A 242,844-nucleotide genomic window follows, 5' to 3' on the forward strand; every position below is an offset into this window, starting at 1 on the left:
AGACAGAATTTCTGTTTTCTTTCTCTTTTGACACACTTCAAATCTCATTTAAAAGAGCCCACTCCCCATGTTCCAAACAAAAATCACTTACTAATTATTATAGTGATCTCTTATTCAAGTGACTTTTAAAGATGGGTCCAAAGGAAAGACCTTTAGCATCAAAAAGTACTACAGAATTTCAGTGTTCTCAAGGACACGACTGAGGTTCTGTCCACAATGTTTCTATGACTAGGAGAGAGAGGAAAGGAGGGAGGGAGGAAAGGAGGGAGGAAGGAAGGGAAGGAAGGAAAGAAACAAAGAGGAAGGGAAAGAGGGAAGGAAGGAAGTACAGAAGGAAAGAAGAAAAAGGGAGAGGGAGGAAAGGAAGTAAAAACAGAGGGATGGAGGGAAGGAGGAAGAAGGAGGGAGGGAGAAGGAAACTTTTCTAATTAGATATTACAAAGCAGATTAGCACCAACTTAAATTATCTTGTCCAATAAAACTCATGTTTTATTTTATGGAACAAAAATATTTTGATTATATTTGCAAAAGACAATAATGAGTACATAAATATCCTATAACTGTAAAAACTAATTAGCAGTTTCTTGTTAATTGGGCATTTAAAGTATTTAAAATTGCTGAGTTTAGTTGTGGTAATTAAATAATATTACATAGTTTTTAATTTCAGATTTGAGGTAAGCATCTATTGTTACATTAGATTTTTTGGTTTTGGATTGTTTTTTATTTTTGTTTTTACTGAACCCCCTAGAACAATGCTTCTCTAGTGATCTCTGGGGAAGTGCCAGTTTGTTTTCTAACTTCAATCCATTGACGACCCTACATTGTAAGATGAAATAAAAATAAATTACTAGAAAAATGAAAAACAGAAAATACAAGTTCTAATCAAAATAAATGTAATATGACAAATCCCTGAAAAGCTGTCTAAGCTTTCTCTCAATTTCTGCACTTGCTGTGGAGTGACCAACAATTCGGGTCCCAACCCATCTGAAAGCCACATGTTGAGCCGTGTAGCCTAGAGTTGAGAGTCGTGGAGTGTGTGTGGGGTGCCCAGGGTGTTCCCTGGCTCAGGAGAAGCGCAGACGGGCCTACCTCTGCTCTGCCACAGGCTGAGCATCAGCTTGAGGTACTCACAGTTGTCGATATCAGATTGGACTCCCTTCCTCCCAATGCTGACAGTTTTGCAAAGCTGGCCTTTCAGCAATTGCTGTGATAAGAAGCAAGTACTGTACAAAAGTCAGGGTTGCACAGGAAAGGAATGTGGCAGTGCCAGGTTTGATCCCAGGTCCCAAGAGGCCGGTCAGTGCCCAGGAGACACACACCTATTAAGTGACTGTGGTCATTTGAAAGTAAAATCAAAGTATGGCTTAGTCTTTCAGTTTCATGTATGCTTATTGTTTGGACCTAACTACTTAATAAACAGACTGTTCAGTATCTTTTTTTGCCTGGAGCACTATGAAAAAAATTATTGCATTGCTAACATCACCCCAAAAGATTAGAAATGAGTCTTCTTTGTCTTTGAATCCTGAGGGCCTGGCTTATATTTAAGTGCTCATTGTGAAGTCAACCAGTGAATTAATGAAGGAGGGGTCAAGCCATCCATCGATTCCCCCTCCTCCATCTTTTAAATTTAGAGACATTGAAGTAACGTGGCACTTCCTTGCAATCCACCGGTTGACATTTCTGTTGAAATCGTGAAGATGTCATAAACGGTTCTCAGATAATATTCCTTCATCTTCTACCTAATGTTTGTTTCTGAGTCTTAAACTTCCAGATGAGACCATCTTCTCTTCTGGGACTCCTCCCAACAACGTTTTCAAGTACCATTTTGCGCAGAAAGGCAACCGGGGTCTGGGTGGAGGGCTGGAGTGAAAAGCATGATACCCTGTTGCTGGACTCCTACTTCTGTGGAGAAGGAGCAGGGCAGGCACCCACTGGGTACAGAAGTTGTGCACTCAGAGCAAGGTGAGAACCATGAATGTTTTAAAATAACGGAATTAAAACAGAAATGTTTAAATCTCATTTGGATTTCTTCTTTCTCTAAATCATTCATTACTCCTGGATGTTTTAACTAATGTTTTCCTCATGTGACATTTGGACCCACTAGACTTTTAAAGTCACAAATTGTCCCTAATAACAGCACAAATTATGTAGGCTGTTAACTATCACGGCATTTTTTAGCACTTTATCTTTTGCATGCTACAGTGCAATCATTTTCATTAACCATTCCTCATATCCAAGCAAGGTGGCAGCTTAGCATAATAATAAAGCAATTTCCTGCTCCGTGATGTTGACATGGAAGGCCGAGGAAGTGACACTCTGTGGCTGAAGTCACAGCGCAGGGGAGTGCTCAGTCAGAGAAGAACTCGACCCCATGGGTGCCAGTGACCACCCAGTGCACGCAGCTCTCCCACCGAAGTCTCCTGCTGGCCACCGGGCGTGGGCTGGGCTTGCAGGACTGGGGTCTGCCACCTTTCCTTATTCTGCGGAAGAAGCACAACTAGATGGGGCTGAAGATTTATTTCTCTTCCAGCCACCAAGATGCATTTCTGCTGGCCTTCTTAAAGACTATTAATCGCTTCTCTGGAAATTAACGTAAGACCACTCAAGAGCGAAATTGAGTAAGAGAAGTTTTTTATTTTCAAAAAAGAAGGAAAAGAACAAATGGAATAAGTTGGTAATTCAAAAGAGAAGAAGAAATCGATTAAAAATCAGTCATTATGGCCATGTCCACAGAGACATCCACTGAGCCTGGTGCCGTTCCCTGCTGTCCACGGAGGCATCCGCTGAGCCTGGTGCCATTCCCCACAGTCACGTAGACGATGCAGGTGACTCCTCCACAAGCCCAGGAGTGGGGCACATCCTGACAGCAGCACCGCTGCCAGATAGGGGCCAAGCTGGGATTCACAACTCAATCCCCCACAACGGGAGCAGTGCTCACTGGACAGCCAGGCCTGGCCTCCAGTCCCCCAAGGTCCTTAGACATAGCCCTCAAAATGCCGTCTTCCACCAGCTTTACTAAGTCACTGCAACCTGTGGCATCACAGAGTTACTGCAGACAGAGGCAGGAGCCGTGCGGTGATTGCCAAGGCCACTGGTCAGAACCATTCCTGCCTCTTTCCCTCCATGCTTCAGGAAGCACAAGACGCTCACTGTGGCTGCAGAGTGGACATCTAAGCACTAAGGAGGCGCTGGACCTGGGGTCTGCCACATGTTCTCCCTTTTAGTGGCGTGTAAAAGAGGTGGCATCCTTGATAGGCTCAACCCCTGACCCCCGCCCTCGTCAGGAGGAATCTTTTCACTAAAATCTCTTTGCAAACCATTTGAGGGAGTCCAGACTTCTGCCAGGCCGCTGACTGATCCATGAGTATGATAGTGACTTACATCAGCCACGACGACGACGACGACTGATCCATGAGTATGATGGTGACTTAACATCAGCCACGGCGATGACGCCAACAGATCCATGAGTATGATGGTGACTTACATCAGCCACGACGGTGACGCCGACAGATCCGTGAGTATGATGGTGACTTACATCAGCCACGACGACCACCGTGACCCAGAGCCTTTGGGAAAGGGTCACCACAGAGCAGACAGGCCCCAAACCCTGGGCAGGGCTGGAGACTGCTGCACACACCCATGCAGTCACTGGGCACGGGCATTTCCCAGGAAGACTGTTCTGCCTGGAGAAGCAGAAGGTGGGGACAGAGCCTGCATCGCCCATTTGGGGAACAAAGACCTATGTTTGCACCGGCTCCAGGCAGCCTCCCTGTGTCCACAGCCCTCGCGTGCCCTGGACCTGTGAGCTCTGGATCACACAGCCGGGCCTCGTGCTGGACACGGGATGAGGATTATGAGCACTTAGTTCACAGTTTGGAAGGGAAGCAAGACTCAATTTTTACGTTTCTTCCTCCTCCAACTGCCACCTCTTATTTCTTCAGTTTCATGGAACAGGAATTCTACAAGGCAGTGGAAAGAGGAAGGGAAAGGAGGTGAAACTCATCAGCTAAGTCTGCACTGTATTCATAGTAGGTCCAAACGGAAATTAGTTGGGAATCGTGCTCAGAATGAACATTTGGGGATTCCCTTTATCCATAGTCCCGTGTTTCTGATGACCACAGGTGGCATGTTGGCTGTGCCTGCTGGAGAACAGGGCTATGGACCTGGGCTCATGGACACAGACAGCCCCGGCCTGCGTCCAACTGGACCTGAGGACACAACCCCCTGGCCAGCCTATGGCCCCCACCCCCACCCCCCGCTGGGCTCTGGCAGGCGGCTCTCACTTCTCTGTTCCTCAACGCCTCCTCTCAAGTCCCCTCAGTGCACCCCCGGGCCACGTTCAGCTTCCTCCCACACCCTCGCCCCACTCTGGAATCCCCAATGTCCTCTTGTCTGGGCCCACCCACTTTTCCAGGGCCAGCTCAGACCCAGCATTGCCTGGCAACCCTCATCCCATTCCAGTCAGCCCCCTGGAGGTGCTCTCATCTCTTCTTTGCGGCTTCCTTCATGGGAGTGATTATGATTTCCCTTTGATGATTTTAAGTTTATGCAGAACAAGGCTTAGAGCTCCTATTTCTCTTTATCCCCTGTGGGGCCAACTCAGCATTGGGCCCACAATCAATCACATTGAAAGACATCAAAACATCTAAACATCAACGTGTGGCCAACTGTAAAGATAATACCTTATTTTTATTTTCTTTGGTTTTATATTTTTGTACTTGTTCAAGACGATTTAAAAAAAAAAACATGTCTTTGAATTTCCTTTTTTTTACATTTTGCAATTCATTGCGTGAGAGTTAACATCAAGGCTGATGAGTGGTATTTTCCAATGCGTTTTTATAAGAATGCTCACAGGTGCTTAGAGGGCATTATTCAATTGCAGGTATTTAAATTATACAGCACTACTTATAATCTTATGTAATTCACATGCGTTTCTCAAGCTCCATGAGCCCATTCTCAGGTCTTAGTGGTTCTGTGGACTCCAGGCGTGGCCACTGCTGTCGTGGGTGGCTCACGTGGCCACGTTGGATGTTGTTGAGCATGACGATGTCACTGTAAAGCTGACGGCAGGAGGCCACAGGACCAGACGCGCCTGGAGTGTGTGTGTCCAGGCCCATGCGGGCTCCCTCTTTGCTCCTGTCATTGGGACCCCACACATTTTATGCCCCAGCCCTCCTTTGACCGCAGACCCCAAGGTCTTTGCGTATGGAGCATCGTCTAATACTGAACAACCCCGTGAGGGGAAAACTATCACCACTCCACAGACGGGAAAATGAGAGCTTCCATCGAGCATCAGCCAGGTTCTCCAGAGAAGCAGAGAAGCAGGCCAGTAGGAGATTCGTTGTTTCGTTTGTTCAAAGAGATTGGCTCCCGCGATTGTGTTGGGCTGGCAGTTTCCACGCAGCAGGAGGCTGGAAACTCAGGCAAGAGCTGGTGCTCCCATCATGGGGCAGAATTCCTTCCTCGCTGGGGACCCCACTTTGCTCTTAAAGCCTTCAGCTGACAGACAAGGCCCATCCACACCAGAGAGGGTCCCCTGCTCACCTAAAGTGAGATGACTGCAGTGTCGGCCATGTCTACATGGCATTTGTGTAGCTGCAGCCAGCGTCTGGTGAGATCACTGGGCCCTGCAGCCAGGCCACGCTGCCCACCGGGAAAGCTCTACCCGAGCACGCCCAGCACCAGGGGCACAGGGCCAGGTGGACAGGCCTGTCTCACCCCTGTCTCTCCCGTCCACTCGTGGCTTGGCCACTGGACCCACGCAGCAGTGCCAACGTGTCCCTGGATGGCAACATGCCTCAGCCATCGGGTAGGGCTGCTGTCACCTGCAGCCCAAGTGTTCCTCCCGCTCCCGTGTGGCTCTACGCACGTCCTCCCTGTCAGGGCTGCTGCCACCCCCAGCACCACAGCCCCGCTCTGCCCACCCCCCCAACCCTCGCCTGGGTCAGAAGGAACTAACTTCCTAATTTGCATTCTAAATACAAAGGAGAACAAAAGAGGGAAATACCAACAGCACCCGGAGAGGTGGTTTGGGAGCTACAGGTGAGTTCAATTTGCAAGTGATGCCAAGGAGCGTCGCGCCTCAGCGTCGACCTCCTCCCCACGCCAAGGCCTGCAGCGAGCGAGCCATGCAGAGGGGGCCGATCCCACCTGGGCCACAGTCCCTGCTGGCCCAGGCTCAGGAGCCGGCTCAGAGCCAGAAGGGAAAAACCCACAACCCTCAGGGACAGAAAGCCAGGACACCAGGAGAAGAGAGAGGATCCCCCTGGACGCTGCAAAGACCTCTAGTGGCCCCTGAGGTCCCATGACCGTAGCCAGGCCAATCAGAGCTGCCCAGGAAGGCCCTGCCTGGCCCTGTCCCTCCCACCTGGCTGCATCGGCCTCTCCAGAACTCACTGAGGAAGATTGGAGGAAGGAGGCCCCCAGGGACAGTCAGGACTGCCAGATCAGCACGTGGCCCCACAAGCCACCAGAACGGAGCCTGGACACAGAGCCAGCAGGCTGGGCAGCCACCCAGTCCCCAGGGCACTGAGCTGGGCCTGCATCTGGACACCTGGAGGGTGTGAGCTGGGCCTTAATAAGGGAGGCTGCCCCCTCTGCCTTCATAGAAGGCTGGTTGTTCCAGGTTTCTTAATTACTTGGCTACAAATCTCCCCTCTAGAGAAAAAGGCTAGAATGGGCACTAAGGCTTCAGTGCAACCACAAATATTGATTTTTCGAGGGCCAATGCAAATACCAGGCAAGAGCAAGCCCTTCACCGGGGCGGTCACTGGCCTGCCCTCTCTGGCCAGGGACAGGGGCTCCGCCAGGAGCAGCATGATGTGCCATGCGGAGCACTCTCGAGCACGCCCATCATGCTTCTGTCTTTCCACAAACCCGGGGGTTGCCAGCTTGTTGTAGGAGAGGAGGAGTGCTTTTTCATTTCTTTCTCCCTTCCCCTCCTTTTTTTTTTCTTTTTGTGAAAAATGGAATTTTAAAACAGCCAGCAACTAAGGCAAACTCCCAGGATAACAGTCTTAACAATTTACATAATGCAAGCGTTGAAGAGGAGGACGTAAAGCAGGCCTTTTAAGTCGCGTGACACAGTTTAAAACAGTGAACCCTGGCTGGCATTAAACCGCAGTCCTCTGAAGCACAATTAGAAAGCACTTAAGGCTGCTCAGCCAATCGGGGGCCTTGATTGGCTGGGCATCCCTAACCCTGTAATCTTCCATCCCGGGGGCCAGCGCGCCGCCGACAACTGCCGGTTGGACTGTTCCACTGGGCTGACTGTCAGGGGCAGCTAATGCTCGTTTTAGGAAATATTACTTTTTGTTGCTTTGGTCCATGTTCCCAAAATGTCAATCCTCCATAATGGGACCCTTTGTTCCTGCCTAATCGCGCTGATTACCGCAGGGGCTGCTGGTGGAGAAGGATGCTGGCGGAACCAGGGGTCTGAACACCAGGCCTAGCCGCAGCAGCTCCCAGACTCATGGCAGTTTTGTGGGGACACGTCTGCCAGCCCCTGTGTGGATCATACTTTTGCGGTGTTTGTTTCTTTATTGCACAATGGGGATGGTGGCACACATCTGTCAGGCCAGCCAGGGTAAATGAATAATGACTTATATTTGGAAATCTGTGAACAACGCACACTCAAGCCAAACGTCCGTTGATGTATTCATTTAGCCATTCAGTTGGCACTTACTGAGCACCTATTTAGTGACAGCTCCACGTCAACACTTGGCTTTCGGGTATGGCTTCAGCACCTCCAGAGCTCATTGTTCTGTGTGGGAGACACAAGTGTACACCACACGCACACGTACACCACACATGTGTACACCACTCACGTGTACCGTGTAACATCACACTATGCTGCAATGCGGGCTATACTGAAGTGATGTGAAAACGTGCTGGGGAGTCCGGGCATGGCTCCCCCACAAGAGGCCCCGTGAATGTCACCGGCCTCGCCGGTTCTGCATCCTACCTTGTGTGACCTCAGGGCGCTGCACTCACCCCGCTGAAACTCAGTTACTTGACCTGTGAGCTGGTGGTACAGGAATGCCTGCCTTAGAGAGTTGTGGGGATTAACTGAGCTCATGCATGCAAAGTGCCTGGCCCACAGCAGTGCCTGACCCAGCCGCGAAGGCTGTCCTTACGTCATCCTCGTGCCCTCTATTGGCGATGTCGTATCAGCAACACCCAGGGGACGCATGCATCGCCCACCTCCATCCGAGGGTCTGCTGCTCCCAAACATGAGCCAGCACAAAATAGTGATGTCAGAGGCACTGGTCGTGCCCTTAGCGTGTCTGCACCAGAGCGCGTGCTCACACGAGGATGGCCACTGATCGGTGAATGTGTGTCTGCTCGTAGGAGGGTTTGCTTGAATGATACTTGTGAGTGAAGGGAGCAACAGATGAAAGGTCGTGTCCTGTCATGGTCCTGCAGGAAGGCAGAACCACTTCAAGTCCTTAACGCAGAGAGCATCTCAGGTAGTTGCAGGAGGCTGGGGAGTCGGCAGGCAGCTCGGTCAGGACTGGATTTGGGGCAGTGGGACCAGCGTGGGATCTGGACAGCAGAGGAGATGCAGCCCCGCTCAAAACGCTGCCCAGCGTGCAGAGGAACCTGGCTTCTCGTTCCTCCCTCCCCAGGCTCCCTCCAGGCAGAAGGCAGAAGGTCAGGCACCTGGAAACCAGCCCCTAAGGGTCAGCTCCTCTGCACGCCCAAGCAACACAGAGCAGAGCAAGGCATGGACCCAGGGGCATGGGGCTCTGGACAGGCACGGCTCACAGAACTTTTTAAGCTGGAAATTTACCCTGGAGATGACTTATTTCAACTTCCTCTCATTAAACCTGAGGACATTGAGCCTGAGATTCTTACGTGAGGTCCCTGTAGTCAGAGACTTTTTAATAGTTATGAACACTCGTACGCCTGCATGCAGCCCACACCCACACACACAGGCACACACATAGCTGGACACTCATACTCACAGGCACGTGCTTGTCAGCTCAGTGCATACACAAGAGCACACCTACACACGTACACATATACACACACAGATGCAGGGCCTGCACATACGTGCACGCACACATGCATGTGCACTTGTGTGCTCGGCCCTCAGTTGCATTCTGCTCCTAACAGAAGGGGCACCCGAGGCTTCCCCAGTCCCTCAGGAGTCCCACTTTCTGCTTTCTTTTCCCAGCCGAGCCACTTCCCACCAGCGCTGGGCAGGCTTAGCCTGGTGCTTGACCTGCTTCCCCCATCTACATGATGCGGATGATCAGTGCTCACACGGGAGGTCCCCAGCCATGTGCCTGGCACACACTGGGCCACAAAAATAGAACATATCATTACTCCCGACCCTCACCCTGACTCCTTCACCAGCCCACACACAGCCCACCAAGGCCACGCTGGGGGACAGGGCTGCAGCCTCCATTTCCTGGCCCCCTCGGCCAGCCGCCTAGTGCAACCCTCTCCACCTGGCAGCATTTGGGGGCCCGTGATGTTATCTCCTGTGCCCATGCGATGGCTCCAGAGCTTCAGCCCACATAGCTCTCGGTTTTGGTGACACGTGCCAGCCTGCACGGGGAGTGAAACGTACGTCCCATCTTACGCATTTAGGTAATCATACGCCGATGCCTGGCGAAAAGCACTTTCTTCAAAAGTTAGACTACAGACAGACTGGGCTGTGTGGACTGTGCCTTTTCCCTGTGGAACAGGGATCTCGCCTCCCACTTACGTAGGAAAGGCGCTGCATGGCCCCGTCTGCACCAGCTCCAGGATCCTCCATGGCACACCCTGGGGTGTGGGATTCTGATTTCAGTGCTAAGCTGTGAGTACTAAATGCGCTGTCCCCTGACAGCTTCATAATGTGAATGCTGCTGCCCTGTGCATCTTACTAGAGGCCCACACTGCCTGCCTGAGGTCGGAAGCATCTTCTCCATGCGCCCTGACACATGGTCTCAGGTGCCAAGTTTCTGCATGCTAATGTCTATATATTGCAAAAATACAGTATAAACCCAAATTATAGACCTCTGCACACAAAACCACAGCAAGCACAGCTTTGTGTCAGGTCTAATAGGCACCCAGTGAACACTTTCCAGAAAGCTTCCATTCTTCATTACTGCTCCCAAGGAGCTACCACAACGTTGGAGAAAAAAAGCAATCAGTGCGTCAGGATCTGCAAACCTGCATACACTGAGAGCATTTGGAATTTCACACTCTAGCATCGTCGGTGCACTCAGCAAGCTGGAGGCGGGGCGTGGGCGAGCGGTGGAGCACGTGCGGGTGCAAGCCTTACCGTGGCCCCTGCCACCATGGAACATCAAGTGAGCGTCTGCTTTCTCTCTGCAAGCCAACGCAGAGAAGTGAGTTAGCTACTCTCACCCACAGAGTGGACAGAGACTAGACCGGGCATTAAGGAGCCCAGGATTTCGGGTCTGACTTTGCTGTTAACTCAAGTGGAGCCTGGCAAGCTGGGCATCAGCCCGGGCTCTCATTCCAGGGACAGGCACTGCTACGGACCCAGGTCCGCCCGGGCTCTCATTCCAGGGACAGGCACTGCGACGGACCCAGGTCCGCCCGGGCTCTCATTCCAGTGACAGGCACTGCAACGGACCCAGGTCCACCCGGGCTCTCATTCCAGTGACAGGCACTGCAACGGACCCACGCTCTCCACACTTTGCAGAGCAGACCCAGTCAGTGAGTTGCAAGCAGAATTTAAGGAAAAACTCATTTTAAAAATATTGAAAATAATTTTAAAATGCAATAGAAAGGATTAGGATAAAGTTGAAACTGTTGATGTGCATCACATGTGAAGTTTTGATTTAGAAAACTTTCGTTTGGGCTGTGGGTGCGTGGTCCTGGATGCTGCTGAAAAATGCTTTTCTTATTGTGAGTTACAGTTTAAAAGGTGAAAATACTATAAGACAAGGTGTGAAGTGCCCGTTCATGTTTCTCACAGAAAACGGCATTTAGAAAGTCGATTACCCCATTGGTTCACAGTCGCTTTACCATATACAGTCAGATCTGCAGGCCAGCCGTGTTCGGTACTGACCGCCAGAACTTTTGTCGACAACACGTCCCTGGTCCCCACTGGCCCCCTCATTGCCCAATTCGAGGCCGGCCTCCCGTCGTGAGTCCTGCAGCCCCCTGTTGCTGACCCCGGGTTGTGACTGCCCGGCACGGTGCTCCCACCCAGACATTGAGAACAGCGAGATCGGTGCCTGATGGCCTCGTTCCTGGCAGGCAGGGCCCCTCTCAGGGCCCCTGTGCTCCTGGCATGAAGATCCTGATATGTTTCTTGCTCCTCAGACACTGGAGGTCCCTAGCCCCTCTTAGAGTCATCTGTAAGCATGTACGGCAGCCAAGGCAGGACTTCTTGTGGTGGGCATGCTCCAGCCGTTGCCCCCTTGGCAGAAGCACAGCTGTGGGGCAGAACCCTGATGTCCCTTTCCTGCGGAGACTGACAGGCGTCTGCAGCCTGGTATGTGCTCCACTTCTTTCCCAAGTGCAAGTTGCCCCCGTAAACCATGTTGTAGCTGCGCCTCAGGTGTTCCTGGTGGGTGAACGGAATCCTCGCGCCTGTGGTTGCAGCATCGGCAGAGCCAACCCCCGTCCCTGGTCTCAGTAAGGCAGAGTCTAAAGGAAAAGAAATGGCTAGCTGGTGGGATTGTCCTTTCTTACAGCTCTGGAACCAACAGCGTCTCAAGATCTTTCTTCAGGTCCACTGCCCTTTCCTGAACAGGACAGGACAGGTCCTTCAGGCACACACAGCCCATGTCGGGGTTTTGAATGTGATTGGGTCCCTTGGAGTTCTTCTCTAACTGGACAGTCTCTTTCTAAACATGCCAAGGTAAAGAAAGTATTGGGAAGACTCAAGCTAAACTCACTTGGTAGATACCAAAACCGACCACAGGCCACGTGAGACGCCCTGGACTCAGATCATATATAACTGGCCCCATGAGGGAGAGTGAAGGCGTCCTGAGAACTGGCCTGGCTGAAGCTGGCAGGACGGCCGGGCGCACAGTCTGACTCTGCAACCCTGGCACCGTGGAGCCCTGGTCGGGTCAGGCTGCACGCCTGCACACCGACGCCGTGAAAACGCAGACCCAGCACACGCTCAGCTCCAGCCAGGCGACCTCCCACTGCAGCCAAGCACAGCAAAGGATGCCAGAGAGTGACGCTTATCCTGGTAATTTTTGTTTATTTGCTTTTTTGTTTTTGAAAATAGGTGACGGGAGAGAAAAACACACACAATGAATGAAATTTTGTGAGAAGTCCCAGAGGGCATTTCCACAGCACCCCGGTCCTGTGGGTAAGAAGCTGCTGCAGTTCTGAGCGTCCTAAAGGCCCCTCCAGCCTGAGGGATGCACGCACACCCATCCCATCTCCACCCCACAGAGGGAGATCGGCCCAGGGCAGGGCACCGGCTCAGGCACTGGGGCGTGGAGAATTCATCGGGCCAGTTCCTCCTGGGGTCTCCCGTGGCTGTGCTCAGAGTGTAGGCTCTGATGATAAAGACTGAAAAAGAGAAAAACGGCTAAAACTTGGCAGAGAGTTGTAAGGGGGAAGGATAAAGTACTGGCTTGACTACTTAAGATCAGGTGCCCTGAGAACACCACGTTCAAGCTGAGAGCATTCCAGCCAGGGCCAGCCCCGGAGGGGAGGCGCTGAATGCTAAAGGAACCCGCGGCCGGTGGTGTGGCTGCAGCTTGCAGGCTGAAGGGCGGGTGGGAGCGCCACAGCAGCTCGCACCAAGAGTGGGGTCTCAGCCCAAGAGAGACAGGAAGCACGGAATGGTTTTAAGCTGGGGAGTCAGATGATAAGATTCACATATTTAAGAGACGGTTCTGGCCGGGTGCAGTGGCTCACGCCTGTAATCCCAACACTTTGAGAGGCCAAGGCAGGCGAATTGCCTGAAGTCAGGAGTTCAAGACCAGCCTGGCCAACATGATGAAACCCCGTCTCTACTAAAAATAAAAAAAAATAAAAATAAAAATTAGCCGGGTGTGGTGGTGGCCGCATGTAATCCCAGCTACTCGGGAGGCTGAGGCAGGAGAATCGCTTGAACCTGGGAGGCGGAGATTACAGTGAGCTGAGATCGTGCCACCGTACTCCAGCCTGGGCAACAAGAACAAAACTCCATCTCAAAAAAAAAAAAAAAAAACAGAGACAGTTCTGATGTGGCAGACAAGTGGCACTTGCACAAGGGTGGAGGCAGGTCAGCCCTAGGCCAACTCTGAGTGAGTGTCAAAGGCTCGGGCTGTGGGACTGGTGGGGAGATGGGGAGCGTTGGGCTTGCTTGGGGTGCAGCTTGAATCTAGAGTTGACTGAATGTGTTGGTGGGTGAAACGTGGTGGAGAAAGAAAGAAAGAACGCTGCCATAGGTGACTTCTAGATTTGGGACGTGAACAGTTAGAATGACGATGGAGCCATTTGCAGAGGCGAGGACGGCTGGGGCAGAGGATTGTTTCAGGGACAGATGGACAGATGGGAAGTAAAGGGTCCTGTTTTGGACAAATTAAGTGAGATGCCTACCAGCCGTCAAGCACAGAGAACACAGGTGACAGCTCTGTGAGCCCAGAGTTCTGGAAGAGGCCCAGCTCCGAGAGCTGTGGTGGTGACCGCAGGGCGTGTGGCCTTGAACCAATGGTCTGTGATATTTAGGAATGGGCACCTCTCGTCCAGCATGGTGTAGACTGTGGTCAGAGGTGTAGACCACAGCCTCCTCTTATTCTGGCTCCAGGCTCAGGACCAACCCACGTATGTGCTTCCACATGTTAGTAGATCAAAGAACGGAGTGCCACGCACAGGCACAGGTATTCCATCATGAAGGAAAATGGCAGCTGTCCCCACTGCTCAGAGGCGGGGGAGGATGGATCAGCTCCGTCTGATCACCCTTGAGTCTCCGTCACCCAACCCTGGAAAAGTCACCCCAGCACAAGCCCCGTGCCCATAGAGGACTCAGGTGCCCACAGGTGAGGCCAAAACGCCGAGGGGCCCTGGAATTAGCGGGCTGGACTACCACAAATGACCTGTTCCCATCCACGGGACCCACATACTCACCCATCCCCACCCACCGCCCAGGGCCAGTCCACAGCCCACCTGCTCCAGGAAGGAAGGGCCCCCTGGAACACCGGCTTTCATCTCCAGGTTCCCTGCGAGGGAAATTGGGAGCTTCCTGGAGCAGAACATCTGTGATGCGCGATCCCAGCGCTTCCTCTGCTTCCTGGAAACACGGTGTTTCCGGAGCTCAAGTGACATTCCAGCTCCTCCAGCCTACAACCCTCTGCTCAAAAGCAAAGGAGAAAGGTGCCTCTGCCGTAAGATTGAAATTGTTTTGGGAAACTCTCTCCAGTCCGTGCCTGGAAACAAACCAATGGATGGTCATCTCAACAGCACAGGGCGCCCTCTGCGGAAAAATTATAGGGTTCAGGCTGTTTAGCCAGTAGCAAAATTGTGTTGAAAATCAAAAATTGCTTTATAATGTACTTAATAGAGTTTTCTGAGAGAATGCATGGGCCTCTGTACTTTGAGATCTTCTGAAAGATCTGGTGGAAGCTTTGTCCCATAAATGAGCCATTTTCTTTCTCATAAATGTGTCAATACAGGGGGAGATGCTTTTGCTTAGTCCAAAGAACAAATACAGTAGTTTCCCTGATCATCTCATGCTAAATATATTATTTTACCCTAATCATAAGGAATAAAACAGAAGGAGTTAGCTGACTGATTAAGGGAATTCAAATTACTTTTGAAATCTGGGAGTGTTCAGGAGAAAGAGTTGGGGCTCGTACAAGTGAGAGATTAGAGAAATTCTGAAAGAATTATCTCTCTCTTTCTATAAATAAAAATTAAGTTTATTTTCAAAAAATTCAACACAGAGGTTGGTGTTATTTGGTGTGGGGTGATTTAATCAAAGGGTGCATGTTCAGGGTGCTGGTAACTGGAGACTTTTGCAATCCCCGCCTTGCCAGCCCATGTTGGGGGGACCCTCAGGAATTAGGGTGCCCCACAGCCATGTGCCCGCAATCTGAGCTACCTGTCAGGAAGCAAGAGGTACTTAATAGAGGAGGATATGCCCCGCACCCACACCAGGCCCTGGGGACAGCCGCCCTAATTGCTACAGATGACCCGCAAGTTCCTAAAGGGCTGATTTTGTAGACTCACGTAAGCTCTGGGTAGACCCGGCTGATTTTCCCAAGCCTCTCAGCCAATCGGCTGCCTCATCAAGTGTACAATGTAGATTTGGATGAATTTTCTGACATTTTCCCTGCGAGTTACATGAACAATACAGGCATTCCCATTCATGATGTATGTAAATGGCCCATCCTCATCTCCCAAATGTCACTGTGGTGGCCAAATCAAAAAATCAAAACTGGTTCTTTCTCACCAGGTCCCACCACGTGTGTGTTGCCTGGTGGATTTTTGGGGAGAGGACTCAGGAAGGAGAGACCTAGACAGACACATTGACACAGCTCCCGGGCCTGGGGTGGGTGAGAAACCAAACCCCACCACACCCAGCACCCAAAGCCCAAATCCACCCACACTTTGAGGCAGGTGTGGGGAGAAGGCCTGCCTGCAGCCCCTCTTGCCCCCAGCCTCACCACGGGGACCCCAAGCTGGGCTCTGGAAAGAAATTTGGTTTTCAGACAAAGTGGCTCCCAGAGAGTCGGGTGGGATGACAATGATAAGAGCCACGTCCTGAGATTTCCTGGTTAAGCTGCTAATTTCCCAGGATAAAGGAAAAAAAAAAAAGCATAAAACTGAAATAAAAAGAAGAAAATTTTATAAATTTAATAATTATCTACAAAAGAAAGATATTTGGTCTGGTATTTAATTCTCAACTGCAACACTAAATGAAACATAGTAATAAAGCCAACTTTACAGAGTTTTAAGGTTAAATTATTATGAATTATATGAATATTTAATTATTGTTCAACTGTAAGGGCAAATAAAAGGAGTATTTGGAAGTGCAAGGACTCAGAAAAAATAAACTTTTCTGAAAGAATTACTCAAGAAGACACTCCATACAACTGAAAAATGAGTTAGAATAAAGAACTTAACATAAAATATAGAAAAAGTGATATTAAATAAACAGTAAAACTTATAATCAAGTCTAAATAGCTTAATGATACAGTTGTAAAGCTTAATGCAGTGGTTAAGCCCATTGTTTTGAAAACTGTTCTTTTATTGTTTTTTCTTTTGAGACCGAGTCTCGCTCTATTGCCCAGGCTGGAGTGCAGTGGCACAATCTCAGCTCACTGCAACCTCCGCCTCTTGGATTCAAGTGATTCTCCTGCCTCAGCCTCCTGAGTAGCTGGGATTATAGGTGTGTACCATCACGCCCAGCTAATTTTTGTATTTTTAGTAGAGAGGGGCTTTAACCATATTGGCCAAGCTGGTCTTGAACTCCTGATCTCAGGTGATCTGGCTGCCTTGGTCTCCCAAAGTGCTGGGATTACAGGCATAAGCCACTGTACCCGGCCCTGAAAACTGTTATTTAATATAATTTGTGTGATTTTTTTTAGTTGGTTCAGGCTAAATTCAGTCCCTGCTACTCCGTCTTAACCAGAAGTAGAGTTCAACTATGTCTTCTTATAGATTAAATTCTCTAAATGTTGCTGGTAGGCAGAAATGCAATTAAAAAAAATACTGGTACATATTACTCAATATTTAAGCATGTCTTATGTATCCTAAATGTTTTAAAGTATTTGTGGGTGTACTCTTTATATAATCTAGTCATCTAAATAATGACAGCTTTGTATGTTTTCTTTTTAATACTCATACCTTTCACATTTACTTGTCTTTTGTGCTAATTTAATGTTGAACAGATGTAGTGGTAGTTAGTATTCTTCACTTGGATATGTCTTACTATTGACAGTGAAATTTGTTGTGATTTTTTTTGGTAACTTTGGTTTTTATGGTTTTCTGCTGTTGTTACTTAGAGATTTGTCGACTTTAAAAATTTCCTTCCATTCTTATTTTAAGATTTTTATCAAGGATACATACTGAATTTTATCAAACACATTTCTTTCTTTTGAGCAGATCATACAGCTCTTCTCCACTGATCTGTAAAGATGGCAAATGACATGAAGAGATTTTCTACTGTTGCACCAGCTTCAAATCAGCCCACCTGGGACGGGCTCTCCAACATATTTGATGGACTGCTAGGTTCCGTTGGCTGAGCCATGCACTCACATACGTGAGTGAAGCCAGCCTGTGCTTTTCATAAGGAGTTATACACTCTCACAGGTACCAAAGTGTTTGTTGAATCTACGAACATTTTGAAGTAAAATCACAACCAAATTTGTGGTTTCCCTTTTCCTCAACACATGATGATCCTGCCATCTTTTGCTTTCTAGCCACAGTAAGAACATTTTTCACTTAGAAATGGGACAGATGAAGAAGGAATGAAGAGAGCACGGTTATGATGGAGGCGAGTGGTAAGGAAGAAGGTGAGGCAGGTGCTCCTGGAGGGAAGAGAAGGTGCTCCACAGAGCTCATCCCTCTGCAGGGCGAGAGGCAGGTGAAAAGGATGGGCACCCAGGACACGCAGGTGGAATAAGCAGGAGAAGGCAGAATTTGGTTTGTCCTCCTCTGGGCATGAAACCTCATTTGCAATGAGTCAAGTGAGGTTCAAATCCCTTTCTAGAGTTTTCCACAAAAAACCCAAACTCCATGTGATAAAAATCATGCATATTTTCCATTCCGGTTGACTCAAGCATAATAATACACCGACAACTATAAATGCCACTCTGTGAGGCTCAGATTTCAGCCGCCAGCCTCATCCTCACCTTCTCACTGGGTGTCTGGGGAATCGCCTCTTTTCTGGTCTGTCCAGATTCCTTATCTCACCCCGTGCAGATCCTCTTGATCCTCCTGTGCTCCACACTAATCTTGTCTTAAGCTGGTCTGTGCAGGGATATTGCTTCCCTGTGTCAGGGACCTTGTTGCTATCTGCATAAAATTCTTGGCCTCTCCATCTGCAATTACTCAAAGTTCACATTAAGTACCACGTCTCTATCAATTACTAAAGAGGCTTTGCTCGCCTCTAATAAATTCTGCAGCACAGAACGTGCTTCTACTGCATTTGTGTGGTTCCGTAGCTTTCTCTTTCTTTTTGAGTCCTCTCTAATTTCTGGTCAAAGGTCTACATGTGATGATAATAATAATCACAATAATCACGATAACACTAAAAAGAAGTTAGCATTCATCCAATCTCATTATGTGCTGGACACTGCACTGGAACCTTATATACATCGTCTCTAATTTTCACAACCTAATGAGACCTAATTTTACAGATAAGAAAACTAAGCTCCCGGCACTGGCTGGCGGCAGGAGGGACGTAGGCGAAAGGCTTACCCCCAGGGCTCTCCCACACAATCCTACCCGTCCTCTGTGCCTGCAGCAGTGCAGGGACCTCGGTTCTGGGCCATTTCACACCCGCTATCTCTCTGAGGTGGAGGAAAGGAGGTGGGAGAGAATTGCTGCAGGAAGAGGCGGCCACCACCCGCCACAGGGACTCGTGACACTGCAGAGGAGCAAAGGCTCCAGAGCGCAGCTCCCAGCACTGAGCCCTCACTGCTGGTGCACAGGGTGGTCTGGGCTCCCCTAGGAGCCACGGGAAGCACGAGCTCGTGGAGTCTGCATCATCCGAGGGCCGGAGCAGCTCTTACTTCATCTCCTTCGTATCTGCACGTCTAAGCCCACTTGAAAATAGTGTCGGCAGGTGGGATGGTGGAGCAGATGCGGGTTCTTGGAAGCAGATCCAAGACAGATGTGTGTGCAGGTGGTGTAGTGGGGAGTGCTGTCAGGAGTAACACCTGGAAGGATTCAGGGAAGCAGCATTGAAAGAGAGGAAGGTAAGCCAGGGTGCAAAGGCAAGAGGCTTCGGCAACCCCATGTGGAATCCCATGCCAGGACGGCCCTGTAGGCACATCCTGAATTGAGGGTTGAGAGCCGAGCCTGTGTGTCCTCCGAGCCGCTCCTGGGAAGGGCCACTTAGGTGAAGCAGCACCTGTCAACCAAAGGCACCTCCGGGGGAGGTCTTGGCTGGGAGCTCTCAGCAAGCAGCACCCCAGATTCTTCCCCCATGGGGCCAAAGGTTGCAACCACTGGCTCAGAGGGCAGAACTGTGATTCGCCGTACGCCCCAGGTACTTGTAAGTTTGGTGTTTATAGCTTCAAATCTTTAAAAATATAGTTTTAATAGCAAGTGATGAAAAATGCACGTTACATTTAAAACAGCAAAATATAAAATAAAGATTTTTTTCTGGCAAGGAAGTCCAGGGAGTCATCAATGCAGATCCCTCCACTGCAGAGCACTCTGGCTCCCCACCCAGCCCCCAGGTGCAGAGAGTCATCCATTCAGGCCTCCACTGCAGAGCACCCTGGCTCCCCACCCAGCCCCCAGGTGCAGAGAGTCATCCATTCAGGCCTCCACTGCAGAGCATCCTGGCTCCCCACCCAGCCCCCTACAAAGCAGGCCAGCACCTGCCAATTAGTGGTGTGCCTGCCCCTCATGAGCCAGGGACCACGGTGGCAATCACACCCAGCTGAGATCAAGGATTAGCAAATCAGCATGGCCCCAGACTGCAGACACTACTGAAGCACTGCAGGCACAAGCTCAGTAGCTGTGCTGTTTTCCTAGGTAAGTAGAGAGTGCAGACTCTCACTGCTGTTCACCCTTGCTCATCCATCAATATGGGCGATTAAGATGAGCGCTGATTCACCATGCCACCCCTATCAAACACCAGCAAATCAACACTCACATATCACCTCTCTTAGGATCTTCATGACTGCCTCCTCTTCTCTTAGAATACACTGTATTTCCTTACTGTTCTCCCAGAAGACTGGATTTTTTTAAAGTCAATCCAAACCCTGCCCTAAATGGGCACCTGCTTGGAAACAGCCCTGAGGAGGCACTGACTTGACCCCATCATCATCCCTGGAGCTGATTCTGCAGCTGCTGCCCTGGTTCCCAGTGCTCTGCATTGGAAACGCATTGTCGATGCTTTAACCAGCACTCACAGAGTGCAGGCAAGAGGCTTCCTTCCTTGCCTGGCACCTGTCCTGTCTGCTCTCAGTCTTACCTGAAGAAAAGTCACTTCCTTCACCCCGATTGACTGGCATAGCAGAAGCTGAGACCTTTACTGCAAGAACAGCATCCTCGGCTCCCAGTGGACCTTCCATGACCTGAGGGCCACCCGGGAAACAAGTGACCCCATGAGGACAAGATCACAGGCCTGAGGGCCACCTGAGAAACAAGTGACCCTATGAGGACAGAGCACAGAGGTCAGCACAGATGAAAACAGCCTGTATTTACCTGTCTTGAAATGCCCAGAAAGCCAAGCTGAAGAGCCGTGGAGAGTCCAAGCTGCCCTGGCCCCTGCAGCCGGGACTGGGGATTCCTGTCTTGCGCTGGTGCAATCATGCATTCGTAGCTTGGGGAGGCTGAGCTTCAAGCCTTCTCTGATTCTGCTTCACCTGGGCGGGAGAACGTGGGTTCACTTTTTTCTAAGTTTGCCCCGTATTTGATTTCTAATGGACTCAAAGGGAAATGTGTAGCCTTTGGGTAGCTCTCCTTGTCTCCTGGGCCATCAACTTAATCAATATCTATCTATTGGACACTCTGTGTGCAAGACACTAAAACCGGGTGAGAAGAAACAGATGAGGAAAAATGAGCCACTAACACTTGGTCAAAACTCTGGTTCTTCAGAGCCCTAGACTTCCACATCTCCCTGTGAGATGCAAGGATTGGGTAGGGCTGAAGGACACAGCTGCAAACAGAAGTGAATGAGTGATCAAAAGGTGGTCTGGGAGGACCCAGGGAGCTGTGAGCACCTTAGCTGCCCAGCTCCCTTTGTGACAACCCCTGAAATGAAGACAGAATCATCCCAGCACTTATTACCAATGCTGTCCTGGGGCCCCAGGGAGGGCTCAGAACTTTGATACAGTCCTTTCTTCATGTTGTTTGTATCAATAACCACATCACAATAGTAAATAAATGACCTGGACAGAAAGGTAGAACAAGAGGATTAGAGTTTTCAAGTGGAACTGGTATCATTATCCAACGTTTAGAACAAATTAATTCAAAATTCAGTAGCTTAGACAAGAAACACCTATTACCTCACCTGGCTTCTGTGGGCCAAGAGTCCAGAGAGGCCTAGATGGGTAGTTCCAGCTTGGTGTCCTTCAGTCACAATGTCAGCAGGCTGCATCATCTGAAAGCTTGACTGTGGCAGGAGGACCAGACCCCCATGACCCCTTCCACCTCCAGTGCTTGCCATGTTGACCTCTCCGTGGGCTCCCTGGGCATCTTCGTGACAAGGTGAAAGTCTCGGTGCCTTTTAGGGCCTGGATTTGGAAGTAACACACCATCACTTCTGCTGTGTCTTATCAGTGCTGAAGAGAACTGTCAGGGAAGATTGCTGGGGCCATCCTGAAAGCCATCACAGTCTGGCCTCAGGCCCCAGTGATTCGCGTTCTTCCTACTCACGGAATACATGTGTCCCCTTCCACAGCCCAGTAAGCCTCATCCCTTCGCAGCTCAGCCCAAAGCCCAGAATTTCAGCACCTAGGTTAGGTCCGGCTGTGGGAGATGGGCCTGGTTTTGCTCTTTAATAAAGAGACAAGTTATCTGCTCAGCTTTAAACTCCCCAGCCACATCCAATATACAGTGGTGAGGTAAGCATAGGATGGCTCCTTAAGACATTCCTATTCTACAACCGATTTTGAGTTAATTTTTGTATGAGGTATGTAGGTCAGGGTTCTTGTCTCTTTTTTTCATGTTTGTTCAATTGTTTGAGCCTACAGTTTGACATAACTATTCTTTTCTGTACTGAATTGCCTTTATGACTTTGTTTAAAAAAAAAAAGCTGATCCTACTGTGTGAATCAATTGATCTATGTGTCTGATCTTTCACAGAACCATACTGTCTTGATTATTGTAGTATTATAATAAATATTAAAACCAGGTTGTGTAAGCCTTCAACTTTATTCTTTTTCAAAATTGTTTTGGATACTCTCATTCCTCTACCTTTCATGTAAGTCTTAGAACCAACTTGTCAATATCTACAACATCTATCTCTATCTATCCATCTCTATCTCTCTATCCTTTATGTGTGTTCTCTCTATTAGTCGTCTGTCTCAACTTGGGCAGAACTGTTATTTTAGTAATATTGAAGCTTCCAATTCAGGAATACAATATATCTTTCCATTCTTTTAAGTTATCATTGGTTTCATTCATTAGCATTTTGTACTTTTAAGCACACATGTCCTCCACATTTTTTGCTGTACGTACATCTAAATATTTCTCTCTTTTTTGGTGCAATTGAAATAGTACTTTTAAAAAATCTCAATTCCAATTGTTCATTCAGAAATACAATTGATTTTTTCATATTAAATATGTATCCTGTGAACTTGCCAAACTCACTTATTAGTTATAGGAGCCACTAAGGTGCCTTTGGAGATATTCTGCATAGAAAATAATGTAAGTCGCAAGTGTTTCTTTCCAACCTATATGCCTTTTGTTTTTTGGGTTTTTTGTTTGTTTGTGGGATTTGTGTATGGTTTTTTGTTTGTTTGTTTGTTTTTTGCCTGATTGCACTGAGACTTTCTGCACCATGTGGACTGGGAGCAGTGAAACCTGACATTCTTGTCTTGCTTCCCACCTTAGGAAGAAAGCTCTATCTTCCACCACCAAGTGTGGGGTCCAATGCAGTTTCCTGTAGCTGCCCTTTATTGAGATAAGAGACTTTTCTAAGGTTTTTGAGCATCTTTATTATAAATGGACATTGAGACTTGTCACATGCTTTTTCTACATTAATTTTTAATGTTGAGATAGACTTGCATTTCTGGGATAAACCCCACTAAGTCATGGTGTATTATCATTTTTACATATTGCTAGAGTTGATTTGCTAATGCTTTGTTGAGAACTTTTGCAACTATGTTCATGAGGGATATTTGTAAGAATCTCTTTTTTTAGAATATCTTTGTGTAGTTTTTGTATAAAGGTAATATTTATTGAGCAGTGTTTTCTCTTCTTCTATTTTCTGGAAGAGATTTTGCAGAATTGGTATTATTTCTTTCTTAAATGCTGGTGGAATTCACCAGTAAAACAATCAAGGCCTGAAGTTTGCTAATTAGGAAGGTTGTAATTAAAAATTCAACTTCTTTAGTAGATATAGGACTATTCATGTTGCCTGTTTTTCTTGAATGGGCGTTAGTAATTTATGATTATCAAGAAATTAGTCCATTTTATCTGAACTGTCAACCCTACAGGCAGATAGTCATTTGTGGTGTTCCTTTATTACCCTTTTCATGTCTGTAGGGTCTACAGTGATGCCCACTCTTTTATTTCTAACATTGGAAAATTGTGTCTTCTTTCTTTTTCTCATGGTTATTCTCACTAGAGTTTTATCAGTTTTATTATCTTGTTAGAGAAACAGCCTTTGGATTCATTGATTTTCTCTTCTGCTTTTCTGTTTTTAATTTGACTGCTTTAGTCTCTTACCTTTATTATTATATTCCTTTTACTTACTTTGGGTTTAATTTACTCTTCCTTAACTAGTTTCTATAGGGGAAAATGTGATTATTGATTTAGGAGTTTTGTTATATTCTAATAAAACATTCCATGTTCTAGATTTCTAACACAACATTTTATGTCACAAATTTCCTTCTAAGCTCTGTTTTAGCTGCATCCTACAAAGTTTAATATGATGAATTTTTATTTTCATTCAGTTCACAATATTTTCACTAATTTCACTTGAGAATTACTAGTGATCCATAAGTTATTTCAGAAGTGTGCTGTTTAATTTTCAAGTATTTGTGTATCATTCCAATAATATTCCATTATTGACTTCTATTTTATTTGTTATGTACCAAGAACATGCTTTGAATGATTTCTTTTTTAAGTTTAGGCTTTACTTTATGCTCCAGAACATGGCCTATCTTTCAGAATGTTCCATGTGCACTTGAAAAACCAATGTGTATTTTGCTCTTTTGGGGTGGAAAGTTCTATATATGACAATTAGATCAAGTTTTTTGTGTTGTTTGCATCTTCTATATCCTTCATTTTATGAAGCCAGCATCATCCTGATACCAAAACCAGGAAGAGACACAACAAAAAAAGAAAACTTCAAGCCAATATCCCTGATGAACATAGATATGAAAATAATTCTCAATAAAATACTGGCAACCCAAATCCACCAGCACATCAAAAAACTTGTCCATCATGATCAAATTGGCTTCATCCCTGGGATGCAAGGCAGGTTCAACATACACAAACCAATAAACGTAATCAGTCACATAAACAGAACCAAAGATAAAAACCACATGATTATCTCAATAGATGCAGAAAAGGACTTTGATAAAATTCAACATCCCTTCATGTTAAAAACCTCAATAAACTAGGTATTGATGGAACATATCTCAAAATAATAAGAGCTATTTATAACAAATCCACAGCCAATATCATAATGAATGGGCAAAAGCTGGAAACATTCCCTTTGAAAACCAGTACAAGACAAGGATGCCCTCTTTCTCCACTCCTATTCAAAATAGTATTGGAAGTTCTGGCCAGGGCAATCAGGCAAGAGAAAGAAATAAAGCATATTCAAATAGGAAGAGAGGAAGTCAAATTGTCTCTGTCTGCAAACAACATGATTTTATATTTAGTAAAACCCCATCATCTTAGCCCAAAAACTCCTTAAACCGATAAGCAACTTCAGCAAAGTATCAGGATACAAAATCAATGTGCAAAAATCACAAGCATTCCTTTACACCAACAATAGACAAGCAGAGAGCCAAATCATGAATGAATGCCCATTCACAATCACTACAAAGAGAATAAAATACCTAGGAATACAGCTAACAAGGGACGTGAAAGACCCCTTCAAGAAGAACTACAAACCACTGCTCAAGGAAATAAGAGAGGACACAAACAAATGGAAAAATATTACATCCTCATGAATAGAAAGAATCAATATCATGAAAATGACCATACTGCCCAAAGTAATTTATAGATTCAATGCTATTCCCATCAAACTACCATTGACATTCTTCACAGAATTAGAAAAAAAAAAAACTATTTTAAATTCCATAGGAATCAAAGAAGACCCCGTATAGCCAAGACAATCTTAAGCAAAAAGAACAAAGCTGGAGGCATCACGCTACCTGATTTCAAACTATACAAGGCTACAGTAACCAAAACGGCATGGTACTGCTACCAAAACAGATATGTAGACCAATGGAGCAGAACAGAGACCTCAGAAAATACACCACACATCTACAACCATCTGATCTTCGACAAACCTGACAAAAACAAGCAATGGGGAAAGGATCTCCTATTCAGCAAATGGTGCTGGGAAAACTGGCTAGCCATATGCAGACTACTGAAACTGGATCCCTTCCTTACACTTTATACAAATATTAACTCAAGATGGATTAAAGACTTAAATGTAAAACCCAAAACCATGAAAACCCTAGAAGAAAACCTAGGTAATACCATTCAGGACATAGCATGGGCAAAGACTTCATAACAAAAAAGCCAAAAGCAATGGCAACAAAAGCCAAAATTGACAAATGGAATCTGATTAAAATAAAGAGCTTCTGCACAGCAAAAGAAACTATTATCAGAGTGAACAGGCAACCTACAGAATGGGAGAAAATGTTTGCAATCTACCCATCTGAAAAAGGCCTAATATCTAGAATTTACAAGCAACTCCTTGCTGATTTTCACTTGAATCATCCTATCAATTACAGAGACAGATATAATGACATTTTCAAATATAATTGTGAATTTGTCTATTTCTGTATTCAGTTGTATTTCTTTCACTTTATATATTTCGGAGCCCTCCTAGTTATTGACCCTGTTACCTTTATGCAATACCCCTCTTTATTTCTGGTAATTTTCCATGTTCTAAAGTCTACATTGTCTGATATTAATACAAGCAATCAAATTTCTTTTCAATAGTGTTTGCATTGTACATCTACTTTTATTCTTCTACTTTTAACCTATGTCAGCATATTTAAAGTTGTTTTCTTATAAACAACATACAGCTGAGTCTTTGTTTTTAGCCCAATCTGACATACTCCATTATTTAATAGGCGAGTTAAGACCATTTATATTTCATGTAATCATTGATTTGTTTGTATTTAGGTCTACTATATTAAGATTTGTTTTTTATTCGTTCCCTCAGTTTTGATATCTCTGTTCCTATTTTCTTGCTTTCTTCTTAATTATTTGGATTGCTTTAGTATTGTATTTTTCTGTTATCTTTTTTGTTATGGCTTCTTGTTTGTCTTTTGTTTGTTTGTTTTTCTTTGTTTTTTTAGTAATCGCTCTTGTGATTACTTACTCTTGTGATTATAGACAAATATCCCTCATAAACATAGTTGCAAAAGAAGTCCTCAACAAAGCATTAGCAAATCAACTCTAGCAATATGTAAAAATGATAATACACCATGACTTAACATTTACCTAAAATTTTAGTCTAATTATATTTAATATTTTACCACTTTATTCAAAATATGGAAGGTTTACAAACATGTAGCTCTGCTTGTTCTCCCCTTTTATTTTATAGCTTCATAAATATTATCTATCATTATTGAATACCACCTAGTAAATGTTATAATTTTTGCTTTCAGAGTGATGTTTAAGAGGGAAACAAGAATAGCTTGATATATTTACTCATATGTTTGCCTTCTCTCACTCTTCTTACTTTTTGAAGTTCCAGGATTCCTTTTGATATCATTTCTCTTCAGCGTCAATAATTTCATTTAGTATTTTCTCAAGAGCAGTTCTGCTTATGAGTTCTTTTTGTTTTCATTTATCTGAGAATGTCCTTATTTTGCTACCATTCTTCTGCATATTTTCACTGGTATAGAATTTTTGGTTGGCCATCATCTTTCAGCATTTTAAGGATATTGTTCCACTGTCTTCCAGGTTCCATGGTTTCTGATAAGAAATTTAAGTTGTTCAAATTATTATTTCCTGCATGTAATGCAGTGCTTTTCTTTGCCTGCTTTCATGATGTTTATTTATCTTTTATTTTTAGTACTTCGACTATAATGTGCTTTGGTGTGATTTCCTTTGAGTTTATTCTGTATGGGGCTCTCTGATCTTCTTCAATCTGTACATCTGTCTTTCAGTTCAGCATGTCTGGCCATACTTTCTTCAAATTCCACACCAATCTCTTTCTTCTGTCTCTTTAGGACTCTACTGTCGTAAATGTTAAGCTTTTGATATTTCCTCACAGGTCTATTTATTTTCTATTCAATCCTTTTTTCTCTGTTTTTTTAGATTGAATAATTTCTATGATTTAATCTTCAAGTTCACAGACTGTAAGTTCCATGACCTCCATTGTGCTATTGAGCCCCTCCAGTGATTTTTTTTTAATTTCAGAGATTGTATTTTTCAGTTCTAACATTTCCATTTGGTTGTATTTTATAGTTCTATTTCTCTGATGAGGCTTTTCTGTCATATCAAGAATGTTTGCCTTTACCTCAGGATACATGATTAAAGTAGGTTCTTTCAGTTCTTTCCCTGATAATCTCAACATCTTCCTCATTCTGGTTTGAAAACTATCAACACTACATTTCCTTCAGAATTGAGAGGTCCTATGGGGAGATAACTTACTACAAATCCAAATTTATAATTGACATAGAGATATGTAAGTATTCAATTTACCAATTTCACTTTTGGTAATTTGTGTCTTTGAAAAATGTGATTCATTTCATCTAGATTACAAAATTTATTGGCATAGAGTTACTCATAATATTCGCTTTTTGCCTTTTAACTGTCTGATCTATAGAGATGTTTTTTCTTTTGTTCCTGTTATTGGTAATTTGAGTTTCTTCTGTTTTCACCCCCTCCATTGACTAGTCTAACTGAAGGTTCATAAATTCTTAAAGAACCAGTTTTTGTTTCACTGATATTTATTTATTTTAGTTTTGATTTTAATAATTTCTACCCCTCTTTTTATTATTTTTTTTCTTCTTACTTTTGGTTTAATTTTCTTTTACTAATATCTTAAGTTGGTAACTCAGATTACTGGATGTAGACTATTTTTCTAAAATGTGAATTTAAATCTACAAATTTCCCTCGTTACTATGTTAGCTGCATCCCATAACTATTGAAATGTATTTTTATTATTTAGCTAAAAATATTTTCTGATTTTCTTTTTAATTTTACTCATGGATTATTTACAAATGTGTTGTTTAATTTCCAAATATCTGGGGGCGTCCCAGTTATATTTATGGTGAAGCTCTTTAACTTAACTTTATTGTAGTCGAGAGCATACTCTATGTGACATCAATCTTCTTAAATCTGATGAGACTTGTTTTAGGCTACAGAATCTGGCACCTGCTGGAGTAGCACACACAGGTGAAAAGAATTTGTATTCTGCTGCCATAAGGTATAGTGCTCTACAAATATCAGTAAACTCAAGGTCAATAGTGGGGTTTTTTTGGTTGTTTTGTTTTGTTTTGAGATAGAGTTTCGCTCTTGTTGCCCAGGCTGGAGTGCAATGGCATGATCTCGGCTCACTGCAACCTCCGCCTCCCAGGTTCAAATGATTCTCCCGCCTCAGGCACCCAAGTAGCTGGGATTACAGGCATGCACCACCACACCCGGTTAGTTTTTGTATTTTTAGTAGGGACAGGGTTTCGCCATGTTGGCCAGGCTGGTCTCAAACTCCTTACCTCAGGTGATCCACCTGCCTTGGCCTCCCAAAGTGCTGGGATTACAGGCATGAGCCACCACACCTGGCCAATAGTGTTTTTTAGTTATTCTTTTTTTCTGATCTTTTGTCTAGTTCTTCTATAAATTGCTGATATGGGGTTTAAAGTATCCAACTCTGATTGTGGAATTTTCTATTTCTCCTATATTTCTATCCATTTTTCTTCATGTATTTAGAAGCTCCATTATTAGATACTACACATTTATAATTATTGTGTTTTCTGACTAAATGAGCCTTTTGTTATAAAGTGCTCTTTATCTCTGGTAATGTTTTTGTCTTAATATCTATTTTCTGATAGAAAGATACCCACTTGAGGCTGTTATGCTTTATGCTTGTGTGGTATATCTTTTCTTGAATCTATTCACATCAACCCATCTGTGACTTTATATTTAAAGTCAGATTTCCTGTAAAAAGCATGGAGTTGGGTGTTGCATTTGTATTCACTGGAGAATCTCTTCTCTTCATTGCAATGTTTAACATGATGTGAGTTAAACACTGATGTAACATTTGGTGTAATATGGTTATGTTTGACTCTACCGTTTGAGAACAGTAGTTGCCTCTTATTGGAAGTGTTCATTTCTGTAGTTTCAGTTCCCTGCAGTCGACCATGATCTGAAAATAGGTGCATACAGTACAATAAGATATTTTGAGAGAGAGAAATCACACACACATCACTTTTATTATTGTATATTGTTATATTAGTTACTGTTGCTAATTTCTTACTGTTCCCAACTTATAAATTAAGCTTCATTATAGGTGTGTGTGTATACAGAAAAAATATCATATATCTAGGGCTTGGTACTATCCACTGGGGGTCTTGGAACGTCTTCGCCACAGGTAAGGGGAACCACTGCATTTGTTTCCTATTCATTCTTTCTGGGTTTTGTTGTTGTTATTCCTTTCTTACGTGCTTTCTTTGGGTTGTTTAAACTCTTCTCATGGGAACTTCAGCGAGGCTTTAAGTCATCTGGATAGCCCAGAAAATAAAATAATCTTGGATTGCTAACTCCATTTGGTGCCTGGAAAAAGGAAGAGAAAATTATCTCTGGAGGAAGATAACATTATATAAGGCCTCAAAGTATTTCTGCAAATACATATATGGCATACACACACACAGATATATATATATATATATATATATGAAAAATATATGCTAATCAACATCAGATAACAGCAGTGAAAATAATATTCATGACACGAGCAGAATGGGCACCTCATCCCCCACCTTCCTTCTCGCTTAACTGGATTTCAAAGTCAGAGCCTCCTCAGGACCCCAGATTAGTGTCACCTAAACCACCTCAGGTACATCAGCTGCAAGAAGACTTGGAGGACAGAGTTTAGGTTTCACGTCCCTGAGCTTCTGAACGGTTCCTGAAAAGGAGTTGGTGTGGACACAGCACAGCCTCCTGTTGCCCCCAGCACATCCCTCGTCTCCTAGCAGATGAGGCCTCCAGATAACCCCACTCCGCTCCCTGTAATGATGGAATGGTCCAGGGTGTATACTTTAAAACACACCTGGACCAGATCAACACTTCCTCATAGCAGGAAAATAAGGACGCGAATGCAATCCTGTGACCAGAAAGAGTGCACTCTATCTGGGAAAGACGCTAAGTTTAAAAAAGCTCCAGTTTACACAAAAGATCTGATTGTTATGATAAGCATATGATGAAAAGTGGCTCACCCTAATGGAAAGTGGCTCAGTTTGAATTAACTCGTACAGCCAGGTCCCATGTCCCGATGGAGAGTTCGCTGCAGATGGAAGCTAGAAGTCAACATTTTCCATGCACGGAAGTCTCTTGGGCACCAAAGGTCTAGAACCCCTCCCCGCTGCTTCTAGTGCCCACAGGGCTCCCTACCATCATTGTGAAATCAGGAAGTTGATTGTGAGTGTGCCTGCAGGTCCTTTCTTGTCCGGTGCAGGGATACTTTTTCTCGTGATGACAGAGAGCAAGCGCCTGCAGCTGCGTGTCCACCACACGCCTGGCCTGTCTCAGAGGCGTGGGCTGCAGGCACTTCACAGGCATTGCTTGTGTCATGGCAGCAACTTCAGATCAGGCTTTTGAACAGGAGTCTGTCATTCTGGTGGGCCATGGAGTGAGTCAGTAGCTGTTACTCATTAAACAAAAGGAATCTTCTGTGAGCTGACGGCTTCTTCAGAGTCGGATGGAGGGGCTGCTGTGGAGATCAGGCGCATCCTGACAGGCTGGTTCTGGTAGGCACGAAAGGTTCAGAAGAAAGAATTTCAAAAGATAAAAATGCCCCCAGCAGAAACAATGAATAGCAAGCACACGCGTGCCACCCCACACGCGGAAGTCACACAAAGCTGATCGGGTTTCGTGTGCTCCTCGTGTTCCACGGAGCACCTCATCTGGAGTGGGCAGGTGGCTCCCTCGGGTCTCTCTCCTTCTGATGATAAACCCCCCAGAGCGGGGGTACAGCTCTTTACCGCTTCCTTTGCAAGTCTACGTGGCATTTACGAGTCAACCCAGTCATAAAGCAAGTAAGTCTCCAACCTCCGGTGTCTAGTCACAGTTAACCGTTTCAGCCTCTCTAGGCTGTGGCCATAGCCATGGGCTCACTGATGGTGGTTAATATTAACAACCCGTATTTCCATAGAGGTTTGCGGTAGGTAAAGTTTCATCCTCATCTCCATGGTAGGTTATTATTGTCAATACAGGGAAACAGGCCCTGAGAGATTCAGTCAACTGCCCAAGTCAGTGGTCTGAATGAGTGGTAACTGGTTTCTGTCTCTCTCAGTTCAGAGCTCTCAGCGGTGCCCCACCGGGTCCCCTCTGTCCTGAGCAGAGGCCACACATCCCACGTCTGTGGCCGTGTCATTCTTGGGGTGGAAATTTTGGAACTTGTAACACTACATGGTCACTTGGCTATATTTACTGAAATTGATTGTTGTTAAGTCTACTTCAGTCCAGATCATAACTCAGATATATCAGAGGTATCATTCAGATATTATCCAAATTATAATAATTATACCAAATTATAATTTTAATAAAGTGGTAAAATCTTTACTAATAAAACATAAAGTCCAGTGCAGGAGACATTGCTGTGTCATGGTCCCTAAATATCAGAAATTTGGATTTTTTTTTAAAGTCCTATTTTTATACAAAAATTACCCAGACGTGGTGGCAGGCAACTGTAATCCCAGCTACACCCTGGAGGCGGAGGTTACAGTGAGCTGAGATCACACCATTGCACTCCAGCCTGGGCAACAAGAGCAAAACCTCGAAAAAAAAATCCTATTTTTACTTAAGAGTGCATGTGTTTTATATGTGTGTATGTATTCATCTTGTTCTCGATGAGAAAACATATTGGAACTTATATCAGTTCATGTTTTCCCTGCTGAAATATAGTTGAAGTTAGTTTATTCTCTACTGAAAAGGAAAATAATGCTTAACATAAAAGCATAGATCAATTTAAGTATCAGTGCATCACAACCAAGACCACACTGAAAGAAAATATCTGAATACACATATTTTTTATTATTAAGGTATTTTATGTTTATTTAATACATTTTCAAATGATTAAAGTATACGAAGTAGAAAACTCATATGCTTTAATGACTTAGTCAAGTTCCCCACATACATCCTTCGCTGGCTGCCTGGGGTCAAACCCTTCCTCTACAAATTGTGATCTTTGTGACCTCTGGCAAGTTACGGAACTTCTGTGCCCCTCCTGTACAATGGGGAGAAAAATGGAATCTGGCTGTTGCCAGGAGATGAGGATGGAAGCATCTCTTTTGCCCCATACACAGATTATCTCCTCATCCCACCTCGAATTCCGCCTGCAGAGCTGAGACGATGGCCATGAATGCTGCCACAATCCCACCTCACGTGTGCACCTCGTAGTCACTACTTTTCCTCCAGACATTTTCTCAAGCCAGAAGAATGAGCACAGCCCACATCTGAAGCAGCCTGAGAGGCTGGGCCTGCAGGGGAGATACCGGCCCTATGGAAGGCAGTTGGTGGGCAAAAGTCCGGTTTCTACGCTTTGAGGGGACACCTGTGGGGCACCCTGAGGCCCAGCCCTGCTGGGTGAGTATGGCCTGGCTGTGTGTCTTCACAGCTCCTATCACGACTTCAAATTATCTTCCACATTTGTCTCCAGGTGACTAATTACTGAGGTGAGGCCTGCAGTAGTCAGAAGAATTTCCTCCTAATTTTGTTATGAATGTGTGTGCGTATTATATAGCAAATATCTTTGTTTTCTTCCCTCTCTTATCCTGTTATGTAACATAAGATGTATTTAGGTTATAAGATTGTATTCAAGAATTGTGAATTTTACATCATAGAATCTAAGTTGAAAATATCAGAAGAAGAGTAAACCTCACTCAAGGCCTTTATTTCCTTTTCTGGGGAAGAGATTGTGTGTTTTCAGTTGTATGTGGGATTAGCTGTATCACGTTAGGTGGAATGGTGACCTTGGTATCTTCTTTATTTGAGGATAAAGTGTGGTTTTAAGGAAACCCATCAGTGCCAAGGTGACAACGGGTGACGTGATGGTGAATTTTACGTGTCAACTTGATGAGGACACAGGGTGTCCAGATATTTGGTCAGACATTCTGGGTGTGTCTGGGGGGTGTTTCTGGTTGAGATTAATATTTTAATTGTCAGACTGAGTAAAGCAGACTGCCCTCCCTAATGGGGGTGGGCCTCATCCACCCACGAGAAACCTGGAATAGAATGAAAGGGCCGTCCCTCCTCTGAGAAACGGGGGACTCTGCTGGCTGATGGCCCCCACCTGGAATGCTGGCTCTTCCTGCCCAGCTGCCTTCAAGCTGGGACATTAGCTTTCTGCTGCCTTCAGACTCTAACTGGAACATCTCTTCCTGGGTCTCCAGCCTGCTGGCCTTTGGACTGGAGCTACACCATCAGCTCTCGGAGGTCTCCACTCGCCAACTCACCCTGCAGATCACGGAACTTGTCAGCCTCCATAACTGCAGGAGCCAATGCCTTATAATAAAATCTCTTTCTCTTGTCTTTTCTCTTTCTCTCTCTCTAGATAGATAGATGTATGAAACAAGGAAGCAGAAAAGAAAGAATGATAGAAGATAGACGATAAATAGATAGATAGATGGAAAAAGGAGGAAGAAAAAAAAGGGAGGAAAGAAAGAAAACAAAGAACTGGTATCCCATTGTTTCTGTTTCTCTGGAGAAACCCAGTGAACACAGATTGTGATCCCTCATTAGAATCTAAGTACCAGGAGAACAGAAACCTTGTCTTTCGTGATCATAATCCTATAAACAACAAAAAAAATTAACACCTGGGTCATTAGCTCAGAGGAATCCAAGATGGAAATGGCCAGAGGATGGAACAGGTTGTTTTCCCAGATGAAGCCTCCAGGTAAGCATGGACCACTCCTTCAGGATGCAGCCAGGTAAGCGTGGACAATTCCTTCAGGATAGAGGCTGGTAAGTATGAACCATTCCTCCACGGTGTAGCCAGGTAAGCAGGAAGCATTCCTTCAGGATGCAGCCAGGTAAGTATGAAACATTCCTTCAGGATGCAGCTAGGTAAACATGGATCATTTCTTCAGGATGGAGCCGGATAAATGTGAATCATTTCTTCAGGATGCAGCCAGGGAAGTGTGGACAATTCCTTCAGTGTAAAGCCAGGGAAGCGAGGGCCATTATTACTTCAGGATGGAGCCAGGTATGCATAGACCATTCCCTCAGGATGGAGCCAAGTAAGCATGGACAATTCCTTCAGGATGCAGCCAGGTAAGCACAGACCTTTCCTTTAGGGTGCAGCCAGGAAACTGTGGACCATTTCTTCAGGATGGAGCCAGGTAAGCGTGAAACATTTCTTCAGGATGCAGCCAAGTAAGCACAGACCTTTGCGTTAGGGTGCAGCCAGGTAACTGTGGACCATTTCTTCAGGATGCAGCCAGGTAAGCATGAACCTTTCTTCTGAATGGATCATTTCTTCTGGATGGAGCCAGCTAAGCATGGACCATTCCCTTAGGATAAAGCCAGGTAAGTTTGGACCATTTTCTCAGAATGCAGCCAGGTAACCAAGGACCACTCGTTCAGGATACAGCCAGGTAAGTGTGGATCATTCCTTCAGGATGCAGCCAGGTAAGCATGGATCAATCCTTCAGGATGCGGCCAGGTAAGCGTGGAACATTCCTTCAGATGGAGCAAGGTAAGCATGGACCATTTTTTCAAGATAAAGCCAGGTAAGCATGGATCATTCCTTCCAAATGGAGCCAGGTAAGTATGGGCCATTCATTCAGGGTGAAGTGAGATAAGTATGGGCCATTCATTCAACATGGAGCCAGGTAAGCATGGACCATTACTTTAGGGTACATACAGGTAAATATGAGCCAGTATTTCAGGATGGAGCCAGGTAAGTGTGAATGTTTCATTAAGGAGGGAGCCAGGTAAGCATGGGACATTCCTTCAGAATAGAGCCAGGTAAGCATGGACCATTCCTTCTGGATGCAGCCAGGTAAACATAAAACAATTTTTCAGGATGGAGCCAGGTAACCCTGGACCATTTCCTCAGGATGCAGACAGGTAAGCATGAACCATTCCTTGAGGATGCAGATATAAAAGTGTGGACCATACCTTCAGAATGGAGCAAGGTAAGTGTAGACCATTTGATCAGGATGCAGCCAGGTAAGCAGGGACCATTCTTCAGCATGCAGGTAGGTAAGTATGAACCATTTCTTTAGGATGCTGCCAGGGTAGCATGGATCATTCCGTCAGGATGCAGCCATGTAGGCATGGATCATTCCCTCAAAATGGAGCCAGGTAAGCACTGACCATTCCTTCAAGATTCAGTGAGTTAAGTGTGGGTCATTCCCTCAGGATGCAGCCAGGTAATCAGGGACCATTCCTTCAGAATACAGCCAGGTAAGCAAGGAGTGTTTCCTCAGGATGGGCCCAGGTAAGCATGGACCATTCCTTCAGGATGGAGCCAGTTAAGTGTGGACCATTCCTTCAGACTACAGCCAGGTAAGCATGGACTGTTTCTTCAGGATGGGCCCAGGTAAGCATGGACCATTCCATCAGGATGGAGTCAGGTAAGTGTGGACCATTACTTCAGGATGGAGCCAGGTAAGTGTGGACCATTCCTTCAGAATACAGCCAAGTAAGCATGGACTGTTTCTTCAGGATGGGCCCAGGTAAACATGGACCATTCCTTCAGGATGGAGTCAGATAAGTGTGGACCATTCCTTCAGGATGGAGCAAGGTAAGCATGGACTGTTTCTTCAGGATGGGCCCAGGTAAGCATAGACCATTCCTTCAGGATAGAGCCAGGTAAGTGTGGACCATTCCTTCAGAATACAGCCAGGTAAGCATGGACTGTTTCTTCAGGATGGGCCCAGGTAAGCATGGACCATTCCTTCAGAGTGGAGTCAGGTCAGTGTGGACCATTCCTTCAGGATGGAGCCAGGTAAGTGTGGAACATTTCTTCAGAATACGGCCAGGTAAGCATGGACTGTTTCTTCAGGATGGGCCCAGGTAAGCATGGACCATTCCTTCAGGATGGAGTCAGGTAAGTATGGACCATTCCTTCAGAATGCAGCAAGGTAAGCATGGACTGTTTCTTCAGGATGGGACCAGGTAAGCATGGACCATTCCTTCAGGATGCAGTCAGGTAAGTGTGGACCACTCCATCAGGATGCAGCAAGGTAAGCATGGACTGCTTCTTCAGGATGGGCCCAGGTAAGCATGGACTATTCCTTGAGGATGGAGCCAGGTAATCAGTGACCATTGCTTCAGAATACAGCCAGGTAAGCATGGACTGTTCCTTCAGGATGGGCCCAGGTAAGCATGGACCATTCCTTCAGGATGGAGCCAGGTAAGTGTGGACCATTCCTTCAGAATACAGTCAGGTAAGCATGGACTGTTTCTTCAGGATGGGCCCAGGTAAACATGGACCATTTCTTCAGGATGGAGACAGGAAAGTGAGGATCATGCCTTCAAAATACAGGCAGGTAAGCATGTACTGTTTCTTCAGGATGGGCCCAGGTAAGCATGGACCATTCCTTCAGGATGGAGCCAGGTAAGTGTGGACCATTCCTTCAGAATACAGCGAGGTAAGCATGGACTGTTTCTTCAGGATGGGACCAGGTAAGCATGGACCATTCCTTCAGGATGCAGTCACGTAAGTGTGGACCATTCCTTCAGGATGGAATCAGGTAAGCAAGGACCATTCCTTCAGAATACAGCCAGGTAAGCATGAACTGTTTCTTCAGGATGGGCCCAGGTAAGAATGGACCATTCCTTCAGGATGGAGCCAGGTAAGTGTGGACCATTCCTTCAGAATACAGCCAGGTATGCATGGACTCTTTCTTCAGGATGGGCCCAGGTAACCATGGACCATTCCTTCAGGATAGAGCCAGGTAAGTGTGGAACATTCCTTCAGAATACGGCCAGGTAAGCATGGACTGTATCTTCAGGATGGGCCCAGGTAAGAATGGACCATTCCTTCAGGATGGAGCCAGGTAAGTGTGGACCATTCCTTCAGAATACAGCCAGGTATGCATGGACTCTTTCTTCAGGATTGGCCCAGGTAACCATGGACCATTCCTTCAGGATAGAGCCAGGTAAGTGTGGAACATTCCTTCAGAACACGGCCAGGTAAGCATGGACTGTATCTTCAGGATGGGCCCAGGTAAGCATGGACCATTCCTTCAGAGTGGAGTCAGGTAAGTGTGGACCATTCCTTCAGGATGGAGCAAGGTAAGCATGGACAGTTTCTTCAGGATGGGCCCAGGTAAGCATGGACCATCCCTTCAGGATGGAGCCAGGTAAGCGTGCACCATTCCTTCAGAATACAGCCAGGTAACCATGGACTGTTTCTTCACGATGGGCCCAGGTAAGCATGGACCATTCCTTCAGGATGCAGCCAGGTAAGTGTGGACCATTTCTTCAGAATACAGGCAGGTAAGCATGGAGTGTTTCTTCAGGATGGGCCCAGGTAAGCATGGACCATTCCTTCAGGATGGAGTCACGTAATTGTGGACCATTCCTTCAGAATACAGCCAGGTAAGCATGGACTGTTTCTTCAGGATGGGCCCAGGTAAGCATGGACCATTCCTTCAGGATGGAGTCACATAAGTGTGGGCCATTCCTTCAGGATGGAATCAGGTAAGCAGGGACCAATCCTTCAGGATGGAGCAAGGTAAGCATGGACTGTTTCTTCAGGATGGGCCCAGGTAAGCATGGACCATTCCTTCAGGATGGAGCCAGGTAAGTGTGGACCATTCCTTCAGAATACAGCCAGGTAAGCATGGACTGTTTCTTCAGGATGGGCCCAGGTAAGCATGGACCAGTCCTGCAGGATGGAGCCAGGTAAGTGTGGACCATTTCTTCAGAATACAGCCAGGTAAGCATGGACTGTTGCCTCAAGATGGGCCCAGGTAAGCATGGACCATTCCTTCAGGATGGAGTCACGTAAGTGTGGACCATTCCTTCAAGATGGAATCAGGTAAGCAGGGACCATTCCTTCAGAATACAGCCAGGTAAGCATGGACTGTTTCTTCAGGATGAGCCCAGGTCAGCATGGACCATTCCTTCAGGGTGGATTCAGGGAAGTGTGGACCCTTCCTTCAGGATGGAGCCAGGTAAGTGTGGACCATTTCTTCATAATACAGCCACGTAAGCATGGACTGTTTCTTCAGGATGGGCCCAGGTAAGCATGGACCATTCCTTCAGGATGGAGTCAGGTAAGTATGGACCATTCCTTCAGAATGCAACAAGGTAAGCATGGACTGTTTCTTCAGGACGGGCCCAGTTAAGCATGGACCATTCCTTCAGGATGGAGTCAGGTAAGTGTGGACCACTCCATCAGGATGCAGCAAGGTAAGCATTGACTGCTTCTTCAGGATGGGCCCAGGTAAGCATGGACTATTCCTTGAGGATGGAGCCAGGTAATCACTGACCATTCCTTCAGAATACAGCCAGTTAAGCATGGACTGTTTCTTCAGGATGGGCCCAGGTAAGCATGGACCATTCCTTCAGGATGGAGCCAGGTAAGTGTTGACCATTCCTTCAGAATACAGCCAGGTAAGCATGGACTGTTTCTTCAGGATGGGCCCAGGTAAGCATGGACCAGTCCTGCAGGATGGAGCCAGGTAAGTGTGGACCAATTCTTCAGAATACAGCCAGGTAAGCATGGACTGTTTCCTCAAGATGGGCCCAGGTAAGCATGGACCAATCCTTCAAGATGGAGTCACGTAAGTGTGGACCATTCCTTCAGGATGGAATCAGGTAAGCAGGGACCATTCCTTCACAATGCAGCCAGGTAAGCATGCACTGTTTCTTCAGGATGGGCCCAGTTAAGCATGGACCATTCCTTCAGGATGGAGTCAGGTAAGTGTGGACCATTCCTTCAGGATGGGCTCAGGTAAGCATGGACCATTCCTTCAGGATGAAGTCAGGTAAGTGTGGACCATTCCTTCAGAATACAGCCAGGTAAGCATGGACTGTTTCTTCATGATGGGCCCAGGTAACCATGGACCATTCCTTCAGGATAGAGCCAGGTAAGTGTGGACCATTCCTTCAGAATACAGCCAGGTAAGAATGGACTGTTTCTTCAGGATGGGCCCAGGTAAGCATGGACCATTCCTTCAGAGTGGAGTCAGGTAAGTGTGGACCATTCCTTCAGGATGGAGCAAGGTAAGCATGGACTGTTTCTTCAAGATGGGCCCAGGTAAGCACGGACCATTCCTTCAGGATGGAGCCAGGTAAGTGTGGACCATTTCTTCAGAATACAGCCAGGTAAGCATGGACTGTTCTTCAGGATGGGCCCAGGTAAACATGGACCATTCCTTCAGAGTGGAGTCAGGTAAGTGTGGACCATTCCTTCAGGATGGAGCAAGGTAAGCATGGACTGTTTCTTCAGGATGGGCCCAGGTAAGCATGGACCATTCCTTCAGGATGGAGCCAGGTAAGTGTGGACCATTCCTTCAGAATACAGCCAGGTAAGCATGGACTGTTTCTTCAGGATGGGCCCAGGTAAGCATGGACCATTCCTTCAGGATGGAGCCAGGTAAGTGTGGACCATTTCTTCAGAATACAGCCAGGTAAGCATGGACTGTTTCTTCAGGATGGGCCCAGGTAAGCATGGACCATTCCTTCAGGATGGAGTCACGTAAGTGTGGACCATTCCTTCAGGATGGAATCAGGTAAGCAGGGACCATTCCTTCAGAATACAGCCAGGTAAGCATGCACTGTTTCTTCAGGATGGGCCCAGTTAATCATGGACCATTCCTTCAGGATGGAGTCAGGTAAGTGGGGACCATTCCTTCAGGATGGATAACGGTAACCATGGACTGTTTCTTCAGGATGGGCCCAGGTAAGCATGGACCATTCCTTCAGGATGGAGCCAGGTAAGTGTGGACCATTCCTTCGGAATACTGCCAGTTAAGCATGGAGTGTTTCTTCAGGATGGGCCCAGGTAAGCATGGACCATTCCTTCAGGAGGGAGCCAGGTAAGTGTGGACCATTCCTTCGGAATACAGCCAGGTAAGCTTGGAGTGTTTCTTCAGGATGGGCCCAGGTAAGCATGGAACATTCCTTCAGGATGGAGTCAGGTAATTGTGGACCATTCCCTCAGAATACAGCCAGGTAAGCATGGACTGTTTCTTCAGGATGGGCCCAGGTAAGCATGGACCATTCCTTCAGGATGGAGTCACGTAAGTGTGGACCTTTCCTTCAGGATGGAATCAGGTAAGCAGGGACCATTCCTTCAGAATACAGCCAGGTAAGCATGCACTGTTTCTTCAGGATGGGCCCAGTTAATCATGGACCATTCCTTCAGGATGGAGTCAGGTAAGTGGGGACCATTCCTTCAGGATGGATCAAGGTAAGCATGGACTGTTTCTTCAGGATGGGCCCAGGTAAGCATGGACCATTCCTTCAGGAGGGAGCCAGGTAAGTGTGGACCATTCCTTCAGAATACAGCCAGGTAAGCATGGAGTGTTTCTTCAGGATGGGCCCAGGTAAGCATGGAACATTCCTTCAGGATGGAGTCAGGTAATTGTGGACCATTCCTTCAGAATACAGCCAGGTAAGCATGGACTGTTTCTTCAGGATGGGCCCAGGTAAGCATGGACCATTCCTTCAGGATGGAGTCACATAAGTGTGGACCATTCCTTCACGATGGAATCAGGTAGGCAGGGACCATTCCTTCAGAATACAGCCAGGTAAGCATGTACTGTTTCTTCAGGATGGGCCCAGGTAAACATGGACCATACCTTCAGGATGGAGACAGGAAAGTGTGGATCATTCCTTCAGAATACAGCCAGGTAAGCATGGACTGTTTCTTCAGGATGGGCCCAGGTAAGCATGGACCATTCCTTCAGGATGGAGCCAGTAAGTGTGGACCATTCCTTCAGAATACAGCCAGGTAAGCATGGACTGTTTCTTCAGGATGGGCCCATGTTAGCATGGACCATTCCTTCAGGATGGATTCAGGTAAGTATGGACCATTCCTTCAGAATGGAGCAAGGTAAGCATGGACTCTTTCTTCAGGATGGGCCCAGGTAAGCATGGACCATTCCTTCAGGATGGAGCCAGGTAAGTGTGGACCATTCCTTCAGAATACAGCCAGGTAACCATGGACTGTTTCTTCAGGATGGGCCCAGGTAAGCATGGACCATTCCTTCAGAATGGAGCCAGGTAAGTGTGGACCATTCCTTCAGAATACAGCCAGGTAAGCATGGACTGTTTCTTCAAGATGGGCCCAGGTAAGCACGGACCATTCCTTCAGGATGGAGCCAGGTAAGTGTGGACCATTTCTTCAGAATACAGCCAGGTAAGCATGGACTGTTTCTTCAGGATGGGCCCAGGTAAGCATGGACCATTCCTTCAGGATGGAGTCACGTAAGTGTGGACCATTCCTTCACGATGCAATCAGGTAGGCAGGGACCATTCCTTCAGAATACAGCCAGGTAAGCATGGACTGTTTCTTCAGGATGGGCCCAGGTAAGCAAGGACCATTACTTCAGGATGGAGCCAGGTAAATGTGGACCATTCCTTCAGGATGGAGCCAGGTAAGTGTGGACCATTTCTTCAGAATACAGCCAGGTAAGCATGGACTGTTTCTTCAGGATGGGCCCAGGTAAGCATGGACCATTCCTTCAGAGTGGAGTCAGGTAAGTGTGGACCATTCCTTCAGGATGGAGCAAGGTAAGCATGGACTGTTTCTTCAGGATGGGCCCAGGTAAGCATGGACCATTCCTTCAGGATGGAGCCAGGTAAGTGTGGACCATTCCTTCAAAATACAGCCAGGTAAGCATGGACTGTTTCTTCATGATGGGCCCAGGTAAGCATGGACCATTCCTTCAGGATGGAGCCAGGTAAGTGTGGACCATTTCTTCAGAATACAGCCAGGTAATCATGGACTGTTTCTTCAGGATGGGCCCAGGTAAGCATGGACCATTCCTTCAGGATGGAGTCACGTAAGTGTGGACCTTTCCTTCAGGATGGAATCAGGTAAGCAGGGACCATTCCTTCAGAATACAGCCAGGTAAGCATGCACAGTTTCTTCAGGATGGGCCCAGTTAATCATGGACCATTCCTTCAGGATGTAGTCAGGTAAGTGGGGACCATTCCTTCAGGATGGATAAAGGTAACCATGGACTGTTTCTTCAGGATGGGCCCAGGTAAGCATGGACCATTCCTTCAGGATGGAGCCAGGTAAGTGTGGACCATTCCTTCAGAATACAGCCAGGTAAGCATGGAGTGTTTCTTCAGGATGGGCCCAGGTAAGCATGGAACATTCCTTCAGGATGGAGTCAGGTAATTGTGGACCATTCCTTCAGAATACAGCCAGGTAAGCATGGACTGTTTCTTCAGGATGGGCCCAGGTAAGCATGGACCATTCCTTCAGGATGGAGTCACATAAGTGTGGACCATTCCTTCACGATGGAATCAGGTAGGCAGGGACCATTCCTTCAGCATACAGCCAGGTAAGCATGGACTGTTTCTTCAGGATGGGCCCAGGTAAGCAAGGACAATTCCTTCAGGATGGAGCCAGGTAAATGTGGACCATTCCTTCAGGATGGAGCAAGGTAAGCATGGACTGTTTCTTTAGGATGGGCCCATGTAAGCATGGACCATTCCTTCAGGATGGATTCAGGTAAGTATGGACCATTCCTTCAGAATGGAGCAAGGTAAGCATGGACTCTTTCTTCAGGATGGGCCCAGGTAAGCATGGACCATTCCTTCAGGATGGAGCCAGGTAAGTGTGGACCATTCCTTCAGAATACAGCCAGGTAACCATGGACTGTTTCTTCGGGATGGGCCCAGGTAAGCATGGACCATTCCTTCAGAATGGAGCCAGGTAAGTGTGGACCATTCCTTCAGAATACAGCCAGGTAAGCATGGACTGTTTCTTCAAGATGGGCCCAGGTAAGCACGAACCATTCCTTCAGGATGGAGCCAGGTAAGTGTGGACCATTTCTTCAGAATACAGCCAGGTAAGCATGGACTGTTTCTTCAGGATGGGCCCAGGTAAGCATGGACCATTCCTTCAGGATGGAGCCAGGTAAGTGTGGACCATTCCTTCAGAATACAGCCAGGTAAGCATGGACTGTTTCTTCAGGATGGGACCAGGTAAGCATGGATCATTCCTTCAGGATGGAGTCACGTAAGTGTGGACCATTCCTTCAGGATGGAATCAGGTAAGCAAGGACCATTCCTTCAGAATACAGCCAGGTAAGCATGAACTGTTTCTTCAGGATGGGCCCAGGTAAGAATGGACCATTCCTTCAGGATGGAGCCAGGTAAGTGTGGACCATTCCTTCAGAATACAGCCAGGTATGCATGGACTCTTTCTTCAGGATGGGCCCAGGTAACCATGGACCATTCCTTCAGGATAGAGCCAGGTAAGTGTGGAACATTCCTTCAGAATACGGCCAGGTAAGCATGGACTGTATCTTCAGGATGGGCCCAGGTAAGAATGGACCATTCCCTCAGGATGGAGCCAGGTAAGTGTGGACCATTCCTTCAGAATACAGCCAGGTATGCATGGACTCTTTCTTCAGGATGGGCCCAGGTAACCATGGACCATTCCTTCAGGATAGAGGCAGGTAAGTGTGGAACATTCCTTCAGAATACAGCCAGGTAACCATGGACTGTATCTTCAGGATGGGCCCAGGTAAGCATGGACCATTCCTTCAGAGTGGAGTCAGGTAAATGTGGACCATTCCTTCAGGATGGAGCAAGGTAAGCATGGACTGTTTCTTCAGGATGGGCCCAGGTAAGCATGGACCATCCCTTCAGGATGGAGCCAGGTAAGCGTGCACCATTCCTTCAGAATACAGCCAGGTAACCATGGACTGTTTCTTCACGATGGGCCCAGGTAAGCATGGACCATTCCTTCAGGATGCAGCCAGGTAAGTGTGGACCATTTCTTCAGAATACAGGCAGGTAAGCATGGAGTGTTTCTTCAGGATGGGCCCAGGTAAGCATGGACCATTCCTTCAGGATGGAGTCACGTAATTGTGGACCATTCCTTCAGAATACAGCCAGGTAAGCATGGACTGTTTCTTCAGGATGGGCCCAGGTAAGCATGGACCATTCCTTCAGGATGAGTCACATAAGTGTGGGCCATTCCTTCAGGATGGAATCAGGTAAGCAGGGACCAATCCCTCAGGATGGAGCAAGGTAAGCATGGACTGTTTCTTCAGGATGGGCCCAGGTAAGCATGGACCATTCCTTCAGGATGGAGCCAGGTAAGTGTGGACCATTTCTTCAGAATACAGCCAGGTAAGCATGGACTGTTTCCTCAAGATGGGCCCAGGTAAGCATGGACCATTCCTTCAGGATGGAGTCACGTAAGTATGGACCATTCCTTCAAGATGGCATCAGGTAAGCAGGGACCATTCCTTCAGAATACAGCCAGGTAAGCATGGACTGATTCTTCAGGATGAGCCCAGGTCAGCATGGACCATTCCTTCAGGGTGGATTCAGGGAAGTGTGGACCCTTCCTTCAGGATGGAGCCAGGTAAGTGTGGACCATTTCTTCATAATACAGCCAGGTAAGCATGGACTGTTTCTTCAGGATGGGCCCAAGTAAGCATGGACCATTCCTTCAGGATGGAGTCAGGTAAGTATGGACCATTCCTTCAGAATGCAACAAGGTAAGCATGGACTGTTTCTTCAGGATGGGCCCAGTTAAGCATGGACCATTCCTTCAGGATGGAGTCAGGTAAGTGTGGACCACTGCATCAGGATGCAGCAAGGTAAGCATTGACTGCTTCTTCAGGATGGGCCCAGGTAAGCATGGACCATTCCTTCAGAATGGAGCCAGGTAAGTGTGGACCATTCCTTCAGAATACAGCCAGGTAAGCATGGACTGTTTCTTCAGGATGGGCCCAGGTAAACATGGACCATACCTTCAGGATGGAGACAGGAAAGTGTGGATCATTCCTTCAGAATACAGCCAGGTAAGCATGGACTGTTTCTTCAGGATGGGCCCATGTTACCATGGACCATTCCTTCAGGATGGATTCAGGTAAGTATGGACCATTCCTTCAGAATGGAGCAAGGTAAGCATGGACTCTTTCTTCAGGATGGGCCCAGGTAAGCATGGACCATTCCTTCAGGATGGAGCCAGGTAAGTGTGGACCATTCCTTCAGAATACAGCCAGGTAACCATGGACTGTTTCTTCAGGATGGGCCCAGGTAAGCATGGACCATTCCTTCAGAATGGAGCCAGGTAAGTGTGGACCATTTCTTCAGAATACAGCCAGGTAAGCATGGACTGTTTCTTCAAGATGGGCCCAGGTAAGCACGGACCATTTCTTCAGGATGGAGCCAGGTAAGTGTGGACCATTTCTTCAGAATACAGCCAGGTAAGCATGGACTGTTTCTTCAGGATGGGCCCAGGTAAGCATGGACCATTCCTTCAGAGTGGAGTCAGGTAAGTGTGGACCATTCCTTCAGGATGGAGCAAGGTAAGCATGGACTGTTTCTTCAGGATGGGCCCAGGTAAGCATGGACCATTCCTTCAGGATGGAGCCAGGTAAGTGTGGACCATTCCTTCAGAATACAGCCAGGTAAGCATGGACTGTTTCTTCAGGATGGGCCCAGGTAAGCATGGACCAGTACTGCAGGATGGAGCCAGGTAAGTGTGGACCATTTCTTCAGAATACAGCCAGGTAAGCATGGACTGTTTCTTCAGGATGGGCCCAGGTAAGCATGGACCATTCCTTCAGGATGGAGTCACGTAAGTGTGGACCATTCCTTCAGGATGGAATCAGGTAAGCAGGGACCATTCCTTCAGAATACAGCCAGGTAAGCATGCACTGTTTCTTCAGGATGGGCCCAGTTAATCATGGACCATTCTTTCAGGATGGAGTCACGTAAGTGGGGACCATTCCTTCAGGATGGATCAAGGTAAGCATGGACTGTTTCTTCAGGATGGGCCCAGGTAAACATGGACCATTCCTTCAGGATGGAGCCAGGTAAGTGTGGACCATTCCTTCAGAATACAGCCAGGTAAGCATGGACTGTTTCTTCAGGATGGGCCCAGGTAAGCATGGACCATTCCTTCAGGATAGAGCCAGGTAAGTGTGGACCATTCCTTCAGAATACAGTCAGGTAAGCATGGAGTGTTTCTTCAGGATGGGCCCAGGTAAGCATGGACCATTCCTTCAGAGTGGAGTCAGGTAAGTGTGGACCATTCCTTCAGGATGGAGCAAGGTAAGCATGGACTGTTTCTTCAGGATGGGCCCAGGTAAGCATGGACCATTCCTTCAGGATGGAGCCAGGTAAGTGTGGACCATTCCTTCGGAATACTGCCAGGTAAGCATGGAGTGTTTCTTCAGGATGGGCCCAGGTAAGCATGGACCATTCCTTCAGGAGGGAGCCAGGTAAGTGTGGACCATTCCTTCGGAATACAGCCAGGTAAGCTTGGAGTGTTTCTTCAGGATGGGCCCAGGTAAGCATGGAACATTCCTTCAGGATGGAGTCAGGTAATTGTGGACCATTCCCTCAGACTACAGCCAGGTAAGCATGGACTGTTTCTTCAGGATGGGCCCAGGTAAGCATGGACCATTCCTTCAGGATGGAGTCACATAAGTGTGGACCATTCCTTCACGATGGAATCAGGTAGGCAGGGACCATTCCTTCAGAATACAGCCAGGTAAGCATGGACTGTTTCTTCAGGATGGGCCCAGGTAAGCAAGGACCATTCCTTCAGGATGGAGCCAGGTAAATGTGGACCACTCCATCAGGATGCAGCAAGGTAAGCATGGACTGCTTCTTCAGGATGGGCCCAGGTAAGCATGGACTATTCCGTGAGGATGGAGCCAGGTAATCAGTGACCATTCCTTCAGAATACAACCAGGTAAGCATGGACTGTTTCTTCAGGATGGGCCCAGGTAAACATGGACCATTTCTTCAGGATGGAGACAGGAAAGTGATGATCATGCCTTCAGAATACAGGCAGGTAAGCATGTACTGTTTCTTCAGGATGGGCCCAGGTAAGCATGGACCATTCCTTCAGGATGGAGCCAGGTAAGTGTGGACCATTCCTTCAGAATACAGCCAGGTAAGCATGGACTGTTTCTTCAGGATGGGACCAGGTAAGCATGGACCATTCCTTCAGGATGGAGTCACGTAAGTGTGGACCATTCCTTCAGGATGGAATCAGGTAAGCAAGGACCATTCCTTCAGAATACAGCCAGGTAAGCATGAACTGTTTCTTCAGTATGGGCCCAGGTAAGAATGGACCATTCCTTCAGGATGGAGCCAGGTAAGTGTGGACCATTCCTTCAGAATACAGCCAGGTATGCATGCACTCTTTCTTCAGGATGGGCCCAGGTAACCATGGACCATTCCTTCAGGATAGAGCCAGGTAAGTGTGGAACATTCCTTCAGAATACGGCCAGGTAAGCATGCACTGTATCTTCAGGATGTGCCCAGGTAAGAATGGACCATTCCCTCAGGATGGAGCCAGGTAAGTGTGGACCATTCCTTCAGAATACAGCCAGGTATGCATGGACTCTTTCTTCAGGATGGGCCCAGGTAACCATGGACCATTCCTTCAGGATAGAGCCAGGTAAGTGTGGAACATTCCTTCAGAACACGGCCAGGTAAGCATGGACTGTATCTTCAGGATGGGCCCAGGTAAGCATGGACCATTCCTTCAGAGTGGAGTCAGGTAAGTGTGGACCATTCCTTCAGGATGGAGCAAGGAAAGCATGGACTGTTTCTTCAGGATGGGCCCAGATAAGCATGGACCATCCCTTCAGGTTGGAGCCAGGTAAGCGTGCACCATTCCTTCAGAATACAGCCAGGTAACCATGGACTGTTTCTTCACGATGGGCCCAGGTAAGCATGGACCATTCCTTCAGGATGCAGCCAGGTAAGTGTGGACCATTTCTTCAGAATACAGGCAGGTAAGCATGGAGTGTTTCTTCAGGATGGGCCCAGGTAAGCATGGACCATTCCTTCAGGATGGAGTCACGTAAGTGTGGACCATTCCTTCAAGATGGAATCAGGTAAGCAGGGACCATTCCTTCAGAATACAGCCAGGTAAGCATGGACTGTTTCTTCAGGATGAGCCCAGGTCAGCATGGACCATTCCTTCAGGGTTGATTCAGGGAAGTGTGGACCCTTCCTTCAGGATGGAGCCAGGTAAGTGTGGACCATTTCTTCATAATACAGCCAGGTAAGCATGGACTGTTTCTTCAGGATGGGCCCAGGTAAACATGGACCATTCCTTCAGGATGGAGTCAGGTAAGTATGGACCATTCCTTCAGAATGCAACAAGGTAAGCATGGACTGTTTCTTCAGGATGGGCCCAGTTAAGCATGGACCATTCCTTCAGGATGGAGTCAGGTAAGTGTGGACCACTCCATCAGGATGCAGCAAGGTAAGCATTGACTGCTTCTTCAGGATGGGCCCAGGTAAGCATGGACTATTCCTTGAGGATGGAGCCAGGTAATCACTGACCATTCCTTCAGAATACAGCCAGTTAAGCATGGACTGTTTCTTCAGGATGGGCCCAGGTAAGCATGGACCATTCCTTCAGGATGGAGTCAGGTAAGTGTTGACCATTCCTTCAGAATACAGCCAGGTAAGCATGGACTGTTTCTTCAGGATGGGCCCAGGTAAGTATGAACCAGTCCTTCAGGATGGAGCCAGGTAAGGGTGGACCATTCCTTCAGAATACAGCCAGGTAAGCATGGACAGTTTCCTCAAGATGGGCCCAGGTAAGCATGGACCAATCCTTCAAGATGGAGTCAGGTAAGTGTGGACCATTCCTTCAGGATGGAATCAGGTAAGCAGGGACCATTCCTTCAGAATACAGCCAGGTAAGCATGCACTGTTTCTTCAGGATGGGCCCAGTTAAGCATGGACCATTCCTTCAGGATGGAGTCAGGTAAGTGTGGACCATTCCTTCAGGATGGGCCCAGGTAAGCATGGACCATTCCTTCAGGATGAAGTCAGGTAAGTGTGGACCATTCCTTCAGAATACAGCCAGGTAAGCATGGACTGTTTCTTCATGATGGGCCCAGGTAACCATGGACCATTCCTTCAGGATAGAGCCAGGTAAGTGTGGACCATTCCTTCAGAATACAGCCAGGTAAGAATGGACTGTTTCTTCAGGATGGGCCCAGGTAAGCATGGACCATTCCTTCAGAGTGGAGTCAGGTAAGTGTGGACCATTCCTTCAGGATGGAGCAAGGTAAGCATGGACTGTTTCTTCAGGATGGGCCCAGGTAAGCATGGACCATTCCTTCAGCATGGAGCCAGGTAAGTGTGGACCATTCCATCAGAATACAGCCAGGTAAGCATGGAGTGTTTCTTCAGGATGGGCCCAGGTAAGCATGGACCATTCCTTCAGGATGGAGCCAGGTAAGTGTGGACCATTTCTTCAGAATACAGCCAGGTAAGCATGGACTATTTCTTCAGGATGGGCCCAGGTAAGCATGGACCATTCCTTCCGGGTGGAGTCAGGTAAGTGTGGACCATTCCTTCAGGATGGAGCAAGGTAAGCATGGACTGTTTCTTCAGGATGGGCCCAGGGAAGCATGGACCATTCCTTCAGGATGCAGTCAGGTATTTGTGGACCATTCCTTCAGAATGGAGCCAGGTAAGCATGGAGTGTTTCTTCAGGATGGGCCCAGGTAAGCATGGACCATTCCTTCAGGTTGGAGCCAGGGAAGTGTGGACCATTCCTTCAGAATACAGCCAGGTAAGCATGTACTGTTTCTTCAGGATGGGCCCAGGTAAACATGGACCATACCTTCAGGATGGAGACAGGAAAGTGTGGATCATTCCTTCAGAATACAGCCAGGTAAGCATGGACTGTTTCTTCAGGATGGGCCCAGGTAAGCATGGACCATTCCTTCAGGATGGAGCCAGTAAGTGTGGACCATTCCTTCAGAATACAGCCAGGTAAGCATGGACTGTTTCTTCAGGATGGGCCCATGTTAGCATGGACCATTCCTTCAGGATGGATTCAGGTAAGTATGGACCATTCCTTCAGAATGGAGCAAGGTAAGCATGGACTCTTTCTTCAGGATGGGCCCAGGTAAGCATGGACCATTCCTTCAGGATGGAGCCAGGTAAGTGTGGACCATTCCTTCAGAATACAGCCAGGTAACCATGGACTGTTTCTTCAGGATGGGCCCAGGTAAGCATGGACCATTCCTTCAGAATGGAGCCAGGTAAGTGTGGACCATTCCTTCAGAATACAGCCAGGTAAGCATGGACTGTTTCTTCAAGATGGGCCCAGGTAAGCACGGACCATACCTTCAGGATGGAGCCAGGTAAGTGTGGACCATTTCTTCAGAATACAGCCAGGTAAGCATGGACTGTTTCTTCAGGATGGGCCCAGGTAAGCATGGACCATTCCTTCAGAGTGGAGTCAGGTAAGTGTGGACCATTCCTTCAGGATGGAGCAAGGTAAGCATGGACTGTTTCTTCAGGATGGGCCCAGGTAAGCATGGACCATTCCTTCAGGATGGAGTCACGTAAGTGTGGACCATTCCTTCAGGATGGAATCAGGTAAGCAGGGACCATTCCTTCAGAATACAGCCAGGTAAGCATGCACTGTTTCTTCAGGATGGGCCCAGTTAATCATGGACCATTCCTTCAGGATGGAGTCAGGTAAGTGGGGACCATTCCTTCAGGATGGATCAAGGTAAGCATGGACTGTTTCTTCAGGATGGGCCCAGGTAAGCATGGAACATTCCTTCAGGATGGAGTCAGGTAATTGTGGACCATTCCTTCAGAATACAGCCAGGTAAGCATGGACTGTTTCTTCAGGATGGGCCCCGGTAAGCATGGACCATTCCTTCAGGATGGAGTCACATAAGTGTGGACCATTCCTTCACGATGGAATCAGGTAGGCAGGGACCATTCCTTCAGAATACAGCCAGGTAAGCACGGACTGTTTCTTCAGGATGGGCCCAGGTAAGCAAGGACCATTCCTTCAGGATGGAGCCAGGTAAATGTGGACCATTCCTTCAGGATGGAGCAAGGTAAGCATGGACTGTTTCTTCAGGATGGGCCCATGTAAGCATGGACCATTCCTTCAGGATGGATTCAGGTAAGTATGGACCATTCCTTCAGAATGGAGCAAGGTAAGCATGGACTCTTTCTTCAGGATGGGCCCAGGTAAGCACGGACCATTCCTTCAGGATGGAGCCAGGTAAGTGTGGACCATTTCTTCAGAATACAGCCAGGTAAGCATGGACTGTTTGTTCAGGATGGGCCCAGGTAAGCATGGACCATTCCTTCAGAGTGGAGTCAGGTAAGTGTGGACCATTCCTTCAGGATGGAGCAAGGTAAGCATGGACTGTTTCTTCAGGATGGGCCCAGGTAAGCATGGACCATTCCTTCAGGATGGAGCCAGGTAAGTGTGGACCATTCCTTCAGAATACAGCCAGGTAAGCATGGACTGTTACTTCATGATGGGCCCAGGTAAGCATGGACCATTCCTTCAGGATGGAGCCAGGTAAGTGTGGACCATTTCTTCAGAATACAGCCAGGTAATCATGGACTGTTTCTTCAGGATGGGCCCAGGTAAGCATGGACCATTCCTTCAGGATGGAGTCACGTAAGTGTGGACCATTCCTTCAGGATGGAATCAGGTAAGCAGGGACCATTCCTTCAGAATACAGCCAGGTAAGCATGCACTGTTTCTTCAGGATGGGCCCAGTTAATCATGGACCATTCCTTCAGGATGGAGTCAGGTAAGTGGGGACCATTCCTTCAGGATGGATCAAGGTAAGCATGGACTGTTTCTTCAGGATGGGCCCAGGTAAGCATGGACCATTCCTTCAGGAGGGAGCCAGGTAAGTGTGGACCATTCCTTCAGAATACAGCCAGGTAAGCATGGAGTGTTTCTTCAGGATGGGCCCAGGTAAGCATGGAACATTCCTTCAGGATGGAGTCAGGTAATTGTGGACCATTCCTTCAGAATACAGCCAGGTAAGCATGGACTGTTTCTTCAGGATGAGCCCAGGTAAGCATGGACCATTCCTTCAGGATGGAGTCACATAAGTGTGGACCATTCCTTCACGATGGAATCAGGTAGGCAGGGACCATTCCTTCAGAATACAGCCAGGTAAGCATGGACTGTTTCTTCAGGATGGGCCCAGGTAAGCAAGGACCATTCCTTCAGGATGGAGCCAGGTAAATGTGGACAATTCCTTCAGGATGGAGCAAGGTAAGCATGGACTGTTTCTTTAGGATGGGCCCATGTAAGCATGGACCATTCCTTCAGGATGGATTCAGGTAAGTATGGACCATTCCTTCAGAATGGAGCAAGGTAAGCATGGACTCTTTCTTCAGGATGGGCCCAGGTAAGCATGGACCATTCCTTCAGGATGGAGCCAGGTAAGTGTGGACCATTCCTTCAGAATACAGCCAGGTAACCATGGACTGTTTCTTCAGGATGGGCCCAGGTAAGCATGGACCATTCCTTCAGAATGGAGCCAGGTAAGTGTGGACCATTCCTTCAGAATACAGCCAGGTAAGCATGGACTGTTTCTTCAAGATGGGCCCAGGTAAGCACGGACCATTCCTTCAGGATGGAGCCAGGTAAGTGTGGAACATTTCTTCAGAATACAGCCAGGTAAGCATGGACTGTTTCTTCAGGATGGGCCCAGGTAAGCATGGACCATTCCTTCAGAGTGGAGTCAGGTAAGTGTGGACCATTCCTTCAGGATGGAGCAAGGTAAGCATGGACTGTTTCTTCAGGATGGGCCCAGGTAAGCATGGACCATTCCTTCAGGATGGAGCCAGGTAAGTGTGGACCATTCCTTCAGAATACAGCCAGGTAAGCATGGACTGTTTCTTCAGGATGGGCCCAGGTAAGCATGGACCATTCCTTCAGGATGGAGCCAGGTAAGTGTGGACCATTTCTTCAGAATACAGCCAGGTAAGCATGGACTGTTTCTTCAGGATGGGCCCAGGTAAGCATGGACCATTCCTTCAGGATGGAGTCACGTAAGTGTGGACCATTCCTTCAGGATGGAATCAGGTAAGCAGGGACCATTCCTTCAGAATACAGCCAGGTAAGCATGCACAGTTTCTTCAGGATGGGCCCAGTTAATCATGGACCATTCCTTCAGGATGTAGTCAGGTAAGTGGGGACCATTCCTTCAGGATGGATCAAAGGTAACCATGGACTGTTTCTTCAGGATGGGCCCAGGTAAGCATGGACCATTCCTTCAGGAGGGAGCCAGGTAAGTGTGGACCATTCCTTCAGAATACAGCCAGGTAAGCATGGAGTGTTTCTTCAGGATGGGCCCAGGTAAGCATGGAACATTCCTTCAGGATGGAGTCAGGTAATTGTGGACCATTCCTTCAGAATACAGCCAGGTAAGCATGGACTGTTTCTTCAGGATGGGCCCAGGTAAGCATGGACCATTCCTTCAGGATGGAGTCACATAAGTGTGGACCATTCCTTCACGATGGAATCAGGTAGGCAGGGACCATTCCTTCAGAATACAGCCAGGTAAGCATGGACTGTTTCTTCAGGATGGGCCCAGGTAAGCAAGGACCATTCCTTCAGGATGGAGCCAGGTAAATGTAGACCATTCCTTCAGGATGGAGCAAGGTAAGCATGGACTGTTTCTTTAGGATGGGCCCATGTAAGCATGGACCATTCCTTCAGGATGGATTCAGGTAAGTATGGACCATTCCTTCAGAATGGAGCAAGGTAAGCATGGACTCTTTCTTCAGGATGGGCCCAGGTAAGCATGGACCATTCCTTCAGAATGGAGCCAGGTAAGTGTGGATCATTCCTTCAGAATACAGCCAGGTAAGCATGGACTGTTTCTTCAAGATGGGCCCAGGTAAGCACGGACCATTCCTTCAGGATGGAGCCAGGTAAGTGTGGACCATTTCTTCAGAATACAGCCAGGTAAGCATGGACTGTTTCTTCAGGATGGGCCCAGGTAAGCATGGACCATTCCTTCAGGGTGGAGTCAGGTAAGTGTGGACCATTCCTTCAGGATGGAGCAAGGTAAGCATGGACTGTTTCTTCAGGATGGGCCCAGGTAAGCATGGACCATTCCTTCAGGATGGAGCCAGGTAAGTGTGGACCATTCCTTCAGAATACAGCCAGGTAAGCATGGACTGTTTCTTCAGGATGGGCCCAGGTAAGCATGGACCATTCCTTCAGGATGGAGCCAGGTAAGTGTGGACCATTTCTTCAGAATACAGCCAGGTAAGCATGGACTGTTTCTTCAGGATGGGCCCAGGTAAGCATGGACCATTCCTTCAGGATGGAGTCACGTAAGTGTGGACCATTCCTTCAGGATGGAATCAGGTAAGCAGGGACCATTCCTTCAGAATACAGCCAGGTAAGCATGCACTGTTTCTTCAGGATGGGCCCAGTTAATCATGGACCATTCCTTCAGGATGGAGTCAGGTAAGTGGGGACCATTCCTTCAGGATGGATCAAGGTAAGCATGGACTGTTTCTTCAGGATGGGCCCAGGTAAGCATGGACCATTCCTTCAGGATGGAGCCAGGTAAGTGTGGACCATTCCTTCAGAATACAGCCAGGTAAGCATGGACTGTTTCTTCAGGATGGGCCCAGGTAAGCATGGACCATTCCTTCAGGATGGAGCCAGGTAAGTGTGGACCATTCCTTCAGAATACAGCCAGGTTAGCATGGACTGTTTCTTCAGGATGGGCCGAGGTAAGCATGGACCATTCCTTCAGGATAGAGCCAGGTAAGTGTGGACCATTCCTTCAGAATACAGTCAGGTAAGCATGGAGTGTTTCTTCAGGATGGGCCCAGGTAAGCATGGACCATTCCTTCAGAGTGGAGTCAGGTAAGTGTGGACCATTCCTTCAGGATGGAGCAAGGAAAGCATGGACTGTTTCTTCAGGATGGGCCCAGGTAAGCATGGACCATTCCTTCAGGATGGAGCCAGGTAAGTGTGGACCATTCCTTCGGAATACTGCCAGGTAAGCATGGAGTGTTTCTTCAGGATGGGCCCAGGTAAGCATGGACCATTCCTTCAGGAGGGAGCCAGGTAAGTGTGGACCATTCCTTCGGAATACAGCCAGGTAAGCATGGAGTGTTTCTTCAGGATGGGCGCAGGTAAGCATGGAACATTCCTTCACGATGGAGTCAGGTAATTGTGGACCATTCCTTCAGAATACAGCCAGGTAAGCATGGACTGTTTCTTCAGGATGGGCCCAGGTAAGCATGGACCATTCCTTCAGGATGGAGTCACATAAGTGTGGACCATTCCTTCACGATGAAATCAGGTAGGCAGGGACCATTCCTTCAGAATACAGCCAGGTAAGCATGGACTGTTTCTTCAGGATGGGCCCAGGTAAGCAAGGACCATTCCTTCAGGATGGAGCCAGGTAAATGTGGACCATTCCTTCAGGATGGAGCAAGGTAAGCATGGACTGTTTCTTCAGGATGGGCCCAGGTAAGCATGGACTATTCCTTGAGGATGGAGCCAGGTAATCACTGACCATTCCTTCAGAATACAGCCAGTTAAGCATGGACTGTTTCTTCAGGATGGGCCCAGGTAAGCATGGACCATTCCTTCAGGATGGAGCCAGGTAAGTGTTGACCATTCCTTCAGAATACAGCCAGGTAAGCATGGACTGTTTCTTCAGGATGGGCCCAGGTAAGCATGAACCAGTCCTTCAGGATGGAGCCAGGTAAGGGTGGACCATTCCTTCAGAATACAGCCAGGTAAGCATGGACAGTTTCCTCAAGATGGGCCCAGGTAAGCATGGACCAATCCTTCAAGATGGAGTCACGTAAGTGTGGACCATTCCTTCAGGATGGAATCAGGTAAGCAGGGACCATTCCTTCAGAATACAGCCAGGTAAGCATGCACTGTTTCTTCAGGATGGGCCCAGTTAAGCATGGACCATTCCTTCAGGATGGAGTCAGGTAAGTGTGGACCATTCCTTCAGGATGGGCCCAGGTAAGCATGGACCATTCCTTCAGGATGAAGTCAGGTAAGTGTGGACCATTCCTTCAGAATACAGCCAGGTAAGCATGGACTGTTTCTTCATGATGGGCCCAGGTAACCATGGACCATTCCTTCAGGATAGAGCCAGGTAAGTGTGGACCATTCCTTCAGAATACAGCCAGGTAAGAATGGACTGTTTCTTCAGGATGGGCCCAGGTAAGCATGGACCATTCCTTCAGAGTGGAGTCAGGTAAGTGTGGACCATTCCTTCAGGATGGAGCAAGGTAAGCATGGACTGTTTCTTCAGGATGGGCCCAGGTAAGCATGGACCATTCCTTCAGCATGGAGCCAGGTAAGTGTGGACCATTCCATCAGAATACAGCCAGGTAAGCATGGAGTGTTTCTTCAGGATGGGCCCAGGTAAGCATGGACCATTCCTTCAGGATGGAGCCAGGTAAGTGTGGACCATTTCTTCAGAATACAGCCAGGTAAGCATGGACTATTTCTTCAGGATGGGCCCAGGTAAGCATGGACCATTCCTTCAGGGTGGAGTCAGGTAAGTGTGGACCATTCCTTCAGGATGGAGCAAGGTAAGCATGGACTGTTTCTTCAGGATGGGCCCAGGTAAGCATGGACCATTCCTGCAGGATGGAGCCAGGTAAGTGTGGACCATTTCTTCAGAATACAGCCAGGTAAACATGGAGTGTTTCTTCAGGATGGGCCCAGGTAAGCATGGACCATTCCTTCAGGATGCAGTCAGGTATTTGTGGACCATTCCTTCAGAATGGAGCAAGGTAAGCATGGACTGTTTCTTCAGGATGGGCCCAGGTAAGCATGGACCATTCCTTCAGGTTGGAGCCAGGGAAATGTGGACCATTCCTTCAGAATACAGCCAGGTAAGCATGGACTGTTTCTTCAGGATGGGCCCAGGTAAACATGGACCATACCTTCAGGATGGAGACAGGAAAGTGTGGATCATTCCTTCAGAATACAGCCAGGTAAGCATGGACTGTTTCTTCAGGATGGGCCCAGGTAAGCATGGACCATTCCTTCAGGATGGAGCAAGTAAGTGTGGACCATTCCTTCAGAATACAACCAGGTAAGCATGGACTGTTTCTTCAGGATGGGCCCATGTTAGCATGGACCATTCCTTCAGGATGGATTCAGGTAAGTATGGACCATTCCTTCAGAATGGAGCAAGGTAAGCATGGACTCTTTCTTCAGGATGGGCCCAGGTAAGCATGGACCATTCCTTCAGGATGGAGCCAGGTAAGTGTGGACCATTCCTTCAGAATACAGCCAGGTAACCATGGACTTTTTCTTCAGGATGGGCCCAGGTAAGCATGGACCATTCCTTCAGAATGGAGCCAGGTGAGTGTGGACCATTCCTTCAGAATACAGCCAGGTAAGCATGGACTGTTTCTTCAAGATGGGCCCAGGTAAGCACGGACCATTCCTTCAGGATGGAGCCAGGTAAGTGTGGACCATTTCTTCAGAATACAGCCAGGTAAGCATGGACTGTTTCTTCAGGATGGGCCCAGGTAAGCATGGACCATTCCTTCAGGATGGAGTCACGTAAGTGTGGACCATTCCTTCAGGATGGAATCAGGTAAGCAGGGACCATTCCTTCAGAATACAGCCAGGTAAGCATGCACTGTTTCTTCAGGATGGGCCCAGTTAATCATGGACCATTCCTTCAGGATGGAGTCAGGTAAGTGGGGACCATTCCTTCAGGATGGATCAAGGTAAGCATGGACTGTTTCTTCAGGATGGGCCCAGGTAAGCATGGACCATTCCTTCAGGATGGAGCCAGGTAAGTGTGGACCATTCCTTCAGAATACAGCCAGGTAAGCATGGACTGTTTCTTCAGGATGGGCCCAGGTAAGCATGGACCATTCCTTCAGGATAGAGCCAGGTAAGTGTGGACCATTCCTTCAGAATACAGTCAGGTAAGCATGGAGTGTTTCTTCAGGATGGGCCCAGGTAAGCATGGACCATTCCTTCAGAGTGGAGTCAGGTAAGTGTGGACCATTCCTTCAGGATGGAGCAAGGTAAGCATGGACTGTTTCTTCAGGATGGGCCCAGGTAAGCATGGACCATTCCTTCAGGATGGAGCCAGGTAAGTGTGGACCATTCCTTCGGAATACTGCCAGGTAAGCATGGAGTGTTTCTTCAGGATGGGCCCAGGTAAGCATGGACCATTCCTTCAGGAGGGAGCCAGGTAAGTGTGGACCATTCCTTCAGAATACAGTCGGGTAAGCATGGAGTGTTTCTTCAGGACGGGCCCAGGTAAGCATGGAACATTCCTTCAGGATGGAGTCAGGTAATTGTGGACCATTCCTTCAGAATACAGCGAGGTAAGCATGGACTGTTTCTTCAGGATGGGCCCAGGTAAGCATGGACCATTCCTTCAGGATGGAGTCACATAAGTGTGGACCATTCCTTCACGATGGAATCAGGTAGGCAGGGACCATTCCTTCAGAATACAGCCAGGTAAGCATGGACTGTTTCTTCAGGATGGGCCCAGGTAAGCAAGGACCATTCCTTCAGGATGGAGCCAGGTAAATGTGGACCATTCCTTCAGGATGGAGCAAGGTAAGCATGGACTGTTTCTTCAGGATGGGCCCATGTAAGCATGGACCATTCCTTCAGGATGGATTCAGGTAAGTATGGACCATTCCTTCAGAATGGAGCAAGGTAAGCATGGACTCTTTCTTCAGGATGGGCCCAGGTAAGCATGGACCATTCCTTCAGGATGGAGCCAGGTAAGTGTGGACCATTCCTTCAGAATACAGCCAGGTAACCATGGATTGTTTCTTCAGGATGGGCCCAGGTAAGCATGGACCATTCCTTCAGAATGGAGCCAGGTAAGTGTGGACCATTCCTTCAGAATACAGCCAGGTAAGCATGGACTGTTTCTTCAGGATGGGCCCAGGTAAGCATGGACCATTCCTTCAGGATGGAGTCACGTAAGTGTGGACCATTCCTTCAGGATGGAATCAGGTAAGCAGGGACCATTCCTTCAGAATGCAGCCAGGTAAGCATGCACTGTTTCTTCAGGATGGGCCCAGTTAATCATGGACCATTCCTTCAGGATGGAGTCACGTAAGTGGGGACCATTCCTTCAGGATGGATCAAGGTAAGCATGGACTGTTTCTTCAGGATGGGCCCAGGTAAACATGGACCATTCCTTCAGGATGGAGCCAGGTAAGTGTGGACCATTCCTTCAGAATACAGCCAGGTAAGCATGGACTGTTTCTTCAGGATGGGCCCAGGTAAGCAGGGACCATTCCTTCAGGATAGAGCCAGGTAAGTGTGGACCATTCCTTCAGAATACAGTCAGGTAAGCATGGAGTGTTTCTTCAGGATGGGCCCAGGTAAGCATGGACCATTCCTTCAGAGTGGAGTCAGGTAAGTGTGGACCATTCCTTCAGGATGGAGCAAGGTAAGCATGGACTGTTTCTTCAGGATGGGCCCAGGTAAGCATGGACCATTCCTTCAGGATGGAGCCAGGTAAGTGTGGACCATTCCTTCGGAATACTGCCAGGTAAGCATGGAGTGTTTCTTCAGGATGGGCCCAGGTAAGCATGGACCATTCCTTCAGAAGGGAGCCAGGTAAGTGTGGACCATTCCTTCGGAATACAGCCAGGTAAGCATGGAGTGTTTCTTCAGGATGGGCCCAGGTAAGCATGGAACATTCCTTCAGGATGGAGTCAGGTAATTGTGGACCATTCCCTCAGAATACAGCCAGGTAAGCATGGACTGTTTCTTCAGGATGGGCCCAGGTAAGCATGGACCATTCCTTCAGGATGGAGTCACATAAGTGTGGACCATTCCTTCACGATGGAATCAGGTAGGCAGGGACCATTCCTTCAGAATACAGCCAGGTAAGCATGGACTGTTTCTTCAGGATGGGCCCAGGTAAGCAAGGACCATTCCTTCAGGATGGAGCCAGGTAAATGTGGACCATTCCTTCAGGATGGAGCAAGGTAAGCATGGACTGTTTCTTCAGGATGGGCCCATGTAAGCATGTACCATTCCTTCAGGATGGATTCAGGTAAGTATGGACCATTCCTTCAGAATGGAGCAAGGTAAGCATGGACTCATTCTTCAGGATGGGCCCAGGTAAGCATGGACCATTCCTTCAGGATGGAGCCAGGTAAGTGTGGACCATTCCTTCAGAATACAGCCAGGTAACCATGGAGTGTTTCTTCAGGATGGGCCCAGGTAAGCATGGACCATTCCTTCAGAATGGAGCCAGGTAAGTGTGGACCATTCCTTCAGAATACAGCCAGGTAAGCATGGACTGTTTCTTCAAGATGGGCCCAGGTAAGCACGGACCATTCCTTCAGGATGGAGCCAGGTAAGTGTGGACCATTTCTTCAGAATACAGCCAGGTAAGCATGGACTGTTTCTTCAGGATGGGCCCAGGTAAACATGGACCATTCCTTCAGAGTGGAGTCAGGTAAGTGTGGACCATTCCTTCAGGATGGAGCAAGGTAAGCATGGACTGTTTCTTCAGGATGGGCCCAGGTAAGCATGGACCATTCCTTCAGGATGGAGCCAGGTAAGTGTGGACCATTCCTTCAGAATACAGCCAGGTAAGCATGGACTGTTTCTTCAGGATGGGCCCAGGTAAGCATGGACCATTCCTTCAGGATGGAGCCAGGTAAGTGTGGACCATTTCTTCAGAATACAGCCAGGTAAGCATGGACTGTTTCTTCAGGATGGGCCCAGGTAAGCATGGACCATTCCTTCAGGATGGAGTCACGTAAGTGTGGACCATTCCTTCAGGATGGAATCAGGTAAGCAGGGACCATTCCTTCAGAATGCAGCCAGGTAAGCATGCACTGTTTCTTCAGGATGGGCCCAGTTAATCATGGACCATTCCTTCAGGATGGAGTCACGTAAGTGGGGACCATTCCTTCAGGATGGATCAAGGTAAGCATGGACTGTTTCTTCAGGATGGGCCCAGGTAAACATGGACCATTCCTTCAGGATGGAGCCAGGTAAGTGTGGACCATTCCTTCAGAATACAGCCAGGTAAGCATGGACTGTTTCTTCAGGATGGGCCCAGGTAAGCAGGGACCATTCCTTCAGGATAGAGCCAGGTAAGTGTGGACCATTCCTTCAGGATGGAGCCAGTAAGTGTGGACCATTCCTTCAGAATACAGCCAGGTAAGCATGGACTGTTTCTTCAGGATGGGCCCAGGTAAGCATGGACCATTCCTTCAGAATGGAGCCAGGTAAGTGTGGACCATTCCTTCAGAATACAGCCAGGTAAGCATGGACTGTTTCTTCAAGATGGGCCCAGGTAAGCACGGACCATTCCTTCAGGATGGAGCCAGGTAAGTGTGGACCATTTCTTCAGAATACAGCCAGGTAAGCATGGACTGTTTCTTCAGGATGGGCCCAGGTAAGCATGGACCATTCCTTCAGGGTGGAGTCAGGTAAGTGTGGACCATTCCTTCAGGATGGAGCAAGGTAAGCATGGACTGTTTCTTCAGGATGGGCCCAGGTAAGCATGGACCATTCCTTCAGGATGGAGCCAGGTAAGTGTGGACCATTCCTTCAGAATACAGCCAGGTAAGCATGGACTGTTTCTTCAGGATGGGCCCAGGTAAGCATGGACCATTCCTTCAGGATGGAGCCAGGTAAGTGTGGACCATTCCTTCAGGATGGAATCAGGTAAGCAGGGACCATTCCTTCAGAATACAGCCAGGTAAGCATGCACTGTTTCTTCAGGATGGGCCCAGTTAAGCATGGACCATTCCTTCAGGATGGAGTCAGGTAAGTGTGGACCATTCCTTCAGGATGGGCCCAGGTAAGCATGGACCATTCCTTCAGGATGAAGTCAGGTAAGTGTGGACCATTCCTTCAGAATACAGCCAGGTAAGCATGGACTGTTTCTTCATGATGGGCCCAGGTAACCATGGACCATTCCTTCAGGATAGAGCCAGGTAAGTGTGGACCATTCCTTCAGAATACAGCCAGGTAAGAATGGACTGTTTCTTCAGGATGGGCCCAGGTAAGCATGGACCATTCCTTCAGAGTGGAGTCAGGTAAGTGTGGACCATTCCTTCAGGATGGAGCAAGGTAAGCATGGACTGTTTCTTCAGGATGGGCCCAGGTAAGCATGGACCATTCCTTCAGCATGGAGCCAGGTAAGTGTGGACCATTCCATCAGAATACAGCCAGGTAAGCATGGAGTGTTTCTTCAGGATGGGCCCAGGTAAGCATGGACCATTCCTTCAGGATGGAGCCAGGTAAGTGTGGACCATTCCTTCAGAATACAGCCAGGTAAGCATGGACAGTTTCCTCAAGATGGGCCCAGGTAAGCATGGACCAATCCTTCAAGATGGAGTCAGGTAAGTGTGGACCATTCCTTCAGGATGGAATCAGGTAAGCAGGGACCATTCCTTCAGAATACAGCCAGGTAAGCATGCACTGTTTCTTCAGGATGGGCCCAGTTAAGCATGGACCATTCCTTCAGGATGGAGTCAGGTAAGTGTGGACCATTCCTTCAGGATGGGCCCAGGTAAGCATGGACCATTCCTTCAGGATGAAGTCAGGTAAGTGTGGACCATTCCTTCAGAATACAGCCAGGTAAGCATGGACTGTTTCTTCATGATGGGCCCAGGTAACCATGGACCATTCCTTCAGGATAGAGCCAGGTAAGTGTGGACCATTCCTTCAGAATACAGCCAGGTAAGAATGGACTGTTTCTTCAGGATGGGCCCAGGTAAGCATGGACCATTCCTTCAGAGTGGAGTCAGGTAAGTGTGGACCATTCCTTCAGGATGGAGCAAGGTAAGCATGGACTGTTTCTTCAGGATGGGCCCAGGTAAGCATGGACCATTCCTTCAGCATGGAGCCAGGTAAGTGTGGACCATTCCATCAGAATACAGCCAGGTAAGCATGGAGTGTTTCTTCAGGATGGGCCCAGGTAAGCATGGACCATTCCTTCAGGATGGAGCCAGGTAAGTGTGGACCATTTCTTCAGAATACAGCCAGGTAAGCATGGACTATTTCTTCAGGATGGGCCCAGGTAAGCATGGACCATTCCTTCCGGGTGGAGTCAGGTAAGTGTGGACCATTCCTTCAGGATGGAGCAAGGTAAGCATGGACTGTTTCTTCAGGATGGGCCCAGGGAAGCATGGACCATTCCTTCAGGATGGAGCCAGGTAAGTGTGGACCATTTCTTCAGAATACAGCCAGGTAAACATGGAGTGTTTCTTCAGGATGGGCCCAGGTAAGCATGGACCATTCCTTCAGGATGCAGTCAGGTATTTGTGGACCATTCCTTCAGAATGGAGCAAGGTAAGCATGGAGTGTTTCTTCAGGATGGGCCCAGGTAAGCATGGACCATTCCTTCAGGTTGGAGCCAGGGAAGTGTGGACCATTCCTTCAGAATACAGCCAGGTAAGCATGTACTGTTTCTTCAGGATGGGCCCAGGTAAACATGGACCATACCTTCAGGATGGAGACAGGAAAGTGTGGATCATTCCTTCAGAATACAGCCAGGTAAGCATGGACTGTTTCTTCAGGATGGGCCCAGGTAAGCATGGACCATTCCTTCAGGATGGAGCCAGTAAGTGTGGACCATTCCTTCAGAATACAGCCAGGTAAGCATGGACTGTTTCTTCAGGATGGGCCCATGTTAGCATGGACCATTCCTTCAGGATGGATTCAGGTAAGTATGGACCATTCCTTCAGAATGGAGCAAGGTAAGCATGGACTCTTTCTTCAGGATGGGCCCAGGTAAGCATGGACCATTCCTTCAGGATGGAGCCAGGTAAGTGTGGACCATTCCTTCAGAATACAGCCAGGTAACCATGGACTGTTTCTTCAGGATGGGCCCAGGTAAGCATGGACCATTCCTTCAGAATGGAGCCAGGTAAGTGTGGACCATTCCTTCAGAATACAGCCAGGTAAGCATGGACTGTTTCTTCAAGATGGGCCCAGGTAAGCACGGACCATTCCTTCAGGATGGAGCCAGGTAAGTGTGGACCATTTCTTCAGAATACAGCCAGGTAAGCATGGACTGTTTCTTCAGGATGGGCCCAGGTAAGCATGGACCATTCCTTCAGGATGGAGTCACGTAAGTGTGGACCATTCCTTCACGATGCAATCAGGTAGGCAGGGACCATTCCTTCAGAATACAGCCAGGTAAGCATGGACTGTTTCTTCAGGATGGGCCCAGGTAAGCAAGGACCATTACTTCAGGATGGAGCCAGGTAAATGTGGACCATTCCTTCAGGATGGAGCAAGGTAAGCATGGACTGTTTCTTCAGGATGGGCCCATGTAAGCATGGACCATTCCTTCAGGATGGATTCAGGTAAGTATGGACCATTCCTTCAGAATGGAGCAAGGTAAGCATGGACTCTTTCTTCAGGATGGGCCCAGGTAAGCACGGACCATTCCTTCAGGATGGAGCCAGGTAAGTGTGGACCATTTCTTCAGAATACAGCCAGGTAAGCATGGACTGTTTCTTCAGGATGGGCCCAGGTAAGCATGGACCATTCCTTCAGAGTGGAGTCAGGTAAGTGTGGACCATTCCTTCAGGATGGAGCAAGGTAAGCATGGACTGTTTCTTCAGGATGGGCCCAGGTAAGCATGGACCATTCCTTCAGGATGGAGCCAGGTAAGTGTGGACCATTCCTTCAAAATACAGCCAGGTAAGCATGGACTGTTTCTTCATGATGGGCCCAGGTAAGCATGGACCATTCCTTCAGGATGGAGCCAGGTAAGTGTGGACCATTTCTTCAGAATACAGCCAGGTAATCATGGACTGTTTCTTCAGGATGGGCCCAGGTAAGCATGGACCATTCCTTCAGGATGGAGTCACGTAAGTGTGGACCTTTCCTTCAGGATGGAATCAGGTAAGCAGGGACCATTCCTTCAGAATACAGCCAGGTAAGCATGCACTGTTTCTTCAGGATGGGCCCAGTTAATCATGGACCATTCCTTCAGGATGGAGTCAGGTAAGTGGGGACCATTCCTTCAGGATGGATCAAGGTAAGCATGGACTGTTTCTTCAGGATGGGCCCAGGTAAGCATGGACCATTCCTTCAGGAGGGAGCCAGGTAAGTGTGGACCATTCCTTCAGAATACAGCCAGGTAAGCATGGAGTGTTTCTTCAGGATGGGCCCAGGTAAGCATGGAACATTCCTTCAGGATGGAGTCAGGTAATTGTGGACCATTCCTTCAGAATACAGCCAGGTAAGCATGGACTGTTTCTTCAGGATGGGCCCAGGTAAGCATGGACCATTCCTTCAGGATGGAGTCACATAAGTGTGGACCATTCCTTCACGATGGAATCAGGTAGGCAGGGACCATTCCTTCAGAATACAGCCAGGTAAGCATGGACTGTTTCTTCAAGATGGGCCCAGGTAAGCACGGACCATTCCTTCAGGATGGAGCCAGGTAAGTGTGGAACATTTCTTCAGAATACAGCCAGGTAAGCATGGACTGTTTCTTCAGGATGGGCCCAGGTAAGCATGGACCATTCCTTCAGAGTGGAGTCAGGTAAGTGTGGACCATTCCTTCAGGATGGAGCAAGGTAAGCATGGACTGTTTCTTCAGGATGGGCCCAGGTAAGCATGGACCATTCCTTCAGGATGGAGCCAGGTAAGTGTGGACCATTCCTTCAGAATACAGCCAGGTAAGCATGGACTGTTTCTTCAGGATGGGCCCAGGTAAGCATGGACCATTCCTTCAGGATGGAGCCAGGTAAGTGTGGACCATTTCTTCAGAATACAGCCAGGTAAGCATGGACTGTTTCTTCAGGATGGGCCCAGGTAAGCATGGACCATTCCTTCAGGATGGAGTCACGTAAGTGTGGACCATTCCTTCAGGATGGAATCAGGTAAGCAGGGACCATTCCTTCAGAATACAGCCAGGTAAGCATGCACTGTTTCTTCAGGATGGGCCCAGTTAATCATGGACCATTCCTTCAGGATGGAGTCAGGTAAGTGGGGACCATTCCTTCAGGATGGATCAAGGTAAGCATGGACTGTTTCTTCAGGATGGGCCCAGGTAAGCATGGACCATTCCTTCAGGATGGAGTCACATAAGTGTGGACCATTCCTTCACGATGAAATCAGGTAGGCAGGGACCATTCCTTCAGAATACAGCCAGGTAAGCATGGACTGTTTCTTCAGGATGGGCCCAGGTAAGCAAGGACCATTCCTTCAGGTTGGAGCCAGGTAAATGTGGACCATTCCTTCAGGATGGAGCAAGGTAAGCATGGACTGTTTCTTCAGGATGGGCCCAGGTAAGCATGGACCATTCCTTTAGGATGGAGTCCGGTAAGTGTGGACCATTCCTTCAGGATGGAGCAAGGTAAGCATGGACTGTTTCTTCAGGATGGGCCCAGGTAAGCATGGACCATTCCTTCAGGATGGAGCCAGGTAAGTTTGGACCATTCCTTCAGAATACAGCCAGGTAAGCATGGACTGTTTCTTCAGGATTGGCCCAGGTAAGCATGGACCATTCCTTCAGGATAGAGCCAGGTAAGTGTGGACCATTCCTTCAGAGTACAGCCAGGTAAGCATGGACTGTTTTTTCAGGATGGGCCCAGGTAAGCATGCACCATTCCTTCAGAGTGGAGTCAGGTAAGTGTTGACCATTCCTTCAGGATGGAGCACGTAAGCATGGACTGTTTCTTCAGGATGGGCCCAGGTAAGCATGGACCATTCCTTCAGGATAGAGCCAGGTAAGTGTGGACCATTCCTTCAGAATACAGCCAGGTAACCATGGACTGTTTCTTCAGGATGGGCCCAGGTAAGCATGGACCATTCCTTCAGAGTGGAGTCAGGTAAGTGTGGACCATTCCTTCAGGATGGAGCAAGGTAAGCATGGACTGTTTCTTCAGGATGGGCCCAGGTAAGCATGGACCATTCCCTCAGGATGGAGCCAGGTAAGTGTGGACCATTCCTTCAGAATACTGTCAGGTAAGCATGGAGTGTTTCTTCAGGATGGGCCCAGGTAAGCATGGACCATTCCTTCAGGATGGAGCCAGGTAAGTGTGGACCATTCCTTCAGAATACAGCCAGGTAAGCATGGAGTGTTTCTTCAAGATGGGCCCAGGTAATCATGGACCATTCCTTCAGGATGGAGTCACATAAGTGTGGACCATTCCTTCAGGATGGAATCAGGTAGGCAGGGACCATTCCTTCAGAATACAGCCAGGTAAGCATGGACTGTTTCTTCAGGATGGGCCCAGGTAAGCATGGACCATTCCTTCAGGATGGAGCCAGATAAGTGTGGACCATTTCTTCAGAATACAGCCAGGTAATCATGGACTGTTTCTTCAGGATGGGCCCAGGTAACCATGGACCATTCCTTCAGGATGGAGTCACGTAAGTGTGGACCATTCCTTCAGGATGGAATCAGGTAAGCAGGGACCATTCCTTCAGAATACAGCCAGGTAAGCATGGACTGTTTCTTCAGGATGGGCCCAGTTAAGCATGGACCATTCCTTCGGGATGGAGTCAGGTATGTGGGGACCATTCCTTCAGGATGGATCAAGGTAAGCATGGACTGTTTCTTCAGGATGGGCCCAGGTAAGCATGGACCATTCCTTCAGGATGGAGCCAGGTAAGTGTGGACCATTCCTTCAGAATACAGCCAGGTAAGCATGGACTGTTTCTTCAGGATGGGCCCAGGTAAGCATGGACCATTCCTTCAGAGTGGAGTCAGGTAAGTGTGGACCATTCCTTCAGGATTGTGCAAGGTAAGCATGGACTGTTTCTTCAGGATGGGCCCATGTAAGCATGGACCATTCCTTCAGGATGGAGCCAGGTAAGTGTGGACCATTCCTTCAGAATACTGCCAGGTAAGCTTGGAGTGTTTCTTCAGGATGGGCCCAGGTAAGCATGGACCATTCCTTCAGGATGGAGCCAGGTAAGTGTGGACCATTCCTTCAGAATACAGCCAGGTAAGCATGGAGTGTTTCTTCAGGATGGGCCCAGGTAAGCATGGACCATTCCTTCAGGATGGAGCCAGGTAATTGTGGACCATTTCTTCAGAATACAGCCAGGTAAGCATGGACTGTTTCTTCAGGTTGGGCCCAGGTAAGCATGGACCATTCCTTCAGGATGGAGTCAGGTAATTGTGGACCATTCCTTCAGAATGGAGCAAGGTAAGCATGGAGTGTTTCTTCAGGATGGGCCCAGGTAAGCATGGACCATTCCTTCAGGATGGAGCCAGGTAAGTGTGGACCATTTCTTCAGAATACAGCCAGGTAAGCATGGACTGTTTCTTCAGGATGGGCCCAGGTCAGCATGGACCATTCCTTCAGGGTGGAGTCAGGTAAGTGTGGACCATTCCTTCAGGATGGAGCAAGGTAACCATGGACTGTTTCTTAAGGATGGGCCCAGGTAAGCATGGACCATTCCTCCAGGTTGGAGCCAGGTAAGTGTGGGCCATTTCTTCAGAATACCGCCAGGTAAGCATGGATTGTTTCTTCAGGATGGGCCCAGGTAAGCATGGACCATTCCTTCAGGATGGAGTCAGGTAATTGTGGACCATTCCTTCAGAATGGAGCAAGGTAATCATGGACTGTTTCTTCAGGATTGGCCCCGGTAAGCATGGACCATTCCTTCAGGTTGGAGCCAGGTAAGTGTGGACCATTCCTTCAGAACACAGCCAGGTAAGCATGGACTGTTTCTTCAGGATGGGCCCAGGTAAGCATGGACCATTCCTTCAGGATGGAGTCAGGTAATTGTGGACCATTCCTTCAGAATGGAGCAAGGTAAGCATGGACTGTTTCTTCAGGATGGGCCCAGGTAAGCATGGACCATTCCTTCAGGTTGGAGCCAGGTAAGTGTGTACCATTCCTTCAGAATACAGCCAGGTAAGCATGGACTGTTTCTTCAGGATGGGCCCAGGTAAGCATGGACCATTCCTTCAGGATGGAGTCACGTAAGTGTGGACCATTCCTTCAGGATGGAATCAGGTAAGCAGGGACCATTCCTTCAGAATACAGCCACGTAAGCATGGACTGTTTCTTCAGGATGGGCCCAGGTAAGCATGGACCATTCCTTCAGGATGGAGTCAAGTAAGTGTGGACCATTCCTTCAGGATGGAGCAAGGTAAGCATGGACTGTTTCTTCTGGATGGGCCCAGGTAAGCATGGACCATTCCTTCAGGATGGAGCCAGGTAAGTGTGGACCATTCCTTCAGAATACAGCCTGGTAAGCATGGACTGTTTCTTCAGGTTGGGCCCAGCTAAGCATGCACCATTCCTTCAGGATAGAGCCAGGTAAGTGTGGACCATTCCTTCAGAATACAGCCAGGTAAGCATGGACTCTTTCTTCAGGATGGGCCCAGGTAAGCATGGACCATTCCTTCAGAGTAGAGTCAGGTAAGTGTGGACCATTCCTTCAGGATGGAGCAAGGTAAGCATGGACTGTTTCTTCAGGATGGGCCCAGGTAAGTATGGACCATTCCTTCAGGATGGAGCCAGGTAAGTGTGGACCATTTCTTCAGAATACAGCCAGGTAAGCATGGACTGTTTCTTCAGGATGGGCCCAGGTCAGCATGGACCATTCCTTCAGGGTGGAGTCAGGTAAATGTGGACCATTCCTTCAGGATGGAGCAAGGTAAGCATGGACTGTTTCTTCAGGATGGGCCCAGGTAAGCATGGACCATTCCTTCACGATGGAGCCAGCTAAGTGTGGACCATTTCTTCAGAATACCGCCAAGTTAGCATGGATTGTTTCTTCAGGATGGGCCCAGGTAAGCATGGACCATTCCTTCAGGATGGAGTCAGGTAATTGTGGACCATTCCTTCAGAATGCAGCAAGGTAATCATGGACTGTTTCTTCAGGATGGGCCCAGGTAAGCATGGACCATTCCTTCAGGTTGGAGCCAGGTAAGTGTGGACCATTCCTTCAGAATACAGCCTGGTAAGCTTGGACTGTTTCTTCAGGATGGGCCCAGGTAAGCATGGACCATTCCTTCAGGATGGAGTCACATAAGTGTGGACCATTCCTTCAGGATGGAATGAGGTAAGCAGGGACCATTCCTTCAGAATACAGCCAGGTAAGCATGGACTGTTTCTTCAGGATGGGCCCAGGTAAGCATGGACCATTCCTTCAGGATGGAGTCAGGTAAGTGTGGACCATTCCTGCAGGATGGAGCAAGGTAATCATGGACTGTTTCTTCAGGATGGGCCCAGGTAAGCATGGACCATTCCTTCAGGATGGAGCCAGGTAAGTGTGGACCATTCCTTCAGAATACAGCCAGGTAAGCATGGACTGTTTCTTCAGGATGGGCCCAGGTAAGCATGGACCATTCCTTCAGGATGGAGCCAGGTAAGTGTGGACCATTCCTTCAGAGTACAGCCAGGTAAGCATGGACTGTTTCTTCAGGATGGGCCCAGGTAAGCATGGACCATTCCTTCACGATGGAGTCAGGTAATTGTGGACCATTCCTCAGGATGAGCGCAGGTAAGCATGCACGATTCCCTCAGGATGGAGACAGATAAGTATGGACCATTCATTCAGGCTGCAGCCAGGTCAGAATGAACCATTATTTCAGTATAAAGCCGTGTCAGAATGAACCATTATTTCAGGATAAAGCCAGGTAAGTATGGACCATTTCTTCATGAGGCAGCCAGGTAAGCACAGACTTTTCCTTCAGGATACAGCCAGGTAAATGTGAACAATTCCTTTAGTTTGGAGCTAGATAAGCATTAACAATATTTTTCAGAATGCTGCCAGGTAAGCATGAACCATTCCTTCAGGATGAAGCCAGGTAAGTGTGGACCATTTTTTGAGGATACAGCCAAGTAAGTATGATACATATCTGCAGGATACAGCCAGGTGAGCATAGACCATTCCCTCAGGATGAATCCAGGTAAGCATAGACCATTCCTTCAGGATGTAGCTAGGTAAGCATGAACCATTCTTTCCGGATGGTGCTGTGTGATTGTGGACCATTCCTTCAAAATGGAGTCAGGTAAGCATGGACCATTTTTTCAGGATGCAGCAAGATAAGCGTGGCCGTTCCTTCAGGATGCAGCTATGTAAGCAGGGACGATTTTTTCAGGATGCAGCCATGTGAGCAGGGAAAATTTCTTCAGGATGGACTCAGGTAAGCATGGACCATTCTATCAGGATGCAGCCAGGTAAGCATGGACCATTTCTTCAGGGTGCAGGAAGGTAAGCATGGACAATTCCTTCAGTATGGAGCCAGGTAAGCGTGGACCATTCTTTCAGGATGCAGCCAGGAAAGCATGGACCATTTTCAAGGATACAGCCAGGTAAGTATGATACATGCCTTCAGGATACAGCCAAGTAATCATGAATCATTCCTTCAGGATGCAGCCATGTAGGCAGAGACCATTCCTTCAGGTTGGAGCCAGGTAAGCATGAACCGTTCCTTCAGGATGAAGGCAGGTAAGCATGGAGAATTACTTCAAGATGGAGCCTGGTAAGTATGGACCATTCCTTCAGGATGGAACCAGGTCAGCATAGACCATTTCTTCAGGATGCAGACAGGTCAATATGAACCATTCTTTCAGGATGCAGCCAAGTAAGCATGGACCATTTCTTGAGAATGGAGCCTGGAAAGCATGGACCGTTCCTTCAGATTGCAGCCAGGTAAACAAGAACTATTCCTTCACGATGAATCCAGGTAAGCATGGACCATTCCTTCATGATGGAACCACGTAAGGATGGACCATTTCTTCAGAATGCAGCCAGGTAAGCCTGAACCATTTCTTCACCATGGAGAGAAGTAAGCATGGACCATTCCTTCAGGATGGAGTCAGGTAAGCATGAACCATTCTTTCAGGGTAAATGCAGGTAAGTATGGATCTGTCTTTCATCATGTGGCCTCGTAAGCATGGACCATTCCTTCAGGATGGAACCAGGTAAGCATGAGCCATTGCTTTTGGATGCAGCCAGGTAAGTACAAAACATTCCTTCAGGATGCAGCCAGGTAAGCATGAACTTTTCATTCATGGTGTAGGCAGGAACGCATGGACCATTTTTTAAGGATGGACTCAGGTAAACATGGACCATTCCTTCCAAATGGAGCGTGGTAAGCATGGATCATTCATTCAGGATGCAGCCAGGTCAACACGAAACATTTTTTCTGGATGGAGCCAGGTAAGCATGGACCATTCCATCAGGATGCAGCCAGATAAGTATGGACAATTCCTTCAGGATGGAGCCAGGTAAGCATGAAAAATTCCTCCATGATGCAGCCAGGTAAGCGTGGACCATTTCTTCAGGATGCAGCCAGGTAAGCATGGACCATTCCGTCAGTATGTAGCCACATAAGCATGGACCACTCCTTCAAGATGGAGCCAGGTAAGAGTGGACCATTCCTTCAGGATGCAGTCAGGTAAGCAGGGACCATTTTTTTCAGGATGCAGGCAGGAAAGTATGAACCATTCCTTTAGGATGCAGCCAGGTAAGTGTGCACAATTCCTTCAGGATGGAGCCAGGTTAGCATGAACCATGTTTTCCAGACTGTAGCCAGGTAAGCATGGACCATTATTTCAGGATGCAGCCAGGTAAGTATGAACCATGTTTTTCAGACTCTAGCCAGATAAGTATGGACCATTCTTTCAGGATGCAGCCAGGTAAGCATGGACCATGCTTTCAGATGGAATCAGATAAGCATGTAACATTCCTTTAGAATGCAGCCAGGTAAGTGCGGACTATTCCCTCAGGATGGAGCCAGGTAAGCCTGGACCATTCTGTCAGGATGTAGCCTGGTAAGCATGAATCATTTCTTAAGGATGGAGTCAGACAAGCACACCCCATTCCTTCAGAGTGCAGCTAGGTAAGTGTGGACCATTCCCTCAAGATGGAGCCAGGTAAGTGTGGACCATTCCTTCAGAATGCAGCCAGGTATGCAGAGACCATTTTTTTCAGGATGCAGGCAAGAAAGTATGAACCATTCCTTCAGGATGCAGCCAGGTAAGTGTGCACAGTTTCTTCAGGATGGAGCCAGGTTAGCATGAACCATATTTTTCAAATGTGGCCAGGTAAGCATGAACATTTCTTTCAGGATGCAGCCAAGTAAGTATGAACCATTTCTTCAGTATGGAGCCAGGTAAGCATAGACTATTCTTTCAGGATGCAGCCAGGAAAGCAATGACCAGTTTTTAAAGATACAGCCAGGTAATTATGATACATACCTTCAGGATGCAGCCAGGTAAGCATGAACCATTTTTTCAGGATGTATCCAGGTGTGCATAGACCACTCCTTCAGGATGTGGCCAGGTAGGCGTGGACCATTTTTTCAGGACCAAGCCAGGTAAGCAGGAATCATTCTTTAAGGATGCAGCAAGGTAAGTATGGACCATTCCTTCAGAATGCAGACAGGTAGGAGTAGATCATTTATTGAGGATGCAGCCAGGTAATCAGGAACCATTTCTTCAGGATCCAACCAGGTAAGCATGACCCATTCCTTCAAGATGGAGCCAGGTAACTGTCAACAATCCCTTCAGGTTGCAACTGGGTAAGCATGGACCATTCCTTCAGGATGGAGCCTGCCAAGTGTGGACCATTCCTTCAGGATGCAGCCAGGTAAGCATCAGCCATTCCTTCATAATGCGGCCAGGTAAGCATGGACCATTCCTTCAGGATGGAGCCTGCCAAGTGTGGACCATTCCTTCAGGATGCAGCCAGGTAAGCATCAGCCATTCCTTCATAATGCAGCCAGGTAAGCATCAGCCATTCCTTCATAATGCAGTCAGGTAAGCATGGACCATTCCTTCAGGATGGAGCCTGCCAAGTGTGGACCGTTCCTTCAGGATACCGCCAGGTAAGCATCAGCCATTCCTTCATAATGCGGCCAGGTAAGCATGGACCATTCCTTCAGGATGCCGCCAGGTAAGCCTGAACCATTCCTTCAGAATGCATCCAGGTAAGCATGGACCAGTTTTTAAGTATACAGTCAGTTAAGTATGACACATACCCTCAGGATACAGCCAGGTAAGCATGAACCATTCCTTCAGGATGCCACCAGGTAAGCATGAACCATTCCATCAGGATGGAGCCAGATAAGTATGAACCATTCCATCAGGATGCAGCAAGGTAAACATGGACTAATCTGTCAGGATGCAGTCGGGTAAGCATGAACCATTTCTTAATAGTGGAGTCAGGTAAGCACATACCATTCCTTTAGAATGCAGCCAGTTAAGCATGGATCATTCCTTTAGGATGTAGCCAGGTAAGCATGGACCATTCTTTTAGCACGGAACCAGGTAAGAATGGACCATTCTTTAGCATGGAACCAGGTAAGCATGGACCATTCCTTCAGGATGAAGCTAGGTAATAATGGACCATTCATTCAGGATGCATCCTGGTAAGTATGAATTATTCCTTCAGGATGCAACCAGGTAAGTATGGCCATTCCTTCAGGAAGGAGCCAGGTAAGCAGGAACAATTCTTTCAGGATGGAACAAGGTAAGCATGCACTATTCCTTCAGAAAGCAGTGAGGTTAGCATGGATCATTCCTTCAGGATGCAAACAGGTACGTGTGGGCATTCCTTCAGGATGTAGCCAGGTAAGCAGGGACCATTTTTTTCAGGATGCAGGCAGGAAAGTATGAACCTTTCCTCGGGATGCAGCCAGGTAAGTCTGGACACTTCCTTCAGGATGGAGCCAGGTAAGCATGAACCATTTTTTCAGAATGTGGCCAGGTAAGCATGAACTTTTCCTTTAGGGTGGAGCCTGGTAAGCATGGACCACTCCCTCAGGATTCATCCAGGTAAGCCTGGACCATTCCTTCAGGATGGTGTGAGGTAAGCATGGACAGTTCCTTCAGGATGCAGGCAGGTAAGCGTGGACCATTCCTCCTGGATACAGCTAGGCAAATATGAACCATTCCTTCAAGATGGAGGCTGGTAGGCATGGACCACTGCTTCAGGATGCAGGCAGGTAAGTGTGGACCATTCCTTCAGTATGGAGCCAGGTAAGTGTGGACCATTTCTTCAGGATGGTGCCAGGTAACCAGGGACCATTCTTTCAGGATACAGCCAGGAAAGGATGGACCATTTTTTAAGGATACAGCCACATAAATACGATACATACTTTCAGGATAAAGCCAGGTAAGCATGAACCATTCCTTCAGAATGCAGCCATGTAGGCAGAGACCAACCCTTCAGGTTGGAGCCAGGTAAGCATGAACCATTCCTCCATGATGAAGCCAGTTAAGCATAGGCAATTCCTTTAGGATGGAGCCAGGTAAGCATGGGCCATTCTTTCAGAATGCAGTCAGGTAAGCATGAACCATTCCTTCAGGATCCTGCCAGGTAAGCGTGGACCATTATTTCAGGATGCAGTCAGGTAAGCATGAACCATTCCTTCAGGATCCTGCCATGTAAGCGTGGACCATTATTTCAGGATGCAGTCAGGTAAGCATGAACCATTACTTCAGAATGGAGCCAGGTAGGCATGGACCATTCCTTCATGATGCAGCCAGGTAAGCATGAACCATTACTTCACCGTGGAGTGAGGTAAACATGAACCAATCCTTCAGGATGAATCCTGATAAGTATGGACCTTTCTTTTAGGGTGTAGCCTCATAAGAGTGGACCACTCCTTCAGGATGGACCCAGGTAAGTGTCAACCATTCCTTCCTAATGCAGCATGGTAAGCATGGATCACTCATTCAGGATGCAGCCAGGTAAGTACAAAACATTCCTTCTGGATGGAGCCAGGTAAGCATGGACCATTCTGTCAGGATGCAGCCACGTAAGCATGAACCATTTCTTCAGGATGGAGTCAGAAAAGCATGTACCATTTTTTCAGAATGCAGCCAGGTAACTGTGGACGATTCCCTCAGGATGGAGCCAAGTAAGCATGGACCATTCTCTCAGCATGGAGCCAGGTAAGCATGGACCATTCCTTAAGAATGGAGCCAGGTAAGCATGAACCATTTCATCAGGATGCAGCCAGGTAAGCATGAACCATTCTGTCAGGATACAGCCAGGTAAGGGTGGACCATTCTGTCAGGATACAGCCAGGTAAGCATGGACCATTCTTTCAGATGGTGTCAGGTAAGCATGAACCATTCTGTCAGGATGCAGCCAGGTAAACATGGGCCGTTCCATCAGGATGCAGCCCTGTAAGTGTGAACCATTTCTTAAGAATGGAGCCAGGTAAGCAGGGACCATTTTTTCAGGATGCAGTCAGAAACTATGAACCATCCCCTCAGGATGGAGCCAGGTAAGCATGGACCATTCCTTCAGGATGCAGCCAGGTAAGTAAGAACCATTCTTTCAGTACAGAAGCAAGCAAGCATGGACCATTCCTTCAGGATGCAGCCAGGTAAACATAGACCATTCCTTCAGGATAGTGCCAGGTAGGTGTGGATCTTCCTTCAGGACGGAGCCAGGTAAGCATGGACCATTCCTTCAGGATGCAGCCAGGTCAGCATGGACCATTCCTTCAGGATAGTGCCAGGTAGGTGTGGATCTTCCTTCAGGACAGAGCCAGGTAAGCATGGACCATTCCTTCAGGATGCAGCCAGGTAAGCATGGACCATTCCTTCAGGATAGTGCCAGGTAGGTGTGGATCTTCCTTCAGGACGGAGCCAGGTAAGCATGGACCATTCCTTCAGGATGCAGCCAGGTAAACATAGACCATTCCTTCAGGATAGTGCCAGGTAGGTGTGGATCTTTCCTTCAGGACGGAGCCAGGTAAGCATGGACCATTCCTTCAGGATGCAGCCAGGTAAGCATGGACCATTCCTTCAGGATAGTGCCAGGTAGGTGTGGATCTTCCTTCAGGACGGAGCCAGGTAAGCATGGACCATTCCTTCAGGATGCAGCCAGGTAAGCATGGACCATTCCTTCAGGATAGTGCCAGATAGGTGTGGATCTTTCCTTCAGGACGGAGCCAGGTAAGCATGGACCATTCCTTCAGGATGCAGCCAGGTAAGCATGGACCATTCCTTCAGGATAGTGCCAGGTAGGTGTGGACATTTCCTTCAGGATGGAGCCAGGTAAGTGCGGACCATTCCATCAGGATGCAACTTGGTAAGCATGAGCCATTTCTTAAGGATGGAGTCAGATAAGCATGTAGCATTCCTTCTGAATGCAGCCAGCTAAGTGTGGGCCATTCCTTCAGGATGCAGCCAGGTAAGCATGGACCATTCCTTCTGGATGGAGGTAGGTACGTATGCACCTTTTTTTCAGGATGGAGTCCGGTAAGCATGGACCATTCCTTCAGGATGGAGCCAGGTAAGCATGGACTACTTCCTCAGGATGGAGTCGGATAAGCATGGCCCTCTCCTGGATGCAGCCAGGTAAGGGTGGACCGTTCCTTCAAGATGGAGCCATCAAACATGCAGATCACCCCACAGCACCCTTGCTCCAGTTGACTGGGTTTGGTAACATGGTGGCAAAATCAAAAACTTGTAAACTAGTAGAAAAACGTTTTTTAGCTCATGAGTCCTCTTCAGGCCAAGCTCAGAAGCTGGTGCCATTGGTCAGCCTCCCTTCGTGGTTGGAGTTCTTCTCCCACATCAGCTTCTGCCAGGGCGTGTGCCTGTGCAGCCCGAGTCCAGTGTTCCTGTGAGCTGAACTTGGCAGGGAAGGCTGCTCTGAGGCGGACACCACAGCAACATCGGTGCCTGGGGAACTTCAGATCCAAGGGCACCTGAAGACCTAGTATCCACACGGCTCCCTTCTCCTGTAACCCACCACGATGTGGGCGGCCTCGAAGAAGGCCCACGAGCAACATACCGAGTGCTCCAGGGAAGCGAGAGCACACACCGGGTAAGGGCTCGAGGCAGAGGTGAGCGAGCCAGGGCTGGAAAACTAAAGGTGACGTGAGCACAAGATAATGACAGTGCAGTTCCTAGAACAGCATGGAAGACACTGCCTCAAGACAAATATTTTTTGAATTCCTAATGGAAAAATGGCATTTCTTTTATTTATTTTTATGTATTTTTGAGTGTTAACAAATAGTTCTAGTGATAATTAGCATCTTTGTATATTTATTGAAAACCAGCACTAAATCTGTATATTTACAGAAAAATGCCTTAGACATAGAAATAGCACAATTCCATGTTTGTGAATTGACAGCTTCCTCTAAACATAGAGTAGAGATTCAGCAATTATCACTACAGCTGTTTGTTAACATTTGACAATAGATAAATAATGACTAGAAATCAATCTTTTCATTAAAATTCAAGAAACAAAAAGTATCTAAAGGAATTTCATTATTCCTTTGAAAAGTCCAGGCTAGTCTTGAGGAGGCTCCTCTACATACGTTGTGGTGTTTCCATGTTCATGGGCCCAAAGTGGTCTTTTTTCCTACAAATGTGTAGCAAAATAAAAGTGAAGATCTGAGATCATATCAGAGAGGGTAGAGGTGATGTGGGCCCTCCAGCCTCAACTCACCCACCCGCCTGCTTTCATTCAATCGAAGGCTCAGGCAACACACACACATGCACACACACGCATGCACATGTACACACATGCACACACACGCACATGTACACAAATGCAATGCACATACACACACACAAATGCACACACGCACACAATTCCCATACACACGGACACACACACCGTATACACTCATGCATATGCACACATATTTGCACACATGCATACACACACATTCACACACACATGTGCATGCAGTCACATGCAAAATACATGCACATGCTTGCACACTGTCACACACACATGCACACTCACACACACAATCAGTACTTGTGTCAAAATCCTCACATGGCTGTTCTTTCTACCCATTGGACCAGCAAATGTGTTCTTGTCCCAAGTAACCTGAGCCCCTCCAAAAAAAACAAAAAAAAAGAAACACCACTGATTTATGTTTTAGATCTTAATTCATCAAAAACACTGAGCTAGGCCAGGCATGGTAGTGAGCTTCTGTAGTCCCAGCTACTCAGGAAGCTGAGCCACAATAATCACTTGAACCCAGGAGGCAGAGGTTGCAGTGAGCCAAGATCGCGCCACTGCACTCCAGTCTGGGTGACAGAGCAAGACACTGAAGGAAAGGAGAGGAAAGGACAGGAAAGGGGAAAGAAATGGAAAGGGAAGGATAGGAGAGGGGAGGAGAGGGGAAGAGAGGAGAGGTGAGGGGAGGGGAGTTAGATATGATCTGTGCCTGAGAATTAATTTGGTTTTCTTACAAACCAAAAGGCAGGATTCACAATCAAGACAAGGTGATGATGGACAGGCATGCACACATGAGCACGTGGAGCACACAGTGTGTTTGGCTGCAGGAGAAGAATCCAGTTTTCAGCAGGTGAATGCAGAGAAGCCCTGCTGCTCAGGACAAAGAATGTTTCCAGAATGAACCATGTTTGCAGCTCTCCATTGCCCAGGATGAGCGGCGTCCCCAGGTGCCTGGCCCTTTTATCACCCAGGCTGATGGTACATCCAGAGGCAGCCATGGCTCAGCCCCCAAGCAAGGCCAGCAATGGCCGGGAAGAAGCTTATTCAATGGGATTCTCTGCAGAGTTGTTCTGACTTTCAGCTTGCAGGGATGTGGGCATAGAAAACAAGAGGCTGACTTCTCAATCAATCGTCACTTAAGGATGCAGAGCCAGTGGAAGCCCTTTCTTTCATGACTTTTAGCATTTTTTCTTCATTTTCAGAAAATCCACACCATCTCCATATATGCATGCACGCATGAGTGTCCGTCCGCCCCCTAACTGTGGGGTTAAGAATCATGTGACTGCTCATGCTGGAAAAACAAGACAATCACCATCATAAAAGCCCACATCATTTACAGATCTTGGAACTTGAACTTTCTTTAAAAGATAAATATAGTAGTTTACATTTTGGAGCTGGAGACATTGTCTTCCTTTCTCTTTTCCCCTTCCACCCTTCTCAAGTATACTTGCCTTTATTTTGAATGAGAAACAGGCAACGGGGGGGTGCCACCTCACACAAAGAAAAAGGCAATTATTTAGAAACTGCGCAGTCAAAAAGTCAGAAGTGTCTAAAAGCACAGTGAGTCCCCCTGTTCATGGCATGGATGCCCTGTCCACTGATGGCACAGCCACACTGCTGGTGCCTGGGTAGCACCTGCCTCCTTGAGCGATGGTCACTGAAGCAAACCCCACTGTCTGTAGATGCCGTTAGCATCCCCCTCATGAGGTCTGCTCTGTGAGAAGGTCGGTCAGTGAGTGGCAGCACTGGGCAGTGATGAGGAGGACCCTGAGTGGGTGTGGGGCGTCGCCTGGATATTAGCTGTGGGTCAGGTAGACACAGAGAAGATGCTGGTGGGCTAGGCACATGTATCCACCCAGAAGATGAATCTGGTTTTGATCGAAAGTCTTCATAGAGAGAAGAACACTTGGATTTGTTTTGGGGAAGGCTTCCCTGTTAGGATGTAGACGGGGACAGATGTACTGTGACTGCTAGTCCAGGAGACAGATGCTGAGTGAGTGAGGTTTGGATGTCTCGCGTGCCCTGGGCTGGAGGCTGAGATTTCCACGTTAGGTAGGACATGTGTCAGCCGCAGGGACTCACCGGCAGTAGGAGTTTATAGAGAGGGATTTCTGTTGAAGTCATTCACTTCCTCATTTACCTCCATCCCCATATTTGCAATCTTGACTGGGTCCCTGATGACTGCATCCTAGAGTCCCAATTTCCTGAGTTAGAGTACTTCATTTGTAAGCAAAAGTAACCCAGTTCAAGCTGGCATAGGAAAGAAGCAGAAGGCATTCAACGCGGCTGCAGGCATGGATGGCTCCAAGCGTGTAGCAGTGGCAATGCCTTCAGTGGTCCTTGGCTCTGCGTTGGCTGGGCTGGCTTCCTCAGGCGGGAGCATCGCACACTGTGAAGGTGACCATGGCATGCCCTGTGCTGGGGGTGGGCAGCAGGAAGCATCCACCACAGGCACTGAACCTGTAGGGCGCCCAAACCAACAGCCAGCCCCATGGTGGCACTCCACGCGTGGGGGGCCAGGAAGCCTTTAAAATCTCGTTCCAAAACTGACTTAATGACCCAGAAAGCGCAAGTCGGTAAATAGCAATGAAAAAGCAGGCACAACTATTGACAATTGCAAAGACATGGAATCAGCCTATGTGCCCATCAATGGTAGGCTGGATAAAGAAAATGTGGTACATATACACCATGGCCTACTACGCAGCCATAGCAAGGAATGAGATCATGTCCTTTTCAGGAACATGGATGGAGCTGGAAGCCATTATCCTCAGCAAACTAATGCAGGAAGAGAAAACCAAACACCGCATGTTCTCACTTATAAGTGGGAGCCGAATGATGAGAACACATGGACACACTATGGGGAACAACACACTGAGGCCTGTCGGAGGGTGGGGCATGGAGGGACAGAGACCATCAGGAAGAATAGCTGAGGGATGCTGGCTTCATACCTAGGTGACGGGATGGTCTGTGCAGCAAACCTCCATGGCACGTGTTTACCTTTGCAACAAACCTGCACACCCTGCACGTGTACCCTGGAACTTAAAAGCTGAAGGAAAAAAGAAAAGTAAAAGCAGGCACAAATCTTTCTCTCTCTATGCCACACACATGCACACACACACACACACACACAGATTTATAAAAGCAAGTACAAATTGGACATGCGTGGACTCTGCACTGCAGCCATGAGGTGGGATTCTCTCTGCAGAAGAACAGAGAATTCTCTCTGGGTGTGGTCTGGCCTCAGAGCCGGTGTGTGCCATCATCCCTCCCTCCGCTTCCTGCCCCTGCAGATTCCTGCAGGCACTGGGGAGTGACTTCTCTGAGAAGTCTTGAGATCATGAAACCTGTGGTCTTGCCCAACACAGTTCCCAAACTCACTCGTGCCCAAGGCTTTATTTTGAAAGATGCCTATTTGATCTCCCAGAGCTCCAGCTCTGTGGAAAACCCCTTGGGAAGGCTGATCTAACCCAATCTCCCCACTCTACAGATGAGGACATTGAGGCCCCGAAGCATGGAGAGGCCTCTCCACGGATGCAGAGTGAGTGACTGAAGCTCTGGCTGGGTGTGTGTTCATCGCTTGACCCATCTTCCTGAGACCCACGGCTGCTGTCGTGGGTTGAATCATGTCCCCCAAAAAGATGTGTTCGAGTCTTAACCCATGGCACCTGGGGCTTTATATGGAAACGGGGTCCTTGCAGATATAACTGGTTAAGATGAGGTCACACTGAGTAGGGGGGGCCCTAATTCAATGGCCGATGTCTTTATTAAATGGGAAAACATGGACACAGACATGCGCAGAGGGAAGACAGCCATGCAGCAGCAGGGCCAGAGACAGGAGTGATGGGTTTACGAGCCAGGAGCGGCAAGGAGCTGGAAGAGGCGGCGAAAGGCTCCTCCCTGCGGGGCTCAGAGGGGCAGGGTCTCAGGCTTCCAGCCTCCTGCAGAGCTGGAGGTAAGAAACTCGTGCTGTCATATGCCACCTGGCGTGTGGCACTTTGTTACGACAGCCACAGGTGGGGGGCGAGGACCATCTGCTGAGGAAGCTTCATTTATACCGGGAGGGATGCGTGGAAACTGAACAGCCCCGCATCATCCCCCGCCGCCCCCACCCCTTTCTAGCCCCAGTCAGTCTAGGGAATAACAAAAACCTGTGATTCTAAAGCATCTTCCAAACCAGTAACGGGCCTCAGAGAGAGAGATGGGGACAGTCAGGAAACTTAGTCATATTAGTCATAATTCTAAAGAAAATTATCTTCCTGTTTGTTTTCAAAAATACCAGTTTTCTTCAAATATGAATATAAGCCTGATCAATTGGTTCATTATATTGAAATGTTCAGTTACGTACAATAATTATAATTAAGCACTGAAATCCAACTCAAACCAATCTATTTAAATGAACCCGAACCTACGAGAAAACATCAAACTCATGTTAAAAAAAAATGTAGGGTTAGAATATTCCGCAATCCTTTGAAGATATTATTTATAATCGTGCTTGGTAAATCAGAGAAACCCCTTAGAGCCCAAAGACAATGTCTAGCATAAAGCACTGTAGAAATAAAACCCTTTATATATTTTTTATAAAGCCTAAAATCAATCCTGACCCAGGCAGCAGTTTCTACATATTTAGATTTGGTTTGTTGCACCTTTAATGGAATGCTATCAATTTTCTGCCTTTTAGATGCTTGGGCAATTGAAGCATTTTAACACTGCTCTAGAATAAGTGCTTTCTGTGAGTTCATCCTCCAGTTCAAACAGAACTGCATTTCCTGGTAAAATTTTACCTCGTAATTATTACACTTTTTTTTATCATCTTCATGCCACAAGATGTGAAGTCCAAAATATTTATGTTCCCGATTGTCAGTCTTTCCTTCTTAGAGATGTCGAAGTGAAAACAAAATAGACAACTCATTTTGTTGAATCAATACAGGCGCATTATCACAGCAAGATTATAATTCAGGTGCACAAAACCTGCATTTTCAGAGTACAGCAAGGAAGTCGGGAGGTGCTAAGAGGCACAGCAGGTAACTAATATCAGTAAAGTGGCCCAGATCTGTGTTCAAACAACAGAATAGGGGGTCTAACTTCAACCCACAAAAATGACAAAAATCAGAGTGAAGCGCAGAGTCCGTCCCTGAACCCGCCCTGCCACGCGGCAGCCAGGGAGGGTGACCTGCTGTCGTCTGGGGTGGTGACGCTGCTTGGTGACCTCGCCACACGAAAGGACCATGATTCCTGCAGGGCGGAAGCAACCGATGAGCAGTAACAACTCTTCACGGGGACACAGACAGGTAACCGGGGCACAGGTGTCCTGAACACCGCGAGGCAGCCCCCTCCTCCGAGCTCCCTCTCTCTCTCCTCTCTCCTGCCGTGGCTCCCCCACTTCCTTCCTCCGTCGCAGCCACGGCCTCTGCATCTTGATGATCTCTTTTCCAGAAACAACGTTATAACGAAATAGAAGAAACCTCAGTCATCCACGGGGAAAGCAGTGCTTTCCAGCATTTAAGCGCATTTCTGAATGCACTGAGATACACGGCATTTGAATGTAAACTTTATGTCTATTTTGGCTTCCAGAGATCACTCTCTCTAGAGCTTAAACTACACAGAGTCTCCTACAATGAGTGAAGAACAGACCCCAAAACACAAAGCATTTTCCTGGCTGCCCACCCACCAGGCCTTCAGCATGCATAGCTCACTCTCAGGCCGAGAAACAGCACACGCGTGCAGACCCCAGCCTCGTTCCCTGCACCGCCCACCGGCACCTCCCCACGAGCCGGACCGAAGAGGGACCCGGTAGCCCATCGCAGCCTCTGACAGTGCTCAGGAGCAGACCACAGCCAAAAGTCCCAGTCACCCATGGAATTTGGAGGAGGTTAGAAATGTTTCTGTTGTATGATTTCAGGACATCAAGACGCTATTTTTAGGCGTGTGAGTCATCACAGTGTTCCCTGACAAGAGCCAGCCCCAGCACGTGCACGACACCCACAGCGATGGGCTCGTGGAAAACAAGCTCAGCCCGGCTCACGGTGCCCGGAGATCCACCTGGCACCCATCAGTGACCACAGTTCAGGGCGTCGGGTCTTGGCCTGAGCAAGGTGAGGGACAAAGTAGCCCCAGGCAGCAGGCAGGGAGAAGACATGTCCTCTGCCCTGGGAGCAGCAGCTTTGCCCTGTGAGGGCTACGTGGGGCCAGTGCCTCCTGCTCAGCCCAGGACACCCACGGCCGGGCACACAGAGGGCAGGTGCTCAATCCCCATCTCCTGGAGGCCTGGAGTCAGCGGGGCCTGGGGAGGCAGGGCAGATAGATAAGGCAGCCGCCCGGAGGGAACGGCCTCCCTAGAGCATCACACTCACCCCACCAGCACACACGAGCACACACGAGTGCAAAGGAGAGCACACACAAGCACAGAAGGGCACACGGGAGTATACGAGGGCACAGAAATGCATACAGAGCATGTGCAAGCACATGCGAGAGCACCCCCGTCATATTCCATAGCAGCCGGACACCCTGATACCCTCCTTGATGAAGCTTCGTGCCCATAGCCTGGGCCCTGGCTCTGAGGTGGCTTTGAGGACTGACTGGAAGCTCGCGTGCAGCACTGAGCTTCGCCTGGCACCACAGGTCCCTGAATAGCATCGCTACGTTCAGCATCCTTTCCTTAGAACACTGATGAAAAGAAATCTGGATTTGGGCAGAGCACTGACTGTGCTCAGGGGCGTGTCCCCCACATCTGCATGGTTCTCACCAGTTCACTGTACAGACAGCAGCCGCAGCCATAGACAGCACCAGGCCCTCCCACTGCTGTGTGATCCCCCAGGAGCCAGCCGCACAGCCAGCCCCTGCCCTCTGCCCCGCCCTGTGTCCCTGAGAGTGTCACTCACCTTTTCTCATCCTGTGGCTTGGGGAGGTTAGAAAATCTGATAGAAGGTTAGAAAACCTTCACGCACAGGTGCGATGGCTCACATCTGTAATCCCAGAGGCCGAGGCAGGTGGATCGCTTGAGGTCAGGAGTTCGAGACCAGCCTGGCCAACATGGCAAAACCCTGTCTCTATTAAAAATACAAAATTAGCCGGGCATGGTGATGGGCATCTGTAATCCCAGCTACTGGTGAGGCTGAGGCAGGAGAATCAGTTGAACTCAGGAGGCAGAGGTTGCAGTGAGCCAAGATCAGAGTGAGACTCTGTCTCAAAGAAAAGAAAAAAAAAATGAAAGTTTAGAAAAGCACACTTCCACAGCACGTGGCTTTAGTAGGGCTCTTCTACTGAAGGAGCACCCAGTGGCCAGGGCTGGAAATTTTAAACTAAGAACAATAATAGTAATAATAATAAATTCTATTCCATAGAATAGAATAAATATCCATGAGCTTAAGCTGATAAAAATAGGTAATCAAATAAGTACATAGGGTGGGGAGAGACAGCCCTTTCTCACAGGAGACTCCCAGTTACTCAGTGTGGAAGGAAAGAAGAAACGGGAAAAGCAGGAGCACCACCATTTGGCAAGCAGCACGGGAAGAAGCGTAGAAGGCAGTGTTCTCAAGGGAGCTGAGATCGGCAGGCAAAAGTATGAGAAACTGGCTATTTCCGTAGTCCCCAGATACCTTTTCATAAGACACCAAATCATGGCAAAGGGGAAAATCCCAAGCTGACAGGGGAGATGCCCGGCAGATGCCACCTACCTGTGTGGTCAAAGTTGCACCACCAGGAGTGAGGCTGGGGGACGTCACGTGCCTGCCGGGAGGCCCCAGAAGGACATTTGGCATTCTGGCCAAAAATGCATAATTTTAATTTATTCATGAAGAAACATCAGACGAACCCAAACAGAGGGGCATCCTATAAAATCAGCTCTCCAGAGCTGCCATGGTCATTGAAGAGGAATCTACAGGGAGGAAGAACTCCCCCAGCTGGGCAGCGACAAATGACACAGCAGCTAGAAGCAACCTGGGCCCTGAAATGGGTCTGGGACCAGAAAAGAGGCAATCACAGGGAAATTGGTAGCATTCACACAAGGCCTGTAGACCGGCTGGTAATAGTGTCATCTGCTATGTGACTGTAAGTTTAACACAATGAATTACGTAACCGCAGCCTTCAGGGAAGCTGGGTGGAGGGTAGGGCAGACACTTTATACTAGTTTTGCTATTTTTGCAACTCTTTTGTAAGCATGAGATTATTTCCAAGGTGTATTAGTCTGTTTTCACACTGCTATGAAGAAATACCCAAGACTGGGTACTTTATAAAGGAAAGAGGTTTAATTGACTCACAGTTCCTCATGGGTGGGGAGGCCTCAGGAAACTTACAATGACAGTGGAAGGCAAAGGGTAAGAAAGCACCTTCTTCACAAGGTGGCAGGAGAGAGAAGCGCAAAGGAGGAACTTCCAGACACTTATAAAACCATCAGCTCTCATGAGAACTCACTATGATGAGAACAGCATGGGGGAACTGCCTGTGCGATCCAATCACCTCCCTCCCTGGACACATAGGGATTACAGGTCAAGATGAGATTTGGGTGGGGACACAGAGCCAAACCATATCGCAAGGGAAAAGCTAAGAGACAAAGGAAGGCCACTGACTAATGGGCGTTCTTCACCATCCTTGCTCTGGATTTGTCTCACCAAGGGCGTTGCCCAAGCCAAACCCCCAAGTTGAGAAGCAGGACTTTCTGTGGTTTCATCTGCAGATGGAGTCCTTTCTCAGCCCCTGGCCTCACCTCCATTCGCCGGGGACCTCACAGGGACCTGGCCGGGCCATCCTGCTGGGACTTACTCTGCTTCAGGGCCCCATTAACTAAGGGCATCAGCGACTTGCCCTACACCAGCCCCTGGGTCCTTCTGTCCACCCTGCTCCACACAGGAGCATGACCTTCCTGGAAAACTATGATAGTGACCACCCTGCACATCTGATTTGCCTGCCTCCTCCAAGTGGATCCCATCCTCTGCCTGCAGCCTCCACCAAAAAGCCTGGCAGGAGTTCCCGAGTCCTGAGTTCTGAGCCAGGTGTTTTGATGTTTTTGCAGACTGGTTTTAAAGATTATGGGGTGAAAGCAAAACAAGAAGGAAGGAATGTTCTCTATGGACTTGCCTGTAGTCACTCAACAAAGCTGATGAACCCCAGGAGCTGCCCTCAGCTGCCCTGGGTGCAGAGGGTCCTGCTCCCACTCTCAGGCACAGAGTCTCAGGCCAAAGGGCTGAAGGCAGAGCTCGCTTTGTTCTGCCGGGGCTCAGAGTCTCCTGGGCACACTCCCCCAGCTCCATGCTCCCACTCAGGAGACCATCAGGGGATGACGGGCCAGGGGCAGGGCACGTACACTGCCACCTGGGGCATGGTGGCCGGTGCTCCCCAGAGGTATGAGGGGCACCAGAAAACGACTACAGGTGAATCAGGTGTGGGGAGAAGGTATTATTGTAAACATGTATACAATAATTTTTTTAGTTTTGTTGTTGTTGTTTGGAGATGGAGTCTCACTGTGTTGCCCAGGCTGGAGTGCAGTGGCACAATCTCAGCTCACTGCAGCCTCTGCCTCCTGGGTTCAAGTGATTCTCCTGCCTCAGCCTCCCATGTAGCTGGGATTATAGGCGCGCACCACCACGCCCGGCTAATTTTTGTATGTTTAGTAGAGATGGGGTTTTGCCATGTTGGCCAGGCTGGTCTCGAACTCCTGGCCACAGGTGATCCGCCCACCTCAGCCTCCCAAAGTGCTGAGATTATAGACATGAGCCACTGCACCGGGCCAAAACATGCTTTTTAAATCACAAAGGAAAGCCGTCAGGGATGCATGTTACATGCCCCATGTTTGCATACTTACCGGAGCAGCCCCTGACAGCGCATCCTGCGGCCCTCTTCAGTCTCACCCATGGCCGAGGACCTCACCCTCTGCCTGCCGCCCCCGGGACGTAGCCTCCCACCACCCGCTCACCCTCAGTCACACTCGGCTCCATGTGAGTGACGCCTCTTGGCTGGAAGCTTCCTGGGGTCACTGTCCACATGCCACGAGGCCCCATCCCCCCACCCCACCCTCCACATGCCACGAGGCCCCATCCCCCCACCCCACCCCACGGGGCCACCCTCTTCGAAGCTCCTTCAAACACACGCCCGCGCCCCCATCTGCTCTTTCTGGAAACGCACAGAACCCTCTGCGGGAACTCAGAATGGAGCACTCGGTTCTCCCGTCATGAACGAATTGTTCCTATTGGCGCTCAGAGCGAGTGTCTGTGTTGTGGGCAAAGAGCATTAGAAATGTGTCATGGAAAGAAGAGACTTCTAATTAAAGCCTCTAACAACAGGGCCAAGAAACCGAAGGTCACGGGCGAGGCGCTCACAGCCCCGCCTTCTGCATCTCTAGACGGAGTCTGCCGAGCCAGGCGCAGCCCTGGGACCTCAGGGACCGAGGTCGAGGCTCCGTCGCGGCCTCTGCTCCCACTCTGAACTCGCCGCCTGTGGGTGCCTCCTCTTCTCCCCATGCCCCTCCTCCGACCCCGGGCCCGTGTTCCTGGCGGCTTGCGCCCCACCTGCCGCGTGTGTGAGCTCGTCCCTGTCGCCACGCTCGAGGTGGCGGTGTGGCTGCGTCGGTTCTCGCCGCCTTTGAGCCGGCCCGGGCTGCGCGCAGCCTCCCGCGTGCCTGGAGAGGCGAGTGCTGCGGGCACCACCCCTGCGCCCCGAGACCCCGGGAAACTCCTGCCGCGCCCTCTTCTTGCACTTACTCGGAGCCTGTGAGGTGTGTTCGCGGGCTTTCTGGTGTCTGTGAAAGGAACCGGGGGGACATCGATCCGTTTCAAACACACGCCTGTGTCCGTGAGGAGTCCGAGAGGCAGAGCTGGAGCGTCGCCCGGAAGCTGCCCTCTGTGGCCATGAGCGGGTGTCCAGCCCCTTCCAAGGCTGCACCGGGGAGACGCTGGTTTTCTGCTCGCTGTGACCGAACAAAGCCCCTAAGAGTCAGTGCGCGGAACAGAAGAGCCGGACCCCGACGGGCCGAGTCCCAACGTGAGGCACCCGGCAGAGAAAACACGTTCACGGCCCCAGCCTTCCGCAGCCACAGAAGAACACGCACGGGGCCACGCGGCGTTCACAAGGGATTCATGGCTGTGTTTGAAGTTTTTTTTTTTTTTTTCTTTTTTTTTCCAGTGAGACAAGTTTTACTGAAAACTTTTCCTATCTGGCTCATCAGATCTCAGGCCGTCTCTGGTGGTTTTAGCTCCTTTAATTTAATTAACTTTAAAAGAGCTGGAGAGTATTAGTAAAATATACTCCCTGGTCACAACTCCACGAATGTTAACAACCTGTCCAATTACAGGGAAGGGGGTCCCGACCCCTCGCACCTGCTAATTAAAATTGCTAATCACCAGCAATTATCTGGCCGAGCTTTAGAAACCATTTGACCCTTCGCCCACCAAGGGAGCGATGTTTGCGGCCCCTCCCCGGAGCCGAGCCAAGCTGTCCCCAGCGCCTGCCTATTAAGTGCCACTAATAGGAAATCAACAAAAGCGCCGTGACATCTGTGTAGACGTCCCAGGCCCCAGGTCTGAGTGCACAGGTGCTGGCCATGAGGCTGCCAAAGAAAGTGCCAAGAGCAGGAAATTCACCAACAATGAGGCGGACTGTGCTCGCGGCGGAATCGGCAGCCCCATCACCCGCAGCCGCGCCTTGGCCTCCGGATAATTAGGTCCCCAAACCAGGCAGCCCTTTGTCCTGAGCGGCTGGCTGGCCAAAAGCATTGGACAGGGATTTTAAAAATCTCTTCTTTTTAATGACTCTTCTCCCTGCTCAAGCATAAATGAAAGATGTTATTTTTTTAAAAAGTCCTCTGAGAGGATCTCAAATGTGTAGCCCTTATGTTGTAGGGAGAGTGGGGTTTCCTACTCTTACTGCTGGCGTGCAGAAGTGTCCTTTCATTGCTGGCTTGAAGCGGGCTCACAGAAGAGACGGTGATTGTGATCTGCTACTAGGAAAAAGTTCTGGGATAGTTCGGGCTCCCAAAAGGCAGCTTCCTGGGAAGCTCGTAGGTTTTAGCACCCCAATCCATAGGTTTCTGCAGTGCCTGCTTCTTCCCCGCAATATGATCTTTTAAAAACACCCCTCGGCCCATTCAGCAGATTCACAGACACATCACACTTTCTTTCTTGCCGTTTGAGGATGAGATGGTCTAAGTTTAGAAATTCATCCTAGGAGTGGTTTCAACAGCTCTGGATATAAAAACAGCGCAAGAAGGAAATGTAAATGTAGCTGAGTGGGACGCGTGTGATTTCAGACCCAATTACCGGCAGACTGCAAAGGAGACAGATGCAGATGGCTCCAGATGCGGGGAAGTGCGCTCCGGTCGAGGGCCGTGATTGGGGATGATCATCGCCTACAGCGGCCTTTGGTCCTTTATGAAAAAATAAAGTGAATAAAATAGTTTTACCCCATGGGTTTCAATTCCCTGCTCACCCTCTCTTGGCCTCCCCCTCCATCTCCCTGCAGCCTGGGTGAGACCTTCAGTCCGCAGGCGGGCATTGAGGCCTCGGCACAGTCTGGCCTTATTTCTACAAGGGGAGAAGGAGCCTGACACGGTCAGAGTTTTGCCAAAGCCACGGCCATTGCCAAAGTCCACTCTCCACGTGTGTCTTGGCTGGAGTGGCTGGTTTCTGGAATTCAACATGTAAAGGCACCAATGATCCCTCTGGAAACCCAGAAAAAGGCAAGTTGGAGGCTACTGCCGCGTTCCACCTGGCGTCTGTCCCCACGCCACAGCTGGGCACCTCCACCCTCCCCCCACACAGAGAGGGGACTGCCGGACACAGGCTCCAGAGAACAGGGCTGCCAAGACCTACGGAGGCCTCCCCATCCCTGTACTGGGGAACTGAGATGAAAGCCACCCCCGCATTTGTCCAGAATGAGTGGAGACTGGACTTCAGAGCTGGACCCACCTGTGGGGCTGAGCAGGGGTCGGTAGGCATTTGTTGAAGGTGTTCCTGCCCCTCCCAGCCCCTGCCTGGCTTCCGCACTAGCCCCGGCACCTGGGATCCTGCATTTTCTTCCTAATCCTTTATCCAAGGCCGAGCTTGATAGTTCTGCCTATTCTCCTTCCCCACGTTTTCCTCCCCTCTACCTAACAGGTTTCTGGGCTTCTGACCCATACCCCTGACCTCACCACAACCTTTGTTTTCAGTGTGGTAAATACATAAACCAGGACCATAATTGTTGATGATCATTCTCAAGTACTATGTACTGTACACAGCTGTCTGTGCTAGACTCTTACATGCCGGCCACGCAGCAGGTTTGTTCACACCAGCATTACTGCACCCACGTGAGTGATGCACTGTGTGACCCCAGGATGGCTGTGATGTGACAAAGCCCAGCACACACAATTAGCTATAGCAGTCATATTTGATAATGGTAACAAACGATCATGTCACAGGTTGGTGTATTTATTATGCTGTACTTCTCATCATTATTTTGGAGTACTGCTCTTTCTATATATGTGTAAGTCAACTGCAGAACAGCCTCAGACAGGTCCTTCAGGAGGTGTCCAGAAGAAGGCATTGTCATAGATGACGGCTCCGTGTGTGTCACTGCCCCTGAAGACCTTCCAGTGGGACAACATGTGGGGGCGGAAGACAGTGATGTCGACGGTCCTGACCCCAGGACCCGGCCGAGGCTAATGTGTGTGTTTGTATTTTTGTTTTTAACAAAAAAAAAATTTTTTAAGTAAAAAATTAAAAATAGAAGAAAAGCATATAGAATAAAGATACAAAGAAAATATTTTTGTACAGCTGTACAATGTGTGTTTTAAGCTGAGTGTTATTATAAGAGTCAAAAAATTAAAAGTTTATAAAAGTAAAAAAAGTCATAGTAAGCTAAGGTTAACGTATGATTTAAAGAAGAAAACTATTTTTGGTCAGTGTAGTGCACCGAAGGGTACAGCGTTTGTGAGTCACCCGTAGAGCGCAGTCATGTCCGAGGCCTTCACAGCCAGTCCCCACCCACTCCCTGACTCACCCAGAGCAACTTCCAGTCCCGCAGCTCCATTCGTGGGAGGTGCCCTGTGTAGGTGTGCCCGTTTTTATCTTTTGTACTGTATTTTCACTGTATTTTTTCTATGTTTAGATATATTTAGACACATAAGGGCTTACCATTGTGTTGGAGTTGCCTACAGTGTTCAGTAGAGTCACACACTGTGCAGGTTTGTAGCCTAGGAGTCAGAGGCTGCACCATAGAGCTGAGGTGTGCAGCAGGTGCTACCATCTAGGTTTGAGTCAGCACGCTCTACATCAGGGGTGTTCAATCTCTTGGCTTCCTTGGGCCACATTGCAAGAATTGTCTTGGGTCACATGTAAAATTCACCAACACTAATGATAGCTGATGAGCTAAAAAAAAAAAATCTCATACTGTTTTAAGAAAGTTTACGAATTTGTGTTGGGCCACATTCAAAGCCATCCTGGGCCACATGCGGCCCATGGGCCATGGGTTGGACAAGCTTGCTCCAGATGTCCACACAGTGATGAAATTGCCTAACAACACATTTCTCAGAAATCGCCCCGCGGTTAAGCAACGCATGGCTATATCTTTGGATTCCCATGTCATAACTAACCTTAAATAAACTGCCTAATTGGTGTATCATCAAAGAAGATCCACATGTAACTGAAAAGGCCATTAAAAGACTCCTCTTACCAACTGTGTATCTGAGAGAATGGAATTATCTTCATCCACTTCCACCAGAAAGAGATGTGAGAATCCACTGACTCCTGCTAAGCCAGGCATGAAAGAGATTGGCAAAGGCACACACACCAAGACCACTCTTCTCATTAAATTTTTTGTATTTGGAAAATATCACTTTTAATAAAAATATGCTAGGTTTACACAAAATGTATTTAATATTTTAAATTTCTCAGTTTTCGTAGTTATTATTGTAAGCACATTAAGAGCGCAAAGTTGCCCAGAGACTAGGCCACTTGAGAACAGCAGCTCCACCCTCCCACATCCGTGCTGTGAAGCCACCCCACGCCAGAGGCAGGCCAGGATTCGGGCACGCGTTGGAGAATTACTTCCCCTGGAAGCTGGAGAGCCTTTGGAATGAGATCCAGAAAAGCTGCCACCATCAAGATCACCGCCTCCTCTGTGTGCCTCTTTCAACCCAGCACCGAAACACCACCATCCTGTGGGCCCAGAAGCTTTGGCCTGGCTCTCAGAAGGATGCTCAAGCAGCTCCTTGGTGAGAACCATGGCAGGGAACGGCACCGGGGCCTCCAATGTGGTGCAGGTGAGCTGCACACAGCTGAAGGAGATAAATGATGTTTTGCACATCGGCCACAAAACCAGATTAAGGAACTTCTGGTTCCAGACAACATGAAGTAGGTCCATTTCTCTCTATTCCCCTCACTAAGAACAGCTAGAACTGTATGTATTATACATCAAACACTCAAGAAAAAGCTGTGAAAATTCGAGAAGGCAGACGGACTAGAGACAGCAGGACCTGAGGAAACATGTAGCATTTTCTTTATCCTCACTGAGGCCTGGAGAGTCCAGCCACGCAGAAACACTAACAGACACAGACCCAACAAAAGGCCAAAGAAAAGCCAGTTCTCTCTCTAGGTCAAAGGAATGGAGCAACTTAGCAGGAAGGAAAATTTTTCAACAACAATGGCCTCCTCCAGCCAAGCACCAGAGGAGAGGTTGTGGCCCCGCCCACACTCCTGATGGGTGGATCAGCAGAGACCTGATGGAGAGTCTGACCTCCACCCCCTGCACTCAGAAGGCACCTCCCAACACCCCAGGTGTCAGGGCACCTGTGGAGGAACCCAGACTTCTATGGCTAATTGACAGTAATGAGGCAACAGCCTCCTCTCCTGATGGTGTGCTGTCAGAGGAGACCTGCTGAAGCAGAAGGTGAACATAAGAACGTGGTGTGATACTGAAGATGTTGAGATACAATTAAAAATCATCATCTGGTGATTCCTCAAAGACCCAGAGCCAGAAATACCGTTTGACCCAGCAATCTCATTACTGGGTATATACTCAAAGGAATATAAATCAGTCTATTATAAAGACATATGCATGTGTATGTTCATTGCAGCACTATTCACAATAGCAAAGACATGGAATCAATCCAAGTGCCCATCAATGATAGACTAGACAAAGAAAATGTGGTACATACACACCATGGAATACTGCACAGCCATAAAAAGGATGGGTTCATGTCCTTTGCAGGAACATGGATGAAGCTGGAAGCCATTATCTTCAGCAAACTAACACAGGAACAGAAAACCAAACACCACATATTCTCACTTACAAGTGGGAGCTGAACAATGAGAGCACATGGACAGAGAGAGAGGAACAACACACACCAGGGCCTGTGGTGGGGGCAGAGGGAGGGAGAGCATCAAGAAAAATAGCTAACACATTCTGGGCTTAATACCTAGATGATGGGTTGATAGGTGCAACAAACCACCATGGCACACATTTACCTATGTAACAAACCTGCACACCCTGCACATTGTACCCCAGAACTAAAAATAAAATAAAATGAAAACCACTCATCATACTAAGAATCTGGAAAATCTCAACTTAAATGAGAAAAGACAAGCAACAGACACCAACTCTGACGTGGCACAGATGCTGGAACTATCAAACAAGCAATTGTCACAATTACAAACCTGCTGGAAACATATGTGAAAATAGAAAGCATCAGCAAAGAAACAGAAGATACAGCAAAGAACCAAATGGAAATGTTAGAACTGAAAAGTATGATAATGCAAATAAAATAACCTGCTGGATGGGCTCAACACAAGAATGTAGAAGACAGAGGAAATAGCCAATGAACTTGAGGATGGAACAGTAGAAATTACCCAATCTGACCAGCAGAGAGAAGACAGGTTAAAAAAAAAAAAAAGAATAAAATGCCTCCAGTATCTTGGAAGTAAAACAACAACCTAACATTCGTGTTGTTGGAACCCCAGAAGAAGAGGAGAATGAGGACGAGGCTGGAAAAGTATCTAAAAAAATAATGGAAGAAAATTTCCCAAATTTGGCAAAAATCATACACTTCAGAATCAAGAACCTGAGCAAAGCCAAGGCACAGCCCGTATCCCAGTCAAACTTCAGAAGCTGCAGGCAATGAAAAACTCCCAAAAGCAGCCAGAGAGAAAGGAGGCATCACTCATAGGGAAAAAAAATACAAAAGATAGCAAATTTCTCATCAGAAACCCTAGAGACTAGTCCCAATAGGGCACAAATTCTTCAAGGGCTGAAAGAAAAGAACTATCAGCCCAGAATACTATATGCAGCAAAGATTTCCTCAAGACTTAAGGGAAAATCATGACATTCTCTGATGAAGAAAAATGGAGAAAATTTATCACAATCAGACCTGTCTTAAAACAATGGAGAGAGGAAGTTCTCTAAACAGAAGGGAAATGATGGAAAAGGGAATCTCTAAAGGTGAGGAAGGAAGGAACAGCGACAGAAAGAAAGGAAATGCTGGTGGAGACAACAGACCTTCCTCCTCCTCCTGAGGTTTTTGAGGTTTTTTGTTTGTTTTTTGGTTTTTTATTGTTGTTGTTGTTGTTGATGTTGTTGTTGTTGTTTGAGATAGAGTTTTGCTCTTGTTGCCCAGGCTGGAGTGCAATGGTGTGATCTCAGCTCACTGCAACCTCTGCCTCCCAGATTCAAGCAATTCTCCTGCCTCAGTCTCCCAAGTAGCTGGGATTACAGGCGCCCATCACCATGCCCGGCTAATTTTTGTATTTTTAGTGGAGACAGGATTTAGCCATGTTGGCCTGGTTGGTCTCAAACTCCTGACCTCAAGCAGTCCACCCACCTTGGCCTCCCGAAGTGCTGGGATTACAGGCATGAGCTACTGCCCCCAGCCTCCTCCTGAGCTTTCTAAACTTTGTTTGAAAGTTTGAGCAAAAATAATCATGCTGTGATTCCCAATGTATGTGTAGGAAATTGCAAAACAATGATTTTACAAAGGCAGGAGGTGATAATGAACTTACAGAAATGTAAGATTTCTGCAGTTCACTCAAACTGATAAAATGTCAACACTAAAATAAAATAAAATAAAAAGTTTTAAATTAAAAAAAATAATTCAAAGACTAGACAATTTTAGAAGAGAAAACCCACTAAGGATAAGCGCAGTCCCTGAAATGAAGAATGTGTGATGGGCATCACCGGTGGGGGCTGGGGGCATGTGCCAGGGCAGTGCTCAGTCCCTGGAGCGAAGAATGGGTGATGAGCATCACCAGTGGGGGCTGGGGGAGTGTGTCAGGGCAGTGCTGGTGGCATCTGTCTGCCACCATGGAGACTCATCAAGGAAAACGGTGCTGTCTCCAATTTATGGGTCAAGACAGATCTGGCGACTTGCAAAGTCCAGCATCCAAAAGCCAGGAAGTGACTGAATGAGAATTCAAACCCGAAACCCACCTTATCTTCTCCCAGTGCTGTGTGGCTCCATGGCACCTGTCTGTGTCCAGCATCCCCTCTTATTCATGGGGACTCACTGCAAGACCCCAGTGGATGCCTGAAGACGAAGCTCCTTCGGAACCCCGTGCAGGCACACCTCATTTTATTGTACCTCACTTTATTGTGCTTTCCAGATACTGTGGGGTTTTGTTTATTTGTTTTTTACAGGTTGAAGATTTGTGACAACCTTGCGGTGAACAAGACTGACAACACGATTTTTCCAGCAGCAGGTGCTCACTTCATGACCCTGTGGCACATTTTTGTATTTTCACAATATTTTAAAGTTTTCATCATTATTCCATCTGTTATGGTAGTCTGTGATCAGTGACCTTTGATGTTACTATTGTAATTGTTTTAAGGTGCCACAAACAGTGCCCATATAAGACAGTGAACTTCACGGAGAAACATTGTATGTTCTGACTATTCCATCAACCAATCGTCTCCCCACCTCCCTCCTTCTCTTCAGTCCTCTCTATTCCCTGAGACACAACAATATTGAAATTAGGCCAGTTAAGAACCTTACAATGGCCTCTAAGTGTTCCAGTAAAAGAAAGAGTCGCACATATCTCACTTTAATCAAAAGCTAGAAATGATTAGCTGAAGGAGGAAGGCATGTCAATTGCTGAGATGCCAAAACCTAGGCATCTTGCACCAAATAGCCAAGTTGCAAATGCAAAGAAAAAATTATTGAACAGAATTAAAAGTGCTACTCCAGTGAGCACACAAATGATGAGAAAGTGAAACAGCCTTATTGCTGATGTGAAGAAAGTATGAGTGGTCTGGACAGGAGATGAAACCAGCACAATATTCCCTTAAGCCACAGCCTAATCCAGAGCAACCCCCCAACTCTCTTCAGTGAAGAGAGTTGTGGAGACTGAGAGAGGTGAGGAAGCTGCAGAAGAAAAGTTGGAAGCTAGCAGGAGTTTAGTTCATGAGGTTGAAAGAAAGAAGCCGTCTCCATAACATAAAAGTGCAAGGTGAAGCAGCAAGTGCTGATGGAGAAGCTGCAGCAAGTTCTCCAGAAGCCCCAGCTGAGGTCACTGATGCAGGTGGCCACAATAACAACAGATTTTCAACATAGAAGAAACAGCCTTCTGTTGCAAGAAGATGCCATCTAGGACTTTCATAGCTAGAGAGGAGACGTCAGTGCCTTCCTTCAAAGCTACAAATCACAAGCTGACTCTCTTGTAAGGAGCTAATGCAACCAGTGACTTTAATGCAACTGGTGACTTTAAGTTGAAGCTAATGCTCATTGACCACTTCAAAAATCCTAAGGCCGTTAAAAATTATGCTAAATCTACTCTACCTATGCTCTATCAATGGAATAACAAAGCCTGGATAACCGCATATCTGTTTACAGCATGGTTTACTGAATATTTTAAGCCCACTGTAGAGACCCACTGCTTGGACAAAAAAAAGACTTATTTTAAAATATTACTGCTCATTGATAGTGCATCTGGTCACCCAAGAGTGCCAATGGAGATGTACAAGGAGATGAATATTGTTTTCATGCCTGCTAACAAAACATCCATTCTGCAGCCCATGGATCAAGGAGTGATTTTGACTTTCAGGTCTTTTTTTTTTTTTTTGAAAATGCATTTTGTAAGGCTATAGCTGCCAGAGAGAGTGATTCCTCTGATGGGTCTGCACAAAGTAAATTGAAAACCTTCTGGAAAGGTTGCACCATTCTAGATGCTACTAAGAACATTGGTGAAGTGAAATTTGAAACCAAAATGTCAGCATTAACAGGAGTTTGGAAGAAGTTGATTCCAACCTTCATAGGTGACTTTGAGGGGTTAATGACATCACTGGAAGAAGGAACTGCAGATGAGGTGGGAACAGCAAGAGAACTAGAATTGGAAGTGGGGCCTGGAGATGTAGCTGAACTGCTGCACCTTCATGAGAAAACGTAAATGGATGAGGAGTTCTTCCTCATGGATAAGCAAAGAAAGTGGGTTCTTGAGATGAACTGGTGAAGATGCTGTGAACATTGTTGAAATGACAACAAAGAATTTAGAATATTACATAAACTTAGTTGATAAAGCATTGGCAAGGTTTGAGAGGACTGACTCCAATTTTGAAAGTTCTACTGTGGGTAAAATGCTATCAAATAGCATTACATGCCACAGAGAAAACTTTGATGAAGGGAGGAGTCCATCAACGTGGCGACCTTCACTGTCTTATTTTAAGAAATTGTCACAGCTGCCCCATCCTTCGGCAATCACCACCCTGGTCAGTCAGCAGCCACCCATATTGAGGCAAGACCCTCCAACAGCAAAGATTACAACTTGCTGAAGGTCCGGATGATTGTTAGCATTTTTTAGCAGTAAAGTATTTTTCAATTAAGGATTGCACATTGTTTTTAGACAGAATGCTACTGCACACTTAATAGGCTACAGTACAGTGTAAACTTTATATGCACCAGGAAACCAAAAAGTTTGTGTGAGTCACTTTATTGCAATATTCTCTTTATTGCAGTGGTCTAGAACTGAACCTGCAATATCTCTGAGGTATGCCTGTATGTACTGTTTTTTCCTATACCTGTATACTCACGATAAAGTTTAATGTATACATTAGGCACGGTAAGAGATTAACAACAATGGCTAATAACAAACTAGAACAGTTATAGCAATCTACTGCAATAAAAGTTATGTGAATGTGCATGTTCTCTCTCTCTCTCCCCCCCCTCCCCCTCTCCTTCTCTCTCTCCCTCTCCCTCTCTCTCTCTCCCTCTCCCTCCCTCTCTCTCCCTCTCTCTCCCTCTGCCTGTCTCTCCCTCCCTCTCTCTCCCTCTCTCCCTCTCTCTCTCCCTCCCTCTTTCTCTCTCTCCCTCTCTCTCTCTCTCTCCCTCTCTCCCTCTCTCTCTCTCTCTTTCCCTCTCCCTCTCCCCCCGCCTCTCTCTCTCTCTCTTTCTCCCCCTGATACCTTATTGCACTATAGTAACCGGTTTTCAGACCACACTTGGCCTTGGGTAAATGAAACACAGAAAGCAAAACCGCAGATGGGAAGGACTGTGGCTTAAGTGTAAGAAACTCTCAAAGCCTATGTATGTTTTCTTGTACCAAAATCTGAGAACGGTTTCATGATTGTTAAAGAACCATAGTGATTAGAAGGAAAATAACTGGGAAATCAACTGATTTCTGTCTATTTTGTAATTTCTAGGACAACGGTGCTCAGGGTGCTGCTCATTCGGGATTCGCCGAAACCCCTGCTCCTCAGAGCCCAGCCCAGAGCCTGGACCCGGCTCTCAGGCCCCCCAGTCAGCCTGTGTGAAGTCTAATGTCACAGCTGTGTCCTGTGTGCGGCCAGGGGCGGCCGGGATTGAGAATGCTGCTCCAGGGTGATGCCAGATCTTCACCTGAATTCAAAACCCATTTGAAATGTCGCTGTGAAAACCAAAAGAAAAGCAAGGGACAGAGCCCCACGGCGCCGCGCTGGCCCCTGCCACAGACCCAGCCCTGTCCTCATCAATTCTCGCTACCACGAAAGTGTCCTGACCTCATGAGGTCTCACTTTCCTCGCTGCAAAATGGGAACAGTCCCACCCTTTCCTGGTGTGATCAGGATTAAACTAGAGGAGGGGGTTGGGCAGTGGTCCTAAGCCCCAGACCCTAAGAAGGAGACCGTGTCTGGGGAAGGCTTCTCTGCAGATGTAGCTAAGGACCTGGAAAGGAGATTGTCCTAGATTAGGGCGGGCCCCGCATCCAACGCCAGGTGTCCTTCTAAGAGACACGGGAAGTGAAAGCACAGCACAGTGTGGCCGCGAGAAAAACGAGGCAGAGACCAGCGCGATGCAGAGCAAGCCAAGGAGCTCCCGCGCCACAGGAGGCTGGAAGGGGCAGGAAGGACCCTCCCTGGCCCCCCGGAGGGAGTGGGGCCCTGAGACGCCTGGATTTCTGACTTCTGACCCCAGAACTTTGAGGGAAGGAATTTCAGTTTTAAGCCAAGCACCGGGGCAATCTCCAACAGCAGCCACGGGCGGCTCCAGGCACTGGCTCATGTCTGGGGGGGTCTCTGCGTAAGCGGCCATGGATGCCTAGTAGCCACGCTTTCAGAGACTTATTCCGAAGCCCCCCCTCCACCTGCCCTCGGCGTGAGAAGCAGCCTTCGAGCCTAGGTTGGGACTAATGAAAACGCAGATTAAACAGCGTCCTCCCTCCGGGCGGGCCTGAAGACCACCTTCCCTTCCAGGCGGGCAGCGATGCCCGAGAGCCCAAGGTCCCGGGACCTGGTGCAGGAAGAGCCGCCTGCGCGGGGGAGACGCGGGGATCACCGGCCACACCCCGGACGCTCAGTCGGGGCCTTACTCGGGGGGGCGGCAGCCCCAGCCTCCCGGGAATCCAGGGACGTCGCGGCGTGGCCCGGGTCTGCCCCCAAGACGCTGCGTCCTAGGCCCTGCCCAGGGCGGATGGGGTCCGCGTGAGTGAGGCGAGTCCACGGGGCAGGCCGGGGTCTGCGGGGGAGGAAGCCGACAGCAGCGCCCCTGGGCCCGCGGGGCCAGGCCGGGGAGGGACGGGGAGGGGACCCGAGCCCACCGCGCGCCCTCCGGGGACTCCCCACGCACAGGGCAGGTGCTAGCCAGGCGCCCACGGGAGACGCCCCTTCTGCCGCCCGGAAAGTGGGAATAAAACAAGACAGGACAAACGCTTCACGTGCAGCTTTGGGAGTGGAAAGGAATCATTCATTTTCCCTCTTCTTAACAGAGGGTGTTTCCAAGTAAGGATGCATCACTTCAAAAGCTTGTGTTACTTTCGTAATTAAAAATACATCTGGTAAAAGAATTTGAGTACCTTTCTATCTAACCGGTCCGGGGAACGGGATGAAGTCGACCTTATATCCCAGTGGTCTCCGAGCCAGCCCTGGGCAGGCGCCTCTGCAGCCAAACCCATGCTCATCTCAGGATCCTTCTGCAGGATGAAGGACCGAACACAGGGCCTCGTCTCCAAAGGTGCTCAGTAAATGGTGGCTGCCGCATGCTGGCCGCCCCCCAAACAGCCCCAGCGCGGCGTGTCCTCGCCGTCACCCTCCTCTCTGTCCAGGGCTCGGGGGAGCTTATTAATAAATAGCTGTCCCCTAGGGGTGCATACGGCCAGGGCTGCGGCCCTTCAGCGCCTCCGCCCGTTTCTCAGATGGCACAGCCCACGCCCATGCTTCTCTCCGTGGAGACCACGTCCCTGTCCTGAAAGCAGGGGGAGTTCGCACATGGGCTGGCGAAGGAATCACCTCCTCACCCCATGCCAGACCATCGTTTTCATCCTTCGTTTGTGCACGTTTTTCTAGGGATTTCTCTCGTTGACAATTCAGAGACAATGTGACCTCCATGGCCATGGAGGCCCCTGCGAAGCATGCCTTTCCTTTGTCTAACTCTTAGTGCTCAGACTTCCAAAATACGGGCTAGAACAAGCGCGCACACTCATCTCTCTGCTTCTAGTGACGAGATCCCTGCATCAGGGCTCAGTGAGGCTCAGACAGTTCTTCTCTGCCTTTTCCCTCTGCTATCCCAAAAACGCCAATGTGCAGACGAGACAGCATTTCTTAGCCTCAGGTTAGAAAAAGCACAAGATGACGCTCCCTGCGTGTACCTAGGATTCTGACATAAGCAAAAATCTTACTGAATTAACTCTCCAGGGATGAGTTGGTAATCCCGTAATCTGAAGAACAATCAGACTCTGCCACTACTGGCTGCGAACCAAGAGAAAATGTTGTACGGGCAAGCTGCTCTGGAGGGTCGTCCTCACATTACGGAGTCCAAAAGATGGTAAACAGATTTGGGAAAGTACCAGCGATGTGTCTCGTTACCAGCTCTGAAAGGGACTCGACCCTGGGTAATCAGCCAGGAAGTAAACCAGAAGGGAAATAGCTGTTACCACGGTGAGGTCTCAGCTCCTGCCTCTTCCTTGTCTGTCGCTCTGAAGAACGCGGCAAAATTGGCCTAGTAGCCCCTCTGCCTTCTGAATCAATGGTGCAAGAAAAAAAATGTTTAAATTCCTCTAACTTCTGAGCAAAAAGACTTATGTAAAAAGTCTTTTCTGTTGTTCACGACGCGTGCCCCTCACCTCCCCTGACAGGCTGTCAACATGTGAGCTTTGCCTTTACTGTGAGGAGATTTGAACCCCCAGCCCTGAGAGGAGATTTGAACCCCTAGCCTGAGTCCGCGGGTTCCACTTGTTTCCAGGAGATGGTTGCAATGACATCATAAACAGTATCCTGTGAGTTGGTCGTCTAGACTTCTGGGTTTTTTTTTTAATTATGGTAAAAAACGCATATATTAAAATTTACCATTTTAACCATTTTTCAGGGTCCAGTGCCACGGTGTCAAGTACATGCACACTGTCGTGTAAGATCTCTAGAACTCTTTCATTTCCCAAAATTGAAACTCTGCACCCCGTAAAGGACATCTCCTCACTTCCCCCGCCCCCCACCACCCTGCCCTCCGCAGCCTCTGGCTTCAGTTGTTGTTGTTGTTAACTATCAGTAAGGATCTAATTAAGGAATGCAGAAAGAAAATTCTGACCCAAGGAATTGGGGGCTGTGAAAATGAACAGAGGTCCCTCATCTGGAGGGAATGTACATAGGCCACATCAGGCCTGCCCGGGGTCTCTGTGGTGAAATTAGTAGCAAATTCTACAAAGACACTGAAATCACGGCCCCTGTGCTGGAAGCAGGTGCGTCTGCCTTTGACTAGAAAGCCTCTTCCCAGTGAGTTCTTCTTTCATGACTACTGCTGCTGGCCTCCCGTACAAAAGTTCATGTCCTCATTCAATCAGGTTGCTGTCTCCCCAGCAAGTTTAGGACTTGCTAGAACTATTTGCTTCTGTGTGTGGGATCAATCCCATGTCACTCATAGGCTAGACTTTTAAGTTTTGACATTTGGATAATGCAGCTACACAAACCTCTGTTCCCTGCCTGGGACCCCCAAGGCTGCAGTCGAGGGGCAGGAGTTCAGAGCACGGTTCAGAGTCAATGCCTATCAGGTACACTAAGGGTCCCACACGCTCTGTAGCTAACACTGTGATGTTTCTAGAATATCAGCTTCAGAGATACACAATACAGTTTTGTATTCTTTTCACATGCTGAGAACTAAACAACCATATTCATTATGTAGTTCTCCTATCAAGCAGTGGCTACTTTTCATCAAGAAATTCACAAGGTGATCAAACATTTGGGCAAGGTCACTCCTCAAGGGAGAAGGAGAGGAGCCCAGGAGAGCTGTGCTCTGGGCGGGCGCCCGGCACTAAGCTTAGATGGAAGGTGTTCAGCAGAGGGCTGGGCATGCAGCTGCGAGGTGGGCCGGGCAAAGCCCCACACACTGAAGCTTAGAAACTCGACTGCACCAGGCCTTTCTCATGTCCCTGCGCTGTGATGTGTCTGATGAGGGCAATGAGGGCAGCATTTACCTGAGCCCGTGAACACCTCCTCCACCAGACATTGGTGTGGTGGTGTCAGGCCATTCAGGCAGGGCTACGAGTTGCCTCCACCGGATGCCCCTGAGGCTCTCCAGATCACATCTGCCAGCTCCCCAGAGAGAGGACGCCGGCAAGGCAGGTTCAGAGCAGTTGCCGAGCCTCGAACAGCCTCTGCTGGACCGTTGCCGCTCCAGGGAGGCTTCAAGCAACGCCCTCCCCTGGCCGAGCCGCCCTCTCATCAGTCATCAGGAGCCGTGGGGAAATCACTCTGAGCCCCGAGGCGGGAGCTGCCGGCAATTGCCTGTGATTGATAGCACTAAATATGAAACCGCATGTACCTCATCCATGCAGCATGGAATCAGAGGCATATTGTTAGTGGGGGAGATGAATAGAACTTGAGATAACCTCGGCAAATTAGGCATATGTTAGCGTTAAGCTTTGTCAGTAAGCAGGCTATAAATTACAGACAGATTGTAACTCCATAAACTCTCCTAATGAATTGGATGACAGTGGTAATTCAATGCGAACACAGCAGCTTAACCCTTTTAAGAAGTCAGCCCCAGGCCTCCAGGATGCACCCAGCCAAAAGGCCCTGTCAAAGTCTGTCTTTAATATCTCCCTTGAGAGCATCTGCGGCAAGATAAAATAACTTCTTAACATTTTCTGCATATCAAAAACAAAAGTTCGAGACCCTATAGACAATTACATTATTTCATAGTTCATTCCTTTTTGAGTTTTTCTCCCCAGCACATAATTTTTATTATAGTTCTTTTTTCCTTAAAACGATCACACTAAATGCTAGGAAGGCAGAAGCCCTAGCGTGCCCTGCAAATGTGGGCGATTACCGAGCACATCGGGGGGTATCCTGCACTCTCAGGCTAAAGGCTCAGAGACTTTCACCAGAAGGAGAGGCGGTCTTTCCATACAAATGCACTACCTGCAGTGTCTTGTTGCAATAATGAAGTGGAATTTATAAATAAAAATAAGGTGCCGAGACAGACCCTGTGCGATTTGCGGCCATTACTGACAGAGGAACGACGTCAGTGACAGCTAAACTGAGGCTGTGAAGCTGTTTCATAATTTGCTGTATATTTTAGTAAAAGTTGCATGTAGAAATAACTGACAAATCAATGTTGATCAAAAGAAAACCTTAAATTCAAATGGGAAAATTAAAGGTAATATGTCATTATTTAAAATGTGTTGACATAGTAAAAAGCATTCTTTAGTTCCTGTTCAAAAGGAAGTAACACAAAATAGCACCAATGGGTATAATTATTGTATATCAGGTACAGCTACTGGTACTCATGTTACAAAACTAAGAATTTTAAAAATAAATTACCCTTATCTAGGTGTATTTTCTCTTCTACAGAACACAATCCTCTTTTACTACAGATGTTAAAGGAAACATGTTCTTTACTTCTTTTACCATGGTGTTAACAGTAGCCATCTCTTTCTTCATAGACCCACAGCACGTAATTCCAGCCAGACATTCAACCCCTGCGGATTTTATGTGAGCGGATCCACAGTATCATTTTCTATGGCTCTAGTAGAAGGTGTCTGTTCACAGAGCATTTCTACAGAGCCCAAGGGTCATATTTACAGTAGCGGGGAAATGAATAACAACTGTAACTATTTTACATATTCTGTTTCATCATTTGCTGTATATTTTAGTAAAAGTTGCAGGTAGAAATAACTTAGAAATATACAGCAAATTATGAAACAATGTAACTATTTTACATATTCGAGTTACACCTTTAGTCTGATGATCTTCCAGGACTTCGGAGGGCAATGTTAGAATATCGTCTGTTTCAGTGACTCAGGCGCTGCAATCATTAAGGAATCTGAACAGTGCACCTTAAAAAATCTAATCTGGAAAACAATCTATGTACTTGTCCTTTGCCACTCAGACAGGAAATGGATAAATTCTGAACTAGCAAACTTCCACCGCTTTTGTGAGGCCGAGCGCATTCTTTTGTTAAGGTCAAGCGCACAGCCGTCATCTCACCTTTCTGGGATTCACTGGAAATCACTTTGCCTTCTCGGAGGCATCAGGCACAGCTCAGCTGGCCCTGTGTGAATGGAAGCCACAGGGACGGGAGGTTTTCAAATGTAGGAAAAAGTGACCCTGCTTCCGGGACCCCTTTCCCTGTCCCCATGCCAGGGACACTCCTGGTCTCAGCCTACCCCATGTCGGCCTCCTTGGCTATTTGTCCCCTGAGGCTCCGTGCATGCACTGGGTCTCAGGCAGACATTCTGTGGTTCTGGTGACAGACAAAAACACAGCCACTGATGCTCCAAACTTTGCAAATATTCTCAGCCCCTAAGGGTGGCCCCAGGATCTGAGCAGGCCCATTGGCCTGTTTTATTTGGCTTGCCTACTACTCAGAAAAGACAAGATTTCACATAAAAATCCAGCTTCCCATCCATTCTCAAAAAATCTGAAGAGCAACCATGCAGAGCCCACTCACCAGGGAACAATGCCTGGAGCCCCATCTCTGTGATTCCTTCTTTGGCCACAGGCCTGGCAGCCAATGCAGCCCCCGCCTAGCCTGGCATGAGCCTTCCCCTCTGTCCCTCTCACCCCTGGGCCACCCACAAGGATGTCAGTGTATGAGCCCCGGATGAGAACACCTGGGGCAGGTGCCACTGGCTGGCCTTGAGTGTGACTGTCCCCTGCTGGGAATTCTTTTTCTGTGTGTCTCTTTTGAAGTCCTGGTTTCCCAGTGAGCTTCAGTGAGGAAGAGACATGACTTTCATCGTTCTGACCTTTAAGGCGAAGTCCTTGACCAGCAGCCTCACACCCACCTGGGGGCCTGTTTGGGATACAGAGTCTCAGGCCTGCCCGGGGCCTGCTGAGTGTGAAGCTGTGATTTCACAAGATGCCCAGGAGGTGCTGTGCTCATTAACCTGTCCTCGAAGGCACCTCCAGCAGGACTTGGAGCAGGTGCACAGTCGGCACTGGCCAACGGCTGGCAAGAGGGTGGTGCTGGAGAGTGGAAAACCTGGACCCGATCCTGAAACAAACCAAGAAACCAACAGAAACCGCACGTGGGCCAATCAGCAGGGGGAAGCCACCGCCCCAGAATTCTAAGACCTTCAGGGAGTAACATGAAGAAAATTGTGGCCAAATTATGCAACCCCATTTTTTAGACAGACTCTGTGCCACAGAGTTGAATGATGCCTGTGAGTTTTATTGATAAGATTTCAAGAGGACTCTGAGAATTTGTCTTCCTTCTCAGGTGAGTGGGCTCTGCATGATTGCTCTTCAGATTTTTTGAGAATGGATGGGAAGATGAATTTTTGTGTGAAATCTTGTCTTTTTTGAGTAGCAGACAAGCCAAACAAAACAAGCCAATGGGCCTGCTCAGATCCCGGGGCCACCTTTAAGAGCCGGAGCTCAGCAGTGTTTAATGATCCTCTTCCACAAGCCCACAGCTCTGCTGGGAGGTGTGCTCCAGGGCAAAGAGGACTAGAAGGTGACTCCATTTCCTACATTTCCTACATTCCTCTCCAGTGCAAAGAGGAATAGAAGGTGACTGTTGTCCTCAAGGAGCTTAGAGTCTAGTGAGGGTGTTTGCAAATTTCTGTTTGTGGTGGGAAAATAACAAAGAAGAGGCCGTGAACCCTGAGGTCCTCACAAGCCCGCCAGCTTGTTAGTGATGCGGGTTCCCGGGCTGTAGCCCCGAAGACTCGAGCCCAGTAGCGCAGTGGTGAGACAGGCACCCCCCTTGGTACGAGCACCTGTAGACTCCCGCAGATGTGGTCAGCACCCTTCTCTGAAGCCCCGCAGGTGTTTGTCTCCCTCACACATATGCAAACACGTGTGCGTTTTTTAAATGAATGGAGAATACGGTACTCACTTCCAGCTCTGGAACAAGGGAGGCTTCATGAAAGAGGTGGCCCTGGAGCCACCCTGCCTGATGGCAGGACTGGCCTTGCCTTCTCACTGACACTTGCTCTGGTTGTCTTTCTAACTTCACCAAATTCAAGACTACATGGGAGAAGCTTCTTCTGCTCAGGCCCCACGTGAGAACAAACCACAGGCAGATTTGGGTTCATTGAGATAAGTGAAGTCTTTGTGCTTTCCCTTGGTCCCGACCTCCTGGCTGCAGCCTCAGGAATCCACAGCCTCTCCCATGAAGGGACTCAACTCTCCTCCCTTCCTCTGCATGCCGCAAGGAGCCATGCGCGCTGGGGTAGGGTGGAGGAGGAAGCCTGTGGATGTCACGGCCCCTCTGTCTCAAGTGCCTCTTGGGTGTCTCTCATGCGTGTCACCATCCACTCAGCATGTCTTCACAGAACTCCTGAGAGCAGGGCCTGACCTCCTGCCACCTCCCAGACAGGCTCTCCAGCGCCCTGGGCCCTGGCTCCGGCCCACGAGATGTGCTGAAGCAGCCAGCACAGCAGTGAGCCACTGCTCTGGTGACCCCATGATGGCCCGCTGTGCAGATGAGGCAGCAGCAGCTCCATTGAGCAAGCCAGCGCCAGCTCCTGTCCCGCCACAAATACACACATTCTCAGGAACAACCTAGTTTTTCTCATCTGTAAATGAGGAGCTGAGAAAAAACACCTCTTCCAGCACTTAAATACTATGATCAGAAACTGTCACTACCTTAAACCATCTCCCAAGTACTGTTCACCATGAGTAGCACCTTTGTGTTCCATTTGCTGGTAGCTCTCTTTGCAGATCTGTGTCAGATGTTGTGCACAGCTGTGCATGGCTGTAGGTGGTCGTTCATGTCTAAACGGTTGTAAATGTCTGCATTTGGCTGTGCCTGGCTTCTGGCAATTGTGAATGTGCATGATTGTGCATGTCTGTGAAAGGCTGTGCACAGCTGTTCATGGCTGGGAGTGGTTGTACATGATTGTGCTTGGTTGTGTATTACTGTGAATGATTGTGAATGTGCATGGGTGTGCATGTCTGTGCATGGCTGGGAATGATTGTACATAGTTGTGCATGGTTGTGCATGGTTCCACATGGCTGTGCCTTCCATGTGCATGACGGTGAATGTTGTAAATGTGCATAGTTGCACATGACTGTGCCTGGTTGTGCATGGCTTTGCATGGTTTTGTATGACTGTGAACGGTTGCGAACGTGCATGGTTGTGCATGGCTATGCACAGCTGGGAGTGGTTGCACATGATTGTGCATGGTTGTGCATGACTGTGAATAGCTGTGAATATGCATGGTTGCACATGGCTGTGCATGGCTGTAAGGTTGTGAAAGTGCACAATTGCGCATGTCTGCACATGGATGGGAATGGTTATGAATATCTGTGAATGGTTGTGCATGGTTGGTTATGCAGCTTTGAAGGACTGTGTATGGCTGTGAGTGGTTGTACATGGTTGTGCATGGTTGTATGTGGTTGTGAACTGTCTTAACAGTTCTCATGTGAGCAGGGTTTATGAGTTTCTACAAACACTGTATTTCCTCACATCCTCCATAATATGTGCCACATCTTCATCATAAACCTTATACTCTCTGTCTCTCTCTCTTTTCTCACTCACTCTTTCTCTCTCCCTCTTCTTTCTGCCCCTCCACAAAAGACAGAAAGCATGTGTACCTTGGTCTGTAACTTAATGAAAGCTCAGTCTCAGAGGCTGTAGGTGTCTGCCAGGTTGCAGAGATGTTGTGGGATCCAGTTCAATTGAAACAAAACAAGAACTTTTGCTAAAAGCTCTGCTAGAGATGCTTTCTGTATTAGATACATGTTGTCAACAACTCAGAGGAAATAAACACGTTTGGTTATAACTAACATGCACTGAGCACTCCGGGGAGCAGGTGCCATGCTAAGCCCTTTACTCAGGTTCTCTCATCTAATCCCAAGAACGCGGTCGGGGGGTATTGTTGTGATTCTATAGATGGGTTTGCATAGCCAGTAAGCAGTCCGGCAGGAATTTGAGAAAAAGGCACCTGGCTGCAAAGCTGCCAGTTGAACCACTGTGTCGTGGCCCTCTTAGTTTACACCCTCACGTCCATGAAGCATTTGAATTTCTCAAGATTCAAGGCATTTTTCAAATATGTTTTAATAGTGCAAAAAAATCCAGTGAATGTTGAGAAATATTTTGGGAATGGGAGCAATGTTTGTGAAGCTCCTGCCAAGCTGGCTGAGACTTAGGGCCTCTTAGTCTTGCTCAAGAAGGGAGTATTTGGGACACTCACAGTGCAAGGGTGGGGCCTTTCCAGCACCTGGGGGGTGAGGACCAGGGGCGTCAGGACCCCAGACTACAGGGAAGACCTCACCACGACAAACTTCCACTCAGAACAATCCTGTAGGTGAAAAGCCTGTTTCTATCTACCAAGGCCAACTCTGTTTTCTTCTGTAAACACAATAATATTTGTTGTATGGTTTTAGTATATACTGAATTCTCCAGTAATGCAACTACTTTGAAAATCAAGAGAAGTCAGTACTTTATTTTGTCAGAACATTATCGAGTGTTGTTTATCATTGAGGAAAATCATGCCACAGACAGGAAAATCCTGTCTTTACTGGCGTCTATGATGCATAGAGAGAATTGCTGGTGTATTGGTCTGCATTTGTAACCATTGCATTCATGAAAATCCTCTCTATTAGGATGCGTAAATCCAAATATCTTTAGATAGCTTTTATTTCAAAATACTGAACATAAAGTCTTCGTAACAGGCAGCCGAATGTTGCTTCACTTCTCTGAAACCCGACTGGCTCATGTGAAGGAAAGGCATGTGTTTGTCTACTTCATTATGTTTGTTCACACCGTCATGCCCAGGTGTTTACATATCGAAATACAGGCCGTTGTAAATTAACGTCCTTTGATGACAGTTTATTTTAATTAATTTCCTATCTATAATATTATTTCTCAGGAGTGTGGATTACTCATACTAGCTGTGACTTTCATTCCAAGTAAAGGAAAGTGACAACGTGTTTGTCATGAAAGCGGGTGCCATTGGTTTTCGATGGGGTTGGAAACCACAGCTCTGGGGGACACTGCCCTGCTTTGCCGCACGTTCAGATGATAGCGAATGGCTATGTGTTCAATGAGGCAGCTCTCTGTGCACGCAGTGGAAAACACACGTGTGTTCTGGGATAAATAAATAAATAATCCCTTTGATAAAGCAGGAAGTCTCTCTACAGCTTTCTCACTCTGCCACTGAAAAGCTGCTAGCTTAATAAAGCCATCAAAGTTTTCGCATTCTGACGCCACAAAGGCAGTGAATAGCGACAACTTTGACTTTTAATCGAAGCTGCAGCATTTGAAGAACAAGGAGCTCTTGAAGGCCTGGAAGCCCAGCACCCCCGGCCGCTCTCGTCCTTGGGGCTATGCGCCCGCCAGACGCTCATGATCACAGCACGAGGACGACTTGCTTTTTGAAAGGAGACCTCAATCTTGTTGCTTAACCCCCAAAACATTCATTATTTTCAGCCAAAGGATAACAAAAGTTATTTCAGAAATTTTTTTCAGCCTCATCTCTGGAGCACACTTCACCTCCTAACTTCCATTGACTTCGTCCCTCCCAGACACTCAGGAGGAGCTGGAGGACCTGGCCCAGCGATCGGAGCCTCACGGGGAAACAAGGTAGACTGCTGAGTCTCAGGAGATAAACATCTTAAAACGCTTTCAGATGTCAAATCAGTGGGCAGCAGGATTAAGAATGAGGGGGACAGGAAAGAATGGCAAGGGTAGCAAGGAAACAAGGCCTTCAGTGACAGGTGGATGGGACGGCGAGCTTAGAAAACATCAGCAGCTGCTAGAAATCTTCCTGGAGGTGATGATTCCCAGGCCCACTGGAAGCAGCACGAGGGTGCATTGTGAGCTGGGAGCAACTGAGGATCCAGGACCCACCGAGGATCCGGGACCCTGGGACCTCCCTGGACGTGCACCCAGGAGCTGAGCCACCCAGAAAACACCCAGCCGGGACACCCAGGGAAGGCCGGACTCAGCAAAGGAGCCCCCCACCCCATCCAGGTGGGGTCCTGGAAAGTGGGGCCCCAAGGCCTGGAGGTCAGGGAATTGCGTCGGGGGAGATGGTGGCAAATGGAGACTGCGCCCTGGCCCAAGAGCCCCAGAGACTGTGCCAGGTCTGCAGCCTCAGAGGGGCTTTGGGGAAGCAGCTTTCACTCTCTGGGCTGCCAAAAAGGCGTCCGGTGATGTGACCGTGACCTCTGAGCCACTGGACCCACCACTGGCCCTCTGTGGCCACCGCAGGCCCCACCTGCCAACAGGGCCCCCGCCCATGGCTACCCAGGGACAATCCTCTTGTGTCACCTTTAGGGGCTCTCCAAGCTCAGCTTCCTCCGACCCGGCCTCCCTCCCTGGGGCCAGCGCAGAATTGTGGAGGGGCAGAGGGTGCTGAGTGCCCGCACCCCTGTCTCACCCCCGTCTCCCCGAGGGGATTGCAGGCTCCTCACTAGCCGGGAGGGTTCAGATCCATCAGACGGGCCTGGCACGGGGTGAAGCTGTGAGGGCAGAAGCCAGAGTCCAGGGGCACAAGGTGACCCAACACCCAGCACTCGACGCAGAGCACCACTCACCTGATCCTCCCTGCTTCCGGGGACCATGCTTTACAGACAAGGAAATGGAGGCTCTGGAGCTTAGGTGGCATCTGAGGGCACAGGGACGCCGGGACCACCCCCTGCTCCCCAAGGCACGGCGCTCTCCTGCCTCTCATGCGCAGGTAGACCCTGTGCGTGTGATTGTCCCAGCACCGTGGTGCAGGAGCTCAAGCCCGGAGCAAGGCCTCAGGGGAGGGAAGGGAGACAGAAGGGGGAGGGCCACCTGTCTGGCCATGGGGGTCACATGGGGTGGTGCCGTCAGAAGCCGCAGGTGTTTTTATTCAAATCAAATCAATGTTATATTTAAATTAACTTTAATCAGGTGTGTCATTCAAGGCTAAGCCGGCGATGGGGGAAGGGGGCGTCTGTGGAAAGGTCCAGGTGGAAGTGAGAAAGGGAAGCGGGCACCAGGCCCGTGGCCCCGGTTGGAACACCAGGTGTGAGCGGAGCCCACTGGGGGCTCTGCCTGCTGGAGACGGCCACTCACCCCTTTGGCCTCCATCTCAGTCCATTTGGGCTGCTGTCAAAATACTATAAACTGGATGGCTTGGAACAAAAGTGTATTTCTCACAGTTTTGGAGGCTGCAAGTCTGACATAAAGGCACCGGCGGATTTGGCATCTGGAGAGGGCTTCCTGGTTTGTGGACGGGGCCTTCTCACTGGTTCCTCACATGGTGGAACGGGTGAGGGAGCTCTCTGGGCCTCTTTTGCAAGGGCACAAATCACACTCGTGGGGACCCACCTTCATCACCATCTGAACTGATCCCCTCCCAAAGGCCCCACCTCCCGCCACCATCACCGTGGGGCTGAGCATTTCGATATACGAGTTTCCTGGGGGACATGAACTAAGAGCATGGTGGCCCCCACCACGCCCGCTGCGTCCCCCTGGGGGTCTCCTCCTCCCGTCCTCATCTTGGTCTATGCCCCTTGCCCTCCTGGAACCCCTGCTGCCTCCTCTCCCTTTCTCTACTCTGCACATGCAGGCAGAGAAGAGCTGGCAGTGTGGAGATGGGGCGGGCACCCACAGAGGGGCACAGGAGCCCACCCCAAGCTGGGCACAGCAACGCTGTGGTCCTGCAGAGCAGGCAGCCCTGGGATGGTTCATGAGGGCCTAGCACACAGGGCACCTTAGAGCCTCCCCTAATGTGAAGTCCTTCCGTGAAGCTCACAGAGCAGGGAAATACATCTGAAAACAAAACCAAACTTGGATGAGACATCACCTCCAAGGTGAAACAAATTTGGAAAACTTTCCAGTGAAAGTACCTTGAAGAGACTTTAGGTTTGTATTAATTTAGATATTGCATGATTATGCTGCTATCTCACCCCCAGGAGGGAGCAGTGGGGCCCCCTCCTGCTCCAGCAACGGCCTTTCTCCATCGCCATCTCATTTCCGAGCCAGGCAACGGACGACCAGGGGCAGAGCGTCCCTGCTATGGGGGCCAGATCAGGGTTCACCTCCACTCCTAAACTGAGGAAAGGACACCTTTTTTAAGGTCAAAATTAATTTTTAAATTGCATCAAATTATCTCAAATAAAAGCATGTAGGGACATGCACATGGCCCCCTGGCTGTTTCTCAGCGCGTGTTAGAGAAGGAGGGCGTTTTCAGCCCAGCCACTGGGACGCCTGTTTCCCGCGGTCTCCAGAACAGTGCCTCCATGTGCTGCGTGGAGAGAGACTCAGAGTGTTTTACCTGCTCACACCCCAAACGCCAGGCTCCTTGTGCTGAAACGATGGCTCTGGTCTATGCCCTGCTAAGCGCTTGGCACGACTACGATCTCGGAATAAAATTAGTCTTTGATTCTTCATCCCAGTGGAAATTGCAGGGCTCCAGCCTCTCCACTTTCTTAATGGTTTCTTCACTACAAAGACTCAATTGAATGACCCTGTCAGCCATCTCCAAGGTTTGGAATTAAATGTACCTAAGTGTAAATCAATAGAAAGGGAATCAAAAACTAAAAGGCTGGATTATTTTTGCAGATCTCTTTGTGCAAAACAAGTTTGCATTGAACCCGGGACCACCTGCGACCCCAGAGCAGCTCCGCCTTCCAGCTTCAGGTACATGAATATAATGGAGGAGCTTTGATGAGCAAAGATTAATCACAAGATCTATCAAAATGGAATTATGATTTTGACCCACTCACCTCCAAGAGCTGCTGGATAGCAAAATTAGAAAATCCGGAACTATAAGTGTTCCATTTTAAACTGCAAGAGATACTGCGCTGGCAAGCATCTCCTCAGCCCCTCCTCATTCCAGACTCAGGTGACCCCAGTCCTTCATGCAGATTTGGAATGCGTTGCATTCTCAAACAGTGGGATATGCAAGAAAGATCCACAGGCGTATATAGAACCCAGTGCAAGGCAGCTCTCGGCGCTGCCAGCACCTCCCCACTCCCTCTAAGCACAGTACCTCCAAAAACTCTGGAGCTTCCTCTGGTCTCATACCTCTGGCAGCGACCCACCTGCCACCTTTGCCAGTCTGTGCATGTGCGAAACCTCAGACTTGCCAACCCACTACCTTGGCTACAAAACCTGTTTTTAATTTCCTCTTAGACACCAGTGCCTGGTAAATTATTAGCACGTCGTTTCTTCCAGGAGTGTTTCATGTTGCAATGGTAGCCCCCGTAACACAACATGTTAAGCAAAGGAAGAACATTCTGACAGTAAAAATGCAGCCACCTGAGCTAATCAGAAGGCTTCTTTGTGCCTCAGGTTGTAAGGAGCTGCACCTTCCCAACCTCTGGTTGGTTCTATGGACCACTGCCAAATTTCCAGTGGTCAGCAGGAGCCCATACAAGATGGCAGAACTAATATTCTATTCCAAACATTCACAAATCAAAGTGCCAAAGCTGTAGGGTTTTATTCATTCTGCATTGCTGTAGGAAATACGAGTTTTGCCTTCAGCTTCAGTAAAGCTGAAGCCTGGGTGAGTGGGCGCTGGATGCTTAATTTCGGGGTCAGCAAGTGAGAAAAAGTTTTCACTCATCCATCACAAAATTTAAGAGTAGTCAGAGTGAAGCTTTTTTGCTAAGTTGACCTTATCTGTAAAACATGTGAATGACAGAGATCTTTGAACATTAAAAAAACAACAACAAAAACAAACAAACAAAAAAACTGACACGTTCTACATCTTATCTGGGACCTCGGAGTTCTGGAATGCACCTGTCTAAATGAAGGCTAGAAAAGAGCTTGGGAGATGTGGGGGAGTGAAAGAAAGTAAATGGAGAATTTGGGGTCAAAAAGAAAAAAGTGTGTGTGTGTGTGTGTCTTGTGGCTGTGTCGTGGTTTTATGTATGTAAGTGTGTGTATGTGTATATGTATGTGGTGTGTGTATATTTTCTGTTTGTGGTGTGTGTATGTGTATATGGGATGTGTATGCATGTTGTATGTGTGTGGTGAGTGTGTATGCATGTGTATGTGTATGTGTGATTATGTATGTATGTGTAGGATGTGCTTGTGTGCGTGTTGTGTATAGTGAGTGTACATGTATATGTATGTGCGATGTATATATGTATGGGTGTAGAATGCGCACGTGTGTATTGTGTGTGTGGTGAGTGTGGATCCTTGTGTGTAATGTGTGTATGTGGAATGTGCATGTGTGTTGTGGGGGAGTGTACATGCATGCACATGTGTGATGTGTGTATGTGTGGGTATGTGTGTATATGTGTGTAGACTGTGCATGTGGGTGTTGTGTGAGTGTACATGCATCCATATGTGTTGTGTGTGTGTGTAGAATGTGCATGTGTGTTGGAGTATACACATATGTGTATGTGTGATGTGTGATGTATGTATGTATAGTGTGTATGTAGGGGAGGATGTTTATGTGTTGTGTGTGTAGTGTGTATATGCATGTGTATGTGTAATGTATGTGTGGGTGTATATGTGTGTATGTGTGTAGGATGTGCATGTGTGTTGAGGGAGTATATATGCATGTGTATGTGTAGTGTATGTGTGGGTGTATATGTGTGTATGTGTGTAGGATGTGCATGTGTGTTGGGGGAGTATATATGCATGTGTATGTGTGATGTGTGATGTGTGTGTGTGTATGTAGTGTGTATGTAGGGGAGGACGTTTATGTGTTGTGTGTGGTGTGTATATGCATGTGTATGTGTACATGGGATGTGTATATGCATATGTGTTGTGGTGTGTATGTGTGTATGGTCTGTGTGTGTCTATAACAAATAACCAAATGACTGGATCTCTATGTTTTGAAACAGAACCCCTTAATTCTGTTTGGAAAACGATGTTCTTGCTGTGGACATCGGGATTTCTGTTCCCCAGGAAGAGTGATGGGTCTGCCACAACCTGATATTTCTCCAAGAATAATTTCAGGTTAAAAAACATCCATAGTAAGGTGAAGGTCTCAGCAAATGTGAAATAACATCTCACTGCCAGTTCCCACGTCCCAGGCAAAAATTCCTTTAAGTTAATTATACATTATCTGAACCAGTGTGTACATGTTCAGTCTCTTCATATCTGTACACATCTTCTAGCACTTTTGTTCTGATTTCTAAAGAACCTTGACTAATTCACTTTAGCAAGAAGCTAATCCCGCACTGTAGGGCTAAGTATAAAACAAGTGACATTCTCAAATGGGTGACAGAAACGTGCAGGCGAGGGATCATTAAGTGTTCATTAGCCACGTGCCGTCACGTTAACCATGGGGTGTCGCACCAGTTTTCTCTTCTTTGTCATGAGCCAGCACTATCCCCCTTTCATGGAGCAAACCACCAGGGCGAATGGTGCCCACACCTCCCGCTTCCACTCTGCTTGTCACACAGTGGTCCCTGAGCTGCATTTCCATGACCACAGTCTTAGAAGTCCACTCAGAAGAGGCTGTTACCCAGGCCTGTTGGTAACAGTGGTGAGTAACTGAAATGGTCAAGTACCAGAAAAAATATATTTTTTCAGACTATTCAATATATACAACTGTTAGAGCCATGTGTGAATATAGTCATTTTCTTTCAACTCATGATTTTAGAATCTTAAAGATGGCCACGTAACCCAGACATTTAGGATTCCCAGGTTTGTTTTTATTTTATTTTCATTTTTTAATAATTTCCATTTTATTTTAGATTTGGGGGTACATGTGCAAGATTGTCACATGGGCATGTTGTGTGATGCTCACAGACTGAGGATAGTACCAACAGTTACTTTTGCAGCCCTTGCCCCACTTTCTCCCTCCCACTTCTAGTCCTCCCCTGTGTCTATTGTCGCCATCTTTATGTCTATGAGTACCCAAAGTTTAGCTCCCACTCATAAGTGAGAACACATGGCATTTGGTTTTCTGTTCCTGCATTAATTTGCTTAGGGTGATGACTCGTAGCTGCATCCATGTTGTTGCAAAGACGTGATTTTGTTTTTTTATGGCTGCATAGTATTCCATTATGTAAATGTACCACATTTTCTTTATCCAGTCCACCATTGATGGGCATCTAGGTTGATTTCATGTCTTTGCTATGGTGAATAATGCTACGATGAACACACACATACATGTGTCTCTTTGGTAGAATGATTGTTTTCCTTTGGGTACATACCCAGTAATGGGATTGCTGGGTCAAATGGTAGTTCTGTTCTAAGTTAAGAAATCTCCAAACTGCCTTCCACAGTGGCTGAACACTTTACATTTCCACCAACAGTGCATGAGCATTCCCTTTCCTCTGCATCCTCACCAACATGTGGGGTTTTTTTGTTTGTTTGTTTTTGTTGTTGCTGATTTTTACTTTAATAATGGCCACTCTCAGGTCCACCTACACTAAAAATGGCCCCAAAATAAATCGGTTGAAGAAATTAGATCCCAAAGATTCTTGATTTTTTCCTAGGTGAATTTTGAAGTCTTCATCAGTCTATCCATATTAAAAGGAGATGACAGAAGCCAAAATAAAAGAATTATAGGCTGACAGGACCACTGGATTAAAATAAGCATCAGTTTCATTAAAAAGGGCTAACTTGAAAATAAATCTTTTGAAGACAAATTGTTACTCCAGCTCTCTAAATAAAGTGACCTTGATGGACAGAGGAAGAAATCACACCATGGAATTCCTTGAGTAAATTTATTGACTTTAAAAATAATAATAATAATAATGGCCATTCTGACTGGTGTGCAAAGGCATCTCATTGTGGTTTTGACTTGCATTTCTCTGATGATCAGTGATGTTGAGCATTTTTTCACATGTTTGTGGGCCATTGGCATGTCTTCTTTTGAGAAATGTCTATTCATGTCTTTGGCCCACTTTTTTAATGGAGTTATTTGGTTTTTGCTTGTTTAATTCATTAAGTTTCTTATAGATTCTGGATATTAGACCTCTGTTGGATGCATAGTTTGCAAATATTTTCTCCTATTCTGTAGGCTGTCTATTTACTCTGTTGATAATTTCTCTTTCTATGAAGAAGCTCTTCGGTTTAATTAGGTCTCACTTCTCAATTTTTGTTTCTGTTGCAATTGCTTTTGAGGACCTAGTCATAAATTATTTACCAAGGCCAATGTCCAGAATGGCGTTTCCTAGGTTTTTTTCTAGGATTCTTATGGTTTGTCGTCTTATATTTAAGTCTTTAATCTGTCTTGCATTGACTTTTGTATATAGTGAAAGGTAGGGGTCCAGTTGCACTCTTCTGCATATAGATAGCCAGCTATCCTAGGACCATTTATTGAGTGGGGTGTCCTTTCCCTGTTGCTTATTTTTGTCAACTTTGTTGAAGATCAGGTGGCTCTAGGTGTGCAGCTTTATTTCTGGGTTATCTGTTCATTCTTTTGGTCCATACGTCTGTTTTTGTACCAGTACCATGCTGTTTTGGTTACTGTAGCTTTATAGCATAGTTTGAAATCAGGTAATGTGATGTTTCCAGCTTTGTTCTTTTTGCTTAGGATTGCTTTGGATGTTTGGGCTCTTTTTTTGTTCCACGTGAATTCTAGAATAGTTTTTTTTTTCTAATTCTGTGAAAAATGACATTGCTAGTTTGATAGGAATGGTGTTGAATCTGCACATTGCTTTGGGCATCGTGCCATTTTAATGATGCTGATTCTTCCAAGCCATAAGCATATTTGTTTGTGTTATCTATGATTTCCTTCAGCAGCGTTTTGTAGTTATCTTTGTAGAGATCCTTCACCTCCTTGGTCAGATGTATTCCTCGGTATTTTATTTCTTGTGGCTATTGTGAATGGGATTATGTTCTTGATTTGCTCTCAGTTCAAATGTTATTGGAAATGCTACTGAATTTTGTATATTGACTTTGTATCCTGAAACTTTTTACTGAGGTCATGTATGAGTTCTGGAGCCTTTTGACAGAGTCTTTGGGGTTTTCCAGGTATCAAATCGCATTAGTGAGAACAGATAATTTGACTTCCCCCTTTCCCTGCTAGGATGCCTTTTATTTCTCTCTCTTGCCTGATTTCTCTGGTCAGGACTTCCGGGATTCCCAGTTTTAATTCTTAGTCACTCTTAGTTCCAACAGTTGGAGCACCGACAACTGTGAATTTATGACTGTACTCCACAAAGAATGTCTAGGCATTTAACCATGCTGTCTGCATTCAGTAGCTATCGGGAATAACAGCTGTTAGACTTGAGCAAACGTATTGATGGGAACATGGCTAGGAAACATCTTTAAAGTTTCTTTAACCCTGTTTCCCTGTTTGTCCTGCCAGCTAATGATATTCTTTGAAAGAAAAACTGAATTTAAACTCTGCTAACAGAGGCCTAACTCCATAGCAATGTGTTTTACAAATAGTAGGTCTTGATAAACATTTCTAGCACAGTTTTACATCGAACTCATGATCAACACTTTTCTCCTAGTTTTCCAATTAATAATTCTATGTAATCAAGTATTTTTTTCTTTCACTGTGATGTGACTCCATCCTCATACAATGTATTTTGTATTTGATTTTGCCAAAATTATTTCTTAAAGCAACATTGGATTCTTTATTTGAATTCAAGAAACTAATACAAAACGGAGCCTGAATATATGGAATTGGTCTCAGAGAACACACTTGCCCAGATTTTCCAGGCCAGTCTTGGCCATCCTGGGAAACTCTGCCATTTTGTGCTACTGGTTTCATAGCCAATCGTGGCCAATATACTGGATTGTATCACATGTAGAAATCTACAATTAATCTGATTCCATGTAATCTGATCCTCTCAGCAGACATACTCCATAAGAAGACAAGAAAAAGGAAGGAAAGGAAAGGGAAGGGAAGGGAAGGGAAAGGAAGGGAAGGGAAGGGAAGATGGATAGATGGATAGATGGATGGATGGTTGGATGGATGGATGGATGGTATAGAAAGCTTTTAGGAGATTTTCTTTCTCAGGTAAATATTTTGCTTTCCCAGAGGAGACAGCATTCCCCCTTGGCATTTCACTTTTGTCTCCAACACTTAGAATTTCTAGTAGCGGGACCTCTGGACTGCAGGGCTATTATAGACCACTGAGGTCAAGGTTGATGCATCCAGGAAGGTGCCCTGCATTTTCTTGCTAGTCTTCAAAGACTCCTCCTGTGGACACTTCCTGGGCAGGAAGTGTCATTGGCCACGATCCTGCTGTGACCCTCCATTCTGCATCCAGGTTCTTTCTGCCTTTTAAAGCATCGGCATAATGTCTCTACAATTAATCTGTAAAGCAGCAGAACTTTGTGATTCTGACACAGTTAATCGTTCCCAGTATCTCTATTTAAAGCTTTCTAAAGACAAAAGTAAAGAAGACAATTATACAGATTGCAGAGACCAGAGTAAGATAAGCTTGGAGAGAAAGAGAAACTCAGAGAGCCAACAACAATATAACATAAACAGCTCAGCAAATAATAGTGCAATTTCCCAGCTAATAGAATGGTTTAACACCTGAATACATTCACATGCCTGATTAAGCACTAACAACATACATCCATAAAGGAAGATTATAAGTTGTAATATGCCTTTGCAAGAAGCAGCATATTAACCACTATTTGTATACTTCTCCAATTACATTCCTTTAATTCTTTCATTTAGAAAACAGTTTACATTATAATAGCCAGCATCACTTCTGTTTTTAAAACAATTGGTTATGTGTATATTGCCAAATTATGGGTCTACGGGATATTTTCATAAGAGAAAACAATTGCCAACATGCCTGGAAAAGGATCTTTAACTCCCCTGGAAAAGGGGAGTCTGGTGACATACGGATGCATGGCCATTCCTTCTCACTATGCCAACGCTTCCCAGTGGGTTGAACAGCCCATTTTTTCTTCTCAAGTTTTCTGTGAGCAGAGATTTGTCTTGCAGACATGAAACCCGGACAGTGTGGGCCTGTCCAGCTCCCTTCTTGCTCCCTGTGTGCTCCATCCAGGAGCCCAGCCCTCCCAGGTCACTGCACCCACCGGGGTCTGCATGCTGGTTTGTCGCCAGCTATTCTGTGGCAAAGGCCTCCAACACACCTTCCCTACCCAAATCCCAGCACCCTGCTGGTCCCACCCAGCTCAGTATCTGGCCTGCACAGGGTCTCCCCTGGGACCCAAACATGGCAGAAACCAAGATGCAATCAGCAACAGCAACAGAGCCTTGGAGACAAAAGCCAAACCAGCGAAAAGCACCACCGTTCGGACCAGAGCAAGCCAGGCACTGCCTCCTTGTGATAAGCAACAGGAAACTCCAGGTGGAGGCAGGAGGAGCCTGGGCGGTGTTGGGGCTCAGAAGGCCACACCCCAAAGCCTGGCTGGGACCAGCTGAGAGGCCCAAGGAGCTGTCTCCGAATTAGGGCCCCCTGGCCTGGACGCCAGCCCCGCCAGGTGCTGAGAGGGGCTCTCTCTGGAATTCCTTGTCTGCCTACCAAAGCAGCTTCAATGCAGTTGTCTTACATCTCCCACCCTGGGAATCTCATCAATGGCCACGAAAGCTCAACCATCTGGGAAGGGAGGGAACAGGGGTTCCCCACACCTGGACTTCTCATCTGTTCTTCCAAGAGCAACTTCAAGGGAGGTTTTGGGGGACTTGATCTGCATAGTGAGGCGACCTTTATTCTCGTGCAGCTCCATCCCCCACCTTCCTGCCTCCACCTCCCGGGGCCATTCACTTTTCCCTGATGATTTATTGTCCCTCAGAAGAACTTCCCACCCTCGCCAACCCCCCACTCCCCTGTGGAAAAGGACACATCAGCCTCTGCACTGTGCAACACATTTGGGAAATCACTGCAATTTCCCCCAGGCCCAGTCATGAACTGCACGTGCCTTTTCTCTGATCAATCTGCCTTTTATCAGTTGATTTTGGACCAAACCTTCAGAGGGTGGGTAAAGGGGAAGTGAGCACACAGAGAGGCAGGCACAGCCAAGGAGCCACCCTGGGCAGGTGCAGCCTAAGCTTTGGCTCTAAGTGGAGAAGCTGAGCCTGAGAAGTGAGGTCTGGCAGGGCAGGTTGAGTCGGCATGGACCTAGGGAGGGTCCTGCCCCATGGCCACACACCAGCAATGCTGCTACCAGGGAAGTCACAGAGGAGGGGCTGGGCCCAAAGAGGGTTGAAGGGTTGTGCTTTGAAAGCCAAGTTCGAGGTCAGGGACGGTTGGCACTGAGGGATCCCAGGGCTTCACAGACCTGCTCAAAGGAACACAATTTTTCCCAATGTCCTAGGAAAGTATGACAGCAGAGGGAGGGGCTTGGTCCCAGTCTAATGGTGTAGAAAGAATGCCAAGACAATAAACAAGCAAGCCACCCTTCTATGCATTAACTTACTGCTATCAACTGGATTCTGTGCCCCCAAACACGTGTGTTGGCGCTGTAACCCACAATGAGATGGTATTTGGAGCTGGTACTTTAGAAGCTAATTAGGTTTAGATGAGGTCAGGAGGGTGGGGTCCCCATGATGGGATTCCTGTCTCCATAAGAACAGGAACAGGTCAGGGTCCTCTCTCTGCCATGTGAGGACACAGCAAGGGGGCTGCTGTCTGCACATCAGAGAGAGAGCCCTCACCAGGAAATGAATCTCCCAGCACCTTGATCTTGGACTTCCAGCCTCCAGAACTATAGGAAATCAATGTCTATTGATTAAGACACACAGTCTGTGGTATTTTGTCCCACAGCCTGTGATGACCAAGACACTCACTTAACACCATAAAGGGGTGTGGTAAGAACACAGCACGAAGGACCCAGCTCCACCCTCACTGCTCCCACACCTGTGTCCTCCCACTTGGGGCTGGTGCCCAGCTCCACCCCTTAGCCCTGGCTGAGCCCCATGCACTGTGGTTTGTAAGCAAACAACACACCATCAAAAGCTGGGAAGTACTTACACCCAAGTCCTGATGGCCCCTGCTCCTTTTCCACCACGGTCATGAGAACATGCCCAAGCCAGCCTGAGGGGAGAGGCACACGGTCTGCATCTCCACAATACCAGCTGAGAGCCAATTGCCGTGAGTGAATGAGAATAGCTGAGTGAGCCCAGCCCAGACCTGAAGAACTGCCCAGCTCAGCCTAGCCAATGCTGCTGGCCACAGACTGAGTTTTGGGGTGGTTTGCCATGCAGCATTATGGTGAAAACAAATGGCTTAGGCCTGTAGGAGCTATCAGCTCAGAGGCTCAGAGGGGTATTTGATTTGTCTGAGGTCATCAGCTAGTAAGCCACTGACCAGGAATTAAATCGAGCTGGTATGACCATGCTGAGCACTTAGCCTAGTGCACACTGCCTCCCAGAGCCTAACCCACCATGGACACATGTCCTGCAAGCATGCACTCATAGAGATGCATGGATTGGACTAGAGGAAAATAGGAGTTGCATCTGCTTCCCTGCTATTCCCACTGAGGACAAGAGAAAGCCCCGGATGCTGTCCACAAGACAAATAGAAGAAGTCTTAGAGAGGTGGAGGGAAGAAGGCAGATCAATTGGGGACCTTGGATTGAGGAATTGCCCAGGAGGGAGTTCCCTGGGTTTTCCTTTTGCCTCATGTCTCCCAAGTGGGTGCTGGAGAAGCTGGCAGCACAGAGATGGCCATGGATTCAGACCAAAAAAGACTCTGGAAAAGCCTACCCTCTGCAGCCACAAGACCAAGGAAGTAGCAGCCCTGCAGGACACAGTAACTTCTCTCCTCCAGCCAAACACTACGGAGCTGTGGCCCTGTCCCCACCCCTCCAGCAGAAGTCAAGTGGGGAGCCTGGACTTCTGCCCTCAGCACACTGTCATGAGATGCCCCAAACCCCTCTTTGGGTGGCATGGGAACAGGCTGATGGAGGGGGGCTTGGACTTCCACCCCCACCTGGTGGTAACAAGGCCATTCTCCTCCCCACCAGGATGGTGACAAGGGAGGCAGCAGGAAGTGGGAACTCTCATCACCCCCCCCAGCAGTCATGAGGCCACCACCCCTGTAGTATCACCTGGGGCCATGTGGAACCAGTAACAAGGCACTCCTGCTCCACCTGCTGCCAGCCGTGCAGAGGAGCCCCACCGTGCCAGTATCAATGAGGGCAGAGAGGGAAGCTGGACTTCCACTCCCAGCGTGACAGTGACACGATGGCACCTGCCCTCACCCAGGGTCAGAGAAACCTGCTAAATGGCAAGATGCAGGTAAAATGCAGAGTCTTACAATATGACACACAAACTGCCCAGGTTTCCATCAAAAATCACTTGTCATATCAAGAACTAGGAAAATCTCAAATGGAACAAGAAAAGACAACTAACAGAGACCAACACCAAAATAACACAGACATGAGAATTATCTGACAAGGGTGTTAAAGCAGTGATCATAAAAATGCTTCAACAAACATTTACAAACACTCTTGAAACAAATGAAGAAATAGAAAGTCTCAACAAATTAAAGGTTTCAGCAAACAGTAGAAAATTTAAAAAAAAGAACCAAATGGATATTTTAAATCTAAAAATACAATATCTGAAATTCTAAAAATCACTAGATGGGATCAATAGCAGCATAAAAAGACAGAAAATAATCAGCAATAATATAAATTTCTCAATGTAATCCACTATATTAGCACACTAAAGAAAAAAGAATTACATGATCATATGTATTCATGCAGGAAAAAAATGACAATTCTTTCCAAAATGACACACAGGTTTAACACAATTTTCATCAAATTCCAGCTTTTCTTTTGCAGATATAGACAAGATTATCCTAATATGTAACATGGAAAGCCAAAGGAAGAGGAGTAAACAGTTTTGAAAAATAATACTAAAGTGGAAGCAATTGCCCTTCCCATTTCCCAGACTTTCATGTTGCTTCAGCAGTCAGGACAATGTGGCACTGGAGAGGCATAAACACGCAGATTAACCAAATAGCAGAGAGAGCCCAGAAATAGCCCCACACACGCATGGCCAGCTGGTTTTTAACAAAAAGCCGAAAGCAAGTCAATGGAAGAAGAACAGAGCACCAATTTAAATGTAAGTCTTATCACGGAAACATCCAGAATAATTTTTTTTTTGAGACAGTTTAGTTCTTGTCACCCAGGCTGGAGTCCAATGGCTCATCTTGGCTCACTGCAACCTCCACCTCCCAGGTTCAAGCGATTCTCGTGCCTCAGCCTCCAGAGTAGCTGGGATTACAGGTGCGTGCCACCACACCCAGTAAATTTTTGTATTTTTAGTAGAGATGAGGTTTCACCATGTTGGCCAGGCTGATCTCGAACTCCTGACCTCGGGTGATCCACCCGTCTCAGCCTCCCAAAGTGCTGGGATTACAGGTGTGAGCCACTGCACCCAGTCCAGAATAATTTTTGACCAAATGTCTGGGTACCATGGCCCAGCCAAGCTGACATAAATTTAATCATCGCAGAGCCCAATGGAAGCACAAGGTCTTTATAAATCAAGAGAAAGGCAGAAGACAGAACTGGAGATGGGGAGACTTTGCTGCTGGAGAAATGTGGGCAGCCCCGGATGGTGGAGGAGACAAGGAGACAGATTTCCCGGAGCCCCCAGAGGAAATGCAGCCACACAGCACCTGGCTTCAGCCTCGAGGCCCAATTTGGACTTCTGGCTTTCAGAACTGGTAAGATAATAAATCAGTGTTGTTCTAAGGCACTAAATTTGCAGGAATTTGTTAGAGAAGCAATAAGAAACTAGTTCAGGTGTGAACAGACATGTTCCCAAGAGGGTGCACAGGTGGCAAGCACGCAAGAAGACGTGAGCATCACCAGCTGTTGGGGAAATGCAAATTAAGGTCACAAGAGATTGCCACTACACTCCTATCAAACAGCTACAATGCAAATACAGCCAATAGCACATACGGGCAAGGACAGCGAGAAGCTGGATTTCGCATATGTTGCTGGTGGCCATGGAAAATGAAACAGGGACTCTGGAAATAGTTGGGCACTTTCCTGAAAAACTGAACCTACACATGCCACATGACCCAGCAATTGCACTGCTAGGCATGCACGCCAGGGGAGCGAAAACTTACGTCCACACAAAACCCATACACAGTTGTCTATATTAGCTTTATTTGAAACAGCCTCAAACTAGAAAGGACCAAAGAGTTCTTCAATACAAGAACAGATAAGCAAAGTGTGGTGCAGCTATGCCATGGAGTGCCTGCTGCTCAGCCATGAAAAGGAACTGTTGACGCAGCCAGTGACTTGGATCAATGTCGAGGGCATTATGCAGAATAAAAGAAAAGCCCATCTCGGAGAAATCACCCTTCTAGATAATATTCTCACACGACAAAATTACATACAAGGAAAACAGATGAGTGCTGGCTATGGGAGGACGTAGAGGGCAGTGTGATGGAGAGCTCATGGATGTGGAACAGTCCTGTGTCTCAAATGCAGCTGTGGTTACACAAATCTACACATGATAAAATGACAGAACCACACACATGCATTTCACCAATAGAGGCAGTCCCTGATGTATGTTCAGCTTACAACTGTTTGACTTTATGACGAAACAAAAGCCATCCACATTCAGTAAGAAACTGCACTGTGAGTTTTGACCCTTTCCTCGGCTAGTGATACGTGCTGTGATACTCCCTTGCCCTGCAGGGCAGCAAGGTGCAGCCCCCAGTCAGCCGGGGAATCACGAAAGTCAACAGCCCACTCTGTGTGTTGCTAGAGATTTTTGGATACTCTGTTTTGTGTTTTCACATCCCATCATGTCTACAAAATGCCCACCTGTGTAAAGTATTCAACACTTTAGTATAAAATAGGCTTGATGTTAGATAGTTCACCCAACCGTGGGCTAATATAAGTGTTCCGAGTAAGTCAGGCTAGCAATCTCTGGTTAATCTGGTAGGTTAATCACCTAAACTACCAACTGTGATTTGGTGTATTAAATGCATTTTTGACTTGTGATATTTTCAACTTATGATGGGTTTTTCAGGAGGTAACCTCATCATAAGTTGAGGGATGTCTGTAATGTTATTTTGGTCTGTCTTTTGCTTGATATTTCTTTATATGTATATATCAAGGAATTTCAAGAAATGTATATATATATTTAAATATATACTTATTTATTTAAATATATGTAATTATTTAACCATATGTACTTATTACTTATTTTATATGTACTTATTAAATATATATTTAAATATATACTTATATATAAATAAATAATATATAAATATATATTTTTTTAGTGTGCAGCAAAAAACAGAAGGAACTGTGATGCATTAATCTATTTTGCCCATTTACACTTACCTGGTTTTGCTACTGTACTAAGTTATGTAGAATGTAAACATGGAGTAAACTGAGCAAAGAGCATGCAGGACCTTCTTGTACATTTCTTTGCAACTTCCTGTGACTCTGTCATCATTTCATAATTAAAAGGCTCTTAAAAGAGTATGAACAATTAACCAGGTGTGGTGGTGCCTGCCTGTGGTTCCAGCTACTCAGCAGGCTGAGGCAGGAGGATCTCTTTAATCCATCAAGGCTGCAGTGAGCTGTGATCGCACCACTGCACTCTAGCCTGGGTGATGGAGCGAGACCCTGTCTAAGAATAAAACAAAAAGCACATGAATAAAGTTATCCAAATCCTACAAAACTGTAACTCGAAACTTGGGTCCTTTCTGAAAGAATAAAGGTTTAAAAAACTAGACTTGATAACATGAGCATTGCAATCTGGAACCACTTTGGGCCATAAAGGACTGATTCTGTTGAAGTTTGACTCCAGGGTTGCACAGATTGACATACCGCCCCACCCCACCCCACCACCAAACAAGGAAACGGAGTGTAGCCCTCAGACCGTGGCATGGACCTTGGTTCACTATATTTAACAAAATCCCAGCAGAGGAAAGACAGGCCCAGCTATTCCTGCAGAGATTGTCCCGCTCCGCACACATACTTGTTCCTTCTTCCACCACTCATCCCAGCACCACCAAACTCAGCCCTCAAACTCTTGCTTAGAGCAGGGTGTACAGGAGAATGAGGAGGAAAGAAACTGGGCCTTAAAAAGTTGGAGGACAGACAAGTAGTTGCTCACCACTTTTCAGAGCAACTAGAACTTATGGGAGAACTTTCCAAACACAAGCGAAAGGAGAAGAAATACATGGCAATTCTGCAAACATACTAAAACAGATCTCTATAAAATAAAAGAACACCAAGCAAAAGACACACCAAAATAACAACACAAAAAAAAACAACTCTAAAGGCAGAAAGCTATGGAATAACCGGCAAACTATAGAAAAGCTCAAAGGTGAGATTTTACACACACAAAATAGAATTGGATGAAAATGAAGCTATTGAAACACATTGAGGACCTAAAATGTTATAAACAGCAATGATATAATGACAGAAACAGTAAGAAACAAAATAAATACCTCTAGAAATTATTACCACAGATAAAAACACAGTGAATACAGATTTTTTTGACGACAAGAGGGTTACAGCAATTAAGGAAAAGCTAATGGTTAAGGAAGACAGATGGAGAAGGTCCAGCGTAAGGAAACAGGTGCCTGGGGGTAGAGAACCAGAGAGATGGATTGATGACATATTCAAAGACATGAGATTAAAAAGTGCCTGAAGTGAATAAAGATTGGGTCTGCAGATCAAAAGGACATATCTTCTTCCTGGGAAGTTTAACAGAGAACAGAAATGCCAAGGCAAATCCTAATTCTGCTGCTTAATTTCAAGATAAAGAAAGAATAACTCGGGTCTTCACACAGCCAGAGCAGATCATCTGCAAGAGGGGGTCCATGTCAGGTGGTCCACAGAGCGCTCCACACAGCACTCAGGATCTGCAACGGGGAAACTGTAACAACTCTTAGGGAAGGAGGGCTGGCCCGTGAATCTTGTTCCCCCACAAGTCACTGTTAGATTCTAAAGCCAACAACCTAAGTTCTCAGGTCTGAAGATGTCCTGGGATAGAACATCTCTGAGCTCTTCTTAGGGGAAATAAGAAGTTCATGGCCAATTAACATTGAATCAAAAGAAAGGAAGTGAGAGGAAGGGAGAGTGAAGCCGTCCTCGTATTTCAGATCAGGAAGTCGGCTGTTCCTGTGGAAAAGTGAAACTTGCACGTTTAAAAAAAAAATGCATTGACTCCAAATACCTAAGTTTTTCCCCAGAGTCTCCCCTCCTCTCCTGTGAGCAATGACTGAGAGAGAGGAAATACTGGACGTTCATCAATTCCTTCAGTTGTTCTTCAGGTTTTTTTCCCTCCATTAAATCTGAGTAAATTTGAAGAATTACTTTTGTTGCAGGAGTGAGGTGGTGTGTTCCCACCTTTATTACCTTATGTTATTACCCCACAGGTGTTTGCGTCCACAGAAGAGCTCCTCACACCATGTCTATCTCTCCACGCGCCCACCAGCCTGTGCACGTAAACATAGATGAAGAGGTGTCTGCCACGATGTTAACCTGATATTCATGGTGGTCGTGGCTGCGGGACAACTGGGGTCATTTTTTAATTTTCACGTTTTTGTCGTTTCATTGCTTAAGTTCTCTATAGTGAGTATGTATTATTAGCGTATTTATAAAAACAAAACCATGATTTTTCAAAAATTAAAAACATCAAAGGCAAATATTCTAAGATGCTAACAGTGTTAATTTTGTACAATGGAACTAAGTATGTTTGCATTTTTCTTGTTTTGTTTTGTTTTGTTTTTGTGAGATGGGGTCTCACTCTGTTGCCCGGGCTAGAGTGCAGTGGCATAATCACAGCTCACTACAGTCTCTGTCTCCCCAAGGTCAGGTGATCCTCCTACCTCGGCCTTCTAAGTAGCTGAGACTACAGGTGCATGCCACCACACCCAGCTAATTTTCGTATTTTTAGTAGATACAGGGTTTCACCTTATTGGTCAGGCTGGTCTCGAACTCCTGACCTCAGGTGATCCACCCGCCTCGGCCTCCTAAAGTGCTGGGATTACAGGTGTGAGCCACCGCACCCAGTTTTTTTTTTTTTTTTTTTTTTTGAGATGGAGTCTCGATCTGCTACCCAGTCTAGAATGCAGTGACACAATCACGGCTCACTACAGCCTCTGCCTCCCCAAGGTCAGGTGATGCTCCTACCTTAGCCTTCCAAGTAGATGGGACTGCAGACATTTACCACCATGCCTGGCTAATTTTTGTATTCTTTGTAGAGATGACGTTTTGCTCTGTTGCCCAGGCTGGTTTCAAACTCCTAGGCTCAAGCGATCCACCCACCTCAGCCTCACAAAGTGCTGGGATAACAGGTGTGAGCCACTGGACCTAGCCTTGCATTTTTCTTTTAATTTTTAAAATTTTTACATTTCCAAAAATTAAAAAAATAAGGAAAGCCTGTTTATTTTAAAAGAGCCATAAAGAGTTCTTTCCTCTTTCCCCTGGAAGATGCAGGAAACAAATCTCTATTGGTATATGACAGAAACAATCTCTCAACTGAAATGCAACCATGGAGAAAAAACTTCTAGGAGTCATATGCTGCTGCTATGACAGTTATGCAAATGAATTAAAGTCCCCATTCAAAGAAACTGGTATAAATAGATTAATTTGTTAAATTCCCTTCTGGTTTTAATGTTGCATGCAAATACAAATGCAAAGGGAATTATGTGTAAAATTGTTGCTAAAAGACAGCAAAGAATAAGAAAAATAAATTTGCCATCAACCTCCCAAGGGTTGGTGAGAGATTCTTCAAACTAGAATCTCATAAAGCAACTGATTAAAAACACATACCAGACACTCTAACCTCTTCTTTCCAATTAGCTAAGCAAATCTATGAAACGCGGGGGGCAGAGCTCTGTGAACTAAGCCAGTCTGACTACCATATATATTTTTTAGACAGAGTCTTGCTCTGTCACCCAGGCTGGAGTGCAGTGGCGCGATCTCCGCTCACTGCAAGCTCCGCCTCCCAGGTTCATGCCATTCTCCTGCCTCAGCCTCCCGAGTAGCTGGGACTACAGGTGCCCACCCAGTTAATTTTTTTGTATTTTTAGTAGAGACGGGGTTTCACCGTGTTAGCCAGGATGGTCTTGATCTCCTGACCTCGTGATCCGCCCACCTCGGCCTCCCAAAGTGCTGGGATTACAGGCGTGAGCTACCGCGCCCGGCCTCTGACTACCATATTTTAGTGCTCAAATCTGTTCCTCCACTCCTGCATCTGGGATTAGTTTGACTCATTTGGCCGATGAGACATTAGCAAATGTGGTGCAAGAAAAGGCTTGTTTGCATCGAGGCTTACTCTCCTTTCTGCTGTGACCAAGCCCAGGCTGCCTGCTAGAGGCCGAGAGACCACATGGAGGGAAGCCTCAGCCATCCCAAGCCCCAGCATCCTAGCTAAGGCCTCAGACATGTCCATGAGGCCACACTAGGCCAGCAGCCCCCAGAGCCAACCCACAAAGTTGTAAGCAATCACACATGGGCTGTATCAAGTCACCGAGCTTCGGGCAGCCTTGAGAATGACTCCTTCCTCGACCAAATCAGCGAGGCTCCTCTGACCCCTCTTCTCAACGAGGCCTCGCCCCCAGCCCTGATCAAATTCCTCATCCTCCGCCTTGAGGTGGAAGTCCCTGGCCTGCCTTAGCCAGACATCCCTCCTTGGTGCAGTGGGTGTCGTTCGACAGGCAGCAGTGCAGGGTTCTGCTGTCATGGGAGCTCTGGCTGCTGTCCGTTTGTACATTCAGCCTCTTAGGCCCATGCTGCTGGCCCCAAAATGACATTCTGAGTAGCAAGAGCCTGGGTTATAGAAGCAAGCATCTCACTTGGACCATTCATTAACTCAGAGTGGGACTTGGAACCCACTGGGTTTCTGTAAATGTCAACCATGCTTAGTGTGCCTTTATGGACACGCTGAAAATCTGAAATATACTCCCCACACCTTGAGGTAGATTGGCTACCACTGCATCTATCAAAAGGAAAACCTGAGCAAAAATGTGCTGTGGGTTCCCATACAAGCAATAAAAATTAAAGAGCCAGAGACCCATGGTGGGTCAGCCATCCTTGGGGTCCTGACCAGACCTCGGGGGCATTGTTAGTCTTGTGCGTCCAGGGCCCCAGTGATATGGTTTGGCTCTGTGTCCTCACCCAAGCATCATCTTGAATTATAATCCTCATAATCCCACGTGTTGAGGGAGGGACTTGGTGGGAGGCGATCTGATCATGGGAGTGGATTCCTGCATGCTGTTCTCATGATAAGTGAGTTCTCACTAGAGCTGATGGTTTTATAAGTGTTTAACAGCTCCTCCTTCATGTACTCTCTCTCCTGCCGCCTTGTGAAGAAGGTGCCTGCTTCCCCTTCCGTCATGATTGTAAGTTTCCTGAGGCCTCCCCAGCCATGCAGAACTGTGAGTCAATTAAATCTCTTTTCTTTATAAATTACCCAGTCTCAGGGAAGTTCTATATAGCAGTGTGGGAACAGACAAACACACCAGCCCTCTCCACCATGGAGCTGGGATCTGAGGGCTGTTCACCTGGGACCCCACCACCGGCCGAGTCTAGACCAGCTGCCCCACTCTGAGCCCTGGATGTAGGAGTCAGTCCAGGGGTGAGATAGGATCCAGGGGAGCCAACCAGAGTGACTCCTTTGGGGTTTTGTCACTGCACGGATGGAGAAAGCTCTAGAAAGTCTAGGAGATAGAGCTGGGAGGATGATAACATGGAAATGCAGCCATGTTCTCCTCTCGTGATTAAAGTCTCACTGCCAGGGAAAGATTGGGGCTGATGCTGAGAAAGAAGGTGTGGGGGAAAGGAGGCTGAAACCTGGGTCATCTGTCTCCTGTTCTTCATGATCCTGGAACTTTGAGGGTGGGGGAGGGTGGGAGGGGACATGGGGCCACGGGCCTCTGTTCTTCAAGGCTCTGTTCTTCAAGGGACCTTTAAGAGGTGATTAGACCCTCTGGATCTGTCGGTTCTGGCACTTGCTCTGTAATTCAACCACCTCTCCAGCATCCTTCAAATACGCCTCTTTCCATGGGAGCAGATTTTGTTGGCTTTTGGCCACTGGCCCTTAAGTCCTGATTAGTATCTACCCCTTGAGTCCTCAGGGTGCTCAGGACAGAGGAAGTCACCAGAACAGGCAATAAGAAAGAGTGGAGAGGATCTCTGTTACCTTAAGACCCCAGTGAGCCTCCTCCCTGCTTCCCAGTCACAGACTCTGGACAGAAACCCTGCCCCCCGCCCCTGGCAAGATGCCAGCTCCCTTCCTGGTCCTGATGTCACAGGTCCCTGGACATGACCTCCCCACCAGGGCAGGACCCCAGCTCCCTTCCTGGTTGTGATGTCACAGGTCCTGACATTCCACAGTGTCCTGGAGACCAAGGATGGGAAACTGTCAACCTTCAGAACGTCCTTCTCCCTCAGCTGGAGGGAGCATGGCAGTGAGCCAAGGAGACGGGACCCTCTGCTTTGTCCTCCTGCTGTGCTGTTGGCAAGAAACTGAGCTCCGGCCGAGAACCGTGATTCCAGGTAGGGCCCCACAGGGATGTCTCAGCAGAAAGAGAACTGAACCAGGTGGGGAGCGGCGGCCTCTTCTCCCATGGGTTCCTCTTATTCCCAACCTACATGAATTTACCATTTATTCCTTGGGGAATGAATGTAGCTGAAAAGTCTTTCTATCTTTGAAGACTTTTTAAAATCTAGATGTCCATAGGAAAGTTGCAAATGTTACTTATTTTAACTTTTTATTATGGAAAATTTCTAACTGGGAAGAATATCATGAACCTTCGTGTATTCACCCTCAGGTTCAATTATTGTGCATATTTTGTTTTTTTCTACACACACACACATACACACTCCACACCACATACACACACTTTTCTTGTTTGGGGAGTATTTTAGCACCATCCCAGATGCCTTACCACCTCATGTAAAACATTTTCTTGCGAAGAGATAAAAGCATTATCTACAATGTCATAATCAGACTAACATAATTACCAAAAGCCTTTATCTCAGCTCATACCGTTAAAAAATATTTGTGATGCTTGCTAAAGATGGGCAGGCAGCCTTTATTCAAAGGGGGCTACTACCATGGTGTCTCATAATAGTGGAGAGTGGGCTCAACTCCAAATACAGGGAAAGTGGAGATTTGCAGCCAAGGATCAGGGTGGGTCAGTGGATGAACATTGCTAAAAGGTAGGAGAATTCTTTGCTAAACTGATTCAGCAAAGGCCAAGAGGGCTTTTATAAACAAAAATGAAGCATTTATATTTTTTGTCCCACCTGATTACTCTAGAATTTGGATATTATGATTTTCAGGACCATACAATTGTTTGCATAAGTTTAATAAAAATTGATTATCCTTGCAACAGGACACAAAGGTCTGCTATCTTTGAAGACCTTTTAAAATCTAGACATCCATGAGAGAGTTGCATATGTTACTTATTTTAACTTTTTATTATGGAAAATTTCTAACTTGGAAGAATATCATGAACCTCCATGTATTCACCCTCTAGTTCAATTATTGTGTATATTGTGTTCGGCCAAACAGGAGGCCAGACCTGAAAGGAAGCCAAGGCAATAAAATAATCAAAGATGGAGGGTGAGGAATTTGATCAGATATCAAGGGTGACCAGGCCAAGACTAGGGGATTTCCACTAAAAGACTTCACAGGATTCCTACTAAACATGGGGAAAAGCAGACAAAAGCAGAAGCTAGGGTCAAGGCCTAGTCAAAGAGAAGACTCAGAGGAGCCTGGCATGAGGTAAGTCAAGGAGCGAGGCTTTCTCATTCCCTCCTCTTGTTCAAGAAAGAAGAGACATTCCTTTTCTCTTTGAACAAGATAAGTCCATGTTTCATCTGGTGGAGGATGTGTGCTGGATGGTACAAGTAGTCGGGAATTTAATGAGGGGAATGTCTACGAAAAAGAGAAGAAAAACAAAGATTTATAGTTGGAAACACAGTTTCCGAATCCAGAGGGCAGTCTGTTGAGAAGATTTCTGGATTTTGGGCTCAAGGTATCTTCAGCCGATGGGGCAAGGATGGATTTCCTAGTTTGCAGGGGGTGTGTCCTTGGTGACATCATGACCATCAGAGCCACAGTCATGGTTATGCTGGGGGCAGAGCGTGGATGTGTCCAGCTTCAGCCTTTCCAGATGGTCCCACGGAAGGCCTGAGTTGTCAGGCTTTAGTTCTCACTAACACCCAGTCAGGAGGGCAGAAGAAAGACTGGAAATGTTAGCCTGGGAACATTGAAGGACTCTAAAAGGCTTCAGGATCCAGTCCAGTTTACAGGTAGATAACAAAGTAGAAAGTAAGGTGGAGTTTATCAAAAGATAAAAAAAAGTAGAATACACAGGGTTATAACTCACAAGGGTGTGCTACCATTTTTCATTAAAACATAAAATATGGCTCTATGGTCACCCTCTTTTTTTGATCAAGATAACCAAAGTAATGCTATTCTTGTCTCAAAAATATATCACATCTTACAAGATTTGGTCTGATTATTTACATAAGTGCAGCAAGAATGGTAATGGACCACATAAACTGAGTTTTCTCTGCTGGAGCTTTTTACAAGGAATCTCAGATTAGATTTTTTAAAAGCTTTTTGAGGCTAGGAAGCCCAGCCAAAAACTCACCATCAGACTTCACATGTGGTACCTAAAGACTTGGGTGAATTTCTCTCTTCCGAAGGTCTCGAGGTTCCCAAAGTTCCTGGATCTGCCAGCAAATGACCTTCTTCACTCACCTGTGGGATGGGGACCCGGTGAGCCAGGTAGCAGGTCAGTTTCTCCAGCTCCATCAAATCAACCTCAGTTTTTAAAAACTGTCTGGTCACCTCTGATTCTATGTATCAATCTCAAATATGACATTCCAGTCAAAGCCTTGGTAATATGACCAATGTTTCCAATCGTGTCCTGTTGCAAGGAGAATCAATTTTTATTAAACTTACGCAAACAATTGTATGGTCCTGAAAATCATAATATCCAAATTCTAGAGTAATCAGGTGGGACAAAAAATATAAATGCTTCATTTTTGTTTATGAAAGTGTAATTACCAAATTGTTGTCCGTTATGCGTAGCCTAAGAGAAACCGGAAGCAGAGAGTTCTTTAAATCTGGAAAACAAAACATTAAAAAACCAGAAACATTTCCAAGAAAATTCAGAAAAATTATAATCGTCCCCACATTGAGTCCCACATCATTAATTCTTGTTCTACTTGATCTTGGGTTAGCAGGTTTACAAATCCGTCAATGTCTCCCTGAGTTCTGGAAAAGTCCAGTCTAATAGTGCAATCTTAGAGGCGTCAGAAACCTTACTCCAGAGTACTTGGCAGAGTCTTACCTAAAAATCTCCTTGAAGACAAAGAATTTTTGGACTGTAGCTGATTGCAAAAGCTTTCAAAAAAGCATCAGAGTAAAACAATAATTGTCTTGAATGACAAAAGACATAAAATGCATAAAATGGCCATGGTTAAAAATCTGATGAGAGTTCATTATGCTGCAATTGACAAGGAAATTTGGTTGTTTCTGTGACATACAACATTACAAGACAATAACGGAAATTAGGACTCATAACTTTATACCAGGACATATCATGGACAGTAAGGACAGTGAAAATTTCTAGGAATTTAATACAATTTCTGAAACACTTATAACATATATGCATACAAATATAAAGAAGGTTAAACATCCCTTATTTGACAATGCTTTTTACGAATTTAATGTATCAAATAAAGCTAATTAGTTTAACATCTTTCTTTTCACCAAGTGAGAGAACAAATCCTTTGAGATTTTCTAGTGGCCCTCTGGGAAATCTCAAAATTAGTTTGAGGTCAAAATTCTTCATTTAGAATTTTACTTGGATGAAGTTGTCAAAAATTATAAAAGTTTTGAATATTTGGTTAAATAGGATCATAAGTTACTATGAAATGGTAGCTATCCATTTAAGTTAAATGACAGTAAAGAATTTTTAAAGAAAATATAGGAAGTAGCATGGTTTTTAAAACAATTTAGCTCTTTTAATATTGAGGAGACTCAGTTTTCTTAAGTAATCAAAAACATGATAAAGAAAACATGAAACACAGGAAATATTTGATAAGACACAGAATCTTTGTTTCCTAGTAAGACTACTCAACAGGTAAGAAACAAGTACCTCTTACAATCTCTTATTAAGAACAGACCAGGCCTGGCGTGGTGGCTCATGCCTGTAATCCCAGCACTTTGGGAGGCCAACATGGGCGGATAATCTGATGTCAGTATTTCAAGATCAGTCTGACCAACATGGTGAAACCCCATCTCTACAAAATTAGCCAGACATGGTGGTGCATGCCTGTAACCCCAGCTACTTGGGAGGCTGAGGCAGGAGAATCACTTGGACCCAGGAAGTGGAGGTTGCAGTGAGCCAAGATCACGCCATTGCACTCCAGCCTAGGCAACAAGAGCAAAACTCAGTCTCAAAAAAAAAAAAAAAAAAAAAACCAGACCAATAATTCAACAAAACTTTGGCCTTTTAGCAGACAGAGAAAATCAAACTCCAGTACTGCATTGCTACACTCTTGATACTAAAGCTCATCTATAAAATCTTATAATAAAATTCATTTACTGCTAGTGTATCTTCACCACATAAGATTTTTCTCTCTCTTTTTTTCTCAGAGACTCGTTACATCTTTCCATACTAATTTACGCATTTTGTCCGGTTTTTTCTCTTCCTGAAAAAACAAATTTTAAACCACTGTAGGACAAAATTACTCACTTTTTTCGTCAACAAAAACACATTCTTCATATCACATAAGCTTTCTTATCAAAAACAGATCTTACTTTCCTTTATACTTTGCACAGGAAGTTGTTTTTCTTCACCCTCATTATTTCCAATAGTTTTAATTACACATGTTGATTATGTTGATTACAATGTTCAACAGAGAAAACTAGGAGTAGACAGTTGTGAATTGTGTCACATATAGCATTCTGTAACAAAGTAGCAAATTGTATGACTATACCATCTTACAATTTTTAGAGATATATTTATCTACAGCATAATTTTTCAAGGTGGCAAAAACAACTTTTGTTAACAGACTCAAATACATTTAGTCTCTCTGTATCATATAAAATAAGAAAACTTTGCTTAGTACTGAGTGTTTCAATAGCTTATCTTATTTAAAAATTATTAATGAAACTCTTGTTTTACTTAACTGATCATGACGCCAGGGTGATGAGTCACCAAAAAGATGTTTAGAAACTGTTTTTAAAAGGCAAACACAGGTTGGGTGCAGTGGCTCATACCTCTAATCCCAGCACTTTGGGAGGTTAAAGCTGGTGGATCACTTGAGCCCAGGAATTTAAAACCAGCCTGGGAAATATGGTGAAACCCCATCTCTACCAAAAAAAATGCAGAAATTAGCAGGGTGTGGTGGCATGTGTCTATAGTTCTGGCTGCTTGGGAGGCTCAGATGGGAGGATCACCTGAGCCCAAGAGGTCGAGGCTGCAGTGAGTCATGATCACACCCCTGCACTCCAGCCTGGCTGACAGAATGAGACCCTGTCCCCCAAAAAAAAAAAAAAAAATGCAGACACGCTATTGTAACTGCCCAAGGGGTTCACTTGCCCCCTGCCCAGGCAGAGCCAATTCTTCAAGACAGGGGAACTGCGATAGAGAAAGAGTAATTCACGCAGAGCCAGCTGTGCAGGAGACCAGAGTTTTATTATTACTCAAATCAGTCTCCCCAGGCATTCGGGAAACAGAGTTTTTACGGATAACTTTGTGGGTGGAGGGAAGCCAGTGAGGCAAGAGTGCTGACTGATCAGGGATGAAATCACAGGGAGTCAAAGCTGTCTTTTTGCACTGAGTCAGTTCCCGGGTGGGGGCCACAAGATCAGATGAGCCACTTTATCCATCTGGGTGGTGCCGGCTGATCCATCAAGGGCAGGATCTGCAAAATATCTCAAGCACTGATCTTAGGAGCAGTTTAGAGAAGGTCAGAATCTTGTGGCCTCCAGCTGCATAACTCTAAACCATATAATTTCTAATCTTGGGGCTAATGTTAGCCCTACAAAAGCAATCTAGACCCCAGGCAAGAAGGAGGACTGCTTTGGGAAAGAGCTGTTACCGTCTTTGTTTAAACTATAAACTAGGTTTCTCCCAAGGTTAGTTCAGCCTACGCCCAGGAGTAAACAAGGACAGATTGGATGTTAGAAGCAAGAGGGAGTCAGTTAAGCTGGAGCTCTTTCACTGTCTCAGTCATAATCTTGCAAACGTGGTTTCAATCTCTCCCTTTGGGTTTTATAGCACCTTAATCTTTTTTGTTGTTTTGTTTTGTTTTGTTTTTGACAGAGTCTCACTCTGTTGCCAGACTGGAGTGCAGAGGCGCCTCTCGATTTCTTGACCTCATGGTCCGCCCGCCTCAGCCTCCCAAAGTGCTGGGACTACAGGCATGAGCCACCGTGCCTGGCCAATAACACCTTAATCTTCAGGTGCAGGCTGTGAAGATGGGAAAAGGCTGTCAATGCTCTGGCTTCTTCCCACTGACAGGGGACGTAGTGGGAATGGGAATGAACCCCAAGGTGAGAACAGTGGAACCGTTTTGCAACTATCTGGGCGACACATGCAGGCCTGGCTGGGCTTCCAAGGCTTGTGTGGTAAAAACATTATTACCTTTATCTATAGTTTTAGTACAGTATTTAAGTAAACAGCATACTATAGGTAAATAATGAGTCCTAGGATAAGGAGCACAATTTTTAATTTTAAAAGCAAAGATTTGAGGCCAGGTGCGGTGGCTTACACCTGTAATCCCAGCACTTTTGGAGACTGAGGCAGGTGGATCACCTGAGGTCAGGAGTTCGAGACCAGCCTGGCCAACATGGTGATACCCTGTCTCTACTAAAAACACAAAAAATTAGCCAGGCATGGTGGCAGGTGCCTGTAATCCCAGCTACTAGGGAGGCTGAGGCAGGAGAATCAGTTGAACCTGGGAGGCAGCAGTTGCAGTAAGCTGAGATCGAGCTATTGCACTCCAGCCTGGGCAACAAGAGTGAAACTCCGTCTAAAAAGAGAGAGAGAGAAAGACAGAAGGAAAGAAAGAAAGAGAGAGAGAGAGAAAGACAGAAGGAAAGAAAGAGACAGAAAGAGAAAGAAAGAAAAAGAAAGAAAGAAAGAAGAAAGAAAAGAAAAGAAAAGAAAAGAAAGAAAGAAAGAAAGAAAGAAAGAAAGAAAGAAAGAAAGAAAGAAAGAAAGAAAGAAAGAAAGAAAGAAAAGAAAGAAAGAAAGGAAAGAAGGAAGAAAGAAAGACTGAAAAAGATTTAAAAGCATTAGTTTGGGGATTCTAACTCATAAAGAATTTATAATTTAGTCTAAACTGCCCAAAAAAACCTTAAGAAGCACTAACAGCAATGTACTATAGGTTTTTTGGAAGCATAATTTTTCTCTCTCCAGTCCCTATTTTTTAAAGAAAAACAAATCATGATAGAAATTATTTACAGTTTACAAAATAAACTTTACTCTTATAGTACTTGGCTTGATTATTTGCATGAAGTACAACTAGAATAATTATTTTTCACTTAGATTTTAATGGGCTTTGATGGAACTTTGTTCCATGAAGAATTTTAGATAAGACTTTTTAAAAGCCGAGCCCAGCCATGGATTTGTAAGCTTAAATACCTATGAGTTGAGCAAATTCCTCTTTTCTTGAGGTCCCAAGATATCTTGCAGTTCCTGGGCCTGTTAGAAAGTGACATTTTTTATTTAGCACAGGTCAGGAACCTTGTACAGGGACTCTGTGTGGACAAGGCATGAGGCCAGATTTCCCAACGGGCTTTAATTGGCTTTATAAGTTAACTTTGATTCTTTAAAGAAGCATGCCAGTCCAGTTAAAGCCTTGGTAAAATGACCAATTTCTCCAATTTTGTCCTGTTACAAAAGAAAACAGATTTTTATTGCACTTATGCAATTAACTATACTGCCATAAATTGAGAATACTTAGAAATAGTTTTCAAATTTTGGAGAAATCAGGTAGAGAGAAACAAATATGTTGTAAATTTTGTTCACAGGAGTATATTTTACTCACTTGTTAAAAGTTGCAAATAGCTTTAAAGAAATAAGTTATCTTGACTTGGAAAACAAAAGGTTTAGCAATGTTTAATACATTAGTTTTCCATAAGAGTTCTAAAGTTTGGGTTTTTTCTTTATTCCAATAACATAATTTTTAAAGTTATCTGAGACCTATACTTAGAGTTTTATATTTGATTATAAACTGCCTTTTGAAAAGGACTAAAGCAAGACAAAATGTTTGTGGATGACAAAAGAATTAGTATAGCCACTATTAAAGACACAGTTGACAAGGAAATTTGTTACCTCTGTATCACACAGTCATTTAACATAATAATTAAAATTATTACTGATAACATATACTAAGTTATATTAGAATTATAGGAGTTTTACATAATTTTGGAACATATATTAATAACACATTTACACAAATATAGCCCAAAGAAAGCCAAACACCATTTTGTATTTGACAATGTTTCCTGTATGGTTTTTATACCAAATAAGCCAAATGTCATTTCTGGACTTTAAAGGACCTAATATTTAAATATTAGGTTAGAAATAGACAAAATTTATAATTTGATTTTGGAACGTTTGTCAAATAGCAAAGGTTTAAAACACTGGATATCACAAAATAGAATCCCATGTCATTATAATAAGTCATTTATTTAGCCAAAATGATAACTTCAAAATCTTAAAAGAAAAACCTTTACTCTGATAGAGGACACTTAGCTTTCCAAACAAGACCCAATAAAGACAGCATGAGGCTAACTGACCTTGTCTCTTCTCTCTCCTCCCTTTTTTCCCTGTCATTTACCCAAAGGAGAAAACAAAACTCTTTCATTATATTTTAACATTACATAAAATTTGTCTTCAAAAGAGAAAACCAAATTTCATGTATGTATTGGTGCATTTTTAATGTTGAAGCTAGTTTATCAAATAAAATTTTATATCTCTATCAGGTTTTAATTAGTTTGACCATAAGGTAAGATTTTTATAAACTTTTAGAAACCTTTACAATTTTCCATCAAAGAGCAGATTAATTTTCTAAGAAAACCCTATTATTCGGACACATGGGCCCAAATTCTGGCCCCACATCAGTATGATTTTAATATTTTAGCCTACAGAAAAAAGCTAATTAAATCTCAGCCAACTTGTTTAAACCCACAGAATTTTGTATAAGATTAACCCTTTACAAACCCTTTTCACTTTGCTTAAACCTTTAGTTTTGTCCCATTACTCTTTTAGGTTAAGACAATCTTTAAAACTCTCTGAACTAGACAAAATTGCATTCCCTTTAACAAAAGCCATATTCCTATGCCTTCTTATAATCTTCTACCAAAAACACGTTCCCTACACATCTTGTATATAAAACTGTTTCTCCAGTAATCTTAATTTTATGTTATAATGTTAATTCTTAGCAACTTTTATTTTTAGTGAAAAACCTGGTAAGTAAGCTATTTTAATTATGTACTAGGGGTGCAGCCTAGGACATGAGACACAAATGAAGATAAGGTCTGACTCTTTTCAGCATAGCTAGCGGCATGCCTCTCCACATGTCTCCAGGCCTTATCTATAATCTAATGCTTCAAAGTAGGTAAATTGAACAATTTTTAAAAGTCAAGGAAATAGTTTGACCTTAAAACATTTAGCAAATCTGATATTTGACCTTAATTTAGACCAAATGTCTACATTTTTAAAATATTTTATTTTACTAATAATTTTTAAAACTGCTTTTATTTCTAAAAGATTACTGGTCACGTGAACAAAAATGCATTAAAGTTTCTACTTTTCTGACAAAACATTTGATTTAAGTGCTTATTTTTTAAGTCAATTAATCAGAGTGCTTTTATATATAAACAAGCATACAACACATATAAATAGACAGACAAAAGATTCAGCACTTGTAAGATTTTTCATTGGCCAGTTTTTTAATTGGATGACTGGCTTCAGGGTGGAGCCCTTGGAGGAACGGAGCTGGGAAAGCATGAAACTTCTAGGGCCTAATAAGCAGGCAGAGCTGGATGGCAAAGACAGATCCCTAAAATTAAGGGTGCCATTTTATACTGAACACTGGATCCCCAAAAGGAGAAAAGTACTACGGGAGAAGACAGTGCAATGCTTCTACTGCGCATTTTATTGCGAGGCAACCCAAAGCCAGTCAGCCCATGTTGTAATTAGACCATCCCCCATGGGAGTCCCATCTGTCAGTGGGGGTGGGGATGTTTCCCTATCTTCCAGATGCCCAAGAGCATGCATCTCTGATCCAAGTAGGCAAAGAGTCAAGTATTCCTCCTTAACTACTATTAGCCACCCCTTAAAGTAGATTTCCTACCTAGTTATTACACACCAAAGCTTTTTTATACTGCGAAGTAGTTTCTGATACCCCCAAAACTCAAAACTGTCAGATGACACAATGCAAAACAGAACATAGCCTTTTATTTTGAGAGGGATTTATCCACTTTTAATTCCTGGGGTTTCATGAGGAAAACAGAGTCTTTTTTTGTTTGTTTTTTGGTGTTTGTTTGCAAAACAGAGTCTGTGGTGCCTCCTCTGTTTTTCCCAAGGAGTCCCCGGCTACCAGAAGTTATCTTAGGGCCTCTCATGTGTGCCTTAAGGGTGACGAGACAAAAAAAAATGGAGACAAATAGTACAGTTGACTGAGAAGAAAAATAAACTTTTTCCAGAAAAACAAGATCCAAGAAGAGAAAAACATAAAGGCCTTTTAAATACATCTATACCTTGTTTATCCACTTTTAATTAACCTGACTTTTAACCATGGTGCTCTTTAAAAAAGAAATCCCTTCAAATCTCTTATTACCTGACTTTAGCCAGGCCAAGTGGCTAATATTTTTAGCTTCTGAACTTTACCAAAGGTAACCTCCTAGGTGTTTCAAAAACATGGTAAGAAGTTTCTTTCTTTACAAGATTTAGAATCTCCACAAGTTCAGAGAAAGGAAAATTCAAGAGAGGAAATCAGAAGCTATCTATGAGGGAAAAAACCTCAATAAATGGCAAAATTACATAAATAAGAAATCAGAAAGGAATCATTACAGAAACCAAGACTAGAACCCAGGCCACCATTGTCAAAAAGCAAAGTCTTAGCTACTGAGTTACAGCATTGAGCAGTTTCTATTGCTCTTTCCAGAAGGAGTCTAGAGAACCAGTTTCAAGCTCGCAAAGGCTTTTAACTGCTTAAGAAAATGTTTAGGGCTAACTAGGACATGAATCCCCTAATTCCTGTCTTCTAGATGGTGAAACCAAGGGAAAGTAACTGCACATGATCACAAGGTTAAGCTCTTAAGGACACAAAACAAGACAGAAAAATTTCATCCAGTATTGGTTTCAGGGACCCACAGCAAAGTTTGTAACTGACCAGCCTGCCAGTCTGGCTTGAAAAGCAGGCTTGAAAGTGAGTCCTAAACCCACATTCTATCCTGTGATACTTCTTTCTCCATTACAGAACACAGAAAGACAAATTCTTAGCACAAAGTACACCAGATTTGCTACCACCTAAGACTAGTTTCACAAATCCTTTCTCCATTAATTAAACCCTTGCAGAGAGACAAATAGTTTACCATTTACTCAGAGAAAGAGAGAGACCAGAAATTTGGCTGGTAAGAATTTCTTATCCTTTTTATCGGCATACCAGGCTTGCGGGCTCCCTTTCTATGCAGATTTCAGAAGAACGGAGTGGTTTCTGATGACCCTGCTCACTGCACCATAGCTGTGGGGTTCAAGCCACTTTACAAGAGAAAATCACCATTTCCTGTTTTATGGAACCATAGGCAAGATTCTTAATTTGCAAGATGCTGCCCAGTGGGCTGCAAGGAGAACGGAATTAACATTTTCTATGCCAGCAAAACACACATAAGAAAACAAACATTGGTCACCTCGTTCAGCACCCAATGTCAACCTGGCAAAGCTCAAACATTTTCCCATTGGTCCCTGTTTTCTTTGATCCACTCCAGGTGGTGATGGACAACCTCTGAATGGTAATTCACAATGAGATCTCTGGGCAAGGCGAAGACAGGCCTATTGAGCCTTCTCTAGGGCTCATCAAATGTGACCAGACAAATAAGGAGGGTTCTGAGTTAGGCCTGCTGGACTTCCATCAGCAACCCCTTCGGAGATCCCTTCCACATACACAAACACACATTAAGATGAGATGGACAGAAGGCCTTCCAAATCAGATCCCCAACTAAGAACTCCAAGAGTATCCCTTTCAAACTATCCTCCTATTCTCCATCTGGGAAACCTCCTCAAAATCTTCCTGAGTGAGAAGTCTCCCAAACCAGGAATCTTCCTACTAGTTAGAAAGAGCCAGCCGAGACCCCCGAGGAGCCAAACAGACACACTACAGTGGGGCTACAGACAGATACCCTACCATGGGGCTACAGACAGACACTCTGATAGGGCTACAGTTAAGGGACGTTTCCCCAGACCTACTTCTCCATTGCAATTAAATCCATGCAAATTGGGTTGGCAGTGCCCCGCCAGTAGAGAGAGTACCAGAGTCAGCCCCTAGTCCAAGAGAACTAGGAAGCTGCTTGGGCTGGCTGGCTTCTGGATCCATTGTTGAAGGGGGGCCACTGAACCATGGGTGGATATCCAAAAAGGCAGTATTGTACAAGCCCCCAAATTTGTAACCACCCAAGGGGTTCACTTTGCCCCCTGCCTAGGCAGAGCCAATTCGTCACAACAGGGGAAATGCAATAGAGAAAGAGTAATTCACCCAGAGCCAGCTGTGCAGGAGACCAGAGTTTTTTTATTACTCAAATCAGTCTCCCCAAGCATTCGGGAAACAGAGTTTTTAAAGATAACTTGGTGGGTGGGGGGAAGCCAGTGAGCCAGGAGTGCTGATTGGTCAGAGATCAAATCATAGGGAGTCAAAGCTGTCTTTTTGCACTAAGTCAGTTCCTGGGTGGGGGCCACAAGATCAGATGAGCCACTTTATCCATCTGGGTGGTGCCAGCTGATCCATCAAGTGCAGGTTCTGCAAAATATCTCAAGCACTGATCTTAGGAGCAGTTTAGGGAGGGTCAGAATCTGGTAGCCTCCAGCTGCATGACTCCTAAACCATAATTTCTAATCTTATGGCTAATGTTAGTCTTACAAAGGCAGTCTAGTCCCCAAGCAAGAAGAAGTTTGCTTTGGGAAAGGGCTGTTACCGTCTTTGTTTATACTATAAACTATGAACCTTCTCCCATAGTTAGTTCGGCCTATGCTCAGGAATAAGCAAGGACAGCTTGGAGGTTAAAAGCATAATGGAGCCTGTTAAATCTCTTTCACTGTCTCAGTCATAATTTTACAAAGGTGGCTTCACTATAACACCAAATAAAGCTACCATCATCTCCAGTTATTTCCCTGTTAACTATTTTTAAGTTTATTTGGCTAGTAACCCAAGTAGAATAAAATTATGTCTGCATTATATCTATAGCTGACAATTCCAAAGACAAACTGTCTTTATTTAACAAACAGTCTCAAACTAGCTTTATATATCAACCATCCTAGTAATGTAAACTTAAAAAACATTTGGGTTAGCTCCTCTGTTTCTGGGAGTCCTGGGAATATTTAATCAAGCACATCTTTTTTCTCTAAGCCAATTTGAATAGAACTCCTTTAAGGAATTTTATAATTACTTCAGCAATACCATCCAGAGGTAGAAAAATATCACATATATGTAACATAGGTACATACACATACAGACAGACACATGAAAACAGTGATTGTATGGCTTCATTCTTAAATTTCAGCCATGAGTCCGGCAACACAGTAACACAAAACTCACTGGTTTATCTCCACTCTATATTTTTATCTGAATTATGTTTCTGATAAAAACGGGATATGTTGAGGTTACCCACTCAATAAGGGCTAAAGATTTTTCTTTCTTAACCAGCATTTGTGAAGGGGAGTTTCAAGCCTTTCTTTTCCCCTGATATTATTTAATCTCACAGAGGCTGTGATTGAAGCAGCCATCTGGATATATCAAAGCCTTCACTGAGTAGATAAAATGCCCCACCTGTTTCCAGTTGGTCTTTTTCCTTTTCAGCCTCAGATCAGGTAGTTGATCTGGGATTGTCTGGGTCCATAAAGCTCCAGGGACTGTTGGGAGTCAAGGGGCTGAGTGGGAAGAGAAGGGTGTAATGGGGGTGGGGGGAGGAGTGGAGGCCCAGGGGGACACATCCAGTGGTGCAAGAGGGCTAACGGAGATTAGATGGTGAGAAGAGAACTCGAGTGCAGAGACTACATCTAGGAGAGAACTCTGGGAGCCAGTGTGGGGAGATCTGGGCCATGGCCACTCTGTATGGTTTGCAAAGTCACGGCAAAAAGGAGAGGAGCAGAGCCAGTGCCACAGTGGGGCAGGTCAGGAGGGTTTTAGAAGGGGTTTCAGTAAACGGAAGAACCTTGCCCACGTGCAATTGAGCTCCATTCCTTTTCATGGGCATGTGTTCAAAAAATGGCAGTGTTAGCACAATCCGAGAGCAGCATTTTTGGCCCTCTGTATTAGTCAGTTCTTGCACTGCTATAGAGACATACCTGAGACTGGGTAATTTATGAAGAAAAGAGGTTTAATTGGTTCACTATTCTGTGAACTGTATAGGCTTCTGCTTCTGGGGAGGCCTCAGGAAACTTACAATCATGGCAGAAGGCAAAGGAGAAGCAAGTACATCTTACATGGCCAGCAGGAGGAACAGAGAGCGTGGGCAGGTGCTACGCACTTGTAAACAACGAAATCTCAGGAAAACTCACTATCACGAGAACAGCAAGGGGGACGCCAGCCCCCGTGATTCAGTCACCTCCCACCAGGCTCCTCCTCCAACACTAGGAATTACAATTCAACCTCAGATTTGAGTGGGGACATAAATCCAAACCATATCAGCCTCTGACATCCAAAGGTGAAGCAGAAGACAGGAAACCCTCACTGCGTGTCCTACATGGACTGGCCAGAGCCTCCATGGCCAGTGGTCTCTCACCAGGAAGGAATGCTGGGGGTGCTGCACTGTTTAAACCACAAAAGGGAGGAGAGTCTGGTCACAGACTTGGATGATTGGCTCAAGGAGACAAAGGAATAGGTCTTTCGTTTCTTGTTTTCCAGAGCTGGCTTCTTCTTACTCCTTAGGAAAGCATTCAGGTCACAGTTGTGTAAGGAATGGGTAAGAGAGAAAAAAGGTCAGAGTTTAGTCCTTACCTCCCAAGATCTGATTTCCTCATCCAAACAGTTGAAACAGGTGACCAAGGTCTTCCCCAGCTTGAAGACCAATTAAGGGATCATTTCTAAATCACTTTCTCACGAGGAACATTGGGTTTCCTTACTCTCCTTGGTCCTTAATGACTCAGTGGGCACTTCAGGCATTTGCCTCAGAAATTGAGTTGACCATGTTTTGTGGCTTTCTTGAGATGTTGGACCTTTAGGGAGAGAGGAGAGCAGTTAACGTGGTCCTAGTGATTGAGAAGGGTGCAGTGCTGTTTTCCCCAAATTAACCAGAATGAAGTCTCAGAACTCCACAGGGAACCCTTTCACGGAGGCCAGCGTGTGCACGATGTAAATATCGAGAAAGAGCAGTGGATTCTTACAATTACATGGCGTGCGGCACCTTAAAACCGTGAGGCTGAAGTCAGAGGTGACACATGAAGGATATGGCAAAGCCACTCCACTTGACAATGCACTTTAAAAACCGCACGGATGTTATAAAACCCAAATATTTTACTCCACATGCTTACTGGCTGACTTGCACAATACTTCCATTATAATTACGGGACAGACACAAAATGAAAAGAATATTTTTAACAAAGCACTTGCACGATGCAGCTGTACCCATTCTTAATGATCATTAATGTCTCATCCAAAGAGAACTGTACTTTGTTTGTTTCGTTTACCGAAGGTCAGCATACTGGGAAGCAATTGCCATCACATCTCAGACCTTTTTGCATATTTTCCCGCATTGTTCTGAGCCTGCATGTGCGCAGACGAGTCGATTGGTATGCAGATTGTCTGTCATTAAAGCCATTTGGAAATCAGCTTTGTCACTGGTTTAGTGTTGGAACTTCAGATCCTAGAAGCCACCACTGGAAAGCTCTGTGCACTCTGAAAGGGAAGGTGTGTGGCCCTGCTGAGCCCAACCTCGGGGCTGGAGGAAGAAGCTGACCTTGACCTTGAGCCAAAGCAATGCCCCAGGACGCTGAGACGCCACACCTCCAATAAAGAAAAACTGTGAATGGCAGAAGCAGGGAACTACTGGGAAGGGGCTAACAAGGAGAAAGCAGTGCTCAGAACCGCCACCCACTCTCAGGGTCACTCAGCACAGTCAGCTCCCATCAGTCAGGCAGCCGAGGCCACAGGTCAGGAGGCCACGGGGCCTGTGGACAACCCATATTCCAGACCTCGGCATTTCACCCACATGACCCCACCTCTTATCTGCAGATGGGACCACCCTGAAATCACTTTGCTTATGAAGGAGGAGAAAGGGGGGTGGCCCATCTCTCTGAGTCCTGCCCCTCCTAAAACAGAGCCATGAAGCCAGGTCTTCATGATGCAGCCACAGCATTGCACAATGTTTCCCATTTCCCCAGAACATGTTTCTAAGCCTCCAGGTGCATGCACTGTGGGCGCCTTTCACGAAGGAGGTCCAAATGCTGCTTTCACAAGAGGAACATGCCCTCTTACTCTGCTTACCTCAAAGCAGCTGGGTGAGCCCAGTCATCCTTGCGACCGGGATGTCGTCTTGACCTCTCAAGGGGTGATTCTAGGGACCAGGAGGGCAGGCTCAGCTCAGAGCTCCTGGACAATTGTCCTCCATCCTCACAGCCACCCCGGAGGTGGCTGTTTCTCCGCATTTTCCAGACAAGAAAGCCAAGTCCCAGAGAACTTTCCTGGGGCCATCTCTCATCACCCGCAGGAGAGACTGGAACTTGGGCAGGGCTCCTTCCTCTAGAGGGGGCTGGTGGGCACCCACAAAACCATATCCATTTAAAGAGAAAAATATGCAAATTCAATGAACATTGTTAAACTGTAGGGTTTTTATTTCCTTCTAGGTTCACCTACTGAAATACCATTCAGTTCAAAACAGGAGGATATGTCTGAATTATTAGGTAAGGAAGCCCCTCCTATCAACCTCTGGCCTGTACGTGAAGAGGGCTGGATGGTTGTCTGTGGCTGTTTCCCAGATAACCTGGTACCAACTGCAGACAGTGGAGGGAACTGATTGGTTTGGGGCTAGAATCATATACCAATGGCCCATAGCTTTACTGCTGACATCTAAGAGTCAAACTCTCAAGAAATTAAGGAAGACAGAATTTTAGACCATTACACCTAAAAAGTGCGTGGGAGCCTTGCTTCTCAAAGTGAGGTCCAAGGACCCTCAGCGTCTGCATCATCTGGTTTGGGGAGCTTGTTAGAAACGCCCAGCGGCAAGCCGGGCCCAGCCCTCCAGCACCAGCACCGCATTCAACCTGATGCCACCGATTCCTGTGCACCTGAGAGGCCCCATGGCTGAGCCGTCCCCTCCTCCACCGCCTCAGCCCTGCCAGCCCCCTGGAAAGATGGTGGAAACTACAGACCCCCTGGCCTCACCCCGGGGATGCAGGCCGTGCTGGTTTGGCTGAGCCTGGTGCCTCTGTGCTTCTCTAGGGCTCTGCAGGTGATGCTAAAGTACAGCCGGCTGAGAACCGCTGCCCTGGGCCAGGGCCGTCCAATAGAAACACAGCATGAGCCGAAGATGTGCTTTTCATTGTCTAGTGGCCACATTAAAAAGACACAGATGAGGCCAAAGCGGGCAGATCACGAGGTCAAGAGACAGAGACCATCCTGGCCAACATGGTGAAACCCCGCCTCTACTAAAAATACAAAAATTAGCTGGGCGTGGTGATGTGTGCCTGTAGTCCCAACCACTTGAGAGGCTGAGACAGGAGAATCCCTTGAACCCTGGAGGCAGAGGTTGCAGTAAGCTGAGATCGCAGCATTGCCCTCCTGCCTGGCAACAGAGCGAGACTCTGTCTCAAAAAAAAAAAAAAAGACACAGATGAAACTCATTGTAATAATATTTTATTTCACGTGATGATTTCAACATGGGATCAGTGTCAAATTACTAGTGAGATGTTTCAGTCTTTCCATCACACTGGCTCTCCACAGTTCCATGTGTCCTTTGCCTTCACGGCCATTTCCACGTGGACAGCCGCGCTCCAGGGTGTGAGCGCTTAGCCAGTGCCTGCACTTCTGCTCTGACCTCTCGTTTTACATGTGGGGAAACTGAGGCCCAGAATGCTGGGACTCAGAGCATGCAGTCCTGACCCCTGCTCACATCGATGCCCTTGGGAAACAGTCACCTCCCAGGACCTCTCTGCCAGCATTGCCTGTGGAGTGGGGTCGGGGTAGAGGATGGGGCCACCTTCCACCCGGCAGGGCCCGGGACTGCGGCTGTGAAGGCTGCACGGCCTCGAACAGGGGCTCCCGTGGGAACGCAGGGCCCCCAGGTGCTGGGCCCTTTCCAGGAGCTGTCGCTGTCAGAAGTCAGGCTTTGCTCCCTTTCCACATCTGGGTGGGAGAGGCCTGGGAAAAGCTCTGCCTGCCTGCGTGTTTGATGGGTTAGGTGGATGGATGAGTGAGCGCTCCAGTGAATGAATGGATGTTCCCATTCTCGCTCCTGCCGCCCCGTCCACTTTCTGGGTACTCAAGGGAACTGCCCCAGGCAGGAGTTAGACTCCCCAAGGTCAAGGAATGGCTGTGACTGGACTCACTTTCCTAGTGAAGCTGGCGGGTGCCAGATTCTGAGAGTTTTAGTCCTGAGACCAGCACCTGCTCCAGCCAGTGTCTCAGCCACCCCCAGAGAAACAGTGGCCTCAGAAAAGGATTCTGGAAGAGGAAAGAGTGGCTGGCGTTTCTGATATTTTTCCTGGGTCCTGACCAACTAAACCTAGAAGGAAGCAGCAGCTCTTACCCCCATCCACACCCCCAGATTTCTTCTAGGTAGAAAGCTGAAAGCATTGACAGTGAGAATTCAAATCCCTGTGGAGGTCAGCGAAGCCCACCCAGGCAGGCCAGGCCGAGACTCTCTGTCCAGAGCTTGCTGTGGGAGGGCAGTCACCACCATCACGTGCAATGTCAAAGCCTCCGAGTCACCATCACGTGCAATTTCAGAGCCTCTGAGTCAGGCAGGGGATGGGGCCTCACTAAGGCAAAGGAAGCCCAGGTCCCGTGCAGGCTGCAGCTGGGTGTGCTGGGGATGGCTCATCAGACGGGCGGTGAGGGGTTGGTGAGGGAGCATGTGTGGCTTTCTCTGGTCGGCTCCGAATTGGAAGCGAGGACAAAAGCCAGAGGAGCTGTCGATGATGGATGCATTCCTGGCCCTCTGGGGCCGGCTGGTCCAGGGGTTGCGCTTCGGCTGCCTGAGTCGTTGCTAGAGGAGGTCTGACTTCCTGCAGGTCTTACTGCGGAGCAGGCCAGCCCCCCGGACTGGCTGCTGCAGGTGTGGTTGGCTCTGTTTCTGTTTTTTGTTTTTTTTGAGATGGAGTCTCACACTCTTGCCACCCAGGGTGAAGTGCAGTGGCGAGATCTCAACTCACTGCAACCTCCACCTTCTGGGTTCAAGCGATTCTCCTGCCTCAGCCTCCCGAGTAGCTGGGATTTCAGATGTGCACCACCTCACCCAGCTAATTTTTGCATTTTTAGTAGGACAGGGTTTCACCATATTGGCCAGGCTGGTCTCAAAGTCCTAACCTCAGGTGATCTGCCCACCTCGGCCTCCCAGTGCGCTGGGATTACAGGAGTGAGCCACTGCGCCCAGCCTGGCCACAGCTGTTTTGATGGATGGTCTGGTCATTGTATTTCAGCTTCTCCTCTCTCAAAAAATTCAACCATCAGCAGTTAGACTTGGTTTTAAAACAAAGAGCTTCCTAACCTTGTTCCACCTGCTGGCTTCATCTCTACCTAAAGCGTTTTTCTAGCCCTGACCAATCTCCCCGAGGGTAGGGAGGCCCGTGGAAGGGTCAAGGCAGCCTTTCGCCCTGGGCAGCTCACCCTGGGGTGGCTCGGCCCCCCGCCTCTCTTTGGCCCCCAAAGCCATGACTGCTCTCCGAGCAGGAACGCGCCTCCTCACAGCTGGGCCACCATCCACCCGCCTCAGGGAATCCCAGGGTGTCTGCAACTTGAGGAGTTTGGGTCCCCAGGAGGCCACTCCCGGCTTCGGGCATGGAGTGGACTGGGTCACACTGGGACAGGTCAGGGACTGTGGGTACAGTTGTTAGAGATGGAGAGTTGCAGAGACAGCCCATCCACCATGGACGGGGGTGATCCCCAGTAACAATGGGGCAACCGAAGCCAGAGTTGGCCAGGAAGTTCAGACAGTGCCCCAGGAGGGCTCACTTCTTAGGGCTGGTCAGCTGAATCCTATCCTCTGCCTGCCCCCATTTGCCCTGGGAGCCCATCTGCCCTTGGTGGAAGCTCTGTTACTGCTGACCTGCTGTGCCTGGTCACGGCTGTAGAATGCTGCCTCCTGGACATGGCTGGCTGGAATGGGGTAGAGACCAGGGACTGAGGCTGGGCCATCCTTGGCCCCCCAGTGCCTGTGCAGTGTCTGGTTCAGAAGAGTGCCCAGTAAATGCTTGCCATTCAAATGCATATCCACTCTTCTCCAAGACCCCTATCTCACTGGACACCATGACTGTTTAGGAACTTGGAATTCCTAAGATTGGTGCTTCTGTCCAATCACTGGCCCCAGAGGACAGAGCCTGAGTGGCAGCGCCCAGCCCCTTGGCTGGGATCCTGGGGCACCCGCGGCTAAGAGGCAGGTGGCACGCAGCTCTGGTCCGGCAGCTCCGCAATACAAGGCCATGTCCCTGAGGTTGTCCTGGCCTCTCCTCAAGCTCGTGCCTCATGATCAAGGATGGTGTCCACAGTGCCAGACACCTCGTCCACTCCCAGGGCAGGAGGCGGGGGTGCAGGCCTGGACACTGGTTCCCCTTTTATCAGGAGGAGCAAATTCCTCGCAGAGCTGGTAGACTCCTCCTACCTTACAGGCCTGTAGCCCACCCGGCTGCAGGGGGCCTCACTGGGGGCACACATTGCCAAAACCCAGCTCTGTGAGTGAGAAAGAGGGACAGCGCGGCTGCTGGGTGAGAAACCAAGAGCCCAGGACAAAGCTTTTTTATCGGTCGTATTGGTGACATCTTCGTTTCCAGTGGCATTTTCAGCCTCTTCCCCTTTACCCTCGAATTCTGCATGAGCTGGTCCTGGGGTGACCAGACGCCCGCTTTGCCTGGGGCTGAGGAGCTTCTTCTTGAGGGACTTTCTGGGCTAAACCCAGAGGGCCCCAGCAAACCAGGACCCACTGCCCAGCCCAGCACTGCAGCCTGGCCTGGTGACTGTGCTGCAGAGACAGCGGTGACTCTCGGTTGCCACAACACCTGGCCATGGCCCAGGCTCCGTGCTGAGCACCTTCTGCATACACTGCTTTATTGGACCCTCAGGAAAGCCCACAGGCAAATACACACCCCCATTTTACAGACAGGAAACCAAAGCTCAGAGCCGTGAGGACGCTTGTCCAAGATCACATTCTGGTGGGAGCAGAGCCCGTGTGTTTTTTCCGGGTCTGTCAGACACAAAGCTCAAGGCTCTCATGGTAAAATCTCCCTAGGAGAACCCATAGGGACGTAAAAGAAGAAAATGCGGCTGTGTTGACACAGAGATCAGGAGCGACGCTCACTCACACACGGAGGGCAGCTTTGGGAGAGCCTCAGAGATGGGACAGAGGGACCCAGGGCAGGAAAGAGACTTAGGACCACGTGTGGGCCAAGCGTCCAGCCTTGTACCTTTGGGGGGCAATGTTCAGTGTCCAAAATGTCCAAATGGTCTCAGTTTTTCTGAAATTATTGAGGGAGGCAGCGGCCTGCCCACCCAGAGAAGGTTCTTTCGAAAGTCAAGTCCCACATCCCCTGGGTTCCCGGAGTTCCTGTTTGTACAGGAACTGTGTGTACATTCACTGTGTGTACAGATGGCCTTAGGGGACAGGAGCCAAGGGCCAGCCCTGCAGGGCCGACTCTAACGTGATCTTGTGTGCTTCTCCCAAGATGAAATTCTGGTCCAGGAGATTTTAGATCTGAATAAAACAACACCGAGCGAAATGCCAAGTACAGCATCAACATTATCAACACCGTTACGTAAGGAGAAAAGCAAGCACACCCCTTTCTAACCCTCTAATTGCCCTTATTCCTGGAGGTCTGTGGTATGGAATACGTGACCCTATAATTTGAGCATTAAGACCAGCTATTTCTGGGGCAAGGGCACATGGAGATGTGAACAATATGGCATCTAAAACCATTTCTACAGCTTCCCGAGACAGAGGAAGTCAACCCTAGACTGGCAGGGTTAATTCCCTTTACTCTGGGATCTCTGGAGTGCGTGTTCAGGCACGTTCTCGCCCTCGGGAGCCACTGCAGGAACACAGGGCACAAGAACCTGAGAACCCTGCACTAACCAACACTTTACAGTTCCTCCCACACACGCCCATGCTCTCACTTCACGCTCACCCAAGGCTTCTGAGAGAGCAGGGCAGTTATCATCACCCCATTTGACAGAAGGTAAAACCAAGGTCTAGCAAATGACTTGCCCAAGCCACACAGTGAGTCATGAACCAACACAAAGAATGGCCTTCCCCAAGTGCAGCTTCACATGGTCAAAGACATATGCAAGGAAATAGAACAGCACATTTAGAACCAAGACAGAGTACTGAATCAACAGTTGCCAAGGAGAGAACTGGGAATCAGAAATCCCCACACAGTGCATGAAAGTGTATTCGGCAGCAGGAAAGTTCAGCACTCTTGAAATCTTGCACCCAGAATGTAAATTCCAGTTCCTAGGATTGGTTCACCTGCCATCTGCCAAGGTCCACACTGTTGGTTCAAGGGAGTCAGAGGGCACCTGACTCTGTTTACACCTTCACTTACCAACGCACATTTCCACATAGAGCTTGCAAACTGTATTAACATCCCAACCTTATATTGTAAAATAAAGCATGGGCCAAAAATGTTTATACCTGTGTAATCAAGAAAACTTTTCCCCATTTTTTTCCATGTTCTTCATTGAAGATGCTGGTATTGATGAGAATTATCAAGCTGGTGGTTCTGAGAATTACCATGAATTATTAGAGAATTTACAATTCTCTCCTGGCATTGAGGTCAAAATTTCCAATGATGGTAAATGCAACCCAGTAATTACCCCTTCCCAAGTCCAGCTGTAATGGGAGAGGTAGGAGGCAGGCAGACGCAGGCGGAAACATCTCCTTCCTGGAGGATAAACCCTTGGTGGGAGAATGTGCCCACTTCCCCTGGTTGGGCAGATCTCCCAGTCTCTGTCGGGGCTGAGGGACCCCCAGCTTCCTCACCCCCTGCTGTGGGGCCGACCCTGGAAAAAACACAGCCCAGGGAAGCACAGCAGAAATGTCTCATGGGCAGGCAGATGCCAAGACAGGGAGGCAGGTGCTGCCACAATGCCTGGCCCCCTCTCCCAAAGCTTCAGCTAAGTCACTTCTCCTTCACAGGGCAGGTGCAGAGAGAGCCAGAGTGCCCCCAGGGGGGTCCCCCAGAAGTAGGGAAAAGCCTCCCTCCAACAGATGAGTCTGCTGGGAAAAAAATCAGTGTGCAAAGGCTCAGAGGATAAGATACTTGGACCCCATGGAGGGGCAAAATACCTCCTCTTTACCCTGGAGATTCAAAACCAGAAAGGGCACATATATATACCCAGGTATATGAGTCCATTCTCACACTGCTACAACGAACTACCTGAGGCTGAGTAATTTATAAAGAAAAGAGGTTTAATTTGTTCATGGTTCTGCAGGCTGTGCATGAGGCATGGCTGGGAGCCCTCAGGAAACTTACAATCATGGCAGAAGACCCTAGAGGAAGCAAGTACATCTTCACATGGAGACAGGAGAGAGAGAGTGAAGGGGGAGGTGCCACACACTTATAACCAGACCTCATGAGAACTCACTATCATGAGAACAGCAAGGAGCAACTCTGCCCCCATGATCCAATCATCTCCCACCAGGTCCCTCCCCTAACACTGGGGATTACATTTAGACATGAGATTTGGTTGGGGACACAGAGCCAAACCATATCACTGGGACACACATGTAGGACATCTGTGGTGTTCCCCACACACAGGACCAGGTCACAGCTCCAGTATCTGATGGTGTGCCAGGAGCCAAGCATTTCTGTAGGAGCCCAGGAATCTGCATCCCAATCCATTACCCCAAAGAGTCCCCCCAATAAGACAGACTCTGGAGTTGGGAAAGATTGAACTCGATTTTTTCAGGACTTAAACAGGAATAAGATTTTATTTAAAATTAATATGAATACCTCCAAATTTGTCTGCCTGGTGGTCAGTGTGGTGTTTGCCAACTGGCGAGTTTCTCTTTCTGCCATTGCTTCTCCATTTATTAATTGGGATTCTGCTTTAAGAAAGAGCTGCCCCTCCTCCCCTGTTTATGTATTCGGTTGCTTATTACTGTCTACATGGGCTACTAGGGATTACTATAGTCTGTGGGTTATAAAACACTAACACCGTTACTGATTGTGAGCCAAGAACTGGATGCTTGCTAAGTTCAATGGCACAGCATTTCTTCCAGGCCCTCTCCACAGAAAGAGCTAGGAAACACTTCTGTGCAAATCACAGATCCGTGCAAATCCTCCTTTCCTGCCCGCACTCCTTTCTTCCTACCCCAGTTCTGCAGTCATTATTTTTTGTATGTATCTTTCCATTGTTTGCAATATTTTGCCATTTCAAACACAGCTGCAGTGAGCAGCCTATAGCACAGGTATTTTCATATTGTCAGGAATTATCTCCAGGGTCAATTCTTAGCATTGGGATGTTGGGTCAAAGGACGTGTGGAGGAGTGAATATGTAGTTTTAATAGTCAGATGAGGCCTGGCTCTGTATTCACATATTGAGTTTCCAAAACATATTTTCAAATAAAACTTGAAAATGATATTAGCATCTCAACTTAGCATGTTTAAATAAATAAATGACCAAAGTGCTTATAAGTGTGTAATCAAGGACATTTTCCCCATTTTTTCCATATTTGTCATTAAAGAAGCCAATGCTAATGCAAATCTCCATGGCGATCCTTCTGAGAATTATCGTGGGCCACAGGTGTCTCCTGGCAGTGAGAAGAGTGTTTCCAGTAAAGGTAAATGTGCCCTGCCCACACTGAGAGCTCTGTGGGAGAGACGGAGGCATGAGTGTGTGAGGTGACTGTCTCCCTCCAGCCTCGCCAGTATGCCTTGTTATGCCATTAGGTTTCCACCAACATCATGGTGAGAAGTGGTATTTCAGTACTGCTTTTGTTTGCAATTGTCTCATTATGAGTGAGTTTAAACATCTCATATGTTTAAGGGCCATTTTTATACCACTTTTGTAAATGTTGCATTCATTACAATTTCCCATTTTCCTTTAGGTTTTTGGTCTTTTAGCCTCATTTCTCAAAGCTGTTTATATTTTAAGAACAAACTTTTAGAGAGAGAGAGATGATAGATAGACAGATAGATGATAGATGGATAATTGTTGGGGTTTGTTAGTTGACTTTTGACTACGTTTATAATTTTTCATGCAAAAAAAGTCAATTTTTGTGTAGCCAAAATTATCAATCTCTGACTGCCTTTAGCTTTTGACTTTCTGAGTTAGAAAGTCTTTCTCCACACTGAGGCTAAAGAAGAATTTGTTTTCCTCCAGTATTTATAGGACTTCATCTGCTACATTAGCTCTTGGATCCATTTGGAGTTTATCTCTGAGCATGGTGTGAGGTGTTCCTAATTTTATATTTTTATGAATGGCTACCCAGTTATCCCTGAACCATTTTTTTAAAAGTCCATCTTTGTCCCATGATTTGCAAAGCCACACGTATTACACACAAAGTTTTTCTGTATGTGACTGTCCTGTCTGGGCCATGCAGCACAGTCCTCTACTAAGGGGCCAGCACCACAGTGTGTTATTCAGAGTGTATTTTAACCTCTGGGACACACTTCCCTCTTTTAGTTTTTTTAGCTTTTCTTTTTCCATGTTTCCCTGATTATATTTTTGGTAACATGTCTAATTTCCTTTCCTTGAGTTTATGTTTTTATTGGGATTGCTTTACATTTGTAAAGTAATTTAGAAAATAACTGGCAGTTTTACAATGTTGAGTGGATCTATCTAAGAATAAGTAATGTCTTTCTGTTTGTTCAATGTCATTTCCTATCTTTCAGGAATATTTTTAAGTCTTCCTTGTATAGGTGTTATACTGTCATGATAAGCTTATTCCTAAGTATTCAGTCTACTTTCTTGCTATTAGAAGCAAGATTTTATCTATCATTGTGTACTTTAACTGGTCTTTTGTATGAATGCCTTGATTTCTATAGGTTAATTTTATCCTGCTATCTTACTGAATTATTTTCTTGTTTGAGTTAGCTTTATCATTGATTATCTAGGGTTTTCCAGATCTGCTGTATTATCATCTGTTAAATAGAAATGGTTTTCTTCTTCTTTACCAATTTTTATGCATCTCATTGATGTCCCTTGCCTAATTGCATTGACTGATATATCCAGGATAATGTTTAATAGTAGTGGAGTGAGTGGGCATTCTTGCCTTGTTCATGGCCTTCATAGAAATGCCTATAATGTTTATCCAGTAAGTAGGATTCTGGCTTTGGAACAGAGGCACACACATTTGAACATGTAAGGAAAGCATCCATCAACCATTTTATGTTTTGTCAAAGTCTTTTTTATCATTTTTGGAGCCCATAGTTTTTTTCTTTAGATCTATTAAATATAGTGAATGATATTAATGAGTTTCCTAATACTGAACCAACCTTGCATTTCTAAAATAAATTCCATTTGGTCATGTTGATTATATTCTTAGAATGGTATTAGATTCAACTTGCCAATATTTTATTTCATATTTTTGCATCCAAATACACAAATGACTCTAGTCTATGGTTGGGGTTTTTTTTAAACCTATCTTTATCAGGTTGAAATACTGATGTTACAATAAAAAATTTATAATAAAAATTAGAAATTTTTCTTTCCTTTTTGGTTCTTTAGAGCATCAGAAGCATTTTGTCTTTTAAAATTTATGAGAAATCCCTGTGAAACCATCTCTTCCTGGTGCTTTTTCTGGGGTAGTTCCTTAATAACTTTATTTCTTCTAGGAAAAGTGATTCTTCAGGTTTCTTAATCAATGGGGTCAATTTAGCCATCTATATTTCCCTAGGAAGTTATCCACTTCTTCTTGGTTTTCAAATGTATTTGAATAGAGATCTTTAAATCATCTCCTGATTTTAAAAAAACTTACTTGTTTCCATTGTTATTTCCCCTTTATGATTTCTTGTTTTGTAAATTTATGCTTAATCATTTTCTTCTTGATCAAGTAAGCCAGTGATCTGTCTGGTTTATCGTTTTTTCTGAAATCCAGGGATTTTTTTAATTTCCATAGGTTTTTGGGAAACAGGTGGTGTTTGGTTACATGAATAAGTTCTTTAGGGGTGATTTCTTAGATTTTGGCGCACCCATCATCCGAACAGTACACACTGTACCCAATTTGTAGTCTTTTATCCCTAACTCCCCTCCCACACTTTCCCCCAAGTTCCCAAAGTCCATTGTGTCATTCTTATGCCTTTCCATCCTCATAGCTTAGCTCCCACTTATGAGTGAGAACATACGATGTTTGGTTTTCCATTACTGAGTTACTGCACTTAGAATAATGGTCTCCAGTTCCATCCAGGTTGCTATGAATGCCATTATTTCATTTCTTTTTATACCTGAGTAGTATTCCATAGCATATATATACCACAATTTCTTTATCCACTCATTGATTTATGGGCATTTGGGCTGATTCCATATTTTTGCAATTGCAAATTGTGCTGTGATAAGCATGTATGTGCAAGTGTCTTTTTCATATAATAACTTCTTTTCCTCTGGGTAGATATGCAGTAGTAGGATTGCTGGATCACATGGTAGTTCTACTTTTAGTTCTTTAAGGAATCTCCACACTGTTTTCCATAGTGGTTGTACCACTTTACATTCCCACCAGCAGTGGAGAAGCATTCCCTTTTTACCACATCCACATCACCATCTATTATTTTTTGATTTTTTGATTATGGCCACTCTTGCAGGAGTGAGGTGGTATAGCATTGTGGTTTTGATTTGTATTTCCCTGATCATTAGTGATGTTCAGCATTTTTTCAACTGTTCGTTGGCCATTTGTATATATTCTTTTGAGAATTGTCTATTCATGTCCTCAGCCCACTTTTTGATGGGATTGTTTGTTTTTTCTTGCTGATTTTTTCATTGTAGATTCTGGATATTAGTCCTTTATCAAATGTATAGATTGTGAAGATTTTCTCCCACTCTGTGGATTGTCTGTTCACTCTGCTGATTATTTCTCTTGCTGTGCAGAAGCTTTTTCATTTCATTAAGTCCCATCTATCTTTGTTTTTGTTGTATTTGCATTTGGGTTCTTGCTCATGAAGTCTTTGCCTAAGCAAATGTCTAGAAGGTTTTTTTCCAATGTTATCTTCTAGAATTGGTATGGTTTCAGGTCTTAAATTTAAGTCCTTTATCCATCTTGAGTTGATTTTTGTATAAGCTGAGAGACAAGGATCCAGTTTCATTCTTCTACATGTGGCTTGTCAATTATACCAGCACCATTTGTTGAATAGGGTGTCCTTTCTCCACTTTATGTTTTTTGTTTGCTTTGTTGAAGATCAGTTGGCTGTAAGGACTTGGCTTTATTTCTGGGTTCTCTATTCTGTTCTTTTGGTCTATGTGCCTATTTTTATACTAGTACCATTCTGTTTGGGTGACTATAGCCTTATAGTATAGTTTAAAGTCAGATAATGTGATGCCTCCAGATTTGTTCTTCTTGCTTAGTCTTGCTTTGGCTATGCAAGCTCTTTTTTCATTCCATATAAATTTTAAGACAAAATCCAGTGTTTTGATATACTAATTAGCTCCATTGTATTCTCTTCTTTTTTTTTTTTTTTTTTTTTTTTAAGACAGTCTCGCTGTGTCGCCCAGGCAGGAGTGCAGTGGCGCTATCTCGGCTCACTGCAAGCTCCGCCTCCCGGGTTCACGCCATTCTCCCGCCTCAGCCTCCAGAGCAGCTGGGACTACAGGCATCCGCCAACATGCCCAGCTAATTTTTTGTATTTTTAGTAGAGACGGGGTTTCACCGTGTTAGCCAGGATGTATTTTCTTCTTTACCTCATTAATTTCTGCCTTTGTCACTAATATTACCTTCTTTATTTTCTCTTATAGTTCACTTTCTTGCTCTTTTTCTAGTTTTAGACCTCAGTAATTCTTTTATTTTTTTCCTTTTACCAATAAGTGTTTAGTGCTGTGTTTCTTTAAATGTATTTCACAGATTCTCATGTATAGTGTTTTCATTATTATTTTCCAGAAATTTATCATTTTAGCTTGTATTTCCCTTTTAACCAAAAGTTTTCCAATTCCCAGGTAACAGGGCATTTTGTCTTTGTTTTTCATAATAATTTCTAGTTTTATTGCCCTGTGATCAGAAAGTACTGTTTGTAATAGTTTTACTTTACAAAATTTGCTCATGGTTTCATAAATATATTCAATTTTTGTGAATGTTCCATAAGCACTTGAGAAACAGGTGTATTCTCCAGTGTCAAGATTTAACTGGAATCTGGTGTGTGTTAATAACAACAACCTTTTGATTATGTTGTTTAAGTCTCCTCTTACATTTTACACCTATTCAACCTGTCTTTTGTTAAGAATAGTGTAAAAATTCTCTATTATAAATATTTTTCTGTGTCTCCTTGCATTTTCTGTAGTTTTTGCTTTATGAGTGTGATTCCTGTGTTATTTGGTGCATAGATTTTTATGAATATTATATCTTCGTTGTGAATTCCAACTTTTAGCATCGAAAAGATACTTTCTTTGTCATGTTAATGTTTTGAGGATTGGATATTTCTTTCTCTGCCATAAGGACCACTATCTCTCTGCTTTCATATTAAATAATAAGATATATTTTGTCCATTCTTTATTTTTTAGTTTACCATTTAAACTTTTATTTTTATTCATTTGCTTTTTTCTTCAATTTTTAAAATTGTGCTAAAATACCCACAACATAATTTGCCATGGTAACCATTTTTAACTGTACAGTTCCATGATGTTAAACATATTCATAATGCTGTCTAACCATCACCACCATGTGTCTCCAGAATTATTTCTATCACCCCAAATTGAAACTCTGTACCATTAAGGAATAACTCCCCTTTCTGCCTCCCTCCAGGCTCTGGCAGCCACCATTCTACTTTCTGTTTCTATGAATTTGACTAGTCAGGTGCCTCATATAAGTGGAATCACACGGTATTTGTCCTTCTGTGATTGGTTTATTTCACTTAGCATAATGTCTTCAAGGTTCATCCCTGTCTTAGCATGTGTCAGAATTTTCTCTCTTTTTAAGGCCAAGTAATTTGGAAATTACATATCTGATAGAGATTAATATTGAGAATGTATTTTAAAAACTCCTAAAACCCAACAACAAATAACTCTATCTAAAAATTAGCAAGGGACTTGAATAGAGATTTTTTTCCAAGAAGATATACATGGCCAATAAGTCCATGAAAAGATGTTCATTATCACCAATTATTAGGGAAATATAAATCAACACTACAATGAGATATTACCTCACAATCATTAGGATGGGTAACATTAATGGATGAGTTAAGCCCATTTACATTATGGATGTGACTGATAATTCATCACAACTCTATCAAAATATTATAAAATTATGTGGATTGTGTTACATTCGCTATGTTTCTTCAGGAGATAAATATTCCTTGTTCTTAGGATATCCAGGAATTGAACTCAGCTCTTCACCAAGAGGACCTAATAGACATCTACAGAACTCTCCACCCCAAATCAACAGAATATACATTCTTCTCAGCACCACATCACACTTATTCCAAAATTGACCACATAGTTGGAAGTAAAGCACTCCTCAGCAAATGTAAAAGAATAGAAATTATAACAAACTGTCTCTCAGACCACAGTGCAATCAAACTAGAACTCAGGATTAAGAAACTCACTCAAAACCACTCAACTACATGGAAACTGAATAACCTGCTCCTGAATGACTACTGGGTACATAACAAAATGAAGGCAGAAATAAAGATATTCTTTGAAACCAATGAGAACAAAGACACAACATACCAGAATTTCTGGGACACATTTAAAGCAGTATGTAGAGGGAAATTTATAGCACTAAATGCCCACAAGAGAAAGCAGGAAATATCTAAAATTGACACCCTAACATCACAATGAAAAGAACTAGAGAAGCAAGAGCAAACACATTCAAAAGCTAGCAGAAGGCAAGAAATAACTAAGATCAGAGCAGAACTGAAAGAGATGGAGACACAAAAAACACTTCAAAAAATCAGTGAATCCAGGAGCTGGTTTTTTGAAAAGATCAACAGAATTGATAGACCTCTAGCAAGACTGATAAAGAAGAAAAGAGAGAAGAATCAAACAGACGCAACAAAAAATGGTAAAGGGGATATCACCACCGATACCAAAGAAATACAAACTACCGTCAGAGAATACTCTAAACACCTCTACGCAAATAAACTAGAAAATCTAGAAGAAATGGATAAATTCCTGGACACGTACACCCTCCCAAGACTAAACCAGGAAGAAGTTGAATCCCTGAATACACCAATAACAGGCTCTGAAATTGAGGCAATAATTAATAGCCTACCAAACAAAAAAAGTCCAGGACCAGACGGATTCACAGCCGAATTCTACCAGAGGTACAAGGAGGAGCTGGTACCATTCCTTCTGAAACTATTCCAATCAATAGAAAAAGAGGGAATCCTCCCTAACTCATTTTTATGAGGCCAGCATCATCCTGATACCAAAGGCTGACAGAGACACAACAAAAAAAGGGAATTTTAGACCAATATCCCTGATGAACATTGATGCAAAAATCCTCAATAACACACTGGCAAACCGAATCCAGCAGCACATCAAAAAGCTTATCCACCATGATCAACTGGGCTTTATCCCTGGGATGCAAGGCTGGTTCAAAGTACGCAAATAAATAAACGTAGTCGAGCATATAAACAGAACCAAAGAAAAAACCACATGATTATCTCAATAGATGCAGAAAAGGCCTTCAACAAAATTCAACAGCCTTTCATGCTAAAAACTCTCAATAAATTAGGTATTGATGGGACGTATCTCAAAATAATAAGAACTATTTATGACAAACCCACAGCCAATATCATACTGAATGGGCAAAAACTGGAAGCATTCCCTTTGAAAACTGGCACAAGACAGGGATACCCTCTCTCACCACTCCTATTCAACATAGTGTTGGAAATTCCAGCCAGGGCAATCAGGCAGGAGAAAGAAATAAGGTGTATTTGATTAGGAAAAGAGGAAGTCAAATTGTCCCTGTTTGCAGATGACATGATTGTATATTTAGAAAACCCTATCGTCTCAGCCCAAAATCTCCTTAAGCTGATAAGCAACTTCAGCAAAATCTCAGGATACAAAATCAATGTGCGAAAATCACAAGCATTCTTATACACCAATAACAGACAAACAGAGAGCCAAATCATGAGTGAACTCCCATTCACAATTGCTTCAAAGAGAATAAAATACCTAGGAATCCAACTTACAAGGGATGTGAAGGACCTCTTCAAGGAGAACAACAAACCACTGCTCAACAAAATAGGACACAAACAAATGGAAGAGCATTCCATGCCCATGGATAGGAAGAATAGATATCATGAAAATGGCCATACTGCCCAAGGTAATTTATAGATTCAATGCCACCCCCATCAAGCTACCAATGACTTTTTTCACAGAATTGGAAAAAACTACTTTAAAGTTCATATGGAACCAAAAAAGGGCCTACATTGCCAAGACAATCCTAAGCCAAAAAAACAAAGCTGGAGGCATCATGCTACCTGACTTCAAACTATACTACAAGGCTACAGTAACCAAAACAGCATGATACTGGTACCAAAACAAAGATATAGACCAATGGAACAGAACAGAGCCCTCAGAAATAATACCACACATCTACAACCATCTGATCTTTGACAAACCTGACAAAAACAAGGAATGGGGAAAGGATTCCCTATTTAATAAATGGTGCTGGGAAAACTGACTAGCCATATGTAGAAAGCTGAAACTGGATCCCCTCCTTATACCTTATACAAAAATTAATTCAAGATGGATTAAAGACTTAAATGTTAGACCTAAAATCATAAAAACCCTAGAAGAAAACCTAGGCAATACCATTCAGGACATAGGCATGGGCAAGGACTTCAGGTCTAAAACACCAAAAGCAATGGCAACAAAAGCCAAAATTGACAAATGGGATCTAATTAAACTAAAGAGCTTCTGCACAGCAAAAGAAACTACCATCAGAATGAACAGGCAACCTGCAGAATGGGAGAAAATTTTTGCAATCTACTCATCTGACAAAGGGCTAATATCCAGAATCTACAAAGAACTCAAACAAATTTACAAGAAAAAAACAAACAACCCCATCAAAAAGTGGGTGAAGGATATGAACAGACACTTCTCAAAAGAAGACATTTATGCAGCCAACAAAAACATGAAAAAATGCTCATCATCACTGGCCATCAGAGAAATGCAAATCAAAACCACAATAAGATACCATCTCACACCAGTTAGAATAGTGATCATTAAAAAGTAAGGAAACAACAGGTGCTGGAGAGGATGTGGAGAAATAGGAACACTTTTACACTGTTGTTGGGACTGTAAACTAGTTCAACCATTGTGGAAGTCAGTGTGGCGATTCCTCAAGGAAGTAGAACTAGAAATACCATTTGACCCAGCCATCCCATTAGTGGGTATATACCCAAAGGATTGTAAATCATGCTGCTATAAAGATGCATGCACACGTATGTTTATTGTGGCACTATTCACAATAGCAAAGACTTGGAACCAACCCAAATGTCCATCAATGATAGACTGGATTAAGAAAATGTGGCACATATACACCATGGAATACTATGCAGCCATAAAAAAGGATGAGTTCATGTCCTTTGTAGGGACATGGATGAAACTGGAAACCATCATTCTCATCAAACTATCGCAAGGACAAAAAACCAAACACCACATGTTCTCACTCATAGGTGGGAATTGAACAATGAGAACACTTGGACACAGGAAGGGAAATATCAGATGCTGGGGCCTGTGATGGGGTGCGGGGATGGGGGAGGGATAGCATTAGGAGATATACCTAATGTAAATGATGAGTTAATGGGTGCAGCACACCAACATGATGCATGTGTACATATGTAACAAACCTGCATATTGTGCACATGTACCCTAGAACTTAAAGTACAATTAAAAAAATATATATATATATTCCTTGTTGTTTAAATTATAAAAGTTGTTTGTTGTTGGGTTTTAGGAGTTTTTATATATTCTGAATATTAATCTCTAATCAGATATATAATTTGCAAATTACTTGGCCTTAAAAAGAAATAAAATTCTGACACATAGTAAAACAGTGATGACCCTTGCAGATATTATGCTAAGTGAAATAAATCAATCACAGAAGGACAAATACTGTGTGATTCCACTTATATGACGCACCTGAGTAGTCCAATTCAGACTATTAAAAAAATAGTGAGTACTGGGGAGGATGTAGAGAAATTGGAATTCTTGTGCACTGTTGATGGGAATGTAAAATGGTGCAGCCACTGCAGAAGACAGTATGGTGGTGCCTCAAAAAATAAAAAATAGAATTACTGTATGACCCAGCAATTACACTTCTGGGTATACACCCAAAATAACTGAAAGCAGGGTTTTGAAGAGGCATTTATACCCCTGTGTTCATAGCATTATTCACAATAGCAAAAACATAGAAGCAATCCAGTGTCCACTGACGAATACATGGATAAGCAAAATGTTGTCCGTCCATTTCTTTATTTTTAACCACTCAACATCACTTAAGTATACAGCATATACTTGGATCTTACTTTCTCAGGAAAACTGAAAAAAATAATTAATGGATGAGTTAAGCTCATTTACATTATCAATGTGACTGGTAATTCATCACAACCCTGTCAAAATATCATAAAATTATGTAGATTGTGTTACATTTGCTATGTTTTTTTTAGGAAGTAAATATTCCTGTTCTTTAAATTATAAAAAAAAAAATTGGGGTATTTAAGAAAGTTTATATTTTTGTTCTACTAAACACCTTTGTACTTACAACTTTTTAAATGTCCCTAATTCCCTTTTTTTCTTATTACACCACTTACTATCTGGTTTTTCAGTTTTTAATTCATATATAATAGTTGCACATATTTACAGGACACATTTAACATTTTGCTATATGCATACAATGTGTAATGATCAAATCTGGGTAACTGAGATGTCCACCACCTCAATCATTTATCATTTCTTTGGGTTGAGAACATTCCACATCTTCTCTTCTAGTACTTTTGAAATATACAATAACATATTGTTAACTGTAATCACCCTACCGTGCTGCCAAATGCTAGAACTTATTCCTTCTATCTAACTGTATTTTTGTTCCCATTAACCAATCTCTCTCTATTTCCTTCTCCCCTTTTACCTTCCCAGCCTCTGGTAACCACCATTGCACTCTCTACCTCCATGAGATCATTTTTTTTAGCTCCAACATATGAGTGAGAGCATGTGATATTAGGCTCTCTGTGCCTTTCACTTGACCTAATGTCCTTCAGTTCCACCTGTGTTGCTGCAATTGACAGGATTTTGGTTTTTTATGACTGAATAGTATTCCATTAGTATTCCATGTGTATGTGTGCCATATTTTCTTTATTCGTTTATCCACTGATGGACACTTACGTTGATACCACGTTTGGTCTATTGTAAATAGAACTGCAATGGCCATGGGAGTGTAGAGATTTCTTTGATGTACTGATTTGCTTTCTTTTAGACATATACCCATCACATCAGTGGGCTTCCTAGATCATATGGTAGTTCTGTTTTTAGTTGTTGTTTGAGGAACCTCTATACTGTTTTCCATAGTGGCTGAACTAGTTTACACTCCCACCAACAATGTACAAGGATTCCCCCTTTTTCCCCATCCTTGCCAGCATCTGACATTTCCTGTGTTTTTGAAAAGTTATTTTAACTGGGATGAGATGATATCTCATTGTGGTTTTGATTTGCATTTCCCTGGTGATTAATGCTTTTCACATACCTGTTGGCCACTTGTATGGCTTCTTTTGAGAATGTCAGTTCAGATCTTTTGCCCATTTTTAAATTAGTTTTTTTGTTTTTTGTTTTTTGTTTTGCTACAGAGTTGTTTGAGTTCCTTATATATTCTGATATTCTGGTAATTGATTTCTTGTCAGATGGATAGTTTGCAAATATTTTCTCCCATTCTTTGTCTCTTCACCTTATTGATTGTTTCATTAGTTGTGTAGGAGCTTTTTAGCTTGATATAATCCTAATTGTCTATTTTTGCTTTTGTTGCCTGTGCTTTTAAGGTCTTACTCAAAAAATATTTGCCCAGACAGATGTTCTAAAGTGTTTTTCTAATGTTTACTTCTAATGTTTTCATAGTTTCAGGTCTTACATTTAAGTCTTTAACCCATTTTGAGTTGATTTTTGTATATGGGTGAGAGATAGGGGTCAAGTTTCATTCTTCTGCATATGAATGTCCAGTTTTCCCAGAACCATTTATAAAGGAGACTATCCTTTTTCAAATGTATGTTCTTAGTGCCTTTGTTGAAAATGAATTGGCTGTAAATGCATAGATTTATTTCTAGATTCCCTATTCTGTCTCCTTGGTCTATGTGTTGGTTTTCAGTGTATTTATTACAGATTTTTGCTTTGTGGTTACCAGGAAACCTAAAAAACACATCCTATAACAAGTTATTTTAAACTGATAACAAATTAACTTTGATCACAAAGAAAAGAAAATAAACAAGCAAAGAACAAACTAAAAATCCCTACACTTTAACTCATTTCCTCCTGCATTTTCACGTTTTGTTGCCTCAATTTGTCTTTTTATATTGCCTATCTCTTTAAAATTATTATTTTTTAATAGATTTGCCTTTTCATCTTTATACTAAAGATATGAGTGGTTTGCACACCACAATTGCAGTGTTAGAGTGCTCTGAATTTTCCTGTCTGCTGACTTTTACCATTGAGTTTCATACCTTCAGATAATTGCTTGTTGCACATTAGCACCCTTTTCTTTCAGATTGAAGACTTCTTTTCAGCCTTTCTTGTAAGACAGGTCTGGTGGATGTGAATTCTCTCGGCTTTTGTTTGTCTGGGAAAGTATTTCTTTTTCAGGTTTGAAGGATAGCTTTGCTGAGTAGAGCATTCTTGGTTGGAAGAGTTGTTTTTTTTTTTCCTTTAGCACTTTAAATATGTCATCCAACTCCCTCCTGGCCTATAAAGTTTCCACTGAGAAGTCTGCTGCCAGATGTATCAGAGCTTCTTTAGATATTATTTGATTATTTTATCTTGCTTCTTTTATAATCCTTTCTTTGTCCTTTACATTTGAGAGCTTGATTATTCGATAAATTGGGGTAGTTTTACTTGGGTTGAATATTCCTGGTGATCTTTGATCTTCTTGTACCTCAGTATTCCTATATTTCTCTAGGTTTGGAAAGGTCTCTGTAATTACTTCTTTGAATAAACTTTCTACTCCTATATTTTTCTCTACTCCTTAAGGCCATGACTCCATAGATTTGCCCTTTCTTGATTTCATAAGTGTTCTGCATTGCTTTTTATTTTCCCCTCTGACTGTATATTTTTAAATGGCCTAAGTATTAGTCCCTTTTGTGTTGCCATAATGGGATACCTGAGGCTGGGTAATTTATAAAGAAAAGAGGTTTATTTGGCTCACAGTTATGCAGGCTGTACAGGAAGCATGGTGCCAGCATCTGCCTCTGGTTGGGGCCTCAGGGAACTTTTCCTCATGGCAGAAGGCAAGGGGAACCAGTGTGTTGTGTGATCAGAGAGGGAGCAAGAGGGAGTGATGGGAGGAGTTCCATGCTCTTGAACAACCAGCTCCTGTGTGAACCAAAAGATCAAGAACTCATTACTGAGGGGAAGGCACCAAGCTGTTTATGAGGGATCCACCCTCATGACCCAAACACCTCCCAGAAGGCCCCACGTCCAACACTGGGGATCACATTTCAACATGAGATTTGGAAGGGACAAACATTCAAACTATATCAGCCTGTATTCAAGCCTGATTCTCCTGCCTGATCAATTCTGCTGTTGAGACACTCTGATTAATTTTTCAGTTTTTAATTATGTTTTTCAGCCCCAGGATTTATTATTGTTATTATTGTTATTATTTCAATCTTTCATTAAATTAATCTGATAAGTTTCTGAATGGCTTTTCTGTGTCTTTTTTTTTTTTTTTTTTTTTTTTTTTTTTTTTTTTTTTTGAGATGTGGTCTCATTCTGTCACTCAGGCTGTAGTGCAATGGCGTGATCTCAGCTCACTGCAACCTCTGCCTCCCAGATTCAAGCAGTTCTCCTGCCTCAGCCTCCCAAGTATCTGGGATTACAGGCACATGCCACCATGCCCAGATAATTTTTGTATTTTTAGTGGAAATGGGGTTTCACCATGTTGGCCAGGCTGGTCTCGAACTCCTGACGTCAAGTGATCTGCCCGTTCTTGGCTTCCCAAAGTGCTGGGATTACAGGTGTGAGCCACCGTGCCCAACCTTTTCTGTGTCTTATTGAAGTTTTCCTCAAAATAGCTATATTTTTGTAGAATTCTCAGTCTTAAAGTCACACATCTTCGTATCTCTAGGGTTGGCTAATGGTGCCTTATTTCATCTATTTGACGGAGTCATATTTTTCTGAATGTTCTTAATGCTTCTGAATGTTCACTGGTGCCTGGGCATTGAAAGTTAGATATTTATTCCAGTCATCACATGGGCTTTGTTTCTACCCATCCTTCAGAGGACCTTTCATTGATTCAAAGGAGACTGACTGACTGTTGAGTTCCCTAAGCCTGTGGTCACTGCAGCCACTTTTGCACTACAGAGCATCCTAAGTCCAGTTACACTGCAAATCTCTTGCAACCTCCTAGATACCCAGCTCTGATGCAGTTGGGGAAAATCAGGGAGAATCCTCTGGGCTCCCAAAGTCCCTCACTCACTTCCCTCTGTTTCCCCATAGCAGACGGAATCTCTCTCCACACTGAGCTGCCTGGAGTTGGAAGAGGAGTGATACCGGCACTCTCATGGCCGCCACAGCTGGCACCAATGCTGGGTCTCACCCAAAGTCCCACAGCTGCCCAGACAAGCACAGTACCAGAGCTCATCCAAGGTCTGCAGCTGCTACTGCCTAACTGCCATTGATGTTTATTCGAGGCTCACGGTCACTTTAGTCAGCCAGTGGTGAAGCCAGCCAGGACTCAGGACCATCATACCAAGCTGGTATTATGGTCTTCCAGCCTGGGGTCGGCCTAGAAATGTTGTCTGGAAGTAATAGCCTGGAATCAGGAGCTTCAGGGTTCTTCCCAGTGTGGTTTTGCTGTGGCAGGGTTTGTGCTAGGTTCCAATGCAAAGGCCCCTGTACTCTTTTCTCTCCTTCTCCCCAGAAGGAGTCTCACTCTAAGCTACAGTGCCTGGAGTTGAGAGAGTTGTGATGTGGGCACTTCTATGGCCCCTGCATCTGGTGTTAAATTGGGTTGCATCCCAAGCCTTCTGCCTCCCAGACCAGTGCAGCACCACAGGGTTCACCCAAGGACTGTGGTCACTATAGCCCTGCTGACACTGAAATTTATTTGGGACCTATGGCCACTTTAGGTAATCAGCAGTGAAGCAGGGCAGGACTCAGGTTCATCCTGCAGGGCAGCGATTCTCCTCTGGCCTGGGGTGGGTCTAAATGCTCCCTCTGTGGGCACTGGCCTGGAATCAAGGACCACGGAATTCTGCCAGGTGCTGTGTTCCACTGTGGTGAGGCCAGCATTGAGCTCCAATGCAAGGTCCCACACTCACTTCCCTCCCTCTCTGAAGCACACAGATTCTCTCTCTGCACTGTGCTGCTTGGTGTTGGGGCAGGGTGGTGTAGGCAATACTACACTGTCCTTCCTACCTTCTTCAATGTGTCTTTTCCTGTTATTATGCTAAAACTAGGTACTATGATCACTCATCTGATTTTCCAGTTCTTGTGAAGGTGACTTCTTGAATGCATAGTTGTTCAATTTTATGTTCCTACAGGGGTCAATCACTGGAGGGTAATATTTAGCTATCTTGCTCCACTTTCTGGATTGTCAGTTGTTGTTGTTGTTGTTTGTTGTTGTTGTTGTTGTTACAGACTGTCACTGTCACCTGGGCTGGAGTGCAGTGGCATGATCTCAGCTTACTGCAACCTATACCTCCTGGGTTCAGGAGATTCCCCTGCCTCAGCCTCCCAAGTAGCTGGGATTATAGGCACCTGCCACCATGCCTGGCTAATTTTTGTGTTTTTAGTAGAGAATGGGTTTCACCATGTTGGCCAGGCTGGTCTCAAACTCCTGACATCAAGGGATCCACCCACCTTGGCCTCTCAAAGTGCTGGGATTACAGGTGTGAGCCACCATGCCCAGCCCCTGCTTTGTCAGTTTTTAATGGTGTACTTGAACTATCAATCATTGCCTAATTTCAATTAGGCATCAACATCAATGAGTTTCTATTTTCCTCTTCATCTCCCTTATCACCTCCCATAGTTTAGTTTTATCACCTCTATTTTGTCAATACATATAGCATTTGCATATTAGTTTTCCAGTCTCACCTATGTTTCAGTCATTTACATATATGATTATGAGTTGTGTGTGTGTGTGTGTGTGTGTGTGTGTATCCACCTTCACCATCACTGTTCTTGTTGAAGTTGTCCAGTTATCTTTTGGTTTGATGAAGCTCATCCTGTAGCAGATTACTGAAGAATGTGCTATGGACACACAAATCTTTAGACTCTTGTATGTTTAAGTTGATGTTTGATGCACACTTAGATGGATATAAAATCCTTGATTTATACTTTTTTTTTTCATTAAGTTGATAGAGAACGCTGCTTCATTGTTGCCTTGCTTTTTTGGTTGTTTTATCTTTGAAATCTAATGGTTTTACTGGGATACATCTTGGTATTAGTTTTCCCAGATACAAAATGGATCCTTTCAAAATTAGACTCACCTATTATTTTTCTATAAAGTTATCTTAATTATAACTTCAAATATTCATTCTATTCCATAGTTAATGCTGCTGTTGTTTTCTTCAATTACACCAATTATACAGATGTTATTTCTTCTTTGCCTGCCTGTATTATATTTTCTTATTATTTCCTCATTGATGTTTTTTACTTATTTCTTTATCTCATTACATTTTCTTGTTTTTCTGACTTACTTTTCTACCTTTTATTACATTTCCATTTAAGTTATATCAGTATTGAAAAATACTGATCCTTTAGTGAATATTTTGATTGCTTTGATATAAGAAAAATAAGTGTATCCTCTGATATTTTTGGTTCTTTTTAATCTTACAGGACCATACATGTTCCCCTTTTGCTACTTTTGTCCTTTGTCATTCAATTTCTAAAAGGAGCCTACTCCTTATTTTTTGTCTTTTCTCTTTCCCAGGTGTTATATATTTTGAAGACTGACACATAAAATTCACATGTGCTTTTTAAGTTCTTTCTCTGTAGCCCTTTCTCTGATCTACCCAGGACCCATATTTAGTATTTTCAGTCTTACAGTGGAGTTGCTTATTCTGATAGTGTTTTCAGATCAATATTAGGCTTTTTCTAGCTCACTTTTCTCACTGTTTTATCTCAACCTGCCATTGCTGATCAATAAATGTTGCATGGAGTGAATGTAGGGCAGGAACAGAGATTCTTCACTATAACTTTTAAATTTTTATTATTTATTTTTTACTTACTGTTATTTTGATATTTGAGTATTTTATAGTTAGGTTATGCCTGAGTGTATAGTTTTGTGTAATCTTATTTTTCTTTCCTGTTTTTCTGTGTCATTTTTTGAGGAAATATTGGGAGACACAGGCCTAGGCAGCTGCCATAGTCCTTAGTCACATGGAAATCAAATCAAAGGACTTAGAAGATTCAATTTACTTATTTGTGTTTGCCAACGTTGAAAACTATATAAGTTGAAAATCTTTAGAAATTCTAGATAAAATATAATAAACATTTTTAAATGTCTATTATGATCTGCAGCAAAGTAAAGGAAATCTTCAGGGCTAGAAAACCAAGAGAGAATTAAAATCCAGAGCAGTAAGTTACAGATCTAATTGCAGAACAATCCTCAACTGTAATTTTCCCTTATGAAACATAGAAATTTGGCTGTTAGAGTTTATTTTCAGAAGATGAGGCCTAGGGAAGAAAAGTGTTGCAAATGAAATCCCTGAATAATGCTACGACTGCTAACAAGACTACACCCTCAGTAAAAGGATAGTGTAGATAAAAAACCATCTACCAGCACAGGAAAATGGAAATATGTCTGTGTAAGCCTGTACCACATGGGGACTTCAAGTTCTGTGTATTCTGGAATAGCTAATCTGTGAAACCAGCATGATAGGAAGTCTCATCTGGTGACACTTTGGGTCAGAGGGCACTTGGCAGAAGCAAATACAAACTTGATGTAAAGAATGATTCCCTTAATTTGGGCTACACAGGATTTTCACAGACAATAGCTCTGCCAAAGGTGAGCTTATAATTCAAAACACAAACTTATGGGAAGCAATATGCCATGGATAATAAGCAGCAGGCAAAATAATAGCATTACTAGACTTCAAGAATTTCAGATAATTGAACAATCTGATAGAGCATTTGACATAAGTACGTTTCAGGTTCTCTACCTCCACTTAGAATGCTGTAAAAAAAATGTTACTGTCTAGCCAGGTGCAGTGGTGGGTGCCTGTAATTCCAGCTACTTGGGAGGCTGAGGCAGGAGAATCACTTGAACCCAGGAGGCAGAGGTTGCAGTGAACTGAGATCATGCACTGCACTCCAGCCTGGGAGACAAGAGTGAGACTCCATTTAAAAAAAAAAACAAAAAACAATGCTACGCTACTCTCACCCTAATAATAAAAAGTGGGATCATCTACAAAACCATGGCTTTCCTTGAGCCCATAAGAACATTCCAGTAGCAGGGTAAAGTAGGCAGAATTCAAAAAAGAGGCAAGCCTACCAAACAGAGCTGGAACACATGAGCTTTCTCATTTTTGGCCAAGCAGGAGGAAAACAGGTCACCACCATACAAGTGGGTAAGAAGTAACCACTGAATTTTTTAATAGCCAAGTGTGGGATATAATATGCATTTGAAAAATCCAGAGGCCCCAGGCACAAGGGGGCTTGCACTCACAAGGTCTTCTCCATAGGTCTCTGTAAGATGCTCACAGGAAGGACTGGGGCACAGCAGGGCCACAGAGGCATGTAGGGAATGATCACCCACAGCTGGGGACAGACAGGTGACCCCTCCCACTTTCTCAGTAGCTCTGAAGCTATAAAAGCCTCTTGCGGAGGGGCAGCAAAGCCTCTTATTCCCAAAGCACAAGCAAAGATCTATGACTTCTGGGGATAGGAGTAAAAGCAAAACTTTTCTGCCTCTAGAAGAAAGATGTTAAACTACCTTGGGGCCAGGATCCTTCACCATTACTAACAGAGAGCTGTTACCACAGGAAGAGACAAGAAATACCACCCAAGACCAACCACTGTAAAAGGCAAAGTTTGGCTACTGAGAGAAGTGACATGGGTGCTGATCAAACAACACAGATTGCCTGAGAGTGAGGCTGGATAAGGACAAGTGAGAAATCCCCTGCCCATCACAGGCCTAGCAGGGAGTAACCAGTGAAGGGAGTATATCCCCTGAGGGAAGGGAAGAACTGAGAAAGAAACCCGCTCTGCCGTGCAGGTGTTCAGGGAAGGCTGAAGGCTAAAGGGAAATAGAAACACTACGAAAGTCTCTGGCCCCCTAGCTCATACTGTGAACACAAGGCAACAGCAGCACACTTCTGGAGGACTTTGATTCTTCGGTGCATTGAAGATGTCAATAGCCACAACTGATTCCAAGCCAGACCTACCTCTGACAAAACTGGCTCAACCCCCATGCTAATGGCATGACGAAAGAAGAGGTGTGCCCATTTTAAGGCATAATACAGTTTACGTCAATCTCTACTGTGCTTCATACATGATGTCTGACATTCAATAAAAAATTACAATACACAAAAGGAAGCAAGAAAAATACCCATTATAAAGTAATAAACAACAGAACCAGACACAGAGATGTCCCAGATGTTGGAACTATCAGACAATGATAACTATGATTACTATGTTAAATAATCTAGTGGAAAATATGTATTAAAAGATGAGGAATTTCAGGAGAGATATGGAAATTATAAGAAGAGTCAAATGGAAATACTAGAAATAAAATACATAATTTCTTAAATTAAGAATTTCTTCCAAGAGCTCATCAGTAGACAGTGCACAGCTAGGAAACAAAGTTAGCTATCTTGAAAATAGGTCAATAGAAATAAAAACTGAAACATAAAGGGAAAAAAAAGAATGAAAAAACACCATATTACCAAAGAGTTATGGGTAAATACCTCATTTCCTCACATACATATCATTGAAATCACAGAAAGATAAAGAGACGAGAGAGAGCAATATAGAGGGAGAAATCATGGCTGAAAATGCCCAAAAGTAATAAAAGTTATCAAACTACCGATCCAAGTATCTCAGAGAACACCAAGCAGGATACGTTTAAACACAGAGACACACACACACTGTAGGCATATCATATTTAAGTTGAAATTTTAAAAAGAGGGTATATTGAAGGCAGCTAGAAGGGAGAAAAGAAACACTTTACATAGAAAAAAACCAAGATAGGAATTACAGCAAACTTCATATCAGAAACTATATAATCTAGAGGACAGTGGAATGACATCTTTAAATGACTGAAAGAAAAAATTGCCATCCCAGAATTCTATTCTCAGAGAAAATATCTTTTACATATGAAGACAAAAATAAGGATTATTTCAGACAAAGATAACACATCGTTAGCAGATCTGCAAAGTTAGAAATGTTAAATGGCATTCTCCAGGCCAAAATGTGGATTGTACAAAGAAATAAAAAGTACCAGAAATAGTAAAAATGAAGTAAATATGAAAGACATTTTGGTACTGTTAGTTGAGATCACTTGAAATACAATTGAATCTCCAAAGGGAAAAGAAAGAAAGAAACATGCAAAAAAAAAAAAAAAAAAGTATGTCAACAAAGCAAAAAGGAGGGCAACTGGAGGTATGCCATTTAAAGGTTCTCACACTTTACATGAGGTGATAAATTACTATTTAAAGTTAGACTGCAATAAGTTAGAGATACATATTTGTAAAGCCTAGATCCAACACTAAAAATATTTAAGGTGTGAATAACAAATCAATAGAGGAAGTAAAATGAATATTTAAAAATACCCAATTAATTCAAAGAAGACAAGGGGAAAAAGAAATAAAGAACAGACAAGGCAAATAGAAAACAGCTAGCAAGTTGGCAGTTTTTAATCCAAAAACATCAATAATTACCTTAAGTCTAAATGTTTTACACCAGGGGTTGTCAAACTATAGGCCAAGGGCCAAATATAAATATAGGAATATAAATCATTCTATTATAAAGACACATGCATGTGTCTGTTCATTGCAGCACTACTCACAATAATAAAGACATGAAATCACCCTAAATGCCAATCATTGAGAGACTGGATAAAGAAAATGTGGTGCATATACACCATGGAATACTATACAGCCATTAAAAAGAATGAAATTATGTCCTTTGCAGGGACATGGATGGAGCTGGAGGCTATAATTTTTAGCAAACTAACACTGGAACAGAAAACCAAATACCGCATGTTCTGACTTATAAGTGGAAGCTAAATGATGAGAACACATGGACACATAGAGGGGAACAAAAGTCACTGGGGCCTACTTGAGAGTGGAGAATGGGAGGAGGGAGAGGATGAGGAAAAATAACTAATAGGGACTAGGCTTAATTGCTGGATGATGAAATAATCTGTACAACAAACCTGGTGACACACTTTAAAACTTGGAGAAAAATAAATGTTTTTCTAGAAAACTTTAGAAAAAAAAGAAGAAAGAAGAAAATTGAAGTGGCTATGTTACTATCAGACAAAGTTGACTTCAAAACAACATTATCAAAGATAAAAGGAAAACTAGATCATTTTAGAAGGGTCAGTTTCTTAGGAAGACACACAATAAACTCAAATATCTATGCACTATCCACCACAGAGCTTCAAAACAAGTATGAAGCCAACCTTGATAGAAATGAAAGTAAAAGCAGACAAATCTATAGTTACATTTGGAAACTTTAGCACTCTTTTTCAGTAATTGATAAAAGAAATAGACAGAATAAGGACATAAAAGGCCAAAACAACATTTTTAGCCAAATTACTCAAATTGACCTTTTATAGAACACAATCCACCCAGCAACAGAAGAATGCATATCTTTACAAATGCTCTTGGAACATTCACCAACATCCACCATCTTTTTGACCACAAAACAAACTTCAACAAGTCTAAAATAATTAAAATCATGCAAAGCATGTTATCTGCACACAACAGAAATAAACCAGAAATCAATAATAGAAAATGATGTGGGGAAATCCTCCAAATATTTGCAAATTATGCAACACACTTCTCAATAACCCAATGCGCAAAGAAGTCACAAGGGAAATTCAAAAATGTTTAACCCTTTTCCCATTTAGAAAAATGAAGTGCGTCTCACTGCCAGTGCTCATTTGCTTTTTACATAAACATGCTCTTTAAGGCAGAAGCAAATCTGACTGATTTTCAGTGTGAAAATAAAATAGAAAAAGTGTTCTTGGAGTTAAGCAGAACTAACATCAGAATTTTCTGAATCATCAGAATTGTCTATTTCAGAAAAATCAGATTCATTGAACAAATCTTTGGCCAGCAACTGTTCAAGAACAATGTTAACATTACATATAGGAATGCTACATTTTCTAGGATTTTACATTTTCAGCAACTGAGAATTACTATATTTTGTAAATAAAAATACCTCTACTAAAAACAGAATGCTATAAATAGAATGATGGCTTTTGTTTCCAAAGTCGATATACTCAAGCGATTCAAAAATTAAAAGTGAGATATTTCATGGTAAAGGTATCTTGGGGTAAATGCTGCTGCCACAAGTACCATTGGCAAGTATTCTCGGGGCAAATGGGAAAGGGTTAATTAAATGAAAAGGAAAACACAACATGTCAAAAGTTGTGGGATGCAACTGAAGCAGTGCTCAAATGGAAATTTATAGCATTAAATGCTTATGCTAAAATAAACATGCTTAAAATTATTCATGGCATAGAAATGGAATTGAGAACAGAAAATATCAAGACACTGTGAAAAACAGGCAAAGTTGTCCAATACCAAAAAAGAACTAGGAGAAACAGAAACAAAAAAGTCATTAAAATTCAAGATGAAGTGATGAGTGGAACAGCAGATCTGTCATAATTGAAAAAAAAGTAAATTGGAAGGTGAACCTGAGGCATAAAGAGCTATAAAACCAGAGACCAGGAAACATAAAAGGTAAGAACCAACATCCCACAGGAGGGAATGGAGAGTGAGCAAGGGGCAGTGTTTGAAGGAATGATTATCAAGGCTATCCCCATATCAGTGAAGAACATAATCCTCAGATTCAGGAATCACAGTATGTTCTAAAGGAAGAGAAATAGAAATGAAATTAGACATATCACTTGTAGAGCTGCAGAACTCCAAAATCCAAGAGACGATCTGGCAATCAACCTGAAACAAGTTAAGATTTCTAAAACAGAACGATTAGACTGTAAACGGTTATTTCCACAGAAAACAATAGAAGTCAAAAGACAGCAAATCATATCTTCAAACGATTTTTTTAAAAGCATGGCTATCAATGTAGAATTCCATACCCAGCTGAAGTATCTGCCAGTGAGAGCAAAATAGACTTTGCTGGAAAAGGCCAAGCGTTTCACATTGAGAGAACTTCGTTTTAAAGAAAACGTCATGAAGCATTTGAGGCAGGAGAAGCAAGATGCAGGAGGCAGGGGTGAACAAAAGCCTGATAAATACGGGGTGAATCCGAACAAGGACCCCCCTGGGTGAAGCGGAGCAGCCCCTACCCGCCCGAAGGCACCGCATGTGACCAGCACTGCTCTTCCCTGTCTCCACCAGCATCTCTGCTGCACTCCAAAGAACCTAGGTGCATCCGTGGTGATGCTGCGTTGGGAGCATGAAGATTCCCCTGTCACTGCCGTCATTTCAATTCTGCGTTTAGCCTTCTCATCACACTGAAGTGGAGCTTCTGCTTCTTCCCCAGTTACGGCTTCCCTGCAGGAGTCTGTGGACTTCAGGATGCGTCAGGAATGAGAGCTGGCCCGGGCCAGGGAGGATCTGGATGATCTACTCGAATGAGCTGTTTCTCTGATGAGAACAGAATGACAGAACTTCACATATAGACAATGGCATTGTGTTGGGGGGCTTGGTGCTTTTCATTAAAAGAAAAATCCATCCTGAAATTCGAACCCTGCTTCCATGGCACAGGGTTAAAGAAATGGAGTCTGAATCTTACAAAGTGCCTCCTCTGGGACCCTCTACTGCCAATTATTGCTTTGCTTCCTCTCACCTCCTCCTCCAGCCTGAGTTATGCCTTTTAATTTTTACCAAAAGCCAAATGGAAGTGTCCAGGCAGCTCCTGATTTAGCTCAGCTCCTAAGATGACAGGAACACAAGAGGCAGGGCCGGTGGCATGGTCTCCTGGGCTGAGAGCTGTCTGTTCATGCTGTCTCAGTACCTGCTGCTCTGGGCTGCAGGTATTTCTCGGTACATCCATATCCCCCCATGGGAACAAGGCTTCCTGAATGAGAGAGTGCACCCTCCATGCCGACCCTAGCACCTTGCCTTGAGTAGGTGTTTGTTGAATGAATGAATGAATGCATAGACACTGAGGAGAATGTGAAACCTTGACCCTTATTTGAGCAGAGGACTGGAGAAGATGCTTCTGTGAGAATGTAAAGGAAAAACCCCTTGGATTCATTAACATGGAGGATCCCACAAAGTCCTAGTGACCTTACCAACAACTCAGATGCAACCTGACAGGACAGCCATGTGCCACAGTGGCGTGGGCGCCCGGATCCAAGGGTGCGCACAGGCTCCCCTGCAGGGTGACATAGGCCAGGAGAACATTGCAATAGAAACAGATGTGAGTCAGAGGGCATGAGTTGAAAAAAAAGTTGAAGAAAAGATGGGGAAAACCATTTCTCCATGTTTACTGATGGCACATGACAAGGATAAATTGTCTGAAACAGAAAAGATGGACCATGAAGCCGATACAACTGGAAGGAAACATGCCTTCTCCCTGGTAGTTAGGAAATGGGATGGCTTCCCCTCAGCTCGGCCCGGCCGCTGGAGCCAAGGTTGGGAGTGCCCTGACTCTGCTCCCAGTTTTCAGGCAGCGCGAGGCCACCCAGGATGGGCCATAAAGTCCATTTATTCGATTGGCACCAACATTTGAAAAAGAAGAACAGAATAAAGACAGAGTGTAAGTATGAAACCGTTTTGTTTTCACCAAGAGTGGAGGCAGAGAGAGAGAAGACAGAGAGAGACAGAGAGAGAGAGACAGGGAGACAAAGAAGATGTGTGAGAGAGAGAGAGAAGCTCTCACAGCGTAACATGATTTTTTTGTGCCCTGGTTGAGAGCTAAAGAAAAGGATGGTGCAGCTCTGGGGGACACATTGTCTCTGCAAATCTCTGAGGTCTGGGAGATGCAAAGCACCCTCTGCCTCCCCACCCTCCATGGCACTGGAGGCTGGGCCCACATCACGGGTCCTAGAGTGGACAGCACCAGAGTTCCATCTGCCAGGTCTGGGATCCCCAGGGAACTGATTTGATTTCAGCATTGTATCCTTAACAAACAGTAGCCCCATGCAGGCACATGTCACTGTGTTCATATGTTTAGTCACTACTGGTTCCCTAGGGCTGCCATACAAAGTACTTAAATGGAAATGTATAGCATTAAATGCTTGTATTGAGTTAATTTGCATATATGGTGTGAGGTTATTGTTGTTTTGGTTTGATTTGTTTTGGTTTGGATTTTTGCATATTCATGTCCAATTGTTCCAACATCATTTGCTAAAAAATTCAACTTTCTCTCTTGAGTTGCCTTAGCATATTTGTCGAAAATCAGTTCATCATATATGTGCAAGTCTGTTTCTGGACTTTTTATTTTGTTTTGTTGATGTAAGACCTGTTCTTCCTCATTGCCCACTTCATTGTCTTGGTTACTGTATGTTGATCACAGGTTTGAATTTTCCAACTTTGTTCTTGATTTTCAAAATCAATCTGGCTATTCTAGTGCCTTTATCTTTCTGTATAAATTTAAGAAACAGCTTATTAATGTCTACAAAAAATTCTGCTAGGATTTTAATTTGGATTGCTACAAATCTATAGATCAATTTGGTAAGATCTGCCATCTTAACAATTTCCAGTCTTCCTACCTATGAGCAACTCCACTTATTTAGATCTTTGCTTTCTTTCACTTTTCGTAGTTTTTAGCATAAAGATCTGGCATATATTTTATTAGGTTTATACATAAGTGTTTAGTAGTTACTGATATTATTATAAATGGCACTTTTTCAAATTCAATATCCAGTTATTCATTTTTAGTATACATAGAAATATTATTGCTTTTGTATATTGACTTTATAACCCATAACCTTACTAAACTCACTCTTTAGTTCCAGTAGCATTTTTGTAGATTCTTTTGGATTTTCTACGTAGAGGATCATATCACCTGGGAATCGTTTGTTCTTCCTTTCCAACATATATGTCTTTTGTTTCTTTTTCTTGCCCTGTATCACTAGTTAGGATCTCCAGTGCAATGTTGAATGTTGAATAGGAGTCATAAGCACAGACATTCTTTCATAAGAGTGAAAGCATTTGGTCATTTGCTAGGAAGGATGATGTTAGCTGCAGGGATTTTTTATACATTCCTTTTGTTGGGTTGAAGAAGTTGCCTTCCATTCCTAGTTTGCTGAGAGTTTTGTTCATAAATGGAGTTTGAATTCTGAGAAAAGTTTTTTCTGAATCTATTCTGAGCATAGCAAATATTTTTTGTACAAAGTCAGACAGTAAATCTTTCAGTCTTTGAGGGCAATGTGGGCTCTGTTCCTCGAGCCTGCCACGGGAACACAAAAGCAACGTGAACAGTGTATGAAAGAATGAGCATGGCTGTGTCCAAGGCAGCTTTATTCACTAAAGCAGGTGCGTCCACAGTTGACCATTAGCCGCAGCTTGCAGCCCTGCATCTGTTGGGATGGTCACTTGGTTTTACTTTATTCTGTTGATGAGGAGAATCACATGTGATTGATTTTTGACCCACTTGGTCATTATATTGTTGGATTTAATTTGCTGAAATTTAATTCAGAATTTTTGCATCTGTATCCCTGGGGGACATTGGTCTGTGGTTTGTTGGGTTTTTAATGCTTTTCTCTAGCTTTGGTTTTAAGGTAATAATGGTTTCATAGAAATGGGTTGGGAAGTAGTCTCTCTTCTTGAATTTTCTAGATACATTCATATGAAATGAATATTATTTCTACCCAAAATGTTTGATAGCATTTATCAGTGAAGACATCTGGGCCTATATTTTCTTTATGGAAGGGTTTTAACTACAATCTTAATTTATTTAATAGATAGAGAGCTATTTTGTGTATTTATTTCTTCTTTAATAAGCTTTGATAATTTGGGTCCTTATGGGAACTTTCTCATTTCACCTAAGTTGGCAAAGTTATTGGCAAAAGTTTTTCACAATAGTTTTTTTTTATTCATTTTCAGTGTCTGCAGGAACTGTAGTGATAGCAATTCTCTAGTAATTTGTATCTTTCTAAAAATCCTATCAGTCTGATTTGAGGTTCATCCATTTTATTGATCTGCTCAGAGAACCAGGTTTTTTGTTTCATTTTCCTCTATTTTGTTTTTAATTATAGTGATTTCTTCTCTTAACATTATTTTCTTTCCTCTGCTTATTGTAAATTTTATTTCCCCTTTTTTCTAACTTTTTGATGTGAATACTTAGATCATGGGTTTGAGACTTCTCATGTTTTCTAATAGAAATGTTTAGTGATTTCCTCTAAGTATCACTTTTATCTCATCCCATAAATTCCAATATGTTGTGTTTTTATTTTCATCCAGTTCAAAATACTTTATCATTCACCTTTTAAATTTCTTCTTTGATCCATAGGTTGTTTAGAAGTGTGCTATTTAGGCTGGGCATGGTGGCTCACACCTGTAATCCCAGCACTTTGGGAGGCCAAGGCAGATGGATTACTTGAGGTCAGGAGTTTGAGACCAGCCTGGCCAAAATGATGAAACCCCATCTCTTCTAAAAATACAAAAATTAGCTGGGCTTGGTGGTGGGCACCAGTAATCCCAGCTACATGGGAGGCTGAGGCAGGAGAATCACTTGACCCCAGGCAGCAGAAGTCACAGTGAGCCAAGATCATGCCACTGCACTCCGGTCTGGGTGACAAAGCGAGACTCTATCTCAAAAAATAAAACAAAAACAAAAACAAAAAAAAGAAGTGTGCTATTTAGTTTCAGATATTTGGAGGTTTTTTCCAGATACCATAATTTTATTGATTTATAATTTAATTTTATTTTGGTGAGAAAATATATGTTATATGGCATGATTATTGTTAAATGAATTTTAAAACTTTAAATATAGCCCAGAATATAGTGTGCTTTAGCAAATATTCCAAGTGTTCCTGAAAAGTATGTGTATTATACTGTTAAGAGGTGGACTGTTCTATAAATGTCAATTAGATCAAGTATGCTAAGTAGACTTGTTCAACTCTTCTATATCCTTATTAAATTTCAATCTACTTGTTCAGTTGATTATGGAGAAAGCACTGTTGAAATCTCAAACCATAATTGTGGATGTGTTCATTACTCCTTTTAGTTCTAGCAGTGTTTCCTTCATGTACTTTGAAGCTCTCTTATTTGGTGAATAAACCTGTAGGATTGTTATGTTTTCTTGGTGAGTTATCCCTGCAACAAGACTCTTGGCCAGGTGCAGTGGCTTGTGCCTGTAATCCTAACACTGGGAGTCTGAGGCAACAGGATCACTTGAGCCCAGGAGTTCAAGACCAGCCTGGGCAACATAGCAAGACCTCATCTCTACAAAAAATAAAATATTGGCTTGGTGTTGTGACACACACTTGTAGTTTCAGCTACTCAGGAGGCTGAGGCAGGAGGATGGCTTTAGCCCAGGAGGTCATGACTGCAGTGAGCCAAGATGGTGCCACTGCACTCCAGCCTGGGTAACAAAGTAAGACCCCATCTCAAAAAAAAAAAAAAGAAAGAAAGAAATGACTCTTTTATTCCTAGTAATATTATTTGCCCCTAAATATACTTTGAGATTTAAGTAACTATTTTACCTTTCTTTTGATTGGTATTAGCATGTCTTATCTTTGTCTATCATTTTACTTTTAACCCATTTGTGTCTTTAGGGGGGTTTCTTATAGACAGCGTATGGTTGGCTCTTGCTTTTTTATCTAATCTGACATTCTATGCTTCTTGAACATATGGTATACAGTTTTATAAAAACATTTTTAATACTTTTGCTTTCTAATTCTACTCTCATGTCATTTCTGGGTCAATTTTGATTAATTTTTCTTCTCATTGTAGATGATATTTTATTGCTTATTCACATACCTGGTCATTTTTGTTTGAATGCCAGACATTGTGAATCTTACTTCATTATGTGTTAGATAGTCTTGTATTTTTAAAACTATTATTGAGCCTGTTCTTTTACCCAGTTAAGTTACTTTAAAGCAGTTTGGTCCTTTTGAGGCTTGCTTTTATGCTATATTAAATGGGACCAAGCAGCATTTATTCTAAGTCTACTATTCCCCACTACTGAAGCAATGTAATTCTGTGTACTCAATTTCCTGTGTATTATGAGGGTTTTTTAAAATGTTTTCTGACAGGAACCCCACTTATTTCTGGCCTGTGTGAGCTCTGGAAATTGTTCTGCCTGTTCAGTTGTGTGGTCCTTTTTCCATCCTTGAGTAGTTTTCTTACAGCCATTCATTGGCCAGTAATCAGCTGAAGGCTCAAGGCATCCCTTGCATCTCTCTCTCTGTGTGTGTGTGTGTGTGTGTGTGTGTGTGTGTGTCTCACTCTGTCCTTTGAACTCTAGCTACTGTGACTTCTCCAAACCCCTCAGTATATTGAGATCACTGGGCTCTGCGTAAGTTCTCACTCCTAATGCTGCCCTGGAAACTCTCCAGGCAGTGCCTGAAGCAAGCATAGGGCTGCATTCAGCTGCTTTCCATCTCTCAGGGGATCACTGCTCTTTGCTGATTATTCTCCGATATATGGGAAAGCACTGTTTCATGTATTTTTTCTTGTTTTTTAATTAAATTGGGAGGATAAATCTAATCCTTGTTACTCCATCCTTTCCAGACATTAAAAATTCAAATACTAGATTTTTACCCATGTGGTTCCATTGAGAATCCTGGAACTGTGAAAAGCTCTGCATTTCAACTCTGGAAGGAAAAGCAAGGACTGGGGTGATGGCCCCTGGGTTCTCCCAGCTCAGCCGCATACAGCCTCAGTGCCCTTAGGAAGGTGCTTTGCCTCACTGGGGCCTCATCTACGCATGAAGACTAAGTATTACCCACGGGTTTCACCAGGTGCCCTATAGTCGAATGAAACCACACATACATAGGGAACGGGGAAATGTTAGCATCATATACTCTTCCCTGGGACTCCCAAGGGCTAGAGATTACAAATAAGCAAACTAAAGATAAAATGTTTTGTATTAAATGATGAATTACATATGTTTCCACAAATAGCTAACCTGAATTATCTGCCAAAATTTTCTAAGGAATCTTCTCTAAAAAAACTCTGTGTGAAATCATTTTGAGTATGAAATTGGCAGTAATCTCTCTGGTGTAGGTTATCCCTGGAAAGATACACAGGAAACTGGGTCACAGTTGTGGCCTCCAGGAGGAAACTGGTAGTGAGGACCAACCACCGGAAACAGCCTGATGTTTCACTGAACATCTTTCCTAAAACTTAAAAATTGTTCAATGGGCTTGTGTCCTTATTAAACATATAAACTGAGCACCTAAGAATAATTTAGATAAATGTTTTTAAAGCATGAAGCAGCCTTTAAGGATGCCTGCAGGCTTTAATGAATGTTTGCAGATCCACGTTCCTCTTAATGTAAAACGGATTAAGAGGAAAATAGATCTGCAACTATCCTCTCTTCCTTGTTGCCAGAAAACCCAACTTCCCCATGTAGTCTGTAACTTCTGGGAGTAAGAAAAGTTTCATGGTTCATAATATCATTCCTGACATACTGACTGTGCCTAAACTTCAGTTTAAGACTTTGGGACCTGGTAAAATCTAAGTATCCCATAGGACATATATAAATTCATGTCATAATTATTCATTTCCTATAACATTAATGTCAACAAGAGACTCATTTACTCAGCAATACCTGCTGAGCCTGCTAGGTGCTCGGCAGATATATGAGGGATTCTTGTTTCCAAGAAATGAGACTGAGGGGTCAGGCCAGTCAACAGTAGTCATTATTCATGCGTTCACAAAATGCAGATGTACCAAACCGTATTTTTAAGGATTCCAGGTTGCACCTGCACGGAGTTTTGGGAGAACTAAAGAGAGGTGGGTCCTCCTGGTGTGCTTTGAGAGTAAGAAAAGTAAATAAAGGAAGAGGATTAGGGTTCTCTGTAGGGTGCCCCCCACTAGGAAATGTGCCTCCCAGGCTGGTGGCTGTTCCAAAGGGAGCCTCCCACCCAACAGCTGCAGAAGCTGGGGCCGGTTTGGGGGGACTTGGAGCCACTCCTGAACTGATTAGCCACTCACACTGCCTGCACCTCTTCCTGAGCAGCGGGGACCACACAGCATAGTCATTGGTAGAAAGGGCTGGCCACGAAGAAAGGTGGGGGAAATTCAGTGTCTGTAAAACCTGTGTCCGGGTCCAAGGACCACGGCTCAAGTGACCATGAGTGTCAGATCCACAGAAGGGAGCCCTGCTCACCACCAGCAGTGGGGAGCCCTTAGGACACAGAGTGGACAGAATACTTCTATGCTAGTGTCTCCTAAGAGTGTAAAGAGAAAACACAGAGAAAGCACAAAGATGTAGGACTCCACGCATTGCTTCGGCACCAAGCCACACTTTCTGGGGCTTGCTGGAGGAAATGTTTTTGATGGCCTCGCCTGAGGCTGTGTCTCGAGAAGCTGCAGCACCTCACCCCGCTTGCTCTGTGCGTGGGTGCTGCTTTGCTCAGCGCTTACGGCTCCCTGAAGTTAAAGGAAAAGTGGAATCATGCCTTAATTATTTACAAAGAGTGATCATTGTACTTATTGTTTTCCCCACAGAAAAGAATTCAAAGAACACTCAGTATGAAAATCTATCCATTCTGGACCAAATCCTTCAAAATATTGGAAGATCTTCAGGTAGATTGGAAATAATAGATAAGTGTCTTCTCATTTGGGGATTCTTTTCCTGCTCAAGGGACAGGTGTGTCTCCGAGCAGCTCCAGGGAGAGCAGGTGAGCCCAGCCCCCAGGTGGACCTACCTGAGCTCCACAGGAGCCCCTGTCCAACCGTTGATGTGTGGAAACCTGACCAGACAAGTCCAATTCAAGGAGTCAAGGCCCGTGTCATTGAAGGAGTGCTCTCCCTTTTCAGCTGAATGGAACAGGGGACTAGTCCCCCTTTTCCCAAGAATAATCAGGACTCACAAGGCTGCCACCACCCACCTACTCAAGGGTCTCAACCACGTGATGACGGGAGCCTGCTCCCCCATGACAGGCCCAGGAAGGGCCCCCACATCCCCTTCAGGAGGCCCCCCACCCTCTCGTGGGGTGGGGACCCCCAGTCCAGCCCTTCTCCACTCCCTGTTCACACAGCTTCACCACTGTCCGCCTGCTAAGAGTTGGCCATGCAGATCCTGTGGCTTCTGTCCCTGGCCCCAGGCTTCTCCTAGGAGCTTTCCAGAACACCTGGGAGCCAGTCCTGGGTGAGGCTGACAGCCCTCTTGTCCTCCCGGTATCCCTGAGTCACATGGCAGCCCAGTGTGCCCAGCCCCTCCCCCCATACCCTGCAGCACTTGCCCGTCCACGCAGCCTGAGACCCTCCATCTGGAGCGCGTCACACCATGAATCCCGAGCTGCTGTCTGTGAACTCCAAAGACTTTGGCAAATGAGCCATTGCCGAGCCACATGGCTGGCTTTTCATAGCCCGAGCACAGAGCCAGACATTGAGACCCTGTCACCTTCACTCACCTCCACTGGTGCTTCCCAAGCACCCACCACGTGCCAGGCACTGTCCTAGGCTCTGGGGTTTCTACATAAAACAGAGAGCCCTGCCTGGGAGCTTACCTGCTAGAGAACAGTTAGGTGGGCCTCCCTGTCCCCTCTTAAAGCATTGGGGTTCTGACTTTTCCATCCAGCCTGTTGGCTGCTGCTCCCAGCCCCTCACTGTCCACAAGCGTGGGAAGCCGGCCAGCTCGTCCTTTGTTAAAATGCCGAAGAGGACGGTCCCGGGAAACGTCGCTGGAGACGACCTCCCTGCTGCATGAGTTGTCATCGAGCACAGGCCAAGAGCTTCTCTGAAGTGGGGCCCCCAGCCCCCCAAGTTCAGACTTTGCCAGGCCAGTGTCAGTCCCAGGACCACAAAACCCCAGGCCACAAGGTCTGCTCGTGCCCCCAGCAGCAGGGACCAGGCCAACACACGCGGTGTAGAAAGGGCAGTGAGCGGTCGTTCAAGCTACGGCCAATATCCCAGATTGTGCCACTGTCCAGGACAACCTCTGCTGCTTTAGATACAATTTCATGATTGACCTTGTCAAGATTCCAGTTCCCTGGGACCTGACTGTTCTGCAGGGAGAACCACAAATTCTCCTATAACTCTAACAGCAAAAGACAGGGGCCTCTGCACTGATGAAGCTCCTGTACGTCACCAGCACCTCTAGGTGTGGCCGTCGGCAACAGAAGCCCTGGAGGTGACAGTGGGGACTTCCAGAGCCCTGGCAATGTTGGACAGTGAAGAACCAGGAGTCCCCAACCTCCTGGTACTGACATCCCAGGAATGAGATCCACAGCCGGCCGCCATGAGGGGAGGAGGAGGAGGACCAGTCCAGCTCCGCCAGGCTTGGAGTTGTCGATGGGTTTTGAGGGAGAACGCGGGGGAAATGACACTGGACAGGGTGGCCCCGCAGGGAGAGCCAAAGGCAGCCTGACGCAGCCAGTGCCCCCCTCCCGGTCCTCCTGCCCCAGACACATCCGCAGGGCTCTCCCCTCCCTCCACAACTGAGGGCTTGGTTCCTCCTGTCCCCTGGTGTCCCTCGATCCTGCCAGTGCCTCCATCTCCCTCATACCACACACTGCCAGTCTCAAAATCTCCTCTTTCCACACAGGAAACATTTTCCATAAAGAGCAGCAGAGGACCAGCGCACAGAGGAGGAGCCAAGGCAGTCAGTGAGGCCGCAGCCCCAGACCCCCTGCGCAGGAGAGGAGCCTGCTAGAACCCCCACCCACCAGCCTCCGGAACAGGGCACTTGTGTGCACACGCCCACGTTCTCTGAACCATTCCACATAAAGGAAAATCGTTTATTCACACGATCCCAATTGGAGTTGGTTTATTTAAGTGTTAAGCCAAAGGGTATGTGGGATTTGGGGTTTTTTTTAAAAAAAAGAAGAAATCAAGAAGCAAAAAAACATATCAAACCTGGAAATAAGAGCATCAGAATATTCTGTCTACAAATAACATAATCTCAGAGCTCATAAAGAACTCGTCCATGAGGAACAGAGACTACAAAGGCCTGAGAGTCTCTTCCCTACTGCCATGCCTTGCAAAACACACACGCACACATATAACACATGCACACACATAACGCATGCATACAAACACAACACATGCATACACAACATGCATGCACGTACAACACATGCACACATACAACACGCATGCACATGCATGTGTGTGCATGCAACACACATGCAACATGCACACACATGCAGCGTACATGCACATCCAACACATGCGCATGCAACATGTGCACACATACAATCCACGTGCATACAATACACGCATACATGCAACACACGTGCAACACGCACACACATACAACACATGGGCACACACGAAGCCTCATTGCATTGGAATGTTTGCCAAGCTTGGGAATGCTGGCTGGGACTGTGTGTTATGGAAGGTGAAGGTTTGCTCCAGGTGGTGTGTGTGACCTACAGCATTACCTGGGGGTAGGGGCTGGGGGTGACCAGGACACATCTTGGGCAACTTTTCTTATCCAAACTGATTCTGACTGTGGAGGGGCTGCAACCTCTGCTGGATTCATTGAGGTGACCCATCTGGAAAGATTTAGGACAAAATATGATTTTCCCATTTCTCTAGAAAGGCAGCCAGGCTTGGAGAAGCTCATGGATCGCGTTTGAGAACAATCCTGGACAGACGACTTCCATGCCCTTTGCACAGTTTAGCAGTGGATTGGTGTCCTTTCCATTAATAACACCATTTTCAAAGGCAGCTGGAAACGGAAGCAGACAATGCCATTGTACTTGTAGCCGCTGGCTGTGCTCTCTTCCTAAGAGATGCAAACGTCCTGTGCCCTCTTTCTATGGTGTCTCCAAGGCAACTGCAGAGGACTGAGGGTTTGGAATCAGAGAATGCTTGTATTGGAATGACCCTTTGAGGCCTTTCATGCAATCCCTCAATTCCAGATGAGGAAACTGAGGCAGCAAGGACACATGACTCACTAGTTACTCAGTAAGTCAGTGGCAAGGCAGGATGCAGTTATTTCTGATGCCCGGTGCTAACCTGTGTCTACTAAACCATGCTGCAGCCTCTCTATGAATACAGGGACAGCTGCGTGTAGTTCTTCTCCTTTCTTTGTACACTTGTAGTTTTTATTTTTCTGTCTTGTGCATGGATCTCACAAAGCATTTTTAGCGAACTCTGTGGTTTATAAGTTGTTTCCATGCACAGTGGCCCACCGAGTCCTCACAGCAAGGCCAGGAGGCAGGCATCGCCTCCACTCCACATGAGTGGGCCTGGGGCTCAGAGGTATTCAGTGGCTCACTCACTGCCACACCGTCACGTGGCCTGTTGCAGCCCTGACACCGTGCCCCAGGCCGGGCCTTTGCTGCTGGATGTTTTAATCGTCAATGGCATCATCGTTTTCCAAGCAGGGTCTTGCAGGGTTTGTCCCCCAGGAAACCTTGGCAGAGCAATGCTGACCCAGAGAAGACAAAACATATAAAGTGTCATTGATTTGACCACTCTCTCTCCTCTGTCCTGACCACATGAGATCCCTGATTACACAGTCTTCAAAAGCTGGAAGTTTGATGTATTAGTTTGATCACATCAAAATATTCCCTCTCTCAGGGATGGCACTGAAAACAGCCACGGGAACACGTTGGGTCTCCAGATTGATGATTGCTGTGCAAGGCTCAAGCACGCCCTGCTTGCTGTATGGGACACACCCTTGCTGTTCCCAGGAGGCTTAAGACAAGAGTCAGGAACTAAGCTGACGAGGAAAATCATCAATGTTAATATTGGCTACCCCAAGGCAAGTGATGAACTGGCTTACAGGGGTGTTAAAGATGTGCCTGTGAGGTAGAAGTGACCCCCACATGTACTAGGATGGGCATTCCAGGAAGAAAGTGTCCCAAAGGTGCCAGGGCAGGGGTGGGTGAGTGTCGGGGGGGCTCTGCCACCGAGGGTGGGAATTGTGGCCAGAGTGGTCCCCTATTATATGTTATGGGTGGGAGAAAATGGTGAAACATATTAATGTATGCTGTATGATTTCAGTTTTTTGAAATTTTTTGAGACTTGATTTAGGGCCAAACATACAGCCAATTTTGGTAAAAATTCCATTTGGAGCTTGGGAGGATGGTGTATTCTGCAGTTTTGGGGGGTGGGATCCCACAGAGTCAATCGGGTCAAGTTTGTTAATTGTGTGGTTAAAATATCTCCTTACTCATTCCTCTTTGGTCATCCAGTATCAAAAGAGGTGTAAAAGATCCCCACTGTGAATGCAAGGCATTTATTTCTTTGGTTCTATTTTGTTTTGTATGTTTCAAAGCTATGTTGCTAGGGTCCTACAGACTAAATTGTCTTTCTGGTGGATTTAAGCCTCTATTGTTATGAAATGTTCCTCTTTATCTGTAGTATTTCTTCTTGCCTTATATTCATTTTGTCTGATATTAACATAGCCACGCTAACTTTCTCTTGGTAAATGTTTGCATGGTATATCATTTTCCATCCTATAATGTTATATTATATATATATATATATATATAGTAATATATAGGAGTACACTTTTAGAAATCCAGTCCTTTTGTCTTTTAATTGGAATATTTCATCCTTTTCCATGAAATATAAGCAGTGCTAGAGCTGGGTTTGTATCTATGAAGCAACTATTTATTTTCTATTTGTCTCACATGCCTCATTTTTTTCTTCTTTCACTTTATTTGGATTAAGCAAGTATTTTTTTAATTCCATTTTCCCCTCTATTAGAACATTATGTATTTTAATATTGTTTTAAAGGTTATATTAGAGACAACAATATATATCCTTGACTTACTATCACCTAAAATTAATACTTTTACCACTTCCTTTTCTCTTCTTTCACTTTATTTAGATTGAGCAAGTTTTTTTTTCATTCAATTTCCCCCTCTATTAGATCATGGATTACGTATTTTTAATATTATTTTAAAGGTTATATTATAGACTACTACAGTATGCATCTTGGACTTCCTATAACCTAAAATTAGCACTTTTACCATTTCCTAATAATGCAAGAATAGAAGAATACTTAACTCCACTTACCATTTTTTGCATTATTTTTGTCACAGATTTTAATTCTACATATATTTTAAATGCTTCAAAATATTATACTTAGTTCTATGCAGTTAATATTTGTTTCAGATTTATCCACATATTTACTCCTTTATTTGTTCTTCATTCTGTTGTGCATTTTTAATGCTTCTGGCTAGCAGTACATTCCTGCCAACTAACTCCTTTTAGTATTTTAGTGTAGCCCTACTGGGAAAATCCTCAGTTTTTATTCGTCTGAAAATATCTTTACCTTCATGTTTTGAAGAATGTTTTCACTAGATGTAGGCTCTAGATTACCAGGTACTTTCTTTTCCATTGTCTTTTGACCTCCATCATTTCTCCTGGGGAATCTACTGTCACTCTCTGTGTTATTACTGCTCCTTGGACAGTAATGTGTCTTTCTACCTCTAGCTAATGTTAATCATTTCTCTTTGCCTTTTCATTTCAGCATTTTTACAATGATGTTCCTAGCTGTGTTTTCATTGCATTTATCCTGTCTAGGGTTTATGGTGATATTTGAACCCATGGCTTATTTCTTTAGTAAGTTCTGAAAAATTCTGTCTTTTCAAATATTCTGTGCCTTTTTTCTCTCTCTCTTCTCTCCTCCAATTACGCATGTTTGATGTTTGTGCTCTGTCCCACACTTTTCTTATACTCTTTTTATTTTTCATTCTTTGTTCTCTTTTATTTCAATCTGAATATTTTCTCCTGACCTACATCCAGACCACTAAATCTCTCTTTAGCTTTGGATAATCATTTAATCATCATATTAAATTAATATTTTATTTTAATTAATTAAAAATTAAAATAATTAATTAAATTTTAATTACTACGTCTTTTAATCCTGGAATTTCCATTTGGTTCTATGGATTCCACTTATCTGTGATGTTCACCATTGTCTCATCTGTTTTATGGATATATTAATCATAGTTATGCCTAATCTGTATTTGATAACTCCAATATCTGTATTATCCAGAAGTCTGTTTCTATTGCCTGGATTATTGATATGATTGGTACTTTTTGATGGAATGCTGGACATCGTGTGATGAAAAACTAGAAACTCTGAAAGACATCTAGCTCTGGTAGCCAGTTAGAGTGAGGACAGATCATCTTAATTAAGTTGTTTTAATACTAGATTTGTCTTTGTAACACCTGGTCTATTTCTAGTTTTCCTTGTTCCTATGGGAATTCCAATTTAGAGCTCTGAGAATTTACCAGGGCCCTTCAAATGCGACTTTTATTTTTTACACTAGGAGACTGCTTGAAAACTCTTTAGCTCCTCAGCCTCTCTGCTACCACTTTCTGCTGACCTTCTCCCCAGCAGCACAGCTGAGGACTTAGGGAATGCTTTAGGGGGACAAGCAGATTGGCTAGTTGGACTCACTACACTGAACAGGCGTTCTTTCTGGGATCTTAGCACCTGAAGCCCTGGCTGTGTAAGAAGCCCTTAACTCACATTTTTTCTTCCCAGCCCTGGGAGATTACTGAAAGCCTCCTAGCAACTGCTTTCTGCTGTGCTGCTCAACCTGTCTGTGATGCATAAGAATTAGCAAATGCCTCAAGGGGGTGATGAGCTCAGAATATAAAACTCACATCCACAAATTTCCTTCTCTCTTAATCTTGACCACTCAAGTTCTGCCCATTTTGGGAGTTTTTCAATATACACATCTGCATTTTATCCAGGTTTTCCCATTGTTTTCAGTGAGGATGTGGCTGCTACTTATCCCAGAACCACATTTTAGAATCTTTAATCTAGAAACAGAGTTAATCAGCTACATCCTGACATCTACAAGGAAGACAGGATTTTGCCACAAAGAGGAAAAAACAGAGCTTCTGTACTTGGGGTCAGGGAGGGAACAGATCAAAACCACCTCAGAGGAAGGGGTGTGTGTGAGCAGTGGGGAGCACTGCAACATTAGGGAGCTCAGAGATGGCTCCAGAAACTAGAGGTGGCAGCCGTGCCACCTCCTGTGAGTCAGGGCAGGACCAACCAAGAGCCTAACACCAACGGCAACACCCAGCCACTTCCCAAACTCTGTACAGTTTTAGGATTGAATGTTAATTTGTTGCAGACAGACTGAGAGGGCTCTGAGAATTGCATTCTATCACCAATATCATCAATGGCTAAGAGCACGTGCACCAGGAACAACAAGACCAGGGTAATGGAAGAACACAGGTAGCAGGGTCAGGACCAGGGCAAGGCTGGTCCCCAAACCACCTTGACAAAGTGCTTTGCAGAAAGACACTACTCGATACATCCACAGTGAGTGTGTGTGTGTGTGTGTGTGTGTGAGAGAGAGAGAGAGAGAGACAGAGAGAGAGAGAAAGATTTGCTGACTAAGGGCTCTATCAATGAGGAGGAATTGGAACTTCACACTAGAATCAAGTTACACTTGTATGTTATCTGGAACATCTCTTGCACATTTATAGCGTAAGTCACCTATTAGTGAACTACGTATAGTTCCTTCTGCAGTTTGAGTTTCTCAACCAGCTGGTCTGTTGTTAAATTCACAAACCCTCTCTCCCCATCTTGCATCAGGGCCTGGTCACCTCTGGTGATCTGGGGTAAACTGGTGCCTGAACAAGATTGAGAGCCACACCCCAGACTCTTAGATTTCCAAAACATAAACCATGACGAAGTGCTGACCCACGGTGGTGCAGCTGGCCTTTTGCCCAAGATCCTCCCAGTTCCTCACTCTGATTCCAGAGGAGGTTGCCTCTGTCCCTATGTGCCAACAGCTGTGTCCAGATGAACAGATTCCAACCCTGGGTCCTCTGAGAACCACAGTTCAGAGGCCAAGGGACCCAAAGCTTCCCCCAGCCCTGCAGTGACCACAGACAAGCAGCAGGAGAACCTGGAACAGTGCACAGTTGAGACAGTCACTTACAGGGAGCGTCGAGATGCCGTGCTCAGAGACAAATGACTGCAGACAGGGCATCTGCTTGCCCTCCCTGAGATTTTAACTGAATACGTGTCAGGACACCATTCCACCATTCTTTTTTTTTTTTTTTTTTTTTGAGATGGAGTCTTGCTCTGTCACCCAGGCTGGAGTGCAGGGGCACGATCTCGGCTCACTGCAACCTTCGCCTCCCAGGTTAGAGCGATTCTCCTGCCTCAGCCTCCCAGGTAGCTGGGATTACAGGCACGCATCACCACGCCCGGCTGATTTTTGTATTTTTAGTAGAGACCAGGTTTCCCCATGTTGGCCAGGCTGGTCTCAAACTCCTGACCTCAGGTGATCCACCCACCTCGGCCTCCCAAAGTGCTGGGGTTACAGGTGTGAGCCGCCGCGCCTGGCCCCCATTCGTTTATTCACAAAAGCACACGCCCGTCTGCTGTTAAACCAACTCCAGGAGTTTCACCACCTTTCAGAAGATGCTACTTTTGAGTAGTGTCTACACAGCAAGAGCCATAGAGGATCCAGCCACTGTCTGCGGCTTTCCTACAGAGAAGAGGGACGGACCGCCACGACCCCCCCCGTCCCCAACTTGCCTGTGTCTTCACTGCTGAATCAGCTGAGCCCAAGTCCTCGGCGGCTGGAACAGACCCTTCCAAAACCGCGCAGGCCCAAGCCCCACGCCCCAGTGCCAGCGTCCTTGCGTGGCTTTGGCTCCAAGGACTTCTGCTATCGATGTTTGGCGCCCTCCTCACCTTTATTCCAAGTGTGAGTTTCCCTTTTCTGGAGTTTATGCTGTTTGGTGAACTGCGCTTTCTAGACACAGCTCTCCAGAGATGAACCTGATTTCCATTGGAAAGCATGGCCTCTTTCCCCTGAGGACCGTGGGCCAGGAGGCCTCTGCTATTCCTGGTCTCTCTGAAAACAGCCTGTGGTCCTTTTCCTTGGGCATTGGGATGGTTTCTGCTCTGGCATGGTCCTCCGTCTCCTTGTGCCCCAGCCAAAGGAAATGGTCCCAGGCAGTCCCATGGCCTGACGCACCTCTGCCCAAGGAGACGCTGCTCACACGCTGGCTGGACACACCCCATGGGAAACATGCACGTTCAGGCACACTTGAGGTCATCTGTGCCGAGGCCGCTCCCTGCCCGAACCCCCCCACCCGTTGTGCTCTCCACGACTGGCGCCTTTGCTGCTGTGCACAGAAGCCCTACCGTGTGCACTGCCGTAGCACAGCCCAGACCTGCCACTCACAACATGGCAAGGCCAGCACCCCAGCGCCCCACATAACCACCTACAGTGGGCCTCAGGTGTGATGCAGCCACACTGCCGTGCAGGCAGACCCAGCTGGATTTCACAGCTGTGCTTGAGGGCAGAGGTCGGCAAAGATTCTCCATCAAGGGCGGGATGAAAAGCATTTGAGGCTTCACAGGCTCTCTGGTCCCTGTGGCAACTCAACCTCCGGATTATAGCACAAAAGCACTAGAGGCCGGGTGCGGTGGTTCACCTGAGGCCAGGAGTTCAAGACCAGCCTGGCCAACATGGTGAAACCCTGTCTCTATTAAAAATATTTTTTAAAAAAAAATTAGCCAGGCGTGGTGGCGGGAACCTGTAATCCCAGCTACTCGGGAGGCTGAGGCAGGAGAACCACTGGAGCCTGGGAGGCCGAGGTTGCAATGAGCTGAGATCACGCCACTGCACTCCAGCCTGGGTGACAGAGGAAGACTCTATCTCAAAAAAAAAAAAAAAAAGCCAGCAGAGGGGATCCATGAACCACGGGCTTGGCTGTGTCCCAGGAAGCTTTATTTACAAACCTAGGTGGGAGCTGCACCCACGGGAGCTTTCTCAGCAGGAGGAGAAGCCCGCCCTGCAGTCCCTCCCTGCACGGGGACCACGGTGGGCTCCTGAGCACTTCCAGTAGGTGCGACTGCAGAACTGAACTCTTCATTTTATCTGGATGAGTTTAAATGTAAACGATCTGTGTGACTGGTGACTCCCACGCTGCCCCGCGCAGCTCTGGGAGCACAAACCTCAGGACGGGTCTCTGCAGGCCCCACCTCTCCCATGAGCCCCACCTCCACGTGTGCCCGGGGCGGGTCTCCCAGCAGCACCACCTCCTCCACCCCCGAAGCTGCTTCTTAGACCAAAGGCTTGCTCCTTGCAAAAGACTGAACAGCTGCATCGTTTCCTAGGTAAGAGGCTGCATACGAAGCTTTAGAAGGCTAAACGTGGCTGGCCCGGGAAACACTGTGTTAAAAAGATGGGACTTTTTAAGAGGCCACATAGACTTGAAAAATATTTGTAATAAAATGTTTTCCAGCTAAAGATCCCACACGATGTTTTTCAACCCAGAAAGCACTCTTACTCCTTGATCCTGAATCACTGATAGAAGAGCTTTGTAAAAGGTGATTCCGACGGCCCTACCAAGCAGATGGCCGGCAGACAGCCCCGAAACACCAGGAATCCGTCCCCGGGGCTGGGTGGAGCAGGCAGGGCTGGCCGGGAGTGAGCAACCAGGTGCTGCCAATTTCACCCTGGCCACCCCTGTCCCAGGCAACGCAGGCTCCAGGAAGGGAGTTCCAGGGTTCAAGTCTCAAAGTCAGGGGCAAGATCTTTCAGCTCGTGGGGTGGTGGTGAGGGCTGACTTAGACGTCGAAAACAGTAGGTCTGAGGAAGTGAAGGAGGTAGTTAATAATAAGAACAACGGACCCCTCCGCCACTTCTGGGGGCTGACCCAGAGCCACACGTCTCATCCACCCGAAGGCGACGGCACCAGGCAGTGAGGACACACGACCGCCACCCTGTGGTCATCACGCACCCTCCAGCCCCAAGGGCAGCCCCACGCCTGCAGTGGTGAGGGGCTCCAGGAGACAGAAGCTGTGGGACCACCCACACACGCACACACACATCACACAGAGGGGGAGATTTTCAGGAACTGGTCGGGAACCTGAGAGAGTCGACACTGCCGTTCAAGTGCAGAGCTCTCTGCAGGCAGGATTCCCTCTTCTGTGGGGACCCCAGTCTTTTTCTTAAGACGTTCCGCAGAGTGGATGAGGCCCACCCACACCACAGCCAGACGACTTTTCTCAAAGTCCCCTGAATTAACATTAATTTCATAGAAAAAGTTGTTCACAGCCGCGTCCCAGGGGCGTCTGTCCAGATATCTGGGTGCCATGGCCCAGCCAGGTTGACATGAGGATTGACCATCACCTCACCCTCCCATCCTCACCCCGCTAAACACAGGGGGATTGGCGGAGAAGCCAGGATCTGTCAGTGGACAGAGCCCAGGCTGAGCCCAGAAGCTGCAGCGCCTGGGCCGGGACCTCAAGCCCTGTCCTGCACTGCCTCTCTATGGCGGGTCCGGGAATAGCAGCCTCCTTCGTCCGGGAAGTTCAGGCTCAGCTGTGCACACCTGACAGGAGGCCGCAGGGTGGCCGAGAGCCCATCCCAGACCCATGACCCCACAGCAAAGCCCTTCATGCTGCCTTGCCCCACACAGGCCCCCGTGACCTTTCCTCCCCGGCAGATGGGGCCACAGAGGAGACCCCGAAAAGATAGCCCCCCAACAGTCCCCCATTACCAAGGCCCTGTGGCTGCACCAGAGGCCATGAGAGTGGGGGCGGTGGGCAGAGCAGACTGTGAAAGGGCTTGGGAGACATGGGGCTTGGGGGTTTTGGGTGGGGGTAAAGACTGGGGTTTGGGGTCAAGCGGGGGTCTGGGACCGTGCCTCACCACGGGATCTGTGTACACAGCGATGCACCCAGCGTACGCGGGCCCTTCCCTCTGAGCCCTCGGCCCCTCATCTGCAGGATGGGTGAGCCCTGGAGAAGCGGGCAGAAGCAGAGGAGGCAGCGAACGCAGAGCATGTGGCCTGTGACTGAGCCTAGAAAGTCCGCTCGGCAACAGAGGCTGCAATCCAGAAAGCCCCCTCGGTGACAGAGGCTACAATCTAGAAAGCTCGCTCAGCGACAGAGGCTACCACCTAGAAAGCCTGCTCGGCGACAGACACTACAATCTAGACAGCCCATTTGGCGACAGTGGCTACAACCCAGACAGCCCGCTCAGCAACAGTGTCTATGATCTAGAAAGCTCCCTCGGCAACAGCAGCTGTCATCTAGAAAGCCCGCTCAGCGACAGAGGCCACAATCTAGAAAGCCTCCTCAGCGACAGCGGCTGCGACCCAGAAAGCCCTCTCAGTGACAGTGGCTATGATCGCTCGCAACTCTGGCCCCTGGCTCTGTTGGTCAAGCCTGCCACAGCCCGGAAGCCTCTGCAGCCTCCCTGTTGCTGCTGAAAAGGACGCTGGTTGGAGAAGGACCCAAGGAAGCACCGACAGATTGGGACCGGCTCGGGGCTGACTAGCCGGGAGGCTGAGAGGCTGGTGCCCAGGCTGCCCCTTGACCCTGCTGCACCAGCGCCGCCTCTGCGTTTGGTCCTGTCTCAAAGACCGAGGGGAACAACAGAGCAGGGTGGGGGTGAGGAGACTGAGGTGAACAGAGCAGGATGGGGGTGCGGAGACTGAGGTGAACGGGTGAGGAGGACTGAGGTGAACCCACCCTTGCTGGCCATTTCCGTTTCCCCACGAGGCAACATTACTTTTCAATACTGGGTAAAGGCTGTGCGACCACAGAACCACAGATGTCAGACCCCTCCCACTCTGACCAGAAAGCCCCCTTCGAGGAGCCTGAGGCTGCCCTGCCTGCGTCCGCTTCACTCGTGTCCACACTCACAGCTTCCACCCCTTGCACCCCCCATGGAGGGGGCGGCAGGCGGCCGCTCAAGGTCCGCTCCCCGTGCCCTGCCCGCCACGCCCGCCCTCCCTCCCCGGGCTCTCCCCGCCCTGGTCCCGCACAAGCTGAGCCCCTCTGCCTTCACCCTCAGGGAAGCGGGCTCCCTGTTAGGGACTTGGAGCAAGGTCGGCCCCTACTTTCCCGCTGCCCCTCAAGATTTCACAGTGAGAAGCTGGGCTGGGGACCCGCAGGTGTTCACAGAGGCTCACTGTCACTGTCTCAACGCTGGGGTCTGTTCTGTTTAGACTCACCTCGATCCTGTACCTGGACACAGTAGGGTTCATGGTCTTTTGCTGAACTAAGCTGAGCTGGATTCCAGCCCTCCAAGGAGCCTGTGATGGGAGGGGCTGGTCTCTCCCTTGGCGAGGAGTAGGGAGGAGCCAATGGGCACAGAATGGAGACACACCCCACTCAGGTCCAGTGGTCAGAGGTGGGGCAGGGGGCCCAGTGGTCAGAGTGACGAAGGTGCTGTGTCCTGGGGAGGCTCAGCCCCTGCCAGCATCCCACCCCCTCCAGGCAGCAGCTTCCCGGCGTTCCTGGATCCCCTCTTGCCTTTAACTCCCACCTGCACGATCCAGTTCTCCCACACTCCATGCGTGTTCCTACTGAACGCCGACGGGGACAATTGCAGAAAGCCCAGGAGCCTTTAGGTTGGGTTTGCCTGCTCTTTTCTGACACCCAAGGGCTACAATAACATTTGCTTTTGAGGGAAGCTGCCATTTTTAATCAGCTGAACAGTGACCCAGCACAACAGGCTGAGTACTGCAAAGAAAAGTTTAACAGAATAAATGTGGGGACAGGCACAGAGTCCGACAAGAGTGGCCACCATGCAGGAGGCAGGTGTGTCTGGGGCAGATGGGGGAGGCTCCGCAGCGAGCCCAGGAAGCCCAGTCCTCAGCGGTGGATGGGGCTTCCGTGGCCAATACAACCCGTGTGGCTGGATTACAAAGAAGGGTGTCTAGAAGCCGCACTGCCTCTCCCAGGCACCTCTGAGCTGGTCCCAGGAGGGGCTGCTGTGAGTTAAGGAGAACAGCAGTCAGCTGGGACTGAGAGTTACGTCCAACGAGAAACGGGGGAGTCCAGGGTGTTTCTCATGTACTGAGACAGCAAAGGACCCACAGGGTGTGTGTGCACAAGCAACTGCAGCTGCCACGAGGGCCAGGCTTGTTCTGCTGGTCCAAGGAATCCAGTGGCCACAGGAAGACATTTCAGCCCCATGCAGTGCCCAGCACAGGGAGCACCGCCTCTGCAGGGGCCGGGCTCAAGGCCACACCCAAGGCCCATGTCCAGCACTCCCCAATGACCAGCACTCCCCGGACACCCCCAAGGCCCATGGCCAGCACTCCCCAGCCACCCTGCCTCCCCTCCCCGCAGACACACAGCCCCTGGGACCCTACTCCAGCACTCCCCAGCCACCCTGCCTTCCCTCCCCGCAGACACACTGGGCCCCCACTCCAGCCAGTAACTCCACCACAGCCTCCAGGGGCAGGTCAGTCCCGTCTGCCGCCTCCACCCATCCAAACCGCCCTGGTGACCGCGCAGCAGTCTCCATGCCGCAAACCCAGACACGGGCTGCGTTGTTTCCCAAAGTCCAGGGTGGTCGGCAGCCGTAAATGAGCCCAGCCACCCCTTCCCCTGGGATCTACTTCCCCGGTAATCCTCTCCCCTTGAGCACGGACTGAACTCGTGGAATATGGAAACATGATGGAATATTGCTTCCAACCTCAGGCCACAAAACAACTGTGGCTTCCATTTCAGGGCCTCTCATGCTTTCTCTCTCTCTTATGTACTCCAAGGCAGGCAGCTGTCAGGCCATGGCTTCCCTCTGGAAAGCCCAGGTGACAAGGAACCTGGCCACAGTCAGTGGGAGCCCACTGTGGAAGTGGATCCTTCTCCTGCTGAGCCTTCTGATGAGACCTGGGCCTGGCCACAGCTTGCTGTCCTCAGGAGAAGCCCTGGGCAGGAGGTGCCCAGCTACAGGCCCTGGATTCCCGACCCCATAAACTGTGCCATAATGTGTGCTTTAAGCCATTGCATTTGGGATAACTTGTTATTCAAAAGTAGACAAAGGGCCGTAGATCTTCCTGAGCCCATGAAGAAAGCTCACTAATGAGGGCTCACTGAGTCTGGAGCAGCTTGTGTCCTGCCATTCCAGCAGCAGCAACGTGCGCAGGAGGAGGGTGGGGCCCCCGAGGGGCTCTCCTGCTCCCACACCCCTCCCCACTGGACGTGGCTATCCATGGACGCCAGGTGAAAATCCACATCACAGCAGCCTTGAAGGAGACATGCGGCTCCAGGGGGCTGAGGAGCAGGAGTGGGGATGATCAAATCAGATTCGAGAGCATCTCATCGCCCCTAATGGGGCCGCCCTCTCTCCATCCCGGACCCCTGCCTGACCGCCCCCTGGGAGCAGAGTGCTCAGCCACGATGGCCACACCCTAGGAGCAGAGTGCTCAGCCCCGCCCCCGCTGCACTGTGGCCAAGAGTTTGCAGGTGATTTGTAAACAACAGTAAGGTATGAACTAAGAATGTGAACCAGTCAGGGTTTGAGGCAGAGAAGGGAAGCCACTCCAGGTGTCTTCAGCAGGAAAGGAGGTAATGCTGGTGTCTCTGAAAGTGACTGGAAAGTTGAAGCAAGTTCTCACTTGGCTGTGGCTCCCAGAAACTACTTGCAGGACAATGTAAAGCCCACCCATCATGGGGGCCGCCATTCCTGGGGCTGCCATTGACCATGGATTCACCTGAGCCAGCTGGGGACCAGGAGCAGAAGCCGGGAGCCCGCGGGGTCACGGCTGCCATCCGCTGCCATCCAACTGCGTCTGGGGTTTGAAGAACGGACATCACGCAGAAATACTCACATCTCAACAACGGTGCTTTCCAGCAAACATGGCACAATGGCAACAAGATGCGCTCCTCTTCCGCCTGTCTTTTGGATTGCCTTTGGGTGCCTCTCGTTGGTGGACTCTGCCCAGCTGCCAAGCATCTTGGAAATGAGTTGTTTTGTTCTCTGTCTTCTCCAACCACAGGGAGAATGGAAGGAAGGTTGAATAAGCCAACCCCGTGCATGCCCCACAGAATGTAGAATTTAAACAGCTGGACGGCTTCAAGACAGTTCTGCCCATAGCCTGGATGTGCTTCTTCATGATGAAGACGACTTTGGAACTCCAGCCCAGAGACCCCAGGGACGTGGCGGCAACACATGGGCACCATGCTTCCAGGGGCGAGGCCTCTCCCACCACTGGCTTACCCACAGCACAGCTCAGCTGGGTCTGCCAGCTGCCACCGATTCACCACTGGAAGGCAATTCTCTGCGGGTGGCACATTTTCCATACACCCCATGTAGCGAGACACTGGCCTCCCCTTTGTTCAGGCCTACCTGTTCAAGGACGCCTGAAAGCAAATACAGCCCTGGAAGGCAAAGGCAGTGCCTTCCTCTGTGGCAGAAGACTCAGGGGTGCTCTCCTATGACCCTGACTCATGGTGTGTGCGGCAGCACTGGTCCCTTCACGGGGCTGAGTAGACATGGGGTCCTGCGGGTTCACAGCCACTGTCACTGCTGTAACAAGCTGTCCTCCCTCCCTGACCTCAGAGCCCCATATCTCCTCCCAGCACCCATGAAGCTGGGCAGGTTAGGTTACAGGTAGGGTGACATTCCAGAGCTGCCTCAGTCCTCAACACCCCGAAAGGGTCATCTTGAATGACAGGCAGTGGTCACAGCCCGGCATAGAGACCAGGAGAACGACTCTCCCTCTTGACCCAAGTCAGGAGCATCCGGCCGCCCACAGAGAGGGAGACTGGGCTCCTTTCAGGCTCCAGGAGCCCGTCCTGCTCCTGAAGCTCATGGTTCAAACCTTGTTTCCTGCTTTGTAAACACTTAGGAGTCATTGATTTAAAAGTGTCCAGACCCCAAAATGCCACACGTCTTTTTGTTTAACTCATAAAAAAATACTGACTATAAATGAGTCCAGACTCGTGTCTTGATGTTCAAAGCCTCCCACATTCTGTCCCAACCCGCCTTTGCCACCACCAGGGTCTCCTTCAGTACTGGGGGCGTGTCTCATCCTCCCATCTCCACACGTCACTGTTCCTGAGACTGTCTTTCTCGTTCCTTCCACCGGGCCAGCCCCAACCAGGGTAGACCCAGCCTCCGGCCCCTAGGAACCCCTGCTCGGAGCCTCCGTCACATTTTGCAGTGCCGTCACTGTGCACACATCGTCATCGCAACTGCACACACCTCCCAGCTCTCCCAGCGACCGTGCACACTTCATCATCACAACCGCACACACCTCCCAGCTCTCCCAGCCACCGTGCACACTTCATCACAACCGCACACACCTCCCAGCTCTCCCAGCCACCGTGCACACTTCATCATCACAACCGCACACACCTCCCAGCTCTCCCAGCCACCGTGCACACTTCATCATCACAACCGCACACACCTCCCAGCTCTCCCAGCCACCGTGCACACTTCATCATCACAACCGCACACACCTCCCAGCTCTCCCAGCCACCGTGCACACTTCATCATCACAACCGCACACACCTCCCAGCTCTCCCAGCCACCGTGCACACTTCATCATCACAACCGCACACACCTCCCAGCTCTCCCAGCCACCGTGCACGCTTCGTCATTGCAACCGCACACACTTCTCAGCTCTCCCAGCAGCCTCAGGTCCCTCACAGCAGGCTGGGGTTTCTTCATCCTGCACCCCTGCAAGTCCAGGACAGGGGCCCGGATTTGAAGCGTGGATAGTCCTGTGACCTTTGGATAAGTTACTAAATGTTTACAAACCTCAGGGTGTTCAAATGTGTACAAATAAAATTATGAAAATGAAAATGTGTAAATTGAACAATCGATATTTGTTGCTTTGTTGATGAAGGATGGCTGGCTTCCACAAATGCAACCCCAGGCAGTTCTTCAGGAAAGGCGGCCATCTGGAAGGTGCATTCGCCTTTCTGCCGTCTGCAGGCTTGGCCTCTAGCCGGGCGTCCAGCCTGCCTAGCCTTCCACAGCCCTCACTGAACACATCTTCTCCAAAAGTGCAAATCCAACGAGCTTGAGCTAATCACAGTGCTTTAGAGAAGGGACCTGTCTTCTTCCAGCTCCTCAATGGACTTCGATTCTGCTAACAGGAGCCTTGTTTTTGCAAGATAGGTCCAGTCTCGAGCCTTTCCGCTCCACAGGGCTCGGTCCCTGAACGCTGCCCAGGGCCTCCCCACACGGAGATTTCTCTTTCCTTTCACCAACACCAGAAAGATCAACCATAGCAGATTTTTTCATCTGAAAGGATTTTTTTAAAGTAACTATTTAAAAATGGTGTTTCCTTTGGCCATCTGTATTCTAAATGGTGGCTCCTCCCGCCAGAGGCCTCTGTGAGAACTGAACTGTAGACGCAGAGGGGCAGGGAGGAGGTCAAACGCAGTTTCCAGCGCCCGGGGCCGCCTAACTCTGCCTTTCTGCATTAACACTTGACGAGCATATTGACATACTAGGCTTTGCGATCCTCTTTCTATTTTTAAACGCTTGATTTATGCCTTTCAGTTGGATCTTATTCAACTAAAAATGTACTGTGTGTTCAGCTGAAAAAGAGTAAACATTTTCCATGGCTATGGCAATATGTTTGCATAGACCTCAATTACAAAATTAACAGGGCAGATTTGGTTGTCTTTGTTGAGCCGAAGAGATTACAATGAAAACCTCTAATGAAAGGAGACATGAGAAATAAGACCTAAAGACAATACTAAACAAGAACGGCTCGTTTATTCACTAAATTTGATTTACTAGACAGCTGTGTTGCTTCCATTTTAGAATTCAACAAGTAAGAATGTCATTTCTAAATGGCAGCAAAACCCGAAATCCCGGGTTAGAGCCGAGGGTGTGTGGGTCAGGGGGTGGACAGGGATGGGCGGAGGGCGTGGGGAGAGATGGTGACGGCGCGGAGCCTCCCTGGGCCGATTGGCACGATCCGCGCTCCGGAGTCACCTGCGCGCCAGCTGATGACACAGTGTGAATCTCCTCCAAGGTGTGACTCCATGTCCCGGGACTGGCGGAGGCAGAAGGTGGGAGGTGGGGACTGGCTGTGCCCAGCCTGGAGGGAAGAGGTGCTCGGGCCTGGGCTGGCGGGGCTGCCTCAGGGGCTGAGTGACCAGCAGAGCCCTCAGACCTGTGCCACGCTGCCCTGGAACGGGGACAGGTGACCCAAAGCCAGGCACAGAAGGGCGGGTGTCACTTTCTTCCCCTGGCCCGAAAGGCCCCTGCCCGCCTGGAGAGCATCAGGAGGCTGGCAGGGGACTGGTGCCATGGACAGGCCCTGGCTGACGATGGAGGTGGGCACGTCGGCCCACAGAGGCTCTCCTTGGCCTACACTCAGTTGGCTCCTGAGCCCTTTCTAATGAGGCCTGACCTGGGGCTTCCCGCTCTGTCCTCGTGAGGGGGAGCCGCTCCACTGGGTGAAAATACCGGCACATCAGCGTCATGGGAGCCCTGCCGGCCATCAGCCGTGGTCCTATCAAATCTGTCGGAGCCCCTCACCCTGATGCTTCCTGTTCACGGTGTTCCATCCCTGGCCCTTCCTCGTCCACGGTTACACGTCCTGTCCCCTCCCTCCCCATCCTCACGGCGGTAGGAGCTGAGTCCACTCTCCCCATCCCACGGCCCTGCTGCTGCCATCCTGAAACCTATCACCAGGGCCCCCGGAATGGAGCCAGCCTGGCCACCTCCAACACGCGTTTGGTGAGATTTTTTGTTTGTTCTTCAGCGTGATGTACAGAGAAGAGGGTGGGAGGATGTGGCCACAGGGCAGGAAGTGCAGGGTGACACCCAAGGGCTGACAGCTGCCCCCGAGCCCCTAGCCCCTCGCCTGGCCATCCCAGACCACCCCCAGACCCCATGCTGGCCACTGAGAGGCCATGCCTGGCAGGCCAGCAGCCCCCCAGAAACACCATGCAGCTACACACTGGCCGGTGAGGGCCCCACACACAGAGCCGGGAAAGCGAGCACCTGGCTGATGAGGGGCGCACACACGGAGCCGGGAGAGTGAGCGGGCAGGCGCACACTGTGTGCTGGGAAACCAGTGCCTCTCACTGCTCTCCAGTGCTGGGCACACACACTCCTGGCAGCAGACGGAAGGGCGGCTGCCGGGCCCTCAGACCCAGGACGGGCACCACGCTGGAGCTCAGCCATCCCGGCGGTGGCATCACAGAGAGTGGCCCTGCTCTCCCACAGAGTCCTTGCCCGGATGAGGGCTGCCAAGACAGGGCCATCGGGGAAGCTGCTGCCGGTTCATTTGCAGCTTCCTTCCGGAGGCCCAGATGCGGTTCTGCAGAAAAAGAGTGCTTCGGGGGCTCCGGAGCCCACCGCACAGCCCCGGCCACCTTGGAGCCACACTGGCCCCTCCGCTTCAGGTCTCTGGAACACCAAAGGAAGGTGGAGACCGGCCCCCGTCAGGACTAGGAAGCAGGGGGCTTCCCAGAGCCTCCACCGGGCTCGAGGCCAGGCAGGCTTCACCACACCCCGCCACAGCCCACCACACACCCCTGACCCCCAGCAGCGTCCTGACCCCAGGCCGTCAGTCCACATGCAGGCGTCGGGTGCACATCAGTGAGGGAAGGAAGGAACACAAGGCCAATGCCGATCACAAAACTGCCCCGAGAAAACGGAGAGAAGCCCCTCCATTCAGGGAGTTCCATTCCCAGGATGTGGCATCAGAGAAGGACCGCCCAGATGCCCGGACCCCTGAACTTCTCCCCAGCACTGACAGCTGCAAGCCTGGCCACACTCACAGCACGGAGCCCCGCCTGACGCCGCGGTCGCTTGACTTCACAATCACAGGAGCGTGACGCCTACAGCCTAATGTTGCCGTGTAGGGCACAGACTTCTTAAAAAGAATCTTCAGGGGATGTCGCCAGGTGATGGCGGGAATCCTCAGTGAGAGGGTGAGGCCACCGGGGCTGCTGTGTCCGCAGATGTGGTGCCACCTCCGAGGGCCTCCAAGGGTGCATGTGAGCCACAGTCACCACCACAGTGCGCCGACGACCGCCACAGAAACAGCCACGGCACCGCGAGGACCGTCCTGCACCACAATCAGGACACAGCGATAAAGATGTCGCATCCATCCACCGCTTAATTCCGTGCCAGCTTTTATTCACCACCTGAATCATGGTTCACATTTTTAAAGGTTGGGGGAGAAGACACAGCTTGTCCCAGAAGTCATGCTCGGGTGTCCAGAGGCCTGAGTGCCGATCTAATCGCAAGTGATTAGAATGTGGTACCGGGAGGGATAACAGCAGGAAGCAGCAGGCACAAGCGGGGTCGCCAGAGGGACAGGGATAGTCTGTAAAGGTGGGGACAAAGGAGTCAGTGGGGACAAAGGAGTTGGGTCGCGAGTGCAGGAACTGGGGGCTCTGGGCAGGGCAGGGAGGGGACTAGGCCTTGTGCTGTGGGAGGGAGGGACAGTGTAGAGCCAGACATCCCTGGGGCGCCTGATTCCCGACCCACTGTGGTTCCCAAGGGCAACCACACAGCTAAGCTGGGCACGTCTACCTGGAGCTTGGGCCCCTGGAGTGAGGGTTCAGGCCACCACCCCCAGCAGAGGCCGTGCTGAGGGACAACGGGAGCCCCATTAGGGCCGGACCCCCTTCCACCACCCACCCCCACGAACTTCCTTCAGGAAGACAGTCCTGGAGCCATGGAAGCTTCCTCCTCTCCCACAGCATGAGCTGGGTCCTCAGCCAATGTGGAGGGTGCGACTCAGACCCTCCCTGGAGGACGCCTGTCACTGCCAGAAACCTGAGGGCTGCAGCCTCCAGCGGCCGAGGGGAGGGCCCGGCCGCACTGTCCCTGCTGGACGTGCCTGGAGAGCAGTCCTTGCCGTCCGACCACCTCTGGTCATGACCTGCTGAGGAAGGGCTTACCCTCCACCCACAATGAACCCGCATTTCTGAGCCCCCGAGATCCTGACACCAAAGTGAAGCCTTGCGTGAGGACACGGGCGATAAGGCATCAGTGCAGCCAGGCGCGGCCCCAGCCTCTCGGAAGCGAGGCGAGCCTCCATCCCCGCTCCAGAGGAAATTAGTAAAGCTACCTGCAGATTATTATGGAAAATAGATTATCTCCTGCAGTGATGATTTAAAATAAATCCTGTTTGAGGACCCCACTGACACAGGACAGATGGAGCTGGCCCTGACACGGTGGATCGGGGGGGCCTGGCATCCGCAAGCCCAGCCCAGACCGGATCCTAGGGGGACTAAAGGAGACGCGTTCGGAATGGCACAGCTCAAAGGCAAGGAAGAGGAATTTAACTTTGGGGACTAACCTCATCTCATCTTGATTCCTAATATATCTATTTTTAAACTAAACAAAAGCAAACAAAAGATGCTCTCCCAGGGATCCAGTGTTGGAACTCGCCGTTGTGCTAAGGGGACAGCCAGGCCCACTGAGGCAGGGGGAGCAGGGGCCGCCTGACAGCCCCAGGAAGCCTCCTCGCCAGGCCCACTGAGCTGGGGGTGCAGGGGCCGCCTGAGGACCCCAGGAAGCCTCCTCGCCTGCAGCCCAGACCCCCCTCTGGAGCTTAGCCGCTTGACCCCCACTGGCTCAACCCACTTCAGCACCACTCCCCTCCATCCAGCTTCTCTCCCTGTCTAAACCACACACAGATGCTTCCCAGAGGTCAGCCTGATCTGTCCAGATGGGTTTCATGGCCCAAAGCTGAGGCCACACCCAGACCTTCCTCAGGTCCTGAATCCCAGGAAGAAAATTTCCAGGAAGAAAAAGCAGACAGAGGCACAAACAGGACCTCTGAATCTCCTTGTGTCTGCGAGGAGAAGAAATCAACACCATGAGCAGCTCACCTCCTGTCCCCATCCCAACCCCACCACCTCCTGTCCCCATCCCAACCCCACCACTGATCAAAAGGTCCTCGATGGGGTCCATGGATGCCACACGACGCTGGTCTCCATCACGCATTAGGAAAAGGAGACCACGGTGAGGTGAGGCAGACAGGAGCTGACCTGGGGGAGCACAGCGAGCTTCTGGAAATGGGCACTTGGCTCCCAGCACCCCAGGCAGGCAGCCCAGACAGTGAAGTCAGCTCGGCAAGCTCAGCCCGGAGTGCGGCTTACATGCAACTAAAACGCCCAGTGGGTTCAGTCCATCTCCATTCCAAATGCTTGAGCCAGAAAGATTAACTGTCTGAAGTCAGATTGTCACACACGAGCAGGGAGCAGGGGTTTTGGGGGGTGCAGACACTCAGGGCTATACCCTTACCGAGGCACGCCTTCCCGGCTTCTGTGTGAAGAGGGGGCCTTCCTATAAAGCCCGCCATGGGGAGAACTAGCACAGTGGCCCCGCCAGGGAATGCCACAGCTTTAAAACTGACCAGTTAGATTCCGTCTGAAGGAGAAAGTCTCCATGTCTGATTCTGTAAACAACTTCCAGCTGTCCCTCAAAGGAGATCCATAAGTTTGAATGATCACAGCGGGAACCTTGGAGCCTGTAGGTACATGGGATTCGGCTCAGTAAACATCTGCTGAGCACCCACTTTATGCCAACCTGGTTTAGCAACAGGAAACATGGAAGCAACTCCAAGTTCTTGTCCTCAAGGAGCCGGCAGTCTCACATAAGGACAGGTGTGTAAGCAGACAAATGACAAGATGCGACAGTGCGGGCATCTCAGAGATGTGGGTGGAGCCCCGGCTGCCACAGCTGCAGGCGAGTCACTGCATGGAGTGACTGTGGACACCTTCCCTGCAAGAACCCAGACCAAGAGGGGCAAAAAAGTCAAGGCTGAGTTGGCCGCGTAGAACAGGGCTACCCAAGAAAGCAGTCCGTTTCTCAATTGTGTGAAAGAAACCAGAGGCAGGCAGGTAATGCCCACATGAGGGCTCCTCCCATTACGGTGCCTCCCCTCTCTGGGAGTGGCCTCCTGTGGTCAAGAAGGCTGCCTAAGCTCCAGCCTCATGACCACATTCCCAGCAGCTGGAAGGATGAAGATGGAGAGAAGAGCATGAGACTAGAGATCCACTAGAGGAATTCCTTCACACAGTGTCTAGTTACCGCTCATTGCGAGTCATGCGGCAATACCTAGAGGTGAAACAGATTAGAAAACCAGGCTTTCACTGGGGCTCGTTGCTGCCCCAAATCAATGCAGGGTTCTGCTACAGAAAGAGGAAGGAGGACAGCGAATGGGGTAGGAAACAGCCCCCTCGACTGCAGATCCGCGAGGGCCAGGGGTCCCAGGCTTCTCCCTGACACCCTGAACTTCATCCACAAGGAAGGCAAGGAAAAGACAAAGAGGGGAGGGGCCTGGGAAGGCACGGGGACAGGACGGGGAGCAGGAGAGGAGGGGACATTCCTCGAAGTCCACGCATCTTGTCTGCTTCAGAGGGAATGAGTGCTGTGCAAGGAACTGTGCGAGCCACAGACACAAGCCACACAGAACTGCAAATGTTCTGGGAGTCGCATTTTTACAAAGTGAAAATAAATAGGAGAAATTTGTTTTACTATTTTATTTAACCCAATATATCTAAAACATTGCCATTTCAATAAGTAATCAGTAGAAAAAACGCATTAATAAGATATTTACTTTTACACCCACGGCACATCTCTACCTGGAGCGGCCGTGGCCACGTGGTGAGCACCGGCTTCACTGGGCCACGCAGCCTGAAGCCACCGGAAAACCCCTGTCTGGGGCACCCAGGAGCAGGCACCAAGACAGTCAGGAGGGCATTTTTAAGACAGAGTTCCCCAAACCACACCCATAAGTACACAACTGTGCCACCTACACATTAATACCACTCTGGTTATAGGGACATTGTCCCTATAACCAGAAAATAAATTTGGGAATGAAAACACAGGTGGCCTTGGTCGGGCAGGGCCGGCCAGCAGCTGGTCCTCAGCAGCCTGTGCCTGCGCCAGGCCAGCCCTCCCAGGTAAGGGCCACAGCAGGGCCCCGAGGCTGTGCAGAGAGTGCTCCCTTTCCTGTCCCTTATGGTCAACACGGGCTCTTCAGCCGCTGGCCGGCAGGTGCGGGTTTGAACAGTCCATGCAACCATTCTTGCTGAAGTCCGGCTGCATGGCTTCAAAGCTCCAGAGGGATGACGGCACCACATCCCTTTCAGAGGCACCTTTCGGAAATGCAGACTCTCCAACTCCACCCAGACCTGCTGGGCCGGAAGCTCTGGGCGGGGCCGGGGCACCTGAGTTTCATAAGCCTCCCCAGGTCCTGGGCCTGACTCAGGCTTCAAAGGATGGTCTTCGGCTTTGGTGTTTACTTTTTATTTTTCAGCAGTGACACATGATGGATGCTGCTCTTCTCAACTTCCTGCTGTCTTCCTGCCGACCCTCGACTCTCTCCACTCGAGGAGCTTCCGGGATGGATGCGAAGGAAAGAGGGGCTCCCCAGGGACACCTCCAAGCCAGCTCTAATACATATTAGACAACGCATTATTAGAAATGCTGCCTTTGGGACTTATTCATGAATGATGTGCAGCCTCCCCCAAAAGCATCTCTACAACAGTGCTTTTGCCAGCACATCCAAGAATGGATCTTCCAAAAGAGTAACCTCTGAACTTCCTGAAACAAGAACTACGTTTTGAAATTCGGAACGTGAATCCCAATGAGCATGCACACGTATTTAAAAGTTGTGTACAAGAACTGTTACTATGTTATACACATCACATAACAAAAAGACATTTTTGAAGGATGAGATAAGAATTATATAAAAGAAAAGTTTCTGTGTAATTTTGGAATCGTCAATCATTTCCTGCTCTCACTAAAATATGGTATAAATAATAATGATTTTAGAGAGTTCCATGCTTTGATTTGCTTAATTATTTCTGAAACATTTGATTTCCTTTTTTTTACTATTTTAACTTTTAAGTATTAAAAGTCAATATTCAGGGGTACATGTGCAGGTTAATGTCCAAGGGTACATGTCAGGTTTGATATATAAGTAAACTCATGACTCAGGGGTTTGGTGTACAGATTATTTTGTCATCCACATACTAAGCATACTACCCAATAGCTGTTTTTTGTTTGTTTTCGTTCTGCTCCTCTCCTTCCTCCACCGTCAAGTAGGCCCCAGAGCCTTTTGTTCCCCTCTTTCTGTTCATGTGTTCTTATCATTTAGCTCCCACTTATAAGTGAGAACATGCAGTATTTGGTTTTCTGTTCCTGTGTTAGTTTGCTAAGGATAATGCCCTCCAGTTCCACCCATGTTCCTGCAAAGGACATGATCTCACTCCTTTTTATGGCTGCATAGTATTTCATGGTTTATATGTACCACATTTTCTTTATCCAGTCTCTCATTGATGGGTATTTAAGTTGATTGCATGTCTTTGCTATTGTGAGTAGTACTACAATGCACATACGTGTGCATGTGTCTTTATGTTAGAGCGATTTATATTCCTTTGGGTATACACCCAGTAATGGGATTGCTGGGTCGAATGGTAGTTCTTTTTTTAGTTCTTTGAGGAATCACCACACTGCATTCCACAATGGCCAAACTAATTTACACTCTCACCAACAATGTATAAGTGTCCCCTTTTCTCCACACCCACGCCAGCATGCATGCTATTTTTTTGCCTTTTTAATAATAGCCATTCTGACTGGTATGAGATGGCATCTCATTGTGGTTTTGATTTGCATTTCTCTGATGATTTTTCATATGCTTGTTGACCAAGTATATGTCTTCTTTTGAAAAGTGTCTGTTCATGTCCTTTGCCCACTTTTTAATGGAGTTATTTGGTTTTTGCTTGTACTTTAGTTTAAGTCCCTTGTATAATTTAGATATTAGATGTTTATCAGATGTATAGTTTGTAAATATGTTCTCCCATTCCATAGGTTTTCTGCTTACTCTGTTGGTAGTTTCTTTTCACTTTAGTTTAATTAGGTCCCATTTGTTTACTTTTGCTTTTGTGCAATTGCTTTTGGCTTTTTTGTTATGAAATCCTTGCCAGTTTCTATGTCCAAAATGGTATATCCTAGGTTATCTTCAGGGTTTTTATAGTTTTAGGTTTTACATTTAGGTCTTTAATCCATCTTGAGTTGATTTTTGTATATGGTGTAATGAAGGGGTCCAACTTTGATCTTCTGCATATGGTTAGCCAGTTCTCCCAACACCATATATTGAAGAGGGATTCCTTTCCTCCTTGCTTGTTTTTGCTGACTTTTTCAAAGATCAGATTGTTGCTGGTGTGTGGTTTTCTTTCTGGGCTCTCTATTCTGTTCCATTGGTCTACGTGTCTGTTTTTGTGCCAGTTCCATGCTGTTTTGGTTACTGTAACCTTGTAGTATAGTTTGAAGTCAGGTAATGTGGTTCCTCCAGCTTGATTCTTTTTGCTTAGGATTGCCTTGGCTGTTTAGGCTCTTTTTTGGCTCCAATATGAACTTTAGGATAGATTTTCTAGTTCTGTGAGGAATGTCATTGGTAGTTTGATGGGAATAGCACTGACTCTGTACATTGCTTTGAGCAGTATGGCCACTTCAATGATATTGATTCTTCCTATCCAAGAGCATGGGATGTTTTTTCATTTGTTTGTATCCTCTCCGATTTCTTGGAGCAGTGTTTCGTAGTTCTTCTTGTAGGGATCTTTCACCTCCCTGGTTAGCTAAAGTCTTCCTAGGTATTTTATTCTTTCTGTGGCAATTGTGAATGGGATTATGCCCCTGATTTGGTTCTTGGCTTGGATGCTGTTAGGAAACCCTTGGCTTAACACTTTGCAGTGCAACTATCTGAAGTGACATTTAAGTTTAATTAATTTTGATACTCAGTTTTAATGACTATGACATCTGAAAAATGATTCTTCAAAATGATTCCTCACAAGGATACATTCATCACAGTGGAGAAGCACATCATTGCTATACTTCTAAACAGTGCTGTGTATTATTCAATCCCAGTGACCAACTCTGCCCAGGATTTTGTTAAAATTTGGGCTGTACGTTTCTATACTCCATGATGACAATCAGCTGTTCGTCCAGGCTAATTAGGATGTATTGAATTTCAATAATATTAACAAATAGGGCCAATCAACTGGAATCCCTTTCTTGGTATATTTTTAAACAAGTTTGAAAACTATTTTTTCAAGTTTCTTAAGGATTTAAATCAAACTTAAAAAAAGGTGACACATCACTCTTAGCCACAAAACCACATAATAAAACCACATTTTTGAACATTCATTTCAAAAATGTTTTCTCCACAGATGCATTTCTTTTGAAAGGTAGCTGCTTCATTCATTGTCAAAACATTATTAGCGAGGTTCTACCTTGAAGGGGTTGAGCATTTTAATATTTTTGAAAATATTTGATCAGTAGCATACTATGGATAGCCATTTATCATCACAGGGAATACTGGCAAATTTGGAGCCTTTGTTCTTTTGTAAAATGAAATGTGTAACTGTTGGCAACTCTTTACAGTGCTTGGCCATGAGCTGACCTTCAAAACTCTGTGCTTCACAGAGGAGAGTCAGGACACCGTCCCATCTCCTCACGAGATCCTCTGAGGATCCTGCCAGCTGAAAGAAGACACTGATGCTCTGTTCCCACTCAGGTTGCAGATGGCACAGGAAATGTGGCTCCCTCCATAAAGCGAGAAAAACTTAGATAATCTAAAAATTGTCATCTTTTAAAAGCTCATCGGAGACCTGAAACTGGACAGAAGCCCAGTGAGCTGAATCCACGGATCAGCAGCCTCCCAAGAAGTGCCCACAGCTGCCATCAGCCACGGACCAGCCATGGGGGAGGTGGAAGCTTCCAGGGACACAAAGAAGAAGACAACAGATAAGCTTCTGACAAATGTGTAAAGGCTGAATGTGGGGTGGCATTAGCGTTAGAGTGCCTGTGAGTCTGGACGCAGGAGAACCCACCCCCACCTCCAGGGATTTTTCATGGTCCTTCTCCAGGTGCCCTTAAGAAGGATGGGGTATATGGCGGAAGGCTGAGAGATGCCCTCCAAAACATGGGGATGAAAGGCCTACTGAGGAGCAAGGGTGCAGCAGAAGGGGGACGAGCCCTTCATACACCCCATGCCTTCTTCTGAGGCCTGCAGAGAGACAGGGAAGCAGAGGGCCCCACCTCTCAGGCGCAGGCGCATGAAGCCTGCAGAGAGTCAGGGAAGCAGTGGACCTCACCTCTCGGGGGCAGGCGCATGAAGCCTGCAGAGAGACAGGGAAGCAGAGGGCCCCACCTCTCGGGCGCAGGCACACGAAGCCTGCTGCAGTCTAAGGGCAGGGACCAAGGCCGAGCGAAGCCCCAGAGGCACCCCAGGGCTTGCACTGAGTACAAAGCAGGGGGCGTTTACCACAGGGAGGGGGAGGGGGTGGAGGGTTCCCCCAGGTGCAGATGTCAGGAGCCAGACGACACCCAAGGAAAGGCAGGGGAGCTAAGATGGAGCCCACAGGCACCTGAGCCCAAGAAAAGGAGAGTTCTGATTTGGCCTTCAAATCACATGAAGTCTGTGGTGAACAGAATCTTACTAAATTAACAGTAAAGCCCAAACCCAGCTCAGCTACAGAATAGGCTGACCAAACCCACTGCAGTACAGACTGGCAAGAAGAGGCCGCAGCCTGGGTGTGGGCGGCATACGCATGCCAACAAACAGGCTTCCAGCAGTCAACCAAACACGACAGGACACATCAGAAAACAGGAAAATGCCACCCACCATCAAGAGAGGAAACAGCCAACAGAACCAAACCTAGAAATCACTCAGATACTGGAATTTCAGACAAAAACCTTAAAACAACAATGCTAAATATGTTACAAAATCAAGGGGAAAAAAGGTGACAGCAGACACATGCAAATACTAGAAGTGAAAACGCTGTATCAGGTCAGAGCTCTCTTTACGGGTGCCTCTGCAGACTGTGGATAGCACGGGAAAGAATCAGTGACCTTGAAGACATGAATAGAAATTACCCAAGCTGATGAAAAGGGACAAACAGAGTGAGGGAGGGAAAAAAACAGAGCATTGGAGGCCTGTGGGTGAAGAATAATAGCAAGTGTACATGTTACTGGAGTTCCAGAAGGAGAGGAGAAAGAGAATGGGGCATAGAACTCTCTGAAAAAATAATGGGCAAGGACATTGAAAAAATAAGAGAACCACAAATGCAAGAAGCTTGGCAACTCCAAGTAGGAAACTACAAAGAAAGCACTCCAAGGCACATCATGGTCAGATTGCCGAAGGCAACCCAGAAAGCGCAAGTCTTGAAAACAGCCAGAGGCAAAAAGACATGGCACACACAGCGAGACAAGATGAGAACACCACCAACTTCCCATCAGAAACAAAGGAGGCCAGAAGATGAGAAAACATCATCTTTAATGTGACGAAAGCATCAACCTAGATTTCCAGATCTAGTAAAAATATTCTTTAGAACAAAGACATCCTCAGATAGGTGAAGGCTGAATGACTTTATCTCCAGAATAGCATTATCCAAAATGCTAAGAGAAGTCCTTTAGTCTGATGAGAAATTATACCTGATAGACATGATAAACACTAACAAAATTTTGTATCATGTTAAATACAAAATACCTTAAAAATATTTGTACGTATATGTATATGTATATATATGTTCTCTATTTCTCTGCATTTACATTTTCTCCCAAACATATATACGTGTGTTGAATAGGCTATTGATTGTTTAAAGTAAAAATAATTAAAAAGTAATTTGCTGTTTACAATATCTGTAGAAATAAAGACAAAATGTACAAAGGGATTATGCTATTGAAAAATTGCTTACACTATTTATGAAGTAGTAGATTTTTTTTAAGATGGAGGTTGACAAAGATGTACATTTTAATATCTGGAGCAAGCACTAAAAAAAAAGGATGATGCAAAAACACCAGATCAATGGAGGAAATAAGATTCAATACCAACCAAAATTACAGAATTCACCTTGGCAGGGGAAAAGGCACAGATCAAGAAAGGGCAGAAGAGATGATTTATATGTAGAAAATGTGGAGAAATATGGTAGAATCAAACCCAAATATATTGATATTGTATGTAAGTAGACTAAATACACAAGTTTAAAGGTAGATATTATAAAACTAATAAAAATGAAAGACCAACTATATATTGTTTATAGAAAACACAGTTTAATCCTAAGGACACAAAGAAGTTAAAAGTAAAATGTTGGAAAAAGATATACCCTGTATACACTAAGTGAAAGAAAGCTGCCGTAGCTTTATTAATACTAAAGCAGACCTTAAATGCAATGGTTTAAGAGAAAGGGAGGGGCAGCTTCTAATGATAAAAGGGTCGATTCATCAAGAAGACATAAGAATCTTAAATGTGTGCATCCCATAAGAAAGCTCTCTAACACTTGAAGCAAAAACCGTCCCAGGTCTTGGGTGCCATTCTCCACTCACAGGACCCAGGGCTCTTTGGAGAGAAATGGTGGATCCCAGGGCAGGGGCAGGGAAGGCACCAGAGAAGCCTGGAATATTGTGTTTCGTCAGAAGTTAGGCAGGACTCAAGCAGCCACAGCATCATGGGGAGAGGGCATGGAAGCCAGCTGGAGGGGCTCCTGCGGGCCAAATATGGGAGAATTTCAGCATGAAAAAAAACTAGTGAAGGTAACAGATTATATCCCATTGAATAAAATGGAAAACCATGAATCTACCCTGATAAAAATAATTACATAGGCCAGGCGTGGTGGCTCATGCCTGTAATCCCAACACTTTGAGAGGCCAAGGTGGGTGGATCACTTGAGCCCAGGAGTTTGAGACCAGCCTGGCCAACAAGGTGAAACCTCATCTCTACTAAAAATACAAGAATTAGCTGGGCATGATGGCATACCCCTGTAATCCCAGCTACTTGGGAGGCTGAGGCAGGAGAATTGCTTGAACCCAGGAGGCAGAGGTTGCTGTGAGCCAAGATCGTGCCACTGCACTCCAGCCTGGGCAACAGAGCGAGACTCTGTCTCCATAAATAAATAAATAAATAAATGATCTGAAGGGTTGATGAGGAATGGAATATTTACGTATTCTCATAATCCACCCCCCAAAGGCTGTTAGTTTCAAAGAGGGAAAGACTGAGCTCACAGTGGACACATCTGGCAGGCGCCTCACTGGGTAGTTGTAGTTGAGCTCAGGCACCACCCAACAGCAGGGCACAGGAAGGACACCACATGACTTCGGCAATTTTGCTGCCACAGGTGCATAATTTGAATGTCACGGTGAAGAGACATTGGACAAATCCAAACTGAGGGAAAAGTTACAACATAACTGTCTATCTTCTTCAAAAGTTTCAGGGCCAGAAAAGCCAAGGCAAGACCGCTAACCTCCAGACTGAGCGAGAACCAGGCGCCTGCCGACTCGTGGGGGTGTGATCTGGACTGAGCCACTCGCCATCTAATTGCAGTCTAAGACCTTGCTGGGGACAGAGGGCAGAAGCAGAGTGAGGTCTGGCTGTCAGGGAAGCAGTCGATCCGTGTTCAACTCCGGGTTCTGCTGGCTGTGACGTGGTTACGTAGGAGAACATCGTTGTTTGTAGGAAAAACAAACTGAAAAACATGGGGGTGATGGGGTGACAGGTCTGCAACTTATCACTAAATCCTTCAAGAAAAAGTTATTTTACTGTACTTGCCACTTTTCTGTAAGTTTGAGATTGTTTCAAAGTGAGGAAGCTTTTAAAAATTAAACTGGCAAGCCATAAATAGGGAGGAAGTATTTGCAATTCATATCTGACAGAAGGCTTGCAGCCGGAATCTACAACGATCACCTACGATCCAATGAAGACGAAAAACAGCCCAATAACAGAGGGCGACACACTTGAGAGGCACTTCACGAAGCAGACAAGCAAACGGCCAGCAAGCCCAGGAAAGGCGTTTGGAGCCACAGCCACCAGGTGGGCGTGGGGGACGCGAGACACCGCCTCACGTCCCTGAAATGGCCAGAATGAAAAAGGCTGGTAACTCCAAATGTTGGTAAGGACGTGCAGCCGCCAGAACCCACGAGCGGCTGGTGAGAATGCAGAAAGGTGTGAGCTCTTTCCACACCCACTTGCCAGTGGCTTATAAAGTTAAATATAACGCTTAGCACACAATCCAGAAATTCCACTTCAAGCATTTATCCAAGAGATGTTCAAACATGTGCACACACAACTTGCACACAAACGTTCATGGCATGTTTATTAATAACACATTAAAAAATAGCCAGAGGCTGGAAACAGCCTTGGTGTCTGGCGAGAGGAGTGGATAAGCTGTAGTACCTTCACACATGGGATGCACCTCACCCGCCCACAAGAACCCGCGAGCGGAGACACGGGGCACCAGGAGGACTCTGAAGAGCAGAGCGCCAGGCACGGAGGGCACGTGTGGCAGGCGGGAAGTTCAGGGATAGGCAGAGCTCACCTGTGCTGCTAGACACCAGCTCCACTGTGGCTCTGGCCGGGGGACAAAGGGAGCTTCCTGGGGCTCAGGGAAGTGGGTGGCGGGGAGCCTGCATCTGTCAGAGCAGCCGAATCGCGCATTTCTCATACCTCAGTTTTCACAAGCGTAAATGTCAGAGCAGGCTGGCACACAGGCATGCACACAGGCACAGACAGTGCCCCATCCATGTGCACACACATGTGAACATGCACACACACACCGAAGGAAGCCTGGTGAGTCAGGCACAGAGAAAGGGCCACACTGAAGTGTGCAGAAAGCACGGTGGAGTGAGGCCCTGCTAACTCGGAGGCCAGGGGACCCCACCCTCCCTCGGGACCCTTCCTGGCATGTGCGCCTCTTGTCCCTCTGACACACGGGCTGCACCAGAGATCACTGGGCTGAAGACAGGCAGCCCTGAGTCTCCCCGTCCGGAATCTCTGGACTGCACCTTGTGGGTGCTGAGGCACCCAGAGGCCTCCTGGCCCCCCTAAAGCACGGGCTTTGACATTAGGCACTTTCTCTTAGGGGCCACATCAGGACCCAAGGTGAAATGGCTCCAAGGACAACATTGCACCACTGTTCAGAGCTGCTTCCACCCGGGTGTCCAACTCAACTCAGCCCTTAGACACCCAGGCGTGGGATGCAGACTTCACCCCAGGAACACCGGACACCCCACTTGGTCCCAGAAGCGGCGCCTCCTCCCAGCTTCTCCATGCACAGCCCCACGTGGAAGCGGGAGCTCCTCTCCCCAGGACCCCAGCGACAGGGTGCACGGGAAGCGCTTTTTCTCTCCAGCCTGCGGATGGGGCGGCCCACACCAGGAGGGCGCAGAAACTGAAACAGGCGCCCGCTTGGCCTAGAGGCCTCCAGGGTGCCCAGGCCTCCTCCCCCAGGACACCAGCCCAGCGCCACCCACACGCCGCGGGTGGATGGGACTCCGGACACGCGGTCTACATCCCCCATCCCGGGCTCCCCGGGGTCTCTCGGTGTGGGGGGAGCCGGCCCCCCTGTGCCAGAGGAATGCGGCCTGAGGCTCTGTCGGAAACAATGATCTCAGTTCCAGGCAAGCTGCTGCGCGACATCCCCTCGCTGCATTCTTATTAAAACCTTAAGCCCAGCGTAAAGGCAGAGAAATAAAAATTTATTTCTCTTCTTTATGAGACACCTGGCAACACGTCCACAGAACAATATCCATAATCACTTAGCCAAATTTCCATCCCATTTTACTCAATTTTCTAGATAGCAGAGGTATATTTTTGGAGCGCAGAGATCTTTGTGCAATTTTCACTTCCCTTCCTCTTCCCCTTCCCGCACCTCCTCCCCCAGGAGCCCCAGGTGGGGATTGGGTTCGCGCCAACCTCGCTTCCGGAACAGGGTTCATGCTTAGGCAACCCAACTCCTCTCGGGCGCTGGCTGGGGAGGGGCCGAGACCTCCAGCAGAGGAGGAAGGGGCGCTGGAAGCTGCCAGGCCCTACGTGGGCCACCTCGGTGGGGTCCAGACAGCTCCGTGCAGGACACCATGCCGGCAAGAGGAGCTGGACCGCAGCCCTCCCCTGTTCGCGGCTGGGCGCCCCAAGCAGGTCGCAGCCCCACCTGGGTGGCCTCTCTGGCTGGACCGGGAGAGGAGCTTTGGTGCCTGGTGTCTTACACTGCATCTGAAGGAGGGTGACTCAGGTCCGCTTCACCTCCTGAACCTTGGTCTCCTCAGATGAAAAAAGAACGATATCTTAAAAACGCTGTAGGGTGGCTGTCAGAGCTAGAGGTAACCCGCAGGAAGTGCCTGGTGCGTATTAGGTGTTGATAACGATTTTGGAAATTGTCCCCTACTGCAGAGAGGCCACAATAACCAAACGCACCTCAGAGGTAATGACACCTCTGTATTCTTGGGAAACCCCTACAGGCAGGAGATCTCCATTCCAGGTGAGGCTGTTGACCCCTCGGGACCCCCAGACAGTTGACACTGTGGGTGCCTTCAGGATGTGCAGGTGTCTGGCCGTTGATCCAACAAATGCTCAGATCCCACACCGGCGTCTGTGCCAGACTCCACAGAGAGCAGGGGACATGGCTAGGGGCGAGGGTCTAAGTCAGGACGCCGGGCTCCTTGCAAATCTCCAATTTAATGCACCTGGTGACTTGTGAACAGGCTCTCCAAGGATTCAAATGTGTCCTTAAAGATCCCAAAACTGTGCAACACAGGGGACAATTAGGGAAGAGCTTGTGGTGTTTTTCAACACAGGGGAGGTGAAAGGCTGAAAACGCGCAGGGATGAAAGCACGTGGCTGGTTCTTCGGCGCAGCTCGGGGGACACCACATGGCCCGAGGCACACCCGCCACTCTCAGGCGTGGTGGCTCAGGGCTCCCGCCAGTGACACTCCCCCAACACCTGCAGTAAAGCCCTCTAAAGCAGCTGCTTTCACTCCTAGCTTTTCTGAACCTATATATTAGTTCTCTAATTTTTATTTGGCTTACAAAAGCAATTCATCATAAACAATAAAATTTTTAAAGTACAAAGAAGAAAACAAAAATCCTGACTAATTCTATAATCAGAGAGAACTCTCGCTATTTTGGGGCATATTTTCTAGTCTTTCTATCTTGATTGGTCAATTCAAAGGTAAATATACTTACATATAATAAAATTCATATATTTTGTATGTAACTTTACATATATAAAGTTTATATACTTTTAAGAGTCCCTCTTTACTGAAAGAGGTATGTAGCACACTTCCTGTATGAGGTCTGTTTATTTAGCCATTTTATATTGCCCCCATCACACTGCATATCACTATAGAGAAGGTCCCTGAGGTCGGATTTTTGACCTCACCACAATGCAAAGGGATGAGCAGGCAGTAGGAGCTGTCCTCTCACAATATTGGGCAGCCCCCAGGCAGCCATGCATTTTTTCTGTGGTGATGAGGTCTCACTGTGTTGTCCAGGCTGGTCTCAAACTCTTGGACTCAAGCCGTCCTCCCACTTCAGCCTCCCAAAGTGCTGAGATTACAGGCGTGAGCCACTGTGTCTGATTAGGCCACACGTTTTCAACTTAGGCACGTTTATTGGACGAAGCCCCATGGTAAGTCAAGAAGCAATTGTATTCTTCCACAGCTTTGGATTTACTAATTCCCTTTGATTTCTATATGGTGGTGCAGGTGTTTATTAAGCAAACCTCAGTTGCTGGACATGGGAAATTTCTGGCTTGACCCCTGAGGATCCTGAACATTCAGTCCATGTGGTCAAGGCCTTGGATGGGCACAGGAGCTGCACGGCTGGGAGGCAAGTGACCCTTGAGGACGCAGGGGCCGGTCCCTCCAGGCTGGGTCGCACATGGGCCACCCAGAACACGGGTCAAGTGACTCAAGGTACAGCTGAAGCATCTCTCCAGCGCCTCCTGCAAGGACAGTGCCACTCCTCAGGTCTCTGTGCACCAGTTAAGAAAGGCTTCTCCATAGCACTGCGTCCCCCAACTCAAACCTCCCCTACCAGGGCAAGGTTCCCTCTGAACCACGGGTTACAGCTGTGCCAGGGAACCCATACGTCTTGTGCCCAGGAGCCACCACCCTGGCAGGAGCACGGGAAGAGGCAGGGTGGCAGACATGCTGGGACAGGAAGTAGCACACGTGGGACCCAGACAATCCCAGCTGGTGCCTCCTGGAACTTCCTTGTCTCATTTTTGTGCAGCAAGCCTGGCCTGAAAGGGGTGAATTACCAAAGATTCAGACTCTCGCACCCTAAGAGTGAAAGTTCGGGTTACACCACGAGGTAAGCCACCAACACCAGTCAAAAGATTCCCCAAGGGTGAGGAGAATTTAACATGAACAGAGCAGGAGGGGAACACCAGTTCCAGCCCCATAAACAGTGGCCAGGGCTGCCAGCCATCCCACACACCCTCTTTAGAGCCTCGCCTCGGGAAGAGAGACCCACGGGAACATTAAAGAGCTGCTCCCCAGATGTGTCTGGAGAAATAGGTCTGTGTGGCCATGAAAATGGCTGAGACCTTCATCTGTGGGAATGAGATCTGAGGCCACAGCTGTTATGCCCAGGAACATGCAGAGGTCTCCCAGCCCCTATGCAGACAGAGGCCATGCTCTCCACGGGCTGCCCCCAGTTCATGCCCATCCTGGAAGACATGAGACTCCTCTGACAGACAACTTTAGCTCAAGGATCCCCACTGGCTTTGCCAAACATCCTCAGAACTGCACTGCAGTCTCAGATCCTTGTGCCAATCTTCCTCCTCCTCTCCCTTCTTCATGAGGATATGAGCTCAGTCATGGTCTGCTGGGTTACCCAACCCCCACTGAACCCCTCCCCATTTCCCCTGCAGGTGTGTTCCCTAATAAATCTAATTCCATCTTGCTACCTCCTTCTTGGGAGAGCCAGACTAGGTACACAGAAAATCCAATGAACAAAACAGATAAGCTCCTAGAATTAATAGATAATTGCAAAGATAATTTAGCAAGAATTTTGGATATAAAATCAATATATAAAAAATTAATTGGCCAGACATGGTGGATTACACCTGTAATCCAAGCACTTTGGGAGGCTGATATGGGCAGATCACTTGAGCTCAGGAGTTTGAGACCAGTCTGGGTAACATGGTGAAACCCCGTCTCTGCAAAAAATACAAAAAATTAGCTGGGCATGGTGACATGCCTATGGTCCCAGCTACTGGGAAGCTGAGGTGGGAGGACTGCCTGAGCCTGGGAGGCAGAGGTTGCAGTGAGCCAAGATCATATCACAGCACTCCAGCTTGGGTGACAGAGTGAGACACCATCTCAAAAAAAATACAGGATAAAATGTAATTGCATTTCTGTGCATCAGCAACAAGTAGAAAATTATACCTTAAAGATACCATTTATAATGGTGTTAAGAAAATAAAGTCCCTAAGAATAAATTTAACAAAAATTGTGCAAACCCATCATGTAGAAATTTATAGAATCTTGAGAGACATTAAGAAAGACCTAGGCAAACATGGAGAGATATACTATGTTCATAGATCAGTAGAATAAGTATTATAATGTCATCTTTCTCCAATTCAATTTATATTAGTCTATTCTTGCACTGCTATAAAGAAATACCTGAGACTGGGTAATTTACAAAGAAAAGAGGTTTAATTGGCTCATGGTTCCTTAGGCTGTACAGGAAGCATGGCAGCATCTGCTTCTGGGGAGGCCTCAGGGAGCTGTTACTCATTGTGGAAGGCAAAGCAGGAGCAGGCGTCTCACATGGCAGGCGCAGGACCAAGAGATGGGGGAGGTGCACACACTTTTAAACAACCAGATCTTGTGAGAACTCACTCACTACCAGGAGAATAGTACCAAGGGGATGGTGCTAATCCACTCATGAAGGATCCACCCCCATGATCCAATCATCTCCCACCAGGCCTCACCTCCAACACTGACCGTTACAACTGAACATAAGATTTGAGTGAGGACACAGATCCAAACCATATCAGATGCCTTACAATCCTAACCAAAATACCAATTTTGTTGGTGGGGCGGGGGGGCAGGTAGAACTAGATTCTAGCATTTATATGAAAGAGAAAAAGTCAGATATAGCCATTCTTGAAGAATAAGAACCATAGAAATTAAGACAGTCTTGTAGTGGTGTGGTGGCGTGGGGCAAGACAATTTGATCAATGGGAAAAAACACACATATACAGATTCATGCTTTATGACAGAAACAGTACTTTAGATATAGCTTTTCAATTACTGGTGCTTGGAAACTGGATACACTTATGAAAAATGAATGAAAATGGGTTCCTGCCTCATTCCATATGTTAAAATTAATCCCATGTAGATTAAAAACAAAATTTAAAGATAAAACTATAGGTTGAGCATTTCAAATTGGAAAATCCAAAATCTGAAACTTTTTGAGCACCAACATGATGCTCAAATGCACTGTACATTGAAGCATTTCAGATTTCAGATTTTTGAATTAGGGATGCTGAACAGGTAAATATAATGCTAATATTCCAAAATCTGAAAAAAAAATCCAAAATCTGAAACATTTCTGGCCCCAAGCATATTGGATAACGATACCCAACCTGTACTAACGTTTTAGAATAAAATATAGAAGGCTATCTTCCATGATTTCAGTGATGGGAAGTATATATGTAGGGCATCAAACTACCTGACTTGAAGCTGTACTACGAGGTTACAGTAACCAAAACAGCAGGGTACTGGGTTGAAAGCTAAAACAAAAACATAGACCAATAGAACAGGATAGAGAACCCAGAAATAAGGCTGCACATCTACAGCCATGTGATCTTTGACAAGGTCAACCATAACATGCAATGGATTCCCTATTCAATAAATGGTGCTGGGATAACTGGATAGCCATATGCAGAAGATTGAAGCCAGACCCCTTCCTTTCACCATATACAAAAATCAAATCAAGGTTAATTGAAGACTTACATGTAAGACTTAAAACTATAAAAACTCTAGAAGAAAATCTAGGAAATAACATTGTGGACATGGGCCACGGCAAAGAATTTATAGTTAAGCTCCCAAAAGCAATTGCAACAAACATAAAAGTTGACAAATGGGACCTAATTAAACTAAGTTTCTGCACAGCAAAAGAAACTATCAACAGAGTAAACAGAAAATCTACAAAATGGGTTAAAATATCAGCAGACTATGCATCTGACAAAGTTCTAACATCCAGAATCTATACGGAACTTAAACAACTCAACAAGTTAAAAACAAACAACTACATTAAAAAATGGGCAAAGGACATGAAAAGACACTTCTCAAAAGAAGACATACATGCAGCCAATAAACATACAACTATATGTTCACCATTAATCATCAGAGAAATGCAAATCAAAAACACAATGAGATAATATCTCACACCAGTAATTACAGCTATTATTAAAAAGTCAAAAAACAACAGATGTTGGTGAGGGTTCAGAGAAAAGGGAACACTGATACATTGTTGATGGGAATGTAAATTAGTTCAGCCACTGTGGAAAGCAGTTTGGAGATTTCTCAAAGAACTTAAAACACAACTACCATTCAACCCAGTGATCTCACTACTGGGTATATGCCCAAAGGAAAATAAATCGTCCCACCAAAAAAGCAAAACAAACAAAAACACACGCACTCATGTGTTTACTGCAGCACGATCATAATAGCAAAGACACAGAATCAACCTGGATGCCCATCGACAGTGGACTGGATACAGAAAATATGGTATGTGTAGACAATGGAATATTACGCAGCCAAAAAAAGAATAAAATCATGTCCTTTACAGCAACATGGATGTAGCTGAAGACCATTATCCTAAGCAAATTAACAAAAGAAACTGAAAACCAAATACCGTCTGTTCTCACTTATAAGCAGGAGCTTATAACACACAGGGACACAAAGACGGGAATAATAGACACGGGGGGCTACTTGAGGTGGGAGGGTAGGAGGTGGGGGTGGGCTGATAAACTACCTATTGGCTACTATGCTCACTTACCACCTGGGTGATGGGATCATTTGTATCTAAAACTTCTGCAGCACACAATCTACCCATGTAACAAACCTGAACATGCACCCCCTGAACTAAAATAAAAGTCAAAAATAAACTAAAAAGCAAAAATACACGTTTGCTAACCATAACATTTTTAAAAAAACATAAATATAGATAGATCTATATTGAAACTTAAAATGTCTGTTCAAGAAAGGACAACACAAAGAAAGTTAAAATCTTGCTAGAAATTGAAAGATATGTGGAATATATGTAACCAACAAAAGACCGGTATATAAAATACATAAGTAACCCCTACAAATCAATAACAACCCTCCAAAAAGTGGAAAACACTTGAACCAGAAATTCAAAAATAAAAAGTTCAAGTGGCCAGTGAATATATAAAAACATGTCCAACCGCATTAGTATTTAATAAGTAAAAATTAAAGCCACAATGAGATACCATCATGCAGTAGCCAGATTAGCAAAACTTTTAAAGCCTGGCAATGCCGAATGTTCCAGGATGCTGCGCACTGGTAACTTTCAGGAACTGGTGGTAGGAATGTAACTTGGCACTTTGTAAAATAGCTTGGCACTGTGCAGTAAAGTTGACGATATCCTATGACCTAGCAATTCTACCCATGGGTATTTACCCTAGAAAAACTCTTGCGTATATGCCCAAGAAATGTTCACACTGCAACACTTGTAACAGGCAAACATTGCCAATAATCCAAATATCCATTAACAGTAGAATGGCTGAAGAAGTTATGGTATGATAAAAAAAAAAACAGAATAGTACATATCAATGAGTGAATGTCAGTTATAGCTGACATGATATCAATGTGATACCTTCAAATTATAGGTATCAGTATGACCTCACTTATAAAATATGAAGGATGGCACTAACATAAAATTCAAGTGTAGGCAAAATGAATCCATTATTGTGAGGAGTATACGCACAGGTGGTAAAATTATAAGGAAAAGCAAGAGAGTGATTGCCACAAAAGATAAGATGATTAACCTGCACAGAGAGCAGGAAATATCATCAGAAAGAGCCAAGAGGCTTTCAGGTTACTAGAAATGTCCTGTATTTTAAACTAGGAGGTTGTAACGTGGCTGCTGGCTTTATGATTAAACTTTAAACTATATATGTGTGTGGAGAAATTATATAAAGTCCATATAATCAAAAGCTGCTTCTTTTAAAAAACCAATAAATCTGAAAAACCAGCACTCCAATAAAATAACTCTTGTCAAAATTATCTTTCCAAACACAATGACCAATTTTCTATCATCATCTAATTCTGTCTTTCCACAGTATTCAAAAGAGCTGACGACGTGTTCCTTGCAACTCCGTTCTCTTGGCTCCTGAGACTCTCCAACTCTCCTGCAACTCTCCAAGTCTCCTGCTCAACCTCTAAAAATTCAGGGTTAGTCCTGAACTCTCTTGTCTGTACTTTCTTTCAAGGAAATCTCATACCATCAAGTACTATTTCTATGCTGACGATTCCCACACACGGAGCTCTAGCCCTGGCCTCTCCTCTGCTTAGTTAGTGTCTCTTAGGACATTCTGTGCTGTAAACTCCAGCCACCTCAGCTTCCCAGGACAACCGGCTCCATCTCACCTCAGAGAAATTGCCGCGCCTGCCCGGGCCCTGCTCCCTGTTGTGCAGACTGTCAGCTTCATCCAGATGGTAAGTCAGGGCAACTGCAGGACTCACCTTGGTTTCTCCAGTCTCTTAGGTCTCTGTCCTCCGCTGTCAGGTGTATATGAGACTCACTGTTATATTTTGTCTTGTTTCTTCGGGACTTTTGTTTGTACCAGGCAGGAGGGTAAATCTGGTCACTATTATTCCATTTGAGCCAGAAGTCAAAGTCTTCCTTCTCTACTAATTTTAAAAGTGCAAATTAACAACGGTACATCATAGATATAATATTTGTTGAATTAACTACCTAATTTTAAAATGAGAACTAAGAAGGGTCTTGTCTCAGCAGTTAAGAAAAACAAATACAAGATAGTAGATTTAAACCCAACCAAGTGAATAATCACACTAAATGTAAAGTCTACAAACTCCAATTAAAAGGTAGAGATTGCCAGATTAGATAAAACACACACACACACACACACACACACACCCCAACTGTATGCTGTCTACAAGATGCCCATTTTAAATATAAAATCATAAATAAGACTAAAAGTAAAAGAATGAAAAACCTATGTATCATGCTAATATAAATCAAAAGAAAGCTGGAGTGGCTATAACAAAGTATATTTTAAAGCAAAGCATATTACCAGGAATAGAAAGCCTCTTTATAATGACAAACAGGACAGTTCATCAAGGGAACATAACAATTCTAAATACCTAAGAGCCTAATAATAACAGAGATTCAAAATGCATGAAGTAAAAATGAGAGAAGTGCAAAGAGAAATAGGCAAATTCCTAATTATAGTCAGAGATTTCAACAACACTCTCCCAATAATTGACAGTAAAAGTAGACACAAGTCAGTAAGGGTGCAGAAGACCTCAATGGTTAATATGATTAATATCAACCAACTTACACTGATTGACTTCACAGGACACTCCACCACCAAACAGCAGAATAAGATTCTTTTATTCTGCGCTCACAGAACATTTACCAAGACAAACCTTCCTCAGGGTCATAAAACAAATCTCAATAAATGTGAACTCTGACCACCATGAGATTACATCATAAGTCAGTAACAGAAAGATATCTGGAAAATCCATAAATATTTGAAAGCCAAATAACAAACTTTTAAACAACCCACAGGTCAAAGAACAAAACAGAAGAGAAATTAGCAAGTATTCTGAAATGAATACAAATGAAAGCACAGCATATTAAAATTTGTGAGCCAGACGCGGTGGCTCATACCTGTAATCCTAACACTTTGGGAGGCCAAGGCAGGTGGATCACCTGAGGTCAGGAGTTTGACACCAGCCTGGCCAACAGGGCAAAACCCCATCTCTACTAAAAATCCAAAAATTAGTCAGGCATGGTGGCAGGTGCCTGTTATCCCAGCTATTCAAGAGGCTAAGGCAGGAGACTTGCTTGAACCCGGGAAGTGGAGATTGCAGTGAGCCGAGATCACGCCACATCACTCCAGCCTGGGTGAAAGAATGAGACTGCGTCTCAAAAAAAACTAACTGTGGAATGCAGCAGAAAGATTTCAGTCACCTTACCCTCCATCTCAAGAAAAACAGAAAAACTCGGAGTTATAAGAAAGGAAATAATAAAGATGAGAGCAGAAATCCATGAGATATAAAGCAGAAAACAATACAGAAAAATCAATGACAACAAGAGCCACTGCTTTGAGATGAGGAAAAGTGATTAATCTGTATCCAGGCCAATCAAGGAGAAAAGTCACAATTTACTAATACCAGAAATGAGGTTACAGTAATGCCATTACAGTTTCTATAGATATTAAATGAATAAGAAAATACCACAAACAACACTCTGCCCATTGATTTGACAACTTAGATGAAATGGACCAATTCCCTGAAAGATACAGCTACCATAATTCACGAACAATTCAGAACCATTTGAGCAACAAAATAAAGGATTGGACTATAACGCAAAATAGACAATAAATCTCCATACGTCCACAATGAGATAACAAATGCTTGAATCAATACACGGGGGAAAGACACCGTCTCCCATGTAGAATTTCAAATAATGTATGTAGATATTCTACTCTCAAGAAGCTCCTGGCCCTTCAAGTTGGGGCTGCGCAATGGTCCCCTCCTAAAGAGAACAATAGGAAAAGGAGGAGAAAAGCAGCGAGTCTGCAGTGGAGAAAACACGACCTCAGCCAGGCAGGGGTCAAGGTCAACACCAACAGTGAAGTCATGCTTTACAACATGTGATGAGAATGGCACTTTGCCCTGGTCTTTCTCCCAAAAACCTATACTCTCCAGTCTAATCATGAGAAAAATATCAGACAAAACCCAACTGAAGGATATTCTATAGAATATCCTCAAAATTGTTGGTGTCATCAAAAACAAAAATCTGAGAAATGTCAAAACTTAAAGGGGCCTAAGGAGATAAAACAACCAAATGTAATGTGGTGTCCTGGATGGAATCTGGGAAGGGAGAAAGGTCATGTTGAAAAAGCACCATCTGGCCGGGTGCGGTGGCTCACGCCTGGAGTCCCAACAGTTTAGGTGGCCGAGGCGGGCAGATCACCTCAGGTCAGGAGTTTGAGACCAGCCTGGCCAACATGGTGAAACCCTGTCTACTAAAAATACAAAAATTAGCTACGCATGGTGGTGCACGCCTGTAATCCCAGCTACTCGGGAAGCTGAGGCAGAAGAATTGCTTGAACCTGGGAGGCGGAGGTTGCAGTGAGCTGAGATCGTGCCACTGCATTCCAGCCTGGGTGACAGAGCAAAGCGAAAGAAAGGAAGAAAGGAAGGGAGGGCGGAGGAAGGAAGGGAGGGAGGGAGGGAGGGAGGGAGGGAGGGAGGGAGGGAGGGGAAAGCACAATCTGACAGAAATATAACATGAGCAACCTATGTAGCTTAAATTTTCTAGCAGCTATGTTAAAAAAGTAAAAACAGGTAAAACTAATCTTAATAATTATTTTATTTTACCAAATATATACAAATAGTATCACTTCAACATGAAATCAGTATAAAAAATATTGAAACAGTTTACATTTTTTCCATATTAAATATGTGAAATTTAGGGTGCATTTTACACTTACCCCATATCCCAGCTGAGACTAGCCACATTTCAAGTGCCTGGCAGCCACCTGTTATGAACAGGGCAGAGCTAAATAAATAGCCTTGATCTAAAGCCGGCAATTGAAATTACGATCATCACAGTGAGGACTCTGCATTAACTGTAGGATAATACATAGACATTGCTTCCTCTGAAGAGTTCCATTTCATGGTTAAATGACAGCAAAGGCTGGGCGCAGTGGCTCACGCCTGTAATCCTAGCAATTTGGGAGGTCAAGGCGGGTGGATCACCTGAGGTCAGGAGTTCGAGACCAGCCTGGCCAACATAGTGAAACCCGGTCTCTACTAAAAATACAAAAATTAGACAGACATGGTGATGGGAGCCTGTAGTCCCAGCTACTCAGGAGGCTAAGGCACAAGAATCTCTTGAACCCAGGAGGCAGAGGTTGCAATGAGCTGAGATCTGGCCACTGCACTCCAGCCTAGAAGACAGAGTGGGACTCCATCAAAAAAAAAAAAAAAAAAAAAAAATGACAGCAAAAAAGCGGCAGCAGCTTCCCTGTGCATGTTGGCGTTTGTCTATATTTTAATCCTATAAACTTTACCCCAGGAGACTCTGTCCACACCATGGACTTAGATGAAAATCCCTATACTGATGAGCATAGAACCTAGTAAATGCTCAGTTAAAAAAAAAAGATGAGCCATAGACTGGAAGGAAACATTTGCAAGTCACCTATCTAATAAAACACTTTTATCCAGACATATTTTTAAAACTCTCAAAACTCAGTAACAATAAAAATGGGCAAAACATTTTGACAGGTAAGGTTTCATAGCAAATAAGCACATGAAATGATGCTCAATAATCTCAGACATTAGGAACACTGACGCCATTTACAAATCAGATCGATTAAAGCCACAGTGAAATGCCACTACACACCTATAAGAAGGCCTAAAATTAAGAGTGCTGACCACGCTAAGAATGGACAAGGACTGGAGACCCTGGAATCTCACACACTTATGCTGAGAATTCAAATGGTTTGACCATTTTGGCAGTCTCTTAAAAAATTAAATGTAAACCTATCACATGATCTAGCCATTCCTCTCCTAAGAATTTACTCAAGAAAAATGAAAGCATTTATCCATATAGCTTGTGCACAAATGTTCACAGCAGCTTTGTTTATAATGTACTAGTAAACACTGGGAACAACCCAAAGAGGCCCACACAGGAGAACGGATGAGCCCACTGTGATGCAGCCACAGCAGGGGCTACTCGGAAAGAAAGCAGAGCTAACTTCTGATGCAGGAACAACATGAAATGCACCTGTACATAATTAGCTTTACTGAAAACACCCGACACAGACAAACCAAATGTAACAGAATTCTACAAAATGCGAGCCATCTATGACAGAAAGCAGGGCGGTGGCTGCCTGGAGATGGGACCATGACGCGAGGGGTGGGGAAGGGGCTACGCAAGAACACTTCCTCCAGGGCTGTAGTGTTGGACTCCTGCTGCCCACGCCCATCAACACACATCAGATTACAGTCTTGAATTGTGTTAATAGTAACATAATAATATATTCTGTGTCACAACAACCTAACCAGTGAGGCTACAACTGAGCATATTTCTTTGTGTTTTATATGTTTTAGTGTGTTTTGTATTTCTTTCCTAAATTCCTCATTGATGTGCTTGGAATTATTAGTAGACGTTATATTCATTTACAAGGGCCTGCTATAATTAAGAATGTAGATTTTGTGGTCAATGTTGTAATTAGATTTTCTAAGTCTGTCATGTGTCTTGACTATTGTAATGTTGACTTTCACTGGGAAACAGTTTTTCATTTTATGTAGTTAAATCTTTCATCATCTTCCTTTATAGTTTTCATCCTTGGTGTCATGTTAAAAGCCAGAAACCCTGGGACTATAAAAATATTGCATTTTTTTCTAGTAATTATGCTTTTAATCATTCATATTTACCCCATCTGAATTTAATCTATCTGAATTTTTCTTCTGAGTTAAAGTCCTTAATTTAAATTTTCTCCAACTGGTTTGTGCCTGAAACAATTTACCCCAAAGCATTTGTTCAATAATCAGACACTTGACATATTTCTGTAGTGAACCTACTAATGACCTGCAAACACTGGCAATTCGTCATTTTATTCCGCTCCATGGATGTTTCTTTCTGTTCCTATACCACACTGCTTTATACACTGTAGCTTTATAATATATTTTGATACATGTTTGGCAAATTTCCCTTTTTCTTTTTCTAAAAGAAAAAAAATTAAAGGAAAAAAACCAAACTTCCTGGAAATTTTGAAATGTTAACTATATCCAGAATTAAGAAAATTAACAGAAATTACATACTAGTTAGGTATTAATAACATTGAAAATAAACCATATATGTAAAAACCTGTGACAGTAACTAAAGTTATATGCAGAGGATAACTCACAGTTGGAAATGCTTATTAAACAATGACACAATAAATTCTATACACATTCAATTCATGAAACATTAAACCAAATTTAGATATTAAATATAAAATAGTAATTTATGGCCAGGCACAGTGGCTCACACCTGTAAACCCAGGACTTTGGGAGGCCCAGGCAAGCGGATCACCTGAGGTCAGGAGTTCGAAACCAGCCTGGCCAGTATGGTGAAACCCCATCTCTACTAAAAATGCAAAAATTAGCCAGGCGTGGTGACACGCACCTGTAGTCCCAGCTACTTGAGGAGGCTGAGGCAGAAGAAACGCTTGAACCTGGGAGGCAGAGATTGCAGTGAGCCGAGATCACGCCACTGCACTCCAGTCTGCGCAACAAGAGCAAAACTCCGTCTCAGGGGGAAAAAAAAAAAGTAATTTATAAATAAAGCAAAAGAAAAAAAGTGTATCTATAGTAAAATAAGTAACACCCACCCCCCCAAAAAAGATAATTCTTGAAAGACATAAACTATAAACAAAATTTGGTAAATGTGACCAGCAAGGAAAAAGAGAGCCATGAATAGAAAATATTAAGAAAGGACTATAACTCAACAATGAATATTTGAAAAATTATCAAGGAATCTGTGTAAAAATGAATGCCAACGAATTTGAAAACCTAAATGAAAATGCATACATTGCCTCAGAATTAGGATATCTGAATGGTGTGGTAACCATAGTAGAAAGTGGAGACATTCTTTATAATCTGCCCACCAAAGATGCCGAGCAATTCATATGCTGCTAAAACTACAAGTCATTAGTACAAATACTTGTCCAAGACGGTGATTTTTCTGACAGTTGGCAAAATTTTAAGAACCACATCATGAGCTCATCTGACCCGCCATTCTTCCTTTCTTTCCACCAAGTCATATTCCAATAGACCCTTGCACAGTCCAGTCCAGGTTCACCAAATACAGAAAGAACCTGGCCCCATCTACCATTTACACACTGAATTGCATTCTTTTGATCATTATTTCCATACCAAAGAATATGGCAGGCCTCAGAGGTATCATGGGTCTGGTTGCAGACCACAAGAAAGTGAGTATCACAATAAAATGAGTCACACACATTTTTTGGTTTCCAAGTGAGTGCATCCAAAAATTATGTTTACACTATAGTCTATTAAGTGTGCAACAGACAATGTCTAAAAAACCAATGTGCATACTTAAACAATACTTTATTGCTGAAGTATGCTAATGGCCATCTGAGCCTTCAGCAAGTTGTCATCTTTTTGCTGGTGGAAGGTCTTGCCTAGATGTGGATGCCTCCTGGCTGATCAGGGTGGTGGTTGCTGAAGGTTAGAGTGGCGGTGGCAGTTTTTTAAAAAAGACAGCAATGAAGTTTGCCACATCAATCCACTCTTCCTTTTGCAAAAGATTTCTCTGTAGCATGTGATACTGTTGGATAGCATTTTACCCACACAGAACTTCTTTCAACATTGGAGACAATCCTCTCAAACCCTGCCACTGCTTTATCAACTGCGTTTATGGAATATTCTAAATCTTTTGTTGTCATTTCAGCAATCTCCACAGCATCTTCACCACGAGTGGATTCCATCTCAAGAAACCACTTTCTTTGCTCATCCATAAGCAAAGATGATGGATAGATGTATGTTGCAACTAGATGGCTAGATGAATGAGCAACTCCTCATCCATTTAAGTTGGATCCTAAGATTGCAGTAGTTCAGTCACATCTTCAGGCTCCGCTTCTAATTCTACGTCTCTTACTAGCCCCACAACATCTGCAGTTCCTTCCTCCCTGATGTCTTGACCCCTCAAAGTCATCCATGATGACTGGAATCATCGTCTTCCAAATTCCTGTTTTGCTGACATTTTTACCTCCTCCCACGAATCGTGTTCATAATGGCATCTAGAATGGTGAATCCTTTCCAGAAGGTTTTCAGTTTACTTTTCCAAGATCCATCAGAGGAAGCACTATTTATGGCAGCTATAGCCTTACAAACCGTATTTCCTAAATCATAAGACTTGAAAGTTGAAATTACTCCTGATCCTGTGGAACGGATGTTGTCTTAGCACGCATGAAAACAACATGTATCTCCTTGTACAACTCCGTCAGAGTTCGTGGGCAACCAGGTACACTATCAATGAGCAGTAATATTTTGAAAATAACCTTTTTTTCTGAGCAATCGATCTCGAGGGGGATTTAAAATATTCAGTAAACCAGGCTGTAAATAGATGTGTTGTCATCCAGGCTTTGTTGTTTCATTTATGGAGCACAGGCAGAGTAGATTTAGCATCCCTCTTCAGTGCCCTAGGATTTTCAGAATGGCCAGTGAGCATTGGCTTTAACTTAACATCACCAGCTGCATTAACTAGCCCCTAGCAAGACAATCAACCCCTCCTTTGAAGCTAGGCACTGACTTCTAACTATGAAAGTCCTAGATAGCATCTTCTTCCCATAGAAAGCCCTTTCATCTACAGTGAAAATGTGTTAGTGTGGCCACCTTCATGAATGATCTGTTATCTCAGCTAGATCTTCTGGATGACTTGCTGCAGCTTCTCCATCAGCACTTGCTGCTTCACCTTGCACTTGTGTTACGGAGATGGCTTCTTTCCTTCAACCTCATGAATCAACCTCTGCTAGCTTCCAACTTTTCTTCTGCAACCTCCTCACCTCTCTCAGCCTTCACAGAATTGAAGTTAGGGCCTTGCTCTGGATTAGGCTTTAGCTTAAGTGAATGTTGTGCTGGTTTGATCTTCTAACCAGACCACTACAACTTTCTCCGTATCAGCAATAAGGTTGTTTTGCTTTCCTATCTTTCTGTGTTCACTGGAGTAGCACTTTTAATTTCCTTCAAGAACTTCTCCTTTGCATTCACATGACCAGCTGTTTGGCGGAAGAGGCCTTTCGACCTGTCAGCTTTCAACATGCCTTCCTCGCTGAGCTTAGTCATTTCTAGCATTTGATTTAGAGTGGGAGACGTGTGACTCTACCTTTCACTTGAACACTTAGAAGCCACCGTAGGGTTAACTGGCCTTATTTCTATATTGCTGTGTCTGGGAATAGGGAGGGCTGAGAAGAGGGAGAGAGGCTGGGGAATGGTCACACAGTGGGGCGCTCAGAACACATGCATCATTTATGGATGAAGGCTGCCCCTTATATATGCCTCAGCTGCACCACACATCTCTTCCACATATGCCTCATAACACGATTCAAGCATGCCTGTGGCTATTTGATAAAAGTACTCTTTTCCTTCAACAAAGCTGTGTCCTTCTGTCCTACATTTTAATGTCTGGAGGCACATTTTTCCAGAGGGACTTGAGAATCATGATGCCATGAACACTGCAGTCGACAACCAGGCAAGAAAGGCAAGAATATTCCCCTCTCCAGTCGAACCTGCCCATGCAACAGGATATGAGGGCGGCCAGCCCTTCTAACAAAGGATATCTGTGCCCTCGGCCGCAGTCACCAAACTTCCTGGTGGGTAAGAGGTGTCCTCGCAGACGGAGCCAGGTGGCCTGCTTGAGCTGCCCAGGACCCTATAGATACAGCATCACTAATATTTACCACAAGCGTGACAGGTAAGAGTGGTTAGCATTTTCTGGATAAAGACGTGACCCTCCCAGAGCTTGGTGCGGTCGCCCACACTGTGGGTTTTCCTTTCCGCACAACCCCAGTGTGGAGCCCCCAAGTCATCTATGCTTGGCTGATGCTGGGTTTTGGGGTCCTGGCTCCCTAAGGGGCCTGACTGTGCATCCACAATGATGGAGAGTGGGTCTCACGCAGCTCCTCAGAGGCCTCACCCCATCCCAGCTCCCACCCTCCAGACCCGCAGGCACCCCCCAGGGCCGCACCTCCCGGAAGCCCTCCATAGCCCACAAATCTGACCTAAGTCCTGGTGACTCCTACACTCCAATGGAATCGTAATCCCTAAAATCGAGGTGGGCCTTTGCTAGGGTGGTTTCTACTGAGGATTAATCCCTGGAACAACTCTCTGAATAAAATAAAATAAAAGCTGGCTGCATGGTCAATTACCTTGGTAAACCTCTCGTGGAGATAAACAATATGCAATAATTTCTAAAAAACCTTGCAGTAGAAAAACCTGTTTCAAATTTCTGATTTTATGAACTTCAAAACTAAAATTACATTGA

At 46.2% G+C, this 242,844-nt stretch overlaps 1 protein-coding gene and 7 long non-coding RNA genes across 19 annotated transcripts, besides 6 other annotated features; 3 read left to right on the forward strand and 5 right to left on the reverse strand.

Moving 5' to 3' along the window:
• Positions 1–14,870: 14,870 nt before the first annotated feature.
• LOC101928730 (uncharacterized) lies at positions 14,871–31,146 on the reverse strand. Its single transcript, NR_120422.1, has 9 exons — positions 30,398–31,146; positions 29,624–29,735; positions 29,254–29,328; positions 21,110–21,332; positions 20,302–20,462; positions 20,069–20,171; positions 17,772–17,960; positions 15,145–15,324; positions 14,871–15,016 (listed from the first exon to the last, which is right to left on the reverse strand). It is a non-coding gene; the product is annotated as an uncharacterized LOC101928730 (long non-coding RNA).
• Positions 18,023–18,524: an enhancer, noted in NCBI's record as "H3K4me1 hESC enhancer chr13:112914191-112914692 (GRCh37/hg19 assembly coordinates)". NCBI's record gives its function as "activates a minimal SCP1, AML or CMV promoter by ChIP-STARR-seq in primed H9 embryonic stem cells {active_cell/tissue: H9 hESC(primed)}" and the evidence as "EXISTENCE:reporter gene assay evidence [ECO:0000049][PMID:30033119]".
• Positions 18,525–19,024: an enhancer, noted in NCBI's record as "H3K4me1 hESC enhancer chr13:112914693-112915192 (GRCh37/hg19 assembly coordinates)". NCBI's record gives its function as "activates a minimal SCP1, AML or CMV promoter by ChIP-STARR-seq in primed H9 embryonic stem cells {active_cell/tissue: H9 hESC(primed)}" and the evidence as "EXISTENCE:reporter gene assay evidence [ECO:0000049][PMID:30033119]".
• A 138-nt stretch (positions 31,147–31,284) lies between the features above and the next one.
• LOC107984555 (uncharacterized) lies at positions 31,285–33,727 on the forward strand. 2 transcript variants are annotated; one of them, XR_001750072.2, is made up of 3 exons: positions 31,285–31,341; positions 32,486–32,765; positions 33,572–33,727. It is a non-coding gene; the product is annotated as an uncharacterized LOC107984555 (long non-coding RNA). The 2 variants fall into 2 exon arrangements; XR_007063896.1 differs by having other exon boundaries at positions 32,486–33,727.
• Positions 33,728–71,612: 37,885 nt separating this feature from the next.
• Positions 71,613–79,912, forward strand: LINC01043 (long intergenic non-protein coding RNA 1043). The gene is made up of 2 exons (NR_135321.1): positions 71,613–77,862; positions 79,258–79,912. It is a non-coding gene; the product is annotated as a long intergenic non-protein coding RNA 1043 (long non-coding RNA).
• Positions 79,913–80,712: 800 nt separating this feature from the next.
• LINC01044 (long intergenic non-protein coding RNA 1044) lies at positions 80,713–89,371 on the reverse strand. The gene is made up of 3 exons (NR_126345.1): positions 89,205–89,371; positions 85,392–85,691; positions 80,713–80,902 (listed from the first exon to the last, which is right to left on the reverse strand). It is a non-coding gene; the product is annotated as a long intergenic non-protein coding RNA 1044 (long non-coding RNA).
• An 854-nt stretch (positions 89,372–90,225) lies between these two features.
• LOC124903250 (uncharacterized) lies at positions 90,226–91,757 on the reverse strand. Its single transcript, XR_007063944.1, has 2 exons — positions 91,407–91,757; positions 90,226–90,865 (listed from the first exon to the last, which is right to left on the reverse strand). It is a non-coding gene; the product is annotated as an uncharacterized LOC124903250 (long non-coding RNA).
• Positions 104,668–105,456: an enhancer, noted in NCBI's record as "OCT4-NANOG-H3K4me1 hESC enhancer chr13:113000836-113001624 (GRCh37/hg19 assembly coordinates)". NCBI's record gives its function as "activates a minimal SCP1, AML or CMV promoter by ChIP-STARR-seq in naive and primed H9 embryonic stem cells {active_cell/tissue: H9 hESC(naive and primed)}" and the evidence as "EXISTENCE:reporter gene assay evidence [ECO:0000049][PMID:30033119]".
• Positions 108,659–109,159: an enhancer, noted in NCBI's record as "H3K4me1 hESC enhancer chr13:113004827-113005327 (GRCh37/hg19 assembly coordinates)". NCBI's record gives its function as "activates a minimal SCP1, AML or CMV promoter by ChIP-STARR-seq in primed H9 embryonic stem cells {active_cell/tissue: H9 hESC(primed)}" and the evidence as "EXISTENCE:reporter gene assay evidence [ECO:0000049][PMID:30033119]".
• LOC105370373 (uncharacterized) lies at positions 119,759–134,424 on the reverse strand. The gene is made up of 3 exons (XR_944295.3): positions 134,270–134,424; positions 130,480–130,559; positions 119,759–121,539 (listed from the first exon to the last, which is right to left on the reverse strand). It is a non-coding gene; the product is annotated as an uncharacterized LOC105370373 (long non-coding RNA).
• A 76-nt stretch (positions 134,425–134,500) lies between these two features.
• Positions 134,501–192,835, forward strand: SPACA7 (sperm acrosome associated 7). 9 transcript variants are annotated; one of them, XM_011537468.3, is made up of 9 exons: positions 134,501–134,625; positions 136,789–136,877; positions 151,167–151,223; positions 156,195–156,284; positions 157,212–157,319; positions 159,215–159,310; positions 173,317–173,466; positions 190,590–190,667; positions 192,631–192,835. In XM_011537468.3, the coding sequence occupies exons 2-9, from the start codon at positions 136,826–136,828 to the stop codon at positions 192,693–192,695; spliced, it is 696 nt and encodes a 231-aa protein (XP_011535770.1). In that variant the 5' UTR covers positions 134,501–134,625; positions 136,789–136,825; the 3' UTR covers positions 192,696–192,835. The 9 variants fall into 9 exon arrangements, with proteins under 9 accessions (XP_011535770.1, XP_011535773.1, XP_011535768.2 ...); XM_011537471.3 differs by lacking the exon at positions 136,789–136,877 and adding an exon at positions 145,382–145,542; XM_011537466.2 differs by lacking the exon at positions 136,789–136,877.
• Positions 135,953–137,152: an enhancer, noted in NCBI's record as "CDK7 strongly-dependent group 2 enhancer chr13:113032121-113033320 (GRCh37/hg19 assembly coordinates)". NCBI's record gives its function as "activates an origin of replication core promoter dependent on BRD2, BRD4, P300/CBP, MED14 and CDK7 cofactors, with strong dependence on CDK7, by STARR-seq in HCT116 cells {active_cell/tissue: HCT116}" and the evidence as "EXISTENCE:reporter gene assay evidence [ECO:0000049][PMID:35650434]".
• LOC105370372 (uncharacterized) lies at positions 136,884–234,282 on the reverse strand. Of its 3 annotated transcripts, none has more exons than XR_944294.2 (5): positions 234,119–234,282; positions 233,280–233,444; positions 149,323–149,540; positions 137,153–137,211; positions 136,884–137,012 (listed from the first exon to the last, which is right to left on the reverse strand). It is a non-coding gene; the product is annotated as an uncharacterized LOC105370372 (long non-coding RNA). The 3 variants fall into 3 exon arrangements; XR_944292.2 differs by having other exon boundaries at positions 233,280–233,447; XR_001750036.1 differs by lacking the exon at positions 234,119–234,282 and having other exon boundaries at positions 233,280–233,663.
• Positions 149,844–150,374: an enhancer, noted in NCBI's record as "NANOG-H3K4me1 hESC enhancer chr13:113046012-113046542 (GRCh37/hg19 assembly coordinates)". NCBI's record gives its function as "activates a minimal SCP1, AML or CMV promoter by ChIP-STARR-seq in naive H9 embryonic stem cells {active_cell/tissue: H9 hESC(naive)}" and the evidence as "EXISTENCE:reporter gene assay evidence [ECO:0000049][PMID:30033119]".
• Positions 234,283–242,844: the final 8,562 nt, after the last annotated feature.

The sequence above is a fragment of the Homo sapiens genome, chromosome 13, assembly GCF_000001405.40.
Source record: "Homo sapiens chromosome 13, GRCh38.p14 Primary Assembly".
Lineage (NCBI taxonomy): Eukaryota > Metazoa > Chordata > Mammalia > Primates > Hominidae > Homo > Homo sapiens.

What these genes read in the sequence shown, in the direction of transcription:
- SPACA7 (XM_011537466.2), top strand. Translation starts at nt 134,532, where the DNA reads ATGGCAGTGAGCCAAGGAGACGGGACCCTCTGCTTTGTCCTCCTGCTG. An exon ending in AACATTATCAACACCGTTAC is followed by an intron (nt 156,285 to 157,211) that starts GTAAGGAGAAAA and finishes TCTTCATTGAAG; the next exon opens with ATGCTGGTATTGATGAGAAT. An exon ending in AGTACCAGAGCTCATCCAAG is followed by an intron (nt 173,467 to 190,589) that starts GTCTGCAGCTGC and finishes TTTTCCCCACAG; the next exon opens with AAAAGAATTCAAAGAACACT.